Raw genomic sequence first — 271,609 nt, 5'->3', positions numbered from 1 at the left:
TAAAATGTGGTTATACTACTAGTATAACTGTACAACTACTCCCCAAGTGCAGACATGCAGCTCCCGAGAAATTAGAGCATCGCTTTGCAAACAGTCTCTCTCAATTCTCATCCAATTCCACCTGGAGAGTTTTTACGCAGCAGACGCATCTCCTGTGCGGCGGCACGCTCGGCCACCCCGGCCTCTCCTCCCCCTCTCTCCTCTCCAGCATCACCACCCCCCACCCCCTCTCCCCGGACAACACTCACCTAACTTTTGCTGCCACGGAAGATATCGCATCGTTCCTCAGATTCTTCCTTTTGGACACCGCAGTTCCCATGCTGAAGTGGACACGACCCAGGAGAGAAAACGCGGACCATTCCACAGACTGATGGGCGCGGGAACGCCAGGGAGAAAATCGCCAAATGGGGAAATGAAAATCATCCGTGCAACCCCCCCTCCACTCGCAATAAAGTGTTTTATTTATTATTCTTCATAATTGCTGTAGCCTAAAATACAAAAAATAAAACTGAATGTAGAGCAGGAGGCGCCGGGCTCGGTGTGGCGCGCGGTAGCGCTGCTGGAGAATAAACGGAGTGTGGTGTGCTGCGCTCCGCTCTGCGCTCCTCATCCAACTGAAGCTTCCAGGAAGGAAGCTGCAACCATAAAAGGAAGACCTGCCCGCCTGCCTGCCTGCCTCCTCCTGCACAGGACTGGACAGGTGCGGGTTGGGCACATGCACGAGTAGATGTGAGATATACAAGTTCATTACATAGGCGCCGATTGGATATGACAAGGTGTGGGCACCTGAGCCCACAATTAATTTTGTAGCTGTTATCATCTACAAGCAAAACAATGGAAACCATATCTGAATAAAATCCCACATAGTTTACCTGAAGTGCATTGTGATGCATTACAAACAGGTTATAATCCCATTAGCAGCATAGATTCACTTTCCTTACAATGCAATCATCAGGCAAACATCAGAAAATGACATTCATATCATATCAATAACTATACAGGAGCCCTATTAAGTATTCAACCCCCCTACATTTTTTGCACAATCATCCTCTGATTATAATAATTACCATGCACTCACAGCGTGCTTACAATGCACTGATGATGCTTATTTGGGAGCAATATCTACATGTTCCCTCTAGGATGATAGCTTGGTGATATATGCAGAATTATCATACTGATTAAATATAATAATATCTAGCCGTTGCTGCAATTTCCCCCCAGATATTTAAAGTAGGTTGGGAAGTTTTGGTGTCAAATATCAGAAGCAGACACCACCGGTTCAATAAAGGAATAATCAGTCAGGAGGGATTTTTGCGTATAGATTATATTAACACAGATTAACAAACACAGAGCGCAGTAAGCAGAGTAAAGAGCATTTGTCTTTAATTTCCAATTCCATCAAACTGCTTATTGACTTGAATCATGCAGAGAACGGCCTCCAGGGAAATCCCTTTTAAAAAACAATCAATTGCAAGTCAATAGTTAATCAAAAGAAATCATGCAATTCTTCCTTTTAACCACAGCATCTGTATCCTTCCACCTATGGCTATTATGACAGGCGGTGTAGTACAGTACAGACAACACCTATATACAGTGCACATCACATTGCATCTGCCCCTGCAGTATGAGTAACCATAAGGCAGCTGACAGACAAGTACAGTCTGACGTTTGGCCTTTCATAATCACCCAAGTTCAAGTTGTGCGTGGGCAACGACTGGCGGTGTGAAAATCTTTCGTCTTCCCGCGATAAGATCCCAATTCAACACCTTAACGACGGAGGAGGGGGGGCGGGGGGGTGGGGTCCGGTTCATTGTGACGTAGCCGGAAAGGGGGGGGGGGGGGGGTTTATGAAAAATACACTCAGAAAAGAGAGGAGAGAGAGAGAGAGAGGAGGAAGGGCTATATCTGAAAATCTGGGGGAGGGGAAGGGGGTCACAGCAAAGCGCAAACACATGGAAGATGAAGAGATGAAGACATTTTGAAAAAAGCGGAAGACGAGAGCGGCCGGGTACACACACACACACACGCACACACACACACACACACACACGAGCCGACCCGGGGGCCTCGGCGAAAAAAAACCTCAGTTTCATTAGCGGTGCTGTGGGAGGCCCCGCAGACCGCGAGATGAGTCACCGCAACTTCTTCTCCACCGTCACTACCCCCCCACCCCATCCCCCCACCCCACCCCGCTACAGAGCGACTGTACGATAAGAATAGAACAATAGGGGGAAGAGGAGGATCACAGCGGCCGCGGCAATAAGATCTGTCTCGCTGGATCGGGAACTTCAGAGGGCCTTTTTACGTACCTGCTTCATTATCATCGCGAGGCGCGCGGGGAGGAGGAGGTGCGGGGAGGAGGGAAGGAGCTTAGTGTGTGAGGAGGAGGAGGGGTGGTGGTGGTGGTGGTGGTGGTGGTGGGGGGGGTGTTACATTACGTATATATTTTCATTGCATAGAGTGTCATAGACATATGGAGGGGGATCTGATATTCCAATCATCAGGGATGCAGTAGAGGCTGAACGCTCATTTAAAAATCTTTAATCATATAGCAGTGGTTGTCAAAGTGGGGTCCGGGGGACCACCGGGGGGTCCGTGAGGATGTTCCACGGGGTCTTCAGCAAATTGATGAATAGTTAAACTTTAGCATTACTTCATTTACAAGAAGTTGACACAATTAGAGAATGTAGAAGAATGACTGTTTTGATCATAGCTTCACTGTTATCTCTCTACCTACAATACAGATAGTTATGGGATTCTGGCAAAATCATATCTAACAATGAAAAATATTCTCAGATTGGAGACAAAATCTCATCAAATGGGGGTCTGTGGCTCTAATGTGGACTAAATTATGGGTCTGTGATATGAAAAAGGTTGAGAATCATACAGCTTCAGTATCAGCTCAAAATAATATATGGACTATCAAAATAAAAGTTCAGTTAATACTACTTGCAGGCTTTTTTGCTTGCATCAGTGGTTTGAAACACGTTGATGGACTGCTGCAGGCCATATTTAACTGACATCTTTTTATTTGGCTAATACATCACAGAAGATTCCAGCCTTCTTCATCAGATTTCCAGTCACAGCTGAAGAGGTTGGACGCCCCCCCCCCCCCACCCCGAGCGATCTTATTCGCAGATGCTGCAGCCGGATCGCAAGGCAAGATATAGATTCAGGACCCCAAAACTCCTCAAGTCAACCAGGGGAGGGAGGGATGGAGGGATGGAGGGATGGAGGGAGGGAGGGTTTTTGCACCTCTATAAATAATGCAGACGGCAGACTGACGAGCGCAGAAAGCAAGCAAGCGTCCGTCTGTGGCTGAGGCTTCGCCGTGTTGTATCCCTCGTTCTATCCCCTCCCCTCCGTCTTTGTTTCCTCCCCTTTTCCCCTCCCTCTCCTCCCCTCCCCTCCCCTCCCCTCCCTCCCCCCCCCAGCACGTGAGGCCAGCCAGGCGGCGGAGAGCAGAAACACAAACACGTTAACAAATCGACTGTATGAATATTTAAGCAGCCATCTGTGTGTCTGGTTTTTTTTTTCTTTTTTCTTTTTTTTTTCTGGGCTGCTAGTGTACGGCACACCCCACGCACACACACACACAGAGAGAGAATCTACTATGCCGCTATATAGGAGCGTGCCACACACACAGAGGGAACTCGGCAGAGGCTCGGGAGAGTGGAGGGTTTTGCTTGGAGTGCTTGTAGCCGAAATGCTACACGCTCTGCAGAAATAGCTGCACTTAACACTCGGCGGATTTGCCATAGCAGCCGGGTCTGAGGCATGTGACTGTACCGTGCCGTGTCCAACTGACCGGGAAACCAAGTCACACTGACATGCTTGTTAAAGTGGGACAGTTTGTTTTCGAGATTACTAGCTGCGGAACGCACTTTGCAGGGGGCACGGGGGTCGATAAATTAGTGGCGTAATAACCGCTGAGCGGATGCTACCTATACCGACGAGGCCCGGTGCCGCCCACATGCAGGTAGACGAGAGTAATGAGGAGGGGGGGGAATCGATGCGGACAGAGGGTAGGGTGGAGGAGAGGAAAGCTGCTGCTGCTGACTGACTGTTGTTTGTTTTCCCCGCAGCGTCTGTCGCCTGAAGCCAGGTTTCCATGGCCTTGCAGTGAGTCTATGGCCTCTGCCTGGGTATGCAAGTCGAGAGGCTGTAGTAAGCTATGTCAATTAAAGGAATTTTATTCTTGGCAGGGTGGAAAACCTCTGAAACCAGAGATTTTAGACGATGTGGGATATTCAAATTCTCCATTCTAATACAGCATGTTTATGTATACCGGTGTGGAATCTGATCAAAATGTCTCATTAGAATCAGTTCAGGTTAGGGGCTTCCCATAGACAACCAGTGCAGTATTGCATCAATTTTACAAATAAATATGTAATCAAACTGCATCATATCAGAGGTGGATGACAGTGACTGCCCTGATTTTTTAAATAAATTGGGCCAATATATCAACAAACTGATATTGCATTAGTGGGTCTGGCCACTACTGCAGCATTCCTAAGCCGCAGCTTCATTAAAACTTGGTTTCAAAAACACACTCCTTTCTGGCTTAACCCCAGATAAACCCACAGAAACTTAATGTTTACCAACAGTTTCATTTAAAGGAATAGTTCACCCCAAAATGAAGATTCTGTCATCATCTACTCCCCCTCATGCCAGTTGAAACACAGGTGAAGTTTGTCCATATAACACACAGGGAGGTTGCCAGCACAACTCCATAGCAGCCTTCTCCAAAACAACTGAAGTCAGTGGGGACCAGTTCTTCAGAGTTCCAAAAAGACCTACAGTATATTTACACCAGTAGATGATGACAGAATTTGCATTTTTGGGTGAACTATTCCTTTAAGAAAGAGTTTTCCAACCTTTTGAAGCTAGAAATAATCATGTATAAATTCACAATATCATTAATTCTTTCATAAACTCTTTGTCTAGTTATTCCTTTTCAGGGTCATCTATCCCAGCATGCATGCAAGGAAGACACCCTTGACAGGTCACCAGTCCATTACATTGCAATTAACTATATATGAAAAGGCTTTCATTCCCACTATATCTATAAAGAACTATAAAGAAATGACACATACTCTTGCAAAATGATTGATAGTACAAAATCAAATCAAAAATTTTTTTTACAGGATAATACATCAATACATAAGTCATTTAAGTTATATAAGTAGATTTCTGTGCTTTCAATATTGGAACAAAACAATTTCAGACAAAAAAAAAGAAAACAGTTTCATCTTTTCACCCTGTCATGATATGCAGGTTGACAGGTTGGTTAATATTTCCCTGTCTCTGCTGTCAACAGGCTGGGAAAAGGTAAGAACTGAGACATTTAATGGTAACAGGAGAGAGAGAGATGGGTAGAATCACTATCAAGGAGTTGTACCTGGCAGAATGTCACAGTGAGTCCAGATCTTGTAGTTTTTCTCATACTAATGGAGAGCAAAGATCAAGCAAAAATCACCAGAAATCTATTTGGAAGCCAGATCTAGTAATTTGATGACCAAATAATATGTAGCAGGCTTGGAAGTTTTGGTGGCAAATGATATTAGATGCATATATTAGACTTTGCAGTAGCTTAGGGTTTAGTGACTCGACACCACTGAATAATGTGGCAATTGGGAACATTCATTCTAATGTAGTTTGTAATGTTCAAGTTCAGTACAACACATTTTGTATCAAGGATTCACATATTTACAATTTACAAACTCGTGCGCATCTTTGAGGTCACATTTCTGAACTGACATGAGCTTTTTCCTCCAAATGCTTCTCCTTATCAACCTTAGGCAGAGGGGGGAGTGTATATCCCGGGCAGCGGTGTGTGTACATACCTGATAAGCCTCTCCATTACGAGTCCGTTCGAGTTGTTTAGCGTGCCCAGGGCTCGTCCGCTGTACACACCGCCTTGCCCACTGCAACACAGCTGTCCGACGCTCACAGGGCTCTGCTTCCTGAGGCTGACGACACAACCTCAGATCAGTCCTCTGTCTAACAGGGAAGAAGTCTAAAGTCTAATTTGCCCTAACAGGATTCCAAAGAATACAGACTGATAGTGAGAAAGCTCACCTAGCTTTTAACTCTGTACGTCCTAAGGTCTACCTACCCCTCGAACTCCTTAGCTCTTCCACAGCAATTGACCTAAGGTATAAGGTAATGACTAAGTTCTTCTTAGTTAATGACAGCTCTTCTCTATGAAACACTGTTGGTGTAGTTGCTAGGATTTGGTTCAGTAGGTTAGTATACTTTAACCTATTAGGGTACGTTCAAATCAAAAGGAAGGTTGAAGAACCTGGTGGTTGATAAAACTTGCGTCGTTTTCGTACTCGGTACATTTGTCCGAACCTGAGTTTGATTGTTCCCAAGAACCGCGGTACATTCACGTAAAACATTTGCCATCAGTGTGAGTCCGTCCGATTCACTTTATCGGTGAAAATGCCACAGATGGAGAACAACGTGCTCCTCGCATTCTTTGCAATGAACCGTACAACAGTTCACTTGGACCGGTACTCAGCAGACCAAGGAACCGCACCCGAGTTCACCTGTACGTTCGAAGTAAGCTTTCACATTACCAACTTTTGACACAAACCGTACCCAGATTCAGACTAAAAGGCCAATGTGAAAGCCCGCTTAGAATTTACTATCAATCAGAAGAGGTGAACTGAATCTCTAATAAGGCAGCGAAATATACCCCAAGAGGTAAATACCTCAAATGAGAACTTTACTTTAATTACAGATTACTACTTTACTGAGTGCAAGAGTAAATACACGTCATACTGTTTTAGAATCAAATCAGAACAAATCAAAATATTAAGAAATATGAGATAAAATCTAAGATGGAGAATAGTCTAGGTGGCTAATCTTTCCTAAGATCCCTATCAGCCGTACCCAATCTGAGGTGGATGGTTCTTCAGTGATGCAGCCTCAGCAGGGAACACCTCATACAGGATTAAAGAGACAACTCTTCAGCCAAGAGTCTTTACAGCCGTCTTCAATGAGCAGTTGTCACGAAATCCTCTATGCAGTTTGGTATCGCTTCTTTTTATCCATTCTAAAACACTTCCCTAAAATTCTCTCCTCCCTTCATGTCATTGAATTAGTTGAACAGTTTTCACTGGATGCCTTTCTATCTTGAATTATTCATCAGTACCATCCCTCTCCTCTATTACGATACTTTCCAACTTCTATCAAAAAGCAGAAGTGACCACACCCAAAGGACAAAAATCTAGTCAAATCAATCATCATTTTAAATTATACATTTAAATCAGCACTTTAAATCATTGTGTCTGAGAGTATAAGACAAACAGACATAAAAGACGTAATGGTCTAATCTGTAGTGGTTCTACCATGATTATACAATCAACATATACTCATTTTCTATTCATTACAGATGATTTAACATGATTGGCAATATCTATCATTTGTAATATATCAAAACACGTCCAATATACCCAAACATTTCCATTGATCATCATTATGCAGCAAATATAATTTCTTAATGCAATTTTCTTTTTGTTTTTATGATAGCAAAGTGAATACTTCAATCATCATCACTGTTGATAATGTGTTCCAGTGTTAGATCTCCCTCCTATCACTGTTATGCCATATACAGTATATCCAACATCTCCCTTTCCACTTCTGATCCTTGATCACTGCTGACGTGCCTCTTAACCCTCTCCGCCTGTCTCTTCCCTTGATCTTTCCTGTTGCTTGTCAACTTACTTCTAAGATCCCCTTTAACTAATTCTTAGTTTCAGGTTCTGGGAATGATTTACTTCCTTTGTAAATTCTATCCCTATCCTGATAATAGGTGTCAGGGGCATTTGTTACCAAATCTCTGTTTGCCTCTTGGCTTCCCCTTTTCTGAGTGCAACTTCCTATTTCTTGGCTTCCCCTGCCATTTCCTTGAGTTCAGTCAGGAACACTCCAGTCACAAGATAAAACCATTTATAGCAATAAATGGTAAAGCCCCCTACGGCTCTGCACCAGCTGTTCCCTGCTTACCCAGCAAGCATGCAGAAGGTATAGCAAAGGCGTCAAACCACAGAACCATACTTCAAACATGACTGGTGCAGCTGATTCTTAGGAAGTTGCCACCTGATCAGTAATAGAAAGATCAATGTATAGCAACAAGCTTGTTGCAAACCTCAAGCAGTGGCAAGAGACGTGCCTACATGATAATGGATGCAATGCAATGGGGGGCAATGGGGCCCACTGCATCTCCTGGCATTCTTAGCGGTGACGCGACGCCATTGCTTGTGATAAAATCCCTTGGGAAGGGAAGGTCCTGGGTCCGTACCTGGTCTAATGAGCTGTTGACACTGGAGAGCAGGCAGGAAAAGACCAGGTTCCAGGGCTTGAAGCAGGGATTCACGACTGAGTGAGGGCTGGATATCATGCCACTGGTTATCAAGTTATGCTTTAAAATGTATTATACATTATGAGCCTGTGCCAGTCTGTGACCCCTGTGTGTTCATACCTTAAACCGTCTTTTCAATAATGTTTGGGAGGTTTTGCTGCGTATACCATCTGCTGTGGGTGAACTGGTTGTCGCTATCAAAGTGAGGTTAGCAGCAACACAGTCGTGAAGTCATAGCAATAACAACAATGGAGGAAACCAGAAAGAAAAGAAAATACAGTGAAGCTAAACAAGACCTGTTCAAAACAACGGTGAATATCGGCGTTTCTTTTCCACTCTGGCGCCACCTGAAGGAGACAAAAGGGCTGAGTGGCGCCACAGAGCTAGCTTTTAAACGGCTAAACGGCTAGGATGCTAGCTGGTTTGCTAGGTTTTCTACGTAGCTAGCTGGTGGTGCTGGATTATCCCAGAGTTCATCAACTATCAAGGTGAGTGTTGGGGGGCGTAATCTTGGCCAACTGAGGGGGAGAAGGATGACACTAAAAAATACACTTTACTCCCTCAAGTGGAATAGTTCGGGGTCATTCCTATGTTCCCAGGGTCCTATGTTCCCCAGATTTATATGGCACATAATGGGAACATGACAAAGGGTCCTATGTTCCCAGGGTCCTATGTTCCCCAGTTCTACATATCTGCTCTCCCAGGGGCCTATGTTCCCAGGGTCCTATGTTACCAGAGTCCTATGTTCCCAGGGTCCTATGTTACCAGGGTCCTATGTTCCCCAGCTCTATATAGCACATAATGAAAACCTGAAAAAGATGTTCACTTAATATTGTTAGTTAGGGTTAGGGTTAGGGTTAAACATAGGACCCTGGGAACATAGGACCCTGGGAGAGCACATATGTAGAACTGGGGAACATAGGACCCTGGGAACATAGGACCCTTTGTCATGTTACCATTATGTGCCATACAAATCTGGGGAAAATAGGACCCTGGGAACATCGGACCCTGGGAACATAGATACGCTCCCTTGCAGACTGTAGCTTTAAAAACAGAAAGAGTCGGGCGTTAGGACTTGCAACATGCGAAACTGCTGCTTTCTCTGAATCCCTAAGTCCCAAGCGGGCCATATAACAACATGGAATGACATTGGCAAAATAACAACATGCATAGAAATGGGTGTGTATAGAGCAGCGGAGTAGGCAATGACATGCTTATGCTCTGTGGCCGTGGACAACTCCCTCCCTGGATAAAGCATGTTTATGGCCGCCTATATACCATGCTGCCATGAAGGGAGGGAAGGTATACTGGGCTGTAAAATGCAACACTCATGGGAGAGAGGACAATAATGAAAAGCTTGTGAATGTATAGGTTGTGTACAAGAAAAAACAAGCCAGTAGCCTACATAGTGAATGAAACCAGACATTTAATCTGGAGTCTTAAAATCAAATTCTTCTTAAAGCAAGTAAACAAATCTGCCAGTGGGTTGAGATAATTTGATTTGTTTCCAATGCAAATCAACTTGTTAGGCTGTTTGCCCTCATCCGCCTCTTTATAACCTTTATTAGTATTTTGATGAGCATGATTGATCATTTTTTTAGTGCTGCCTTGTTTCCTATTCAGTTCAACACATTCAAACAAATCATACAACCATAGTCTTCTACTGTCACCCACTGAAGTTAAGGGGAAAATCCACTCTTCCGTTGTTATATATCATCAATCTGCGATGTTCAGTACATTCCAGGAGTTATTTTGAGATGAAGTGCCGTGATTTACCTTGCTGTTGTGCCCACTTTACCTCAACTTGCCTCCTCTACTTCTACTTCATTGCCTGCATTTCCCAGAATGCCTTTAGACAACCCCCAGGGCAGTGAATGGGCTGCATCCAGCTGGGTTTTTACGCATCAGTGGAGAGAACAGAAGTGATAGCGCTAGCGAGTGAGAGTTTCCAGAAAATGTGAGAGTCGCGCCTTACGCAAACATGCCAAATTGTCTTGAGGCTGCATTGCATTCTGGTCTATTGATTTTTTGTTGGAAAAAATACTGTCGTCTACGTTTGGCCAGTTATGCGTGGCAATAAGAAAAATACACCACCAAAAAAAGAAGTGTTTTAAGATGGACTTTTTCTTTAAGGCCCAAGGTTGCTCACTGGTGCTTGAACCACAATTGCTCTGGGAAGGCAGAGCATTATTCATTTACTTTCCCAGATCTTTCCCGGATTCAGACTGGAGACCTTCCAGTCACAAATCACCTGTAACCACTAGGCTGCCACCATAACCCCCTCCCCCCCCAGTAGTTTCTCCAGGCCACACCATTTGTCTTGAGAAAAAAAAAAAAAAAAAGTCTTCACGTATAACCTTGAAGGAGCCACGTCAGCTCGGCCCGCTTCTTCGTCTGATCTGCACATTACAGGCGCTTTTTGCATGGAGCATCATTGCTATTCCGACCTTGCTCAAGGAGACGCCGTCCAATCCAATCCCCATAAGTCACCGGCGGGGAGATGAGCATTATGGGTGGCCATTTACATCTGACCCCACCCCACCCCCCCCCACCCCACCCCTGCAAACGATACCAACGGCAACTCTACTGATGGATCGGTCCCCAATCGACTCGCTCGACACTCCCGGCGCTCTGCCGCTTAACGATCGTGCCGAGCGACGGGATTGGAGGACCGGATGGCGAGATGGGGGAAGGAAGGGAGGAGGATGGGGTTGGTAGTACGGGAGGAGGAGGAGGAGGGATAAGTGTGGACGAGCGACACGTGCGGCAAAAGAAAGGGAGACCGACGGAGACGAAACATGCAGAATGTACGAGGCCGAGAGATAAGCCACGATTGGGAGGCTGCTCAGTGAGGTGTGTGTGTGTGTGTGTGTGTGTGTGTGTTGGGGGGGGTGGGGGGGTGAGGTGCTGATCATGTTGTGTGTAGGCTGGCTAATTGGACTGGCGGGAATGTTTAATTGGATAAGCCTTCTGGCAGGCCTGGAAGTCACTGAGCCATCAATGTCAACGCTCCAATCAAACCCAGCACACACTCTCTCTCCTGTTGTTTCTCAATGTCACTCTCTCTTCTCTCTCCCATTTACACTCACTGCCACTCTCTCTCTCGCTCTCTCCCTTCGCCTCTCTCTCTCTCTCCCATTTGCTCTCATTGTCTCTCTCCCATTGTTTCTCTTCTCTCTCACATTTCCTCTCAATGTCTCTCTCTCTCCCCATTTCCCTCTAAGGTTTCTATATCTCTTTTACTCTGTCACTCTCTCTCCCTATTTCTTCTCAAGCTCTCTCTCCCATTTCACATTTCCTCACTGTTTCTGTCTCTTTCACCCATTGTCTTTCCCTCTTTCTCCTCCCGCTCCTTCCCTCCTGCATACACAATCACTCTGTGCTTCACGCCTACACACACACACAGAAACACCCAAGCACCCACACACACACACACACACTTTCTCACACACACAATCCTTCGCTCTGCCGCTCATGCCCCGGGCTGTATCAGAGTTGTGCATGGTGAATTGAATGTGTTTGAGTTTTCACCAAGCCGACATCAGATCAAGCACGGGAACAACTTGGCAAAACTTGCTTTCTATCGTAGCTTCATCCACGTTACCCAGTTCCTCACGAAAACAACTGCCTGAACAAGCCACAACCTTACTGCACTGTAAAAAAAATATATTGTATTGAGCCTATATTGAGCCCATATTTTGATGCAAGGTATCAAATATACAAGGTATTGAGCCTCTCTTGTTCCTTTAGTATCTTTGGTATAAAGCATCACAGATTGGTTGAGTTGGTAAACATGAATGTGCTGATGTCAGTAAAGTTTTCCTTAAAGGTCCATATTCTCCACTTTCCAGTGTTTTATTTTCTGTCTTGAGGTCCATTCAAAGCTGTGTGTGTGGTGTCATGTACCAAAAACACTCTCAATCCATTTTTACACGTTCATTTTCCAGCATCTCTCTGAGCCTTACCAAGAACAGGCTGTTTCTGTTGCTGTGTCTTTAAGGCTCATTAATATTAACGACCCCCGCTGTTCTGATTGGCTAACCGTTTCAAGAGTGAAACATGAGACACCGCGGCCCGGCAGCTACAGGTAGGGAAAACTCTCTGGTAATAAACAACGACAACCGTTCAACCGCTTTGAAAAAAACTTTGTTAGTCTATTATTTCTTACAAAAAAAATATTTCTAATGTAGATTGTGTGGATTTAGTTGGCGACTGTGCGTTTTGATACTTTCACCATGTTTAGATAGACCATCCAACTCCTTTATAATCAAAGAGGCAAGGGAAATCCTGTTTTACATGATATGAGACCTTTAAAATTTCGAAAGTTCGGGAGGCTCGGGAGAGTGGAGGGTTTTGCTTGGAGTGCTTGTAGCCGAAATGCTACACGCTCTGCAGAAATAGCTGCACTTAACACTCGGCGGATTTGCCATAGCAGCCGGGTCTGAGGCATGTGACTGTACCGTGCCGTGTCCAACTGACCGGGAAACCAAGTCACACTGACATGCTTGTTAAAGTGGGACAGTTTGTTTTCGAGATTACTAGCTGCGGAACGCACTTTGCAGGGGGCACGGGGGTCGATAAATTAGTGGCGTAATAACCGCTGAGCGGATGCTACCTATACCGACGAGGCCCGGTGCCGCCCACATGCAGGTAGACGAGAGTAATGAGGAGGGGGGGGAATCGATGCGGACAGAGGGTAGGGTGGAGGAGAGGAAAGCTGCTGCTGCTGACTGACTGTTGTTTGTTTTCCCCGCAGCGTCTGTCGCCTGAAGCCAGGTTTCCATGGCCTTGCAGTGAGTCTATGGCCTCTGCCTGGGTATGCAAGTCGAGAGGCTGTAGTAAGCTATGTCAATTAAAGGAATTTTATTCTTGGCAGGGTGGAAAACCTCTGAAACCAGAGATTTTAGACGATGTGGGATATTCAAATTCTCCATTCTAATACAGCATGTTTATGTATACCGGTGTGGAATCTGATCAAAATGTCTCATTAGAATCAGTTCAGGTTAGGGGCTTCCCATAGACAACCAGTGCAGTATTGCATCAATTTTACAAATAAATATGTAATCAAACTGCATCATATCAGAGGTGGATGACAGTGACTGCCCTGATTTTTTAAATAAATTGGGCCAATATATCAACAAACTGATATTGCATTAGTGGGTCTGGCCACTACTGCAGCATTCCTAAGCCGCAGCTTCATTAAAACTTGGTTTCAAAAACACACTCCTTTCTGGCTTAACCCCAGATAAACCCACAGAAACTTAATGTTTACCAACAGTTTCATTTAAAGGAATAGTTCACCCCAAAATGAAGATTCTGTCATCATCTACTCCCCCTCATGCCAGTTGAAACACAGGTGAAGTTTGTCCATATAACACACAGGGAGGTTGCCAGCACAACTCCATAGCAGCCTTCTCCAAAACAACTGAAGTCAGTGGGGACCAGTTCTTCAGAGTTCCAAAAAGACCTACAGTATATTTACACCAGTAGATGATGACAGAATTTGCATTTTTGGGTGAACTATTCCTTTAAGAAAGAGTTTTCCAACCTTTTGAAGCTAGAAATAATCATGTATAAATTCACAATATCATTAATTCTTTCATAAACTCTTTGTCTAGTTATTCCTTTTCAGGGTCATCTATCCCAGCATGCATGCAAGGAAGACACCCTTGACAGGTCACCAGTCCATTACATTGCAATTAACTATATATGAAAAGGCTTTCATTCCCACTATATCTATAAAGAACTATAAAGAAATGACACATACTCTTGCAAAATGATTGATAGTACAAAATCAAATCAAAAATTTTTTTTACAGGATAATACATCAATACATAAGTCATTTAAGTTATATAAGTAGATTTCTGTGCTTTCAATATTGGAACAAAACAATTTCAGACAAAAAAAAAGAAAACAGTTTCATCTTTTCACCCTGTCATGATATGCAGGTTGACAGGTTGGTTAATATTTCCCTGTCTCTGCTGTCAACAGGCTGGGAAAAGGTAAGAACTGAGACATTTAATGGTAACAGGAGAGAGAGAGATGGGTAGAATCACTATCAAGGAGTTGTACCTGGCAGAATGTCACAGTGAGTCCAGATCTTGTAGTTTTTCTCATACTAATGGAGAGCAAAGATCAAGCAAAAATCACCAGAAATCTATTTGGAAGCCAGATCTAGTAATTTGATGACCAAATAATATGTAGCAGGCTTGGAAGTTTTGGTGGCAAATGATATTAGATGCATATATTAGACTTTGCAGTAGCTTAGGGTTTAGTGACTCGACACCACTGAATAATGTGGCAATTGGGAACATTCATTCTAATGTAGTTTGTAATGTTCAAGTTCAGTACAACACATTTTGTATCAAGGATTCACATATTTACAATTTACAAACTCGTGCGCATCTTTGAGGTCACATTTCTGAACTGACATGAGCTTTTTCCTCCAAATGCTTCTCCTTATCAACCTTAGGCAGAGGGGGGAGTGTATATCCCGGGCAGCGGTGTGTGTACATACCTGATAAGCCTCTCCATTACGAGTCCGTTCGAGTTGTTTAGCGTGCCCAGGGCTCGTCCGCTGTACACACCGCCTTGCCCACTGCAACACAGCTGTCCGACGCTCACAGGGCTCTGCTTCCTGAGGCTGACGACACAACCTCAGATCAGTCCTCTGTCTAACAGGGAAGAAGTCTAAAGTCTAATTTGCCCTAACAGGATTCCAAAGAATACAGACTGATAGTGAGAAAGCTCACCTAGCTTTTAACTCTGTACGTCCTAAGGTCTACCTACCCCTCGAACTCCTTAGCTCTTCCACAGCAATTGACCTAAGGTATAAGGTAATGACTAAGTTCTTCTTAGTTAATGACAGCTCTTCTCTATGAAACACTGTTGGTGTAGTTGCTAGGATTTGGTTCAGTAGGTTAGTATACTTTAACCTATTAGGGTACGTTCAAATCAAAAGGAAGGTTGAAGAACCTGGTGGTTGATAAAACTTGCGTCGTTTTCGTACTCGGTACATTTGTCCGAACCTGAGTTTGATTGTTCCCAAGAACCGCGGTACATTCACGTAAAACATTTGCCATCAGTGTGAGTCCGTCCGATTCACTTTATCGGTGAAAATGCCACAGATGGAGAACAACGTGCTCCTCGCATTCTTTGCAATGAACCGTACAACAGTTCACTTGGACCGGTACTCAGCAGACCAAGGAACCGCACCCGAGTTCACCTGTACGTTCGAAGTAAGCTTTCACATTACCAACTTTTGACACAAACCGTACCCAGATTCAGACTAAAAGGCCAATGTGAAAGCCCGCTTAGAATTTACTATCAATCAGAAGAGGTGAACTGAATCTCTAATAAGGCAGCGAAATATACCCCAAGAGGTAAATACCTCAAATGAGAACTTTACTTTAATTACAGATTACTACTTTACTGAGTGCAAGAGTAAATACACGTCATACTGTTTTAGAATCAAATCAGAACAAATCAAAATATTAAGAAATATGAGATAAAATCTAAGATGGAGAATAGTCTAGGTGGCTAATCTTTCCTAAGATCCCTATCAGCCGTACCCAATCTGAGGTGGATGGTTCTTCAGTGATGCAGCCTCAGCAGGGAACACCTCATACAGGATTAAAGAGACAACTCTTCAGCCAAGAGTCTTTACAGCCGTCTTCAATGAGCAGTTGTCACGAAATCCTCTATGCAGTTTGGTATCGCTTCTTTTTATCCATTCTAAAACACTTCCCTAAAATTCTCTCCTCCCTTCATGTCATTGAATTAGTTGAACAGTTTTCACTGGATGCCTTTCTATCTTGAATTATTCATCAGTACCATCCCTCTCCTCTATTACGATACTTTCCAACTTCTATCAAAAAGCAGAAGTGACCACACCCAAAGGACAAAAATCTAGTCAAATCAATCATCATTTTAAATTATACATTTAAATCAGCACTTTAAATCATTGTGTCTGAGAGTATAAGACAAACAGACATAAAAGACGTAATGGTCTAATCTGTAGTGGTTCTACCATGATTATACAATCAACATATACTCATTTTCTATTCATTACAGATGATTTAACATGATTGGCAATATCTATCATTTGTAATATATCAAAACACGTCCAATATACCCAAACATTTCCATTGATCATCATTATGCAGCAAATATAATTTCTTAATGCAATTTTCTTTTTGTTTTTATGATAGCAAAGTGAATACTTCAATCATCATCACTGTTGATAATGTGTTCCAGTGTTAGATCTCCCTCCTATCACTGTTATGCCATATACAGTATATCCAACATCTCCCTTTCCACTTCTGATCCTTGATCACTGCTGACGTGCCTCTTAACCCTCTCCGCCTGTCTCTTCCCTTGATCTTTCCTGTTGCTTGTCAACTTACTTCTAAGATCCCCTTTAACTAATTCTTAGTTTCAGGTTCTGGGAATGATTTACTTCCTTTGTAAATTCTATCCCTATCCTGATAATAGGTGTCAGGGGCATTTGTTACCAAATCTCTGTTTGCCTCTTGGCTTCCCCTTTTCTGAGTGCAACTTCCTATTTCTTGGCTTCCCCTGCCATTTCCTTGAGTTCAGTCAGGAACACTCCAGTCACAAGATAAAACCATTTATAGCAATAAATGGTAAAGCCCCCTACGGCTCTGCACCAGCTGTTCCCTGCTTACCCAGCAAGCATGCAGAAGGTATAGCAAAGGCGTCAAACCACAGAACCATACTTCAAACATGACTGGTGCAGCTGATTCTTAGGAAGTTGCCACCTGATCAGTAATAGAAAGATCAATGTATAGCAACAAGCTTGTTGCAAACCTCAAGCAGTGGCAAGAGACGTGCCTACATGATAATGGATGCAATGCAATGGGGGGCAATGGGGCCCACTGCATCTCCTGGCATTCTTAGCGGTGACGCGACGCCATTGCTTGTGATAAAATCCCTTGGGAAGGGAAGGTCCTGGGTCCGTACCTGGTCTAATGAGCTGTTGACACTGGAGAGCAGGCAGGAAAAGACCAGGTTCCAGGGCTTGAAGCAGGGATTCACGACTGAGTGAGGGCTGGATATCATGCCACTGGTTATCAAGTTATGCTTTAAAATGTATTATACATTATGAGCCTGTGCCAGTCTGTGACCCCTGTGTGTTCATACCTTAAACCGTCTTTTCAATAATGTTTGGGAGGTTTTGCTGCGTATACCATCTGCTGTGGGTGAACTGGTTGTCGCTATCAAAGTGAGGTTAGCAGCAACACAGTCGTGAAGTCATAGCAATAACAACAATGGAGGAAACCAGAAAGAAAAGAAAATACAGTGAAGCTAAACAAGACCTGTTCAAAACAACGGTGAATATCGGCGTTTCTTTTCCACTCTGGCGCCACCTGAAGGAGACAAAAGGGCTGAGTGGCGCCACAGAGCTAGCTTTTAAACGGCTAAACGGCTAGGATGCTAGCTGGTTTGCTAGGTTTTCTACGTAGCTAGCTGGTGGTGCTGGATTATCCCAGAGTTCATCAACTATCAAGGTGAGTGTTGGGGGGCGTAATCTTGGCCAACTGAGGGGGAGAAGGATGACACTAAAAAATACACTTTACTCCCTCAAGTGGAATAGTTCGGGGTCATTCCTATGTTCCCAGGGTCCTATGTTCCCCAGATTTATATGGCACATAATGGGAACATGACAAAGGGTCCTATGTTCCCAGGGTCCTATGTTCCCCAGTTCTACATATCTGCTCTCCCAGGGGCCTATGTTCCCAGGGTCCTATGTTACCAGAGTCCTATGTTCCCAGGGTCCTATGTTACCAGGGTCCTATGTTCCCCAGCTCTATATAGCACATAATGAAAACCTGAAAAAGATGTTCACTTAATATTGTTAGTTAGGGTTAGGGTTAGGGTTAAACATAGGACCCTGGGAACATAGGACCCTGGGAGAGCACATATGTAGAACTGGGGAACATAGGACCCTGGGAACATAGGACCCTTTGTCATGTTACCATTATGTGCCATACAAATCTGGGGAAAATAGGACCCTGGGAACATCGGACCCTGGGAACATAGATACGCTCCCTTGCAGACTGTAGCTTTAAAAACAGAAAGAGTCGGGCGTTAGGACTTGCAACATGCGAAACTGCTGCTTTCTCTGAATCCCTAAGTCCCAAGCGGGCCATATAACAACATGGAATGACATTGGCAAAATAACAACATGCATAGAAATGGGTGTGTATAGAGCAGCGGAGTAGGCAATGACATGCTTATGCTCTGTGGCCGTGGACAACTCCCTCCCTGGATAAAGCATGTTTATGGCCGCCTATATACCATGCTGCCATGAAGGGAGGGAAGGTATACTGGGCTGTAAAATGCAACACTCATGGGAGAGAGGACAATAATGAAAAGCTTGTGAATGTATAGGTTGTGTACAAGAAAAAACAAGCCAGTAGCCTACATAGTGAATGAAACCAGACATTTAATCTGGAGTCTTAAAATCAAATTCTTCTTAAAGCAAGTAAACAAATCTGCCAGTGGGTTGAGATAATTTGATTTGTTTCCAATGCAAATCAACTTGTTAGGCTGTTTGCCCTCATCCGCCTCTTTATAACCTTTATTAGTATTTTGATGAGCATGATTGATCATTTTTTTAGTGCTGCCTTGTTTCCTATTCAGTTCAACACATTCAAACAAATCATACAACCATAGTCTTCTACTGTCACCCACTGAAGTTAAGGGGAAAATCCACTCTTCCGTTGTTATATATCATCAATCTGCGATGTTCAGTACATTCCAGGAGTTATTTTGAGATGAAGTGCCGTGATTTACCTTGCTGTTGTGCCCACTTTACCTCAACTTGCCTCCTCTACTTCTACTTCATTGCCTGCATTTCCCAGAATGCCTTTAGACAACCCCCAGGGCAGTGAATGGGCTGCATCCAGCTGGGTTTTTACGCATCAGTGGAGAGAACAGAAGTGATAGCGCTAGCGAGTGAGAGTTTCCAGAAAATGTGAGAGTCGCGCCTTACGCAAACATGCCAAATTGTCTTGAGGCTGCATTGCATTCTGGTCTATTGATTTTTTGTTGGAAAAAATACTGTCGTCTACGTTTGGCCAGTTATGCGTGGCAATAAGAAAAATACACCACCAAAAAAAGAAGTGTTTTAAGATGGACTTTTTCTTTAAGGCCCAAGGTTGCTCACTGGTGCTTGAACCACAATTGCTCTGGGAAGGCAGAGCATTATTCATTTACTTTCCCAGATCTTTCCCGGATTCAGACTGGAGACCTTCCAGTCACAAATCACCTGTAACCACTAGGCTGCCACCATAACCCCCTCCCCCCCCAGTAGTTTCTCCAGGCCACACCATTTGTCTTGAGAAAAAAAAAAAAAAAAGTCTTCACGTATAACCTTGAAGGAGCCACGTCAGCTCGGCCCGCTTCTTCGTCTGATCTGCACATTACAGGCGCTTTTTGCATGGAGCATCATTGCTATTCCGACCTTGCTCAAGGAGACGCCGTCCAATCCAATCCCCATAAGTCACCGGCGGGGAGATGAGCATTATGGGTGGCCATTTACATCTGACCCCACCCCACCCCCCCCCACCCCACCCCTGCAAACGATACCAACGGCAACTCTACTGATGGATCGGTCCCCAATCGACTCGCTCGACACTCCCGGCGCTCTGCCGCTTAACGATCGTGCCGAGCGACGGGATTGGAGGACCGGATGGCGAGATGGGGGAAGGAAGGGAGGAGGATGGGGTTGGTAGTACGGGAGGAGGAGGAGGAGGGATAAGTGTGGACGAGCGACACGTGCGGCAAAAGAAAGGGAGACCGACGGAGACGAAACATGCAGAATGTACGAGGCCGAGAGATAAGCCACGATTGGGAGGCTGCTCAGTGAGGTGTGTGTGTGTGTGTGTGTGTGTGTGTGTTGGGGGGGGTGGGGGGGTGAGGTGCTGATCATGTTGTGTGTAGGCTGGCTAATTGGACTGGCGGGAATGTTTAATTGGATAAGCCTTCTGGCAGGCCTGGAAGTCACTGAGCCATCAATGTCAACGCTCCAATCAAACCCAGCACACACTCTCTCTCCTGTTGTTTCTCAATGTCACTCTCTCTTCTCTCTCCCATTTACACTCACTGCCACTCTCTCTCTCGCTCTCTCCCTTCGCCTCTCTCTCTCTCTCCCATTTGCTCTCATTGTCTCTCTCCCATTGTTTCTCTTCTCTCTCACATTTCCTCTCAATGTCTCTCTCTCTCCCCATTTCCCTCTAAGGTTTCTATATCTCTTTTACTCTGTCACTCTCTCTCCCTATTTCTTCTCAAGCTCTCTCTCCCATTTCACATTTCCTCACTGTTTCTGTCTCTTTCACCCATTGTCTTTCCCTCTTTCTCCTCCCGCTCCTTCCCTCCTGCATACACAATCACTCTGTGCTTCACGCCTACACACACACACAGAAACACCCAAGCACCCACACACACACACACACACTTTCTCACACACACAATCCTTCGCTCTGCCGCTCATGCCCCGGGCTGTATCAGAGTTGTGCATGGTGAATTGAATGTGTTTGAGTTTTCACCAAGCCGACATCAGATCAAGCACGGGAACAACTTGGCAAAACTTGCTTTCTATCGTAGCTTCATCCACGTTACCCAGTTCCTCACGAAAACAACTGCCTGAACAAGCCACAACCTTACTGCACTGTAAAAAAAATATATTGTATTGAGCCTATATTGAGCCCATATTTTGATGCAAGGTATCAAATATACAAGGTATTGAGCCTCTCTTGTTCCTTTAGTATCTTTGGTATAAAGCATCACAGATTGGTTGAGTTGGTAAACATGAATGTGCTGATGTCAGTAAAGTTTTCCTTAAAGGTCCATATTCTCCACTTTCCAGTGTTTTATTTTCTGTCTTGAGGTCCATTCAAAGCTGTGTGTGTGGTGTCATGTACCAAAAACACTCTCAATCCATTTTTACACGTTCATTTTCCAGCATCTCTCTGAGCCTTACCAAGAACAGGCTGTTTCTGTTGCTGTGTCTTTAAGGCTCATTAATATTAACGACCCCCGCTGTTCTGATTGGCTAACCGTTTCAAGAGTGAAACATGAGACACCGCGGCCCGGCAGCTACAGGTAGGGAAAACTCTCTGGTAATAAACAACGACAACCGTTCAACCGCTTTGAAAAAAACTTTGTTAGTCTATTATTTCTTACAAAAAAAATATTTCTAATGTAGATTGTGTGGATTTAGTTGGCGACTGTGCGTTTTGATACTTTCACCATGTTTAGATAGACCATCCAACTCCTTTATAATCAAAGAGGCAAGGGAAATCCTGTTTTACATGATATGAGACCTTTAAAATTTCGAAAGTTACCTTTCGCTATATGGAAAAATTGCATAGAGCAGCTTTAAAATCCTTGTTGTGTAAAATAAGTGCAAAAAATCTGCCAACAAGTCGAGCTAATTCCATTTGTTTCCGATGCAGTATCAACTGTTCCAAGAATTTTGATGACAAGAATTGACATCAAAATGACAAGTTCAAGAATTTTTGGCCGTAGCCTACACATTACAGAAGCAGGGTGGTGAACAAAGATTAAAGAAAATCTTGAAATGGCAGATCACTCCGCTTCATTCAAGAAAATCCTTGAAACAAGTTGATTCGCATTGTGAAAAAGTGAAACTCCCTCACCCCAACCGACAGACATTTTTCCCACTCACATTATTTTAAGACTCTGTACTTCGAGACTCGATCAGATGGGTATTTTTTTGCAGTGTGCCTGCTGTCTGCCTCTCTCCCCTTCTGACTGCCGCTTGCCAAGTGAATTAGGCAGGACTCCCATTAGCGAGTGTTGAATCTCCTCCTGCTTGTCTCTGGAGAGCAGACACTAGATCATCTTGACCTAAATATCCCCTCCACAGCCACCAGCACACAGACAGAAAGAGGCATTAGCATGTGTCTACTATCCGGATTGTGTCTAGATAGCATTTAGCTGGATTACATTTACACATTGCATTAAAATGTGTCTCCGGTATACACTTTGAAATTGGATTTCTCTTTCCCCTCGATCAATATAGAGTATCAGCCCAAGCCTACTTTATAGTACTTTAATTTAAAACAACTACTGTATTTAAACAAGTGATGCATCCTTGGGTTCACAATAGTTACAGCACTTTAAATATCAGTTGGGTCAGAATCAGAGCCCGTGTCAACGTTTCAGTGTATTGTTTCGCATTGCCTCCTCAAATCATAGATTCCCAGAGATGTCACCGCACAGTAAACACACAGCCGTTGTACCAACAGGCACAAACAAACACTTCTCTGTCCACTCACTGTGAGATGAGACAGTGGAGAGCCACGTTTTTGCAGCCAGTTTGGTTTGGCTGGAAAGCAAGCTGCATAGAGAGCAGGAGAACAGGAGAATTTGTCTGCGATGCACACATTGACTATAAATTGCGGGTATACAGAATTTTACTCCACTTACTCTGAAGGGCCCTATTTGGCCCACGGGTCGCCAGTTGACCGGCCCTGACTGGCACTGGGTTATGGGCTCAATAAAGGGTCTAAATGATTTTGAGCTTGTAAAAAAGATTCTGAGCTTGTGAAATGATTTTTTGCAAATCATTTGAGACTTTGCAGTTGTATTGCACCATTTGTGAACATGTGAAAAAAGATTTGCATGAATGTATTTGAATGTGTGAATGTGTTAAAAGAAAAGATTTAAGCCAATAAAAATAATTTGTAAATGTGTAGCAAAGATCTGCAGTTGTAAACAACATTTTGTGAACGTGTAAATAAAATTTTGTGCACAAATGATTTCAAATGTGATGCTGCAAAAAGAATCAGAGAAAACAGATACAGAGTTGCAAACTGTGTGTGAAAAATGTCGCTCAAAGTTTAAGTCTGTTGGTGTGACATTGAGTTCACAAGCACAAATTTTGACCTAGGGAGTCTGATTAGCCAATGGCAATGCTACTCCTTTGACTATCCAATCAGGGAGTGAGCTTGATGTAGGCGGAGTTGCCAACCTATGGGGTGAAAGTGTGTTACTGGTGGCGTGATCTAGTTTTGGTAGAGTCTGGTCGTCACTGAGTGGAAGTGGTGCGGTGCTGTTGCATCATTATACTACTTCTTTTCAAGCTACTCTAATGAGATTAGTGTTAACAAAATATTTAATGTTCAGCAGTGATTTCTTTCTGCAGGTTAGTGGGATGCGATGGGGACTCGGATGGCCCCTATAGCTACAATAGCCCCCTTTCCACTGAAGGCCAAAAGCCCAAGAACTTTGGCCCAGGAACTCTAGCCTGGAACTCAAGCACTGGGCTAAACTTGTTACAGTGTTTCCACTGAGCAACCTGGTCCCTGCGTAACCATGACAACTAACTTACACAACTGCTTGTCATCAAACATGACGTTAACATTAGTTTTAATTACTTTGTGGGAAGTTTTAAAAAAGAAGAAGGTGACAGGATGAGGCTAACATCATTCACATAAAAAAAACAAAGTGTCATCGCAGTGATTTAAACACCTACTGAACGTGTTAAAGTTCAAAAAAAAAAACTGCCTTGCCTGCGTAAGCAAAAGCATTTTTTTCCCTTTAAAATTAGTCCTTTAATACTGTGTGTGTCAAACTTGGAAAGTGAATGATAGTAATTAGGGTATTCTCTATACAGCTAAATAAGGCCAATGTTGGTTTTAATATATGGTATCAGGCTAAAAAGTTGTTTTCTATGTGTTTTTCTATGTGTAGCAAGATGGGGTTTTTTTCTAAGATAGCAGCTGAAAGTAATGCAGATTTAAGAATTAACATACCTAGTTTGTAACAGGTAGATGCTCATTAATGTAGGAATGACTGCACTCAGTTACAGACGTTACTAAGCAACACCCTCTATTTGAAAAAATATAGAATGTGATGATGTATAAGCATCAGATCTAACAGCTTTGGCCCTGAGGATTTGGAAGGCCCAAGTAGTGGCGCTTGAGCCCTGTTTTGGCCCAGGCCAACCCAGTGGAAAGGGGTCAGGAACTCTGGAACTAAGTTCAAGCACCAGGTTTGGCCCTCATGACTTGCATCTTGGGCATGTCGACAAATTTAATGTAGTAAATGGAAATAACCCATTTCATAAACAAGTGTTTTTATACACATGTTTTATTGATGATATTTCCCTCCTGTGCCCACTGGAGATTTATCCTTGTTAAAATCTTTTCATCAATATTTAAATTCTGTCACGGTGCACTTACCATTCACCATGGAGTACAGAGAGAGAGTGGTTCAGGGAAAAGGGCTGTTGCTGGGCTTAATCCAGTGGTAGATAGACTGAAGGCTATGCAGAGAGATTAACTATGATTGAATCAAAATCGACCTTCACTTCAGCTAATAAGCACGTACACCCCTCCCCCCCCCCCCCCAAAAGTCCAAAACTACTCATGCATCATCCAAAACCGTTGGCACATTTCAGGCACAGATCCTTCACTCCATCTTTCAACACCCTCCCACGCTGACATGTCGGAGGGCACCAAAATATTAAAGATAGGCTTGTTAAAAATAATGCAAATCTCCAAGGGAATAAAATCACTTTACCCATTCCCCATGGGACGTGTTAACTCGGCCCAATGTCAATACTAAACTATTGACATTTAGAGCACTATCAACTGTAACTCATGACATGTCGTTTGTTGTATTCCTGTATTCGTATAATTTTGTATTTTAGAGATGTATATACATTATGTGTAACATTACAGATTTCTTTTTTTTATACCCTGTTGTTGGTATGAATTTGATCATTTGCGCTCATTTTTGTCCCACAGTGCCCCCCGTAGACATGGGACAACTTCATGATCTCCTCTAGGGGTAATCACTCTCAGCCGCCTCTAATTAACCTTAACAAGAGAATATAACCTTTCTACTCCAACCTCATTTTATATTCTGGTGAAGGCTTGTGTGTTGCCAGAAATGTCAATGTTTTTAACTTTGATTAAAGCCCCTACTTGTAGAATATTTACCTCAATATATCATTCTTAAATTCATTTTGATAGTGTAATGGCTGTAGAAAAATGAGACCATCGCGGTGTAAGCTGGTTGATTCTATGTGTTGCTCTCTGTGTGATTATTCTATTTGTCCCCAGGTACATTTTGGCATGAAATTTGCAGGATTGACTAAAGAGAACTCACTTTGAATTGCTCTGCTTGTTTGTACAGAAACAAATAACATCAGGGTATCCAATTCCGGACAGCATATGACCAAAAAAATCACAATCATATACCGATATATTTCATCCTGTACTGTTTTCGCTGAAGTTTCTCATAAATGAACAGTCCTCCATCTGTCTTTTTTAAAGTTTAATATCGCTTTTACCTTAACTTGTAATTGATTTTCTTCCAGTCCCTGCAAATGGATGATAGCGCACCTATTTTTGAGATTCAAAATTCGTATCCAATTCCAAACACTTACTTTTGTCCGTGTTGGTGTATTCACATACTCGATATTAACCCTTTATTAACCCTTCCTGTACCTTCACAATGTTACAGATATTTGTAAGAAGTGCAGGCTATGTACTCAAAGCTCTTATTTTTCCATTTATCAGCCAATACCGATTCTCTACATGAAGTAACTGTCGCCCAAAGTGGGATTTAAGGCTTCCCGTTCGTGACTAAGTTCGTAACTTAGTGTTTTATATGCTTAAATGTGTATAGATATTTATGAAATTTGATACCCAGCTTCTGAAATGTGTATGAATTTACGTCACTTAGCTTTCGGTTGGGAACTCCGTATAAAAATGCCGGTAAACACCGGAAATTACGCAAGTGACCAGAATTGGATAGTGTCCGGAATTGGATACAATTCCGTTACACTAGTCCAGATCCTATACAGTCACACAGCGCCTAGCTAGCTGTGCAGCATCAACTGTTGCTGTAGTTGAAGTTACTATAGTCCTGGAATAATTAGCATAACCACATCATTCCCCAATGTAATGTCAAGAAGAATAGATCCACTCTACTACACAGCTGCGCTCCGGTAGGTTAGCTGTCTTTCAGTATCATAGTAGCCTGTTAGCCAAAATGTTTCATTAGCATTGCCCAAAGTTAATACATTCAACACCTGTAAGGCGAAACTGCTAGCTAAATTGCTAGCTCAATTTCGTTGTAACTAAAATATTTGCCAGCAAAAATATTTTTGTCACAAATTAGATTAGTCACTGCAGGTACAAACACACATTGTTATACAAAGCAAGCGTCACTCAATATGCATTCGACTGTCTGACCAGAATTTGGTTTCTGATGAGCACATCTTGCCATGGGCAAAAAAAACTTACATAATTTTATTACAGTTCCTATATTCAGTTTGCATTATGGCAAATAATAAATATGTTAATATTTAGATACATATGTTGTAGTTGAATTGTTTAAAATGTAATGGATATATTTTTTATATTTTGAGCAAGAGTGGTGCCTTTTCACTAGGACTATAGCACAAAATAACTGACAGCCAGGGAGGATGCAGCCTCCCCCACAATCCCCACTCCACACATCATGGTGCAGACTGACAGTTCTATTTTGGATGACAATCATTCACACCACAGCTACATGTGTATATAGTTAGAATGAAAAATGATGCATCTTATTTTTTCCTGCTTGAGAGATTTATATCAACGTCAAATTGGCCAACATATCATCCACACAAAGGGTTGGTAAGCTTTTGAATAGGATCTGTTCATGTGCACATGGGCCCAGAAATGCAAGATACATCACCGATAGACGCAAATCCTCCCAATCCTTGACACCAAAATTGCACTGTGCTGCCTGATCATTATTGACACACCAGCTACTGCGCCTCTCCTCCCACTTTGGTGCAGTCAAGTTCACGGCGAGACACCAAAATACCAAATGGGAGGAAAAAACTCTGAGTGCATTGTGAAGAAAATGACACTTTCCCAGTGCAAATAGCCCAAAGAGTGACAATAGAAACATAGGGGAGAGCGGGAATAGTTTTAACACGGGACAGTTGTAACTCTTTCAAGTACACCCATCAGGAGCAAGGTAGAAATCATGTTATCAAATGTGTAGGTGTTCCTCCCAGTGCCAGTCCCAAAGCAGAGGCTGCAATGAAAACTGATGATTTTACAGCCATATTTCTGATTTTGAGGTAGGGATTTTTTTGTTAACCAAATTAGTTTTTTTGATAGCACATTCGGTTTTACTGTCAGAATTATCACATTTAGATTAGCTTATTTAGATAAGACTTTTGAGGTCAGTATTATGTGGTTAGCTGCTAATGTTGGGTTGGGGGTAGTTGTAACAGAACAAACACATTACAACTTACCTCAATTCAACTAATTGTGAAGTGCATATAGGCCTATTGTTTTTATTTTTTTTATTTTCAGCAATGCTTCGGTCTTGGAAAAGAAAAACAAACAGACAGAGGTGTGCCTTAAGATATCCTTAATGTAAAATCTTTTGATATATGCCACATAACTCTGTACCAATATGTCAAAGCCAGAGAGAAACGTCAAGAGCAGGGATCCAACAAGTTCCCAAGACTAGGCTAACACAGTAGTAAAGTTTTTACAGATTTAGTTTACTTAATACCTGATGATATTAGCAGATCTATGTTATGGACTGTCACCCTGTGAGGCAAGATTTGGCAAAAGTGTAAGTTATTTTTTTCATATCAAGCATGAGTGTGTGAGAGAGAAAGAGAGTTTGGATGTACTATGGGAAGAAGAGAGGATAATGAAATGAAAATAAAATGTATGGTCACAGGTCAGAACATAGCTTTTCACAACAACTGCAAATATCCCCCAATAGCTGGAACAGAAGAAAAGGTCCCAGAAAACTCATCAGATGATGAAAATGTCTTAACTTTCTCTTATACACTCGAAGGTGTTCAGTTAACATGAATAAAGAATTTTAGGTAGGGTGGGGTAGAATGCAACATTTCTCTCCTATCTTTGAGCCAAAATCACTCACTTTCTGTTTGCTTTGGAGATGTTGAAACCGCTCTGATTTGCAATGGACAGATGTAAGAAGTTTACAAAAGAGACTGAAAGATCAAATGAGTAACGAGATAGGGACAGAAATGTGTGTGAAAGGTGTTACAACCATCCCCGGTCTCCCCCAACAATACAAATTATTCCCATAGAATGCCAGAACAACACCCTACAGTGATAAAAATTTATTTACCACTTTGTTGGGTCGTTCATGTCCACTCAACTCGTAAAATATTTCTAACAGCACTTGGAAGGCAGCATCGCCTTATTACACAAAATGTCTGCCAAGCAATTCCCTGTATGTCAGAAATATGACATGGCAGCTGATATACTGTACATAAGAACACAGATATACACACACACACAAAGACAGAGGCACATTTATCATTGACACACTATATTGCACTGTCAAGGTTTCTCAGCAATCTATAACTGGATTTCAAGGCAGACAAAAGCCATTCCCAGCAACGATTGACGTTCCCAGTCAACTGTCCCCATCAACACTGCCTCCTTTTCCTTCTGGGCAAGCAGCTCGAGAAATCACATTGCTTTTTACTGAAGAACAACCTGACGTCATTCACGGAGCAAACAACAACAGGATGGGAGAAATAAGTCCAATTTCAGTTCGCACGTACACCTGCTCACCGTGATCCATCCGAGACTGTCTGCAAAGGCCACCGACTGATTACAGTTTGATGAGCCTCTTCTTCTGCTCGGCAGGAGCGGCTCAAAGTGACCCGCGCTGCTCGTCTTCTTCGGTGCGAAACCGAAATTTGGAGAGTGGCGGCGAAGTGCGGGAAAAACAAGTGAGAAAGAAGGAGACAGACAGAGGGAGATGAAAAAGAGAGAGAAAGAGAAATGTCAAGTGTCTAGGAGGATTTACATTTTTTAGGATATATTAGACGTCTGCAAAATCTTTGCTTCTTCCTGTCGCTGATGGATATATCACAATGCCGATTCAACCAGTTCATGAAAGTGATACGTTTTAAGTTTCCACTTTGTTTGGAATAAATAGAAGAAGAACTGGGTAGTTGGCATGAGCAGCCACCATGGCTGAACAGACAAAGAAAAGTGAAACTCAAACTGCATCAACAGAAAATCCAAGACTGTACTGCTACAAAAAGACATGTATATAAATATCTATATCATAAAAGAAGCGGACCAGTGAGTTGAAGGTATGATATACTGTATGTCCTGACAGAGAGAGGTGGAGAGAGTGATAGCACTAATGATAGCAATAGCATAGTAAGAGCAAGTAAGTGAATTCTTCCAGTCAAAATGCAACCTGTCTTGTGGCTGCATCGCGTTCTTGTATGCAAATTGGTGCCTCTAGAAAGAAGCCCTCGCTCTTTGATTCTGAAGGACTGACACCAAAACCTCACGTTTACCATTGATGTTTTGGACAGCTGAATTTTTTTCTGCTACCAGACTCCATTGTAACTGCATTGGAAATATCTGGGCAAGAAAAATACACCACCACACATCTAAATGGGTGCAGAAATGCAAGATACGTCAACAATGGCTGTTTTTGTCCCCATGATGAAATCAGGGGAGGGACTATGGATCGTACATTCATCCGTTGGTCCGTCTGTTACACACAATATCTCGGATGCCACTGATCGGACTTTGACGAAACTTTGGGGAATGATGTTTTTTCGAAATTACACTGATTGGCCTAAGGGGGCGCTACAACATTTGTTTAATTATCTCTACGTCATGCACAATGTCTTGGATACCATTGATCACATTTCGATGAAAACTAGTACAATAGATCTTTTTGCTGCGTTCTGCCATTTCCAAAACGACACTGATTGGCCTAAGAGGGGCAACACAACGTTTAATTGTCTGTACGTCACGCACAATATCTTGGATGCCAGTGAACGACACCTCCTCTTCCCTTTTCCCTGCCTCATACAAGAGACATGAGGGAACATATTTTCTACTTATTGCCCCACTACAACTCTGCATCATTCTCAGGGGATGACATGTTTACTGTATATTAGTTTTAACAGTGCTGAAGGCTTTTAGGGAGGACTTTACCTTTAAGTGTTCAGTTTACTGGCACATTGCCATTGTTTCTTTGCATAAAGTTCCTCTCTCTGCAAATCTGAAGTGAAGGTGTGCAGTTCTACATGCCTAGTCACTTACATATGTATGGCCCCCTGTAGACCCATCCATATGAATACCAGCACATTTTTGCACATCCTATATACAGTATATATATCTACATATATGCTGTTTTATATAATGTCCTTTCCTTTCTCTGACTCACTTATATAGTTATATATGAATAAATATCGATATATTTCATTTTTTAAACTTGTAATTCACTACGTTTTTCATAATGCAGCAAAGCCACAATATGTCCTTTTGACCTACAGTAAACGGTGCCTGACCCTCGGAGAGAAACCAGACACTTCAACAGCTTCAAGAGGACGTTTATTATATATGTGAATGCACTGAAGAGGGGAAGCGGAGGGGAGGGGAGGGGAGGGGAGGGGGGGGGGACTAATGTCTGCATTAGAAGCCTTCCCAATCAATACTCCGATTTGTGTGCGGTCATGTGTTCGAGTTTACGGTCCGGTGGGGTGTACAACATCTCCATCCCCCCTGCATCAAAAACCAGAATCTATCACAACAGCCGCTCGCAGTCGTTCATCACACGAGCCCCCCCCCCCCCCCCCGCGCCCCGGCTAGTACGACCTCATCTTTCTTAAGAGATGAAAAGCCCCGAATCTTTTTAATCCCTTTAAGGCGGCTGCCGAAGGGATTGAGATTCTCGGCGTTTTTTGGGCTGCTGCTGCAGGTGTGAGAGCCCGGGTGTCTGAGGTCGGGTCGACGGCGGTCATGAGGGGGGTCTCCACGTGGTTTTTTTTTCTTCGCGGAGCTGTTTTTAGATGCCTGACGGGCGGCTGACGCACATCAAGAGACGCTCCGCCACCCCCCCCCCCACCCTTCCCACTCCCCCACTCACCCTTCAAGCACCGCGGAACTAAAATAGACAGTCGGACTCGGAGCTGTCTGCCGCTGTTCTCGCCGATAACTCCTTTCACAGCGGAACGACTTGAGGTCTTCTTCTTCTTCTTCTTCTTCTTCTTCTTCCCTCGACGGCGGAGCGGGAGCAACGGGAGGCCTACCTGTGCCTGCCGAGGCCCGTGGATAACAGTTCCTAGCACCGTCATACGCACGGACACACAAGATCGATATGGTTTTTTTTCCCCCACGGCCGAGGCGGATGCCGATATTTTTGGATTGAAGCTGCTGAACATTCCAAGGATTCAGTGTTTATTATTATAATAATAATAGTAGTAATAATAATGCACTAAAGCTTACTTTTGTGGAATCTGATCAAAATGTCAAATCAGGTTAAGGGCTTCCATAGACAACCAGTGTAGTACGGATCAATTCTATAAAAACTATTTATATTTTATATATATTTCGTATATATTCTACTCAGGCACTACAGACAATTTGTCAGATTTAAAGGAGATTGCAATATGGCATGTATAGTGATTGTTTTAATACTGCTTTTATCCCTATGGTACATGTTTTAGTTTATGGTATTTTATTTCACTTTACGGCATTTTAATTGCTTCTATCTTATGTCTTGTGTTCTATGTGTTTTAAGTGTTCTATGTCTTGTCGTTTATTTTCTGTCTCTTTTAAGAGAGCTTGTCAAAACAAATGCCAATCAAGTTGAGATGGCAACAAAGTACTGAACTGAACTGAACTATATTATATATATAAACAATAACTACAAACTACATCATATCCATCACATCAGAGGTGGATGACACTGACTGGCTGATATCTGATTTTTAATGAAAGCCCAATATCGGGCCCATATATCAGCAAACCCTACTATATGCAGCCAGAGAGCGGATGTCTTTTCCTATTCACATATATCACTGCAAAGTCTGAACTGATCCTTAAGGCTGCATTGTAATGGATAACGCAGAGAGCACGGCTCCTTTCAGTCAAGTCCAATCACGGATGCTTCAATCTGACATGGCTTTGAGCCCCTTCAAACACGCACACACACACACACATAATAACACCAACCATATCCATACCTAAAAAGGGGTCACTGTCCTGAAATGGTTCAGCTCATCACTGGCCTGTCATGGCTGGGGCTCTGAAGCATTTCCCCCCCGAGTTGTAGGTCACGCCTGCCATCTCCTGTGTGCATGTAAACAGTAACTCGCCTGAGCAGCTTGTAAACATAAAAAAATGCACTTCGGCTGCAAATAAAAAAGGCTTTCAAGCTGAATCCAGCGCGATCGTCCGGGTTACTGTGCTGCATCTCAATCATCAAAACTCTGAGATAAAAAAATCTAAATGGCAATTAAGCGAAGTCATCTGGGTCGCCCGAAAAACTTCAAACAGAATGCAACGCTGCCAACTCATGCTAATTAACTCTGCACATTAATTATCCATAAATTATCTGTAATTATCAGAGGGATTCGTCGTTGCCAAAAACAACCCATATTTCCCCCATAATTTCCTCTGTAAAATTTTGAGTACAGTCCCATGGAAATAGCTTCAGATTTCAAAGATGGACGTTTCTGATCAGTCGGTCTGGATTCAGCTCCACGCCAAGACTCATCAACTCAAGGGCTACACAAGAGAAATCAACATAAGTAAGAAAAAACTTCTTAACCATCAACTGTGCATTGTTTTGTATCCAGCTGTCAATCATGTGATAACTTTGCCGAACAGCCCCTGGGTCTCCAAAGTGGGCCGGCCTATTACTATGTAAATCCATCCAAAATTATCATAGATTCCCATCAGTGCTGTCAAACTGGGACACGCAACAATAACAAACCTTTATACTCCCTCGCTTGCCCTGTGCAGTTTATTGTTTATCTCCCTGCTGCGTTCTGAATACCTTAGTGGAGGTTTTCGCTTCATGGCTGAACAGTGAAAGTCGATTCATTCTCTCTCAATGGATCCATGGGGATTTGTGTTCCATTGACACTGTTATCCATCATGGCCTTTTCCGTCAGATGACTGGAGAAGGTATTGTAAAGAGGATAGCCTCTGCGTGGGTCAACATTAGGGTTCGACTGATATGGGTTTTGAAGGCCCATGCCAATATGTTTGTATCGAAGCTGCTCATAACCAAAATCGTTATATCATCGTTAGCTTTGTAGAATAAAGATCTTGCCTAGTGCAGCTTTAAGTTTGACCATTTTCAGCCAAGAATTCAGTGTTTCCCCCAGGATTCTGTTCTTGTCAGGGTGGAAAAGCCTCTAGAACACTTTTAGGACACTAAAACTCTCCACTGAAAGCCTGAAATGAAATTGAATTCCAGATTTTATACAGACTGTTTTTCTCCTTGCTGTGCTCAGGGAGGAACCTCCATCATATCAAAAGGTGGACGACGCTGACTGACTTCATTAAAAGCCAATATCGGCCCACCCTGTATGTTCGGTCTAACCTTTGTCAACATAGGCAGCACTGGAATCCGTCCCCGCTGTGCTGGTGACCATATATCAGGTTATGTGTGTGTCTGCCCGCCTGTGTGTTTGAGAGCGGGCTATTATGAAAGCTCACCGGGGAGCACGAGCCACCATAAAGGGAACTCAATTTGGCTTCTCGTTTTCGCTCTGATCCGACAGGCCATCTGAAGTCACATCTGTGCGTCACCGGTGCGTGGGCAAACTCTCGACCCCGGTCTGTCGGCCCGGCTCCCGTCTCGTTCACCGGGGGTTTAATTACCGTGCCCGAAGTGTCTGGAGACAAGACGCCCTGTGCCAGGTGCACGCATGTAATTACTAGGGTTCCACCGATATGGCGTTTCTGAAGGCCGATACGGACACAATGAGGCTGAAATGGCTGGTAGGCGATATTATGTGCTGATTTTCCATGACGAACAAAAACCATTCAAAGCATTGACTAGTATTCAGCGTTTCCCCCAGAATTTCATTCTTGTCGAAAAGCCTCTTAAAGAGAATTTAGACCATCATGGGACACTAAAACCCATGATGATAAAAAGAAGAAGAAAACAAATAACGTATTCATGTATACTTGTGTGGAATCCCATCAAAATGTGGCATTAGAATCAATTCAGATTAAGGCCTAGACAACCAGTGTATAGATCAATTCTACAGTAAATGTATGTAATCAAACAAACTGCATTATATCCATCATATGAGAGGTGGACAACACTGACTGGCTGATATCAGATTTTCACAAAACGCCAACATCGATCCAATATATCAGCAAACCTTACGATATGCAGATGGCGAAAGAGAGAGCCAATGTCTTTCCCCATTCACAAATATAATACAAATTGCTCTAAATCTAGTAATCACTCATACACACAGCAACAACAAGAAGGAGCAGACGCTCACAAAATCAAACCATTATAAAGTTTGATTTAAACTTGAATGATTCTGATGTCATTTACGTTACGCAAACTTGACTTGCCCTGTTTGTTCGCAGTCTTAGTCAGTGGAGAGAAGCGTCGGCGTCTAAGTGAGAAAGTCTGCACAGAGTGTGACTTGTTGAGCTCGCGGTGCCACACACTGAGTCAGTGACAACATCTGTCTCATCCTCTCTGCACTGTTGATCAGACACGTTTGAAACGACGCACGCATCAACACTTATCACATCCATCACTTGAGATGTGTAGCAGCTGTGTACCTGACATCGACATCCCGGCAGACGGGGGGGATTATAGTTGAAAGGGTAAAGTGAGAGAAGTGGAAAGAAGAAAGTGGTAAGGTAAAAGGCTGTGTAATTCTTGGTTAAATTAACTAAAATCAATAACTTGTTAGTTATACAAGCATTTCTCAGAGGCAGAAATAATCTCATTGCTTGAGTTAAACCTCAATGGGTGGAATCAGTGAACCCTCTTTTTTTTTTTTTACAGTGCAAGTTAGCTAACTGGCAAACTTAAATGGCAAAGAAGAAACTCTGGTCAAAATATAAATGGCAATGACTGATACCATTCATGATGTTGGAAGGTCAGCAGCTAGCTAACTATACTGAACAAAAATATAAACGCAACACTTTTGTTTTTGCTCCCATTTTTCATGAGTTGAAATAAAAGATCTAAGACTTTTTCTATGCACACAAAAGGCTTATTTCTCTCAAATTTTGTTCACAAATTTGTTGCTGTAAGATACTGACTGGTTTTCAAAAAATGCATATCTGTAGCCCTAGTCATGTGAGATCCATAGTTCAGTGCCTAATAAATGTCTTTTTTCAAGATAAAACTGCACATTTTAGAGTGGCCTTTTATTGTGAGCATAAGGAGAATAAGGAGAAATGCTCACTAACACGGATTTAAACAAATTTATGAACAAAATTTGGGAGAAATAAGCCTTTTGTGTGCATAGAAAAAGTCTTAGATCTTTTATTTCAACTCATGAAAAATGGGAGCAAAAACAAAAGTGTTGCGTTTATATTTTTGTTCAGTGTAGCTTACCAAGACAGCAATAGGCTAGTATGGCTAGTTTGAACTTGGAAGGTCAGCTAGGCTAACTAGCCAACATAGATAACTTGGTATGGCCAAATTGCAGTTTTTCACTTAGTAGCAACAGTGTATGGCTTCATAATATTAGCTACCTTCCCATTACCCCCTACCTTTTCCACTGTGCTTCAGTCTAATGTTACTTAGCCAGAAAAACTGTGGTTCTTTTGCTCCATCCATTGAGGTTTAACTCACCAATGAGCTTATTTTTGTGAAGAAATGTTAAAACTCCATTGAAAAAGGTGAGACATCACAACATGACAGTTGCCCTGTTCTGACTCCCATTATTTAGTGGCTCACTTGTGTAGATGTTTGTGTGGTGAATAGCAGACCATTATCACATGAAAAACCAAAAAAAACAAAAACGATTATCCTATAGGTTAAGGTTAACTTCTGAGCTTCTCTCAGTGATCCTCCCTCCCTAAACATAGAATTTTAGAGGCATTTCTCCACAGCAGGGCTAGAACTTAGAGAAACAATTTACAGCGAAAATGAGGTTCATAAAAAGGTCACAAAAAGGCAAAAAAAAATCTTCCAGAATACAAAAGTTAATCTAACAAAACGCTAAATTCAATTTCTTCCAGTGACAATTCAATTTAACGCAGGACCTCATTGGATCAGAGAACCAATAGGGCATTTTTTCCCCTCTCCTGCATACACTTGGCCCATTGATTGAGTTTGCTAGTGAGAAACGTGTCTTGCCTCCACATGTCTGCTGACTCAGGGGGCCAATTGGCAGCGTGGCAACATGTTCAGTATGTAACCATGTGCCGAAGCCGGAGGGATTCGCGACTATAGCTGTGCACTGACCTACTTACCTGTATGACCCGCTTTGTTTTCCGTTAAAAAATGGATGACACCGAGGCCTAAGAAACCCGGAGGAAAGGGAAACAGCAGGAGGAGGAGAGGATGGAAAAGGAGGAGGAGCGGGTGGAGGAGTGTGAAGGGAGCGTCGGGGAGAGGATGACAACGCCAGATAATAAAGTATGATTTGAAAACAGAAGGAGGCAGGCCACTAAAAGAGATTAAATCAATAATTCCTCAGGGGGATTTCTGGGATAACTGTAATGCTAAGCATATGGCTTTTTTTCTCCCATTGGTGAGTGTGTGGAACTATTTGCTTAGTTGACTTTCCCTGGATAAATAAAGGTACCTCATTATATATATATCTCATTCCACCACCAAAAGCACTATGAGTTATTTCTAATTTTCCTTCATCTCCTAATCGAACATGTTTCCCACATGTCCGTCCATCATGTCCTCCTTCAGCCTTTCTCCTGACAAGCAGAGGTGATGGTTTCTAATCCCTGCCTGGTCCTTGGTCTCTATAGGAAATGAGTCACATCACTGAGCCACAACATGCCCTAGATCCACCTCGGTGACATAGCTACACACTGCAAAAGGGTTTACTTTTTTTCTCAACTTGTTTTGGGAATTCTCTTAAATCAAATGCCATCTTGAAAGAAGTCGAGTGATCCGCCTTTTCTGTAGAAAATTGTTGAAACCAGTGAAATCTAGCTGTAAACAAGTGGCAGATTTTTCTGTGTAAAGAAGAATTAAGATTTTAGACTCGATACATCATTAAAAAACACAGCCATTTTTTGCAGTGCAGTATTGACTGCTCCCTGTTACTCGGCCATTCTTGTCATTGTGTTTCCCCCGTTACCCTGACCCAATTCCACCTAAGCAGTGTAGCAATGTAGTAATCAATCGGTCGGCATGCAATATTCCTGTGGGGGAGTGGTTGGCATTTAAGGCCTCATAAATGAAGTCATGTCAAACCAAGCCATTAGGCAAAATGAACAGCCCACCCTGCTGTTTCATTCAGCTCCATGATTAACACTCCAGCCAACCTTCCATCTCCTTGTCAGCCTCTTATACTCCAAGGTCTATTTCCTAATCCACATTTACCCAAGAAAGATTTGCTAAGCAAGTACAGTATGCTCATTGTCAGCACTCCCCGGCTCAAAAATGGGACTCAAACCAGCAACCCTCCAGTTAGACTAACCATTAGGCCTCAACATGTGCACCTCTTTTCTTAAAATGGATTGCGCAACGCTCCCACCCGATGGTTCAACACGAGCGCTGCAGTCTTGCATTCAAGGCAACTTCACCTCTAAGGATGCCTTCTTGCTGAAAATCGTCCTATGCATTGATTTTGAGAGCTAAATTTGAGAAGTATATATACAGGGAGTGGAATTTGTACAACAGATCCATGTAGACACTTTTAGGTAATTTAGGTAGTTATCTTCAGCTTTCACAGTTAGTCCTTGCAGTCAATTGAAGAATAGAAAAGTAGTAACATTTTGGATTTTGGTGGCAGGGCTGCTTATTCATTAACGTTTGGATGACAGTAGATTGGGCCAACCAGTGACAATCACATGAGTAGTCAACAAAAAGGGTAAAATCCTGCTATCAGCCAGTTTATTTCCTAGCCTTATACCCGCTGTCTGGGCTGCATCTCTAGCGCTTCCTGCCTCTCTTCTGGGACTTCTTGTTCTGCTGGGCTTCGATCAGCTTGACGCTGTGGTGTTTGATCTCCTCGCGAGACGGAGAGCAGTCCTCCTCGTCGCTACAAGGCTGGAAGGTGTCTGGGAGAGGGAGATAAATGAGGAAAGGCAGATTTTCAGACAAGCCATCTGTGCAAACTACAGGCGCGAGCGGGCCTTGAGACTTCAACGGGACTTTAAATAACTGGACTTTCAAAACGTCCTGTTATTTACTGTTGCTTTTTGTCATAAAATGTCAGATTTAAAAAAAAACGCTTAAATTCATATTCCTGCAAAACCTCTAACCCCTTTTAACAAGAGGGCCAAGGTGCTATTTACTAGAATTAAGAAGGCATTTCTATTTAAAGATCCAGTGCAATGATTTAAACTTTTGAAATTTTGATGTTGATTCTTTTTCTGTTGATTTGTTTTTCAGTTTTTGATGGTTAGATGGTACAAAGCTTGTAAGACTGAGTGACAGCCAAACCTTCCTCATGATTGTGCCATCTATTTCTATCTTTGGGGAACAAATATCGAGTGTTGGAACTTCGTCACCCAGCAACTATAGCAATTATGTTTTTTGTAATTGAAAAATTCAATAAACAAATGTGAATAATAACTATGCATACTGTTGACCAATCAGAGCATTCATTAAAACCTGGGTGTAGGTGACATCATTTACACCTGGAAGTAGATTGGAATTGGAAATTTTTCCAAAGTCAGTTTCCACAATGTTATAATAATTTGGCTAACTTTACATCAACTGGTCCTTTGTTAAATTGTACCATGAGATTGAGAAATGCAATTCTCACTGTGCTGGACCCTTAAGTGAGGAGTGCCTTTGCCTTCTTATTTTTTGGAATTCCATTCAGAATCCCAATTACCGAATATCACCTTCCAATCACTGCTTTGATATTTCTTTTGTGTAGTCCTTTGAACATTCTTTAGTTGTTCCTCACCTACAGGGCTGCTCGCCCTCTTGTAGTTCTTCTGTTCCATCATGTTGCTCTGCTCTAGGAAGCTCCAAACCTGAGGAAGAAAAGGCAGTGGAAAAACGATGGGAGGGGAGAACACAGTAACCACACACACCAGACTACCTATGGAACAAATGTAACGACAACCTTTTCTATAGGAGTGAGACTGTAAGCTGGAACTGTAAGTGAGACACAGAGGGCATCAATTGAGACTGGGGTTTGGATTGTTGAACTGTATCAGTTTGCCAATACATGGGGCAGATATTGGCATTTCATTAAAAATCGGATATTGGCCAGTCAGTGTCGTTCACCTGATAAGATGATCAGAATGCAAGTATGCATGGATTTATTCTTATTCTTACTGGTTTCAAAGGAGTTTCAATGTCCCATGGTCTAAATGCTGTTTCAGAGGCTTTTTTACCCTGACATGAATACAATTCCCAGGGGAAACACTGAATACTTGTTATTTTTTGGTATGTAAAATTTTAAGATACTAAATATCTGCACCAAACCCCTGCTAGAAGCAGCTCCATTACAAAAATATCAATATCAGTACCGGCCTTCAAAACCCAACTTTTTGGAATTTTTGGGCGAAATTTAAAGACATGGAATATCGGCACAAAATATTGGCTATTACCTTCTCTTGTTGTAGGCTGCTGTCCTCGCACTTCTGCCCTGACTTTCTGCTCAGCAACATGGGGAGCCGGGCGTTGATGTCCCTCAGTTTGTGCATGGCATCCATACTGTCCTCAATGGGCAGCTCCTGAAGAGGAACCAAAGATTTAATGCTACTTCTGCTACTAATACTACTGCTAGTACCACCACCACTACTACTACTACTACTGCTACTGCTACTGCTACTACTACTACTACTACTACTGCTACTGCTACTGCTACTGCTACTGCTACTACTACTACTACTACTACTACTACTACTGCTACTGCTACTGCTACTGCTACTGCTACTGCTACTACTACTACTGCTACTACTACTACTACTACTGCTACTACTACTGCTACTACTACTACTACTACTACTACTACTGCTACTACTATTAGTAGTGCTACTACTATTAGGCTACTATTACTACTAGCACTACTACTATTGCTACTGCTACTACTATTAGTAGTGCTACTACTATTAGGCTACTATTACTACTAGCACTACTACTATTGCTACTGCTACTACAACAACTATAGCTATTACTATTACTACTACTCGTGACTACCTACTCAATGAGATTCCTTTTGAAACTTTTGCTGTACACTGTACAGTGGGTTCAAAAAGTCAATAAAACAATAAACAAGCATCCTAAAACATAATAAAATGACAGGTAAGGTTAAGTGAAGACTCTAGGTGGTCCAGACCTCCACAGGCACACAGGTCATGTAGTAGAGGTTGGCGACTCCCTGCTCAACGCTGTCCAATGTGTCCTCAGCCTTCTTCAGCTCGACTTGTACTCGTCGGACACGATTGTCTTCCTTCTGCAGCTCTGCCTCCATTTGTTCCTCCAGCTTGTCAAACCTTTACACAAGCAGACAGAGGGATTTTTAAGACAGCCCCCCCCTCTCCTCTCCTCCTATAATAAAAGCAATGAAAGCAACCTCTGTAAATGGCAGTAAAGCGTCTCGCTGAGCAGTGTACAATGACGCTTTTAATGGCCCCATTTGAAGCTGTCCCATAATACCTCCTGAGCCATATTGGTATGCTTTATTCCTCTCCAGCATGAACTTTAAGATTGCGGGGGGAAAAAAATAGCCCCCTGTCCCAGATGTCTGAGAAGATTAAGACGTAGCAGCGAGGAGAGGATGAGATATGGAATATGTCTTTGCGCAACAGTACATTTTGAGAATGGCTCGGGGTGAAGGGAGAAGGGATGAAGAAAACATCTCAGTAGGAATCAGCCGAGACATCAATCAGGACCCAAGTTGCACCAAACAAGGATGATTTTTAGCGGTTTTCCTTGCTGTGTCAGACCGATAAAGCTTTTGCTCAATCCGGCCACAAGTAGCCTATCAAGGCTGCCGCTACTAAGACGCTTTCAAATAATCATCGCCCTCGTTATCAAACCCTCCAAACACAGATCTAACTACTATCTACCATGTGTTCTCATGTGTTAAATCTTAAAAGACAGACACTGCAATCCAGATTGATGGCTCAAATCATGTGGAAAGCCAAGTATCCATAATGCAAAGTCAGACTGGCTGGTATTACAAGAATGCCAATGTTCCTGTTTATCCATCATAACAAGTCATTTAATCTAGTACTGCTGAGTCTTAAAATCTTTTCTTATCGCAAGAGAGAAGTCAGTCAGTGGGGCGAGCTCATTCCACATTTCCAAATGCAAATCAACTTGTTACAAGAATTACAAAGAATGGTAAAATGCGGTGTAGAAGCCGATACGGCCTGTAAATCTTCTCAGCGATGGTCTCATTTGTTGTCTTAAAAATAATTCTATAGGTAGATTTTAAGACTGAATATGAAACTGAACAACTTGTAAGATGAACGTTTTTTTTTTTTGCAGTGTAGATGAGTGTAGTGTAGCCACTCCAGCGACAGTACCTGGTAGATCCAGGTCCCACAGTGAACTTGAGGCGGGCGTACTGGAGCTCCAGATCAGCCAGGGTGTCGGTCCTCTGCTTCACCAGGTCTTCATACTGGCTCATCTGGATGTGGAGCTGGTCTTCGGTGGCTCGCTGTGACACTAGCTTCTTCACTAGCTCCTAGTTAGAGGGGTAGAAATCACATTAGACAGCCAGATTCCAACAGTTATTAAGGCACTTTGGTGACATAATGAATAATAATTTATGAGGTTATGAATTTTGAGGTACGAGGTGTTTGCAGTTACCCGATTAACACTGCTATACAGTCCAGTGCAAGGGTTTATGTGCAAGGTGTGTAAATACAAATAGAGGATTGATTACATAATAACTGCATAGCATGTTTCTTAACAAATTAGCAAAGTGCTGTAAAATAAAATATCAACAGTCTGCTACATTAAAGAGAGGACTTGGGCGCCATTAAGACTGCATTAATGCCCAGAGGCTTGATAAAGGTAACTCACCAAATTGAGAAACCATGTTGGGGTCCCAGCAAAGAAATTAATAATACTACTGTAGCATAATGATAGCCAAACAACATACCAGTAAAGTGCTAATTTCTAAAAATGAATTTTTAATTGTGTCTTGAAAGAGACTACTCTTAGTACTGAATCCACACAAGTATACTGTTACCATTATTAAGTAATTCTTTGGCCATATAGCTTCCCAAGGCTAGTAAATATGTTTTGGGTATCTCAACATTTCACTGTATAGGCCCACTGAGGTTTACTAATATGTGTAACTTCATCAAAACAACAAAAGACCCATGCACCGGGAAACACAGTAACATGGATTGGCCAAATGAACCACGCACCTCAGGGGAAATAACCAATTCTGTTTCCCACAGTGGTTTACTATATTAAAAAAGAGATCAGTAAGCCACAGTTCTTGTGCCAGGATTCACCCACACAAGTTCTGGCACCTTGTGTTGGAGTTTGTAATGCACGTGTTCATGGTTTCTGTATTTGTGTCCTTTGTTCTCAGTAAACCACTTTGGATGAACCAGTCTGTTAAAAGTGCTTTATGAATAATAAATGCGACTTGACTTGAATTGACAACCTGCAGATGAGTGCAGCCCAGGGCGTCTCTCAGAGCTTTGATGTCCTCCATCAGTCTGATGTTAGACTGGGAAGTACTGGGGTCGACGCAAGACTGCTGGGCTGTGGAGGCACAAGTGTGTTTTTACATAAATATTACACTCCCATACATTTGAAATACATCGCTAAATTGCTGTGTAGATTCATGCTTTACTTTCTTTATGCACTTTTTTAATTAAAAGAAATGTTTGAACTCTGTGTCCTTTTGAAATTGGTAGGGAAATATCACATGCAATAGCACTCTGTTTTATACAAAACTCAGCTACCTTACTCTGAGACTGGTGTATTTTTACGTACATAAAAACTGGCAAAATAACAGTACTTCCACTCGACTAGGCTATTTTGGTACTCTTTCCACCCCTGTTGATTTGTTCTTGTTCCATATTTGATGTGTACATGGTGGCTATCCCAGTTTCCTCTAGAGGGATCAGTAAAGTTTACCTTATCTCATCACTATGACAGGCGTTTGGCTCAGAACAGTAAGCCAAAATGGCAGCGTTTGGGGATTTGTCGGTTGCATAACCTGAAACAGCACAGCAGGACTTCTATGATTGACATGAGTTGAGCGCAATATGCCTTCTGCTCTCTTATGCAATACCTCTGACAGGAGCTGTGCTGGCCTCGGCCTCTTTTTTCTGTGTGTGAAAGGAAAGACAGATAAAACGGATAAAACAAATCCCCCAAGATCACCCACTTAAGGCCACTGACTTATCCCACTTGAAGGTGGTATTTCCCTTTGCTTTCATACCGACTCTTTCAGCCTGTCCTGGCTCCTGCTGCTGCTGCGATGATCCCAGTCCTTCTCCATTCGCCCTTCCATCTCCTCTTTCACTGCCCTCAATTCACGCAGCTCGCTCTCCATCCTCCTTTTCTCCTCCGTCGTCTCACGCTCCATCTGAACCAGCTTGCCCTGATGGACGGGAAAGAAACGGACTAATACACACAATCGCAATTTAATCTACACAAGATCTCTGGCGTCTTTTGGGAATTTTTTATTTTAGGAATTTTAGAGCACTTCAACCGCCACGTTGCACAGGATTTTTCTTCACGTATCGTCGCTGTGGGGTGAAAGCCTTGTATCTGCAAAATGTCAAATTTTGAGGAAGTACGAAATACAGAAGGTTTAGTCCCAGGGACCCGTGTGGGAAGATTTTAGTTGTTGAGTTAGTTGATTCTGTACGTGGGGAGATAACAGTGGTGAGAGTGAAACCTACTGTTTGAATAGTCATTCTTATACATTCTCTAATTAGGATCATCTCTAGTGAAATAAATTACAGTGAAAATAAGCTACTCCTCATTTTGCTGGGGACCCTCTGAAAGACCCCCGGGGGCCCCCAAACTCTAGTTTGGGAACCACTGCTATAACACCAGACCACCTGGCTGCCCTCTTGTCAAGTTTAGCCATGTTTGTGGTGGTGCACAAAGTTTACAGAAGTCTTACCGTTGTACTGTCTGCAGCAGCTACTGCTGACTGGGACATTTTGGACACTTGGTCCACCTCTGTCTGGCCAACAGTCACTGCACTCTGCTCCAGGACCATGGGCATCTGCTGCGTCTCCTGACCACACCAAGTACACAGTTCAAGACAACAGCTGAATAGTTCTCTGTTGGCAGGTTACATCACTGCTTGCCTTCATATTGCTTTTTACGTTAGCCTTAGCCAAAAGTACATCTCGATGTACTGAAGTGTCTAAGAGACTGTAGTATTTTCATTAGGTCCTTGTTGAACTGCCATGTCTGAAATGTCTGTGGTAGTGACCTTTATAGGCCAGCTGATGGACCGTAAGTTGCACTGGAAAATTGCTTTTTCCATTTCTCATTTCTCTACAATTCGAATTGCTTGTGGAATCCTTTGCTGTGCCTTACTAAGTGTAGGTTAGCAGCAAAGTTAGTTGTTGAGTTGTTGTAGATTTGATACTATTTTTCAATGTCATATTTTCATTCGCCAAGGCACTAGCAGCTGACAAACTAGCGCTAAGCAAATTTTCTCTTATCTATCTTCCTTCATCCAGGTTTGAATGTTTGCTGAGTATATATGCTCTTCGTCAGCAACACCGTGCTTCGCACTCACACAGATAAAACCACAGTCTTCCACTGGAGTAGTACGTGGGTTATGTGCCTTGATAAATCGCCTTATTGAAGGAGAGGCTCAATAAGGGGATCCCACTGCCTGCTAATTCCGTATAATATATATGACAGTGTGGCTTACCTGCTGCAGGTGTTCATGAATGTGCAGATAGGTGTTGTGGATTTTCTCGGCCTCCGTGATTTTGATCCTCATCTTCTCCAGGCTGTTCTCCAGCTGTCGCCCCAGCTGACATTGGGAAAAAAACCAAGCACACAGTCACAGTCCGTGACAAATGAAATGTTAGAGTGGTGTTGGGATACACGTGATGGAACCTGAAATGTGAATAAAATCATGCAGTGCTGGGTGGTGTTTACTACAGATGAGTGGTGCTGAGTAGTTTAGGGACATCCTGACCTGGCTGTAGGTGTGTTCGCTCTTGTCATCTTGAGTTTGAGGCTCCAGGTGTTTCAACGCCTCCTCCACCTCCAACAACTGAGATTCTCTGTCCCTCACTGCAAACTTCAGTCTGTTGTGCTCATTGATCAGGATGCGCATCTGCCGCTGGTCTTGTTCCAGTTTGCTCTGAACGCACAAACAAGACAGGCAAACAAAGCGGGCGGCGGAAAAACAAACAAACACAGACTGTGAGTCAAATCAAGAGGGGCGGACAGATTGGCACATATTAGATAATACAGCGGCATCAGGATTCAGGGATCAACCTGCACATCGACCAGACTGGGACTTTAACAAGGATGGCAGAGGCCCAGAGACCTTGAGGAAGTCCTTATCTATATATTTTAAAAGTTGACTGTAGATTGCTAATAACAGTCACAGTGATTGATTTGGGGATTTACTAGCCACTGTATAGTCGAAAAAAGGTAGTTTCCTGCCCTGTGGTGAAATTCTCTTTTCGGGGGTCAGAGGTCAGGGTGTTTTCTCTGACCAGTGTTGACAGACAGTCTGTTACCTCCACGGTTAGTCCACCCGGCTTGGGCAAGGACTTGAACAGCGGCTTCCGACATCGAGGTGGTTTGTCGTCGCCGTCCAAAATCTGTCTTGCGGCACTCTCCTCCTCCTGAATCTGTTTCTCTGGAAATAAAGATAGTGGTGGGTTGTAGGGAGGAGGCTCTTAGTTGCTTTCATACAACTACACCCTACCAAAAAAAAAATCACTGGAATATTCCTACAGTATTCTTAGTTGGACTTAGTGACCTTATTGTACTTTATGGTAGTTTTATCTCAAATGGTATTGCTATAGTAGTGCTATATTTCTATTGACATGTACTATAACACGTGTGGTGCTCAATAGTGAGTTTATAGTGACCTTCAAGTACCATAAGGTCACTATAAACTCACTATTAACTTTACCTTCTATGGTACTATAATTTCCTATAGTGTTTATAGTGACCTTGTCGTACTTTATGGTATTTTTTATTTCCTTACGGTTTCTATTCCTACAATATTCCTAGGGGAAATTACATTTATTGTCTTTCAAAAGTTTAAATCTTCCTGGTTGCCCAGAAAGTTATGCTAACGCTATCTCTTTAGCTAGCTTAAATAGGCTACCTAATTTTTGGATCCGACGGCGATGCTCTTGTAGAGTCGCGGCATCCTTGGCGTCTGCGTCGGAGAGAAAATCCATATTTATTAATATCTATCTGTCCTTATTTATGTCCTGTCGCTGTTTCTCGACCCACCCCTCACCCTCGCCAAGGGGGGTCAGTAGCCTAATGCAAAACTGCAGGCAGGTCTATGAAACGTTACAACCAGTGGAAAACATAGGGACCTTCAACACTGACATACTGCACTATCTATCGTGTATTTCATATTTTTGTGTACTTTTAAATCGTCCAATTAGTTTAAGACCGGAAATTCGGTGATTTTGCCTTCAAAATAAAAGCACAAATCGTGTTACATCAGAAAAACGATAGCCAGGAATGGAAAGGGAACCATAATATCCTACTAAAGTATATTGTTACGTTGCTAAATTTTTTGACATAAGAATTCAACTTAGTGGTGTAAAAATGTACTAGTAAAGTAAAAAGTAAAAGTAAAAAGTACCTTGGTTAAAATGTGCAGAGTAAATTTCTGAGTTAGACAAGAGAGAAGAAGACAGAGAAGACAAGAGGACACAGTTCAAAATACACTACATTATCAGCTATAAAAAATGCTTTTAAATTAATGTTCATTATTAAATTTGTAATTTACCTCAATTTCTCATACCTGGATTGGCTGGGGTTTATTCCTAATACCTACAATCACTCTTTCTTTTGTAATGTTTTAATTATCCACTTAAAATTGCTTTTATCTGCTTTTAGTGATCACACTAAGAATCTAGTTTAAAAATGAGAAATTGTTTTGTTCTTATTAATGGTATGATTCTGCAAAAGTTACAGTACAAGCACACTGATCAACACCCTTGACCTTGTTATGTCACATAGCTTAAAAAAGTTCTGTTCTGAGATCTGGCTCAACTTCAGACACCCGACTCAACTGTAATAACAAATGTTTTTATTTAAGAATGGCAGCAGAATGACAGTTTCATCTCAGTTGACTGACAGCAGCATAACTGATCTCCACTTTTCCACAGTGTTTCCATTATTTTGGCTTTCACAGCACAACAGATTAAAGGCAAAATCATTTCTATCAAATAGTGCATTTTTCACTAAACCCCAACAATTTCTTCACTATGTATTCAAACTATAAATATCCTAAAACAATCATTGCAATATTGAAAAGGTAACAAGTTACAACAATAAGGCATTCATTTTTTTTTTTAAAGGCAAAGTCTAACAGAAAATATTCATTAATTTGAAGTGTTGACTATTTGCTATTAACATCAGCTAACACTAAAACATGATATTCGGATGATTTCATTTACTGACAATGCGTATTCCCTTTTTTGCAGGTGCCCTTGGGTCAACGTTTAATATAAAATCAATAACATGAACAATCACTATGAATCAATACCACAGGAGTTCTTGTGCCACCACGATTGAGAGGAACAAATGGCAGCTATATAAAACGCATAAAATTGCATTGAACGGCATGTAGTTATAGTACCAGCGTTAACCAGTGCTGGGGTCTGAATCATGACCACACTCATAACAGTGAACTGGAAAACTGGTTCAATAATTCATCTCTGGCCTCTCCCAATACTGTCCCCAGTAATTAAAAAGACCTTAACCTAGGTTTAATAACCATGACCTGATATAAATAGAGAATGTAGAAAAGATGAGAGAAAATGTACTGTATGGCTTTTTCTATATACAAATGAGAGAATTTTATGTGAGAAATACATTCATGAAATGCTACTGACATGGGTGATTTTTTTTTTTTGTGTGGGAGAAAGCTTATTATACTCAAAGTTCACATTACATTACATATCCCTGCTCTAAAAGAGGATAAATCCCTTCATCCTCTGATAGAAATGAGGGGAACACTGTGCTTGAGGTGCATTGTAAGGCTTCATAAAAACATTCTAATCACATTAAAATGTATGCTATTCTTACATTATAATCACATCAGAAGATTACTTGCGTTATAAAACATTATGAAACACAGTACAGGACATTATGAATCTGGTATGACACATTAGCTATGTTATTAGCTATAAATACAGTTATTCCAGAAAAAGTTCTATGGATTTGCATATTACGTTCTATTTCTAATAACTACAATGCATCCATAATGTGCGTATGATGAGCTTCAGATGCCAAACTTCAAAATAAATTGCTCAGGGTTCCCACTGTGCCCCTGAATGTGAAATTCCATGACTTTTCCATGACTTTTCCATAAATAAATCAGAGAGCTGCCATGACCTAAACATGCTCTTACTTCTTGGTTTGTTCATGTAGTTTCTCTTAAGGGTTGAACAGTCTGGTTTCCATTCCAGTTGGGCTGAAAACCATCTAATGCAATGAATGTGTGAAACAAGCTGTAAAATACATTCTGCTGTATTCCTGTAAAGTGACCCATTTGTAAAATTCCCTTATATTCTCTGACTTCCCCAGAGGAGTCAGGGAACAGATTCCATGATATTCCAGGAATTCCATGACCAGTGGAAACCCTGAGTGCTACTGAAATGATCAAACCAATTAAAACACTTACATAGGAGTTATAGAGATGAATGAGCCACATTCTGGCTCTGGTAGGGCGGCCTTGTGAGGTCACAGGTTTGAGTCCCACAACAAGCCAGTGTGTCCTGTTGAAGTGTCCTTGAGCGAGAAGTGAACAGAACTACCTCATGGAAAAGTTTCTGGACAGGCGTTGTGGATCACGGATTCCATGGATGTCAAGGACGAGGACTCTCCGACGCAGTCTGTGGCCGCCGTCGAACCCGGATCTGAATTTCCTCATCCTGAGAAGAAGAGGAAACGTCAGAAAAGGATATTATCACTGTCTCCCTCTGACTTTGTTTCTTACATTGATTTGAAATGACAGCAGTGTTTTTGATCCATACTGTTTCAGCGGTGTCTGCCGTCTCCTCTCCCTCGGTGTATTCACTGTTGGGGTTGGACATGTCGAAGTCGGACAGGGCGCTCTCCACCGCCTCCTCGTCGTAGTCTGTCTGGTACTCATCAGACAGTTCCTCTGCAGGCACAGGCAAAGGGAGACAGCATCAGTTATCAAATATTTGAAAAAGTTTGTTGAGATGCCCACCATTTGAAAACGTGAAACATACTCTTAGGAAATGAATGATAGTACAAAAATATTACAATAAGGATAGATCAAAGGACAGTAGGTGACTTAAGTCCTTGTCTGACAAGACTTTTTTCACTTTATCCTCCATGTTTTAAATTGAAAATGTATATTTACCTCCGCCAAGGAGGTTATGTTTTCGGTGCCGTTTGTTTGTCTGTTAGCAGGATTACGGAAAAACTACTAGCCCAATTTTCATGAAACTTTGTGGAAGGGTGTAGCATGGGCCAAGGAAGAACCCATTAAATTTTGGAGCGGATCCGGATCCGACTCACGAACAAGCAATAATAGCATGAACCTTGGCGGAGGTCTGCGCTCTCCGAGTGCCCTTCTAGTTTAAAATATTTTAAAGAGCAGCTAAACCCCAAACCAAAATCTGTGGTGAAGCCTGACACCTAATGGTGAAAAGTAGGGTACTGCAGGTGGTGACATCAACTGGCACAAAGACTAGCCTATAGGAGAAGGCCAGTTCAGTACCCTACTTTTCAGCATTAGGTGTCAGGCTTCACCAAAGATTTGGGTTTGGGGTTTAGTCACTCTTTAAAAATGATATAACATATATATGTGTATTTATTAAATTTATATTGAATGATGAACTCCACAGATGCTCATTGTTTCAGAGTTTCACCCTGAGGAGGCTGCAAATGACAAAAAGCATGGTGTTTCCCTATGACTTCTAAATAAAGGCATTTTATATATATACTGTATATGTATATATAATATATATACTGTATACATATACTCACAACTCACAGCTGTGCCCAGACTTAAACATTTAGATATCAGAAGTATAATACTTATACATTTTTTTCATTCTATGGATATATATAACATTTTGGAAATCAACTCTTCCTTTCCATATTTGACCGATCACTAACCGTCAATCGTGGCGTTCTTGACCGGCTCAATTCTCGACACGATCTCCGCCAGGTCGGTGAAGGAGGCGTTCGGACAGGTGACCACCTGAAAGACACACAGCGATGCCGGCCATTCCAATGAAGAGATCTTTTCACTGTATGAATCTAAATCAGCTGCAATTTCAGTTGAATGCCTTATTCCCATTCTCTTTGCTTGTGGGTTTAAAAAACACATCAATCAAACAGTACTTGTAAATAGAGTAAGACTTGAAATAAAGTGTGCTCCAACTCTCTGACAAGGAAACTGATGCCAATATGTAAATTTGGGGTGTGGCTCGTCAGTTTGTGTCCTCTTCCAGCCACTTTCATTGTGTTGCAGTCAGGTGATAACCTCTTATCTCCATAACGTCAACTATTGAAAACTATGGAAACTATGGAAAACAGAGGACAGCCTTGTTTTTATCCAATGGGGTTTGGAAAGGGTTTCAGAAGCCCTCGGGTCCTGGAACTGGAGTGGAACTGGTGTTTTCACAACAGCGACTTACAAGTTCCTTTCCAAAAATCTATGTAGTTGGTAAAATAATTGACTTCACCAATGCTAGACAAGGATTAAACTGTAAAACTTAATGTAGATCCACATAACTTTCATGCTCCTACAAATGTTATATTGTGGCAAAACTGACAAGACAAAAAACAGTGGAAAGTGCCACTGTTGAATGAAGTTTCCCGGCCCGCGTCAAACTCACATGGCCGGTTTTGGTCTTGTGGAACTCCTCCTGATGTCTGTCCTTAAGCATGTTGTCCACCACCCCGCTGCGCTGCCACACATCGAACAGCGTCTTCCCGTGCTGGTATCCCACCTCCTGGGGCAACGGTGAAAGAGAAGAGGATTAGGGTGAGATTCAAAGCTGGGCAGATGGGAAAGCCGTGGGGGGGGGGGGGGGGTGGAACGGCGACGGGGGAACAAAGGGGCGACTCACAGCGATCTCGTCGAACTTGCCAAACTCCAGCGTGCCGTAGCGGTCGATGGGCGGCCGGATGTACTCGCAGTACTCGCTGTCTTTGACCGATTCCAGCTGCCGGACGCAGCAGACGTAGGCCAGCCGGGTCTGGATCTCCGCCATGTTCAGGACCTGCGGAAGGAACGTGAGTAGGATTTCATCATTTATGTGCGCCAGAGGATTTTTCCCGGCAAAGACCTACCAGGCACCGGGTGTTTAGAACAGCAAATGTCAAAGCTTTTATGAACTGGATATAGGCTGAATCACTATTGTGTGGTATCAAGCTGTAATTTGGTGGTCATCAGTTCTGTTAGAAAGACATTTCACCACCACCACCGCCAATAACTTTGGCTGTCTTTGACATTTTGCCACATTACCCTAAATTTATGCATCGGTTTTGATTAATGGGTCGCAGAATTTGCACAGTGGAATACATTAACTATTGTGTTTCACGAATAAGCCCAGTGTATAGTGTGATTATGTGTTTTATGTGCAATATGATTAATGTGATGGGTGTGTGTTCACCCTGTGTGTGTCTGTTTCTTTTTTAAAACAAAGCTGCTATGATGCGTAAGAAATTTCAGAGAAATCTGACAAAGTTCTATCATATCGCATCGTAACTTAACGCAACGTAACGTATCGTGTCATATCGTAACGTATTGTATCGCATTGTATCGTAACGTAACTTAACGCAATGTAACGCATCGTGTCATATCATAACGTATTGTATCGCATTGTATCGCAACGTAACTTAACGCAATGTAACGCATCGTGTCATATCATAACGTAACGTATTGTATCGCATTGTATCGCAACGTAACTTAACGCAATGTAACGCATCGTGTCATATCATAACGTATTGTATCGCATTGTATCGCAACGTAACTTAACGCAATGTAACGCATCGTGTCATATCATAACGTAACGTATTGTATCGCATTGTATCGCAACGTAACTTAACGCAATGTAACGCATCGTGTCATATCATAACGTAACGTATTGTATCACATTGTATCGTAACGTAACTTAACGCAATGTAACGCAATGTAACGTATGGTGTCATATAACGTATTGTATCGCATCGTACCATAACTTAACGCAATGTAACGCAATGTAACGTATCGTCTCATATCATAACGTAACATATTGTATCGCTTTGTATCGTATCTTAACGTAACTTATCGCAATGTAACGTATCGTGTCATATCGTAACGTAACGTATTGTATCGCATCACATTGTAACGTACTGTATCGCTTCGTAACTTATCGCATCGTATCATATCGTATCGTAGCCTATCGTTTTGTATCGTATCTCTTCAACAAATCAATAGTCATTGCCAAGTACATGTGACATCTGCAGTAAAGATCACCTTGATTTTCTCAGCCAGTGGGTTGAAGCGCTTCCACAGCAGCCACCAGCCGTTCAGGGAGTCGCCATAGTTGGTCAGGTTGGTTTCGTCCTGGCTGCCGACGTCGATTGCGATCACAACCTTGGCCCCCATGGAGCGAGCCACGTCGGCTAGAGAGTGACAAAGGCATTTAGAGAGAAAGGGATTTAGATAATATTCTGGGTCTTAGGTACCAACTGCCAAAAGGAAGAAATAAGTAGCTCGAATAACCAATACTGAAATTGCCCATCAGCACACATGCAGAAGGGATTTGTTTTGCTTAACTCATATGAAGAACTACATTCGAAAACTCTTAATATCGATTTTTAAAAGGTGCTATGTGTAGCATTTTTAAACATCAATATGTCATTGTCAAATTAATTATGATACCTTTGTGTAATTACAGTAAACAAATGAGACCATGGTGGAGATGATTGGTAGTCTGTCTCACACCAGTGGTATTGTTACTACTAGTGTCTCTCTCCCTAGTGTCTTTGGGTTTACTAAAGAGGATAAACATGTTAGTGATTTTACCACAATACTACTAATATTTTGATCATTGGTGCCCTTTTAATGTCTGTCTGTTACTTCCATGCCCATGTCAAAAGGTACTATTAGGCATTCTTTGTTGTCTTTATATGTTGTCCCTTATGTGAGTTAATGTTGCATGGTGTTTGCCTGGGTGTCTGTATCTGATGCAATAAATGGGGTAAGAAAAAGGAAGTGATTTTTCCATCGGCCTTTCACTCCTTCCTCCATCTGCCATCACCGGGAACTGAAAGCTTTAGCTGCGTCTGCACAGGAAGAACAGCGCCCGCTTCCTGTTTTGTGCTGTAAGTCAATCCAGCAGATTTCCCTTCAAACCCGCCCCGGTGGCTCACAATGTAATATGCAATGTGAGAGGCTGGTAGAGCCTGCCAAGCGTCTCAGTGAAGGTCTTGTTTGTTTAGGGTAATTACACTAATGTTTCAAAATGAATGTGGTGATGATTTATTGATGTTAAGTATATCATTTGACGTCTCCAGAATATAGAAGAGCCAGGCTGTGAAAGTGCCATCATTTTGGCAACCAAGGACTGAACTTACCTTTTGTCCTTTTAAAAACTAGGCGGGTATGTGTTTTTCTCCTATTCCCATATATAGTGGCGGGTCAGGAAAAACAACTACTGCCCTCTCTGCAGTACTCACCAGGCAAGTTGTTGATATAACCCCCGTCCATGAGCAAATGTCCATCTTTGGGGTCACAGAGAGGTGGCAGGTAACCAGACAGTGACATACTGGCCCGGACGTACCGCCACAACGAACCTGTAAGGGGAGTGACAAGTCTCGGCTTAACTGGTTGACAAATAAAAAGGAGAGATAAACTAGTAAGAGTAAAAACGGAATTATACAGCTCATTTCAATACAGTGTCGCAAAGTGCTTCACAAGCAATAAAGATAAAACAAGTCAGCAAGATAAACAATGAAAGAGCCAGACATGAATTAAAAACAAGACGGAATAAATCAGGCAAATGCACTGAGAATGAAATGGATGAAAACAAATTATATAAAAGTCTTTGATAACACTTGACATTTTAAGCACATTGTGAGTGCACGGTAATTATAATCAGAGCATAATAAACATAATGTGCAAATGAACTGAATACATAATGGGGCAACTACATGCATTAGGTACACCTGCTCGTTAACGACAATAGCCTGCTCCACTAAACAGCCAGTCGTGTGGCAGCGACTCAATATATAAAGCATGCAGACATGGTGAAGTCGCTCAGTGTGTTGTTCGACCATATATAAGAATGGGGGAGATGTGTGATCTAAGCCAGTGGTTCTCAACGTGGGGTCCGGGGACCACCGGGGGTCCTTGAGGGGGTTCCAGGGGGTCCCCAGCAAATTGTTGAATTGTTAAACTTCACCATTATTTCACTGACAAGAAGTTAAAACAATTAGAGAATGTAGAAGAATGACTGTTTTGATCATAGTTTCACTGTTATCTCTCTACCTACAATACAGATAATCATGGAATTCTGGACAAATTTTCAGATTTGGGTCTGAGACACAAAATGTCATCAAATGGGGGTCCATGGCCCCAGTGTGGACTAAATTAGGGGTCCTTGATATGAAAAAGGTTGAGAATAACTGCTCTAAGTGACTTTGACTGTGGTCTGATTGTTGGTTCCAGCAGACTTGGGCAGCTCTTTACAACAGTGGTGTGCAGAAGGGCATCTCACAACAGCCCATTTATCATAAGGGCCCTTATGATAAATGGGCTATAGCAACAGATGACCAGCCGCTACTAGATAGGTGTACCTAAAAAAGTGTATATAGTGATGCATATAGTGATATCATGTATTAGATGATATTAAATTGAGTGTACATTTCTGACGTTTACATTACATTGTAAGAAAAGTTTATCTATGAGTCTAATGGGTTTATAATTTGCTTGTAATGCTTCACAATGCACTTCAAGTAAAATATTACCAAGTCTTTCTGTAAAAAAGGTTTGTTCCAAAGCCTAAGGAAGGGTTCACATTTACATTTTAGGCATTTAGCCAACACTCATTTGGTTGCTCACTGCCTGCAATGAATGTGCAGGTAGGGGTTCGGTCTTTCTAAAGGACACTTTGACAGGACACATGGATGTTGATGGACACATTGACGGCCGCGGGCATCGATCCTGTGACCTTTCAGCTATGGGACGGTCTCTCCAACCACTAGTCCTTCCTTGCCATCGCTGGCCGCAGGTCACCTTTGTGTCTCTAAGCCAGGATTTTGAGAACAGCCAGGAGGGCGCTGCACTCCAACTCATAGGGGATTTAAAGGTCTGAGGCGTAGCTGGGGGGGGGGGGTAAGAGATAGAAGAAAGAAACGGCAGGTAGACAGACCGTATGTGTGAACTCTCATGGAGGAGGCTGTGATATCTGTTGTTATGTTGAAGTACGGTATCCACAGGTCCTAGGAAAGGAGAGAAAACGGATCTAAGTGTGACTGAAATGACATTTTGTTGACATTATGTCTTGTTTAGACCATGGACATGTGCTACCAATACATCTATTTCCTACAGATTATTTCATCAAAATAGAGCTCCTCCTCCTAAAAGTGACATGATTTACTATGCACTTTCAATTCTGACGGCTGAATTCAAATGATGCTGTATAATGTTACATCAATTACAGATGGATAAACATGCACAGCAGCGCCAGCAGACTAGAAACGGGGCACACTTAGTTTCCCGACAGAGTCTGAGGGGCGATATCTCATAGATGAAAGGAGAATAAATACTGTGAATTTTGTCAACACTCATAATAGCATAATTGCTGAGTGCCTTTAGAGCAATACTAATCTGTTTTGATTTTGGCCAGCGTTGAAAACCAAGTCTAAAAAATCCCTTCCATGTCTCACTTTAGTTCTTATTCTATCGCATACATAAGTGTTTTTGGGCAACAGGAATATTTTGGTCGCTTGTTATTTTTGGTGATCATTCTACTGTTGCACTAATTGTCACCCTGTCACTAAAAGTCACCCTGGATAAGAGAGTCAAGCTAAATGGCTAGAATGTAAAAATGTAAAGCTGGGGAGAGTCTACCTACCTCTATCTGTTTGCCCTTGAAGACGGAGCTAATGCTGGAGTTGAAGGAAGCTCCAGAGAACATGGAGGTGACTGGGTAGGTCAGGTCCAGGACCTTCTTGAAGATAGATGTCATATCCTGACGACAGAAACAAAAAACACAACATAATAAAAAAACATCAATATGTATCAGCCGGTCTTATCAGGTCACCTCAGAACCAATTTATTGCATCGAACTGGTGCAAAAGTCTCAGGACTGTCGAAGCGTATTCCATTCATCTTTTCACCATGCATTGCACCATGTCTTCTTGTAATAAAGAGATCTTTTCTTGTTATTTTGGATCTTTGATGGACTGATTAGATTATGATAACTACAGATGTCGTAATTATTGATATACAGTACTGTGCAAAAAGTCTTAGGCACCCTAGATTTTTTTATATAAATTTCTTAGAAGTCTTCGATGTTTATTTGTTTTCTGCATTAGTGTGTCAGTAGACTACTGTTCATTGTAAATTTTTGATATTCAGAAACTTTTCATTTCATTAGTTTTGAAAGCATCTTCGCTTTATGGATTTCTCTGACATATGCCTAAGACTTTTGCACAGTACTGTATAACATAACAAAATACGGTATTCTACATAGCTAAAGTGAAAAAGGTGTGTGCTGACATGTTAAGGGAAAATTTAAGGGGAAATCTAATTTAAGAAGGATTGGGAATCGCAAACCAATTTCGGGCGAGAAAAGACGAGAAAAGTTCTCACAATAACAACAACTATTATTATGAGATGAAAGTGACACGCTTCTGTCCGTACAGGATTTTCATTCCTTCTCTACGGCCTTCACCCACCATGGCCCACTCGCGAGCCCGCACCCTCATGCGGCTGTTGCTCTTCTCCTCGGCGTACAGCGCTCCCATGAAGGAGCCGATGGAGGTGCCGCCCACCATGTCGACGGGGATCCCCGCCTCGCTCAGCGCCCGCAGGATGCCCACCTGAGAGCAGCCCCTGGAAACGGTCAGAGTCCCGTCAAATGACACGTGGTGGACGCTTTTATTCAGAAGTCATATTAAGTCTTAAAATCTTAGATCCAAGATTTTTTTTCCGTGCGGTGAGGTAATTCCACTTGTTTCTTATGTAGTTCCGCTTCTTTCAAGGATTTCCGAGAAACAAGCGTCAATATCTTGCAATAAGGTGGAATTATGCATATCACTCCAGTGAGAAAATGACTCAAGAAAATTCTTAAAAAAGGTTTATCTGCAGTGGAAACAAGTGAACAAGTGCCATTTTTCCACTTGTCTTACGAAAGATAAATAACTCAACGACTCAATACTAGACTAAACGACTTGTTAACATGGATATTTTTGCAGTGAAGTGCCTTACAAGTGCATACAAACCCACAAAAACTACAGGTAGCTCTTCAAGAGAAACAGGCATACGCAGTAAATGATCTAACTAGCCATGTTTTCTAGCAGCTCTCTGTGTACAGCTGACAGGAGTGCCTACCTTGCCAGAGCTCCAGGACAAGCCAGAGCAATAAGGGAGAAGAAACGGATAAACAAACAGACAGGAAGGATGTCAGAAATGAACAGACCGACAGCCACAGACAAACAAAATGAACACAGACGCACAGTAACACAAAGAACACAGAGCCTCACCTCAGTCTCAGAAATGACATCCAAGTGGTAAATTGTTTCACATCTGTTTTTTCTACATTTATTTTCATGTTTTTCTCATTTGTTATATGCTGCACTGTACAGTATATTGACATATTTCTACATTTTTACTTATATCATGCTGCCTATATTTCATATTTGGGGATTTTTCTAATATGGAGCATATTATATGGTGTGGTACTTTTCATTCTTACATTACTATCTACTATGCTCTAGTGCTGAAATTGCTGGTTGTGTATGTTTATATGACACCCAGTTGCTATATTCTTTTTAATATCCTTTTTTTCTCTTTACTGTATCCTATTACTACTGCTGCAACGAACCAATTTCCCCACAGCTTACAATGTGAGGTCACGCTGTCCCATGTATGCAGCATGTATATAGCATGTTACATGTGTGAGTTGTCACCAGCTGGTTTCCATCCAAGCATTTTGTATCTGCAAGTTTCGACGTATTGAATAAGAAATGTTTCTACGATTCCTTGAGGCGGAAAAAGAATTGGCAAAGAAAATAAGTGATAAAAAGCGAGTTTCGCACTGTTGCAACTATGTTTGTCTGTAAAATATTTGTCCACTACTTTTTTACATCAGGACTATTTATTTGCTTCAAAATCATCTAATGCAAACACCTCATCCACATTTTACTTAGGGCTGAACGATTTTGAAAAAATATCTATCTATTTTAACTGATATTGCAATTGCGATATGATTTGCGACATTAGAGGGAATGATCATTTTTACATCATTATTCTCATTTTCATTGAAAAACTTATTAAAACGATTATGGTGTGATTTTTGCGGGGATCTGTACCAAACAAAGATGTTTTCTTAAGTCTGTAGAATACGATGTGTAGGCCAGGACATCTCTGCAGCACCACACTATTTCATTTAAAATGCTATTTTGACACATTTCACCTTTAACAAATATTGCGCCTCCTGCGATTTGAAAATTGCAGCAGGCCATATTGCGATTTCGATAAAATTTCGATTAATTGTTCAGCCCTAATTTTACTTTTTGCCACATTTCTTAAGTTTGCTCGAATTCCGCTTGTACAGTTGGATAGAAACACAGCTAATATGCCCCTGCAACCAACGTCAAGGTCGTCTGAAAGTCTGAATTGTGATTGCAGGGTGTATAATGGCTCCTGGAGGCTCAGTATCACGGTGCTGGTAAATGGGATGCATGTATACAGAGCAGCGGTACCTGGCGCCTCCTCCGCCCAGCACAAGGGCGATGCTGTTGCCCGTCAGGCCCCGCGCCAGCCGGGAGAAGTCGGAATGACGATCCGGAGGCTTCTCGAACACACGCTGGTACAGCTCTCTCTGAAAACCACACACACACACACACACACAGAGGTGAAGCATTTGCTCACTGGACCAAAACTGCCCTGGAAAGGCGCAGGTTGGTGCACAGTGGAAAATGACATGCGGCGATGCAGGAAATGTCAAAGACAGACTAGCTGGCAGCGCCGCAAGTTCAACAGCCTCCTGCCGTCGAGGCTTCTGACTGTGACGGCTGGAGAATGGATTTCCGTGTGTCATCGCGGATAAGCTCTTCTTGGAGAGGCCCCAGGGGGAGAGAAGGTCATAATCTGTGTGTGTGCGTGTGTGTGTGTGTGTATGCGTGTAGTTCATTTTTTCCCCTTTCATTTATCATCATTTATCATTTTTTTGAGATTTCTTTTACAGGAGAGACCTGAGAATAAATAAACATTCATAAAAATGACAAAGAAAATACATAATACAGCATAGTCCGCAACACACAGGCACATTCAGTATAAAAAAAAACAGTATAGAAAATGTGATATATCATTGGTTTAAAATCATCGCCCTCAAGACAAGAGCTTGTAATTTCAAAGACGCTTTGCTGTCTGTTCAATTTATTTTTAAGGTGTTTTTGCACCAGAAACCAGCCATGCCAAATTGATAATTTATGCATGGAGTATTTAAAACTAACCAGTCCTTTGACAGTAGAGATATGAGGTACAAGCTTCAAAAAGTAGAGCCTTATACATAAATATGCATTCCGCTTCTCGTTCCAGTTCATGCAGGTCCTGCTGAGGATCCTGCATGAGCCAAAAGTTTCGGATGCGTGTATGGACATGTATGTAGTACCAGTTTGGGTAAGCTCCTCCTGGAGAAGACCCTGCGGGGGCAGGAGAGGTGCAGGTGTCTGGAGATCCAGCTTCGCATGTTGAGCCACTCGGCGGTGCCTCTGGGCGGCGGGCCGTCCTCCCTGTGCAGCAGCACCAGCTGCTTCTGGGCCCGGACCGCGCTGCCCTCCAGCATCCGCTCCAGCTAGAGGAAGAAGCAGAGAGTTTCCACTCAGCCCTGTAGAGGCTTCGCCGTTGCATCACTAATCTCTCAGCGAGCACGGCTGGCATCATCATGGAGGTCGACTGGAGAATTGGCTGGTCACACATAATGTCTAAATCAATAACAACAAAGCTAGAAAAAGATTGCTGTGTGTCGGTAGCTTGATTCAGCAATATTATAAGTAAAAGTCTGATAAGGTGGATTTGTTTCCAAATGTAGGTTACTGTGACACAGTAAACTGTCTTGTCTTTAGCCCTAGTCTCTACTCCAAAATATGAAGAGTTGTAGCTTGAAAAGAGTGAGCTCAGTTAACCTGAACAAACTGTTGGTTAGTTAACTAGCCAGCAGGCTCATTTAGCAAAGCAACTGTTCATATTAACATGCAACTACTAGCCACTACAAACAATAGCTACTGGTGGATGTTAGCTAGTGTGCAAATCAGATGTGTTGGTCAAACAGTGATGTTAGCTGACCAGATAATATGGTTACCTAGCTAACAAGCTGACATTATCTAAACACAGAATCGATGAGCAGCCTCAGTAAAACGATCAGTCTCTGACCAAAAACAGCACAGAAATGAACTCTGTCTACTCCACACTGTTGAGACAGTAATTAGCTGTTCTCAGTCACTGTTGCCCAAGAATTGCAGACCTCCAATATGGCTGCCAGAAGGTGTGTTATTCACCTGAAAGCCCTCTACTCTCTCTATTTTCAGTCCAAATAAGGGATTCTAGATCTCTTGATTGCCTTTAACTATGTTGAGCTTTCCTACCACCTCAATAAAGAAAGAAACAATAATAAATGGAGTGGACTGCTCACATCCCCTTTAACTGAATACATGCCATATACATTTTCGCTGAACTTAACAATACAGAATAATACTGCAACTAGAGAAGGTACTCAAGCATATTTGTGTTTGAGTTGTGTACAGTATCTCCACTAGAGCAATGGGATTTATTGCTTGGTGCTTTGATGTCAGTCAAACAGCAGCAATCTTGTTCCTCATCTTAATAACCGACTGAACAGTTGCGCCCCAGTCACTGTGCCCCATAGTTGCAGCCTCTTGCTGTAATTTGCACTAATAGGTTCTTACACCGATTAGCCTAATTAATAAGTCATTTAGAGCTAACTAATCCACACACACTCATTAGATTTAATTCCGTAAGCCAGCTTTATGCAGATGGGTGCATTAAGCAGAGTAAGCCACTGCCAGCGGCCCGCCTGATGTGCTAAATACAGAGGTATTTGTGCCTGGGTGTTAATCTACTCTAACTTCTTAACACAATTCAAGTTTTTATTATTATATTGATGAAGGAAGGGAGTAGACACACTGAACCCCTACATGCTGTGGATAGGAGCCTAAATATATTATGTTGGGTGGTTTGGCCTCATCTCGAGTCTCATCAATGTTCATCAATTACAGCATCCAACAGTTGACACGGATGTGGAGGAGAATGTACATGCTGTCTCCAATCTCCGGGACCTGAGTGGGTACGAAGCGCGTTTAAACGCAGCCTCACCTCGCCCACGGCAGGCTCCTGCTCCCCCAGTCCCACGATGATGATGCAGTCGGCCTGGCGGATGCAGCGCTGGGTCCAGGGCGTGAGGCCGGAGTCGGACTGGTACAGGACGATGCGGTGGATGTCTTCCTGCTGGCCGAGCCAACTGGACAGACGGTACTCATGGACACTTGAGAGGAGAGGCACATCATTTGAATTGAAACTAAACTAACTACTAAACTACTTCTTTATTGAGCAGTATCTACTTAATGACAGGAAGAACAAGTTGTGTTATTGTGAAAATGTATTTGTGGTCTTTCTCAGCTAGCATTATCTCTTGCGTGTGTATCTATTCAATGGTTTTCCATCATGCAACCAAATGTCTACCTGTCCAGTGCAGCAGAGCCCAGTCGCTGTTTGATGATGTCACTGGTCAGGAGCAAAGTGGGGCCTGCAGAAACAGGAACAAATCCAAGTATCTAAAGTAGCATCTCTAAAATAGCATCACGTCTTCAAGTATCAGTAATGCATGGATGCATGGACGACATTACCAAACCAAACACATAACACACAAAACTAAAGTGACCAATGTGGCTTTTTCATGGCTGACACAGACACAGATATTTTGTGGACTGAAGCTGCTGAAAGCTGATATTTTCTGCCAATATTCAAGATTTTTAAATTCAACCATGTTCACACCCAAAACTTTTAATGAAGGACAAGTATAAACCTATGAAACAGAATTTAAACCATGAGACATTAAAACTCTACTCTGAAATATAACAATCCTAATTCTAATCATATAATCATGCATATGAAATTGTACAATAAATATGTAATAAAATTAAATTCCATCATATCAGAGGACTTAAAGGAGGGGTATCATTTGCTTTTTCAGCAATTTTATATAATTACCTGGTGTCTATAAAATACGTCTGTTAAGTTTTTTTCAGTACAAATCGTTTAGTTATAGCTTTAGCTATTCACTTCCCAGTGTTTGTTTCCCCCCTAGAAGAAAATTGGTTGTTTTACATAAGCAGCTTCTTATGCTTATGACCTACTGCTCTGATTGGCTGGCCATTCTGGAAGGCCCGCCTTCCTGGTCGATTTCAGACAGTCCAGTGTCTACATAGAAACTGGAGCAAAATCTGACTGGCTTGTACAAGGGGGCGTGTTTTATAGTTGGTGATTGTGGGGAAATGGCAAAGTAACATGATTCCATTTTTTTACTGTGATTACTGCTTTGTCGGATAGAAAGAACCATGGTATTCCCATTGTACTGTAGTGGTACAGTGGTAGTATAGTGGCAGCAGTAGTAGTCGTAGTAGCAGTAGTAGTATATGCTTTGTTGGATCCAAAAAAACATAATTTTCCTTTTACAAACTTGTCTAAAAGTTAGCAGGTTTCTTGTCAAGCTCATCCTATGATTCTTGACTTTTCTTCACAGACACCCTGTAAAAGTCGAAAGTGTGTGTGTGTGTGTGTATGTGTGTGTGTACCGATGCCGCTGAGCGCATGCTGCAGCTCCAGAGTGAAGGCGGTGAGGGGAACCTCGTCAGACACAGGCAGGATGGCCACAGTGGACAGGTTGGAGGCCGGGTTCCCAGCGTCCCACTTACTGGTGGGGGTGTGGAGGCCCAGACCGCGAGCTGGAGGGGCAGAAGAAGAAGAAGAGTGTTTTCTCAAGTTTTTTCTGCTCTGTTCATGCATATTTAACATGAACTAATATTTGTTAATGTTGTTATTCTTGCTTAATTCATGACACTTAATGTAAATGTTACCCGAACGTTTTTTTGTGGTTCACGGGTACATCCCAAAATACACCAGCCACTTATACTGTTTTACAAGCCAGCTACATTTTTAGAACAGGCTATTATCTCCACATGACGGCTGGTTACTTTCCAAAGTGGCTGGTAGAGCAGACAAACCTCGCTCTCATCCTGACAAACACACACACACACACACACACACACACACACACACAAACAGAGGTGTGTGTAGAGTACCGGCCAGCGGTCCGTTGACCTGCTGCATGTTGCCCAGGATCTTCTGGCCCAGCAGGTGGATGAGCCGGGTGACGACCTGAGGATACCTCCTCTTGATGGAGTTCAGAGCTCCTTCGGGCAGCTTGGCCAGCTCGGAGTCCCTGACGGCGTGGACCGTGGTGGCCCGGTTCAGATGGGTCAGCGCCTCCACCTGGCCAACAGACAGGGCAGGGGGTCGTGCCGACGTTTGTTTCCCCCGACAAAACATTTCACGGATCGTAACCTACCTCGTTATGAATGGAGATCACGCTCGGTTGGGATCTTATTATCAAAACACAAGCGCCCATTGATTCTACAAGGAAGTTGTCAGGCCGTACATTAGTCTACTTGTTATTTATTAAGTGCTTTCCCCCCCCCCCCCACGATAATTAACTTGCGCATTGGCAAAACAACAACGCGCACCGGGGACGAATCAAGGACGCACACATTTTTTTTTTAGAGGATACAAATTTTGGCACAAACACCGGTAAAAGTTTCCATAATCTTCGCCAGTGGTTTTTCAAAGTGGAGTCTGAGGACCACCAGGGGTCCTTGATAGGAAGCCCGGGGGTCCCCCAGCAAAATGAGGAATATTTTAATTTCACTGTAATTTATTTCACTAGAAATGATCCCAATTATTCAATATGAAATGAAAAATTGGCTTGCTGGACAAAATTTTCTCAAATGGGGGTCTGTGGTACTAATGTGTGTCTATCTGGAGGTCAGTGACATACTGTATGTGATGATCAAGACATAATGCTTAAACCATACATACTTATTCAATAGGATATGATACAGATAAGCCTTTAATTTCTTGACTGGACTTGACTTCAAAACAACAAATATCACAGTATGTGTAATGGCAATGGGTCTACAACTAGGGTTAGACATATGGGGCTGATATTGACCATTTATGAAATATCTGTTATCTATTTTATCTCTTACACAGCCTTTTTGGTCCAGTCCATTTTGTTGATTTCTAATCAAATTAACTGCCGACACCTTGTGGCGAAAAGATGGAACTGCTTGGTTACAGCAGACAGAAAAACAAGTCTGGAAACCCTGACATGACATTTGATTTTCTTTGAAGATTTTATTTCTTTATTTAATTGTTCAATAATGTTTTTTTGTAAATTAAATTCTTCATTTAAAGGTAGTAATGTCTCCCCAAATGTTTCCCCTCCCATTGAATAGGTGCGGAGGATCACTCGGAAATTCACTAGTCTGGGTTTCAATGGAGAGTTTTAGTGTCCCATGGTGGTCTAAATGTCGTTCCATAATTTCCCAGTGAGTTTCTGACCACTCACCACACCGATCAGATCGCCGCGACCGTACTCCCCGGCCAGCTCCTTCTTCCCATCGTCCTTTGCGATGACGGAGCGCAGTCGGCCGCTGAGCACGATGAAGGTGCTGTCCGACTTGTCTCCCTGTCTGGAAACGACACGGCAATCAGGGGGCCGCAACATCCCACATTAACACACACACACACACACACACATACACACACTCTTTCCCTTTGATTTCATTCCCATTATCTGCATTAGGGCTAGTTTAATTTACTTAATTTCCCTTATTACTCGTTTATGTATTTTGTTGTTTTGTATCATTGTCCTAATTGTTGAGTTTTGATATCTTGATTTCTACTAAACACTTAAACTTCACCTCTAGTCATACATGCAATATGACCTTCTGTTGACCTATGACTATGAATATAATTTACACTTTACACATCCTGTATTTGCTTTTTTTATTTCTGTAAAATGTAAATTTTTCTTTTTTTTTTTACTTTTACATTTTTAATTTCTTTTATATATATATATTTTTTTTAATATTTCTGTTATATATACAGCAGTAGAACATAACGTATATACTGTATATGTTTTTGTATTGCGATATTCTGAATTTCAATATATCATCCCATCCCTAATTAAGAGTACTGCAGTGAATTACTACTTCCAGAGAGTAATAAGTAAAGTAATATCATTACTTTTGAGCTGAGTAATGCATTACTTTTTTTTGGAGTAAGGCGTCCATCGCTGGCTGTGAATGCAGTCGGTACAGTAGATACCTGTAGACGGCCCGGCCAGCCTCCACGGCCATCCAGTCCAGGGCGAAGTCGATCTGTCTGACGAAGGACGACACCCTCTTCACCACGGTGTGAGCCACGTTCAGCACCACCCTGGGGTCCTCGCGCATCATCCTGCGGGGGATCCGAACACAGTCAGATGCTACAGCCAACCCCACCGCACTGACATCAGATCCTGTGCCTTCGTAAATGTACAGCCGAAGATGTTTTAAAGATCATGGGGCCTGTATTCAGGGATGTAGAAACTCACTTTACCCACCTTTGAAGCCTGACATAAATCTATATTCATACTAAACATCATACAAAGTAGTATCAGACTGATGTAAGTTATATGATGATAGGGTCATGTAAGGTGAAAAAAACCCAATAATATTAATGTAAATGTAATTGTTTTTATTTATATTGGAAGTTGTTTACCTGATGAGGATGATCACCAAATGGAGATCATAGGCTTTTTTATTTACCACTACATCACTGCCTGTATTAGCAATACTGAATGATATCTAAGCTCAGGAATTTATTCAGCAATTTAAATTCCGAGCAAAAAAAAAAAAAAAAAGTATATATATACTGTATATATATTAGAAATAACTAACAAAATTGACCGTACAAATCCAAAATCTTATCTGTGTTGCTGCTAGAAAAATGCATAAGAAAAAAAAAATGAGCTGTACATTCTGAATTTAGATTATAAAAACAGGATTCAATAGTAAACTTCTATGTGCTGTATTTACAACTATGTAACGGCATAATGTAATATTTGCTGGTTAATGTAATTCCAATATAATATTTTATTACCTTTTTATGGAAGAGGATTAGGGCATGTGTGTAAAATCTATTTAGATATATTGATTTATTTGATTTAGTTTAATCTCAGAATTCTAACTTTAAACTCAGAACTCAAATACATTTTTCACATGTGGCCCTAATCTTCTTCTGTACATTTTTGATTCATATAGAGGGACATTTTATTACATTAGTTGTGCATTATCGGCAGTTGTTATATCATCAGTTGCTACAAGCCTAAAATGTAAAACTGTAATCTAATGTGTGTGTGTGTGTGTGTGCGACATCCTACTCATAGAAGTGGGCCTTGGAGATGGAGAGGAAGGTGCAGTCCCGGTGAGCTCGCACGCTGAAGATCAGGGGCTCCCCGGTGAGCACGGCCAGGTGGCCCACCAGCTCCCCCGGGTGGGTGACGAACAGCAGGGTGTCCTCCTCGCGGTCGATCATGCGCTGGTACACGTGGAGGGACCCCGAGATCACGAACGCCACGCTCACGTCCTGGAGAAGAACCCGCGTGAAGAGGTTTTAGTGGAGAGTTTTAGTGTCCCATGATGGTCTAAATACTGTTTCAGAGGCTTTTCCACCCTGACAAGGATACAGTTCTGGGGGGAAACACTGAAACATTTGGAATTTTGAGGATTTTTTTTTTGGAGTTTGGCCTAACAGACTGACCTGGTCTCCCTGGCTGGCCACAAGAGAGCCGGCTTTGACCTGCCGAAGAGTCACCCGCCCTTCTAACAGACTGGGGTCCTGATGAAATGAAATGAAAGATCAAAAACTTTGAAAAAAAACAACACAAAAACTGCAGGACTCCACACACAACATAGATTCATAATCACAAGACAGAAGATATTTTTTGATAATAAGAGGGAATAGATGTAGCTTGTATCTCAGTTCTCTCAGTACCTGTATTTGGATGACCTTCAGCAGGTCTTTCTTGGCAGCTTGGAAAATGGCGTTGACTTTATTATGGTGGGCATCGTGTCCCCCTCCCCCTCCTCCTCCTCCTCCTCCTCCTCCTCCTCCTCCTCCTCCAGCATCACTGTAGTGGTAAACAGCAGACGGAGTGTGCAGCATCGTCACACTCTTCTTCAGAATAGACTGAGGGAGAGAGAGAGAGAAAGAGGCACAGTAGAGACTTTGAGCAACTGAACCCCAATCTCGTCAATCGTTCAAAGTCACTCTACTGTATCTATTCATAACAGCGCTCATAAGGGATCATAATGCATATTCACTGACCTTGTGGACAACAGGACTCGGAGGCAGCGTTTCCTCTTTGGCGATTCTCGCCCGCTCGAATACTCTGTTGAGGTCGGCCGACATTTCACCTGCAAGGCAAACGCAAAGAGGTCACAGTCGTCATACTGGTCGCCAGAATCCAGTTGCATAAAGATAGACCCAGTCTTAGACTTAAATATGACCTTAAGTCAAACTTGCTATAGACACTTATATTTACCTGTTCCTACTACTTCTTGATTGTTGTAGATCTCTAATGGTTTGTTTCTGTCTCTAAAGACTCTCTCTCTTCTTCAGGTTCTTTCCAAAAACCAAAGATTTGCCATCCTTTATGAAACAGCTTCAGTATTTAAACTTCCCGCTCTGACAGTTAGGCCGACTCGTTGCCATAACAACAAAATTCTTAACTCAAGATTAGCCAGGGGGAAGGTGGCTAACTTTCCTACCTCAAAATAAGTCAGTCGTAATATTTAAGTAACATACAGTCTTAATTAGCCTAGTCCAACCTGAGAATGTAAGACCAGTCTAAGGCTTAGACTAGTCTTAAACTAGCTTTATGCAACTGGCTCCAGGGCTGGGTATCAAAAAACAACACCCATCCAATTGCCTAAGAGCCTGTAGGATTTTCATTAGGTCCTTGTTGAACTGCCGTGTGTGAAATGTCTGTGGAAGTGACCTTTATAGACATCACATGGTCATGGACATGGTTTGATTCTGTTTAGACAAGATAATGTTATGTGGACCGTGTAACAGGAAAAGAGTTTGCTGTATTGCATATGCTGCTATCAGACCAGAAAGGTATTGAAAAATCTAATCAAAGAACCTGGATTGAATGTAATGTTTTGGAACCAGTGTCAGCAGCCACACTTTCCCAGAATGCCTTGCCCTTTTGGATGACAGGTGGAATCAAAAGGTCATAACTTTGATCCCCACAAACTGCCAAAGTTTCTTCCTGCAAGAAACTAGACCTCCTTCCTGTATCAGCTAAATGCCTAATATCTGAAATTGTAATGTATTCTAACATATTAAGTATTAATAATGAAGATGCAGGTTTATACTGCTTGTGTGTGCGTACCTGTAACAGCCATTGGGGTGGAGACGGAGCGAGATTTCTTGTATTTCGCCGCGGAAATTTCCGAGAGGTTGGACTTCCCGCTCTCTGTTGCATCAACACAAGTGCATCAACAAAACAGATAATGGCAGGTAATGTGTCTAATTTCAGCCAGGATAAAATTCGACCTAAAAAAGAAAAACTGCTGTGTGTCCGAACCTGTGTCAGTCTTCTCGGAGCCCGGGTCGTCGGAGTGGGACGGCTGCCTGCGGAAGCCTCTGTGCGGATGGGCCTCACCCAGGACATGGGCCACCGACACCAAGGGGACAGCTTGGCTCTCCTGTAACACACACACACACACACATAAATGACTAACATCCAATAACATGCAAACCCATTTCTAATGAAGTCTCGGCTAAGGTTAGATCAATATAGAGGTCTGTTTTATGATGCAGTTTGTTTCAGTACATTTTTATTGTAGAATTGATCAATACTACACTGGTTGTCTATGGGAAACTCTTAACCTGAACTGATTCTAGCAAGATTCCACACAAGTATGCATGAATACATTGGTTATGATGGTCAAAATGCTGTTTCAGAGGCTTTTCCACCCTGACAATAATAATAATAATAAACTCTATTTGTATAGCACCTTTCATACAAGAAATGCAGCTCAAAGTGCTTTACAACGAAGAAATTACATGCACCAAGTGCTTCACATAAAACTTGATAATAATAGTGAAAATAAGATAAAGAGGAGAATAGAATACATAGAATGAGCATAAAAACAGGGATAGAATGCCATAATTAATGTAAAATAAGATGGAGAATAAAACCCACTTGATAATAATAGTAAAAATAAGATAAAAATGAGGAATGCATAACCTAAGATGGAAAATAAAACCTACATACATAGTACATAGAATGAATAAAATCAAGTAAAATACAAACATTTTTAAAAGAAGTGCAGCAGTGCATAAGTGCGAAGGACAAGGATACAATTCTGGGGGAAACACTGAATACTTGTCATTATTTTGGCATGAAAATGGTCAGATTTAAAGATAATGAAGACCAATATGGGTCGAACCCTAGTGTGGACTGAGGCTAGCGGGAGGACAGTACCGGGTTGAAGAGCTCAGTGGTCAGGCCCAGGTAGTTGTGCAAGGCGAGGAAGGTCACTCTCTGCAGACGCACCATGATTATCTACAGGAGGGAAACAGGAGAAAATGGATGAAATAAAGACTGGTTGCAAAAACAGAAACAACTGCCTGAAAAAAAGCTAAGATATTGGGAAACCTTACCTGGATGACGCGGACCAGAGTTTCGGGGTACTTCTCAAAGACCGACTGGAAGGCCGCAGCTGGAAGACGCAGGACAGTGGAGGGAAGAGCCGCCCTGGCAGACACCGTCTTGTAAGGCGCTGGATAGCCCTGAAACACAGATAATATGTAGCGCAAGATGGATGCTATGAATAATGCACACTTCTCAAAAAGTGAAGAGGGCCAGATCCAGTGCAGACGTACAGTGATGATATCCAGGATGCTGAGCAAACTGTGGACACTGTCTCCTGGTAACACCTCCTTCACCACGGCGTCTGTTCCGTCCTGCGGCAAGAAAACACAATCCAGATCTCAACAAAGAGTGTATAAGAGCACTAGTAAGGGTTCCCACTCTTTTTACATTTTAAAATTCCACTCTTTTTTAGACTTTAAGACATATTTTTAGACATTTATACAGCTTTATCACCCACTTGCACACACTTAAAAATAAAGGTAATAAAATCACTAACATTCACAGTTTCTCATGTTTTCCATTTCTTTAAAACAGTGGTTCTCAACGTGGGGTCCGGGGACCACCAGGGGTCCTTGAGGGGGTTCCAGGGGGGTCCCCAGCAAATTGATGAATTGTTAAACTTCACCATTATTTCATTTACAAGAAGTGAACACAATGAGAGAATGTAGAAGAATAACTATTTTGATCATAGTTTCTCTGTTATCTCTCTACCTACAATACAGATAGTCAGGGAATTCTGGACAAAATTATATCTGACAATAAAAAATATTCTCAGATTTGAGTCCGAGAGACAAAATCTCATCAAATGGGGGTCCGTGGCTCTAATATGTACTACATTTGGGGTCCTTGATATAAAAAAGGTTGAGAATCACTGCTTTAAAAGACTAGGAAACTGCCAAAATGATTTTTTTTCATTCGTTTTCATACCTCCCACACCTTCATAGGAGCCCCGACTGGTAGTACAGCCATAGAGAACGTCTCCAAATATAATAATATGTGGCGTTAGATGATAAAAGAATGACAGGCGATATGCAAGAAGCATCTAAGAAAATGAATCCTGACCCACCACTGGTTAGATCACGTGACCATATGAACATCAGAAGCTGGGAGATCTTACGTTCTCGTGGATGCACAGCTCCAGGCGGCCATCTTGAACCACGTAGATGCTGTCGTCGGTGTCCCCCGGCCGGAAGAGGGCCTCCCCTTGGTGCAGCTGGATCAGCACCATGTGGCGACACAGCTCCAGGAACAGGGGCTTCTCGAAGTGGCCGAGCACCCTGGTTCCAACACACACATAGACATAGGACACACAGGGTGCTGTTAAATAGGGTTCGACCGATATGGGTTTTTAATACCGATATTTTCAGACGGAAGATGATGTTTTTGTGCCGATATTCAATAGTTGTACATTTGACTGTTTTCTTGAAAAGCCTCTGAAACATTTAGACCATCATGGGACACTAAAACTCTCCATTAAAATCCAGGATAATACTAATACTAAGGCTGGGCGATATGGTTGAAATCAATATCATGATAATCATAAGGGTTTTTCTCAATATCAATATATATCACGATATGGTTCATGTATGCAAAATCACGTTAAATAATCAAATGAATGTTCATCTCATTGAAAGGAATGGTAATGTTAGGTGTGATGTCAAACAAAACTGAAATTTTCAAGTAATATTCCTACCATACCTCATTTTATGAGAGTTTTTAAGTAAAATTTGCTTGTCATCATCAATTTAGACAGCAGAAATCTGTGTCACGATATCAAAATATATTCATATCATTATGATATGATTCCACTGAAAGACAATAAACGATAATATTGAATTATCGCCCAGCCCTAACTAATACTACTACTACTACTACTACTAACAATAACAACATATTCATGCATACTTGCAAAACGTTACATTACAATAAATTCAGGCTAAGGGCCTCCCACAAAAATTATGTAATCAATCAAACTGCATCATATCCATCATATCAGAGGTAAACAACACTAACTGGTCCACATCTGATTTTTATTTTAATTTTTAATAAAAGACAATATCGGCTCCATATATCCGACCATATATATCGAAGACAATGCACTGCTTCCAATCATAACTATTCATCTTTCATCAATCTTCACATCTTAACATCATCTAAATTCATTTGAATATACTTCTGGGTATAATGTTACTGTATTCACCATAGAAGAGATGAAGGCAGCTGATCAACTAGGGAGCCAGACAGCTGAGATCACATTCCGAATAAACTGATCGCTCATTAATAAACTGATTATTAAGTAGGTTTATATGTTGAGAAATGCCTGTAGAGAAACTGTACTTGTTCCTTTACCTGACGTTTTTCAGCATGTACAGCACCTCAGAGGGCAGATGGGAGTTCTGCACGTCGAACTCGGTCAGGTCGGCCTCCAGCAGACAGGGAGGAGGCTCCTTGGGCTGCAGGGTGGGGGGCTCCCTCCGGATACGCAGGATCCTACACACACACACACACACACACACACACACACACACACACACACACACACAGTCCTCCAATGAAGAATCCTCCACCCCTTGCTTGTTCTTTAGTTGCTTTAGAACAAGTTGTAGTTTTAGAACAACTTTAAAGTTGATTTTGATTGTAAAGGTAAGTCTCTTGAATTCACTGTTAGTTTTTATAATACTTTTTATATTAAAGTTTTATATAGATTTTTCAAAGCTATAACCCAAATTTCTCATGACCTCATTCCTGGAGTCCTTCAAATTACATAGCATTAAAAAAAAAGTGTCTGCTGTAAATCATCATAATAACCTCTTCAATTCTCAGTGATTCATTTTTATATGAATGTATTTTTAATTTCTATTTTATTTTGTTTATCTGTGTTTGTAATGGAGTTTCTCATTGATTAGCCTCCTTAGTAGTTTTGTACTGAAGTGTGTGAATATCATTTTGCCTGATCCTAACACAATACTATATGTTATATCTTTCTACCCCAAACCCTCCCAGAGAGAGGACTCACTTGCGTGCTATAGACAGGACTTTGGTCCTCTTCCTGACTCGCTGCCGGGAAGCTGAGTTTGAGTTGGTAGTTGAGGCTGAGGACAGGGTCTGAACCTACAACAACAACAAGTGGAAAGAGCTTATTGATTTGACAACATGTCTGCATTCAAGTGATGATATCTGTAAGGCAACCAAACTGTTTCTGGTAATATTAACAATACTAATGATACTGATAATAGGGTTCGACCGGTTTCTGAAGGCCAGAACTGATCTTTTTGGATTGAAGCTGCCGATTGCCGATTGCCGATTTTCGATTTCGATCAACATTCAATATCTACAAAATTACATGTATTCAGTGTTTCACCCAGAATTATATTCACTTAGGGTGGAAAAGCCTCTGAAACAGCATTTAGACCATAGGACACTAAAACTCTCCATTGAAATCCACTGCTACTACTTCTACTACTACTACTATTGCTATCACTACTACCACTGCTACTAATAATAATAATAATGCTAATAATAATAGCAATAATAATAATAATAATAATGATGATAATAATAGTAAATCATATTCAAGCATACTTGTGTAGAATCTGATCAAAATGTTGCATTAAAATCAATTCAGGTTAAGGTCTTCCCATAGACAACCAGTGTAGTATTCATCAATTCTACAATAAATATGTAATCAATCAAACTGCATCATATCCATCATATCAGAGGTGGACCACACTGACTGAACCAGAGTAGATTTTTAATGAAAGGCCAATATCAGCCTGACATATCTGTCTAACACTAATAAAAACAATATCTAGAAAAGCCTTTTTAAAACACCCAAACACACATTACATTAAACTCAGAAAAGTGTAAAAACACAAATGAACATATGAACATGAGAAGAGGTCAATGAGCTAAGTAAGAACAAAGATTTGATCATTTCAGTGAATACATTAGTGTTTCTAATTGCTGTTAGATGGATGTGAGAGGAGTGAGGAGAGACCCACCTTTCTCATGATCTTCCTGCCGTAGAACATCACCTTGTCTCTCTTCCTGAAGCGGTAGTGAGGAACGCCGGCCTGCTCCTCTGAAACACAACAGACATCATCTGTCAGACCTCTGCCACTTGTATGAGGGTTCCTGAAGTCCTCATACTAGAGTTAGACCGATATATATATTTCATTCAAAATCAGATCTGTCCCAATGTCTAAATACTGTTTCAAAGGCTTTTCCACTCCAAGAAGAATAACATATTTTGGTATAAAAATGGTCAAATTAAATATCAGCTATTATCAGCTTCAGTCTAAAAAGTCTACAAGTATTTGCATCGACCGTCAAAAAACCATACTGTTCTAACCTTTTCTCATACCGTGTGTGTTAAAATGAATTGTGAAACTGTTTCTGCACCACTGTTGCAAAGACAAATTACTGATACACTTATTGCAGTCAGAAAATAATGTGTTTCTGAGATGAACAAAGTATTGACATTTCGAAAAAAATCTCCTAAACTTTTTTTCCAAGACTTACTAATACATGTACAGTGCATTTGTGTGTGTGTGTGTGCATTTTGTATATTATCGCACACTGAAAAGCTTTCAATAAAAATGTAATTTAAAAAGAACAGGGTGTACAGTGTGCAGTGTACTGACTGGACAGCTTGTATCTTCTGTAAAGAAGAAACACAATGACGCCTATGAGAGAAACCACTGCCACAGCTCCAATCAGCAGGCCAGTCCACTGGAGGAGAGAGAGAAAAAGAAACAAAACATTTCAACTTCAAACACACTTCAAACCAAACTGCACAGTTACCATGGAGCCTACTGTCACTCAACATAGTGTAAAGTGTTAGCATGGAGCACCAGTCAACAATTTACACATGGATGATTTTGGTGTCTCTGTTCTCCTCACTCAACAGGTAAGCTGACCAACAGGAAGACTTGGTGTATTTCTTTAAGGCGTGGTGAGTTCCTTCTACTTAAGACTACTTGCAGAGAGATGGACAACGAGCAATAAAAGCCCCATTCAGCCCATGTGAGTCAGTGACTGACTGTGGTTACCATAGTGGTTTCGGTCCTCTCCTCCACAAACTGCTGCATCCTGGCCTTGATCTCGCTGCCGAGAGGAACCAGGCTCTGAAATGTCAACCCGCAGAGACAGAAACAACACTAAGGGAAGGGGATCAACTGGACGTGGCATAGGCTGTGTTAAGGTGGAAAGGTTGGGAGAGCAGTGTTCACTAAACAACATTAGATCTTCTCTGTTTCTTTGGCATTTCATCCTAGAAAAGTGCTATAAAACAAAAAAAAACACCCATCTATTTTATACCCCACTTTCAGGCCTGATGATCCGATAAACACAGCACACCCAAGTAGTAATGGTTATCATATGGTAGTAACAATGTACTTATATGCTGTGCTACAATCAGCATAAACACTGGCCTTAAATCACAAGTTCAAACATTTGACAATGATGCTGAATTTAGACAGTGCAGAGCAGTTAATGATTTGTGATGGAGTATAGGAATAACATACCGGGTATATACTGCAGCTCTCCTCATCATCCTTGTCTTCCATGCCTGATGAAATGAATAATGCAACAGCAAAGCTAAGCAATCTCTAGGGGTGGAGTAGAAATGTAACCACTTTTGAAAATGATTAGATAAGTCAAACAAGCAAACAAGAAAAGCGGCGGGAGCGTAGGCCATCATACTTGATAAGAAATAATCTAATAAGGCAGAATTTCATATAGGCAAACTTAAGGATTTTATGACATGTCATTTAGTCAACACTTTTATCCAAAGTACCTTACAGATACCATGTGATTTTTTTTTTTTTTTTAGCATGGGAATTGAGTGTCAGTGTCTTGCTCTACCCGCTGACTTACACAGCGTTTGAGAAATCTGGGTTAAAGATCATCTACACAGCTCTAAAGAAAACCAGGTCACAAGCTCAGTGTTTGTAACCAGACACTCCCCTGGTGTAGCCTACTCATGCACTTGTATACTCCAGTGAGCTCTCCCGTTCGCAAGGAGAAAATCACAACCCCGTAAAAACGGTACAAAGTTAATTCACGAGAAACAGTGAAGGATTTAGACTGTCTCATTTTCACTCTATGAACAGCTGTTAGCTTGTTCACCAAACGCATAAGTTGGAGGGACACTTTCACACGGCTATTTACATATAGGCTTAGGCTAATGAGGACTTTTCGTAGCTCCGATACGTTCCCTTAAAATGCCGCCACACTCCATTCAAAAATCTTCCCGTTTACTAGCTAGTGCCTTTCTTATCGGCAAAAGAAAATGGCTAGAACATGGTTTAATGTATTTTACGAATTGCCACGGACTTCTGCTAAATTCGGCCAATAAACAATCAAAAAAGCAGTACTTTATTTTGATAAAATCTCAACTTTTACAATTGTTCACTGTGTTCAATGAGTATTTTAGTGGAAGGAGATAGTGGGAATAACCGGAGAACCAATTTGTAAAAGTTGAAATTCTATGTAAAAAAAAAAGTGCTGTTTGGTGGGTTCGATGTATACCGAATTGAAGACTGGATTTTGGCAATAACCAAAACGTCTTATAAAATGTTCTACAAGGTGTGTGCGCTTGCCTTTGAGCAAGGCACCATTAAACTGCAAGATTTTTGGATGGACTTTGGCGTGAGGATTTCGCCATAAACAGACAACGGTACGTATGGGGGCTACACTTTCCCTGCTGACCAGATAAAATACTTATGTAAAGGCATTATTCACGGTTTTGTAGCTTAAATATTTAAATGGACAAGCATGGTAGAATGCGACTTTTGCATTTTATATAATAAAATTAGCTGACAGAACTGGGAATTGTGTTATTCCCACGGAATCAAACCTGACGGCTCTTCGTCCGTGGAAGCGATCCGCTATGCAAGACTTGTTATGGACATTCTTCGTTGCAAGCGAACGGTTGAACAAATAAGCTTGCGCTGACAGAGTCGATTACAAATACAAACGAATAAACATAACCTACTTTGTCTTATTCGACCCAGCACTTTTCTCACGTACCTTTATTGTGTCAAAGTTTTTGTGTATACATGTCTTGTTTTCACTAGTGTCAAGACTGTAAAAAATAAACAACCTACACTTCCGGTCATAGCTGTCAAAAGAAAAAACGCTTGACGTTTTTGAATAATACAAAGTAACGTAACGAAGTTATAGTTTCACTCAACATTTAATATTTAACGGTTCCAGTGACAATTTGGATACGCCTTTGTTTTACTCTACACACAATTATTCGTTTTTCGAACGTGACAAATAATTTTGCGCTTTAATTTTGAAGGCAAAGAAGGCTTCTGGTATTTTTCAGGCTAACTCTGGCTAGCTTGACGCAGCTCAATAACTGCTAGTATCTCGAATTTCAATTGGTCGACGGTGGTGTATTGTGGCCAATCACCCAACAGTTAACTGGATAGTCAGACGCTGCACTCGCTGTTAGGGGACTGTCAGTTGTGCTCAAGGTGAGAGAATCGATTTCTGTATTTACTGTTGTTAATGGACAGCGTTGGATAATTTTTACAACGGAACTTTAAATAAATGTCATATTGCGATGTTGCTCTCTCGGTTTAGTGTAAATAAATACTAATGGGAAAGTAAAATGGCTTACTGGTTGTTTGCAACATGAGCTAGCTAGTTAGCCCTTCAGTACACACAACATGCCTTCACCATAGTTTGTTAACCTAGCGTTATATTGTTAAAGTCAGGAATGTGAACTCCGTTTCCCCACCCTTTTAGGCTGGCATACATCTTGATTATATAAATGTATATTTTCACAGAAATGAAGGCAAAAACATAAATCGTTTTTGAAAATGTAGGCCTAACTGATTTTTGTTTATATCGTCTGTTGTTTGCCTCATGGTGAACACTGGTGCTCATCTGGTTGTCGTTTACTCACCTTTTTATTTACCATTACATCGTTAAAGGCAGAATAAAAATGACTGGCACATGATTCAAGCTAATTCAGAGTGATGTAATTTTGGCCAATGTCTCTGAATAGCTAAATAGTATTAATAGCTGTACTGGATAAGGTTAATTAATTTATATAAAACTTTTCAAGATACTCAAAGCCACTTTACATGAAATAGAACTACACCAAGTCCTGACATTCTCTGTGTCTGTGCAGCTAGTCACACAGGATTAAACATACTTTTTGTGTGTACATGACTGTATTCATAAGTTAGAAATATCTAAAACTGATTTCTCTTTGTTCTCCACAGGTTTTCCCCGCTCTGACACCATGGGTGTATTATCAAGGCTGGTGAGGGGCCTGATGAGAGGAGCAGACCGGATGTCTGAATTCACCAGCAAGCGAGGCTCGAGGACTCACAATAAAGACCGGACCGCAAGGCCCACCGGACTGAGGCTCTCCAGCAGAAAGTTCGTGGCCATACGGGCGATGATCCCCGAGTTTGTGGTGCCTAACCTGGAGGGATTCAAACTCAGACCCTACGTGTCGTATCGCACGCCCAGAGGCACCGAGCCTCCTCTCACCACGGAGAGTCTGTTCGCTGAGGTCGTGTCCCCGCAGATACAGAAAGACTTTGAGGAGGGCACGTTCAACAAGGAGCAGCTGGAGAAATACGGGTTTGAGCCCACACAGGAGGGAAAGCTCTTCAAGTTGTACCCCAAGAACTTTGTGCGTTAAAGATGCACTCCTAGTTACATGTATTAACAAGGAAGGACTATCAGCATACACAATGGACTTGAAGGTTGCAGACCGGTTGACTAATGCAGACAAATCATGAGCTGTGGGACTCTGAGGGTTAAACTATTAAAGCATTTTGTTACAAAAATCCAATTAACACGTGGTTGTATTACTTGATTTTTCCGTTGGCTTGTCAGAGCAGATTTGCAAAATAAAACTTGACAGTTTAGTATTGAATTGAATTCATGTCTGCACTGTACATGGGAGATAATGGCGGTAAGAGTGAAACCTAGGATTAGAATAGTTCTTGGGATATTGTGGGATAATTTCTAGTTAATCATAGTGAAATTAACCATGACACTAGCACTTGCCAATGACAATTTATTGATCAAAAAGTGCCACAAATGCAACCTGAAATAAAATGTAGCCTTGATATGTTCAATCTAAACAACTTGCATGTTCTAATGTGCAGAGGAGTCCATAAATCACCATTAGGTAAAGATAGAAACAATTTGTCCAAATGGAAAAATAAGAGGTATAACTGGAGGAGGGAGGCGTAAAGCCAGCAGCATGAGGCAGGCAGCATACTCACAGGGCTTCTAACAGGCTTGGGCAGCAGGGTGGCCTACTGGTTAGAGAGGCTTTCAACCAAGCTGACCTGGGTTCAGATCGCCTTTTTCGGCCAGCATCCGCCCTGCTGAAGTGTCCTTGAGAAAGACACTGAATCCCTACTGACTCCGGGGGGCCCTATGAGGATCAATGAAGTGTTACAGAGTGAAGTCTTAGCGTTTAATATCACATTCACACATGACTATAAAGGTACTTTACATCAGATGTTACAATTGGTGCTGGTATTTTTTTTGTTTGAGCTTTCAAACAAGGTACTTTTTTAACAACAGGGCAAATTCTCCTTAACACAGTTACAAAGTGCTGCAAGATTAAAAATGACAAAAAACAATCAGCCATAATAAAGGGAGGGTGTGTTGTGGAATGGTTGCCCGGATCTTGATAAGGTGGACTCAGAAACCAACCCGAACCATACTTGACTAACAAATTAACAATACTGCTATAGCATGATGACAGCAAAATCAATTTGTCAGTTGGATGCAAGTGTATAAAAGTGAGTTTACAGTTTTGTCTTAAGAAAATACAGAGTTTGCTTATTGCATCTCCTCTGGTAGGTTGTTCCAAAGTTTAGGGGCCCTGATCGCAATGCTTGATCACCTTTTTGTCTTTAAACTTTGGAACAGAAAAAAAGAGATTTACCTCCGGATCTAAGACTATGAATGAAATATATTGTGCCCTTGTTATGTTTAAGCCGTACATTCTGCTTTTCCTTCTGTAGACTTGATACGTTTTCGTGGAAGATATTTTCTACAGCGTCAACTTAGCCAGCGCCCCGGCCTGGTCGGCGTCGCCCGGGCCTTTAGACCCTCCAGCCTCCTCGGGCGTCCAGTCCCAGCGCCACACGTGGAGCATGTGGTCGTAGAAGGAGCAGCTGGCGAGCAGGCAGGACAGCGAGGGGGCGTCGGCGTCCGGGCGGGGGGCCGGGGCCGCCGCGGGGCCGGAGGCGGGGGGCGGCGCGGCGCGGCCCTCGGGGACGTAGCGTCCCGCGTCGTCCTCCAGCGACGTGTCGAAGCTGGCGGTGGGCGATTCATACTGAATCCTCAAGTGGTGTCCCCCGCTCTCGGCGAGGCTTTTCTTTGGTTCCGCGGTGGTGGGAGGGGAGCGGGGCGGCGGCTCCTCCAGGGACAGCCGGGACCAGTCGGCCCCGTAGGCCAGGGAGTTGTGGAGGATGTAGGAGGCGAGGGTGGGACACGCTCCTCCGCTGCCCTCTGGAGGAGGACGGGAGAGTAACAGCATGCTTCAAATATCACAGCTCACAGAGGTTAATGAATACTAAGTACTTCCATAGCATGTTTCTGAGGTGGTTTAAAAGGGCAGTGAGTACGATTTTTACTGTCCCATAGCACAAAATGACCATAACAAATCTGTGGGGGTTTGCATTAGACGTTTAAGAAAACCTGGGCTTCCTCTCCCCCTCGGACTCACCTAGGGCTTGCTGGCAGTGCAGGATATGGAAGTCGTTGTGCATGCAGGCGGCCAGCAGCAGGTGCTGACGGGTGGGATGCCACTTCAGCCTCCACACCCCGCCGCCCAGGGCGCTCTCGCTGAGGGGCTGCCGCATGTTCCTGCCGTCCCACAGCAGCACCTGCTCGTCGTAGCTGTGGGGAAGGACAACGCCGGTCAGTCTCGCTATTTCACAAGGGATTCCCAATGATAAGATGCAGCCGCAAGAGCTCTGGTGGACGTTGATGCTGAGATGCTTTTGGGGAAAACCCGGCTTGGATTCTTACGCTACGCCAGCTAGGATATTTACCTTCCTGTAGCCAGGATGTGCTCCCGATGTGGGTTACTGTGAATACTGCACACGCCCATTGAGTGCCTTCAAAAACAAAATGTGAGATTACTACTGTGCTTTGCCAAGATAGGGTAATGCAAATGCATTTTGACCACACTAACACGACAACTCTCACCTCTTGCTGGTGAAAGTGGGGGAGGAGGGGCCGATCCTGAGATCCCAACCCTTCAGTTTGCAGTCGTCTCCACCTGGTGGCAGATGACAGGTTGGTAAAAATTAATCTACAAGCATGCAGACAAGTCCATCATGAGCTCGCAAACTATGGAAACAGCAAATGTACAAGCTTTCACGAACTGGCTATAGTGTGTTATATCAATCGGTGATAGACAGCAGCAAAACGGACATTTATGTATCTGAAAAAGTGTTACCAGAGTAAACCAGCTGTGTGTCCCAGTAGGAGAAGGCTGAGATCCAGGCCTCGAAGTCGTGGGCTTTCCACTGCGACGCGGCCGTCAGACCGCCTTCGCCCAGGGAGAGCACACTGACGCAGCCGGCCGAGTCGCTGCACACCACCCGCACGTCACTGCTGCACACATGGAGGATGGGGAAACGTTAAGGCTGTTGTACTGAGAGCCCTGCCATCCAATCACAGGGTTCCTACACATTTTCAATGAAAAAATTCCATACTTTTTCCAGACCTTGATTTGTTTTGAAGATTTTGTCTGGTGTTCAATATGATTTACGCAGATAGACATCTTGCCCCTGCTAACCAGGTCATATCACGGTATAGATGAAGATTGTGAGATGATTGGCAGGGTTCCTACACGCCTTCCATTTTAAAATTCCATATTTTTCCCAGACCCTATGTTCTCGACTGGATTTGATTTTGGTGGGTATTTGATATAATGCATGCTGACAGCGGCTGGGTAATAAGAGCGTCCCTCTATCTGAACATTATTCTTCACATCAACAAAAACTGTGGACTCAAAGTGGCTCTACAACAACATAAAAGCTAGAATTATGTGTGTATCGGACCTGAACCGCAACATTTTCCATACTTTTCCAGACATTTTTTCAACTATTCAAGACCTGGAAATGATCAAATTCATTTTTAATACTTTTCCAGACCTGCATAGGAACCCTGCAATCAATTTAATCATCTGCATCATTAGCAGGGATTAGCTAGTATTCTTGCGCAAATTTTTATGTATATTCAATTAGAAAAACTGATTGGAAACTACAGTTAGATCCATAATGTTATGCCAATATTTGCCTTTTCTTAAAAAATTGGATATATGCCACCCTTCGATATGATGGATATGATGCAGTTTGTAGAATTGATTATAATAAATTATTATTATTTTCAATGGAGAGTTTTAGTGTCCCATGATCGCCTAAATGCCGTTTCCGAGGCTTTTCCAGTCTGTGGGAAACAGTGAATACTAGTCATTTTTTGGTATGAAAATGATACTGAACACAAAATGTGAGGAAATGTCATACCCACTGTCGCTCCCATGTATACGTTACCCATTGTGGTTGTATGACCATTAGTTGGGACATCAGAGTACCATATGTGTCGGTTTCTAACATGCATAAGTCTCTATTGTGGTTGTATTTCTTTGTTTTTGTCTTCGAAAGGGACTAGGAAATATGGCCAACATTAGCTGACCCTAAAGAACAATAACAACTTGTCTATGTGTTTTTACTCCAGCTGACGCAAACGCAGCAAAATCCCATTTTATTTTTGCAACCACAAAAAGTTCACTTCAAATGACAGTTACATGGAAACAACTGTGTCGAGTCTGACCACAAAACACGGCCTCACCTGTCCCCTCTTCCAGTCGACCAGTCTAATGACAGAGCCAGCCGGTCAGCTCCCACCTCCAAACTGCTCAGGGCCTTTAGACTGCGGCGGCCTTCCTACTGGATAGACAGATCCATAAGAGCAGGGCCCAGACTACTACATGGAAACTACATACCACTTTATTTAAAAATCTCAATGTTTAGGATTAGTTCATACCACTCTCCACTGTGTATTTGGGTGAGAGAGGATTGCTGAAACAACAGGTTAACCCATTATAAAAGTTGAAATTGTATTGAGATAAGTAGCGCTTGGTGTATTGGATGTGTGCCAAATTGAATAGTGGCTCCTGACGATTCATACAAAGTCTTAAGTCATGTTCTACCAGGTATGCACCTTTGCTCATAGGCAAGAGAACACTGAATTGACAGATTTTTGAATGGAGTTTGGCATGAGGTGTCCTGTCAAAATGTCCTTGAGCAAGACACTGAACTTCTATGTTGGATAAAGTGGATGGTGACTTCCTTAATCATGATTCCTCTGAAGCGGTGTTTCTCACCTGACTATCTGATAGTGTGTAGAGCCGGAGCTCCCCACTGGCAGCCGCCATTCCCAGCAATGGCTTCTCTGATACAGGGATATGGCACCTGAGAATATGCAGAACAAGGCAGAAACAAACAGTTGTCATCTCTCCTACTAGGGTTAGAACAATATATTGGGCTGATAATGGCTTTAAACACTGGGCAGTCATGTCAACCACCTCTGATATGACCAAAGCTAGTTTTGTTGAATAAGTAATGTATCCCAGAGCTGCCCTATGATTAAATGAGAGTTGTGGGTAACCCTGCTTTAAAGAACTGCTAACCCAAAAAGAATTTCATTAGGTTTCAAAGGAGAGTTTTAGTGTCCCACGATGGTATAAATACTGTTTCAGAGGCAAGAATAAAATTATGGGGTGAAACACTTGGAATTTTGGGGGCATGAGAATGGTCAAATTTAAAGACATTTGATATGAGCATAATATCACCTATTGGCAGCCTCAATCCCAAGATATCGGCATCAGACTTCAAAAACCCCTAACGGTCGAATCCTCATTCTTACCATTTCAAATCCAAAATAGCCGGGGTGTCCACGCGCTGCAGCTCGGTGAGAGGTGGGCTCATGCAGCCCTCCTGGCGAAACTCAAACAGGTACAAACGACCCGTCCGGCTGGGGGCGGCATCCTCTTCCCCTGCCTACAGTTATGAATGCATATGGGACAAGAGTCAGTAAACAGTCAGGCCCGTACAGCAGTAGTTCCAATGCACCAAGCAGCCCTTATTTCAGTAACATTTCAACCTCTAGTATTGGTTCAGCTGTTATTTCCACAATCTTCTTCAACCAAGTTCACTATCGAGGGCAGTAGCGAGTGTGAACCAATTCAAAAGTTGAGATTTTATTGAAATAACGTTCTGCTTGGTGAATTATCTATATGCCGAATTTACCAGCGCACACTAACAATTACGACAAGGTCTTAACTTGTGTTCTGCCAGGTATGTACGTTAGCCGATAAGAAAGGCGACATTAAATGTATTGGAATTTGGCGAGACGCGCTCTCCATACGAGGGGCAACGGGATATATCGGGCCTGTTTTGACCAGTAGTGTGTAGTCTCACCCCATCTGGACCTTTCTGCAGCTGGTACGTCCCGCAGGCCAGGATGTTGTGGCTCAGCGGAACAGGACACCACTCTACTGTATCGGCACTCAGCTCCGTGTCAAACACCTGTAGACTGCGGGTCCTCGACTTCCAAGCCATTGCCACCTGTTCTGCATAACGTTACTGCGCCGGAGCAACAGCTAGAATACAAAATGAATGTGCCGTTATGTATCAGCTACAACAAAGCTGTAGGGAAATACTGTAGGAGTCACTAACAATATCTAACTTAGCTAACTTACAGTAAGCTAACTCAGCTAAATAATCTGTTTGGTAGCTAGCTAGTCTCACCACAGCAAACTGTGAACAGTTCGACACTTCTTATCATTCACCAGATATTCTACGGATGAATGAACAGCCAAAATTCAACTGAAATGCTTGTTTATTAGTCAGTAGCTTCAGATCAAGTGATTATCAATAAAACTCACATGTGAGCCAGCTTCGATGTTGACGTCCTCAAACTAAACCTGCGTCACTACGTCACTGTGGGACGCAAGGTGCATTCAAGTTTAGAGCGTTGCAAATGTTCTAATAGACCGAAAACATGGCAAAACAATAATATCGTGCAATAAAATCAACATCCACAAGTTATTATACTGCACATGTTGTTTCTGTGTTGCAATCTCAAGTACTTTACCAAGAAAACGAACGTATCAGTAAATATGCTCGCCTTCTCACTTTAAAAGTGACCAAAGACCGTCTATGTTCGAAAGATGATCGGCCATGTAAAAACTCGCCAACCTTCTGTAGAAGTGGGCGTTAACCCACACGCATGCGCTGTCATCCTCCAATTTTTCCCATTTTTTTTTTATTCAACATAGGTCCAAGTACACTTTAGATGTATTTAACGGAAGATAACTGTAACAGAAGCCCATGTGCTACTTCTCCAATGGCGCCAGTACATTGACGGCAGCAGCAGACTCTGGTCCGCCGAGCTGCGTGATGACATTTGTGGTACCCGGAAATAGAAGAGAGTGAGTGCTCTTTACTTCTCTCTCCTCTCTGTCGTGTATCTTCCTGTTTGGTGGCACTGTGCTAGCAGTAGTAGAAAACAATGGATGGGAACCAAACCTCGTACTGCACCGTGTTGGATAAAAAGAGCCAGACGAAATTCGTATGTTATACGCACAGAAAATCAGGAATATTCAGTATCAGGTGAGTCGCAAGCTGTGCGTGTCTAATGAATGGCGCATATAACTTGGGTAAAGGGCCACCGACAGAATTCTCTTTTGTAGATCACGCAATTCTATTCAAAAATATGTCAGTTTAATATTGCTTTGCTTATAAGCCAATGTACATACCTACTAGAACATAATTTAAGACCTTTACTGAATAGATGTGAGCCACCATTAAATTCGGCGTACTGATAATCCACCAACCAGCACGTAATTATATATATATTTTTAATTTTATAATTGGTTCACACTGCTCGCTACAGCCCCACCACGGTGTATTTTGGTGGACGAAGATTGTGGAAACAACAGTAGAACCGATTATAAAAGGATCCTATTTATTTAAATAGGTGCCGCTTAGTGTATCAGATGTATGCCGAATCGAAGATTGGATCCTGATAATTAAGATACAGTCTTAAATTATATTCTTACAGTAATGTGCATTTGCGGGTAAGCAAGAAAACATTAAATTGCCAGATTTTGATATGGAGTTTGGTGTGACAAAAAAGTTTTCTTCACCGTGTTTTTATCTGTTGTAGTCTGACAGACGCTGCTGATGTTTGGAGCACAGATTTCACTGAAGACACACTGAGCCAGTTTGTAAGTTCCACTCACTGCATCAGACTTCTTGGGTGTGTCATTACTGCAGTGTTATGCTGGTTGTAACTTTACCCGTTTGTTCAGAGACAGAGGTTTGCCTTGAAGTCTACAGAGGATTACGTCCTAAAACTCAGGTTAGCCTTATACATTACCAGCCCACCTCTTTTCAAACCACTTTGTCCTGGTTCTTTACACTTAAACCCACTGGCTCTCCCGCTGTCCTCCAGGTCGGCCTGCGGTACTGGGAATGTGTCTGTGGTGGTGCAGGACACCGGTGCAGAGCTCCATGTGGGGTCCAGTCCAGGCGACCTGAGCGTGACCCTGCCCAGGCTGGAGGGCCCACAGGCCAAGGAACAACTGAGGGAGTTGCTGTTCAGAATGGCTGACGGCCTTACCCAGTCTGACAGTAGAGGTATTTTATCCTTGCGACACTGAGAGAAAAAATCCTATTGCAGTTTGTTACATTTGAGATTAACTGCAGGATTCATGGTAAAAATATATGGGCGATATCCCAAATTTTATATTGTGGTGCTGTCTTGCCAAAATATCATGATATACAATATTATTGCAGATTGCTGGGGACAGAGGTCTGGGTTTTGTTTTTGCTTTTTTATAAACCTATAATCAAGTAGATTAAAATAGTAAATATTCAACACCATAGAAAATATCACAATATAAAATTTAATCAAATATAGGCCCAAGCCTAATTTACACTATATACAGTATATTGAGTTAAAACTCCTCACTTTGTGATCTTGTTATTATAAGGTTCTATCTGGTATTTATGGAAGAAAATACTTATTTATATTCTTTAGCTTTACAAATGGGTGTTTACATGATATTGGATTTTAAAAAAAGAATAAAAGGTTTAAAAAAAAAAAAAAAATTACAAAGCTCATATTAGTTTGCTGTATTGGATGTGAAAACTTAATGCTCAATTTTCATTTTTTTTTATACAACTTTGCCCATTCCCATTCGGAGATAAAGCACTTTGAGAGTGAAAATAAGATGCTAATGCTGGGCCAGGGATTCTTCATCAACACCAGAAAACACTATGAGGCCGTCTGAAATGCCTTTCCCATGTGGAAATTATGGTAGTCAGTCTATTAATTGTACAGCCCTACTTGTCACCCAAAAGCAGATTGTATTGATCACATGCCTGTGGCTAGGTAGTTAGTCTTCTCTACAGGTAGCCAACCATCTTTTAGAGTCTGTTGGCTGCTAAAATGTGTTAAAGTGGATTTAGCAGCCATTGTGGCTGCTGGGCAAAGAGAGAGATGGTCTCCTGCCTCTAAACCTACAGTATGATCTCTTGGTTTTCCTGTTTTCTCCAGTGGGATCCCCCTGTGTCAGTCCGGTGAAAAATCAACAATGGCGGCCCACAGGTACGTGCAGCATTTTTTGTGACTTGTTGATTGTGTTAGTTCACTATTTTAACGGCGATGGCCTTTCAGAGTTCCAGCCGAGGAGGCAGCAGAAGGCCGGTCCATCTGTGACGGTGAAGAAACGACTCCCGGGGGATTCCCTCATCAACCCGGGAACTAAAAAGTACTTGTTTGATTTCTTAAACCTCCAGAGTAACCACATTCTCCCGATCTCTTCGAATGAGAAACGACGGTAACAGCGACTTACTTTCATTGCTTCATCCCGTTTTTGCAGAAAGCGCCAAGCGACCGGCGTGGCCTTCGACGATCCAGAGGACGAGTGATCCAGAGGACGAGTGATCCAGAGGACGAGTGATTCTGAGGACGAGTGATTCTGAGGACGAGTGATTCTGAGGACGAGTGATCCTGAGGACGAGTGATCCTGAGGACGAGTGATCCTGAGGACGAGTGATCCTGAGGACGAGTGATCCTGAGGACGAGTGATTCTGAGGACGAGTGATTCTGAAAACAAAAGACAAGGGACCGTGGCTTTTCTCCTCCATGTCACCATCCTGCTGCTGTACATTCAGTGACAGCCTGTGAATGTGCTTTTAATCCACTAACACCACATGGCAAAGTTGCAACATATTTTTTTATATCATTATTTGATGCCGCCTACATGATGAAATAATTGTTTTTTATGGACTTGCAATATTATCTCAGTGATAGCGAAAACTTGAAAAATGATTTTTAATTGTATTTTAATCTTTACCGATGTAATAAATGTGTCTTTTTTTGAAAGCCTCTCTCCTCGTTGAGTGAGTGGCATGTATGTTGTGTCATGATATTGAATTAGATTTAATCAGAGACCAGCTTGACTGGGTTAGGGTTAGGGTTAGGATCATTGATTGAGTCCTGGACCCTTAATGGGCAGAGCTGACATGTACTGAAGATAAGGAACCATGCTCACCTACAAAGCTTAGTGCCTTCTTGGGAATAGCTTGACACCGATGAAGGCCTCATACTCATAAACACCTGGCATGTATTCTTCTATCCCCTGATTGAATAAAAGAATGTAAAGAAGGAATATGCACCCTGGATTTTCAGTGCGTACATCATCTATCCATACTGTGCTGGACTGGAAGGAGGAATAGAATAGGAGAAAGAAGCCATTGTTTTTCTATTCATTATTCCATTTGCAGGTTAGGTGATGAATAAAATTGAAATAAAGACTATTTTGCCATTGATCGATTCAGTGTCCTCTTAATCAAGTATCTATGGAGAGTGGCACACACTATTGAAGAATGCAGTTCTCTGGACAGTGAAGGAAAAAAAATGATGTACAATTTCAGGACAAGTTGGTGGAGTGGTACAGACAAAGTGGTGGAGGAGAAAACTAAACCCTAAATGTTACTAAAGAGTTATAGGAACTAGTAGAGCAACAAGGCACATTGAGGTTCCTTGAATTCAAGTTCTGGTTGCTCTGACTGAGGCTGTCATTGAACTCTCCAGAGGCCTGGAGCTCCATGGTTCGCATCACGAGGTTGGCGTTCACCCACAATGTCTTCAAACAGAAAACAAGAGGTTACAGCAGGGCAGTGGCGGAAATACATCAGCATGAAACAGAATGATTCACAGTGATTAATACGCTAGGCTCACACCTTTCCCTATGCAATTTCCTTATCTCCTATCTCTCTTACCAAGTGAACAAGGTTGATCCCTTCCTCAGATGAGCCTTCAGCTTCCCTCCCTATGCATTACACTAGACTGTATCACTCTACCATAAACTGACAGCGTTCAGTATGACGCCTTCATCTGGACGCACAGCATTCAGTACATGAAACTGTATCGAACTGACCGCTCTGGGATGAGTTTCCTCTGAGATATGAGCCAGTCACTCATATCCTCCAGTGTGATTCTGCCAATGATCTGCTTAAAATTGCTCATCAATCATTTTTGGTCATGCAAAACATCATAGTCATTATTATCTAGTATTATCTTTATAGAGAATTACCTATTTAGAGTTGTACCGTCAATCTGTGATATCATCATATAATTTTATGATATTATTATGTTTATTATTTATATTTGTCTATTAATTATTTCTATCAGATAGACAATGAAATTCAACAGGGTTAAAGCTATTGATCTCTGCATTCCTTGTTACACCAAAGGAAGCATTCAGTTCCAGAGGATAAGCATAGATGGTTTTGCTTATTTTGTTCCTAAACCGAAACTTGTGCTAAACACATGTTTTTGATATTTACAGATTGCTCCTACCACACTGATCAAGTGGTTTTCCCCATCGGGAGTGTGATAAGAGAGAGAGTCGGAAAGGTTGGACAGGCAGGGGAAATGCATATAGGGTTTTACCGTAGGACATAAAAAAGATTGTGCCTATAGACAGTGCAAAGCATAATTGTTAGCTGTACAGATGTTATCTGTTGGGTATATTATTTACTCATGTATGAGCATTTTGAATGAATATTGAAAATATTAATAATGATGAATCATGTCTATGAAACTCATGGGCCATCACCCAAAAAATCTTTAATGGTTCTTTTCCTCTACCCTTGATACGGCCAACCAGAAATTTTGGTTGACTATCAGCCTTGCCCAGTGTGGTATGTATTAAGCTGTTTTTTAGTGCTTTTTTTCTACTTCATCTGACCACATCAGTCCTGCCACTGTATGTTTTAGTGACCCCTCATTAGTTCTCTGAATATTCTATATTGAGTTTAACTTGTCATATTTGCAGCATCTTAGTAATATTCAACTTGATTATGGAGTGAGCTATTTATTTGATTACAATTTAGTCATTTTGAGCCAATTTTATCCAGTAATAAAGCACCAGAGGTGTGACCAAGTCAACTTTTCTCGAGTCCCAAGTCAGTCTCAAGTCTTGAGGCACAAGTCTCAAGTCAAGTCCCAAGTCTAAATGTAGAACAGCAAGTAAAGTCAGAACAAATCAAGAGTCCATTATCAATTTAATATCTTAAAGAAAACTAAATATCTAGGACTTTTCAATGCAATATGGTTTTAATAGGATAAAAACTTGGGACGAGCATCATGAGTTTGATTTCTATAATCAGTTTCAACTTCAATAAATTCAATCATTCCATACAAATTCAGAAAACAGAATTTAAATTCAGTCGTCTGCTGGAACAAATCTCATCACTTTCAATCTAAGTCATTTGCACAAACACAAGATCTCAAATCAAGACTTTAGAAACCTTTTCAAGTCATCAAAGTACAAGTCAGAATCAAGTCCCAAGTCACCAGAACCCAAGTCAAGTCTCAAGTCTTCTTTTCATGCACCAAGTGAAGTTTCAAGTAATTCAAATTGTGACTCAAGTCTGACTCGAGTCCAAGTCATGTGACTCAAGTCCCCACCTATGTAAAGCACACATACATAAAGGCCTGTGTCAGGGACCAATCTCATGACCCTTAGGCTACGAGACGACCTTCAAGACCAATAGACTATCCTCACCCTGCTAATGCTCTAATGTGATAAATTCTTCCACTATTTCTTCTGCTATTCATATCCGGGTTATACCTTTTAAAAAGTATTGACCTTCTTTTGACAGCAAAGCACAATCACCCAATGCGAGGCACAGTGTTCAGAAACAACCGTTTAATCAGACACGGGCTCAAATGTTTAGTCAAAATGAGAATTAGATGATGCTTTACAGCAGAAAAATGTTTACAGACATTCATAAAATATATAGAAATTCATAATATATATAGAGCAAAATTAAATAATAATTTTGGAGGATTCTTTTTTAAATGATTGCACCTAACTCCAACAGTTGCTGGTGACATAAGCTACCTCTTCGTTATTTTATTCAATAATACATTTACTTATGTATTCGATTCTGTAATTAGATTGAAATGGCAGAGTTCCTGATCCTTTCTTTTCAACGTTGTACAAGGCTTTCATATCCGTGTATCACAGATAGATGGCAAAGAGATCAAGATCAAAACCATCCAAAATGAAACCCATCAAAATAGTCTCTCCATTGAGGTTTCGGTTCACAGAAATCAGAGTGTTATGGTCATAATTACATCTGAGTCAAAGTTACTGTTTAGACTGCTTTTCAATTTCATATTTGCATGAATTCAAAAACAACGCAATTCCCTCCAGCTTTACATTCTAGGAAAATAAAGAAATTACAACAGTCAGTTTTCCTTGTTTAATGACAACCCCTTCAAGTAGGAAAAAAGTCCACGAAAAGTCCCACATAATCACCAAAATATGACCGAAATTAGCCGTGAAAGAAGTGGTGAAACAGTAATTATTTTTGACAGGAGTTAAGACGAGGTTACAACTGAGTTATCACAAAACGTACACCTCATGAGAAAGACCAGTTGAAATCACATGCCGACGTACAGAGGCAGGAAAACATCTATGTCTGCCTTTCGTAAATGTGGATATTTTGCACGAGTACCCCAAATCCCGTGAGATTTTCCTGCAAATCATAAAACGTGTACTTCCCAAAGTTAAAACGACGTATGATCTGAGAGTTCCCTTAAGTATCACAGTGATGGTAGTGCAGTTATTATTGAACATCCTGTAAGAGAGCACTGAACGTGACGAGAGCTGACTTCAGTTCTGTTATAATGTGGATTACCTTCACTGTAAAAGAAGCAAGTACACTGTGTCCGGCGTATAGAGGATCTTCTTGGCAGAATCCAGAACAATAATGATATGTAAAAAGCACAAAAAGAGAGCATTCAGTATAAAGAGCCATAGAGAGACGTAAAATGTACAGTGTCAAAATAAGTAGGCTTGATATAAGGGAGGCACCGATCCGGACAAATAATCATGCCATGTACATTCTCTCCAAATCGTGAAAAAACCCCCGAGGCGGCTTCCCTCTGCGTCTGGTTTCGACGAAATCTCAAAACTTGGCACTTCCCCAGGTGCGCTTTCACCTCGCCGCGACCCCTCCGTTATTGCAAAACAAATCACACACATCAGTCCACAGGTGCTTCGATATTCCAAAATAAATCGTTCTTCTTCTTGCCACAGAAAAATATACTGTATCACGACACTGACGACTTTGATTCGACTTCGATTCATCACAGCATGCTCTCAAGGCAGGTCTAGTTTGGTAAAAAGGGCCGTTTCTGGTTGCAACCGGACCCCTTTGGCAGGGAGCGCGTTTGAACAAATTGAAAAAGTGACCCGTGGTGTCAAACACGTGATATCGGGACACGATATGTGAATTCACTGACATCATTGGTATCAACCTTATCAATTGGCCGTCTATGGATATACATTCTCGAAGAAAATAAATATGGGAACATTCCGGGACAACATCTCGCAAGCGCTCTCGCTGGCGGCAGCGTCTTTTCCCGCGCGCCGAGCCTCGGCTTCGGCTTCGCAGGTAGGTCTCCTCTCGTCCGTCCGGATCTGGCTTTCTAATGGGACTTGAACCACCTCGGTCAACTTCCCGCGGCGAAGAATTTGAGGCTGAAATACTGAACTACTGGTCCTATAATCCGCGGCACGGAGAGTTTTGGTCCTCTTCACGGGCTAAATGAACAGGTACATCTCCCCCCTGGCTTCAGAGCTTTTACAAATGTTTTCCTTTTTTTTTGTTTTTTCCCTCTGTGCCAGTTCCTCGTCTGTCTGGTCTTTGAGTTTCTTCATTTCAACACAGAGTGTCCGTATTGAAAGAGAGCTGAACCTGCCACACAGAAAATAGAATTTAAATAAGAATAGAGCAAATGGGATATTAAACATTATGCAACCAACAATTTCAACACTAGAACGTGTTTAGTGTAGATGTGGATATGAGATTATTGACATTAGCAGGTCTAATTTCATCACATTAGCAGTTCTGATTTCTTCTCAAAGCCTATTCTCTCTGACTGACTGCTTTCAGTCAAACCAAATGTCTAATCTGGTATTAGACACATATGTGGGTTTGCCAATATATCAGGCTGACATTGACCTTTTATCAAAAATTTAGCTCACCCTGCCTTATGGAGTTGCTAACCCACCTAAATGAATTTCATTAGCCTGGCTTTCAATGGAGAGTATTAGTGTCCTATGATGGTCAAAATGCTGTTTCAGAGGCTTTTCCAGCCTAACAAGAATTAAATTAGGTGGGAAATCCTGATTCCTTGGAATTTTTTCGCATGAAAATGATAATTATTGTCACAAAATATAAGCTATCAGCAGCTTCAATCCAAAAAAATCAGGATCAGTATCCATTAAAAACTCATGCCGGTCGAACCCCCGACCTGATCCACCCACATTCCTTCTCTCCTCACCCTTTCCTCTTCAAAGCTGATGAGTCCTTCATCATCATCGCTCTCCAGCTCCTCCGGCTCCTCGCTGACCAGAGCGTTGAGCTCGGTGTTGGCCGGCCGAGGCTTCAGCAGGCTCAGGATGCGCTGCAGGGGCGACTGGCCGCCACTGGGGGGCGACGTCTCCTGCTGCTCCAGGTTGTCGCTCTGCTTCTTGGCGAAGTTCACGAACACCTAGGAAGGAAAGGGAGGAAAAAGTAATAATATGAGTCCTGATTCTTAATAGTCAGATTAAACACCAAGACAGAGCAGATATTTCAGTTTTAAATCATTTTTGCAAGTACCAAGTTGACAGAGTAGATGCATGTGTAACATTTGAACATGCTATACAAATAACACCAAGATAAACTACAATATGTACACCAAAGCAAAAAGGCAAATCAGGTGCATTTTAGTTTGGTATTTGACTGTTGCTCTCTGCCAGTGTGCTAAATGATGACTTACATTGTCCAGAGTGGTCTGGCTGACAGAGTAGTCCTCGATGCCCAGCACCTCCACCACTTGCTCCATCTTACTGAAGACCTGGGCCAGGGAGATTCGCTCCGACTTCAGCTGGTACTGAACCTTGGTGTGGTGGCGCTCCTGGAAGAGAGCGATGAAAAATGACTGAAGAGCATCTCGACAGTGGTTGTTGAGGGAGAGTACAGTGTTACACTTTCACTTTCCCCACCCACATTTTCAAGGGATTTAAACCCTAACCCAAATACATTTTACACCATTTGGGAATTAATCCCTTCTCTTATCCCTTTAACTTTTAAATGATATTCCAGTTTAGTAGAACATTTGCACATGGTTCTATTCATCTCTGCAGTTTTACTTTACTAGTTTTTCTTTGGCAGTGGAGCAAACTGAAGAGCTACATGGAGTAATCTACCTTTAGTACAGCCTCAGGGAAATTTCTGTTGAAGAATCGGACCACCTCCTTGACACTGGAGCTGGTCTTGGTCCTCACCGTGATCATGTAGCCGTCCCCAAACCTGAAAGATGTAATTCGATTCAATATATAGTCTGCACATGAGAAAGTTGAATGCATAACCTATACTGCTTAAAAATTTTGACTTGGCATTGTGGGACAGCCTGGACAAAATGTTGACTTTTAACCTTCTGACCTGTTCTTGAGGTGCTGGATGCTGCCCAGGCATTTAAATCTGCCATTAACCATGATGCCCAGTCTGGTGCACAAAGCCTCACACTCCTCCATACTGCAGAGGGGGACAAGAAAGGAAAAACACAGTCTAATTTCATTCAAGTATGCTATAGTGGCATAAACACGATGACAAGAAAAGCCAAAACAGTCCACACTGAAGATATTCCAGTGGGATAGTAAAGAATGTGATGAATGAGAGGTTGTCTCGCCTGTGTGATGTCAGCACTACAGAGCGTCCAGTCTTGATGATGTCGAGGATTAAGTTCCAGAGGAATCTCCGAGCCTTCGGGTCCATACCAGTGGTGGGTTCATCCTGGAAACAGAAACATGAAACACATTCACTAGTTAACAACATTCAGTCAGTCTAGTAATGCCAACTCAGCATATAAAACATTTTATTCAAGTTCCTTACCAGGAAAATGAGGGAGGGGTATCCAATCAGAGCTATGGCAGTGGAAAGTTTGCGTTTGTTCCCTCCACTGTAAGTGCCAGCAGGCTTGTCCGCATACTTGGACAACTCCAGTTTCTCTAGCGCCCACTGGACCACCTGGGGAGGAGCAGAGGGTAATGTCAATCTGTGATGGAGGTTCACCTCTAAAGCTGCACTAGGCTATTTCGCATGTTGGCGGCCCCAAGTGGCAGCGAGAGGTAACTGTTTGAATTTTAAGGATTTCAGTAAACTGTCTGGTGGGGTGGAGGTGGTGAAGAGGTTCAGAGTCCAGGGTTAGGGTTAGCACTCCCTTGCTGCTGATTAGAGACACTTCTGGATTTCACTCTAACGTTCCGATACATCACTTCCTGGGTGGAGAAGATTCCCGCCAGTGACCGTATGCGACATCAGAATTTAATTTGTGCAAATAGATTTCAATTAGTGGGGATGGGATGCTCTGTTACAGCCCCACTTTGTTGATTTAGGATGAGATGAGTGTATCTTAACTAGAGCAGCTTTAAAACAAGTTCAGCTTGCAGTGTGTGTGTGTGTGTGTGTGTGTGTGTGTGTGTGTGTGTGTGTGTCTGTTCTACCCTCTCCTGGTCCTTCCAGGGAATGCCGCGGAGGCGAGTGTAAAGCTCTAGGTGTTCCCTGGCCGTCAGATCTTCAAACAGAGCATCAAACTGTGGACAGTAGCCGATACTCTGCTGTACACGCAACAGTTCCTTCAGGATACTACACACACACACACACACACACACACACACAAACACACACAAGAAGCAAAGTTATTGATTTTGTACCTGGCCTTGGTAGGTATCTGGTTTGACACTATAGAGTGCTTCACACTGTTTAACCATTTTGTAAAATTTGTCCAAAATGACCAGACACACCACTGCACACCACACATCATACAAGTGTAGCATAACATAATATGTAGCATGACGTAATAATACATAATAATATGCTGCTTTCTTGCATTCTGCTTGGACATTCAGTGTATTCTCTGCATATGAGTTTGTGCATATTTTTGGACACATTTCAGTATCAGGGTATCTACTATCACTCAACATAGTGTATGCTAAAGTTTTAGCATGGAGCCTACTATCACTCAGCATGGAAGACCAGAAGTTGACCTGGACAATCTCCCCACAACTTTAAGGTTAAAGGGCCTGTCTTTCCGGTATCTTACCTGTTTCCACTTATGAAGGCCTCCCCTCCCGTGGTGCACTCGTCCCCGGTCAGCATTTTAAAGGTGGTGGTCTTCCCGGCTCCGTTCACCCCAAGCAACCCAAAGCATTCGCCAGGACGAACGCCCAGACACAACCTGTCCACAGCCAGGATACGACCCATCTTCCTGGATTTGTAGACCTGAGGCAAAAGGCAAAGAACGCATTCACACCAACGATTCACATCTTTTTCAGATTTTGTTACGACAAGTTAACACTATTTCACATGCAAAGAAATGAAGAGCGTCATTCCAAAATGCGATATATGAACCATTAGAGAAAAAAACCTGACGCTTAGCCTCATATAATAATTGTTGACATGAAAGTCAAACTCAATCTAGAGTTTATCCACACACAGTACAACACATTGATGGGTCGGTTTCAGACTGATCTTGTGGCCGTAACTGCACAATCAATATTTCATTTGAACAGTCTGTTTAAGTGCGATATCTTCTAGTGTTTACAGTGAGATAATCGGACAACCCGTTCAAAAATGATTGACGTTTGAGTAAAACATGCATTTTCACGCTAATTGCCGTGAAAGCTGTCTGAACTTTGAAAATAAAACTGAAGCCTCGAGGGATTTGCAAACTGCTGCAGTCAGTGTTGTGATTTTTATATTTTTAATTAACTGTGCCGACCTTTGTGAGGTTGTCGATCTTCAGCATGTCGTTGTCGGCGTCTCCTCGCAGCACTCTTCGCCTCTCACAGGCAACGTCTACATCATCATCCTCTATGGGCTGGCAGCTGACTGGCAGTCTCCTGGATCAACACACACACACAAAAGCATTTCTACTGGGGCACTAACTAATTTCTATAACCGTACATTGTTCTACTCTACTTTTTTAATGTGCTATGTAAACAGGGAGCACTTGGCAATGAAAGCTCGTCCACCCTTAGATACTCTTACACTGTTATATATCATCAATATTTTCTGATAAGGTGTTGTAATTAACTTTTTTGGTGTGCACACTTTCCCTCAACTTGCCTTGTCTACTTCGAGTTCAGTTAGTGATTTCCTACATTTCCCAGAATGCCTTTCAACCACCCCCAGAGAACTCACCTGGACTTGGGTTGGGTTACATGTAAAACCCTGACTGGGCTTTACATGTAAGTAGAGAGAGCAATAGCAATAGCAATAGCGATAGCGATAGTAACAGCAGTTGTTTACCGTTATTTAGATAGTAGAACAATCTTTTATCAAACTTCATTGTAGCTGCTGGAAATAACTTAATGTGACATCACGTTGTCTACATTTGGCCAGTTATCCACGGGAATAAGAGATACAACATACCAAAAATGAGCCCAGAAATCCAAGTTACATCACCAATAGCTGTTTTTTTTTTTTTTACAGTGTTTTACAGGGTGGATTTTCCTTTTATGTGTCTATCAATAGAGGCTGAATAAATGAATGAACATTTTGACACATGCCCGCGCACACACACACTACAGCAGTGAGGTTATGGAGAGAGCGTGAGTATGTGGTGTGCAAAAACATACGCACTCACACCAGCCACACAAGTTGAACACACACAGGCACACACACTAACATGCTAACAGACTCACGGAGGTTTCCTGAGAAAGTTGTACTGGCACAGGATGGTGATGAGGAAGCCGACAAAGCCTTCGATTGTCATGGCAACAAGTCCTCGAGTCACGATGTCCCACTCAAACGGAGACTTCATCTTGTCAAACTGGCCTGAAAACACAGATTCAGTATGTTTAACAAGAAACCCTCAACTGAAAACCTGACAGGGAGGACCTGCAGGGGGACTGCACTGAAAACCAGCTCTGGGTGACATCATACAAACACACACACATTCATTTCCATGTTCATTTCTAAAATGATGAAGCATTCTATAATTGTGTTTTACATATAATTGCACTAAATGCATTCATACATTATCATCAAGATGTATTTTTGATTCTTATTAATTAATTTCTTTGTTCTTTGTTATCAAATAAGCCATCATGAAGCTAAGTTAAAGTAATAAGTTAAATTAATAAGTTACTTTTTTTTTTTCAAAAAAATATGTAATGGGTTGAGCTTAGCAAGTAGTAAATATATAAAATTCTATACATTTCTGACATTTACTTTTTTACACTCATTTACAAACACCAAATATTTCTATAAAAAAACAATATCTGAAGTTCAATATCTCTAAAATATAGAAGATCTGTTAAAGTGTTGCCATTTTCCTAACCAGGACCAGGACCCCCATTTGATCAGATTTAGTCACAGAGACCAACATAGGAAGATTTTAGTTATTGATTTATTTAGTTTTGAATTGTAGAACTGTCTACAATGTACATGGGGAGATAACAGTGGTGAGAGTGAAACCTATGAAACTATTACTCATTTTGCTGGTTCCTCAAGGACCCTGTCAAGGACCTCTGAAAGTTGTAAACCAAGGATTCAGTGTTTCTGTTTTATCGGTTTGTTTGTAAGAGCAGGTGTTCAAACTTTGTAGCAAACATCTTCAATTCACTCCATAACCTAAAGACATATTGCTCTTATATGTTATGCTTGCGATAGCTTGGGGATATGAGCATACCTATTTTGGCGTAGTATTCGTTGATGTACTCGTTGTAGGCCATCTCCATCAGGCCGTGGCCGAGGTTGTAGTTGGGGAAGATGAGGAAACAGGACTTCAGGTAGCTGTTGACTCTTTTCAGATCCTGGAGGAGAGACAGAGGGAGTGAAGGAATAAATACAGAAACACCCATAGGCTAAATCTGATACTGCTGCAATACAGAACCAACTTGTTCTATTCCACAATGCTATATATCCATTTTGGAAGGGAAAAAAACATCTTTACCTTAACTTAATTCATTATCTCCAAAATGTAGAGGACCTGTGAAAGTGTTCCCATTTTGTCCAAATGGGTAGGCTACTATTACCTATTATCATTTTATGCCATCATTTGTATTATTTTGCTTTTATGTCTTTTATCATACTTTTTTACTATAGTAATATATAAAGTACATATACTACTATATATAATATATTTTACTATACTGTTTTTATCCCTTATTCTTATCCTTTTATCTTAGGGTGTTTTAATTCATTTTATGAGCATGATGTTTGCTTTATTTGATTGTTAAAGCACTTTGTAAACTCTAAGAAGTGCTATATCAATAAAGTTTACTATTATTATTAATAGTAGTAGTAGTGGTAGTCGGTGTCACTTTTTCAAATGATATCTAATTTTGGAACCAGACAGTGAAGGAGCAATGTAAAATGACTATTATTCAGTTTAGTTTTACAAAACTCTATTACAGCTGCAGCCACGGATAAAGCAGCCAAGTGTCTTTGAGCAACATACTGAACTCCCACCTGTTGATTCATTGAAAGTTGCTCTGTATGAGTCTACTAAACGGGTAAAATGTAAAAATGTAATAACTTGTCATCAAACATCAAGTGAATTTAATAGAGGCTTTGCGAGTGGGTCACAAATCCCCTAGAAATCACAGCTGGCACCATCATGGAGCTCCAGTGGAGAATTAGCTGTGCTCAAATAATATCTCAATATAAAACAACTGGGAAAGAAAAAGAGAAATACCTGAAAAACATGTGGGTAGGTCAATTCAGCAGCAACATAAAAGTGAAAAGTTCCTGGTTCCTGGTCAAAAACAGCACCGATATTTACCATATCTATTCAGTTCTGTTGAGATGGCCAAGTTTTACATTTAGAAACACAACCAGCTGTTCACAGCCACTATTGCCCAAGAGCTGAGGACCTCCAATATGGCCGCCAGAAGGTGTGTTACATCATCTGAAAGCCCTCTATAGCAACTTCTTAGGAGTAAGCCGGCCCTCAGAAAATGGTAAGCTGCTTTGTCCCCTGGGCAAAATCAAAGGCGAGAGTCAAACTGACCTTGTCATGCTCAAAGAGCTGGAGAAGGAAGGTCGCCACCGTGGCAGTGATGCCTATGAAGAGGTTGATGACAATGAGGAACACATAGGCAGTACTGGGAACCTCGAACCAGAAGGAGGCAGGGTACATGATGGGAGTGATGGACCACCTGGAAGGAGTCAAATAAGGTCAAACTTTACTGGTATAGCACATTTCATACACAAGGAAACTCAATGCACTTTACATTAAAAACAGTGGAAGCAAACCACACACAAAAGGTATTAAACTATGTCATGTGGAGAAAACATACATATACACATATCAAATGGAGAAAATATACACATTTGGACTTACTGTCAAGGACAGTACTTGAATTACTGTATATACAGTATATATTTAACTGAAATTTCCATTGATAGTGATTTAGTATTTTAATACATGATTATGTGCATTATTGATATGGATTAGGGGACCTTAAGTATACACACTAGATGATTTTTAAAAGCATTAAGCATGAACAAAATAACTGCTGATGTTGAGCAGTTGGTATTGCTTATCAGTTTACAGTACATAGGTACCAAGATACCATGATAGGCCATTTCAATTTACATTCAAATATTCATTAGATTTCTGTGAAATCCGGATTGGAGACAGGCGATTATGAATTATGCATTAGTGATCATAACTGTAATCAAGGGCACAGCCAGCGCCTCTGCCTTTTTTTTCTAGGTCACACGAGCGGGGAAGAGATATTTTTCAGCTTATTCATCGTTAATTACCATATAAATGAGGACACGGGCTGTAATGGCACCACGAGGGGGAGCGTGGCCTGCGGTGGTGGCGTCAAATTCACACCAATCTGATGACTTCTGACCATTTTCCTCTTGAGAAACTTCAAGGGGGAAGTCCAAAGAATGCCTTCTATCTCTCTCTTTAGCTATCTATGTTCCCAGGGTCCTATGTTCCCCAGATTTATATGGCACATAATGGGAATATGACAAAGGGTCCTATGTTTCCAGGGTCCTATGTTCCCCAGTTCTACATATGTACGTTCCCAGGGTCCTATGTTTAACCCTAACCCTAACCCTAACTAACCATATTAAGCGAATACAGAGCTGGGGAACATCTTTTTCAGGTTCCCATTATGTGCTATATAGAGCTGGGGAACACAGGACCCTGGTAACAGGACCTTGGGAACATAGGACCCTGGTAACAGGACCTTGGGAATATAGGACCCTGGTAACAGGACCTTGGGAACATAGGACTCTGGGAGAGCACATATGTAGAACTGGGGAACACAGGACCATAGGTAAGCAATACTATCGGTATCATCATTTCGTTCCACTGTATTAGAAGTAATGTACTATTGCCCAGTCAAAGAGGAAGGAGGAATATTCTGTTGATTGTTTTATTCATAGCAACTGGAAGACTCAGTCACATCAAAGGTCAATGTAAACACCTTAACCGGAATAAGGCCTTAACGAGAATATGGCCAATAACCAGGTTACTCTGTCCATGAAAACAGAGCCATTGCAAGTCGTTCTAGATAAGAGCATCCGCTAAATGGCTAAAATGTAAAATGCAAAAACATAAGATCACTCACCCGTAGAGGAGGAAGAGGGAGAGGACAGCGGGGAAGTTGGTGGGGGAGGTGTAGGCCGGCAGGTCGAACACGAATAGAATAAGAACACAACACGTGGCGGGTACCAGGTAGTTCAGCTGGGGAGAGACCAGACGAGAGCGAACGGTCGGACTTGGAGAAACACTGAATTTTACTCATCATATCCCTTTTCCCCCTTCAAAAATCGGGATAACTCAATTGCCTCGCCTGTGCGCTTCTATGTAAATGATTAGAGGAATACTACGAAACCAAACCCCTTCATTTTATCCCTGAAATGTCCTTAATTACATAAACATAAATTATCCATTAAAAATAACAGCTTTAATAAAGTAAGGTTAGTATCATGGGTTTTTAATGGATTTATTCATGGATTGATTCACAGAGACACTAGTAATTAAGGGATTTTTCATGCCTTTTGTGCATGTTTACAGGGTTATTAAGTGGAATTTAATGGAAAAGTACCTGTCTCCCTGAATTTTACATTCAATTATAAAGTAATGAGTCAAAAATGAAGGGTTTTTGATAGGGTTTTGATAGGGTCTCCTCCATTAATAACTCCCTTAACTCATTTTAAAGGGATTTTGCATGAATTAAGGGGTGAATTAATGTAAATGTAAGGTTATTTTAAGGGATTACTGGTTCGTAGAGAGAGGTGAAATCATCTAAGCTACCTCGATGTGAATCAAAAATGAATCAGTGGATGGTGGTGGGAAATAGGTTTTGGACAGTTCAACTCCAATCTGATATTTAGAGGGGATGACAAGAAAACTGCCATCTTCCACTAATGAATGAGCCTGTGTTCTCTCTCACACACTGCCCCATATATCCACACGTCCTCCCTCACCATGTCCCATATGTAGTTAGCCAGCCAGTAGATAACGGGGTCACAGCCGCTGACAAACTGCAGATGTTTGGCCTTGGTGGATTTCTCTGCGACCAGGAAAACCACGAAGCTGGCCGGCACAAAGGACATGGCCACGATGATGAAGATGGCGATGACCACATCTGTCCCCTGGAGCCTAGAGGAGGAGAGAAGAGGAGAGGAGAGGAGAGGAGAGACAGGAGAGGAGAGGAGAGAAGAGAGGAGAAGAGAAAGTGCTAAGTAAAGAACAGATATGATTCTCACACTTCTTAAATGCTGTAAACCGTGATGCAGTTTGATAGTGTACAGTTATAGTGATGTAATTTGGTAGTGTACAGGTATAGTGATGTAGTTTGATAGTGTACAGCTATAGAGGAGTGAAATGTTTCACCCGGACTAACTGACCTAAATTTAGCTCATGATGACCACAGTGCTGTAGTAAAAACTACCAGACAAGAAAAAGACTAAAGATACAGTAAATGGTGCTGAGCAACTTACAAGTAGTCCAAAGAGAGGCTGGCGCTGGTCCGATTCATTGGGTGGTTTGTCAGTGTAATCCCTGCAAAACACACACACAAACACCTTAGTTTATCTACATGGTAATTATCAAATCAGAAACCCTCCAAAAAACCAAGCAACAACTGTTAATAACTTGTATTTGATGGGAAATAAGCATCTGTGTTATTCAAAGTCACAGCAATCACCAGCCATGCTGTATCTTATATTATTACCGTATGCAGCAGGGTTGCCCTTGGATGCGGGCAGGTTGGCACGAAGGATGGCGTTGTTGAGGACATTAAGATAGGTTGGCATGCTGTGGTAACCTTTATTGTTGTACAGCACCTGGACACAAGGGGAAGTTCTGTATTTGTATTTGTATTTTGTATTTGTATTTGTATACTTTATTATCCCCATGGGGAAATTTGTCCTCTGCATTTGACCCATCCTATACACACACTAGGAGCAGTGGGCAGCCGCAGTACAGCGCCAGGGGACCAACTCCAGTTCTTTTGCCAGTGCCTTGGTCAGGGGCACTGACAGGAGTACCCTAACATACATGTCATCTGTCAGTGGTCGGTCATATTTGTGTAATCCTAATCCATTTCAGACTGATTGTCTTACCTGAGCTGATCTGCGAACTGCTATCTTGCGAACCATGGGAGGTGTCTTCCTCCCAAAGGATGCTGGGATTGATTTCTGGATGTTCCCCACTGTTATACCGCCATACCTATTGACAAGAATGACAATCATCTCTACCTATAAATAAGACAATAATTAATTCATGTAATAAGAACTAAGTAGATGCCAACCTGGGAACAACAGTGTAGCGTGCGCTCATGTTATGAATTTCAGATCTTTGTTTCAAATGAAGGGTATAGTCAGTCAATAGTCAGCACTGTATGTGAGGTTCTGTTGTCCTTCCTCCTTGTACCATACTGTATGTTCCAGAGTGTACTGTGAAACTATCCAACTCGTCAATATATCACTACACCAATGTCACCGAGACAAGTGGTGCTTAGTGATTAAAGTGATATGGTCCTACCTGTGGAGGCGCAGTCTGTCCGATGTGAAGAGGAGATACTCTGAGACGTTACGGCCCGTGATGTCCACCAGGATGTCCCCCGTCACCACCTTCATGAGGGGGGGCCGTCCGCCCACCCCGCTGGGGCAGGAGAAGCCCGTCCCCTGCATGGAGCAGGTACAGCGCACCGGCTCGTGGATGGACAGGGGGAGGGTCGGAGGAGACGTCACCGGCTCTGACCGAAGATAGAGGAGGTGCGAGGAGTTATGGTTGCCTCTGACTCAAAATGAACAACATTATTTGTAGACTTGACAAAATACAAGATCGCAGTGTGATTGCATGTGGTTTTATGCAGGCCTGGCTCAAATAGTAGCTGCAAATAATTCTAACAATTCATGCATTGTCTGGGAAGTTCCCTAATCAAAGAAAACTCTACTAAATAGAGCTTCAAATACTTTCCTGTGATTGTGTACTCGTTACACTCAGTGTGTCCTATGTGGCACCCAGAAGTTGGCACTAGTTTTACCACTCGAATCAAACGCAAAGTCTTGACATCCTCCTCTATTGTGAGCTGGTCAGCCATTCAAATCTGAACAGAGACCGGCAACAGCTTTTGAGAGGAGGAACAAATGCAAGAAGTGTGGATAGAAAAATGTTCCACCTCCATGTTTGGTGTGGTTGTGTGTTGTAGTAGTGTGAGAGTTCCTGTTTTCATGGGATTTGGGAATTGGGTGGCACTAGAACTGGGGTAGTGCGTGTTCCCCAAATCCAACTGGTCATTAAATGTGTGTTCCCCAAATCCAAGGAGTCGTCAAGTGTGTGTTCCCTAAATCCGATTGATCGTCAAGTGTGTGTTCCCTAAATCCAATTGATCGTCAAGTGTGTGTTCCCTAAATCCAATTGATCATCAAGTGTGTGTTCCCTAAATCCAATTGATCGTCAAGTGTGTGTTCCCTAAATCCAATTGATCGTCAAGTGTGTGTTCCCCAAATCCAACTGGTCATCAAGGGTGTGTTCCCCAAATCCATCAAGTGTGTGTTCCCCAAATCCAACTGATCGTCAAGCGTGTGTTCCCTAAATCCAACTGATCGTCAAGTGTGTGTTCCCCAAATCCAACTGATCATCAAGTGTGTGTTCCCCAAATCCAATTGATCGTCAAATGTGTGTTCCCTAAATCCCAACTGATTGTCAAGTGTGTGTTCCTCAAATCCAAGTGGTCATCCAGCACTTGTTCCCCAGTTTCCCTAAGAAAATAAATTATTTGACCCAGGTCTGGTTATATATCATATTTGGTGGTACTAGTGGTGTCATTTGCTATCAGATGGACTTACCATGGACGGTGGTAGGAGGGGCGGCGGTGTAGTTCCACAGTCCGTCCTCGAAGCGGGGGTCCGGGTCGTCCGAGGGGGCCGGCGAGGGAGGAGGGGGTACAAAGTTGGAGAGGGGAACCCCCTGGGTGAAGGAGTCCAGACACATGGAGTCAAAGTATCGAGCAGCCAGGGTCTTGGAGTTGTTGGCGCTGGGGTTGAGGGTCTGGGCCAGCTGGTCCAGGGTGCTGTTGAAGGGCGTCTTGAGCACGCAGGTAGCGCCGACGCCCGAGGGGAGACGAAGGGTGTTGATGATCTTCTGGGGGCTGGCGTCTGGGGACAGCTTACACCTGATAGGGGAGGAGGTGATTAGATACACTCCACTTGATGAGGAGTTGTATTCCAAAATGTCAATTTTGGAAGACGAAAAAAAATTTTAGGATTTAGTTTTTCTGAAAAATAGAGGATCTAGTGTCTAAGTGTCATCATTCTGAACAAAAGCATTGCCTACAACACCTAGAAAAACATACCATAGTATTTTTAGAATTCATTCGATAAGAGTAGGTGTTACATTTTTCATTCATTGGAATGAAACTCTTCACATATATAACCTTTTTTAATAATAGAGGTTGTACACTTGTAAGCTTGTCCAGAAGTGGTAAATAACACTGATAATATACTGTATGTGTAGAACATGTTTTATATATCTATATATAGGATTTTTATATTGGTACAGAATTTGCATGTAATATTGTGTTCAAGTGTACAAGTGGGGATGTACAGCATGTAGATACTCTCACCATGTATTGGTCATATGTCCCTTCTCCATCCTTTTCAACGCTACACTGTGTAGTTGGTGTTCTTGAACCCAGCCTATCTGATGACATCATGTCTTTTTTTCCCTGGGGATCGCCCCCCCAACCCCCCATGACTTACATATATCCTCATCTCCCTCTCATAGCCTGCACTGTGATTGCTCAATTTGTACTGTAATATTACTGTGAATACACTCAATAAAACAAAAAGAAGTTGTGAACTGAATGAAGAAATTATTGTGAAATGGTAGCGGTCAAAAACAAATGCTCTTTCTAGGTATCTGACCTGTACTGGGGTCTGTCTTCATTGGCGTAGGGGATGAAGTTGCCTCTTGGTTGGGTGTAGTTATGGTACTGAGATGGGGACAAGATCAGCGGTGGCAAGTCTCCTGCAAGACGGAAGAAATAGGTACCATATGCATCAGTATCTTCCTAACAATGCTGAGAGCTTAGCATGGTTTGGTGTGGTTCACCAAGTGGCAATAGAGAGTAGCAAAACAGACATTCAAATATGAAAACGTTGTGGATTATTACTATAAAGTGCATAATAAGTAATCTATCGTCTCACCGATCTCAGGGACAGACAGAGCCACGGTCATGGCCACGCAGACAAAGAAGGCAGGGAGCAGGATCTGAGAGAAGAGGCCCTTGGTGTTCCTCTTGGCGCAGTGGAACCGCTTGACGATGAGACCATGGAACTGGCGAAGCTTTAGCCACCAACCCTCCAGCTTGAAGCTGCCCTGCCCCTCCAGGACCTCCGGCTCCGGGGAGGAGGGGTTCTCTGCGTCCCCTGGAGGTAAAGGAGACGTCAGATGTGGAAAAACAGGAACACTGAATTGGATGTGATTGATAAGCTGAATAGTTGTCTATTGCAGTGGTTCTCAGCGTGGGGTCCGGGGACCACCAGGGGTCCTTGAGAGGGTTGCAAGGGGTCCCCAGAAAATTGATGAATTGTTAAACTTCACCATTATTTCATTTACAAGAAGTTAACACAATTAGAGAATGTAGAAGAATGACTACTTTGATCATAGTTTCACTGTTATCTCTCTATCTACAATTTCTGGATTCTCGATAAAATCATATCTAACAATAAAAATATTCTCAGGTTTGAGTCCAAGAGACAAAATCTCATCAAATGGGGGTCCGTGGACTAAATTAGGGGTCCTTGACGTCAACTGCACGTCAAAACACTTTCTGTACATATTTTGCTCATCATTATATGCTCATCTGTTATGTAGTACATATATCCTGATATTGTTTTTTAGAATTTTTACATTTATTTTCATCCTGCATATATTTCATATTTTTTTCATATTGTACATTTTTCATATTTCTTTTGTCTCAGTATGCTCTCCCGTTGTTTTGCACACCTTGCATACAAGCTGTTGATTCATACATTTCATACACTTCATTCATCTAGTCATACTTAATTATTCTGGTGTCTATTCTGGTGTTGTCATTTTCGGATGCGTTCTGTTTAATACCCCTCATTTGCTCTGTGTCATTACTATATTCCCAATTTCCCCGCAGGGATAATTAACATTTCATCTAATCTTATCTATCTTAAGTCTCAGAATGCTTTTACTATCATGTCATTGCGTCACTTGCTGTAACCTTATTGTCCGAGACAATCTGAGCAGTCAGGGCAAAATACAGAAATAGAAAAAGTAGTACATTTCTCCACTGTGCCACCCTAAAATCTCTTGGTCGCAGCTGTCATAATGCTCACAGACCGGGACTAAACGTCAGCGTCTGACACAGCACATCTCGTCGTTCTCTCACCCCTCAGGCTAGCAGAGTCGCATTCTTGCCCGTTGTCGAAGAGCGGACAGTAATCCCCGTAGAAGTCGGCGTAGAGCCCCCCCTCGTCTCCTCGCACCGAGCCGATGGACGAGGAGGACTTCAGGGACGACTGGCTCTGGCTCAGCCTGGAGCACATCATCAGGTTGCTCAGCTCCACCTCCGGCCTCTCGCTCTCCGCCGAGGGTCCGGTCTCGCCCTGAGGCCCCGCCAGGCCACCCGATCCCGCCGAGGGCTTCCCCACCGAGCTGCCCCCCGGGGAGTCCTTCATGTCTGCCGAGGGAGAGGGAAAGAGGAGATTAGCATTTTAACTCGGAGCAAAATAACGAACTCGTAAAAAGTCTCAAGTCAGCACTTTAACTCCAAACAGTGCACATCTTGCAGAAATCTGTTCTTGTTGAGAAAGTCATAACTAATTTATGAAACCTCCGAAACTTTGCGGAGGTGTTGGAGCTGTTGGAGCTGTTGGAGAGACAGTGGGTGGGGAGTGGGGGTGGTGGTGGTGGTGGTGGGGGGTCTCACCGGCATCGCTGTTCTCCAGCGACTGGTCCTCCTCAGAGACTTTGAGGAAGACCTCCTCCAGGGTGGTATCCATCACCCCGAAGCTGGTCAGGGCCAGGCTGTCCAAGCTCTGCTCTAAAGCCTGGGGCAGATACAACAGAAGTGAAGGGTAAACCACTGTAGAGTATATCAAACAATTTGCAAAGGGTGCATATTACACTCTTGAAAAAACTCAACCCTAAGATGTCAGCTTCTTCAAATTTTGAGCCAATTTACTTCTTGGCTATGTTGATGAAGGCAGTCTAGGTGAAATATGTTCACTGTGATTGCTGGATGGAGACAATTCATCCATTCTCGTTCATTCTCCATTTATGTGGGTGCCTGTTGCACCTCACTCTGATGTGTCTGATAGACTGTAGGATTTTCATTAGGTCCTTGTTGGATTGCCATGTTTGAAATGCCTGTGGTAGTGACATTTATATATAGACTAGTTGACGGACTGTAAGTTACTGCTTCTGCTTCGAGCTAGTAGAAGATTCATCTCAAGTTTCCATGGTTTCCTGATAAGGTAAGTCTTAATCCTTTTTGAAGATATTAGCATAGCAGGCCTTGCTAAGTGTATGCTAGCAGTAACATTAGGTAAGTAGTGAGCTGTTATTAGTGATTTCATTTTATTTTTCATTGCTGGTTGGTTTTTCATACTTAAGAGATAGATTAACCACTTTGAACAGCTGGACTACATATTCAGTGTACCAAATATTCTGTTTATCCAACATACTGTATACATAAATCTTCCCATAATATGCATCATCCCAGATTCTGTACTAATCAATGTCAGTCTTCCATAAGATACAGGATATTGACAGTGGACCACACTCTCACTTCCTCCTTGATTTCATTTTCTGCATCAAGGAGTTTTCCATTTGTTTTATTTCCCTCACTGGTCTTTTGAAGCATTTTGTTGCTTGAGGCACTATTTTGTTCTGCATGTCATTTAAATGATATCTACTCCACCAGTGTCTTTGCTGATCATCTTAATATTTTGTTTGCTTTCCCTTTTGTTAGCTTTGAGGTAAAATCTGTTCATATATCCTTAAGGTTTTTGGGGTTTTTTTATCTCTCCTGGGCAAATCTGCATTTTATTCTTTTTTCCTCTTTAATTATTTTCATTTATTGCTTACATTTCCATTTATTTTGTGAGGGACTTTTTAAATGTTTTGATAAGTGTAGTAGTAGTAGCAGTAGTAGTAGTAGTAGTAGTAGTAGTAGCAGTAGTAGTAGTGGTAGTATTATTTGTAATATTGTATGTTATCACTGTGTTTCATCTATAGTTAAAGAGCAAAAAGAGCAAATACTCTACGCCAGTGGTTCTCAACATGGGGTCTGGGGACCACCAGGGGTCCTTGAGGGCATTCCAGGGAGGTCCCCAGCAAATTGATGACTTGTTAAACTTCATTATTTTGTCATTTTAGAATGACTATTTTGATCATAGTTTCACTGTTATCTCTCTACCTACAATACAGATAGTCATGGAATTCTATACAAAATCATATCTGACAATAAAAAATATTCTCAGATTTGGGTCTGAGAGACAAAATCTCATCAATTGGGGGTCTGTGGCCCTAATGTGGACTAAATTAGGGGTCCTTGATATGAAAAAGGTTAAGAACCACTGCTCTACGCTAAGTTTATTCACTTCTTCATCCGCCCATCCATCCATTCACAACAGACGATAACTTACATGAGTCATGTGTACAAGTGTGTGTATGTGTGTGTGTGTGTGTATATACCTGGAAGAGCCTCTCAAAGCAGCCCTTCTTCACGGCCTCGGAGGGCAGCACGTAGGACAGCTCGGTGTTGGAGTCGGACACCAGCAGGCAGGACGCCACGAACTGGCGGATGAACTGGGTGACCCGAGCCTCCGAGCAGGGCGACAGCGACGAGGACGGGGACAGGGACGAGGGAGGCTGCAGCTGGCCGCCCGGCTCTGGAGGACGAGAGAACACACAACATGATGGATGAGTGGAGGAGGGAAGGAGAGGAGAGGCTGAGGGAAAAAGGGGAAAGAGAGGGAAGAATGAGAAAGGGGAGTTAGAGACTTCATAATAAAAAAACAAAAAAAAAGAAAGGAAAACACAACGCTGGCTGTAAATGGCCAACGGCGAAAGTGGAGATAAATTGAGAAGGGTCTGGAGGCAATTCATCAACTTGAGGAAGAAGGGGAGGTGAGGGACGAAACATCGGGAATAAGTTGAGACAGAAGTTTTATGTCGTAACAAATCACACGCACACACACACACTCACAGTGATGTAGTGTTTAATAAAAAGGTGGGTAAACTATGACCTCCAGTAGGTGATCATCATACAGCAAAAAAAATACCCTTTTCTCTCACTTATGATGGTGTATACTATGAATTTATGTCAAAGATTTATGTCAGCGATGGGTAGACTCCACTACAGGCTCCACTACATCCCTGCACACACACACACACACACCAGTGTTTCCTTCACATTCTGTTCATGGTAGGAACTGATTCTGGAATGGTTCCCAAGAACAAACCTGGGTCTCAAAACAAAAATTACTCTACAAAAAAATTCGGGAATTCGGGAAAGACTGGACACAGAAACACACACACACACACACACACACACACACACCTCGGCCCTCGCTCTGTTTCTTGACCAGCGTCAGTTTGTATCCGTCTCCGTAGGTGCTCTTGAGGAAGAGCGGCGAGCCGCAGCACTTGAGTTTTCCATGGGAGATGATGGCGATGCGATCTCCAAGTAGGTCAGCTTCATCCATGTGGTGGGTGGACAGCAGAATGGTGCGGCCTGAAGAAAGGTAGAGCACACACACACACACACACACACACACACACACTTAGTTTGTCTACACTGCAATTGCCTACTACTGAATATAGAAGCAGTTCATTAATTTTTATTCTGGCTATTTTCCCACTTCAGACAAGAAATCAAAACAGAAACCAAACAACTTAGTTGCATCAATTACCATAGTAATAAACTGCATCCATAATAAATCTTGCAGTCTTACAGGTAGTTTTCTTTTGAGTATTCAAATAAGTCTGACCCCAGGATGCATTGAAGAAAAAAGTAGAGTCATTCTTTGATGTGCAAAAGATCCTGTATTACTATGGGATTTCCTTTCATAAATGAGATACCTCAAGAGAAAGCAGTTTTTCCAAAGTATGTATGGACAGTAATGGTAAAAGGCATCTCTATCATTTGCATATAAAAGAGTGTCTTGGCTTTCTTTTCTTCAAAACAGACTCTACCCTTGACTCCACTGAGCACCTTTTTAAAAATAGTTAGTGGAGCATAATGCGAGGACGTCCTCTGGTATCCAGCCTCGACTCACCCTGTTTGTACTTGAGGATGAGGTCCCAGATGGCCCTGCGGGCGTAAGGGTCCACCCCCGCAGTGGGTTCGTCCAGGATGACGGCCCTGGAGCCGCCGACGAAGGCTATGGCCACAGACAGCTTCCTCTTCATCCCCCCGGACAGGGTCTGCACCAGGCTGTGGCGCTTGTTGGATAACTCCAGGTCAACAATCATCCTGGACACACACACACACACACACACACACACAAAAAGCAAAGTACTATAGTGTATAGTAGTATATAGTAGCACTAGAATAGTATATATAGCATAGTGTAGTGTACTGTAGTATAGCGTAGTGTAGTATAGTACAGTATAGTATGGTATAGTATAGCATAGCATAGCATAGTATACATGGTATAATGTAGTATAGCATAATAGTATAGAGTATTGTGTCGTATAGTATAGCATTTATAGTGCTGTATAGTATAGTATAACATAGTATAGTTTAGTATAGCATAGTGTAGTATAGTATAGTATAGCATAGCATAGTATAGTGTAGTAGTATAGCATAGTATGGTATAGTGTATTATAATATAGTATAGCATAGTATAGTGTAGGATAGGATAACATAATATATTACAGTATACTATAGTGAAAAACAGTGTAGTACAGTATAGCACAGTATAGTATAGCACAGCACAGTATAGTATAGTATAGTATAGCACAGTATAGTATAGCACAGCACAGTATAGTATAGTATAGTATAGCACAGTATAGTATAGCACAGTATATTATAGTATAGCATAGTATAGCACAGCATAGTATAGCATAGTATATTATAGTATAGCATAGTATAGTATAGCATAGTAGAGTATAGTATAGCACAGTATAGTATAGTATTGCACAGTGTAGTATAGTATAGTATAGCATAGTACAGTACAGTATAGTACAGTACAGTATAGTGTAGTAGAGAGTAGCATATTATGGTATAGTATAGTATAGTATAGTAGAGTATAGCATAGTATAGTATAGCACAGTATAGCATAGTATAGTATAGTATAGTATAGCACAGTGTAGTATAGTATAGCATAGTATAGTAGAGTATAGCACAGTATAGCATAGTATAGTATAGTATAGCACAGTATAGCATAGTATAGTATAGTAGAGTATAGCACAGTATAGCATAGTATAGCACAGTATAGCATAGTATAGTATAGTAGAGTATAGCACAGTATAGCATTGTATAGTACAGTATAGTATAGTATAGCATAGTATAGTACAGTATAGCATAGTATAGTATACTAGAGTATAGCACAGTATAGTATAGTTTTAAATGCAGTAAGCCTCCTACTGACTTGTCCATTTCCTTGCGTATGTCTTCTTCAGCCATGCCTTTGAGTCTGGAGTAGAACCACAGATGCTCCTCCACACTCAGCTTGTCAAACAGGACGTTATGCTGCGGACACATGCCCAGGTTCTGACGAATACGCTCCATCTCCGTACGGATGTCATGACCATATATGGTGGCTGAGCCGGAGGTGGGCGGGAACAGGCCCGTCAGAATGGACCTATGACAGGCCAGGGATAGACAGTCGCATTAGTGGTGAAAGAGGGAATACAATACTTACAACTTTGGTGGGTATAACTGTAACTGTCTGTTTCTGCATGTTGCCAATAGGGTTAACATAAACACACACACACACACACACACACACACACACACACACACACTCCTCTCCCTCACATGGTGGTGGTCTTGCCAGCCCCGTTGTGTCCCAGGAAGGAAACCACCTGGTTCTCATGGAGGTTGAGGCTCAGTTTGTTGAGGGCCAGTTTACTGCCGGTCTTGTACACCTTGGTCAGTTTGTCTATACACACCACCAACGGCAAGTGGCTGGGCTCCTCCTCTATACCCCGCATCTCCTCTGGGATGAGGAAGAGAAATCGGTGGTGTATAAACTACATTATAAAACATGATTCAAAAGTCATTAAGAAGACAGAAAACACCTTTTATCTCTGTCCTTAGATCTTATTCTATTTCTTTACCCAGCACTCGCTCTTACATGATTGTTCTATGGTCACAGGAATAAGCTTTTGTAAAATACCCGACAAACCCACCCAAATCACTACTCATTCTGGTACTTAAAAGAGATAATTTTGAAGTTATTATGACTTCTTTGGGGGGTATCATGACATTCTAGATTGACTCTTATGCATTTTCTCCCTAATTTAACCAGCCAGGTTGACTTCTCATTGACAATAAACACTGAGCGAGGGAGGATTATACACTAGAAGCTTCCCAGTACAACCACAGTCTTCCACTGTTGGCTGATGACGCTCTGCTGGACCCTACAACAGGTAACGCAACAAGACTCAAACTAATGCCCTCCTTTGCACAAGCTCACCTTCTCTGACCATTAGGCTCACCACCCACCCGACTTCTGATCTGGACTACAGTCACAGACACAATGATCATTGCAAGGGGAAAAAAACGATATAATAACACAGACCAGCGACCCAATGTCATTACTCTTAGATTCTAATTGCTTGGAGGTAACCAGGGATAAAATGGAGATAGGCCTGCTGGGGCTGATTATGTGAATGGGTGATAAAGAGGACCATCAGAGAAAATAGGCGCAACACTCGCTCCATTAAAACACCATTTATTGATATATGGCCTATGATAAAGAGAGCTAAGGTGTGAGGTTCAATAATTTGAGATTCCCATCTTAAGACTGCAATAAAAGTGAGAAGACCATGAGGCCCTCTAAGCTGATAGTGTCAAATAGTAATAGCTTGTCATGCATCAGTCATTGCTCCACTTTGTCCTGAGAAATTTAGTAGATATGAGTGGGTTTGGAAGTTTTGGTGGCAACTCCATCAACTCCAGCCCATCATTCATCCCTACCAGATCTTCTGTGGTCCATAGCACAAGCCTGATCCTCCTCCATGACGCTCAGCCGGGCAGCCCCGCCTCCACACCACGGCCAGTCCCACGTCTCCACGCGCCCGCTGCCGGACCAATAGGACTTCTGCAGGGGGAAGTACCAGGGGCGGGGCAGCCCGTACATGCCTATGGGAGAAGAGATAGAAGGGTTTAATTTGTCAGAAAATATCAAAAAATTGGAGAACAGGTGTTTCGGAGAATTCAGAAGACATGATCCTTCACACCTGGATGCACGGCCTCTATATACCAGGTGAGCACGCCGTACACACTGGCGTCGATGATGAGCATCATCATGGACAGGCCCAGGTTAAAGTCATCACCCTCTACAGGTGACTGACTGATGGTGCGCCACTGGATGCCAACGCCTGCTACCTCATACAGAGCAAAATACTTTGACCCCAGGCCAAAGGCTGTGGTGGACATCAGAGACTGGAGGAGACAGGTGAAACCAGAACATATTAACATTAATATTACCATGAGAACTGTATTTTTCGTAACACTATACAGTGACTAGACAAAGATAGATCCAATAGAACCAACTACAAAGGTGAGACAGAGGGGGAAAGGTCTTACAGCGATGCACTTCTCAAAGGCGGTGATCTTGTCGTGGGCCACCTCCTCCCTAATGGCCACATACATGTAGGGCACGTAGCTGAGGAAGTAGATGATTCCACCGCAGGCTGACGCCAGCTTGGCCTTAGAGTAGATCACCGACACCAGGAAACTGAAAAGCAAAGGGAATACACAAGGTCATCTTAATCATTTTGCTTTTTTTAAAAAATCTATTTAGCATGAAAAAGCTCATATTTCCCAGGGTTCAAACCAGTAGTTCTCCAGTCAAAAGCTTTTCACCTATTCTTGCAAAACAATAAACAGCACGAAAGTAAAATCAATTATGGTAATGTTTAAAAAAAAGTAGGTAACTTATGTCCTAGGTTGGCAATATGATAACACCTTTACAGACTAGATGATAATGTAATGCAGTGTAGTGTAATGTGATATTATATTGATCTCCGTAGGGAAATTTTAGTTTTTCTTGCTAATTTTGTAAAGTTGCACTAGGCCCCAAATGGCAATAAGAGGTAACTGTTTAACCTGATTAAATATCTTCGTCAATTCATGATAACATCCTAATAATATGGCCGCTCACCAGAACATGATGGTGGCCACGGCGTAGATGGTGAGGAAGAGCCAGATGATGAAGGGGTCGCTGTGGAGCAACACCCGGCCATACTTCAGGATGGCTGTCAGGGCCGTGACGGAGATGGAGAGCTGGACAAAGCCGGTGATGAACCATGCCACCCAGTGGACCGCGTTGTTCAGACCCATCATCTTCATCACCTGAGGCCGTGGCATGATGGGTTAAAGGTCAAATGTAAGTAAATCTAATGTAGTCCAGTATTGAGCCCCTGTTGAAAACTGTTGACCAACTACATGCTTAGTTTGCATAGTAAGTTACAGAGTGGAAAACATTTGTTCACTCTTAAATTTATTGTCTGAGCTTTTGATACAAGGACTGACAGGCTGTAACAGCTACATATGAATTTTATACATATTTCAAGACTGTAAAAAATTAAGGTAACACTTTATAATAACCATCATTAATAAATGGTAAATTGATAGTTAATTAAACTTTAGTTAATAGTTATTTTACTGTTAACAAACAATGAAATGATCATTAATAATGTTTACTAATTATTAGTAATGCTATAATTTATGTTATTTTATCATTCGTTTGTGTAATATAAAATCATTTGTTTATAAATTATATATTGTATCATAGCTTTTTACGCTTTTTACCGTCTCTTATCAGCTATGATACAATATATAATTTATAAACAAATGATATTATATTACATAAACTAATGATAAAATAACATAAATTATAGCATTACTAATAATTAGTAAACATTATTAATGATCATTTCATTGTTTGTTAACAATTAAACTTTAGTTAATAATTATTTTACTAACTATCAATTTACCATTTATTAATGATGGTTATTATAAAGTGTTACCAAAATTAAATATGAATATAAAATAACTGAATTATGATGGAGCTGAACAGTGCATTTTCCATCTACAATCTCTTTATGAACATTTGTGAATGCACTCAACATCGGTCAAATACATTTAGGATTTGAGCGGCAACTTATTCGGCAGCAGCAACCAACAGGTTTTATAAGAGCAAAACATCACAGCAGGAAAAGCATCCTGCTAACAGGCATTTTACCTGCAGGTGGCATGAGAGAGTTGGGGGAGTGTGAGCGAGATGTTTGTGCTACAGGTTGTCAAAGACATGGAGGAGAGGGAGGTGTCATTCTGATTGTACTGATAATACATGCAGGCAGGAAGGAAGACGGACAGAAACACAGAGAGACAGAAAGAACAGATGAGGATGACAAACAGAAATGTGGGGAGACAGACAGAGTGTGACAGACGAGTATGAGACTATGAGCTAAGTGACAGACAGATGGATAGACTCGTAGGGTTCGACTGATATGGGTTTTTGAAGGTCCATACTGATATTTTGTGCTGATATTCAATATTCAAGCTTTAAATTTGACCATTTTCATGCCAAAAAATCCCCAAAATCACAGGTATTCACTGTTTCCCTCTAGAATTTTAGTCTTGTCAGGGTGGAAAAGCCTCTGAAACAGCATTCAGACCATCATGGGACACTAAAACTCTCCACTGAAACCCAGACTAATGAAATTCTTTGAAGTGGTTAGCAGCTCCTTAAGGCAGGGTGAGGCAGGTTTCACTGCAGCTTTTACAGACTGTTGAGTAAACACCACACCCACACCACACTGGAGTGATTCCTCTGGTCTGACATCTGACATAAAAATGCTACTAATAAAAGCATATTCACCAGCTGTGGTCAAGGAGGAACCTCCATCATATCAGCGGTGGACCACACTGACCGATATCCGATTTTTCATAAATTATCTAAAAATCAAGTTAGATAATTCTTTAATCAGTCTAACCCTGCAGACTGGGGGCAGACAGGCAGATAGACAGTCTAACCTCTTTGAGCCGGTGTTCCTTCTCGGCCACAATGTGCTGAATCATCATGGCTACCGAGTAGACCCAGGAGATGACCATGCACAGAGGCATCATGTGCTCTATCACAAAAAGAAAACTGCGGAATAAAACACAGGGTATCAGTTAATGACCAAGAAATAAATGCCATTTGGATCCAAATTCCCCATGGGGGATGTGCCACACACTCAACTCAATGACCAATAGAAGACCAAGATATGTTAGTGTGACTAAATAAAAAGCACATTTCTTACTCGTCTCTGGTGTAACAGGGGTAGGGGAACATCTGAACATAGTTGCCAGGCTCCACCACATCGTGGCCCGCGAACGTGTTAATGATGGCTCTCTCCATCATATCTGAGAGAGACGGAGAAAGAGAAAGAGAGAGAGTGGCAGAGAGAGAGTTAGAAAGCTTGACAACTCTGCTTTACATTTATATTTTATGCATTTTGTCCCCATGAAAGTCCCCACGAAATGAACTCCCATTACTTTTACTTTACTCATGCTGTACCGGTAGGCTTATAAATTCCAACCAATAAAGCTATCACAGATTTTTGAACAATCCCGCCTCTCCACCTCTCCCATCAAATCAAACTGCCTTTCTCTCCCCGACTGATATTCCATTGGTTTAGATTTAGGCTTTCCTGTTTCCCCAAAAACGAGCGGGCATTACAGAGAAGTGCTGCTTTCAGTAGAGCAATAAAAGCAGGGGAGGAAAGGTAAAGTTTTTCCCTTCCGACCACACTATGACGACACGATAATGCAAGGTCCTCTAAACGCCAGCGAGAGAAATCTATTACGGCTTAAATCAAACTGTACTTTACATCTTCGCGAGCCCCGGCTGTCCCGGCGCCAGCCCCTCAGACTGTCCTGTCAGGTTCAATGTATCATCCCGGATCAACTTTATGTGTCAGATAAGCAGCTTCCCTAGTCGCTCCTGCCTCCTAAATAAAAGATGACTTGCAGTGTGAAAGTGCTTCATCTGCAGCTTGCATTGGCATCTTCACAGGTGCGCCCACTTCGGGTTCACCGCGGTAAGCACTTTACTAGAATAAATCCTTTTCTTAATAAAACAAACTAAACAATGCGTTTGACACGACAATTTCGCTCCCCTGCGGACCCGTGTTTGGCTCTTGATTTATAGCGGAGGCCGGTGCCATCTGCAGATCGCGCTGAAACAATGAGCCCACTTTAAAGAACTCTTCGACTTCCAACTGTGGCAGGGGTGCGACGAATTAAACACACCCCGTATACATTATGTATTAAATCCCTATTCAAGCCTATGAATACATTTGCGAACGCTCAAGCAGCGGTGGATTCCGGTCACGCACCTTGGATCCAGACGAAACCGTAGAGGAAGTAGAATTTGCCTCCCGTGTTCGGCCCCGGGCGCCAGTAGGCCCGGCGGATTTCGTTGGTCTTCTCTGTGAAGCTGGAGTTTTGTCTGATTTTGTACAGGACATGGGGCGGCAGGGAGCCATCTCTGTTGGTCTGGAAGATCACACCTAAAAAGAAAGATGAACACCAGTTCAGCGGTGTGCTGGCAGTTCAACAAGCCAAGAAGCACAGCATGTGCCTGCAAGTTCTTCATAGGTTCATAGACATGAAGTACTCGCAGGTACTGCATAGGTTCGAAGGGAGCGTATCTGTGTTCCCAGGGTCCTATGTTCCCAGGGTCCTGTTCCCCAGATTTATATGGCACATAATGGGAACATGACAAAGGGTCCTATGTTCCCCAGTTCTACATATGTGGTCTCCCAGGGTCCTATGTTCCCAGGGTCCTATGTTTAACCCTAACATTAACCCTAAATATCTGCAACCAACCAACCTAACCCTAACCCTAACTAACCATATTAAGTGAATACAGAGCTGGGGAACATCTTTTTCAGGTTCCCATTATGTGCTATATAGAGCTGGGGAACATAGGACCCTGGGAACATAGGACCTTGGGAACATAGGACCCTGGGAACATAGGACCCTGGGAGAGCACATATGTAGAACTGGGGAACATAGGACCCTGGGAACATAGGAATGACTCCGGTTCAAAGCCCATTTGCTGAAAGTTCTATCTATCTCATCCACAATTCTGGTGCTTTTAGTTTTATACAGTCTAAAAAATGTCAGCTCAGACACCATGTCATTGCGCTTCTTAATAGCGATTTGACATGTGTCTTTCAAGTACAATTTCCGTATGTGTGATCCTAGCACAAATCAAACCTATAGCTTTGGCTGTGTGTAAAGAGTAACTCCACACTAAAACACTTTTTTTGAGTTGTAAACTGGCATTTAGTACGATGTAGTTATTGAAAAAGAAATATAATTCTACACACTGTGTACACTTGCATGTTGCTTTATTGCGACATTTCGGTCATAGGACCTTCGTCACGCAAAGATTCAAAGATCAGGCTTTTGTCCTACGCACCTATCACTAAAAGACTTTTAGGTGTGCTAAAAAGTTCCTTTTTCCTTTGTACTATGCAGTTATGAAATACAACAATGGCGGTCCTATTGTCAACATTTGAGCGCTAATGTGCCGGTGCCGTATTTATCTCACTAACCCTGGCTCAGTTCGCCCTCCAGTCGTGAAAATGAGCAGCCGATGTTCATTTGAAGATGCAGCCTTGTTCAAGGACAATTGGCCTAAGATATGTCACTTGGTAAAAAACCAACCACCTCAGTTTATCAGCGCATGCACACGCCCACCAACACCAACCTGGACCAACCCCAAACCTCCCTCCTCTCCCCGACTCTTCATGCCCACTGTCTTGCATTTTTTTAAACTGGGTGCAGAATTCCTCTTTAAGGCTGTATATCCACTGGGAACCTCAATTTACACCAAAGACTTCTTTTTCCTCATTAGCGGGTGTTCAAAAAGTCAGGAATCATAGGGATAACAGTATTTTCTTTCTTGTTGCACTTATTTTCCCTGCATACACTAGTTGTCTGGATAGCCGAGTGGTCTAAGAGTGAATCTCAACCTTTTTCACATCAAGGACCCCTGATTTAGTCCACATCAGAGCCATGGACCCCCATTTGATGAGATTTCATCTCTTGGAACCAAATCTGAAAATATTTTTATTGTTAGGTATGATTTTGTCCAGAATCCCATGACTATCTGTATTGTAGGTAGAGTGATAACAGTAGAACTATGATCAAAACAGTCATTCTTCTACATTCTCTAACTGTCTTAACTTCTTGTAAATTAAATAATGGTGAAGTTTAACAATTCATCAATTTGCTGGGGACCCCCTGGAACCCCCTCAAGGACCCCTGGTGGTCCCCGGACCCCACTTTGAGAACCACTGGTCTAAGACACCAGGGTTTTTGGTCTCTGAAAGGAGGTTTGGGTTTGAATCCCTCTTCTTCCCGTTTCCCTATGATTCCAGACTTTTCGGAAAACCTGTATTTAAGTAGAAAGGACGCGCTGTTGTGCTTTCCCGACAGCGCTGAAAGCTTAGTGTGTTTCTAGCGCTCAGATCACTGAGCACTAGAAGTGGAATACTTCAACGTTTGGCAAGAGCGCTGCGCTTCAAACAGGCTTTCATTAGTCACATAGCAACAACAAGAGCCACAACCGGCACTTCCCACATGCATCTGTTTCACCGTGAACCGAGCAACCCGGGACCGCAAGATGATAACGAAGTTGTAGGTGCAGATTAGCTTCGCGGTGGGAACTCACTGGCAAACACAGACACGTTGTCCTGGTAGGCTTGGTTCAGGGTGTAGTTGACGATGCTGTCCTCGTCAGGAAAGCCCTTGAAGATGTCCACGCTGACCTAGAGGCCCGGGGGGAGGGAAAGACAGAAATAATCCTCCACAGTGGAAAAAGACTTCTTAGGAATAGGACAACTATTCTTAGAGCTGAGCATCATGCACAAAGACACAGAACTCATATTACTGCAGGGTGGCTGTTTGCGCTTCAGTCAATAGGATAGTGTTTCTTTTGCTTTTTCCTGTCTCCAAACTGTGTCTCTGTGCAGGTCAGCAGATACCTGTGAGGAGCGCAGTGACCTTGGCCAATGAGACTTTATGGTAACTGTCACCTTCGATTTAGACTTCGATCACTGATAGGTCTAAAGCCATTATTATATCAACTACTGACATTCATTAATATGATTTCCATGCTACTTCTGACTACCCATATGTCCACAAAATTCTCTTTGTATGATGGTGTCTGTTTTGTGTTGCATGCTACACACCTATTGTATTGATGTTGCTCATTTCCTATGATGTCGGTTTCACTGACTTTGCATCCACAGGATGCGTTATCGATTAGAGTTCAGCTGATATGGGGTAGTGAAGGCCGATACTGACACTGATATTTTTGGATTGAATCTGATGATGGTTGATATTTTGTGCCAATATTCAACAAATGTAAATTTGTGAAAACTTTATGCCAAAAAATAATGTGTTTCCCCTAGAATTCTACTTTGGGCAGAGTGGAAAAGTCTCTGAAACAGCATTTTGACCATGGGACACTATAACTTTCCCCAAATAAGAATAAGAATAAGATGCATAGCCTGATCAAAATGAAGATCTTCCCATAGACAACCAGTGTAGTATTGATCAATCATACAATAAATATATAATCAATCAAACTGCATCATAGCCATCATATAAGCGAATCAATATATCAGTCCAACCTTACTATCTACAGTACATATCCCTTATAGAGGGATGACCTCAGTAGTAAACCTCGTACTGTAGCTCTGACCATATGGCCCTACATCTACACCACACAGACCTTTGACATGAAGTGTGTCCAGCCGCAGGCGGCGTTGTCTATGGTGTCCAGCTGTTCCAGCAGGGTGGAGGTGTTGGGAAGGGTGTAGTTTCCCTCCAACAGACCCTGCATCAGTTCACTGTCCGTCGCGTTCAGCAGCTCTGGGTGTCGGCGAAGCTCCGAGGACAACTGGAGGGGGGGAAGAGAAAGAGTTAACGCTCAGAAGTCTGTGGGATGACAGCAGCCTAAATTGCACTGTTACCTCAATGTGTAAGTACTTCAAATACATGACTCACAGCGCTGTGGGCTTAATGGGAAAACATTGATGCAGAGACAGGAAATACGGGAATTGTTTTCCATCCGGATATTACCGTTAATATTAGAGGGTCTGCTTTCTCGGAGTGTACCTGCTGTAGCCATGCGAGCTGGTTGTGCAGCCTGCCCTCTTCCAGAAACGTCCTGAGCTGGGCAGAGATGTTGAGCCAGACCCGGGCGTAGTGAGTCACGTTCCCCACAAACGCAAACGTCTCATTTGCCTTAGAACAATTACAGAGAATAAACAACTGTTATTTTATTTTTTTTCCTATTTTTTTTTATAGTTTTTATTCATTCAGCCACAAATTGTTCACTCCCTTTTTAACATACTCTTTCCTACACCTCCTCCCTCCATCTCTTGCCCTCCCACTCATTGCTCTCTCTACGGTCTTCAGCCCACAGATCTGCGGAGCTACTGCCAATAGCCGGCCTGTGGTAACTATCTGAACTCACAGAGAATCAATAGGCGGCTGTGCTAAAGTTGTGGTGTACTTCGACCTCTAGGGAGAGGGGCCAGCATTAGAAGCTGTAGGGCCAGATTAATCAGGTGGCTTCATGTGGATCCCCCTCGCCGCTGGTGTACAGTGTGTGATTAATGTCTTGCGTGTGGGATACAAATGATGAAACCATTTCTACAGAATATAGTTTGTTCTATGGGCCCCCAATAATTCATATCATGAGTCTCTGGTGCAAGATGCAGCATCCATCAGTGAAAATGAAACTGCACATGCAGCGTTATCAAGAGTAAACTCTTACTATCAGGGAACAAATCAACAACAGAGGATCAAAGAACTTTCCAGGCATAGTTTTGCAATCCATCTACTCTGAACATACTTATTAAGAGCTAGTGAGTGTAGTACAAACAGCTCAGCCCGTACGCCTACACCAAGCAACAACTACCCCGAGGACAGCATCATCTACTTGCCTTCTGAATCACTTTATCCACCTGGGAGCCGATGGGGGAGTAGAGGATCTTGGGATTTGTAGTCATCAAATGCACCAGCAAGCCAAGATTCCTCTGCTCTTTGCTGGTGAAGCCCAGCGAACTCATATTCCCCTGCTTCAGAGCCTCTGGCTCAATGATCCTGCAAGAGCAGTCAGTCATGGACCACTGGTTAACAGCCTCTCACTTTACAGCCCATATTCTTCCTCTCTGCAGAGGATCTATCTGCTACCTCCCAGTCCTCGTGAACTTCATCTACAGTTTATATGACATCTGTTGCGTCACCTGCTGGTGATTAAAATGAGGAAAACAAAACAAAAAAACAAGAATCCTTCTCATAAAGCACAGCTTCTCTCTGTGCTGCAATGACTTTATCACCAAATAAAGAATTCTCCCTGTGTTTGGCAATTTGTGTTCTTGCCTGACGTAATATCTAACGGCTGAAGTGCAATTTCAACACAAAAGAAGACAGAGGACGGTTAAAGATACCGGATGTTTACTTGCATCAGATGGTGACTTGGCCGATGAGAACATACGAGAAGCTCCAAGATTCATTGTGAAAATGAAGCAAGAACATTTGTGTGTCTTAATTGATGGCACAAGTCCATCGCAGTCCATCTCAAACTGTAAAGATGCCTCTCTGTCCTCAGGTTCTTGAGAAGTTCATTCTCTCCAAGACAACGTGGAAAGAACATTCTCCACAAGGACACAACTTGTGGAGAATGTTCTTTCCATGTTGTCCTCAGGTTCTTGAGAAGTTCATTCTCTCCAAGACAACGTGGAAAGAACGCTCTCCACAAGGACACAACTTGTGGAGAACGTTCTTTCTATGTTGTCCTCAGGTCTTGAGAAGTTCATTCTCTCCAAGACAACGTGGAAAGAACGTTCTCCACAAGGACACAAGTATCAACTTTCTGGATTTGATAATCACCTCCTCTGGTTCACCCACCTGTTGTTCCCGCACAAGATCGGCTGCAGCCCCGCCCAAAGTTGCACAAAAGCCGAGAACTGCGAACGGGGGTTCTCTGCTTCTTCCTTCCCTCCTCCTCCACCCACTCCGCCCTCAGCCCCTTCGTCCCCCTCCTCTCCGGGGATGTCCGTCGTGTTGGGGCCCCAGGTGGTGGCGTTCAGGGGCCAGGAGGTCATGTTGGCCGGGGAAGGGGCAGCTCGACCGGCGCAGGCCCCCTTGGGCAGCAGGCGGGCCAGGCCGGACAGGAGGTCCACGTCCTTGAGGAGCCGCTCCACGTCGGCCAGGTCCTTCAGCAAGGCCCCGAGGTGGGACTGGGAGAGAGGAAGTGAGGAGTTGGCCTGCTCCAGACGAAGCTGGAGGGAGGTGGGCAGAGGAGGGGAAAGGAAGAGAGGCAGAAGAAGAGAGACATTATGGAAATACGCCCCACTACGAACTCACAGACTCCTAGTATTCATCTGATTGTGAGTTGAATGAGTAAAATGAACTCAGATACAGTCCATGATTTATTTGACCATCTATTTTGGGGTATATTCACACATGTTCTTGAAACTTACATTTGTGGATGGACAATTTGTTGTTTTGGGACTTGTACAACAAGCCTTTTATAGTTTAAAGTATACATTTTCAAAATTCACGTTTAGCCATCGCCTACTCAATCTGAGTGAAAATTAAAAAACAAACAATGAAAAAAAAATCCCCAACACTTCTTTTTGATTTTCGGTAGTGGGGCAATCCCTTTTGTTTAAAGTTGTTTACAGATTGGGTCTTTTATTATGTTCATCAACAGTTGCAATGTAACCAGAACAAGGAAATCAAATGTTTTTGAAAGAATTTCCAATTTTACTTAACCAGTTAAAAACTTTGCAAGTCGAAATTGCATGCATTATCTTAAAAATGAAATCATAATTTGAAGTATTTTTCAGATTACTGCTCGAATATGGTAGTTGGTATGTGGAAATATCTGCAAATCTGAAATGCTGCTAATTTTGATTTGGCTATGGACCCCAATTACTCTGACTTCAAGTCAACAAAATGAATGATTTTCATCACATAATTTAGTATGTGATCATAACTCTTAAGATGCGATGGCAGGACATGACTAGTTGCTGGATTTTTCATTAGCGACTGACATTGCAATGTTTGGTTTGCTGCAAAACTTGAACTCAAATGTATCATGTGTGAAAAAGCTGATCATGAGCAGCCAAATTCTACATTAAACCTCAACCATGGAGTCTTGACGGCTTCAAACGAGTTCGACAGTTAATGCCATGACAGGAATTTAACATCAGCATAAGGCTGTTGCACCTTCTCAATGACACTCTGGGTGTTTATCTGCTCTCTCAGCTCCTGGCTCATCTGCCTGAAGCGCTCCGACCTCTGACCCTCCCCTCCGCCGCACACCACGCTGCGATAGGCCTGCAGCGCCGGCTGCTGCCTCTCGGGGACCAATAGGATCTTGTTCAGCTCACTGCTCCCGCCCTCCCCGCAGGTGAGGACTTCCAGCATGGCGCCGGTCAGAAGGACCCCCTGTGAAAGACAAAGAGACATAGTCGACTCATTTGGTGTTTTGTCAGCATCATAAGGTGCTGTGACCCTCATGCTCGCTTCCTATTGGTTGCCCCTGATTATGATAAATCCTCCCAAAAGGGAAGCACATTCTGTAATGCTAGAAAAATGTTCTAATTAGTTCATTAAATTCAAAAGTTTTAGTCTGCATAACATCCCACACGACCATTACATTACTGCATTACTTATTATTTATTATTATTATTTACTTATTATTACTGTTTCCTTCTTAGGAGTATTTATTGCAACACTTGACTTGGGAATGCACTGTAACCAAACACTTCTGGCAGTTTTTTCTTGCCAGCGAGGACTCATAATAGTCCCCCTGATTATGCAAAACTGTGATCAAATAAACCAATAAAAATAAAGCACAGTTGTTGGGTGGGAAATTCTGCAAAGGGAGGGTAAGGCCTTGTGCCCACCAAGAACCTCGTATTTTATGGCTAGCAGCGCTAAACAGATGCTCGGGGGGAAGTTAAGTGAGTAAATCTTTATTTATATAGCACCTTTCCAAACCAGGGTTACGAAGCACTTCACGGAACAAACGGAGCAGCAGCAATGTATAAGATGGAAATAAAGGAAAATACCGACATGACAAAATAAAATCGGAAACACAAAATAAAAGAAATACCGACAAGGCAAACAGTAAAATCAGAGAAAAGCTAACATGAACACATGAGTTTTGAGACAGTCTGAAGCACAGCAATGAAACTTTTCGTAATATTATGGATGTTGATGAATGTGGTGAATAGTCATAGAACCTGTTTGACTTAAATGAACCAGAATGAAACGATCAAGAATAAGTGATTTCTATATTATACTGAAATAACATTATTCCAGTATTTTTCCATAAGATTCTCCAGGTAAAAGACAGTTCAGCCTTGTACTTGCATCCTGGTTATTAGCTATTCCAACAGCACTGCTCTGTCCTCCCAGTGGCCTTGGTTGTCACACGTAACAAGGCTTAACTCAACAAGGACAAAAGATGCAAGAAGTGCTAAAATCAAATCTATTTTACAAGGAAGGTCCTGGGACTTTATACATACTTGCTCTTGGACCAATTGCTGATTAAAACAAACTTCACCATCTTGCATTACCAGTGCATTACCAGAGGAGATAGGGACACTATTTGAGGCAGAAATATGTCTAAAATATAATACTAATAATAAAAATAAGAATAGCAACTAGTTATTATTAAATAGCTACAATTAGATTTAACATAATTTTTATAATAGAAGGAGTTTTGTGTACTTATGGGAAAAATCCCCCCTTAGATCACTGTTATATTTCATCAATCTGTGATGTTCAATGGAACCCAGCAGCTGAACCCACTAGAATATTTTGCAGCTCTCCTTAGCTGTGGCTGCTTTTAAGTTTGGGTAATCTAGGAATCTGAATACGAGCGTTCCCCTAGATGCCTGAAATGTATATGTGAAGAATGTTCCCCAGCTGGTTATACCTCCACCTCCTTCAGCCCCTGCTGGTCGCTTCTCTGGTTTCCGGCGGCCCCGGCCAGGCCCAGAGCCTGGGACATGAGTTTGAGCAGCGCCTGCCTGTGCGCCGCTTTGGCCGGGTCGCGTAGGGCTTTGTGGATCAGGCCTCCGTCCAGGCTGTGCAGCCCTCCGAGCAGCTTCTCCTGGGTAAGAAGGAAGGAACGGATCGCATGCACGGTGGGTACAGATGGTACAGATGTTTGGGGAAGTGGGGTTAGGGTTAGTTAAAAAGTAGGCAGAGTTTGCAAGAAGCGGGTAGAAGAGTCAGTGCTAGCTTGTTATCTTCCTAGCAATCTCGGAACCCATCGTCTATCGGTCTGACTACGATTAGACTCTGGGGGCGACAGCCAATATTTCGGGGTTTCCGGTGTAGCCCGCGGACATCCGGGCCAAGACTTCCTCTTCCGTTCTACGACGTCTCATATGCAAATATCTGTTTATAGAGATTAGCCGGAATGTCGTCTGGACCTAAAAAAACTTGTGAAACAATCCGGTCGTAGACGTCGTCTCACAACTCCAACTCCATTCTCACGTCTCAAGTTGCTAATCACAGAAGAGGAAGTCTTGGCCCGGATGTCCGCTGGCTACAGCGGAAACCCCGAAATATTGGCCGTCGCCCCCAGAGTCTAATCGTCGTCAGACCGATAGACGACGGGTTCCGAGATTGTGAATCAGGTAAAATTACCAGGTCGCAGATTTTGCGTGCTGCTATTCTGTTATCGCAGAGTTTTATGAATGAGCCCTACACGCACAAAGCTCTGCATGGTGCCTGAATATCACACCATAATCATCAAGGCCGCTTGGGTCCTCCGCCCTAGGTTTTATGTTGTCTTTTTATACTGTTATCTTACTCTGATGGTTTATTTATTTCTGAAAGGCTTTTTGTAGTCTTTGCTTTGAATGGGCCGTGTTTTAATGCACCTCTTATTTCATTACAAGGAGAAACCCGCTGAGGTCCTATCCAGAGAGAAACCTGACCCGGCCTCAGAGGATCTTCAGCTACCGCCTTTCACCTGCCAGAAGGGGAGATGAGAATGCTTTTGGCATCCTCGCTGCCCATTGGAGAATCTACGAGCGGGTGATTAGAGTGAGTTTTGAGAATGCGGACTTGATTGTGAAGGAGACTGCACAACATCCAGAAGTGGCACTCCATGCAAGAGGCTGAACCCAGAGAACATACGGGGAGAGCAGGCTCTAACCCCTCCGAAGATAGAGGCCCTAGCTGTACAGGAGACCTTCATTTACGTGTGTGTGTGTGTGTGTGTGTACCTCCAGATGAAGGACATTGTCTCCAGGTTTGTGTCCGGTGTCTTTTGCCCCCTGAACCCAGCTGTGCACGGCTCCGCCATCTCTGGGATACGTGCCAAAGATAAGACTGTACACCTACGGTATACACACACACACACATACACACATACACACAAATAAACATGTGCATGTGAACATCAACCTGAACATACATACACAAACACACGCTCAAATTAATATGTCCATGTAAAAGCAACCCACAAGTGTTCACATACACACACACACACACACACACACACACATGCACACGCACACACAGACACAATACACCTCCGAGCCTGGAAAACAGATTCAAAAAGACAGTGTGTGTTCCTCTATCAGTGTGTCAGCAGGATAATGGGACAGAAACCAGAGGAAAGTGAATGAACAACAGGAGGAAGATAAGAAACAAGACCTGATACCATGGCCAGACAACACACACACACACACACACACACACACACACACACACACACACAGGGCCATTACTGCTACTGACAAACCGCTGAGGGAAAGAGAATAGAGGACTGAACGATCTCTATTGTAGACTAAAATGGGGAGGATATTAGGCTGAAGCACTGTGAAGAGGCTATAAAGAAAAAGTATTAACTCCCTTGACTATTTGCAAATTTTCTTGAGCACCAAAACAAGTTAAAAAAATACTATTATTTGGGATCTTTAGCCTAAAATGCAAAATACTCTTTTCCCAAGTTTGCAAAAGTATTTATTCCTTTTACTCACTCTATCTCACTGGCAAAAATAACACATTTCATAACATAATGTATATTATTCATTCTTCATCTTTAGGTAATAGACATTTTCAATATGTTTTTTCAAACTTCCTCTGAAGTTGCTATGAAGCCTTATAGAAGTTCCCTTCAATAAATCTTAATGGGATTTTAGTTTGTAGGGCATTTTCTTCACTGAACTGAATAGATGGTTAGGGTTGGGGTAACTGAACTAAACTGAGCTAAATTGAATAGATAGTGAACTGAACTGAAGTGAACGCATAGAGGATTGAATTGCACTGAACTAAACAGACTGAACTGAATTGAATCAAACTGAATAGCTAATGAATTGAACTGAATAGTGACTTGAATTCAATTTACTTGATTTGAATTAAACTGAACTGAACCTAAAGATATTGAATTGAATTGAATTGAATTGAACTGAACTGGCCAGAACTGAACTGAAAGGAATTGAATTGAATTAATTTGAATGAAACTGAATTGAATTGAACAGAGCTGAACTGTCAGTAAAATAGCAGTGGACATTAGGGCTGAGCAATTTTGAAAAAATATCTAATTGCGATTATTTTGACTGATATTGCAATTGCGATATGATTTGCGATATTGGAGGGAATGATAATTTTTACATCATTATTTTCATTTTCATTGAAAAATTTATTAAAATGATTATGGTGTGATTTTTGCAGGGATCTGTACCAAACAAAGATGTTTTCTTAAGTCTGTAGAATATGATGAGTAGGCCAGGACATCTCTGCAGCACCACAATATTTAATTTAAAATGGTATTTTGACACACATTTCGCCTCCTGTGATTTGAAAATTGCAGTACGCGATTTCGATAAAATTTTGATTAATTGTTCAGCCCTAGTGGATGTGTCACCTCTCTGAGGCTGACTGGAGTGTTGAGCAGCAGGCTAGCTGTGGTGTTGGACAGGGAGAGGTTCTTGACCAGGAACTGGTGGAAAACCGACTGGTTCTTCAACACACTGGCCAGCGTGAAGCCTGCGTGGGAAACACACAACACCAAAAACACACACACACACACACACACACACACATATTTATTTACCGGTATATGTGTTTATAACTAGAGCCTGCTGTCACTGGAAATAGATGGATCTCATTCACTGAAGCAAGAGCTTTGATCAACTTCTAAACTCCTGACAACTTATATTATATGGTCAATATATTAAAACCACCTCTAGAGGTTCTTTCTCAATATGTGTTCTTGCGCATTCTTGTGTCTTGTGAGTTCTTGTGTCCTCCATGATGCATTTTACATAATATCTAACCACTAAAACACGATTCCACAACCAGCGGTTTCCAATCCTGCTCCTCAGGACTCAAAGTCCTGCTGGTTTTCATTCTAGCCATCTAATCAGGGACAATCAGCTGGTAGGACAGAAAACCAGCAGTACCCTGGGTATTAAGGACCAGGATTGAAGACCACTGGTCTAGAGCAGGGGTATTCAACCATGTACCATAGAGGGCCCAGAGTCTGCAGGTTTTCATTTCAACCAAACACTACAGCAGGTGATTTCACTGAGAACTTCCTCCTGTCTGGTTCAAGGTGTGCTACTCAGTGCAGTAAGCGAGTAAAACTATATTTGCATAGTACCTTTCTAAACTGTGGTTACAAAGAGCTTCACAATGGGATACTAGAAAAATAAGAGCACATAAAACAGTAAAATAATAAAACATGGAGAACATATACAAGAAATGAAACAAAAGACATAATCAAAGGCAAGAGAATAAAAACGGAAATCACCTGCTGTAGTCTCTGATTGGAATGAAAACCTGCAGACTCTCAGCCCTCTGTGGCACATGATTTGAGACCCCTGGTCAAACACTTGTGCAGCTGATCATTAATGAGCCTTTTTACAGCTCTGTAGCTCTGCTGCATTAAGTCATTTGCATATAAGCAACGGCTGGGCACGACCATAGGACTCTATATGGAATAAATTATTTCAGCATTTACAAATGAAATACTGTACAGATCCTTTGCTGGATCCAGATTCAGACTGTGGTCCGCCAATTTAGGGGGCAGACAAACATAGGCATTAGAATCAGTTCAGGTTAAGGTCTTCCCATAAACCAGTGGTTCTCAACGGGGGGTCCGGGGACCACCAGGGGTCCTTGAGGGAGTTCCAGGGGGTCCCCAGCAAATTGAAAAACTCTAAAACTTCGTAGAAGAATGAATGTTTTGATCATGGCTTCACTGTTATCTCTCTACCTACAACACAGATAGTCATGGGATTCTGGACAAAATCATATCTGGGTCTGGGGGCCAAATGTGTACTAAATTAGGGGTCCTTGACATGAGAACAGTTGAGAATCACTGCCATAGACAACCAGGATAGCACTGATCTATTCTACAATAAATATGTAATCAATAAAGTGGCATCATATCCATCATATCAAAGGTGGACCACACTGACCGGACCAGATTTTCTAATAAAAGGCTAGTCGGTCCGATACTGTATATGGTCAAACCAACATATGGGTGGAAGCGGGTCTGTGGCAGACCTTGGGTGTTGTTGTAGTAGAGGTCCAGCGGGGACGGGGTGGAGCTCAGGCTCTCCAGATGCTGCTGCAGCGTCTCCAGCTCCTGGCCCAAACCGGGCCGGTCGGAGGTGAAGAGATGGTTCTGCTCAACCACCTCGCTGATCCGGTCCAGCAGCTGGGTCACACTGCGGGAGGAGGATTTTGTTTAATTTCAAACTCAATCGCTTTGAAAACCGCACTTCGCAAAAGAAATGTCCATCTTTTCAAATCTTAAATAAATTCACCAATGGCTTGAGATAGTGCTTGGGATTGTTTCCAATGCAGTTTCACTTGTTTCAGAAAGTGTTAATATCTTGAAACAAGGCAGAATGAGGCAGATCACTCCACTGGTATTCAGCAAAATTCTTGAATTTGTATCTGTTATAGTGTGTACCAATATTTTTTTTTTTTTTAAAAGGTGGAGGAGAGGAGGAAGGAGAATATAGAGGGAAAGAAGGATGAAGTGAAAAGATGAGGGAAAGAGGGAGGGAGGGAGGGAGAGAGGAAGAAGAACAGGGTGAGAGGAAGAAAAAGAGGGTGAGGAGGGATGAGCAGAGGGATGGAGAGGAGATTGACGGGAGAAGAAATCAGAGGAGAAAGCAAGGAGGAAGGCATTAAAGAGATGACGATAGAATGAGTTGCACAGATAGAGTGTGTGTGTGTGTGTGTGTGTGTGTGTGCGTGCGTGCGTGCGTGTGCATTTATAGAGGTGTCGGAGAGTACAATGACGTGGCTGCAAATCATAAGGGTAAGCAGAGTGAGATTAATTGGTCGTCTGCATGCAATTACAGGTAATGACCGCCGTTCCCTCTTCTCCTGCCCTGTTAAAAGTGTTTTGGACAGTCACTCTGTTAGGCAATTAGCGCCATTAAATACCAAACCATTAATGACTGTGTGTATATGTGTGTGTGGGTGGGTGGGTATGTCTGTCTAGGTCTATTCTGGTGTGTGTCGGAGTGCCTGTGTTTCAGTGTCCTACTGTTTGTTTGCTTTGGTCCGACTCAAGAGGATAAGTTTTTACTTTAAGTTGCATTTACAGTACAGCGACTTTATCAACAAAGGTCACATGCGAGCAGTTATGTCCTTCACTGGTCAGAAATTTGGTGCAGGGAAGCACTTTCTACCAGGGTAAAACACATTCTTAACCCTGGCTCCAATGGCCTCCAGATGTTGCTGAAATTGCTTCACATTTACTTGCATCTTAAAAGGAATAGTTCACCCAAAAATGAAAATTCTGTCATCATCTCCTCCCCCTCATGCCAGTTGAGACACAGGTGAAGTTTGTCCATATAACACACAGGGAGGCTGCCAGCACAACTCCATAGCAGCCTTCTCCAAAACAACTGAAGTCAGTGGGGACCAGTTCTTCAGAGTTCCAAAAAGACCTACAGTATATTTACACCATCATTTAGTGCAAATCCTAACTACAGCTGATTGATTTGGAACAAATAATGGTGTATAGGTCTTTCTATTCACAGTGTGATTGTTTGGCTGTTTTTGTTTTGGAACTCTAAAGAACAGGTCCCCATTGACTTCAGTTGTTTTGGAGAAGGCTGCTACCAAGTTGTGCTGCAGCCTCCCTGTGTGTTATATGGACTAACAAATTTCACCTGTGTTTCATTTGACATGAGGGTGAGTAGATATTGACAGAATTTTCATTTTTGGGTGAACTATTCCTTTAGGTCTGAACGCAACTGATTCATGAACCTTGGAGGAAATCCTGGCAAAAAGCGAACAAATCTGATGCAAGCTCCCACCAATGGCTAAAAAAATAGACAGTCAAAAGTTAGATTTCGTTGCTAAAATCCACTTTGAATGTCTCAGAAACAGAAAATGTCATTTCCAAGTCCATCATTAACCCCTTGCGAGACATTCAAAGTGGATTTACACAACAAAATCAAACATTGTTTTGTATATGGACCCATAGGAAGCCATCGCATCAGATTCTGTTTTCAGCCAGAGGCTTCTTGCTGCGCAGGCTGTTCCTCGAAGGTTTTGAACGGGTCGCGTTCGGACTGAAAATGCAAGAAAATGCGAGTGAATTGCGGCGACATCTTGAGGCCGTTTGAGCTACTGTAACTCAAGATTTACAGCTTGTTTAACCCATAATGCACACCGTGCTTCGTGCAGTTGGGCGTGCTCATGGTCGGAACGTGTTCTGCCTCCAAACGAAGCTCCGGGGTTGGTTCGGAAACGTACCGAGACCGTACTGTGTCTAACTGAACAAACAAAACTAAGAAAGAAACTGAGATAACTGCTCTAAAAGAAGCAAAAGAAAAAGGTGCGTAACCGCCTTTAGTGATCACTAATAGAGTCAACTCACGTGGAGTTCTTGTACTGCAGGAAGCCGAACTCGTCCCTCTGTCCATCCGGGCACAGCGACTGCATGATGGGGATGATGCCGGCCGAGGTGAGGGGGGCCGAGCTGTAAAAGGCTGGAAAAGGAGGGAGGAAAGAAAGGGGGTGAGGGGGTGGGGGGTGGGGAAGGAACAAGAGATAAAAGACAAAAAAGACGGAGGATGGACAAAGAAAGAGGAAGGGATGTGGCAGGGATAGGTAGGACGGTATCGGACATGTGGCGAGGGAATCCGGGGGCGTAGAGATGAAGAGGGATGTACAAAGAGAAGGGGAGGAGGATCAACAGGTAGGGTCAGTGTTAAGAGAAAACCAAAGGACCAAAACCAAAATGCGAGGAGGAAAAAGGAGGAGGAGAGGTTTAACGTTAGAGGAAGAGAGACGGCAGAGGAGCCATCGCAGATAAAGACAGTGCAACAGCTAATGGCCAGAGAGGCTCCCAGATGTCAAGGCCGAATAAATGGGGCTTTCATCATTCTGCTGCACAAAAATGGCCCCCGTGATATTTTTCCTCATCCGTCCACAAATGCTGGCTGGACAAGCTTTCACCCAGACAGGAGGGGAAAAAAAGGAAACTTCAGCTCTTGCTGAATGCATACAATAGCCCAATGTTTCCATGGCTACTGTGCCGCTGAGTTCTTGTCAGTCTTTTTCTGCTTGGCGGTGGATATAACCACCCACAAAAACACTCTGCATTGTCCTCCAGCTTTCTCTCTCTCTCATATTATATTATCTATCCGTGCCTTTTTCACAGATGGGAGAAAGACCAGAAATCCTATCGGGTACACAAATACACCCAGAAAAACAAGGGATCAAAGAGCTGTATGATTTGTTTAAATTAAAAAAAACTGGCAAAACAATATTCTGGAGAAGTTTCAGTCAGGTTTCAGAGCCAAGCACAGCACGGAAACTGCTCTCGCCAAAATCATCCATGATTTGAGACACTGATCACACTGAGCACTGATGCCAACAAGATTTTAATTCTGGTTCTTTTGGCCTTGAGTGCCGCATTTGAATGTGTCCTAAACTGGTTCAGAACTAACATTACAGGGAGGACATTCTTCATCAGAGAAACATGATCTAACTTCTGGTGCTGCACAAGGAAGCTGTTTTGGTCCCCTGCTTTTTTCAATATACATGCTTCCATTAGGTGATATCATCAGGGAACACAATGTCAATTTCCATAGCTACGCTGATGATACACAACTATACATCTCTGTAATTACAAATGTGCAAATGTCTTCAAACTAAATGAAGGTAAGACAGAAATCCTTTTGGTCGGCCCCAAAGCCAAAAAGGAGGAACTCTCCACAAGACTTGGGAACCTGAATCCCTGGATCAAATCAGTAAGTAACAAGCCTGGGTGATATATTAGATTCCGATTGAAGTTTTAATTCCCATATAAACGAGATGACCAGAACAGCATTCTTTCATCTTAGAAATACTGCTGATGTACGGCGCGTCCGAGAACTTTTCCAAGATGTTTGTCATAGCACCATTGACATTTATTCTGGGGACATATTCTGGTACGACATAGAAGCCTGTTTTTTGAAGAGTGGAGGAACAATGAAATGTGCATCTATAGCTGTGTTGCGAAGTCAAGTACAGGACATCCAGTACAGGAGAATACGCTGAGCGGATGGATGTAAGGTAAGACAATATGGACGGTGTATAGTTTCAGCGCTTGGTTACTTCTGAGGAGAAATGAAACTCTCCTCCCTCCACCTATCTGCCCCATTAATTAGCTATTATATATAACTATAATTAGCTTGGCGCTTTAACAGACTTTTGGTAGTTTAGTCTTAAAATATACACCAGACGTTTGGTTAAGACCCTTATTTATTCATCTCCTGTGCATGTAATTTCTCCATTCCGTAAATGATACAAGCTCAGCAATTAAGAGAAGAAACGGACCCCCTCTACCCGTGAATACATTTCATCCTAGAACAGAAACTAAAACTAAATTGCTGACAATTACACTCCTGTTATTGCACCCCAGGAGAATTGAACAGGCTATTAAAGTTAGAGACACACAGCCTCGAGTCAAATCCAGACCCAGAAAGGCTTTATCTTAGAGCAAGTGCCCATTCTTAAAAAAAAGGGTGCGCAACAGAAGTTTTATTAGCAATAAAAAGTTCTAGTGATCAATAATCTGCCTTTCAGATTGCTTTTGACATAAAAAAATTATTTCTGTGTATAGAAGAAAAAGAAATCTTCAGATCCTTCCTTCGCTCACACTGATTGGTCCAACCTACTTTGCTGGGCTTGTATTATATGATTAATCACTCAGTGCTGTAAGGCACCCATCCAAAATGAATGGCATTATTACCACCGCCAAGGAGGTTATGTCTGTCTGTCAGCAGGATATCACAAAACTTATAAACAGATTTCCATGGAATTTGATGGGCAGATGGCCCAAAGCCCAAGGAACAATTGATTAGATTTTGGTGCTGATCCAGATCTGCGATTTCCACCATTAAACGATTTCCGTTTTTTTTGCCATAACTATGAAACTAATGGAGATAGAGACTTGATTCCAAATCCTTACTCCTGTGTGTATGTTTGCAGGGTCAAGAAAACAATTGATTTAACTTAAATTTGTGTTTTTAGTGTTAGGAATGATGTGTTTGAATGATGTGGGAGAGCCTGGGTGCAAGCAGGGTGCCCAAACAGTTAGAGAGTCTTTCCCATAACAGAAAAAGCCAAGGTTCAATCCCTGTAACCCCTAATGTATCCATCAACCGCCATTTGTTGCTTAGCAAGACACACTGAACCCCCGACCTGCTAACTCATTGCAAGTCAATTAAATAAGACATCAATTCAGTGCCATCTGTCCTCTCTCTGGCCAACAAGCTGAGGGCAAAAGGTCATGAAGTCATTTCATGTGTTAAATACAGGTCAGAATCCAGCATTGAGTTCAACCCGGATGGTTGAGAGACGACGTTAAGCACAGTCCCCGCTGTATGCAGCAGGAACTGTACAGAATGAACAGCAAATAGCAGAATTATACACAGAGTCAGTCAGATACATGAAGTTAGACAGCAATTCTGATTGAAATACACACAAAAACACAGACCAAGACAGACAGACACAGGTAAGAGCTGCACAATTGATTGAAAAAATGCTGAAATCACGATATTGGATGTACCTTTCAGAGAATATCATTCATTTCAATCAAAGTGAATTCTAAGCATTGCATTAGCAGCTCAATTTCTACCCTTTGAAACATTTTTCAGTGATGAAATCCTGCAATTCCGATCAATATACTCAATATTCTGCAAAATGATCACTTGTTGGTGTGATTTGTTGGCTATATTGTGCAGCCCTAACACATGTGCACCCTTTGTTTGGAAAGGTGAGTTGCAGATTAGATTATTCCACGTATGTATCCGCATCGGTATTCATACGAGTGTGCTCCCCTCTGCCCGGCTGCCAGTGTGTTTGCCTGGCAAGTGCTAACCTGGGCAGAATAAAGCTCTTTAGCATCAGTCCAATACAGTGTGAAATAGGATCGTGTTCTCTGGAGATGACAGAGCCCAGGCGCTGGTTTACTCAGTCAGCACAGAGCTAACAAGATGCAGAAAGAGAAGATGCTTTGGGACCGGAGAGGAATACACTCGCGGGCGGAGGCGGATATATTCAGTTTCACACACTCGCACACTCACACACACACACACATTTCTGTGCGCATATAGGCCTGCCTGCACACATATATGCCCACACAGATACACGGTTGTACAAACACACCACCCGAAAGACAAGGTAAACACACCCTGGTTGAGGTTAACCGAGAGATTAAAATTATTTCATGAATGAGTCAAGTCAGCCAGGATCAGGGGGAGATCAGAGGTCAGGAGTAAAATAAAGTGACTATGACACTTACACACTGGTCCATCCAACATGTAGAGAACATGCATCATGCACGGGAAAGAAAGAAAACAGACGGAAAGCCAGACAGAGAGAAATAGATTGAAAGAGAGAGCAGCAGAGACAGGACAGAGGTAGAGTACAAGAACAAAGACAAAAAGCATCAAAATAAATTGGGTGCTACGATGGCTACGGGCAACGATAAGTGCATTGAGAACAAACTAAAACATGGATAAAATGTGAACTAAGGACAGTGCTGCACATGACTACAAGGTGAACTAAGGACAGAAAGCTACAGCACAAGGCGGTGGGCAAATCACATCTTTGCAACCGAGCTCTCACCAGCGGATTAGCAAAGCTATGCATTTGCCTCTTTGAAATGCATGGCGATTCTGCATAGAACTACCTAATATCTTTTTGACAGCAGGCATATCTAGGCCAACATGACTCAGCAGTAGCGTTTGCTTTCCATATTTAAAACAACAACAGAGTGGAACTTAATGTGGAAGTGAGGGCAGAAGATGACGCTTTTACACCAACATACACCTGTATACACCTCCACCCTGTCTCATTGGCAATCTGCTGTTGGCTGGTCTTTGGTGCCAGGTGATGTCACCACCTGTTGTACTCTATAGAAGGTGACATCATCTGGCACCAAAGACCAGCCAACAGCAGATTGCCAGTTCAGTACCCTACTTTTCACCATTAGGTGTCAGGCTTTACCACAGATTTGGGTTTGGGCTTCAGTTACTCTTTAAAGAGTAACTAAACCCCACCTAAACCAAACCCACAGATTTGAGTTTGGGGTTCAGTAACTAAACCCCCACCTAAATCTGTCAGAATTTGGCACAAAGACCATCCAATAGCAGATGGTCAGCTCAGTACCCTACTTTTCACCATTAGGTGTCAGGCTTCACCAAAGATTTGGGTTTGGGGTTTAGTTACTCTTTAAGTTTGAAGGCTCCTCTACAAGCCTTAGGTTCATGAAACCAAACCCTTTCTCCCTTTCCAGAAGCCACTGGATAAATTCACCAATGCATGGTGATCAAGCTAAAATCAAGGGTGTTTTTCTTGGTTACTGAGAAGTTGACATTTTGGAGATACAAGGTTTTCACCTGACAGTGGCGATATGTTAATAACAGCATACGTTCTGGACAGGAAACTTCAAAGGGTACATCCTAAAATTACCAATCAACTAGATGTTTTTTAATAGAAGAGGACCTCCGAACAATGATTGGTTGCCAAAGTGGCTAGTAAAAGACTAACTTACCAGCCACAGGCAAAATAGATCAGTATTTGGCCTGTAGCAGTAGCTGGTGGTAATGTGATGGAGATGTTCCACCCTACACATACTGTGTCAATACTAGGATTCAGCCAATAAGGGTTTTTGAGGGCTGATGCCAATATCACCTTTTTTGTATTGAAGCTGCTAAGCCAATATTTTGTTTAGATTATTTTCATGCCATATAATTCAATTAATTACAGTACAGTGCATTACATCAGTTGCTCTACTCTCCCTTTTCCACGTTCTCTCACTTCCATTGCACGTCTACCTACCTTCCTTGACGGGAATCGCCGGCTTCTTCTGCCTCAGGCCCAGGAGGATGAAGAAGAGGACCAGCGGGATGAAGATCTCAAAGGCCAGCACCCACTGGAGGACAGGAAAGAAGAGAGAGAGAGAGTCAAATTGACAACCTTATTTGTGTTTACATTTCACCCTTCCCGCTCCCACCGACCCCGAGTTCCCGGGTCCAGGTCGGTAGTTCTAGAGCTTCAAGGTGAACCTCAGTCACGGCCGAAATTCCCCTTGTCGATTCCCATCTCCCCGCTCGTGCATCACGCTGCCGAACGGATTGAGTTGAGTTCGCCTACTGTCAGATATTGATCCATTAAATCAGGGAGCCGGTGTGAAGGTTGTCCAGTCTGCTAAACATGCAGTGTTGGCTCATGGCTGCTGCTGCCAAAACCCTGCCAGAGCTTTCCAAAGTGTTCGGCTACAGATATTATGTGCTTGGGAAAAGCGGTGTGCGTTGGCAGTAAAACACCAACCGCTATCTATAATCCTAAAATGGAATGAGTAGTGTGCATTTTGCACAGTTTACAAATGTGCATAAGTGCGTACTTAGACAATGTGCACAGTGGGCATCTAAAATCACCTCTCACACACACACTGTTGCACCATTCACACACTGATTTGAGCCCGTTTCTTGGTCCAAGCTTGTGTCTTTCTAGCCGTCCATTTCAATATCAAAAAGCTTCTGAAAGATTTTGTTTTCCAGACAAGCATTTTAGAGTTGTAAAGCCTTTTTTAAGCCTCTCATTACACTTCAGGACCGATTGGATCGCTTGGGACCGATTTCTGGTGAAAATGTTATTTTGGTAGAAAACTAATACATGGAACTGCTCATAGCGCCGGTTCATGAGCCAACATTTTATGCCGGATCAATAGCGGAAAGTGCCGAATGAATTCAAGCATTTAAATGGGTTTTTAAACAACCACTCTCGTCCAGCTTCAGCCTTTAATCCTGTTCTCTTTCTCTCTCTCTCTCTCTTTTTTTTCCTGTCTAGGAAACATGCTGTCACTTGCTAAGCATTCAATTATCCAGCCTTTCAACTGGACACAGCAGATTGCCAAAACTGGTGATTCATAAATCATATTTAGCCCACTGGAATGGAGAGAGGAGGGGAGAGGAGAGGAGAGGAGAGGAGATGAAAGGAAACAAGATTCAAAGAGAAGAGAAGTTTGTTTTATTCACTTTATTCACAGTTTTGTTTCATTCACATGAACAAAAGCACTAACATCTCATTTTCGCTTTAGAAATGCTGAAAAACAAAATATTAGATCATGATAGTTTTCATATTTTTTTACAGTGTAATGACTCTTGCCACGATTTACAGCACTTGGGAAAATAATTTTCCACCAATCACAGTTATTCTTTATTGAGCAGTAATAAATTAATAAAATGAGGAAAAAGTTGTAGTATTGAGAAAACTCCACTATATGAATTTTCTCACCTTGGCTGCGGATTTTCACACATAATTCCTGTAGTTCTCGTATTCAGACAGAACTATAGGTCATTGCAACACTATGGGACTGTACTTATTTCATTCATTATCATATTTACTGGATCCAAAAATAATAAAAATAAAAGAGTCTTTTGTCAGGGATCATGATGCCAAAGTGTGTGTGTGTGTGTGTGTGTGTGTGTGAGAGACATGACAGCATGGTGTTATCTGGTGACACTGTCCATGCAGACAAACAGAGAACTGGGAACCATGACGTCTTTGTGTCTCTTTCTCTCTCTCTGTCTTTGTGAGTGTTTCTCGCTCGGTCTTCTCTCTCTCTCTCTCTCTCTCTCTCTCTCTGTGTCTTTGTCTCTCTCTTTCTTTCTCTCTCTCTCTGAAAAATGCAAAAGCATGCACATAAATGCAAAAGTGAGCTCACACACACACATACACACACACACACACAGGTGGATGAGGCCATCTGTCCAGGCAGGACGCTGAGTCATCACAGAGAGAGAGAGAGAGAGAGAGAGGGAGAGAGAGAGAGGATGGATAAGTGGCTGAGTGACAGTGCAGGTGTGTGCGTTGTGTGTGTGTGGGTGAGAGAGCGAGAGACTGACCGCAAGAGAGACATAAAGAGACAGGAAGAGAGAAAGAGAAGAGGTGACAGAGAGACAGAAAGGAAAGAAAGGCGAAAGATAAGAAAAAGAGAGAGAAAGCCAGAGAGAGGAGAGAGGGAGGAAAGAGAGGAGTGAGAGAGACATAAAGAGACAGCGGGAAGTAGAAAGGTGAGCGAGACTGACCAATAAAGAGAAATTAAGAGACAGAGAGAGAGAGAGAGAGAGAGAGAGAGAGAGAGAGAGAGAGAGAGAGAGAGAGGATAACAAAAAAAAGAAGAGGGGGAAAAGGAAAGAGAGTAAAAAGACAGCGGAGTCAGTGTGTGTGTGTTTCTGTTGGTGAAGGTCATGACAGACAAACAGGCCTTTTAGACAGAGAAAAGAGATGACTGACACACACACACACACACACCCACACACACACACACACACCCACCCACACACACACACACACACACACAACAAAGCCGTCCTTCTAATGCCACGATACACACTCACATGCTACGACTCCAGCACACACACACACGAAAAATAATAATAATATATGGTAAAGGCATACAAGAATGTAGCAAAATTATTATTAAACATAACACGACTGACAATTACAACACTAAGTAGAAATATAAAAATGAAAAGTATGTACAATAATAGTAGAGCATACTAAGACAAAAAAAAAGAATGAAATGAATGAAAAACTATTCTAAAATATGTATCATATTTGTATAAAATATGTATACAAATATGAAGATATAGGTGAGAAAAATGTGAGAATATATAGAAAAAATTTACAGCATATATACAGGATGTGCAAAGGTGTGTCGTATTTGCATGACCAGAGGGCCATAAGACACACACACACACACACGCACAAGAGGACTATTTGTTCAAATTCTTTTATTGATTTTCATGTCCAGGAACAGCGATCGAAAACCTTTGACTTGAATAATAAAACAGCGGCTTGCTTTCCAAACCGGTGAGTCTGATCCTGCCTTTCCCCTCAAGTGCCAAATTTACATGTTGGAGGTCAACTTTCCTGAAGCCACTAACTCCAGTACACACGTTTTATTAATTTATTTATAATGTTTTAACCTTAACCTACAACATTTTCATAGAAATAAATGTCTGTCTTGCTGCTCTCCGGATCACAACGATTCAAGTTATATCCAGGTCATAAAGCTTTTCCACTGTCTGTTCTAAACAGCCGGTGTCTGGTAGCTCTTTCCCAGGAAAAAAATCCTCTGCTGCACAGGAAGTGATGCGTTTTACGTTTTCCGGCTTGTTTGGAATAAACAGTAGAAGAAGAGCTGGGTAGTTAGCATGAGCAGTGATAGCCACCATGACTGAACAGACAGAGAAAAGAGAAACTCAAACTGCATCGACAGAAAATCCAAGCTCCGCCCCCCACCCTGTTTGATTGACAGGTGATCTCTGAGATGACACACACACACACACACACACACACACACACAAAGGGCCTCTGACGGTCGTAAAATGATTATTATTCTCCATTAACAAGGCTCACGTCTGTGCTGCTGCTCCAGTGACGCCATTCAAAACATTTGGGATCACAATGAGACCAATGTTTGAGCCCTAGGAAGTCAGGCGGGGGTGGGGGGGTGGGGGGTGGAGGGGTTGGTGTGTATACTGGAGGAATGGCATGAAAGCTGCTTGTTGAAATCTTTATGTAAGAACCCCCCCCCCACCCCCAAACACACACACACACACACATAACCAAGAGAACTGGGGTCCATTACCATGCATTGATTTCCCATACTAAGCCACTGTAAATAACAACCCCCCCTCTCCTCTCCGACTTGGAAACACACTTATTTCCCAGGAGAAGCTGTGTGTCCATGTGTAGATAGTTTGTGGATAGATAGGTCAGCTGCCCCCCCCACCCCACCCCCCCACCCCCCTACCACCACCCTCAGCCCTTGATCGAAGACTTGGCCTTTCAGCGCTCTTTAATACGGCTTGCTTTTTTGGAACTGGAAACCAAACAAATGATCTTGGCCTTACCTAACGGAGAACGGAGTGGAAACCGGGGAAAGGTGTCAGGCTGAAAAAGCGAGTGGGTTTTCACACCCTCCGCGTGGCACCGATTGCCGGGAAACGTACAGACTAGGAGCATCGCGAAAAACCGACTTTGATATTTTTTGGGGGGGTGTGGCTGAGATAATCACTGTAAGATAAGTGTAAAGGGGGTTTTGTTTAATCCTGCAGATAAAAACAATGTGCACTCTGCATCCCCCTTTTCTCTGATCAAGAAGAAGAAGAAGCAGATGATGATAATGATGATTAGAATTGTTTGAAATTTGATGCTAGGTAATTGAAATGTGTCTTTTCTCATATCACTTAAAGATAAATTAATCTTAATTGGTGTATGGGTTGAATGGGGCACATATGCATTTCTTTATAGAAGGCTGCAGGATAACAACTACTACTACTACTACTACTAATAATAATAAAAAAACATATTTATGCATACTTGTGTGGACTCTGATTAAAATGTCTCATTAGAATCAGTTCAGGTTAAGGTCTTCCCATAGACGACCAGTGTAGTATTCACCAATTCTACAATAACTATGTAGTCAATCAAACTGCATCATATCCATCATATCAGAGGTGGACCACACTGACTGGACCAGATCTGGTTTTTAATAAAAAGGCCCAGTATCGGCCTCATATATCGGTCCGACTCCCAACAAACACGCACTCACTCCTCACCTCTGTAACACCGAGGATCTCTCTGTAACTACGCTGCTTATCTATTATGGAGGAGCCACTCGCTACTCATTTGCAGTTCAATTATTAACGGGGCTGATCATGACAAAGCTCTGGGATGTGTGTGTGTGTGTGTGTATGTGTGGCGGCGACCACTGCGGGGAGACATATAGACCACAGGTGTGTGTGTGTATGTGAAACCCCGTATAAATAATGGATCGTCTTTATGCGGACTGGAGAGTATATTTGGACTTTTATACTTTGTGTCTGTATAAAAGTGTATTGAAGTAGTTTATAAGGACTTTTAAGGCCTGTGTAAGAGTGTATAAAGTGTATCTGAGGGGATTCTTACACGTTGTCCATGGGTTTGGCTGCATATAGTAATGATCCATCTATGACACTCTGATGCAAGATCTATGGATGTCCACATACTGTAAAAACACAGATAAAGACCCATTGATTATTTATCCAGGGTGTGTGTGTGTGTGTGTGTTGTACCCATCTAGTCCCTGCCAGAAAGCACCCATTACCGCCCAGAGCCCTTCGAGTGTGTGTGTAAGGGCTGCCAGGAGGGTAATTTTTGAGATCACACACACACACACACACACACAGGATCCAATTAATCCCTGCGTACAGTAGTGCTTCATCACATCAGTCACGGTGGTACGGCAGAAGCAGCTGAGACTCCTGTCCTCGTTTAACCCAGATCCGCTTGATGCCGCTTACGATGAAGCATACTGCGAATTATTAACTATTCTACCGATAAAAAGTTAGGTAACGTGCCTAAAAATGTAATTATGCTATATCGAAAATTGAAAAAAAAAAGAGTTTCAAAGTGAAGACGGTGCTCCTACATTTCTTCCCTGTGCCCCCTCCAGTCAGAAGCTTATATGTTCTCCTCGGGATAAAGCATCATCATGTTTTATTCGAGCCGTCAGCTCTTATCGCATTTATATTCCTGGGCTTACTTTTTATAGCTACACTGCAAATAACGGCCATCTTAACAAGTTATTAAATCTGGTATTGAGTCGTAAATTGTTCGGTTTGCTTTGAAGCGGGTGAATAAATCGGCGAAGGAGGGGTGAGATCACTTCACTTGTTTCCAATGCAAATGAACCTGCGTCAAGAATGTATATGAACGGACTGCCATCTTGAAAAAAGTGGAGTAAAGAATTTTTTTTTTGTGAAACTGCACAGGGAGAAAACGAAATGACCCCATTGGCTGATTTTTTATCATCACTTTTAAGAAGCGTTGAGACTTTAAGACTCGATCCTCGACTTCTTACGATGGAGATTTTTTTTTTTTTTTTTTACAGTGTAGCCCTAATTTTACAGTCCACAGACTTCAACTAACAGCAGCATCAGCCAAACGAGAGGCTATATATATATATAGAAAGAGCTGGTGGGGATTCAGGAAGTAACCAAGCTCTCAAGCACCCAGATTATGGTTTGCTGCAGTATGTAAATGGGGGGAGATTTGGTGTGTGTATGTGTGTGTGTGTACTGTAGAAAAAGCAAGCCTGCAACACTATGCTCCAAAATACCTTTCAATTCGTGAGCGTGCATGTGTATCGTCCTTAATGTTTCGATGGGTTTAAAGCAGGTTTGAGAGGTTAAACGCAAGTCATGGAGCAGGAGGCGGAGTGATGCACACGTGCGCACTCGTGCATGTACGTGCACGCTCACAGACATACATACACACAGTGAAGGTCTATGCTGTTTTATGCTTTAACACTCGTGGCATCTGCATTCTCGCTGTGTCACCAGGCTGTCTCAGGCTTCCGCTGTATGAGGACAGAGTCATCTCCCCAGGGTGACACGAACACTCACACACACACACACGCACACACACACACACACACACACACACACAAGCACACACAGTGCCAGAGGCTACTGAGCGCTCAGCAGACAGGTACAGACCACAGGGAGATTGGCTGTGACAGTACAGTAGCCGGTGTCCTGATGTCCTTGTTACAGCTGCTGGTACAAGACAGAGAGGAGGCTTTCCTGCCAGGCAGAGGAATACAGAGAGGCTTAAGCAGATCGTCCCGCTGGTCAACTTAGCTGTTCAGTGATGAGAATGCAGACACCGAAATCATCCATGTGTCCACGGGTATCTTGTTGGCTTCAGTGCTCCATGCTAACACTTTAGCATACACTATAGGCTACAAGCATTATTCAAAGTAAGAAGAATTGACCCATAGTGTATGCTAAAGTGTTAGCATGGAGTCTACTATCACTCAACATAGTGTACGCTAAAGTGTTAGCTTCAAGCCTACTATCACTCAACATAGTGTACGCTAAAGTGTTAGCATGGAGCCTACTATCACTCAACACGGTGTACGCTAAATTGTTAGCTTGGAGCCTACTATCACTCAACATAGTGTACGCTAACATGTTAGCTTAAAGCCTACTATCACTCAACATAGGTTACGCTAAAGTGTTAGCTTGGAGCCAAATATCACTCAACATAGTGTACGCTAAATTGTTAGCTTGGAGCCTACTATCACTCAGCATAGTGTATGCTAAAGTGTTAGCATGGAGCCTACTATCACTCAACATAGTGTATGCTAAATTGTTAGCTTGGAGCCTACTATTACTCAACATAGTGTATGCTAAATTGTTAGCTGGAGCCTACTATCACTCAATATAGTGTACGCTAAAGTGTTAGCTTGGAGCCTACTATCACACAACATAGTGTACGCTAAAGTGTTAGCTTAAAGCCTACTATCACTCAACATAGTGTACACTAAATTGTTAGCTTGCAAGCCTACTATCACTCAACATAGTGTATGCTAAAGTGTTAGCTTGGAGCCTACTATCACTCAACATAGTGTACGCTAACGTGTTAGCTTAAAGCCTGCTTGCAAGCCTACTATCACTCAACATAGTGTATGCTAAAGTGTTAGCTTGGAGCCTACTATCACTCAACATAGTGTACGCTAACGTGTTAGCTTAAAGCCTGCTTGCAAGCCTACTATCACTCAACATAGTGTATGCTAAAGTGTTAGCATGGAGCACTGGGGCCAAAGAACTACCAGGGACACTTGGATGATTTTGGTGTCTCTGTTCTAATCACTGAACAGGTAAGTTGGCCAACAGGACAATGTCCCAGAACTCTGCATTAATTTAATCCACATCCCCTGCTTATGAAAATGAAAAGTGGAACACTCAAATTTTATATAGAGAGTTTTATTCCAATAAAAGGAGATATCAACCCATTTGAGAAAAGTGAATGTTACATTCCCTGTTTAGCTGAACGGGTGGAGCAGCTGTTTGATTCCCACCCATGCTAAAAATGAATGTCCTCATGATATAAAAGGATCAAGCAAATGGCAGATGATATCAAAGTCCTGAACCAATTCTGACAAACCAGACTGGAACTGGCAAACTTTTATGACCTGGATACAAATAAACTGCAAAAACAGCCATCTTGACAAGTCCTTTAATCGAGTGTTGAATCATAAAAGTGTATTTTTCTTAACACAACAGGTGAGAAAAATCTGCCAATGGGTAGCCTAGCAAGAGAAGGGCAGTTTGGGGTTAAATGGAGCAGAGCCCTACAATACACACCCAAGCACAGACAATGAAGTTTGTCATTGGCAGACTAATGATGCTGATTATGGGTGTTAAAAGCAGGTAAATGGTAAGGACAGGTTTCAATGCTTCCCACACATGCACAATGGCAACAGGTGAAGGCACACACACCTGTATAAACACTGATAACATAGACACACACGCATACACTCACGCTATTTTACACTTGGGTTCGATCGATATTTGAGTTTTTGATGGCTGATACTGACACTTTTTTGGATTGAAGCTGCCCACAGCTAATATTTTATGCCATTTTCATGCCAAAAAATCCAAAAACTCTTAAGTAGTCAGAGTTTCATCCAGAATTGTATTCTTGTCAAGGTGGAAAAAGCCTCTGAAACAGCATTTAAACCATCAAGGGACACTAAAACTCTCCACTGAAATCCAGGGTAGTAATAATCAAGATATTCATGCATAAGTCTTCCCATAGACAGCCAGTGTAGATGATTGATTAATTATGCAATAAATATTATGGATGGGACAATATATCGAAATTCAATATATCGCAATGCAAAAATGTATTACATGCCGTGGGGCAGAAAAATGAATTGAGATATTAGCTGCATTTTATTCTGCTGTAGTAATCACAAATGAGATGCTTGACCATCACAATTTCACAAGCTCTCCATCCAAATTATATTATTTGCACTTTGTAATGACATTTCTAAATAAATAAATAAACATAATTCTGCATAGTCATACTTTGTTGTCATTGAACTTTTATTTATTCCATCGTATCGTGGTTATATTGAATCATGAACCCCATATCGCGTATTGAATCGTATCGTGAGATAAGCATCATCCCATTCCTAATAGACAACCAGTGTAATATTTATGAATATACAGTATATATTAACAATTTACAATACAATACAATAAATATGCAATCAATCAAACTGCATCATATCATCATACCAGAGATGGTTTGTTTTCATAAAAGGCCAATATCGGCCCGATAGATTGGTGTAATTCACTCATACACACACACACGCATTAAATATCATAACATACACTTTGCATGAATACACACAGACACACACACAAGTGGGGACCCAGCCAACACCTGGAGACAGTCATCAGGGATCACACCACACAGTATGGAACACACACACACACACACACACTCTCTCTCTCGGTCTATCAGGGATGTCGGTGGGAGGAATCACACCCTTGTTCTAAATGGATGTGTCATCTTCAGTCTGGCTGCCACACACTGCAGCCTCTCTCTCTCTCTCTCTCTCTCTCTCTCTCTCTCTAATCACACTTAAAGACGCACTTCCACCAAAAAAAAAAAAAAAAGCAAAAAAAGCAAAACACACAGCTGATTTATCGTGAATCCCCAAATTACAACCACCGCTGCACAATTTCATTTGGCTTGAGAGTTAAGAGCCGATGAGTGTGAATTTGTCCTCCGGTAATGGCACTGAAGGACACGCTGAAACGGCGGGAGGGATTAATAAAAGCCCAGTGAAACGATGTCGATGGAAGAAGGGAACAGCATGAAGGATAGCGTGAAAACAAACGAGGGAAACGCTTCTGAGTAATTAAGCCGTTTTGTATATTTAGCACGATGGAATTCCAAGTCAGAACAAACTACTGTAACCGAATCTGGGCTCCCTGGTCCTCTCTCCCGGTGCGGTACCCCTAGCAGTTGATACACACACACACACACACACTTTGAACACACCCTTTGTCCTCACCTTCCCTCCACTCTCGAAGGTGACACTTGACGTATACACTCTACAAACTCTCACTGCGGATCTTGCCATCTTTTGGACATCTCCTCTTTTGAAATTACATTAGACTGCTGCGTTGAGCTTCTTCCAGGACTGTGCGCTGAGGGGATCCGGATCAGACTCTGTACTTGATGTATGTTATGTGTAATCTGGATGGTAGGGCTCAGTGCTGATGGCGGAAGCTCTCACCTAAAACATTTTTAGACACTGTTATTTTCACATATTTTTGGGGGTTGAGGGTAGAAATCAGAAATGGCCACAGCCTGAAATTGTCAAAGGTCACACAACACAGGCTTACCCAGCACCATAATACATTGAAGTAGAATTGAATCACATTTATAATGCAATGTTTGTGTATTTGAATTATGTAAAGGATGATGATTTTTCTATCGAGCAAGCACCTATTTCCCAGCAGTTCAAAGTTCGTCACAATAGAATAGTTGAGATTGAGGCAACAACAACAACAATAACAGAAAGAAAACTAGAAAAAATAGGTAATTAAATGGCAACTGGTATAGTGGTTGATGCACAAAAACAATATACTCAAAGTAGTGAAAGTTCAACCACAAAGCAATGGATGTTAACCTTCTGAACAAACATCTCCCATCCCAATAAAGACATTAGCTAGTTGTGAAATTAGCTAGCTAGCTTCCATGCATAGTACAAGCAATCTAAGATTTAGCTAGGTGGCAAAATAAAAGTAAAACATTGAAGTTCTAATGAAATAATTGTACCTCAACTCCTGGGTGTTTTTCCTGAGACGCATCTTCTGCCTGCTTCTACCCCCAATATGGACAGCAACACTCCTTTGGGGAATATTCATTCGCGTTCACCGTGTCAAAATGCTCCAAACGAAAACAGTCGCTACACACTCGCACTTTTTCAGCTTCTCAGGGGATATTTGCTGTTCCCGAGCACTGTCAGCCATTGTGGTCGAGGACAGGAACCGAGGGTTTTGACTGACATTAAGGTGTGAGGGCAAAAATGACTCACGCTAAATGATAAATCACTGAGCTATTTAATCCGATCTCTGAATTTATCAAGTCACTTGACAATGTATCACTGTCTTTGAGTTCACATGCAATTTCATCACAGTGTTTTTCAATTCACATTCATTTTCATCACCTCTAAATTTATCAGTTATTTTTTGTTACTGGCTCGCCTTAAATGATAAATGGCAATGATGAATAATAGAAAGTGGTGATAAATGATGAAAATGGCTGTTTTTTTTATCAAATCACCACCGTTTTAATCAAATCGCCGTTGGATTTATCAATTCATTTGCCAGATTATCACGCAATTTTTCAATTCACATGCATTTTCATCACATCTATTTTTATCATTTAATATTTGTTACTTACACTCCTCAAACCGCAAAGCCCTGCCATGCGCTGTCACGAAATGTTCTGGATTCAAATGAGAAACTGATATTCTAAAGCTGCCAAACTAAATGGAACGGACAAACTAGACCAGTGGTAAAATCTCATGGTGAGGAAGCATGCCTTCCTTCACCATGAGACACCTGGAGGACTTCCACACCACCAGCTCTCAGTAAGTGTGTGTGTCAGTGTGTGTGTCTGTTGTGTGTGTGGTTTGGACAGGTGCTTGATGGATGGATAGAGGGAAGGATGATAGAACTGATTGATGTATTAATTGATTGGTTGTCATACATACTGCAGTGTGGCCATGAGCGTACGCTGTGGGACTCGGGCTTTAACACAATCCCCAGTGGTACCAACAGCCAAGAAGACGTAGAGGTCAAGGAAGTGAACTGATTCTGATGACAGAGCTTCAGTGCTGTGCAAGTCACCAGTTGTATACAGCATTCTACATTTTCACTACTTTCACACTTTCACTACAGGCGAGTGTCAATACAAATCAGGTGGCACCGCGCAATTTTGGTATGAAAAGTACACTTGCGCCTTCGCCTCCTCCAGCACAGGCTCAGGCATTCTGTGCTATTTTCGTGGCTTTAATTGTCGAAAGTGCACCCACATATAGATGCTCCAAAATCCCCACAGACCCTTTCATGTATGTTATGCTTGTCTGTTTCACTTTGATCTACATTCTTCAACCAGTAGACGTGTATACATGCGCATCCAAAATGCGATTTTAACACGATTAAGGCAATAATGCCGGTAAGAAGAGGCTCGATTACTGGGCCGATTCTTACCAATATCTCTCATCCACATGTGTTTGTAGGATGTATGAGGGCATTCCCTTTCGGTTGACGAAATCCCTATATCCATCCAAAGGCAGCAGGTATGTGCGTTCCATCTGCAGCCTCTAATATGAGGGATGCTGTAGATTTTCAAAGTGGTGTGCAATTACACATACTAGGGCTGAACAATTAATCAAAATTGTATTGAAATCGCAATATGGCCTACTGCAATTTTCAAATCGCAGGAGGCGCAATATTTGTTAAAGGCGAAATGGGTGTCAAAATACCATTTTAAATTAAAAGTTATGCTGCAGAGATGTCCTGGCCTACACATCATATTCTACAGACTTAAGAAAACATCTTTGTTTGGTACAGATCCCCGCAAAAATCACACCATAATCATTTTAATACGTTTTTCAATGAAAATGAGAATAATGATGTAAAAATTATCATTCTCTCTAATATCGCAAATCATATCACAATTGCAATATCAGTCAAAATAATCACAATTAGATATTTTTTCAAAATCATTAAGCATACCTCATCCAATGTGGATACCTTGATTAAATTTTGCACAACTTACACCAGGCTCTTATAAAATCATTAATCAGAGTATTGTCGGGTTAATGTCGGAATATTACAGTCCATGTAAACGTGCTCACAGAGAAGATTGAGAAGATCATTCATGGGGAATGGCATGTTTTCTGTTTTTTTGATATGGCTTTCAAATTTTCTGGAATTCTGCCCATTTTTGCTTGATCTTTGCTCTGCATTATAATAATAAAACTACAAATCATTTACTCTCATTTACGCTGAGTTAAAGTGTCACACCTTCCCATGCCCCATCGACAGCCACAGTTTATGCGTGACCGGCAAAATCCACAACCAAAAGGGCAGCTTGACGTGTGAAACAGAAGAAAAGGATTTCAGCGCAAGCCTGTGAGAAAATCTGAATCATTCTTTGGTTGGGAGTCTGGCTGCTGAACGGCCATCTGCTGAAGAAACAATCCTCTCCACTGTGTGTGTGTGTGTGTGTGATTCAAGAGAAATGAGATGTCTTGCCCCTCCGTTTCCCTTCCCTCTCTCTCAGCCCACTCCTCCTCCTCCTCACCATTAGAGAATTAACATTAGATTTGCACACAAGGTCTCCTCAGACTCGGCAGACGAAAAGAAAACCAGAACAACATCTCTTCTGAAAAGAGACAATGGCATCCATACAGCGTTGGCCTTGCTGGAACCAACAAATGATGATATTTCTGTAAATATAATACTGTATCCATTCCATTAAGTTGAGTAACACACACTCTTATAGCTGAGAGATTGCTGAGAAAAATGTTAACAAAAAATTATATTGTAAATTGTTTTTTTTCCTGCTGAATACTTGCAGGTGGGTTACATCAATGTATCAGTTTCCCAATATATTGGGGTTGATATTGGCCTTTTCCCACTGAAGAGAATTTTATTAGTCTGACTTTCAATGGAGAGTTTTAGTGTCCCATTATGGTTTAAATGCTGTTTCAGAGGCTTTTCCACCCTGACAAGAATGAAATCCTGGGAGAAATACTGAACCTTTGTCATTTTTTTTCATGAGTATAGTAAAATTTTGGCCAAAGTTTCAGCTATATGCAGCCTCAAACCAAAAATATCTATATCAACCTTCAAAAACTCATAGCGGTCTTACCCTAACATGCGGACACAGTGTTTTATACACATTTTTAAAATGCCAGGGGAGAAAATGACCCGCTAAATAAAGTTTAATACTATTTCTGAGACACGAAACTAGGGAAACTGTCTATCTTTCCCTGCAGCCTGAACGATGGTGAACTGGACGAAGTGCCGCACACTCCCGTCTTGGTGCGGGATCGAGGCTTACTGGTGAACAAGCATTTTTATTAGCCAGTGGTGTGAAACACTGCGAACAGGTGGCTCTCACAGCAGGACTTATACACAAGCCATCAACTGCAGGGAGAGGGTGAAAGCTTGGCCACACACACTAACCCCCCCACCCCCCACCCCCCCGCACACACACACACACACACACACGCAAGCCACATCCACACAAATGCAGACCATATGCATCCGCACCAGTGGTATATAGGATTTTTTTGTGATACTATTGTTTTTATTTGGATTTTTAGGCAGGTATTTTGACAGTCAGAGCCAAGCAGTTCATATTTGAAGTCAGTACTTGAGTTGCCCTTTATTGAAAACACAATGCACAAGTACACATTGTTGGAGAATAGTGTGTACTGTTATTATTCTTTTTGACAGACCTGTGCTTTGGACCAAAAAGCCTGCTTTCAACCTCCCTCTTCCATGATTTAACACTGTCTAGTTGCAACCATTCTCGTGGTGGCAGCGGCGGCCATTTTTATGTGAACCGCTGGGCTAGCTTCTGTATAAAACCGACTTAATGGCAAGTCGCTGAGAGGAGAGGTTCAGCAGCCAGGACCAAAGGAGCTTCCCCTTCGCTGCCATGGATTGCTAACATGCTAATGTTGACTAGAAGAGCTAGCGAGAGAAGTACAGTCTGTGATAAAGCTACGTTAGCCTCGTCGCTAACGTTAGCTTTCGGCTGAGTTTTGTCAGTTTGCTTAGCACTATTCTCAAGCAGTGTGACAGACTTTGTGGCCTTAATGCCTAGACTTGCGTTGTCACCATAGCAACTAACCCTTAAAATTCAATAGTCGCTATTTTATACTGTACTAGCCAAATTACCGTGGCAAAGGACCGTTCCCCATTCAAGTTCTGTGTTCTCCCCTTTCCCCTCTCCCAGTGGTTTCCCCACTCCTCAGGCCTCAAAGTACTACTGGTCTGTCCTACCAGCTTGTTAATTACAGTTAATTGCATTCACCTGGCGCCCCAGGTGTAAATCAGTTCCTGATTAAATGGCTAGAATAAAAAAAACGCTCAGAGTCCTGACGAGCACGATTGAGAACCACTGCTCTAGGCTATGTTATGTAGCCTATTTCCTATTTTATTAGTATCATTTATCATTATTATCTGTTATTATCCAATTGAGGATTGTTATACAGTTGACAGTCATTTGAACGACTGTAAATTGAGTAGTACATCGGTAGCTACTCATATCAGCCGATCTACCAAAGTACTCAACGCTCTTATCAGTTCTGAAAAATTGATATCGATGCACCTCTAGCGCTATCTATCATTCAGTAAGAGGAGGTGTCACTTTTTTCTCAAACAATGGATCTATATCTCATTTGGGAGTGAAACTCTTTGTGTCTACTTCCTACTTCTCTCCATCTTCCTCCATCCTTCTCCATCCTTCTCATCCCGTCCGCCCCGGCAGGTGAACCGATGCCACTTTTGCAGCCCGACCCGAGCTGTTTTACCGGGTGTGACCTCTCCTCTCTTCCTCTCATCCCTTGTTTCTTTTCCCCCTCCATCTCACGTGTATATTTAATCTAGTCTCTCTCTCTTTCTCTCTCTCTCCGGTGCATTTCCCAGGAGGAAGGAGGAGGCTCTCAATAATTCATAGGCTGTCTGAGCCTCTTTTTCCAACAACAACCGCTGCTGCTGCTGCTGCCGCTGCCTGTCTGCCAGAGCTAAAGCCAACTGGCACAGACTGGCAGCCAAGGGTACTGAAGGACTTTAGCCCAGCCATCGCACTGTACCAAAGTGGGATGAACTGAATGCGTGGATAGCCTAGTTGGTGAATTTTGACCAGGATTTATCCAGGCTAGGCACATGTTATAATGATAGTTACGTATTGTAACTCTAGTTCTATGATCACAGGCGGAGTATAAATGTGATAAAATGTATATTTTATAGGCACAATACTTAAGCAGAACTTACGTAAAAGTTACTATTTATTAATTATTAACACAACAAAATAGAAAGAGCGTTGCGTGGGTTCTTCTGTTGTTTTCCGGACAAACATGTATGATAGCTGCTCTTCGGAAAGGGCAATAAACAAATATAAGATCCGTCCGAAGATCCAAGATGCAAAGATAGAGGCTTACTTTACCTTTTTAGTTTTTAATCATGTAGTCAATAAAGGCTTTTTCATTTTTTTCACCTAATCAGAGTGCCTCTAAGCTTTTTATTATGATATTCGGTGCAATCGATTGCCACCTATTTTATTATGCTGTATTTTAATTTACATAATAATAATATATTGGGAAATACCACAAAATTCAATATTTGCAAATACCGTGATATTTTCTGTAGTAGAAATTTGATGTAAATTAGAAGAAATAAAATAAATAATTAAAAAAACACCTAAAAAAAAAGAAAAAAAAACTGAATGCAATTGCCTATGCCTATTTCAAACATGCTTCTGAGGAATCCAACATGCCCCCAATGCTCTATTTTTTCTGTATATCTGTAATCTGACTAGAGTGTCTGAGGCTCTGACTAGAGTTTAATTAAGGTTACAGTAACTGTAACTGATTACATTTAACAATTTTTGTAATCCAATTACTATATTCCTGTTATAAAAATACATATACAGTATTTTATTACTATCCACATTTTCACCATGGAAACTCCATGGAGCGCTGGTAAAAATGGGGCAAAACAGCATTCAGTTTAGTTTATGCATGCATAATTAAAGAGACATGGCCGTTCTTAACCTTATGGCAACCTATAATGTAAGGCCCGGGATCACAGTTAACGCATATGAATATACTACTCTCCGATCGAAATTCATCCATTTCAAATGAGACAGTACATTACTGCTGCATCATGTTTCCAGATGCATTGTGTTGCGATGAAGGTGTTGCATGCGTTGAACTTAGTATATTTAAATATTGATTCATAGGGAGTGGGAGGTAAATATGGTGAGTTGGAAGCTCAATCTCTTCCAGCCAAGGCCATAATAGCTTCTGCTTTGTTAATCGATTGTACGCTATCATTTAGCCTTGCAGCTGCCTGTGTGTGTGTGTGTGTGTGTGCATGCGTGCTGTGTCTAACAACATCATTTCATGACATTGCCAAATTGCATCCACAAGATATACAGCTTCATACGCCCTTTAAACTAGACCAAGAAACTGATGCCAATACAGTGCATTAGAGTGCTATTCTCCAAATGTAAATCAAACACAGTGATGGGAGCAATGTAAAATAGAGGAGAGGATACACCAAAGTGTTATTATGCACTTGCAAGGTTATGATATTTGTTACTATCGTTTTGAAAAATGTCAAATGGAGAGTTTCGTTCCAAATGAGATTTCAAAAACTGACACGAAGACACAAGCTTTGGGTTGCCACTGTGACCCTGATGTAAAATTCCATGACTTTTCCATGATTTTCCATAATTAAGTCAGTGTGTTCCCATGACCTAAAACTTTGATTCCTACCTGGTTTGTTAATGTTAGTTTTTGAACAGCCTGGTTTTCACTCCAACTGGGCTGAACCCCCCCCCCCCCCCAGCTTGTGCAATGAATGTGTGAAACAAGTTGTAAAACACATTCTGCTGTATTCCTGTACAGTGATCTACAGTGCCTTGCAAAAGTATTCATACCCCTTGAGCTTTTCCACATTTTGTCACGTTACAAGCACAAACTTAAATGTATTTTATTGGGATTTTATGTGATAGACCAACACAAAGTAGCGCATAATTGTGAAGTGGAAGGAAAATGATACGTGGTGTTCAAGATTTTTTACAAATAAAAATCTGAAAAGTATGGCGTGCATATGTATTCAGCCCCCTTTAGTCTGATACCCCTAAATAAAATCCAGTGCAACCAACTGCCCTCAGAAGTCACCTACTTAGTAAATAGAGTCCACCTGTGTGTACTTCAATCTCAGTATAAATACAGCTGTTCTGTGAAGGCCTCAGAGGTTTGTTAGAGAACATTAGTGAACAAACAGCATCATGAAGACTAAGGAACACACCAGACAGGTCAGGGATAAAGTTGTGGAGAAGTTTAAAGCAGGGTTAGGTTATAAAAACATATCCCAAGCTTTGAACATCTCACGGAGCACTGTTCAATCCATCATCCGAAAATGGAAAGCGTATGGCACAACTGCAAACCTACCAAGACATGGCCGTCCACCTAAACTGACAGGCCGGGCAAGGAGAGCATTAATCAGAGAAGCAGCCAAGAGGCCCATGGTAACTCTGGAGGAGCTGCAGAGATCCACAGCTCAGGTGGGAGAATCTGTCCACAGGACAACTATTAGTCGTGCACTCCACAAATCTGGCTTTTATGGAAGAGTGGCAAGAAGAAAGCCATTGTTGAAAGAAAGCAATAAGAAGTCCCGTTTGCAGTTTGCCACAAGCCATGTAGGGGACACAGCAAACATGTGGAAGAAGGTGCTCTGGTCAGATGAGACCAAAATTGAACTTTTTGGCCTACATGCAAAACGCTATGTGTGGCGGAAACCTAACAATGCGCATCAACCTGAACACACCATCCCCACCGTGAAACATGGTGGTGGCAGCATCATGCTGTGGGGATGCTTTTCTTCAGCAGGGACAGGGAAGCTGGTCAGAGTTGATGGGAAGATGGATGGAGCTAAATACAGGGCAATCCTGGAAGAAAACCTGTTAGAGGCTGCAAAAGACTTGAGACTGGGGCGGAGGTTCACCTTCCAGCAGGACAATGACCCTAAACATACAGCCAGAGCTACAATGGAATGGTTTAGATCAAAGCATATTCATGTGTTAGAATGGCCCAGTCAAAGTCCAGACCTAAATCCTATTGAGAATCTGTGGCAAGACTTGAAAATTGCTGTTCACAGACGCTCTCCATCCAATCTGACTGAACTGGAGCTATTTTGCAAAGAAGAATGGGCAAAGATTGCAGTCTCTAGATGTGCAAAGCTGGTAGAGACATACCCCAAAAGACTTGCAGCTGTAATTGCAGCGAAAGGTGGTTCGACAAAGTATTGACTCAGGGGGGCTGAATACATATGCACGCCACACTTTTCAGATTTTTATTTGTAAAAAATCTTGAACACCACGTATCATTTTCCTTCCACTTCACAATTATGCGCTACTTTGTGTTGGTCTATCACATAAAATCCCAATAAAATACATTTAAGTTTGTGCTTGTAACGTGACAAAATGTGGAAAAGTTCAAGGGGTATGAATACTTTTGCAAGGCACTGTATTTGTAAAATTCCCTGGAATACACCTCTCTAGATTCCGTGATATCCCAAAAAGTTAAAAACGGCATCCGACTGCCCTCCGGAAGACGGGATGCAGCACAGTTCCCTCGCAGGATTTAATGCTAACCTCTCCTGTCTACAGTCCCGGGCCTCTGTGAACCAGCTGCTAGTCCATTAGACTTTACAGATAGCATTTATAATTCATTTAGCTGTCAGTTAACCTTCTGCAACAGATTTGCGTGCTCTCTTATCAGTCGGCTGCCTCACCCTTCATCCCCTCCATCCCCAAAGCTCTCTCTCTCTCTTTTCCGTTGTCGCTTTCGTTTCCCCCCCCCCCCCTTTCTTTCTTCCTTTTTAAATCTCTGTCTCTGAGTGCCCGGCTCGCTCCAGTCTCCATAGATACCCGGGCGGTGGGTTTTTGCCCAGCCCCAGTGTAAGCCAATCATTCAGACGGACTTAGATCTAGGTCAGACGCACTACTAGCTGGGTGCTACTGGAGAACTGCTGTTACGTAGCTGTAGCAGAGCTGGGTGTGAGGTGAGAATACGGTAGGTGTCATTTGTTCCAGAGTACCCATTACCTTGCCTGAAACTGTGTCTCTTTGCCAGTAAGTCTTCCTTGACTTGTTCTTGACTTCAGTTTACTGCGATGTGGCCATTCCCTTGACAGTAAAACAATTCACTTTTGTTTGTTAACTCTTGATTGCCGCTGTGGAGTTCAACACTTTGCATCGTCCTCAGGCAAGACTTATTTCGCCTCTCGATAGAAAATGCGGAGTCATTCCTGTGTTCCCAGGGTCCTATGTTCCCCAGATTTGTATGGCACATAATGGGAACATGACAAACGGTCCTATGTTCCCAGGGTCCTATGTTCCCCAGTTCTACATATGTGCTCTCCCAGGGTCCTATGTTCCCAAGGTCCTATGTTCCCAGGGTCCTATGTTCCCAGGGTCCTATGTTCCCAAGGTCCTATGTTCCCAGGGTCCTATGTTCCCAGGGTCCTATGTTCCCAAGGTCCTATGTTACCCGGGTCCTATGTTCTCCAATATTCTTAGTAATTTTGTGGATCAAACCCAACCCAAACAAGAGTTTGAGTCAAGCTTGAGTAAAATTTTATCCACAGAACCACCCAGACTCTTTAATATTCTGTGCCAGGTCAGATTTGACCCGGAACACCACAGATGTAACAATTTTTTTGTTACATCTGTGGTGACCTTCAAAATCAAATAAAATGATAACCATTGGTTTTGTTGTGTTTATATAGCTGTTTTGAAGCCTTTTTCGAATAAAAAAAACTGGACAATATTTATGAAATATTTTAACTTGAAACGGGTCAAATTTGACCTGAACACAATAGGAGGGTTAATGTGTGTTAACAGAGTATTGAACTGGGGAACATAGGACCCTGGGAACATAGGACCCTGGGAACATAGGACCCTGAGAACATAAGACCCTGGGAACATAGGACCTGAGAACATAGGACCCTGGGAACATAGGACCTTGGGAACATAGGGCCCTGAGAACATAGGACCCTGGGAACATAGGACCCTGGGAACATAGGACCCTGAGAACATAGGACCCTGGGAACATAGATACGCTCCCGATGCCTTCATGTTCCAAAGATCTTCCCCAACGAAGCTTCTTCCTCTCTACAGTTTCCCACTTCGTCCTTGTCCCTGCTCAGCTTGAGAAACTGCTTGGGTGAACCTTATCGCTTCCTCCCGCTGATTTATTCCTCCCGCTGATATATTTGCTCCACTACCAGCTTCCTCTTTTCTAAAAGGTGTAGCTTTGTTCCCAGGTGTTCTCGTGCCAAGACCCAGTCCTCCACAACCCTGCTGGGCTTATTGCCCTACAATATCCTCATCCTCTCTTCTGAGTACACTTCTCACTGTTGTGTCTTTAGACTCTGTTAGCATCAACTCCAATTATTCTCTGATGCATGAGCTTATCATTCTCCCTAACTTCTTCTACTCATTATTATCATTTACAACTACAAACAACCATTATTTCAACAGATGCATGATGATCGTTGTGTCTATTAGTACCTATTAACTCAAAATAAAACTACATTTTTCCCTTCAAATAGACTTAGGTCGATATTCAATATTATCGAATATCAGTCCAAGCCTAGTTTATTATGCTGTATGTTAATTTGCCTAATAATAATAATAATATATTGGGAAATACGGAATATCGCAATATTTTCTGTGGTAGAAATTTTATGTAATTTAGAAGAAAAAAAAAAAAACTACAAAAAAAAGAAAAAAAAAACTACGAACACAATTGCCCAAGCCTCCTTTGAACATGCTTCTGAGGAATCCAACATGCCCCAATGCCCTATTTTTTCTGTATATCTGTAATCTGGCTAGAGTGTCTAAGTGTCTGACTAGACTTTAATTTGAGTTACAGTAACTGTAACTGATTACATTTAACAATTTTTGTAAACCAATAGTACTATATTCCTGTTACATATATTTTACTACTATCTAAACCTGGGCAAGAAATATTAGGCTAAAAGATGATGATAAGCTTAAATTCCTTGATAACCAGCAATACATGCAACCAATATTAAGGAGGTCAAGGATGAGCGTCACAGCACCCTGAAAATAGACATAACAAATATTCCTGTAGCACTAGAATGATCATGTAGGAGTACAAGGTAACAAAATAAGACAGGCTGAACAAACAGGCTGGAAGAGCAAGAAGAAGAGGATTATATGGAAGAATGGAGTGAAATTCACAGGGGAGATGAAGATGCTAAGTATTCCTCGCAGAGATGAGTTTACAGGTGAACAGAGACCAAGGAGTGAGACAAAACATATGTTTGCTTTCCACCTCACAGCACAGGAATTAACACTGGCCAAATGCTTGGAAATTCTGGCTGTGGCTGGTATATTAGTTTGTTCTACCAGCCACTCTGACAGGTAACCGAGCATCACTGTCCAAGATGATGATATCAGGATCAGTCTGTGTTTAATATTGTTTGTTTGGTCTTTTTTTTGTTTTCTTTCGGGTTATTTTTTCATTTTGGTATTTTATTTATTTCTTCTAATACATCATACATATTCGATACCGTGAAAAATATCGCAATATTTGTGAAATATCGACATGGACACGGAGGTATGGAGGTTGGGACAGAGGAGGGATGCTTTCTGCTTGCTGTAGAGCGAAAGGCTGAGTCTAATGAAGGAGCTGTATTCCTTTCCTCCCTGCATGTTTTTTTATTCATATCAAGCTGGAGATTTTCCCAGCATGCAAAGGACAGTCTGTCCGCTGAGCTGCTGTCCGTCGGGTGTCAATGCAAATACAGATCTCTCCCTCACTCCCTCCCTCTCTCTCTCTCCTTCCCATCACTGCCTGTTAAATGATTAACTCGACTCATCAACCGTTGTCTGGACTGAATGTCAAGCCTGCTTGAAGGCGAAGGAATCTTAGTTTCACTCGTATAACAGAAGGATTGCTCATTAAATATGAAAAGCTATTCTTTATTTTACTTTACCCAAAATGACATTCTTTTCTTATGACACGTGGTTAGCTGCACAAAGCATCTTAAGTTTTTCTGCTATAGTTGAGGATAGTTTAAGGATAATGGTTCAGAGAGTTGCAACAAACATCTCAAGACTTAAATACTAAGCCGATTGTCACAGTCCAGTTTAAATATGGTGTGAATATTACTGTTGCCAAGGTAACATAACAAAGACCTAAGGTTTGATGTAGGTAAAGCTAGTTAGCAAGCCACAACAGCAATAGCGTCCAAAAATCAAAGGAAATGTATGTTTGGTTCATTTGCCAAGTGAGAACAATGCCATTCAAAGTCATGTGGCAACAAATAACCACACCAAGACACACACAAAGAATGAAATCTGAACCAAATACAGGAAACCACCCTAAAACGTAAGGGACTATGGGTATAAGGAGACGGATGCAGACATCTGATAGCCAGCAGTTCCTCATGCTTGGAAAGCCGAGCAGAACAAAATGAACCAGGGCAATCGGCAGTCCGGACTGATGCTCATATTCAGATATTTCATCATGCGTTCTTAACCGATATAAACACCAGAGAAGGTAAACAAAGTCCATCCTACTTAGCTAATGTTACAGGCATTGGAATCAGATTTGTTTTGACTCCCTCCCCTGTTGCCAAAATCTCTGACCTGGCGGGATGACAAGTTACCAAAACTCTGTTCTCAATAAATGAGCTACTTATAAGGCCATGTGACTCTGATTGGCTTGTAACTGGGCAGTGGGAACCTAAACAAACCAAATACAAAAATGCAACAAAGTCAACTATTCCACTCTGGTCCGGACCAAAGAGAAACAACTGTAGGTGTGATCGCACCTTTAAGTTGCTGTTTCTAAGGACAATTGTGCAACATCTCACCGAGTTTAAGCAAATACTTGGGATAAAAAACATGACATAAGGGATGAACACTTAAGTGCTTCAGGATATACACAAAGTACAGGCCTGTGCAACACATTTGTAAGGAAAATCCTAAGCTGCTTCATGCGACTGGGCAGTGGCGCTCATCTAATCGAGTGCATGAGCATCGTCTTCATCAGCCTTGGCCCGGGACGCGGGCCTGATGCTACCTCTCGCCCCAAACTGCTGACTGGGGCGATTCTCCTCAGCCCCATCAATCCTATGGATGGTTTTTTTTAGCGAGGCCAACCCGGGGCAGCGCCATGATAAACCTATATATAGAATGACGCAGTTGTTACTATTATTATTACCAAGGCACCACTGGCGCCTCCTCCCTGAGTAGGATCTCTGAAGGTAGGTAGGCTAAAAATAGCTGCAGCCCCCACCCACACACACACACACACACACAAAAACAATCCACATACTCCCCCTCCACACACCAACCCCTCTATTGGGACACCGGCAAAGGCATCAAGTGGTGATAAAAATCAAGCGCCCTCAGGACAGATCCAGCCTTGCCTTAAAAAGAGCACGTACAGCACTAAAGTAAGCAGGCCGACGGGCATCAGGGTTTTTGATGGCTAATAATAGACCCTGTAGGGATTAAAAGCTTCACAATATGCGGACGCTGATGCCAAGGTTGGGCAGGTCAACACATCGGATTATACCAGGCATCTGGAGGAGGACATTTTAACGTGTCTGTCAAACTGTTTGTCCGCCTGTTTGAATCAATGTAGGTGGCGTTGTCGTGCGAAAGCGAGAAAGCTACAGATGTGGACTAGCATGATGCTGGGCAGTGATGTCACAGTGGCATTAACATGCACACTGCAATTATAGACCTAAAGCAATATTCCACTTAGTTTTAACATGGGGGTTTTTCACTTGCACTTAATCACCATGAAAACCAGAATATAAACTAATCGGCAAGATCAGATGCAGCTGGACGAGTTTGTATTGTTCCGATTTTTACTTCCCATCCATTTGAATGAAAACTGACATTTAACTCGTTGGTGAACAGATCCAACAACAGATCCTGCTGCTGGGATTATCAACTGACATTTGGTACAACGTTTTAGAACATAATTTCGCCAAATAGCATATGTATTGATAGAAGAGTACATAGCGGAGGGATACCATTTAAGAGAGATAGTTCCTGTTTGGGAGACCGGATCTACTTTTATTTTTAAATACAAATTGTAGTGTAAACCAAGAATAGAAATGCAAAATGATGAATGACCCAGGACTGCTTTATTATCTTAAAAGCGGGATCTGTTGTTGAATCTGTTCTCAAACGTGTTAAATGTCAGTTTTCAGGCGATTTTCATGGCCTCATTCAAACACTACAAACTCATCCAGCTGCATCCGATCTTGTTGATTAGTTTATATTCTGGTTTTCATGGGGCTCAAGTGCCGAATAACCCCCATGTCAAAACTAAGTGGAATATTGCTTTAAAGTAACAATCCAACAACATTTTCACGTAAATAAACGTTAATTTCACTACTCTCTATCGCTGATTAAAGTCCCAAGCCGCGATCACTGTTGAGAGCAGGCCTCTTGTGGCTGAGCAAGGAATTACAACAACACAAGTGTATCGGTTCGCTGTTTGCTTCTCCCCATCACACACCCAGTCTACTCGCCTCCAAGTTGAATCTAATGGCTTTCTTGGCTTTGTGAGAGGATGTCACGACAGTCAGTTATGTAATATTATTGTCATTGTCATAACCAAACTATGCCGTGATTCATTTTTATCTTAAAGGGAATTATATATCGTTACTTGATGCTAAGCTGGGTTTTTTTTTAGTTTCCAGTTTGTTTGGAATAAATAGAAGAAGAACTGGGTAGTTAGCATGAGCAGTGATAGCCACCATGGCTGAACAGACAAAGAAAAGAGAAACTGCATCAACAGAAAATCCAAGCTCCGCCCCCCACACTGTTTGATTGACAGGTGATCTGTCACCTGTCACTGAGAAACACCACAGCAATGAGCGCTGAGCACCAAAGATGGAGACAAAATGTAAAAAAATAAATAAAAAACACCACAGCAATGTGAGAGCAGACCTAGTAAAACATTTACTACAAAAATTGTTGACACCACAGATGTCAACAAATGTTTTTTTTTTCTTTTTTTTTGTAAATGTTTTACTAGGTCTGCTCTCCACTATACACCTGATAGTGGATTTTTCAAATCTGTTCAGAACAGAAACAACAGCACTTGTCCATATTTTTCCATTATCACCAAGGTTCAATTGGATGAGTCAGAGGTCAGATTGTAAGAGTCCCATTCAAAAATGAAATAGCCACCATTTGTTAAATTAAAAAAAGAGGCAGCTTATTCTTCAAAAATAATTAACAGCGGAAAGTTAAAACTAAATTATGGCATTATGGGTTTAGAGGTAAATTAAGTCAAAATAATAATGTTCTTACAAACTGGATCCTCTAAATTTGATAGATACTGAATGATAAACTTCAGGTAATGATATTTTTTTTTCAATTTTATTGTGATAACATAAATTACCCCACTACAATATTCCTGTAATATCCCTATAGGGACTTAAAAGTGTGTCTGGTGAGTTTATAGTGACCTTATCTCACTATAATATTCTTATAACACTCATAATTGTATTGTGATAAGTCCTTCAAAAATGTATCACAGCATTGGTCCTTTTATGTAAGGCTCCTGTCCTGCAATGTAATGCCTCTGATGTCTTTCTTGAAGGGAGAAAATGGTGCTTGGGGTGGAGTTGACATTGATGCCCTATACTCTAAGTATAGGTTTTGGTGGTTATTGGCCTATTAATGCTGTCATAAAGCATTTTCATGTGCTATAATCCTAAATCTTAGTGTGATAACATAAATTACCCCAACAACAAAAAAATAATGATATTCCTTGGAATATTATAGTTATACCAAAGGAGATAAAATATGATACAGCCACTAAACTCCCTGTTGAGCAGCACAGACACACAGAAGTCCCTATAGGAATTTTATAGTGATTTTTCATGACGCCTTTTCATAAATCCTATGATGACAACATATAGGCCTAAACACATTTACTTTTAGCTCATGGATGTAACCGAATGAAAACTTGCCACCTTATGATGGCATCTCCTATGCTAATCTATACTGCATAGGTCTAGATTAAAGGAACGACTGAAGCTCTTAAATGTAGACTAGGATCTTACAATGGAGTTCAACGGTTGTTTACACACAAACAACAACCTGTTTGACAGGATGGGCACATACAGGAGGCTTAGTTCCTAACAACACCCGGTAAAAAAATGCTTGGACATATAACTGTAGCATCCTCCCTATTGAGATCCTTATGATAATGTGTGATGGGTAATATGTGCAGTATAGAGAGACAGGTGCTGGTAGAATAAGCCTGTAACACCGGGCTGCAGGCAATGCAGCAGCAGCAGCCCTTATTTCTCACACCGACCGGCAGAACCGACGCCCCGTCTGCTTCCCAAACCGGGGGGTGCAGAGGCATTACCAAACCAAACATCCCCCCTTTTCCAAATATAACAAAGATTTTTGTTTCCTTACCGGTCCCCTCCTCTTCAAAGAGATATTCTTCCAGAGCAGGAGATGAAGCTGGTGCAGGAATCCCATTTTTTCCTCCCACTTGTGTTTCAGTATGCCCTATTTACCAAATTACCATACCGGCGGTGGCCTGTGGCTGGATTTAAATAACAGGTGAATTTCTATCAAATTCCCGGGCATCCCGTCGTGTTACGCTGATGAAGTAATGTCTCGACTTGTCAGGCTCAGTACTGAATAATGTCAGGCTTATTGGCTCAGTTCTGGTGGATGACGGATGCTTGTTTGCCACTGACTTGTGGTGAAAAGGCGTAACGTGAGTGTTTCGGCGCTGTCTGTCATCCCCCGTCGGTGGAAGAACCGGGCAGCTTCGCCTTAAAAACAACGGAGTCCGTAGAGCTTCGTAATGCAATGCTTTGAGTTGGAGCAGGAAACCAGTGACACCAGACCAGCGTCAAGCGAACCGCAATATTGGAAAATAATACTTCCGGTCATTTCTTTCAAAATAAAAGCCCTGCTGCTGAATATTCCTCAAGCCTGCATTCTGATGACTTGTATCTCTCAATATCTTCATCAATAATCTCTTTAACAATAATGCCTTGCTGTCAGAGTTTTTTTTACTTGAAGTAAAACATGATTAACAAATATGTGTACATTATAGTCCCCCATATCAAAAGCCTGATACAACTAAATATATCTTTGTTTAATAAAATAGAACTCTAATTAAATAAAATAATGAATAGAATCATATTCAACTTATTATGGCAAGTGGTTGCAATCAGTTTGAAACTTGTTGAAGGAGCTAAATCAAGCACACACTTAAAAAAAACAACTTGTGCATGTTTTATGAAATTGCGCACACAAGGGATTGAGGACCATCTAATACCATCTTGCTATCTGATGTAGTAAAATGTGGCCTCATATATACATATATATAGTAGTTTTTTTTTGTTCAGAGGCTACTCCCAGGCTCCATACAGTCCATGTGCTGCTGTGTATAAGAGCATGTAGTATTTTCATTAGGTCCTTGTTGTAGCCTACTACCATATCTGAAATGTCTGTGGTAGTAACCTTCTTCTCTACAATTCAAATTGCTTGGGGATGTGTTTGGCTTGAGGACATAATTTTATCATATCGCTAAGTGTATGTTAGCAGTAGCCTAATGTTAGTTATAGAAGTGAGCCATTACTGGTGTTTATTTTTCATTGTTAGATTGTATGTGCTTCTGTATTGAAGTGTTCTGCTTGGTTACCAGCCAGCAGCTGTAGCTGGTCAGTTTTGGCTGTCTTAGGTCTTTGTTAGCCAAGACGCTTACAGCTAGCCAGTATACAGCTAGCCAGTATGCAGCTAGCGCTGAGCTAGTTTTGACTTGTTTGAGTACCTCAGTGGAAATAAAGTAAAATAATATGTTTAAGGTTGAATCTGTAGCAAATGAAAAACCAAACAATTACTGTTTGGAAAGAAACAAACAGGCTATTATGACCACAAGCGTATTCTCGTCATGCCATAATAATTCAAATTCCCGCTCCATGAAGGTTTGAAAGTTCAAAAGCCTTAAATTGGAGAGGGGTAAGACATTAAAAGAACCTATGCTTTATCAGCCTGTGCCTCCATGTCTCTAGTTGAAGGCTTTTTTTAAAGGTGCTATGTGTAGCATTTAAACATTGCTTTATGGCACAAAACAGGAAGGGGGCTCTGTTTTTCCAGCGCAAAATTGAGCTAAACCTTTCAGAGTTGCTGGCAATAGCAGATGGCCAAAGGAAAAATCACCTCAAACATGTTTATCCTCTTCAGTAAAGACAAAGAGAAAAAAAGGCAGAAGAAGCAAAGAGGGCAAACAGGGAGAACAGGGAAGTAGCAACATCCTCTTTCTGACAGGAAACAACAGGGTAATGGGAAATGTGGTCTTAAATTTGAGAAACACTAGCACCAACAATGAATACCACATGAGAAAAGACTTAAGTAACTAAGTCACATTTATAAAGACAGCTACACAGGAGTGTGAAGCTGCAGCTAGACAGAATAATACCTGAAGCTATACAGCAGGTGATTTTGCCTTCCTTCAAAATAAAAGCATACAATCTAATGTAAAAACAAAAAAAAATCTTTAAAGGCAATAATGAAGTATTGGGGTGTACTGCACAACAAAATCTCACCAAACACTCATTGGCATGATTCCATAGTTGAACTATAGATAGAATAGATGTGTATATGGTCCATGGTACTTACTGTTGAAACAGTGCCTTATAAATGGAAAACATATTCATTGAAATAAACGGCAATATGATACTTTTCAAGCTTCAGTTTATCACATACAGTACATGATATTGGTCAGCCTGCTTATGTTACTGTGTGGGAGAAACGAGCTACCTCCGGATCCCAGCGGAGAAACAAGATAGTGGTAGATTGTGTGTGTTTGTTTTGACTTACCGTGGTCCCTCTGTCCCAAATGCATCAAGCCAGCCGGTAACAACACCGCTGTAGACTGCTAATATACAGAATAATACTCCATACATCCATACTGATCTCCTTTCCAGCACGTCCCGTCTCCTCTCTCCGCCGCTGTCCTCTCCACCGCGCCCACGGGTGCATTGATCCTCCCGATCCAAGCCCTGGTCGCTCGCCGTTCGCCAGACACCCGGTGACACATCGGTGTCGGGACCCCCGCCGAAATCTCGGCCGGATCACCGGGAACAAATCGGCACCCAGCTATCGGCACTAGCCGGCACCGTGCCCCCGGGAAACTCCGGGTAGCGTCAAAACCTCCATGCTTGTCTGTGTCTCTCTCTCCGCCGACAGAACAGAGGGCTTCAGGTGGACTGAGCTTGCACATATGCATCGAAATAAACGGCGATATGATATAATGTATAGATTATACTTTAGCTTCAGTTAGCTTCAGCTTACATGCATGATATTGGTCAGCCTGCTTACCGTGTGGGAGAAACGGGCTCCCGATCTCAGCGGAGAAACAAGATGGCAGAGAAAACAAAACTTAAATTTCTGGCTCTGTGAGCAGGGTTGCCAGGTCTGTCTGACAAAACCAGCACAATGGCCAATCAAAACCAGCCCAAAACGAGCCCAATGGCCAATAAAACCAGCCCAAAAACCAGCCCAATAGGCTACCAGAACTCAAAATATGCCTCTGCCAAACCATATACACTGCTTTTAAAGTCCAACAGCATTGCTATCATTGCCAAATGTATTGTAATATCTACAAAGTAACACCATAAATGTTTAGTGTGCCAGCATTAAAAGTAGTTTTCCCTAAACAGTTCTTTCAGGGAATTGGGAGCTACATAGCCGCACAACTCACCACATCAGTCAAGCAAGCCAGAATAGAAAATAGGAATTCCAGTCAAAATTTAAAAAATAACAACCCTTGATACTTGATTATTCTTTTTTCCCCAAAGTGGCAAACCTTATGCTTTTATTTTGAAGACAAAATCACCTTCCTTCTGGTCTTATTATAGCCAGCTCTGATGCAGGCAGTGCCATGAGTGAGGAGAATTTTATTGCTGCCTTCAAGGTCTGCGTATAGGCTCAGGCTTCCGAGTTCAGAGGTTTTCGGGCATTCAAATGCTCTTGGTAGGAAATAACATGGATCCTGTAACAAAAGTAGAAAATAGAAACATACAGAATTTTACAACAATAGCAAACAACAACATAATAAAATCCATCACTTTTACCTAAAGTTGCTGACTCAGTGTCCTCAGCCTCCCATCTCGACAATTAAGGCGACAGAAAATGCCTAAAACTTTCCACTTGTATTACTTTGTTGGGTCATGTGGATTCAACTCGTAATACACACTGGATATTTCTGACAGCACTTGAAGGCAGCATAAGCGTCATGCAGTGCTGTGCTGTGGGTGGAGACCCAACACTGCTTCTATAAAGGTCTATAAAGAGACAAAATCACATTTAGGAAAACAAAACATATCCTAAGTAGCCCATACAAAAATATCATCACATGATCTTTATTCTTTGATTGTATTCCAGTTTTCCCCTTTATTGCTTCATTTTATTATGTGCTGATATCCTTGTGTGTGTGTGTGTGTGTGTGTGCGTGTGTGTGCATGTGGGCAGATCCCATGCAAAATGATAAACAATGGAGCAGTCATAACTGGGACTCAAAATTTCAAGCTTCAAGCTTTTTTTTCCCAAAATGTCAAGTGTGTGTGTGTGTGTGTGTGTGTGTGTGGGTGGATAGAAACAGCGAGAAGAGGGGGAGACAGAAGAGGGTGGCAGTCCATCTCTCATGAAAAATCACTATAATATTCCTATAATATTCCTATAGGGACTTATGTGCTCCCCAATAGTGAGTTTATACTGACCTTATGGTACTTAAAGGTGTTTGTTTTAATCTCTTAGAGTATCACCATAGTATTGTTTTTACTATTGTCAGGTGAAAGCTTTTCAGGAACGAAGAAAAATAGCTTTGTTTTTAGCTTGACCTCCATGCATTTTAGAGTTTGAAAAGGTTTAATAACCTAGGGGTGGTAGAATGTTCTCAACTCATAGAGAAGCAAGCCTTTATTGAAGTTAAAATATTAAAATAACTAAAATCACAAGTCTGAGTCTGTGGTACTCAATAGTTTAAAGTGTATTTTGTATCTTCTATGATATTACTATAGATTGTTTGCAGTGTAATTATATGACCTACAGTAACTGTGTGATAATCTAAAATTGATTATAGGATTTCTATAGCTCTTCTTTGGTAGAAGGCTAGGTCTCATAGCACTGGGACGTCCCATTGGTTAATTCCCTTCCCCTTGTGTTCCAGCAGGATTTCTCTGTCCAGATGTTGTGCTTATTTGGACAGATTTCGGGAGCTTTAGCGCAAATTTTTAAAACCAGGGAGGATTGACATGCCTCCAGGATTGCAAGGTCACCATGACCGTTTCCAAGTGGGGCTTATTTCCCACAGAGCTGGGAAATGAACGACGAGATGTGTCTCTCCCACGGCCACATCCGGCCGTTTGAGGCTGGGGGGGGGTTTGTCAAAATTGTCCCCAAATGTTTAAAGGGGGAACTATCCAAAGAGGCCTTCCATGGGATAATATGACAAAACTGAAATTTTAAAAAGCTAAAATATGAAATTCATTTAAACTAAAGATATTAACCCACAGACCGTATTGCATTTATTCTGAAAGTGTTGTGAAATTTTGGAAAGATATTTGTAGATTCATCAATTTTGCAATCATTTTGTCCTATTGTGGAAAAAAAGGTTATTTTTATTGAAAGTCTACATTTTTGATATTCATAAATGCAAATTTACAGATAAAAAACCCCCACTTTTAATATTTTATAAGGATATTGAGCAATATATAAATTCTATCCTATTCTCTTCCATTAAGAAATGTGTATAATGGTTAAGGTCTTCAAATTATTACATTACATTGCTCTACTTTGTATGCATTCTATGTGTAGGCCTACTAAATTACAAAAGCTGAAACATTCTTAGTCTATATAACATAATAGGCAAAATATGAACATGAATATAGATTTATTTACACCCCATCACTCAAAAGCTCCCAGCTACTTGTGCTTTATTTCCTAAGGTGAACTAAAAGAGAGGCGGCCCCCTGCTGCCCCCTAGTGGATTTGTAAATACAGTGTAAATACTGGTAAGAAAGGAAAGCTTTAGCAGCAGTGAGGCATGGCTGCAAACACATAAAAAAAAAATATATATGTGACACACACTGAATGTATGGTCACATATTTGTGTGTGTATATTGTTTTTTTATGTTAAGAGTGGAAAAAAAACTTCCTCCAGGTTATTTCATAAGTGCACTAATTTCTGTCGCCACCAGTGGGTGCTGTGTGAGATCTGCTGTACACTTGAAACTTGAAAGTTGAATGTGTTAATATGTTTACAATGCACTTACCAAGTTCTCCATTAGGCTAGCTAACTTGCTCATTCCCTTTGTAGTCGGTTCAGTAGCCCATGTGTGGGTGAGCTCATACATTTAACATTGAGTTGGTTTCATGAATAGTAGCAGTAGTCTAGTTATTTTAATATGAATATTGTGAGTAAATGTAGTTGATTTGATGTATGTCTACATAAAGTGGCTTAGTTAATAAACTATGAATACTGAGATATAAAGTGAAGTTATACACTATGCATATTGAGATATAAGATGGTTGATTCACCATACACTGGAAAACTGACATGATGTAATCAGTGTAGGAAGTGAAGTGTGAATTGTGGTTTATTTTGCTATGAAGACATTTGATAAGTAGCCTATGTATTTTTTATTTCAGTTTGTTATTTTATATTGGGTTTGCTAAAGCTACTTTTTAGACAAAAAGAAAAAAAAACTGACAGACTCTGTACTGAAGTGAATGGAAGTTTAATAAATGTTTGTGTTGAGAGCAGCTACACTGAAAGGCAGCACAATTCCGGTGTCTCATTTAACACCATCCTGTGACCAGAAGGTGTTACATGTACTTCCTTCAGGCATCAAACTAAACGAAGAGAATTGTGATGTGAACGAGTCCACAAAATGGCAACAAAAAAGGCACGTTGAAGGACTTAGCCGTTACGATATGGTTTGTGCCTAATAGTTATAACCCGGGTTGTGCCCCTTTTCACTGTCATGCTGCAATAACAGGAAGGAAAAAACATTGTTTGGTTGTGCTATTCTTCTGGCCAGCAGAGATGTGAATGATAAAACAAATTCATGTTGGCACTGCCACAGCTACACACTAACAAGAGGTAGCATTACTTTTTGTTTTTGAAGGATCACACAAAGAATATGTATGTGTACCTTTTTTAAATGTAAGAAATTATCAAGCAAGGTACAAAAGTAAAGTACAAGTGAAAAAATATAATGAGTAGTCGTAAAAAGTAAAGTACAATTGAAAAAATACAATAAGAAGTAGTAGTAACTATGCTTTTGAGCATAAAGTGTAAACAAAGGACAAGGCAAAAACAAAAAGCCAAAGTAAAATAAAAAGCCACAGTATCTTCAAAGTCACAAAAAGTTTTTCAAGTTTAGGAAGATTTGTATGGAGCCCCTAAGGGGACATGGGCAAAAAAAAAAAAAAATCTTTAAGTTTCAGGTGCGCACAGAAAACTATCTGGTGCGCACCAGAAACTATCCCGTGGGCATGAGAACGTTTCACCTGGGCACAAGAAAGTTTCCCGTGCTCACGAGAAACTCTTTGACGGGAAACTTTCTCGTGAGCACGGGAAACTTTCTCGTGCCCACGGGATAGTTTTTTTTGAAGATTTTTTTTTTTGCCCATGTCCCCTTAGGGGCTTCGTAGATTTGTGAATAATGCTGAATTGAAAAATAAATGGGAACATAGAAAGGTGAAATAAGTATAATATATATCAATCCAAATGAAAGTGAGAGAATGAAGTGTATATTATGTACATGGGAACAAAGAAAATCCAAGGGCTGTAATAGTGGTTACATGTATTTGGGGTGAACTCCTATGGAGTTGTTGGTGCAGTGTGTTGGGTTGCAAAAGTGGTGTCATCAAAAAGCTGCTGCAAGCACATTATCTGTGACACCCTCCGCTGCAGAAGTGGAAGCAGTGGGTTCCAGGACAGGGTTTGGGACACTTTGAATTGTGGACAGGGTGTTGTTGTACGCACGTATTTGAACGGTGTCCATGTCCATCAGGAATGTGCTGATGGAGTCGTTGTCTTCAGGAACGGTTGCACGTACAAGGGCGTCATTGATGTGAAACATTGGACTTTGATCAGAGTGTTGTACTAAGACTAGTGATGGGAGAAACGAGGCTTTCTGAAGCTTTGAACCAATTGAACCAATTGCTTTAGGAAATGATTCACTGTTTCAAAACCCTTGAAACGCCGCGCGCTGGCGACATCTGCTGGTCAAATGCATGTAAATGCAATGGGAAGACCCAAAATAACACCTATAATGATTCAACGATGTTACTTGAAGTTACTTGCATATATTTTCATTTGAGAGTAGTCTAAGATATCCTGAAATAAACAGACCTGAAGTTATGTAGAATATGGAGGCCTTCATATGGTTGTATTTTAATCATTTTCATGATATAATTTGTGTAAAGTATGTATGACAGTATAGCTTATATACAATATGTATGTTCTATTTGTACATGTTATAGACATATATAAGAAGGCATTTATATGCTTATACCTTAATTTGTGTATGAAATAAACATTTGTGTATAAAAGTAGTGTACGAAATAGGAAATTCCGCGTGTTATCAGGAATTATTTTTATTCCAGAAAACAATTTGTAGTTGTTTATATTTCTTGCTCCCTCCATTTCTCCAAATCAACTAAATCTCTCTGAATATCAGCCAGGATGACTCTTGTCTTTCTCTCCTACATGAAAACCGACAACATTTGGCCATGTTTATTTGTTTCTATTGTAAATATTAGCGGGAAGGCACATCAGGTGATCTGCAGGAAACCTGGAATCACTGACTGCAGATCAGCCAAAACTTGTTTGAGTCGGTCAGTTTGTATGAGTCTAAGTTATGACAACTGATTCGAGATCAGTAGTTGCCATAAATTTGACACAGGTTCACTTTAGGCTCGAGCCCCTAGCGTCCAATCACCAAAACTGTGACACGTTGTAACGAACCTTTGTTTGCTGAAATCACGTGACTCGGCCACTTTGATACACGCCTCGAAGCATTGTTTCAACACGGCAGTGTCGCAAAAGTGTCGAAGCGTTTCAAAACGCTGTTTCGAGTCCGCCCATCACTAACTAAGACACACCCGGACCAGGTTTTGGTCATGGCGACTGTTTTGTACAAGATGTTGCATTTGTGACACCTAGCGAAGTGGTCATCAGCTTTGATGTTGGGCAGGGTGTGGCTGGATGGGCATGTGTAGTGGCAGGACACGTTTGCTCCGATAACATGACCTTTTATGACTTCAGCAGCATCATCCGGTACAGCAGGGGCCAGTTTTATGCGATGGGGTTTCCGTGTTGCAGCAACCACGTTGTCTGGAGATGTTGTCAGGTACACTGATGGGTGTGTGGATGGTCACATTTTCCAACTTATACCAGGTGCCAATGGTTAACTTGAGGTCTCCCCATGTAGACAGATGTAGGCTTGCAGTGCTATCTGCCACAGCATATTTAGTTGTCTCCATCAGTTTCCCATCCTTCTTGCGCATGGTTCTAGTTTCTCGGTAGTGTTGGACGCAAACGGCAACTGTAACCTTGACAAAGAGAGCAGAATTTAGGGATTAGTTTAGCTAATAGTTGGAAATGGCAAGAGCATGGTTGTCAGATGTTTTCATAGGTTGACAAATGCATTTCCAGCGATGGCAAACTTTAAAAGGTCCTATATTCTCCACTTTCCAGTGTTTTATTTTGTGTCTTGAAGTCCACTCAAAGCTGTGTGTGTGGTGACATGTACCAAAAACACTCTCAGTCCATTTTCACGTTCATTTTCCAGCATCTCTCTGAGCCTTACCAAGAACAGGCTGTTTCTGTCGCTGTGTCTTTAAGGCTCATTAATATTAACGACCCCTCTCTTCCGATTGGCTAACCGTTTCAAGAGTGAAACGTGAGACACCGCGGCCCGGCAGCTACAGGTAGGGAAAACTCTCCGGTAATAAACAATGACAACCGCTCAACCGCTTTGAAAAAAAACACTTTGTTAGTCTATTATTTCTTACAAAAATGATATTGAGCGAACCTTTGTGACGCCACAAAGTTACGGAAGTCCAAACGGCTCGTTTAGAGGCTCGCTTTTCTAATATGGATTGTGTGGATTTAGTTGGCGACTTTCACCATGTTTAGATAGACCATCCAACTCCTTTATAATCACAGAGGCAAGGGGAATCCTGTTTTACACCATATGGGATCTTTAATGTAACCTTGTAATAGGGTTAGTATGACTTACTTTGCGGTAATCACCATGGGTTTTCTAAGACTTCTGCCAATGTTGATTGCTGGAGGTCTAGTTTTGGTAAGCAGTGGGCAAATGGTACTTCAGGGAGTAGAGACACAGTTGTCTTTTCTTGTATCAAAACATCGGTGCCAGTGTCTGTTTGTCTTGGTTGCTTTAGTGTTGGGTTCTTGATTTGTACTGGTCTTCTAAAAAATAAAAGAAGAAATAGATGTGTGGAATTTCAATTAAGACATAGTGTTAAAAAGCACAGGTAGGTTATGAAGTAAATGTTACATAAAGATTGTCAAGATGGATAAAGAAAGATGAAGACAAAGACTTTCAAGATGGACAAGGAGGGAGGCGGAGTTACAGCTCAAGTGTAAAAAAGGAAGCAGAAAAAAACAATCAATGAGAGTACAGTAGAGAAAAGTCTTTATACTTGAGGGACAAATGGTTTAGCAATTTGCGAGAGGTGAGAGGAAAACATTGACGCAAGCCCATTATACATGGAAATATAAAAATACATCAGTCACAGCAGCACAAAGAATGTAACAGTTAACAAGTGTAGTGAAAAATTCAGGAGGAACATGTTGTAACAATCAACATATTGGTATATGGTAATAAGTTACAACAGCATTATTGAGCTGTTGTAACTTGTTTTGAGTCAAAGGCCATATTTGTTTCAGCACAAGCCAAGGTATGGCAGTGTGACATCACAAAATGCCTCAACTACCCAGAGGGTATCTGAGAAACATAAGGGCGCTTTCACACCTGATAGTCCGCTTCCTTGGTTCACAGCTGATGTGAGAATGATACATGAAGCACCCTTGGGTGCTTTCACACCAGCACCCTTGGGTGCTTTCACAACTTTCCAGGTCGCCATATGCTATTCGTACCACTTTTAGCAGATATAATGCTATCTGTATACCCCAAAACAACAAGGTGTAAGTATGTAACAAAATGCATTGATTACTTCGACATGACCTCTCTCTCCGATAGCATATGAGCACATTTATTGCCGTTTTAAAACAATCAAGCACTCACATTTGTAAACAGATGTTTACGAAATTGCCAGGTGCATTACAAATCTGCCTAGTCAATCCGTTGCAATGAATTTATAAGAATCTGTTGAGAATGAGTGCAATAACTGTCCATTGTGTGCACAGTACACAATGATCATAGGCTGCCACGTCATATGCAATATTCATATTAAGTTCTCTTTCCTATATTCTCTCTGCTATTACAGCACCCACCTACTGCCATCACACACACGCACACGCACACGCACACACACACACACAAGTTGATTGTAGTGGTTGTAAGGATGTGACAAACTGGCTTTGTTGTCTTTTTATTCATTTGTGTAGGCATGGTGGAGTTAGTTTAAGTTAGTATTAGTTAACTTAAAACATGTTTTTACACAGATTAACAAAACACATATCCTACAGAAAGTTAAAATAGATTCAATGAAAGATTAATAAGACGTTGTATACTTGCAGAGGTTGATGCTTTAGAAGAAGACATTGTTCCAAGGTTAAGCGAGACAAAAAAAAAAAGTCTTTGACCAATGAAATCAAGGGGACACTTGGGAGCAAGTGGTTCCTTGTATTTGATTAGTTTATCCATTTAAGGGGTGTGTGTCTGGAAATGAAGACCAATTGAATCAGAAACAAACTTTTTGTGTCATGTTAGTGCATACAGTTTAAAAGCTGAATATGATTTTACATTGCCTTACAGTGAAATCGTCATTATTATTGTTGGAGCTGTTTTAGAATCAAAAGGAATATTTGTCAAACAAAGAGACATAGTGATGCAATGAACATTATGAGAATGTAGTAGAAGAAATTATATTTGGGTACAAGGTGATATATGGTGTGTATGAATGTGTTGATGTAATCATGATAAAATTGAGAAAAGTAAAAAATAACATGAGTAAACATGAGAAATAATATTTACATTTGTAACAAGTAACTAGTTAGTGTTGTGTGGGAACAAATAGAAAGAGCTTGTGGCACAATAGTTAATGGAAGTGTTGAGAATGGTTTGAAAGGTATATTGTGTAAAAGTAATGTCTGAAGTACAATATGGGCTCAACAGAATCTAATTCTGTCTTTTGTTTACATTGAAGTGCCAATTTGTGATATTTTTGTTGTAGTAACTGTTAGGGATTTTTGGCTTATTTTTCACAAACGTTGATTATTTTGGACAGGTTTGACATCGGTTTAATATTCATGCTCGGATCATAAATTAGACCTGCTCATGTGTGATCAATCAACAGGTGTACAGTTTCAAGGGGATGCAGAACATTTTGTCAGAAAATGTCAGAAAGTATAATACATGCAGTGTTTGTAGTTAAAAAAGGCACATGTGGCATTTTTTCATTATTATTATGACATCAAACATTAATATAGGTGCTCACGATTAAATACAAAGTAACTGGTTTAAAACAGTATTTCTACATCTTTAAAATCTTGCGCTTTTATTTTGAAAGCTAAACGCCCGAACTGGGAGTACCCCGCCCCCCTTGCAGGGTTGCGCTATCAACAAAATCACAGAGCAAAAGGACAAGGAGGGAGGGAGACCTACTGTGATAGGTATCAGATAGTTTCATAAATATTGCTGCAGCCATTTGCTAAACCTGGCGATAATATCACATATCCTGCAATTATTTCTTTGCATGTAGGCTAGGCTGTCAATGAATCAATGTAGCTGAATTGAAACTTGTACAGAATTGACTATTGCTTGCTAGCTTGATGCTGCTGCTAATAGTGACTTTCTTAGTCCTTTTAAATAGAAACGCTGCATACAGTATATTACACTTTTTGACATTTTCTGACTAAATTGAACACTGTACAGTTTACCTTTATTTGTAACAGCACAAGTTCTATGTCAAAACACTCCTGCAGACCTGAGCTTTCACTACACACTAACATTTAGGCCCAAACCGTTTAAGAAAAGTCATGACAGGCCCTCAAAGTCGGTCATACTGTAAAACTGTGACATTTATAGAATGAAGTGTCACATGCCTTACTTCTCCATCAGAGGGGTGAGGATTTCCCAGCCAACTGTGCTGTATCCAATATCACTGCATTTTTTACATTGTGAAAAAGACTTGACTTGAGACTATTGTGTTTCGAATGTGCGTCTTAGACACTTTATTCTACAAATGTCACAGTTTTACAGTATGGCTGATTTTGAGGGCCTGTCATGACTTTTCTTAAACCACTTGGGCCTAAATGTTAGTGTGTGAAAGTTCTGGTCTGTAGTGTTTTGACATAGAACTGTTGTTAGAATTAAAGGTAAACTGTACAGTGTCCAATTTAGTCAGAAAATGTCAGAAAGTGTAGCTAACATATGCAGCGTTTCTAGTTAAAAATGACACACATTATGGCATTTGTCATTATTATTATGACAAACATTAATGTGGGTGCTCACTTATTGAATTTGACGATTCAATAGAAAGTAATTGGTTTAAAACAGCATTTCTACATGTTTAAAATGTTGCGCTTTTATTTTAAAGGCTGAACGCCCAAACAGGAAGTATTCTTCAGTTAGTTTAGTGGTGTGTGTGTGTAGCCTATGTAGTCCAAAAATGTCAAATCTCTGTTTAAATGTAGAGGAGAACCTTCAACTAAATGATTACAACAATTCGTATCATGGAAAAACATTGTACAGATTGTATAGTTGCATTTTGCTGCTTAATTATTTTTTTTAGTCAACATTTGAGTGTTGTGATTTCTAGAAATTACGCTCTTATTCTGAAAAAATCACACCGGAAGTCTTATTCTTATTTCAGCTGGCGGAAAACAGCTTTAATAAATAGTATTGCAACTAGCTAAACCTGGCGATTTATCACATATTCTGCAATTACTTCTTAGCACGTAGGCTTAGATGCTGACAGACCAAATGTGGGACAAATAGTAAGTTAATGTGGGACACGTTACAAGAGGTAATCTAAAATTTGTATACTGTCTGTGTAAGTAAAAAAAAACAAATATGTCTCTCCTGCCTCTCGGCCTGTAAACATTTCTGCAGCCCACGATGACTGGTTAGGCTTTGCTAGGTTTGCTATAAGAAAGATGAAAACAGAACAAATAAATGCATAGATGTGGACATGTCTTTTTGAGACTTTTATGTCGTATTCGCCTCCGTGCGAAATTGAAAACGAACTCTTGCAAAGAATGCAAAAAAAACCCAACAACCTCTTACCCAGTTATATATGTAGTTTTCCATCCAGTGTTAAAGCTACATCTGTCTGTGTTTATTTGAAAGTTTCCCCGCGCCCAGCAAAGACGATAGGTCTCCACTCACGTGCGCCCAGGGTGATTGACAGCCGGCACAGCCCCTTGAAAGACAGCTGTCACTGAACACTTCACAAACATTGGATGGACGCCAGGCTTTTAAAGGTTTGTGCTCTGCAGCGTTTTCACGTTTGAAAACTGAAGGGCCAATCATAATGCGGGACATCGTCTCAATATGTGGGACGTGGGATAACGGCTTGAAATGCTGTGCAGTACTACAACATACATACGCCTGGTCACCCTATGTAGGCTAGGCTGTCAGCGACTTGACTATTGATGCTGCTGCTAATAGCGACTTTCTTAGCCCCGTAGCCCAGATTCTCTCGTTTGCTAACATCATTTTTTTTTTCCATTTTACATATTATAGTGAGTGGCTCGAAAGCAAGAAGGGCGAAAAGTAGAAGAGAAGTAAAGCAGAAGGCAGCTAGAGGGACTCAAGACAACAGGTGAGAGGCAGACTGGGGAGTCAGACGGTGGCAGGGCAAGCTGACTCACCTTCATATTCATCATGCAAGGAAAAAAAATCTATTTTATTTAGAGTCTTCAGCTTGTACTATTATGATAGAAATATAATAAGATAATAGAGGATTGATCACTAAGACATATATATATATATATATGTATTTTTTAAAATTTTTATTTAATATTTAGCACAGGCAGACAGAAATGCAGAGAGAAGAGGGGGAGAAGGAAGAGGACAGTGAGACAGAAAGACAAGAGATAGAAGCAAATATAACATATGAGTAAAGGGATATTACACCGCATTGCTGCACTCCTGAAACAGATTCTTCCACAGACTGACAATGTAGATGCCCCTTTTTTCATTTGAGCACCTGCCCCACGTCCCCCCCACCCCCCTTCACACACACACACTCATTTCATTTCAGATACACACCCCGCACACCCCGCCTCTTAGACTGTAGGTGTGATAGTGTGGGACAGTTGGTGTACATGGTATAGTCGCATCTGTTGTGCACCAGAAATATATAATAATGCAGTGGTATATATAATAATGTAGTGGTAAATATAAAGGTGGGTAAACTATGCCGTCTGGTCGGTGGTCACCGTAAGGCAAACAACCACCAATAAAATAAAACGAAACAAAATGACTTATATTTTCGGTAAAGCATTCTTTTTTTTTTTTTGTTACAAATGGTTACATGCATTTCTCAATTTTGCCTTCACTATTTCAAAACTCTTCACACAGATTGCACAGCAGCACTCTGTGTGGGCCAAACTGTGAAGGATTTTTCATTGCTTTCAATTTTCAAAACTCTTCAATTCATTTCTCACTCAAACCCCCAGCAAAACTGTATGCAGCCTCTCTACAGCCCGTTTTGCAAATGTTTAAATACTCTTTTCAAAACTGTTAAATTCAAGTTCAAAACCTAACATACAAGTTGGCAGCAGTTTGCTAAATCTCAAATACTATATTGAAATATATTAAATATATTCAAAATCCTAAAAATAAAAAGTAGATATAATGGGTAAATGACCCCAACCGCAGCTGATTCCCATCTCAGTTGGAGGCTGACCCAGATCTACCCAACTGTAAACTACATCAATTTTACTGTATTACAGTATTGGAATTTTTGTTTCCATTACTCATTTTGTGTATTTTGTAATTACTGTATGTCTAGAGAAATAAAAAAAAACCCCTGGCAAAAACAAAGTGCACTGAAGCCTTTACTGCAGAATTTCTATGACTCATTGCTGTAGCATATACGGTGGCACATTCTATAAAGAGGTGCCACTCTGTTTTGTAATGCAAAACAGAGTGGCAAACGGAGAAAACAACCAAAGAACAAAGTAATATAAGGTAATTACAATAACAAAAGAGAAAAAATATACAGAAGAAAAACTAGAGAGCACAAATGTTTTGGTTTCTCCTGAACAATTCAAAAGCTCACTTTTTCTAACTTGCCACACACATCCCTAATGCCTCACTACTTGAACAGCACAGTATGACTGCCTGGCCAATTAAGGCCACCTCAGTAGGCCCTCAAAGTTAAGGCTCAACCCTTACAGTGACATAGCATTCAAAATTTGGTGTTATTTCACCCATAGATGACACTATAGCAATATTCAAACTTTCAGTTGCCATAACACACTGGCTTAGTCCCATTCAGTTGACTTTCAGCATAGGTGTGACTGTCACAAAACTTGGTATTTTGTGCTATGTCCCCACTTTGCAACACCAACCCCAGTGGCTAAGTGGTTAACTACAGGTTTGCAATGCACAAGACTGTGACTGTAAATTATATTGCAGACTACCATTTTGACAATTCAGTTCAATTTAATTGTAAAGTTTTTCCAATGTCACATTCACTGATAACAGTGGCAAAACATATTGTTGGACATTAAAACCACAAAAAATCTCTAAATGCATCAGCTTTAAAGCCAAGCAATAAGGAGAAACTGATATATTTATTATTTTTATTGAAAGTCTAAATTTTTGATATTCATAAATGTAAATGTAAATGTACAGATAGAAAACCCCACTTATTTTATAAGGATATTAAGCAATATATAAACTAAATATTTATACATTTCACACATTTCTTAATGGAAGAGAATATCTTCCATTAAGAAATGTGTGAAATGTATAAATATTTGTCTTTGAATTATGTTACATATGTTTCTATTTTGTATGTATTCTATGTGTAGGCCTACTTTTTTTGTATTATTATTTTTCCAAATTACGAAAGCTGAAACATTCTGGGTCTGTATAACATAATAGACAAAATATGAAAATGATTATTGATTATTGATTTATTTACATCACTCAAAAGGTTCACAAATCAATGAGCTTCCAACTACTTGTGCTTTATTTCCTAAGGTGAAGTAAAACAGAGGTGGCCCCCTGCTGCCCCCTAGTGCATTTGGGAAATTATGCACTTGGGTTTTGAGGGGGTACTATGACCATATTACTAATACAATTCATAAAAAAATGTTATCATAATATCTATGGTTTTATCACACGTCCATTTGTAGCGAAAATTCCTCATCCCAAGCTGTGAAAAGCATTGCAATATGGAATATTCCCGGTGTGAATAATGGTAAGAAAGGAAAGCTTTAGCAGCAGTGAGGCATGGCTGCAAAAACATAAAAAAAAAACTGTATACTTCATGCTTTGTAAGCATTATTCTTGCGAAATAGAAACTCAGTAGTGAGAAATGCTTGTAACCACTGTACCTAATGGGAAATCTGAATTGCAGCAAGGCAGCAAGGCATGCGAATCACAATGAATGAAGAAAAATGCAGAAACAGACAAAATGCATGGAATAAAAAAAAAAATAACTGAAAGAGTAGTAAATGAAGGGAGATGCACCGGAAAAGTGGGCGAGTACGGGGAGCCGCCTGTTTCGCATCAGACACCAAACCAAACAAAGGGAGTTGTGATTTGAACGAGTCCACAAAATGGCAAAACAGAAAGAGACCCGCCAAAGCACTTAGCCGTTATGATGTGGTTTGTGCCTATAAGAGTCATAACCTGGGTTGTGCCCCTTTCCACTGCCATGCTGCAATAACAGGAAGGAAGGACCAGCTTGCGGTTTAGAAATCTAAAATTCATCATCTCTGTGCTTAAAAAAAAAAAAAAAAGACACCGCAGCTTGTTGGTTGGTGCCATTCTTCCGAACAGCAGAGGTGTGAGCGATACCACAAATTTCATGTTGGCACTGCCACAGCTGCACAAACAGACCGGTTTGAAACACTCAGTCCCTGCAACGGCACACATGTATTTATCACAGGCCGGAGAAGCAGTAGACCGGTTCGATCCAGCGGTGTAGTTCAGGGTAAACCAGCCCAAAGCTCTCATTTCTCAATACTCAAAAAGAGAACTCCACGCGGAGTTCTCTTTTTCAAAACTCTCCATACCACTCTTCTGCAGCAGCATGCAGTCTTTGCACAACAGCTCATGCCATGCCTCTGCCCACATGTCTCAAAATCAAATGATTCACAGACACCAGCACCAGTTTTCTCCCAGCAAGAACACTTTGTCAGTCAAAACAAAATGAGCTAAAAAAAACCCCACTAACAATCTTTGAAGTAGTAAATAATTTTGTTCTCTCTAGTTTTTCGTCTGTATATTTTCTCTTTTGTTATTGTAATTAGCTTATATTACTTTGTTCTTTGGTTGATAGTATACGAAATGTAGATTATGATTTTTTTTTTTACAAAACAGAGTGGCACCTCTTTATTGAATGTACTACATTATATGCTACAGGAATGAGTCATAGAAATTCTGCAGTAAAGGCTTCAATGTGCTTTGTTTTTTTGTTTTTTTTTGGACACACAGTAATTACAAAATACACACAATGAAAAGTAATGGAAACAAAAATTCCAATACTGTAATACAGTAAAATTGTTGTAGTTTACAGTTGGGTAGATCTGGGTCGGCCTCCAACTGAGATGGGAATCAGCTGTGGTTGGGGTCATTTGCATAACTTCAACCAACCATTATATCTCCTTTTTTGTTTTAAGATTTTGAACATATTTAATATATTTCAATATAGTATTTGAGATTTAGCAAACTGTTGCCCACTTAAATTTTGGATGTTCAGTTTTGAATTTAATTTAATTTGAAAAGAGTATTTAAACAAATTGCAATTTTGCAAAACGGGCTGTAGAGAGGCTGCATACAGTTTTGCTGGGGGTTTGAGTGAGAAATGAATTGAAGAGTTTTGAAAATTGAAAGCAATGAATGACTGAATGAATCATTCACAGTTTGACCCACATAGAGTGCTGCTGTGCAATCTGTGTGAAGATTGTTGAAACAGTGAAGTAAAAATTGAGAAATGCATGTAACCATTTGTAACATGTAACCGTTTTTTTGAGGGGGGGAAAAAAATGAATGCTTTACCAAAAAAATATATATACGTAATTTGGTTTTGTTTTGTGTTATTGGTGGTTGGTGGGTTTTACCCACCTTTATATTTCCCACTACATTATTATATATTTCTATGGTGCACCAACACAGCTGATGCGACTATACCATGTACACTAACTGCCCCACACTGTCACACCCACAGTCCAAGAGGCGGGGTGTGTATCTGAAGTGACAAGCAAGAAATGAGTGTGTGTGTGTGTGTGTGTGTGTGTGAAATGGGGGGGGGGGGAGGATTTCCTATAGCCACTAGGATGTGTTGAGAAAAAGCCTTGTGTTTTATTAAAGGACTTTTACAGAGCAGACAGCCTGATGACATGTCAGGTAAGTGCCAACCAAACTCAGTTCTCACTTTGTGCTTGTAAAATAGAGTTGACACACCTTTTTGAGTTAATATCAAATTATAGCATATGGAACTAATTATAGTTTGTAGCCTCAGAGTGATGTAACCAATCTCAGGAAGTGAACCATTTAATCTGAATGTTATTGGTTAAAAACTACATCTTCACATCCTATTTTGGTGACTGGTGAAACTAGCGTTTGCATGGATCAACTTTTTGGGATTTTTGCATGATTGCACTCGTCAGCTCTATAGTTTGGACTGGGCCAATTTACCTCACTCGTCCAGTATGGCAAATGCTGTATGTAATGTAATGTAGGATCTCATGAGAGCCAGCCTTCTTCTGTGATAAGACTGTCTGATTGCAGCGTTTTCCTCTAAATGTCCGTATTATTAAATTATTTATTATTATTTTATTCTTGACAGCCGGTCATATGCGTAATCCTCTAGAGTCTCCATGATATAAGACATAGTATAGGCAGAAGTTGCGAGGGTTTTGTTGTATGTTTACCAAATTACCGGAGCCAATTTACCGGAGATTTTTTTTTTATTTGGGGGGCGGTTAGACAAACAAAAAACTAATAATAATATGATGCCCCATTATTATTGCCATACAATGACACACAGCATCAATCAGCTCTACTATCTACTATGGAAATTCGCATTTTACGTCATTCCTGACGTGTGCCATATGCTGTCACCATTACGCGATGCCAAATGCCAAAAACTCTGTCCCTCTCATCATTACGCGATGCCAAATGCCAAAAACGGTCCCCCTCTCACCATTACGCAATGCCAAATGCGCAACGTGCATGTCCCGTTAACCGTCATCACACATTGCCAGTTGCTAAATACGTAGAAAACCAACACAGTAAATATGTAAAAAGCACAGCCCAGCAAAAAGTCATGAAAATAACCTTCATCCGACGCAGTAGACGCACACGACGCACAACGTACCCAACTCACACACACATTCTTATAATTTCAGCCGTCACAAAATCTCTGAGAATTGATTTTTTTCCATCCCGGGAGACTGAGGCTAATTACCGGAGTCTCCTGGCCAATCCGGGAGGGGTGGCAACCCTATCTGGACCGTTTGATTTTTGGCTTTGTGAAAGCGAACCAAACCAGCTGAAAAACGAAACGATGTATCATTCTCACTTCAGGTGCGAACCAGGTGTGAAAACCGCCCTAAGTTCCATGAAAATACAATGATGACACTGTTTTTCCCCCTTGTGGTGATACTTTCATTTTTACTAAAGATGAAAAGACATTTTAGTTCAGTTTTATGAATCAAGGCATTTTCTTGTTTCATCCTTTTTGATATGAATTTTGCTACTGAACAGTGAGAGTGTTGCTGTGATTTGCAATACAGATGATGAAATTCTGACCTCAAAAGATCAAGTACAAGCAGTACTTTTACCACACTTAAAGGACAATATAGACAGCAATATAGCTTTCATGAATGTTCAGACAGACTGTAGCTCCTTTACAATTAAAGTTAACCTTCAGTATTGGAAAATAAGGAAGGTCATTCCACTTGTTTCAAGACACTGCAACCTGTTTCCACTAAAATGCTGAAACAAGCTGAATTGGAATGATAAGAGGCAATGAATTTGTCTCAAGAAAAAAAACCTTGAATTTAAAGGTCCCATATTCTACACTTTTTATTTTGTGTCTTGGGGTCCATTCAAAGCTGTGTGTGTGGTGTCATGTACCAAAAACACTCTCGATCCATTTTTACACGTTGAGGAGAGCTGCAAATATATTGATTTGTAGAACACTTCATCCCCAAACTATAAAGACTACCAGATGTCACTGAATTCATGGTGAGAAATATCCCAGAACAGAGTTTCAGAGAACGTAAACACTACTTCTTCTTCTGTTATTACTTCCATGCAAAGCACACTACTGCCGTCCAGTGTTTCGGTGGAGTACTGCACGATCACCAACGTGAAACCATAAATGCTTTCACCGCCGTACACCCCACCCGGCGTCGTTGACGGAGAGGTCTAATTCACGCTTTATGACATTAAGTTACTTGTGAAAGCGGAGATTTTCCCACTTTAACATGCAACTTCCCATGCAGGAGCTGCGTACCCATGACCTCTGTCCGTCCGGCCTGGAATACCTCCCGGCACCGATGAAAACCTCTGCGTTTAGACTCGTCATCATCTTCTTCCTCAGCCTGTCCTCATACCTGCTCCATCGCTGCTTGTTGGACCGCGGGTTTGACTTGATGAGGCGTTACCCACACGCTCCCCGGAAGAACATCACCATCCTCCTGTGGCGCTGGCCGTTCGGTCGCTCCTACAGCCTCGACGGAGACAAATGCCTGGAGATGTACAACATCAGCCGCTGTTTCCTCAGCGACAACACCTCCACCTTCGCCGCAGCCGACGTCGTGGTCTTCCACCACCAGGAGCTGCAAACGGCCGATTCCTCGCTACCCTTGCGCCTGGCTGGCCTGGCTCGCCCGGCCTCCCAGCGCTGGGTATGGCTGTCAATGGAGCCTCCCGTCAATAACAGAAACCTCACCCATTACAACGGCTTCTTCAACTGGACTATGAGTTACAGACGGGACGCCGACATATTCATCCCTTACGGAAAGACCGTGCGAGGAAATGGCACTCCCAACTACGTGGTCCCTCGAAATCGTTCTTGCCTCGCCAGCTGGGTGGTCAGCAAGTACCAGTCCAATCAGGCGAGGGCTGCCGTTTACCAAAGGCTAAAGAAGTATCTCTCGATAGAGGTGTACGGTCGCTGGAACAAGAGACCTCTGTCGAGCACGAAGCTGTTGCCCACCATCGGACGCTGTCTTTTTTACCTGGCGTTCGAGAACTCAGAGGCGACGGACTACATCAGCGAGAAGCTATGGAGGAACGCTTTCCGAGCAGGGTCGGTGCCGGTGGTTCTAGGCCCCAGCAGGGCCACCTACGAGGCACTGGCCCCCCCCGGTTCCTTCATCCACGAGAAGGATTTCCGCAGCACGGCAGATCTGGCCGCCTATCTCAAGGGTCTGGCTTCCGACAGGCAGGCCTACGAGGCGTACTTCAAGTGGCACCGCACTCACAGCATCAAGACCTATACGGACTGGAGGGAACGGCTGTGCCAAATCTGTGTCAACTACGGCAGATTGTCACCTAACAAGGTGTACCATGACCTGGAGGGTTGGGTAAACAGATAGGAATCAGCTGTTTATCTCTTCGTACATTGCACACAGAAACATACCAAGGTTCCAAAGTTCTTTAAAGGATAAGGCTGATGTTTTTTCTTGCATTTCTTACCGTCAACAAATCCTATGAAAATAACAAAATCAGCAATGAATTTGTTTTGCTAACAAGTCTCGTCCATGTAGCCGATGCCCAATAAAGCCATGTCCCAGCAGCCATAGAACTCCATTGTATAAAAAAAACCCGATTAAAAATACGTCAAAGAGCCATTCCACTGCTCTGGCAGCATATTTCAATGACTTCCCGGTTGACGGCTAAAAACGGTACGTGGGAAGTCGGAAAGTAATGGGAGTAGAGCAAACGCATTGTTGATTTTGTTATTTTCATAGGATTTGTTGACGGTAAGAAATGTATTTAAAAACACCAGCCGTATCCTTTAAAGAACCATTTCTGCACTCCTTTGCTTAGACACCTGCATTGTGTTTTTGTTTATCTGCCCTTGTATAACCTCATTTGCAATTGCACAATATATACTATGGAGGGGTTTGGTTATTTTCCACATTTATGCCATCACCCACCATCCAGTAACTAAGAATTAAGAACATCCCAAAGAATCATATATGGTATGGTAAGGTATGGTATGGTATTAAAAGGTTCTTGAATGGTTCTTTGTGGAAGAAACGGTTCTTCTAAGGCATCCCTCCGAAGAACCATTTCCGGTTCCAGTTCGCACCTTTATCTTTCTGTGTGTGGGACCACTAAAATGTCTTGGTTAGGACTGCTGAATTTCCACATACAAATTTGAAATACCATACTTCTGTAATTTGCTGCAGGATTTTCTGTCTCTCACAAAAACAAATCACAACTGGTTGGACCCTGTATGACCCTGTATTGCGAAAAAACGGAAGTGGGTACTGTGTCTAACCATAAAAAAAGCATTTATCGGTTGTTCTTACCGCAGTGGCAGGTTCCTCTGGGTGACAACAAGGTACCAGATAGATGGAGCTGTAAAACATCTGACAGAATTATGTTTATGTAAGGAATTATTATAATAAAATACTGGATAGGTGGCTGAACGAATATGTCATCAGCTTTGTCCTGTTGAAATATTAAGGTCTAAAATGTAGATGTGTATCAGCAATAGATGCATTTAAGGGACTGTACAGGTGTCAGCTTAACACCTAAAATTGTAGATAATGATTGCTCACAAGCTCACATTCAGATACATGTATTGACAACTGACAATAATGTGCTACCTCTCAGAGAGGATCCACATAGGCAAGATAGGCAATAAAAATCGTGACTCGAGTCATATGACTCGGACTGAGTGTCTGTCTGAAGTCATCATTTTGACTAGAGCAGTGATTCTCAACCTTTTTCATATCAAGGACCCCTAATTTAGTCCACATTAGGGCCACGGACCCCCATTTGATGAGATTTTGTCTCTCGGACCCAAATCTGAGAATATTTTTACTGTTAGATATGATTTTGTCCAGAATTCCATGACTATCTGTATTGTAGGTAGAGAGATAACAGAGAAACTATGATCAAAACAGTCATTCTTCTACATTCTCTAATTGTGTTAACTTCATGTTAATTAAATAATGCTTAAGTTTAACAATTCATCATTTTTCTGGGGACCCCTGGAACCCCCTTAAGGACCTCTTGCGGTCCCCGGACCCCACATTGAGAATCACTGGACTAGAGACAAAGGTTGACTCACAGAGATTACTTAACGGGGCATTGAGTAATCTATATGGTTTGTCAACCTCTATTGGCAACCAGTAGGAATTGCAACAAGAGCAGCAGAGATTGTCCCAGCACCCCTGTTCTGTGCTATGGGCTGACTTTCTTATTGCCCCTTTAAGATACTGACTTTGATTTGATATGATAACTTGAAAAGACATGAATGTGTATTATCATAAACATTACGATCTAATACTGTCTGATTGCTAGAATTTTGTGTTGTGCTCTCATGGATACAGTTGCAGAAGGGGAAGAGTAAAATATTTGAAGCTTAGAACTAAACTTGTCTTGATCTCATTTGTTTTTGACTCGGCTTTGACTTGGATTTTAGTATGATTTCAGAACTGACCTTATTTTCTTGTGCCACGTTTGAGACTTGAATCCCATGACTGTCGACTCAAGGAACTGCCACCGGATCCCACCTCAGCCCGGCACTACCAGCTGCTGCCACCGGATGCCCTTCTTCAGCTCAGAATGAAAAGAAATCTGCTTTCTTTCATCTCTCAGGACACTGAAGGCATGACTGACTCACTGTGAACTGGAAGTCGATTCGGCCCGTTGAACCGCAGCTTGCAGCAGTGTTTTTGTTTTGAGATTTCTGAAGCAGAAATGGAAGGGTTTCATTCCAAAAGCACTTACTGCAGTAAGCATATGTGAAAGAATTTGCTGCAAAATAGTCTCCATTTCATTTAGTATATAATAATGCTAAATATTTACCAAAAAAAACATAGGTGATTCTATCCTCAAAAATATTATTTTGTAAGCAAATGTCTTAAGATGACTCCTATGATCGGACTGTTCAACATCAGCGACCAGAACTAACAACTGAACTCCTGACCATTGATTATGTATATATACAGTATATACATATATATACACTGTATACACATTTATTAGTATTATTTGCATTTATTTGCATTGTATATATAGTCTTTTATTATGTACATTGCCTTTATTTTTTTTTTTATCTTATTACCTTTTCTTATCTTCTGTACTTATTTTTTCCTTGGTACTTCTGCCAATTTATTAATAAAGTGATATCTTATCTTATATCTTATGATGATTTGTCAGCAATGCTACAGTGGAAGTTAAAGGGGATGATGGATGGACTAAAATGATTCCCACATTCCCCAAAATTGGAACTATTCCTGTGGTGATTTTCAGAAAACACAGACAGCTCACTTCAGATTATATAAATATTTATTTCTTTCATTTCCAGCTCTGGTATATCCACATGCATGCCAAACAATCTTAGTAGTGGTAAAGAAGTTCCTCTCATCCCGAGTGAATACAACTCATAATGTTTAATGTTTTAGTCTGAAAACAGTCTGTATCAAAGGTAGCTAGCCTAGGTAGTAACTTGTTCTAGAGATCCTTCACAAGACACATTCATTAGAGAAAGAATGACCAAAAGAACGGCGATGACCACTTTCATCCCTCGCTTTTTGTTACGCTCTCAGCATCGGAGAAGGGAAAGCGGAGCTGCGTGAGATTTAAGAAAAAGGCAAACGAGAGGAGAACTTGATATTTTTTTTTCTCATCCCTTCGACCAATAAATCCAAACAGCTCGCTACAGCGGATGTTGTTCTCGTTCATTTTGTCCCGCAGGCTCGATAGGTTTGAAAAACAGTCTTTACAACACAGTTGAAGATCTCCTCCAATGACAATACTCCCTGGTATCTGCTGTAGATATATGCTTTTAAATAATTACACTCATGTATCTATGTATCTGTGCAGGTCAAGTACAGTAGAACGTCCTCCTTCAGTGTAAGGAGAGCTGAGAGGCTGAAACAGTGGGAGTAGGTTTAGTAGAGGAGCCACAAGAAGCAGCTTTCCTGAGAGACGACAATAGGCCACTTTTAAATACAGGGTTCCTACACATTCTCCGTACCGAAAATCTAGAAGTTTTCATTTCTTGACTGGATTTTCCTGGGTGTTCAATGTGATGTATGATCATAACGGCAGGGCAATGAAGCTGTATCGCCCTACAATTTAAGATTATTATACACGACGACAAATATCGCAATATGTGAAACGACAGAGGGTCTACAATGTGTTCTCAAAACCTGGAAATGGTCAAATTCATTTCCCAGACGTGTGTAGGAACCCTGCAGATACAGTCAACACGAGGAAAACAAAACGACGGTTCAATATTTGACACGGCACTCGGAAATCTAGAGGAACATGTGTACAAACACACTGGTAAGTGAGAGGTAACATTTCTTCCCTGTACACGTTAGCAGCTATATACAGAAGATCACAAACCATGGGGACAAGCCATGTTAGTCAGGTACCGTATGTACAAGATGGGGTCGCTCTGGTTCAGAGTTCTAGGTAAAGAAGTTTCAAATTCCTTTGAAATCATTCAAGTTATTTCTATATAGAGTTAGCAAGTTTGCACAAGAAACTTGTAAGAACTGTAAATGCATATTGACTCCCAGTTTTCATAACACAGCGTCATCAATTCATGCATAGAGGAACTAGACTGAGAACACAAAGGCTACATAACATACTGTCACGGATCACGGTGCTGCATGTGGGTGTGTCCATGAAACATTAAAATCACATCTGTTTTTAAAAAAAGACCAAAAATAAAACCGAAGCTGCTCGTGGGAACTAAGAGATATTTACTCCGGTCAACGAGTTGGATCATTAGATATGGAGATCTATATCTATCCATCAGTGAATTGGCAGAAATACTTCTAGCTTCATTGGCATCCAAAACAAATTGCACTATTCCCTACGATGTCCTGTCCCATGTGTCACAGTCTGTTCTACCCATCGACACAGGACATTATTGTCAATATATATTATATTCAATCACACTAAGTGCGTCTGCTACTTTAACCTGACAGTAGTCTGTCATTTAGGAGTTCTACTTGATATTGGCTGAATGTTGTTAGAGAAAGCAGTCAGCAAAAGTAGGAAAAAGAGAGAACACATAAAAGTAAACAAAGTGGCTGCAGAATGGGAGACGTTGGTCCCAGGTTCAGTCCCGTCTTTAAGGAGAAAACAGTCCTGTGCTGCTTCGAGTCAACAACGCCCTTTAATGTCCACGAACGCCTCATTCCTCCTTCATTTACCTCAGATCCTCCATCACATCCATTAAAAGGGCTGGACAAACCTGAAGTGTGTATGTGGACTCTGTCTGTGTGTGTGTGTGTGTGTGTGTGTCTCAATTCATCTCTTTGTACACGCGCGAGTGCCGCGTTCGGTGTGTAAAACATCCAGAAAGTCCGGGTTACTTGTGGAACCTCTGAAGGTAGAGGGTGGAGTCGTCGAACAGCGGGTTCTTCACCTCCATTTCCCCTGTCTGAACACGGACGGAGAGAGAGAGAGAATTCTGGGTAACGTAGTGCATCATCAGAAACAATCAGCTTCACTGGCTAAGTAAGTTTGCGCATACAAGGGATTGGATTTGGTAGACGGCTTGCATGGGTCACATTGTGCATAACACAAAATTATATTATAAAACAGAAATATATGCAGATGTAGAGAATGTTGCGCTGAATACTGAGTGTTTTGAACAAAAAAGTGAGAGAAAGTAATATAAAAAGTGGTATAAACTGGTATAAACTAAGTATAAATAGGTTTAAATATGTAACTACAGTATACAGAAAATATGGAGTTGATTATATACGACTTGACTATATGATAGTAGATGCAGATGCTGGGTACCACCTTATTGATGCCATTCTAGAAACAATGTGTATTCAATCATGTTATTGACTGGTTTAGGGAAACATGAAGGGCCTCATTCCAAAAAACAGATGATTCCATTCTCTAAAATGTCACTATTTTGTAAGTAAAAGGGTAAAGATAACAAATACATCATTTTCAATAGTGTTTTATCTTCTTGCCAGCAATCATTTTATCAGGGGTGGGGGGGTGGGGTGTCACATTTTCTTATTTTGGAATAAAACTCTTCACATATTGAAAGTCAGTATATGGTTTTCTTTTACTGACGGCTTTACTATAGTGCAGTTCATCTTCAACGAAAAACATTTGCTTGCTGGATTTCATGAATATTGAGTCAATATTTCAAAAACACAGATGATTCCATTCTCAGAAACACAAACTTTCTGAGCAAGGTTCATAAGATGACTCATACTTCAATAGTAGCCGATAATGTGTTTCATTTTCATTCCACTAATATTTTTTTTTCTATTCCGTATTTCTCTAAGTGGTGGATATTTGACTGATGTGAGATTTTGAAGGCTGACGATTGCTGAGATTCAATACCTTGAAGTTTGACAAAAATTTTTATTCTGTTCTCGTCTGGGTGGAAAATCCATGAGACGCTAAAACTCTCCACTGAAACCCCGGCTACTAATACCGATACTGATACTCATACTCATACTGTAGTTTTTCTAAATCGCTTGGATGCATTTCTCGAAACCGTAACCTCATTCTCAAAACCCCACAACATTAATGCAACTGGCCACGGTACTATTTCAACTCTCATTGTGTTCACACTAAATGTCATTTTGCACAACACTAAACGCAACTGTCATCTCATTTGACTATGACATGCTGGTTTAAACAGATTGTACTTTTATCAGTCGGGTATGGACATTTCACACTCGCACTGACACAGCTGCTCACTGCGTAAATCAGTGGTTCTCAACGTGGGGTCCGGGGACCACCAGGGGTCCTTGAGAGGGTTCCAGGGGGTCCCCAGCAAATTGATGAATGGTTAAACTTCAGCATTATTTCATTTACAAGAAGTTAACACAATTAAAGAATGTAGAATATCTGTTTTGATTATAGTTTCACTGTTATCTCTGTTACCTACAATACAGATAGTCATTGAATTCTGGACAAAATCATATCTAACAATACAAATATTCTCAGATTTGGGTCTGACAGACAAAATCTCATCAAATGGGGGTCTGTGGATTCAATTAGGGGTCCTTGATATGAAAAAGGTTGAGAATCACTGGCGTAAATCATTGCATGCAAAATCCTACTGTACAACAAGCATTGCATTTGTACAAAAAAGGCCAGTGTCAGGTGTGATTCCAGTGAGTCACTTCCCTAATAAGTGAGAAGATGAAAGTGAAAGTGCACCTGTATGTATTTTCGGATATAGTGAGGGGAGCTTGAGAATTGATTTTCTTCTGAGATTGAATCCGTTTTACACCCTGAAATCCACTGAGATTCCATTGAGACCTGTTGTCAGCTTTTGTTAACTAAAAAGGCAGAATTACTAAAAATTTTGAATGGCAAATAATGTTCAAAACCTATAGCTCCAACCTGAATATGAGGTCTGAGTAGCATAAGGTATGAAATGTTGATCAAATATTGTCAAAAAATATACAGAATTTTCTCATTACTTTATTGTAATAGAAAATATTGTATAGGCCTCAGACAAAAAAAATCTAATAATTTCATTTGAATCATTTTGTAGCACAACAAATTGTGCAAATACTCAAGGGGTGTACACACTCACTGTTCACGGCACTGTATATAGGCTACACAGTCTGTCCTGTTTTGATGGGAGTACTTAGCATTTTTTGTGTCAGTGTTTATGTAATGTGACAGTGTTGTAGTGACTTGAGTGACTGTGTTGACTTGTGGTTAATGCTTTTGAGTGTTTTAGGGTCTTTTGCATGGGTGGCATAGTACTGTGAGACCCACTTTTACTGTTTTGGGAATTGCACTTAAGAGTTGAGAATGAGGTTAGCTTTTGGGAAAATGCATCTAAGCGACTGAGACAAACTGTAATACTAATACTAATAATAATACATTGTCATGAATACTTGTGTGGAAGCTGATCAAAATGTCCTCTTAGAATCAATTCAGGTTAAGGTCTTCCCACAGACAACCAGTGTATTGATCAGTTCTACTATAAATATGTAATCAATCAAACTGCATCATATCCATCATATGAGAGGGGGACCACACTGACTACACCACATTCATTGATTTAATAAAAAGCCAATATCAGGCCCCATATATCGGCCTCACCCTAGCTTATTGCAGCAATTACTCACCGGTGCCAATCCAGGACACTCGTACACCGTGAAATCCCCGTCTTCGTTCTCCTCGTCTGACGTCGCCCCTGAGTCAGGGACCTTTGGCTCGTCCCTGTGTCTGGAGAAGGAACACGCAGAGTCATGAAATATTCAGCGAGGACAAGGCTAATCCAACGAGGCGGAGAGGGCGGCGGGGGGGTGGGGTGGGGGGGATGGGCAGCAGACAAAGTGACACATGCCCGGGAAAGATCAGCGTGTCTGGGGCTTAGAAAGGTGACTCACTTCTCCAGGGACAACATTTGCTGCTTCTGGTGCTGGTAGTGGTACATCTGGGCACTGTGGGCCAGCTTCTTGTCCCCCGGCTGGAACACACAGGTTAAGAGGGGAGATTGGGGGGGGGGGGGCATGAGAACATGAACGGTGCATCCGGTGACACAGTTTAGTTGACATTCGCTGTGCGGCACGTGTTCGTACGAGGCGGCCTAGTTCAATGTCAACACAAACGAGCACACAAGTTTTCACCGTATATACTGCCACGGTAAAAAGGTATAATAATAATAATAATAATAATACAGCTTTGGAAAGCTTTGGTTTGAACTGATATCAGGGAGATATTTAGGTCCGGATTTCTCAAAATGATGCAGGTAGCAGCTATAGACGACTAAGGACGATTTCATTTCAGTGCTAAATTTGGTGCTAAAAACACTGTCTATATATAATATCTATCCAACATCAAACTGTTTGCTGGGTTTTCACAGTAACGAGTAGTGTAACAAATTACTATTTCCAAAACTACAATATTCATTTTCCTCATAATTACTCTAATTATATGCTAATATAACAAGTAGTGTGATATAACAAATTACTGCTCTCAGGGAGTTAACTTTTGAAATGAGTAACTATTTATGAGCAATATATTACTTTTTTGAGTAATGAGCCTAACACTGTATGCTGGATACAGTGACCTTTTAGAGCCTGTTGACAGCAGAGATAGCCAAATATGTAAAAGCCAGAACCAGTATCAGCATGACAGGCTGAGAAAAAAAACGAAATAGATGTCAAGATTTGCATGATTTAATAGTGAAAATGTGGTTTGGGTGGGAAGCTACAAGACGGAGACAATGTGCATCCTGCTAGCATGTTTTTCCTTGGTTTTGGTTGAGCCACACAGTGAACATTTATAGTGTTTTTTCCCCACTATGAGCAGTTTCGACTCACCACATTATTGTCAAAGGAGTGGGCTCTCATCAGTCCGTATGCAGGGTAGTCCACCTTCTGAGTGAGACGAACACCCTTCTGCAATCTGTAACGCCAAAAAGAAGAGCTGTGTTTTAGTCCAGTGTCCTGTCAACACTCTTGAGCAGAGACTTAATCCCCAATAGAGGGCTTTCAGGTGACGTAACACACCCTCTGGCGGCCGTATTGGAGGTCCACAGCTCTTGGGCGACAGTGGCTGTAAACAGCTGAGTGTGTTCCTAAATGTACAACTTGGCCGTCTCAGTGGAATTCAATAGACTATGGTTAATATCTGTTTTTGACTGGAATTTTGCCACTGATAAATTTGATTGATTTTGTGTAATAATGCCAATGATAATGTTAGTCAGTATCCAACCACAGTATCTGGTCAGCTAACCATCACTGTCTTGTTGTAAACACATCTGATTTGTACACTAGCTAATATAGCTGGTAGAAGCTAGCTTTAGCAATGGCTAATAGTTGCATGTTAACATTTTTAATGTTAGTTGCTTTGCTAAATTAGCCTGCTGGTGAAACAAAGGCAAAAACCAAAAATTTGTAGTGCTTTCAAATACAGACTAGGACCAGAGAGGCTAGGGCTAAGTATAAGACAGTACGGCTGCAACTAACGATTATTTTCATTGTCGATTAATCTGTCGATTATTTTCTCGATTAATCGATTAGTTGTTTGGTCTATAAAATGTCAGAAAACGGTGAAAAATGTCGATCAGTGTTTCCCGAAGCCCAAGATGATGTCCTCAAATGTCTTGTTTTGTCCACAACCCAAAGATATTCAGTTTACTGTCATAGAGGAGTAAAGAAACCAGAAAATATTCACATTTAAGAAGCTGGAATCCTCAAACCAATTAATCGATTATCAAAATAGTTGGCGATTAATTCAATAGTTGACAACTAATCGATTAATCGTTGCAGCTCTATGAGACAGTTTACTGTGTCACAGTAACCTAAACTTGGAAACATCGACCATATCAGACTATTTACTTTTACTTATAACATTACTAAATGGACCTACACTCACACCACAACAATCTTCTCCAGGTATCTCTCATTTTCTTGCCTGGTTGTTGTATATTCATTATTTGCCCACAGCCAGTTCTCCAGTGGACCTCCAGGTCGGAGCCAGACGTGGTGCGAGATTTGTGACGCAACTGTAAAACCTCTACTGCCCCCAGTGTAGCTGCTCAGCGGCCAACAGTAGAAGACTTCTACTGAGCAGCTCCCAGATGTGAACATGCCACAGTGTGTCAGCGTGAGGCAGGGTGTTGCTGTGTATCAAAGTCACCCTTGCCTAAAAATAAATAGAGGTCTCAAAGAATCATGCAAATTCTAGTGAATTCACTAAGTGTTTAACAGAGATTAGAGGCATGGCAGGCAAGCTCAGGATGAACACACAAGCCAACGAAAAACACCTGCTGTTACGGCTGATTTAACACCAAATCCCAGCGGACTAGAGATCAATAATAACACATGATAATAATACATGATACAGATGGACATAATAATAATAATATACTCATGCATGCTTGTTGAATCCAATCAAAATGTCATATTAGAATCAATTCAGTTTAATGGCTTCAATCAGGGTAATACTGATCATTTTTTAAAATACATAAGTAATCAAACAAACTGCATCATATCGGAGGTGGATTAGACCTTAATGGACTATATCAGATAATAAAAAAAAAAGCCAATATCAATCCCATATACCAGCAAACTGATACATCGGTCTAACCCTACAAGCGAGTAAGATGATGCTTACCTGCAAATGGCACCTTGAGTCAGAATCTCACCAACAGCAACAGTGCTGTAGAAACAGGGAAACACTTACTTGACCCAGCAGACCCGGCGACGACCAAAGCCAGCGACAGCCCGCCACGATGAAGACGCTGCTCATGACTGAGAAGAGATACATGCAGACGGTCAGGGGGAGAGAACGGTGTGCAAATCTAAAGGTGGCAAAGGAAGACATGATCGCCGGCTGGAAGGTTTAAAAAAAAAACACGTTTGAGGCAAAGAGGATAAAAAAAGAAGGTGTAGAGCACGACTGAGGAGCTCCTGCCGTCTTGTTGTGACGCGATGAAATAACGGAATAAAGTCCCATTCACTGTGTCAGCAACAGCCCAACAAGGCCCTGGAGTTTCCGTGGTGAAACAGCCTTGATCATACTTAATGCAGTGTGGCAGGACTAATTGACAGCAGAAACACTAGTTCTGTTCTTTGCGACCCCCACAGTAAATTGAGGTTGGTCCCGAGATTTTGAAACCATTCAGTACGAAAATCTGTTCAGACAGAGGAGGCCATTTTACTGAATTGATTACGTCATTTCCCAATCTACGGCTCCTTAGTGTAAGGCTTCAAGTTATACAGTGAGCTCCAAGCAAAAATTCGAATTAATTCTTGTACAAAAGATGAACTTATATGGTACATTCATATTACGGCTCCCATTGAAAATGAATTGCTTGCTGTAGCTTTGTTGCTTGTACTCTGAATGTACTGTTAGAGGGCCAGTGTGAGTTGATGCTGCTCTGAGTGGAGAGTGGCTAAACTCAAGAGTAAAAACACGGGGATTCAATTCTTTCCACTGCAGTTGGATTCTGGATTTGTACATGAAATAATGTTGTGTCTGTTGTGAATTTAGATTTTTTTTTTTTTAACTTTTGACACCGCGGCTAAGGTGCCACCATCTGGAACATCGCTGTCATAATTGATTCCGCACATCTCTGCAAGTAGCTGCACAATTATGAATGCAGTTGGTATCTTCAAATATGTTGCAGTTATGCAAGTCCAAAGTTTTGGGGAGAAGAATAAAGAAATAAAGGAAATACAACAACAGTGTGTGTGAGGGCTACCCCTACCAGGACAGCTAAGCATGCGATAGGTGCAATAGGTTTTATTGTAACCCTGTCTGCATCCACATTTTCCTTATGGGACAGGAAAGTTAGAACTGAACTGAATTCTCTATGCTAATACTACTACTCCTGGACTTACCGATGAAAACGTGATCGTTGGAGGGGTAGGGGACGATGACGGGGTCGCTGAGCAGAGCGGGGGTGTGGTTTGTGGTGGTGGGGCGGAGCCGTGCTGGTAGGCGACGCGCTCGGACTGGTGGGCCGCTCTGTGGTAGACGCTCTGTGGGCGGGCCCAGGCACGTTAAGCTCCTTCGATTGGGTTTGGGAACATCCTGAGCGGGTGGAGCTAAGATGGGAAATGAAAGAGTCCGATTATATTAATAGGGTCGTAGTCTTGCTGGTACAAAGTTGCACACTTGCCAACCTCCTCGAGGAGACTCACAATTTCATGGCCCCCCCTCCTTGTGTTCTCCTGGGGTCTCATTTCTTCTGATTTTCTCCCATATTTTTGATCAAATTTCAAAATCTGCCCATTTTCTATATTGTTTAGAAATACAACACATGAACACACACACAAAATTTGATTTGTAAATCATCCTATTTCTGGACTTTCAAGGTTGGCAAGTATGTAAACAAAAATTGAAATTCTATTTGAGAAAAGCATTGATTTATGCTTTTTTCAGTTTAAAAGTATATTATAAATTTCAGTCATAAAGATAATATCAGTCTAAAAAGGTAGGTAAAGTGAATTTAGGTGGGTTTACCCTCTACTACATCTCTGGTGTGTATAACCCCTACAAAAACAGTAATAATCAATCAGACAGAATTTCAGACTATTGAATATTGATCTCACTGAATGGGACACATAAAGGTATTTTCAGACACATAAGGTAGTTTCAGAAATTTTCTTGAAACAACTGACAATATCTTGAAATAAGGCAGATCGCACCACTCCTATCAAGATAAAGTCACTTAAAGAAAATTCTTTAAATAAGTTTATGTTGATTGTAAACAAGTGAAATCATCTCACCTGATTGGCTGATTTTTTCACTAGTTTTAAGAAAACTACATTTTGAAATCTCAATACTAGACTCCATACTACTTAATCCAGTACCTGGCAGTCTGGCCTCGGTCTCCCGCTGTTCGCTGATGATGGTGGAGAGGAAGTCTATCTCCTCGTCCAGCTCTGGGTAAGTGGCCCCCTTACCTGGAGGAACACAAAACCAGAATCAGCTAATTTACTCAAGGTGCATATGAATAGTGTGTTTCCAAAATGCTATAAATACATTATAGAAAAGAAAAATCATACTTTAAGTTCATCATTCAATAAAGGAATTGTTGCTTGTTTCAAATAAATTCTCAAAACAAGTGAAAACTGCACTGGGAAAAAAATATATAATGGAAGATCCAGTCTATAAAAGTGTTATCATTTTGTATGCCAAGGACTATTATTAGTAATAGTAGTAGTACTAGGCAACTAACATTATGACTCAACCTATATTACGACCTTTTACTAATATAAAGCTGTAGTTTTCTTATTATATGACCTACAGAGTCATACATTTTAAAATGAAATTGATGAAAAGGACTCAATATATCCGATGCAGCCAGGTTTATTTTTGGAACTATTTCAGGTGAGCAATCACGTATTCATCCACTCTCATCGCCCACCACCTTCACTTCCTATGGAAACAGGGAAAGTAGTCCCTGCTAGTTCAAATTTACAATGACTTACCAGTTAGCTTTAGAGCTGCTACAAGTTCTCATTTTAAAGAAAATGCTACAGGCCTACTATCACTCAACATAGTGTATGCTAAAGTGTTAGCATGGAGCCAGCTATCAGTATGCTAAAGTGTTAGCATGGAGCACTGGAGTCAAAGAACTACCGGGGACACAGATGATTTTGGTGTCTCTGTTCTCATCACTGAACAGGTAAGTTGACCAATAGGACCATCTCCTGAAAATTATTGTATTCCTTTAACATTTTAAATGTCAGAGTGCCCCTCAAAATGATGATCCTCCTTTACAAAAAAAGAAAGGAAAAAAATCATCAGTCTGGGTCAGACAGGCAAATGGATACCGGCACTGTGGCACTGCTGCTGACTGGGGGAAATGAGAGTCACTTGTCCTGTACTCCTTTACTCCCATTTGGGAATACTGCTGAGGGTCAAGTTGGTTGATGAAAAGATGCCAAAGGCAGTGCTGCCCTCATGTGGCATTCAGAAAATATGAATGCAGCCATTGTGGCCCTAAGTGGAGCTCAAGCCTCCAGTGTGGTGCAGTGCAGAGCGCCGTGCAGCCTGGGAGGTTTGAGCGCTGGTGAGTGGCAGGAAGTCACAAAGGCATGAGAGAGAAGCTGAGCGAGAGAGTGACGCAGTGTGTGTGTGTGTGTGTGTGTGTGTGTGTGTGTGTGTGTGTGGGTGGGTGGGTGCATGTCTTGGTAACAGAAGGTGCAGGGAGCGTGGTACACATTGTGTGTGCACGTGTGGAGTATATTAGTTAGAGTGGGTGGATGTATGATACTATTAGAGTAAGTGGGTGAATGATGCGGTATGTGTGTGTGTGTGTGTGTGTGTGTGTGTGTGTGTGTGTGTGGTGCAGTGTGTGGGTGGATGGGTCAGCGCTCTGCTGTCATGCCGGACTGCTCCGAGCGTGGGTGGAGCGCAGCAAGGGGAGAGAGAGAGAGAGAGAGAGAGAGAGAGAGACAGGGGCGGGATGGGGGCTTCCTGAAAATCATGAATGGAAAGCGTCACCACGGTAACAGAGGAGAGGGGAAGTGGAGATGAGAAGAGAGGAAGGGCGGTGGTCGCGTCACCTAGGTGAGGCAACACCGGTTTATTGCTCACAGACAGTTTATTGCTCACAGACAGTTTATTGCTCACAGACAGATTCCTACAGCATTTTGGAAATCAGATGCCAGCATAGTGAATAGAACCTTGTGCCTTTACTTAGTAATGGAAAGAAAAAGCCATTTTATACATGTGTAACAAATCAGTATTCTTGTCCTGGTGGAAAAGCCCGGGTCAATCAAACTGTATCATTTCCATCATATCAGAGGTGGATGACACTTGCTGTACCATATCTGATTTTTTAATAAAAGTCCAATATCAGCAAACTGATATCAATCTGACCCTTGTCATCTTGCTGTTAGTGGCTGGACATTATGACTGTTAACTAGATCATATCACTCTATAGCTTCACATTATTCTACTCTGATGTGCAAGTCATATGTCGTGAAGTGTCGTGTAGTGGAGGAGGTACAAAGAAGAGAATCACAGTGTCTAATGAGCAAATAGATATGAACACATATGGAGTTGCTCCTCTGCAGTGGGCTGTTCAGTTGCCAGCCAGCCAGCCAGCCAGTCAGCCAGTCAGTCCATCATCCAGACAGGTAAGTCCTGGTTTCCAGAGACTCCAAAGGGAAAGCGGGAGGATGATTAAGTGCTATAGTAAAGCCGTCTCATCCAGTCTCTGAGTCACTGCTGCATGTCTGAAAGTTAATTCAATATCTTTAAATTTGACCATTTTCATGCCAAAAAAAATCAAAAGGTGTTAAATGTTTCCCCCAGAATTGTATTCATGTCAGGGTGGAAAAGCCACTGAAACCTAGGAGGATGATACTACTACTAATAATAATAATGAACATGCATACTTGTAGTATTGATCCATTCTACAATAAATATGAAATCAAACTGCATCATATCCATCATATCAGAGGTGGACCACACTGACTAGACCAGATCCAGCGTTTAGTAAAACCAATATAAAAACACCAATATTGGCCTGATATATCTGCAAACTGATCCTATACCAGTTCATGTTTACAGTGTTCTTATGTATGACTGTTCTCCACTGGGTCTTGTTGCGTAATTTCTTCAGAGAAGTGTCCCGCAGCTCTGCCCCCCTCGATACGTCCCGCATCCACCAGTTCATTAACACTTATCCGAAAGCGTTGGGAGAGGAGGACAGGCAGGCGGACTCACTGAGTCCATTAGTGTCGCCTGTTATCTTTCTCACACGCCACTGGCCGAGCTAATGCGACTTTAGACGTGGAGGTTGGAAGTGGCATTACGCCCACTGGGAATCTTGGGGAATCATGGTTTTGTAAAAAAGAAAAAATACATGACTCACACATACCGAAAGCACATTATAGTCTAAGCTGCGCACTGCAATCACATCCAATATTTTAAATGAGGCGTATGCACACCCTTGATTGCTAGTGTCCCATTATTATTCTGGAGTCACAGCGATATTTGTTGTCTATTGCCAGGGTGCTGAGACTGAGCATGATGGACTTCAATGCATTCTTTGATGTAATCGACCTGTGATCGACACATGAATAGCTGAATAAGAGATAACGATAATTAAAAAACATATTATCTCATACTTGTGTGGAATCTAATCAAAATGTCTAATTGGAATCAGTTCAGGTTAAGGTCTTCCCATAGACAACCAGTGTCGTATTGATCAATTCTACAATAAATACGTAATCAATCAAACATCATATCCATCTTATCAGAGGTGGATGACGCTGACTGGACCAGATCCGATTTGTAATAAAAGGCCCGGTATCGATGTTCCGGTCTTAACGGTGTAATGGACTCACCGTAATGAGGGCCGTGTCTCCTCACCACACAGCGGCCGTGTGAGTTCTCCGTCAGCGGGCGCAGACAGGGGCCGCAGTGCGAGCTGCCCGGCTGGCAGAAGTGGCGTCCCGCCCGGGCACAGTCCAAGCTTCGCGGGCATGAATGAGATCCTGTGGAAGAAGGCAGAATTCATTTTCACACCACATTTTATTATTTTTGGTAACACTTTATAATAACCATCATTAATAAATGGTAAATTGATAGTTAATTAAACTTTAGTTAATAGTTATTTTACTGTTAACAAACAATGAAATGATCATTAATAATGTTTACTAATTATTAGTAATGCTATAATTTATGTTATTTTATCATTAGTTTGTGTAATATAAAATAATTTGTTTATAAATGATATATTGTATCATAGCTGATAAGAGACGGTAAAAAGGGTAAAAAGCTATGATACAATATATAATTTATAAACGAATGATTTTATATTACACAAGCGAATGATAAAATAACATAAATTATAGCATTACTAATAATTAGTAAACATTATTAATGATTGTTGATTGTTTGTTAACAGTAAAATAACTATTAACTAAAGTTTAATTAACTATCAATTTACCATTTATTAATGATGGTTATTATAAAGTGTTACCTTATTTTTTTATTTAGTCCAACACTGCAAAAAAAATCTTAACAAGTCATTTAGTGCTGCGTTCTGACGCAATCTTATTTTTGCTCAAATGAGAGACACATCTGTCCAAATCCAAACGATTAATATTGATTTTGTTCATATAATGAACACACAGACTGCAATATGAATTCCCCCTCTGTATCCGATTCAAAAATAGCCTGTGTAAGACTAGCCATAAGGCACTTTTTGACACTGACGGAATCAAAATAATCATAACACAGGCAGACAGCTCATAAATCTTGCAGCTATCCATCTTTCTTGCATGTTGTACATGGGGGTAGAGGACATACGATATCAGAGGTCATAGAAAAGATTATTAGTTTCAGTGTAATTGTTCATTAGAGTTATTTTTACTTTTTTGCCAAATGTGGATGTGTATGGAAGGGCGACACAGCGTATATTGTGATAACTGCGTCATACGTTGATATATTAATAGACTGGGTGTTTGTGCAAGCCAAAGATAGCATTTTCATATATTTTGTCTCTCGGGGCTATCTATCTTTATCTATACACATCCAATTAGTGAAGGCTGACTTTACATGTAAAAAATGACCTTCAACCACCTTCCCCCACACTCTGCTGCTGATCAGGAGCAAGGAACTCTCTTCTTTTTTTTCCCCCCCACATATGTTTTATTCTGAAAATATTGCAACACTGACATTCATTTCAGTACTTCTGAATCAGCACTCTGAAAACTCAATTCCCAAGTGACATGGAAGTCATAACAACATCCTCAAAACTGAGCAAAAAAGTTGGGTGTTTTTGAAAGGTCAGAGATGAAAACGCCCCTGTAACTTTCAAACAGATGGGAGAGGGCAGCCTGGCCTCGTCTCGGCTGCCGGTGTGATATTGTTTTGGTGCTTGGGGGGGGGTCATGGCTGCCTGTCCGGTGTGATATATGGCAGTGTAAGAGGGAGGAAGGACTCTCCTGAGGGTTTATGGGTTAGCAGGTGAAGGCTGAGATACGGCAAAAGGCGGGGGAGCGAATAAGAGAAGAGTTTCCAATATGCATCTATACTGCTTTACAAAAAAAATCATCATTCTTGATATTTAAAACAGCACTAAATACAGAGGCCATTTTGCTTGTTTTAATTTTGCACTGCCAAATATTTTATAAAAGTGTCACTTTGTCACAAAACTTTTCATATGTTCATTGTGATATTGTGGTAAATTAAAAGGTGGGTGAACTGTGACCTCCAGTCAGTGATCATCTGAGGGCAAACAACCAACAATATAAACAAAAATCAATTATACTTGCTACTTACTATACTTAAAAACCCCAAATGTTATGCTTTTTTCCTCATAAGAATCTATATTAACATCATTTACATAATCAGTCTAATACGAGTTACTGTGATGTATATAATGAATTTAGGTACAAAAGACTTATATCGGTCTAAAAAGGTGGGTAAACTGGGTTAAGGTGCGTTCATCCTCCACTTCATCCCTACTACTCCCAATGGGGATAACATGCAGCAATACAAAAATATTGTTCACCCATGATAAAGACTTTTGCCAAAACATAGGTGTAAAGGTCAGCTAAACTAATCTGAACATCATTCTTGCATTAGTACTGCATGTGCTTCCCCAATGGGAGTATCCGCTGCAGTTGTTGGTTTGGGATTACACTGCAACCTCCGTTTTTTCACGACTGGGAGGACTCCGAACAGTAAATATCCGAGCTGAACACTAGTGCGCCTTCCCATTGTGGGAAGAATAAAGAGAGGAGTGGACATTTGAAATGCTGCACTCCCCCTCCAGCCCGAGCCTCTGTAAGCGCTCCAAATGCCATAGGGAAAATAATTACACCGAGCTATCGATATTAACCCCTTTGGCTTCCTCGTCAGAATCGCTCTCGTCTCCGCTACCGAAACCTAGACACCGGTTGCCATGACGACTGCCATGGCAACTGAGAAGGTGTGACATCATCGGGGGGGTGAGTCACTGCACGAATGCATAAGTCAAGGATGGAAGGTTTCTCTCAGGCTGCTGTATCGAAAGCAAAAAAAAGCCAGGGAGAGGGAAAGGCAGGGAAGCAGTGAGACAAATACATGGGGAAATTATAAATGATTGCTGATAATAATATGTCCTTTCCACCTGAGAGACTAGTTGTCAATAATAATGAGTTGCACTGCTAAGCACTCAGAAGACCAGACACCTATGGAGTTATAAGGGACAGTGACTCTTCTATGCAGCTTCTATGCAAAGTTAGTGCAAAAATCCATATCTGACTACTAATTTGGCTTTTGATTTCCTCCCTGGTTGAGCATGAAAGGAGATGCTCTTCATGAACAGAGCTGGGCTAATTGCCAGACAGCATCTCATCTGCACAGTGCACAGCTGACCCTGCATTAACAGCAATTTCCAAACCTCTTTTCTTAGAATGGTTAATTAGCCCCGTTTTCAAAATGGCACACTTATTTGGCAAATTGAAAAGAGCATTTTTGAAATGCATTTTATTCTACTGTGGTCGCAGGTTATTGAAAAGCGTGGCTCACGCACCTAGCAGAGACTGTGCACTTCATTCACATGCACAATGGCCTGCCCTTGAAGTCTGCCAGCTCCATCTACAACATCAGCAGCAAATCTATGCAAAGCTTTACAACCCAGTAATGGAGAGGTGAACACACTTGTACAATAGGTCGCTCTGTTTCTCTAAACCACAATATAGACCGGACCAGATCCTGTGGGTGTGAGGTGAAGCAGCTACACTGTGTGAGCTACTTTTCCAGAACCAAATTCAAATGCCACAAAAGGTGCTGCATCATAAAAATGTTCATAGGTTTCTGCAAGCTTGCTGCCAAGACACCATCCTAAGGGAGACATACACTGTGTGAGTTTATAAAACTTGTTGTTTGATGACAACTCACACTGCATGATTGAATTTCGCATCGTGCACGGCCAAAGCCCAACATTTTGGGCTCAAACACACTGCTCACACTGTGCTCACACTGATCGTCAGCCATGACCTGGATGCTCACACTGTACGTGTGAGTGGCCCCAACGGGCAGTTCTGGCTATGGACAATTTCCAATAAAGCTTGATTCCATTCAAAACAACATGGCTGTGCCCTGAGTAGAGTGTCCCATGTAAACAAATAAAATATGTCAAAACAGAAGCGTGCAGCATTGATCATCTATGCCATACTGAAACTTCTAAAAACAAGAGACATCGACAAGTATGGATCCACAGGTGGCTGGGACGGGGTGAAGTATACAGCTTGTCTATTTTGCAGAGAGAACTGGAGGTAAGCTACGTTTTGACTTAGCTAACTCGCTGTTTATCTCTGTAGCTTATCTGTGGTTCTGTTGATGTTGTTGTGGATACGCGCATTGTCAGAAATTCATCTGGTCGTCCGACAGCTCGTATCAGTAGTTGATCGGGCGTCTTTCCGGGGTGTTGTGATGGTAAAATCGGATTGAAAACAGGCTGTAAACTGTAAATCCATCTACCACAGAGAGGTGGCCAGACTGGTGTCTTGCTGTGCCAACAACAACCTTGAGCTTTCACACTGTGACCATGGAGACAAAGAACTTCTGCAAGAACTTTCTGGCCCAAGTTCACATCGTTCCTAGGGACCAATATCTGTAACGCCCTGAAGCGGATTGGGAACATCTCCAACCTCGTCAATAAGACCCAACAGAGGATGTTATTCCTGTGTCAGTGTTTTACAACCAAGCCTGGTCCAATTCCACAGATCCATGACTGAAAGTGTCCTCAGATCACCCGTCACAGTCTGGTCTGGCTCTGCCTCTTCAAGGCAAGGCTGTAGTGAGTCATTCCGATGGCTGAGAGGGCAGTCGGCTGCTGGCTGCCCTCCATCGAAGACCTGCATGATGCCAGAGCCGGAAAAGGGCAAAGAAGGATGCATGGCAACACCGCCGACCCAGACAACCACCTCTTGGACCCTCTGGAAGACGTTCCCAAAACCACCCACCACCTCAGTATCTCTTTCTGCCCAGTGGCAATCACCCTCCTCAACCAGCCCTCCTAAGCCCCCATTGTTTGACTTGTAGGATGTTTATGTTTAGTCTGCTGTCATACAGTACATCTTGTCTGTACTATATGTGAGGTAGGTTTATACCGATATTTCTGCCCGATATTGTCCTTTTACTAAACATCAGATAACGGCCAGTCATGTCATCCTCCTCTGATATGATGGAGGTTCCTCCCTGACCACTGCTACAAAAAACAGATTTCTTTTTTTATTTTCTTTATGCATTTTATTTAGTTAATCAATTGTTCAGTAAAGTTATTTGTAAATTAATTCTTCATTTAAAGACAGCAATGTATCCAAGAGTTTCCCCTACCATTGAATAGGTGCCTTAAAGAGCTGTTGGTCTGGGTTTCAATGGAGAGTTTTAGTGTTCTAAATGCAGTTTCAGCGGCTTTTCCACCCTGACAAGAACAATATTCTGAAGGACCCACTGAATATTTTCTTTTTTTCGGCATGAAAATTGTCATATTTTAAGATACTGAATACTGACACAAGATATCGGATATTGTCAGCTTCGGTTAAAAAATGTCAGTATCGGCACTGGCTTTCAAAAACCCATATTGGTCGAACCCTAATGTGAGGTCTTGTTCTGTTTTGTCCTGCACCCAGTGTGTCAACCCAGTACTGTGTAACATGTCAGCATGAATTAATCAAGTCAAATTCCTTGGGCACCTGTTGTACTTGACGAATAAGAGCGAGTCTGATTCTGAAAACAATGAATTCATAAACCACTGAATGCTATTTCAACTGGATTGCACTGAATACCTTGACATTTAAATGTAACTGGCTGCATGGCAGTGTTGTCAAAGCAATTTCGAAAATGGCCGGAACGTGTATGGAGAGCACGTATTAATTGTACTTGTGTCAGCAGCACCAACGTTCTGTATACCTCTAACCGCCAGTGACATTCCCACAGAGACCAACTCGCTTTCCGCTAAATTCACAGTTTCCTAGCAACCCTTTGTCCTGTGTTTGATCAAAAAAGGAAACTTAATGTTTTCACTCTCTCTTTTCTCTTTCGCTCCATCTCAAGGCTGTACTGACATGTTTCTCTAGGAGTTTTGGATAGGGTCTGACCGATATGGGTTTTTGAAGGCCGATACCAAAAAAGTTTTTGCCAATATTCAACATCTCTGAATTTGACAATTTTCACGCCAAAACATTACATTATTCGGTGTTTCACCAATAATTATATTCTTGTCAGGGTAGAAAAGTCTCTGAAACAGCATTTGGACCATCATGGGACGCTAAAGCTCTCCACTGAAACCCAGACTAATGAATCTAGGAGGATTATGAGGATTATTCTTCACAACAACAAATAATACATGTGAAATGATAATGGGTCTAAAACTGCATAAAATGTGTAGTCGTAGGCGTGCAGGGCTAGAAAAGCATGCCCCCCCTCCATTTCCATACGGCTTTTGAAATTCCCAGACCTAGCAAATCATCTGATTTATTTTCCATGCATTTCCAGACTTGTGCAGGAACTGTGCTCTTCTACTCCTTTTCTTGCAGATCTCTCCCCATGCGTACTACCGTCAGTGGCTTATTTTTCTCTGATGCCCTTCATCGTGCTGACAAAATTCTGGCCTGTGACATAATGACTGCTGGTGCTGTTGATAAGGGGCAATGTCAGCTGGACACGACACATCTATCTTGACCTAAGTCAGTACGAGTCGACCAAAGACACGGCTACAAAGAAAAAGAGCCTTGGATAAAGAAAGAAATGTTCCTATTGTGATTTTCTATTCCCAGGATGGACTCGAAATTCCATCCATCCATGGTTTCAATCCAAGCTCTGCAGTCAGTATCTCTTAAAATAGACTCGGAAATAGAATCGTCATTGGAGCATCTGTCAGAAAGCTTTGATAAATGGAAATCATTACATTCTAGTTTATCTGAGTCACTCTCTTCATAATTTTTTAATAGCAGGCCACTGGGTGACAGTTAATGGTTATGATGAAGCATGGCTTAATGAATCATCACCGCTACAGTACGCTGCCACGGTGGCACATAAATCTATTAAAAGGACTTGAGCAGATAAGCGTTACAATGTCTAATTTCAAGCCATTGTTTTGTCACTGCTCATGATGTTTCCATTGCTACTGGCAAATTGATTCCTGTGGAGTCTCAATCAGCTGAATGCAAATGTACGTATTAGTCGGTTCTGTGCTGTGCTGAGGTGAAGTGACATTCATCGGTACCATCTGAGGACAGGGAATCACGTTGAAAACCGGTCCGACTTCCATCGCGCCGCAACGCTGACATTCGCTGATTAGAGATGGAAATGTCAGGCAGCGGGGCGGCTTTGGTGTCCTGTGTCTTCTCGGAACCACGAAACACCCATGGGCTAAACTCGTACAGGTCCAACGGGATCCCTCGGGTGCGGAGAGATCCACCCGCTGGCCTGGGAACTGAGTTCTTGGAACTCGCAAGACGTATTTACTCAAGCAATGACAAAAGACCCTTCACATTTGAAAGCAACATTGATGTTCAAGGCTCAGAGGAACAAACGATGAGATGATTGCAAGAGCTCTGGAGATGTACCGGTGAGTCATAGACTGACTTAATGGACGGAGGAAAGGGAAATGTTTCAGCAAAAACACAATCCACACAGGGACAACAAGAGCCTCCGCTTCCAGTTTGTCAGAAAATGCGTTTATATCAATATGAGCCGTGTGAGGCTGAATGCGTGGCAGTTGCAACCTTTTCCTGCCGCGCGACAGAATGGGTTTGGTATTTTGTTGTGTTCTGGCCATCAACCCGACGTTATCAGGGAAAGGTTGCAGTTGGATATGCGTCACAAATGGCACACACACATAACACAAAAAAATCACTGTCTGACACAAACACACACACACACTTTCCATCATACCACTGAAGCATCAGTCTATTTTCATATTAGGGGGAACGATGAGAATGAATGAATCACCACCAAAACATCCACTACAGCTTTAGTCGTGATAGGTCAGAATTAATTGCATTGTCGACTGGCCTTGTGGTTTCCATTGGGTAAGAACGATATATTGGTTTGCCGATACAATGGGTCCGATATCGGCCTCTTAATAAAAACTAAGAAATAAATTATGGGTATCAGGCAATGTCGACCACCTCTGATGTGATGGAGCTTCCTGCCTGACCACAGCTAGTCAATATGTTTTAATTATTATGATTATTTTTTTCATCATCAGAGAAATCATTCCAGTGTGGTGTGGGAGGATTTTACTTAACAGTCTGTTAGACCTGCAGTGAAACCTGCCTAACCCTATCTTAAAGTGCTGCTAACCCACATAAAAGAACTTCAGTTTAGAGTTTTAGTGTCCCATAATGGTCTAAATGCTGTTTCAGAGGCTTTTCCACCATCAAATCTGTAACAGATTCGATCACTGTGACATCTAATATCTCCATCACCAGCTGGATGAACACTATAAGCGAGAAAGTCAGCTACATGCTTAACCTGTCACATGTTAACAACAGCATACTGCCATTTGGTGCAGCCACAGTTATCCTGAATGAGAAACTCAAGTGGGCTCCCGAGGCCACGAAGGGCGGTCTTCCCGCTGACGTCCCCGCCGGATGGACATATGGACGGGCAGACGGACAGCTTGACACTCGCAGTCGTGTTTTGGCCGGTTTCGGAGGAGCGTGGGGCTTAAGAGTCTCGGCGTCGGCCAGAGGCTTATGGCTGACCTCACGGGGCGAGGGAGGATCACTGCTTATAGGTGTGACATGTGCAGAGAGAGAGGGAGAGAGAAACGAGTTGAGGCGTCAGCTGAGGCGTGCCGGTAATTTCTCTAGCGCTCGGATCAGCTTCCCGATAACGCTGCTTGAATGACACGAGCTTTGGTGGAATTTAAAATATTTCCGACACAGGAAAATGATCTCCTCACATGCGGAAATGTTGCTATTTGTGAAGTTCATAGGCAGAGCAGCTATTGTTTAGAAGAGAATCCTTGGCTAAGCAGGATTGCTGCCATTCTATTTACCTACCACACTGTTCTGTATCTGTTAACCTATCCTGAAGAAGCTGTTTTTACCTGTTAACCTATTCAGAATAAACTGTTTCCACCCATTAACCTAATTTGAATAAGCTGTTTTTACTCTTATAATATTATGTATCAGTTGTTTTTATGTTAACCTATTCTGAATAGGCTGTTTGGAGAGTCCATCGATAAGCTGTATTTGACTAGTGTAAAAGAAATGGCAAGCTATATAGCCTATGTTATGTTATTTGATTGAAGATTGTTATGGTCAGTGCATAATTTGATCTAATGAATGAATGAATGGAAAAAAAACAATGCAATTGATGCACTTGTTCCTGTAATGGTTTTATAACAGGCCAATACTAAGCAGCATGAATGACTGTAAATAGTAGTAGCACTTGGATCTGTACTCGTATCAGTTCGACGCAGAGGGAAACGGAGGGTGGAGAGACAGAAAGACAGAGAGAGACAGAGAGAGACAGAGAGAGAAAGAGAGAGAGAGAGAGAGACGTAAATCAGTTGTCCTTCACTGCACTTTAGCTGAAAACCTATGATCAGCAAAGAGCCTAAATATCAAACTGACCCGTTTGAAGGGATTTACAGTAATCCTCTACGCGGTCAAACGCCAAGCACTTCAAGCCCGAGCTCACACACAGACACAACACAGCTCACTGCAGAAAATCTCTACTGTGAATGTCTAGAAACAAGTGGCAACAGCTTAGAAAAAGGCACATATCACTCCACTTGTTTCAAGATTCTGAATTTCACTGAAATTATCTGGAAGATGCATGCAATTGTTTAGAAAAGATATAAAAAATCTATTATATATATAATAAAATTGGAATTACTTGTCAACCTGCAAAAGCTGTCCATCTTGACTAGTGTGGGGAGCGAGTGAGGAGCCTTGCTGGTTTCTGTTATCCAGCTTCCATGATAAGATCACACACAGCCGTATTTGCAGTTTGAGACATCCATCAGCATGTATTCTATTATTCCATTATATTCCACATAAACAAGCCACCATGTCAGTGCTGCCTAGAAAACCTGATTATCGTGCTCCTGTGTGAAACTGTGCTGCAAACATGGTGGAAACTGGCTTCAAATCAGCGATTTGTCTGTTGCTGAATATTGTGCTTACAATATGATTTGCAATGCATGTGGTTACAGCAGGTTATGCTTGAAAAGCATAACCCGTTCTTACTATTTGCTCAGGTTAAATAAAGTTAAAGATGTTCTCCGACAACACATGAAGAGTTAGGGTTTCATTTTAGACAATACATTAACAAACATGTATCACAACATCACTTAATGCAGTTGTTAATGTGCATTTAACATTAACTCATCTTTGTTAATGTTGTTATTCATGTTTAATTCATGTTAGTTAATGCAGTAGTTAACATTAGTTAATGAAGACTTAATGTTAAATGTCACCGAGATACTTCCCTCACAGCAAATTTTCCAGTGTTAATAAGTGTTGACTTTTCAGTCACAATTATTTGAAGTTGTCATGTGTTGATTGCAGAGTTGTTTGTTCCATCTTAGAGCTGATATGGCTCTGGGGCGGCTGTTCAAAAACTATTTATAAGTGTTACATTAATTCTGATGGGTGTGGACTGATAGAAACACTGGCATGCTGTTGATTTTGCTGCACCTGCACCAGGGCTATTTTAATCTAGTTTATTTCCTTTACTTGTTATTTATGTGTTTTGTTTCTCTTCTACCAGTTTCCTCCTTGGTGAGTTTTTGACTGTTTTGGTTTCTGTTGCTAAATTCACCCGTGTCTCCGTTTGTCATCCTGCAATTTTGACTACTGCAATTTCCAAAATTCCAAAATTGCGAGAGTATGCTATTTTATCTCAGCGGGAGAGGTATTTCTGCTTCCTAAACTAGGTATTCTGGTGTTGTGCAGAATCCCTGCTCTGCACATCAGAGGAAATCTGTCTTTTTATTCAAATTGAGCTACACCGAAGCATTAACATCTGACCTCATTTTATAACCTTTTTTAACTGGTGATATTACACTTATTAGGGAAAAGGCTGTGACAATGTGTATCGCAATTTATACTGCAACTGCAATAATCAGAAAAAACGCAATATTAACACAACTGGGACTAAACTGAAATTGAGATCAAAGTTGCCAATGATAGAAACATAAAAACAAATTGCAGATACAAAACAACTACCCCTGCCTCAGATACTGCACACCTTTGATCAATGACAGCCCTATATAATACTACCTGAAGTATGGCTGATTTTCTCTCCTCTGATCCACTTGTCACATAAACACACCATTGACACAGAAACGTGGAGTGTTTTGCAAAGACTGCAGGAGCTCTTGTGTGTGTAACGGACTCAACAACAGCCTTTCTAAACAGATGCTATATGGTTGGAGTGAAAGCAGAGAACGACCAAGGGCAGCAAGTCTACCAGCAGAGAGTGTAAGTGCAACCAAAAACATTGAGAGCACAATCCAGATGTATATCATTTCTGCACAGATCAATTTACTGCTGACATCAAGGAAAAACATGCCTCTACTAAGTATTAATTGAAGGATGTGCAGAATTATGCAACCAAGGTGCTTCAGTTATGCATTTTTAATACATTGTCAGAAATTAGTAGCCTTTTTTCACCTTGATGTTGCTGGGTACTATATCCAAATGAAAGTAATTTAACTGGTTTTCATTCCAGGCCTATTAAATAAAAAAAAAAACACACACACACAGTCAACAGCCCTACTGAAGACTTTCAATGGGAGAAAAATATATATTTTTTTTATCTTGCTGAACTCATAAAGAGTTAAAGCACAGAGCATCAGGAAGGCTGGGGATTGTAGCAGAGTACTCTCACTCTATAGCAGCAGTGGCCTCCTTCACACAACACAGGCCTTAATCAGGTTATGTGTGGTTTTATAGCCTTAGTGGAAGCCTGCTTTCAGCTCATCAGGGACCGGAGCCAAGCCAGAGGCCCGAACCTCCGCCTTTCAAGCCTTGCTTCACCGAAAGGTTCAGGCATTTTTAATAGTCTGTCTATCTGATCCCTACTCAAGACACATCTTAAAGGGATACACCAAGTTTAAGGAGTTTAAGTTTACGGACTCACTCATCAGTACATCCTTGGACATGGATGAATTTAGATGCCGGCTTTAAGATTGGTGCTGTGGTCATTGAGACTGTATGGCCACTGGACAGTATTGTTTTTTAAATAGTAATTTTATTTGATTTAACCAAGGGAGACCAAGCCAAGAAAGCAGCATCAGGATGATAATAAAAGTTACATAAAATAGCATACTACCAGGGATAGGGATGGGACAATATATCTAATTCAATATATCACAATATAAAAATGTGACAATACGTATCGTGGGGCAGAGAAATTAATTGTGGTATTAGCTCCATTTTATTCTGCTGTAGTAATCACAAATGAGACACTTGACCATTACAGTTTCACAAGCTCTCCATACAAATTATATTACTGTCACTTTGTAATGACATTTTTAAATTGTTGTTTACATTCTAGCAGCCAATGGCATCGCTAGAAAGATTTGTGGCTCGGAAATGAACATAATTCTACACAGTCAGACTTCGTTGTCATTGAACTTTTATTTATTAGACTGCATCGTATTTACCCGTATTTACCACAGTTTATCCATTGTTTTAGGCTAACACCAAAGTAAATTCATATCAAACTGTCAGTTATATGAAGATACTGTCTTTTAAGGGGGAGAAAAAGGCATAATTTAATGCTTTTCCAAAAACATAATTGATTCTTGTTTATATCGGTGGTTGTCTGCCTTATGATGATCACCAACTGGAGTTCATATATCATCCACCTTTTAATTTACCACTACATCACTGCATACGACGATATGAAAAGAAATAAATGCAGTCTAAATCGCATGAGTGGAAAAGTGCAAAGTCAAAACTCGCTATGTAAGCTGTCAAAAGGCAGTAGTCCAATAGCAAACAGTTACAGTAAGGGGCCAAACCTTATATAAGCCTTATATAAATCTTAGCTAAACAAACCATAGATAAAGCTCCTTATTAAGATTGCCTCCTAAAGCTTCATAATCAGTTAAACTTGCCATTTTGCGTGTGTGTTTCATCTAGAGGGGGCAGAGGACTTGCCTAATTAAGCTCAGTGAAATGATCATTGGGACAGTATGGGCAGTGGCTGATTTCCACACACACACACACACACACACATAAAGTCATACATACGCTCAACCTTGCGCACACACACACGCGCGCAGGCTTCATATCACAGATTGGTATCAGTGTGTTTGCAGCACAGTGAAGGGCAGAGAGATGAAAAGAATTAATCAGGGCGAGTGTGAAGCATCGTGATAAGAGCGGCACTCCAATAACACAGCAGACAGGACAGAGAGCAGAGGGGCCCGGGCCTGATGGAGATGGGCCGCGATACCACAGAGTGCTTCTCCAAAACCCAGGCTGACCGATGGGAAAACTGATGCATCACTTTACTGATATATCAGGCCGATATGAGTCTTTAATTAGATATCAGATAGCCGATAATGTCGTCCACCTCTGATATGATGGAGGTTCTTCCCTGACTAGAACTACTTAAGAACAGTCTGTACAACCTGCAATGAAATTTGATTTCATTCATGAATTCATTTATCCACTCTATTAATCCATACATGTCAGCAGTCCATACTCCTCGGCCGTATTTCCAGCTAATACAGTCTTAATCAGTGGTTCTCAACGTGGGGTCCGGGGACCGCCAGGGGTCCTTGAGGGGGTTCCAGGGGGTCCCCAGCAAACTGAAGACTCGCTAAACTTCTGCATTATTTAAGTTACAAGAAGTTAACACAATTAGAGAATGGAGAAGAATGACTGTTTTGATCATAGTTTCTCTGTTATCTCTCTACCTACAATACAGATAGACATGGAATTCTGGACAAAATCATATCTGACAATAAAAATATTCTCAGATTTGGGTCCGAGAGACAAAATCTCATCAAATGGGGGTCCGTGGCCCTAATGTGTACTACATTTGGGGTCCATGATATAAAAAAAGATTGAGAATCACTTGTCTAAATAATGTGTTGAAATTGTCTCCAGTGTCTGTATAACTAACCCCACAATTGTTAACATTCTATTGTACTGCTTTATTGTTTTTATGGGTTTTTTACTGTTTCTAATGCTTATTTTATATTCTACTTATCTCGTTCCCTGCTGAATCCTATTTGCTGCTGCAACGGCCTACTTTCCGACGGGAATCAATAAAGTTGAATCTTATTTAACAGTGGGAACATATCCCAGAGTTTTCCCCCTGCCACTGAAGAGGTGGGGCGGGGTCGCTCTGCATTTAGGAATTTCATTAGTCTGGGTTTCGATGGAGAGTTTTAGTGTCCCATGATGGTCTAAATGCTGAATCAGAAGCTAAAATTCTGGAGGATATAGAAATAATAGAAAGATAAATAGAAAGAAATTCAAGTTATTGGTGTAAAATATCAGCTATCAGCAGCTTCAGTACAAAAATCTAGTCCATCTAGTGCTGCAGTGGAATACCAATAGAGTGAATTTACATTACTGTGTTGAAGACAAAACAAAAGGAGCGTGGGATTACAATTTAGAGGTTTGGAATTTGCTTGATGATGTGTTCATGGAACATACGGCGTTTTTCTACCAAGTCACTGCTGTTTTCCAGATGCCGGCTGAATGACATGTTTGAGCGGCTCGCCTGTATCCCAGAATAATTGTGTGACGTGGACAGCCATCCAGATCGGGACGGGAGTGTCTCTCGAGTTCCGACAGCAGGAATGCATCTGTGCCTGCTTTCTGATAATAGCCAGGCCCCGTTCAACACCTCCGCTGTGATAAGTGAGGGGGTCTGGAGCCAGTATACACACACTAAAAACAGCCACCCGCTTCTCTGCGATGTAAACGTCCAAATCCAATCACTGTGCCGTTTTGATTCATGACTAGCCTAGGTTCTGATGTGATCCGTCTCCCAGCCAGATGCCACACTGACACTGTGTGTCCTGTGAACAGACGTCACCTAGTTGGATGAGCCACGGTGGCACACATCTCGCCTAGGCTTGGTCATGACAGCAGTGAAAAATAGAGGCACTGAAGTTCCTTGCTTTTTAAAAGGTGCTTTGTGTCCACGCAATACATTTACCCACATGAAAAATCACAATGATATACCTGTAATATTCCAATAGGGGCTTATAGTGTGTCTGTGGTACTCAATTGTGGGCTTAAAGTGACCTTAGCATGGTGTTTTGGTATCATAGTGCTTTGTCATAAGGGTAAAGACCCCCCCCCACACACACACACACACACGCACGCGTCCACATATGAATCCATTTGTCAATTTTCACTCTCACTTTCAATTTTCATTCATCTCATCGGTTTTAGTATCATTTGCCCTAACCTCCCTCATGAAAAAGAACTATAGTAATCCTGTAATACATTTTGAAGGACACTATACAAATATCACAGCAAAACTAGAAGTCCCTAAAAGGAATATTATAGGAATATTACAGTCATACCATAGGAGATAAAAAAAAAAAAAAAACCCATACCATAAAGTACCATATGGTCATTACAAACTCACTATTGAGCCCCACAGACACACTATAAGATCATATAGGAATATTGCAGGAATATTATAGTGATACCATAGGAGATGAAAAATACCATAAAGTACGATAAGGTCACTATTGAGGAGTCATAATGTTAAGTCCCTCAGGGCATATTATAGTGATACCCTAGAAAAAAAAAAAAGAGTAGTATACGGTCACTATAAACTCACTACTGAGCACAAAAGACACACCATAACTCCCTATAGGAATATTATAGGAACATTATAGTGGATTTTATCTGATGGGGTGGATACTTGCATAAAGGGGTCGAACGGTGATGCATGCTCGCCCTGGAGGCCCCCTTGCAGCATAACACCAGCCTGTGTGTGTATTCACGACAGCAGGTACCAAGCCATTCAGCCCCCTTTTATAGCCACTTACCTGTCAAGCAGGTGCTCACCGCGACGAGGGCCGCAAACACCGCAGCGTGGCTGAGCAGCGGGGCCCGCATCCTGGGCAGCGCTGCGACGGCTGACGGGGAGACGGGGGAGACGGAGAGAAGGAGGAGGAAAAAAGAGGAGGAGGTGACGGTGGCGGCGGCGGCGGCGGTGCTGCTGGTGGTGGCGGCGGGGAGTCGGCGCTGTTCATTCCCCCATCCCCCGGTGCTCAGGGAGGACACGAGTCCGGCGAAAAGAGCAAAAAAATATTTCAACGGTCGACGACGCGGTCAGTTGCAGGGGTCGTCGGGAAGCATGGCGGCTCGTGCAGCCGCCTCTGCGGGATGTGGACGCGCCTCCGTGTTTTTTTTTTTTCCGCAGGGTGCCCGGTCTTCTCCGTGGTGCTGAGGTGAAACTGACTGTGGTTTGCTGCTCCTTGCTGCTGAGCTGTAGCAGAGGAGACACAGAGGGACGTAAGGCCGTGACGTCACCACGCTGCGCTTATTGCGCTGCCTTCAGCTGCTGCTCGTAAACACTTACCAACCCACGCGCCAAGTTTTGAAGATAAGTCACCCATTAGTAAGAAAAAAATGTCCTGTCTTCAGGGAGAATTAAAGTAATACCCCTTCCTATTTCCATATTATTTCTGTTTTCTAGTCTAGTCTACACTGATACACAATAGTGATTCAAACTATAGCCAGTTCATGAAAGCTTTTACATTTACTATTCTAAACAGCTGGTTTCTGGTAGGTCTTTCCTGGGAAAACCCCCCTTCTTGCAGCTATATAACATAACAACATAATGCATAATCCATAATGTTAATGCTGTCAGTTTTTTTCTACCTGACTTCTTTTTCTGTATTGATTGAAATAATAAAAAAAAAAACATTAAAAAACATAACAACACTGTTTTAATGAAGCTATTTGAATGGTTTATTAGACTGTTGTAGCCTATTAGGGAGACTACTTTCATCAAGTACCTAGACAGTTATGTTGTGTACTTACAATACTTTTCAGTAAGTTGATACACTGGAATAAGGCTATTGTAAAGTGTTACCAATAATTCTATATTGTAACAAATGAAAAACAAACATGGCAAGTATACTGTTTTGTTGTCATTGGCATGTCAAATGTCAAATATTTATCATTTACAACACTTACGTAGGAAAATAAAACTCTTAGTGAAGAAAATCTGAGATAGGTGTTGTGATCCAGCCTTCAGGATGTACTTTACCTCTTAAAGTCACACAGAAATTAAGAATTACTTTTTTCGCCTTTTTAGCTAATTTCTATCATCACCTATTTGACAATTTATGCCAAAAAAAAAGAGGCCGAAAACCTGATTACTTTTACTTCCTGGAAAACAGAAAATCATCAATTATGTGGTGACCTCCTGTACCAGGACGCACATAAAAGTTCCAAAAAATAAAACCATCACAGATTTTTTAACAATCCCTCCAATCAAATAAAACTGCCTTTCTCTCCCTAACTCATAAATGATCCCTCACTTTTTATTGACTTTAATACCCAGAGATCTAATGTTGGTGAGTCCAGCTTTCTCTCAGTATCTCAGTTAGTGGGGATGGGAAGTTCTTCTCTGCTGCAGCCCTACTTTATGATTTTAGACTGATAAGACGGTTGTACTTTTTCACACAAATCTTTGCTAGTGCAGCTTTAATGCAGCCTACAAACCTGGAAGTCACGATCCTGTGAAAACGTGCAGCTTGTGACTCCCACATACAACTACAATAGATGAGTAGTTTGACTCTCTGTCCACAAACTGATTAATAAGTGAGTGAATGTGGGCAAAATGGGCTTGATAGTTCAGAGAAGACAGTGTTTCTTCTGATCAGTGTTCAACATAATATATACTGACAGTGGCTGAGCAATATTATTACAATAATATTATGTTGCCCATAATAAATTCAATCAATATAACTGTCAACCAGGCCATGTCACATTATTCTACACACATAGCTTAACTGTAAATCAATGAATTCTTGCAATTTTACAGTAGTGTAACATTATACCGTTATGTAGTATTTTAATAAATCCAAATTTCCTTTAATTTAAGAATTATAAAAAAAAATAATTTCAGGTTCTGCCCATTTTCTGAACCTGCAAATCACTGTCATTTTATTTTTGCACTGATGATATGTTATATCAACATTGTACAGATATACAATATTTTACTTCTTATTCTACATATCATTTTTTAATTCTCAACATTTTTCAAATCATGAAATCAACTGTACTTCTACATTATTTCTTCATAACTATACAGTGTATTACTATAATTTTCGAGCTTGCTGTCAATTCATGTTCTTTACACTCAATCTAAAAAATTGTTTGTAATTTTAACAGTCTACTGTAACATTACAGTAACAATATGTAGATGAAAACATGCCAACTGTAAATTTAATTTTAGAAGCTTTTTCTGAGGTTTGGCATCTTGCTTGCTTTTTAATTTAGTGTTTTGAGTGTTTTTTATTTGTAATGTGAAATTAGTATCATAGTATGTGTTAAACCAGGGTCTACAACTACATGAAATGTTCATTCTCAATTTTCATGACTGCACAACAGTTCCCTCCCATACTTTCCAGACTTTTTTCTTCAATTCCAAAACCTTTCAAGACCTAAAAGTGATCAAATTAAAGTTCCACACAGTCCCAGACCTTTGCTGGACCCCGATAACAATGCAAGACAAGACAAAGACCACGCAGACAAACCGGTATATTTAATCGATAATGATTTATTATCAATAACAGTCGTTTGTGTCACACAGAGTAAAATAAATCTAAAAGTACACTCGTCGAAAAGGGAAGGGGAAGCAGGGACAAAATGCAGAGTGCAAAATAACAATAAATAAAAATTGGGGGGTGGGGGGGGGGGGGGCGGGGGGGGTCAACTAAGGCGCTGATGAAACTATATAAAACTATGTAAAAATGACTGTTTGGTAGTGAGAGGGACCACAAGTTCACAGGCCCATAGTAGCATTTATACATAATATACATAAGCTTTCTTCGTTAAAGGGATAAACTAATGTAAAATAGTGTTATTCCCACCAATACACAAGAAATTGTCAACTCTCGAGACGTTATCGGCCCGTGCATCAAGACGTTTGACGGATTGTCATTTAGGTTTGAGATGCAAAATAAAGAGAACAAAAATACATCTTCTACTTTTGAGACTTTTTCACTTTCCACTTCCCCGCGCCACCGAAAAACTGACCGGAGACATACGGCTTTGGGTTATTTCAAATATGATTTTTTCTTAGGCTGACAGGACATATGTATTAATAATGGCAAAATAACAACCAATAAGCATTAATGAATTCTTTTGTCACACTTGGTTAGAGCTACTGATACCTCGCTGGGGTTTCCAATACATATTTACACCAACAGATGTCACGCTAACTCAAATTGCTGAAGGTTATACAGTAGTTAAACAAGACGGACTCGTCAACTTAGAGCTAATCAATTCACTTGCATATACAGCACTGTGCAAAAGTCTTAGGCATATGTCAAAGAAATCCATAAAGCGAAGATGCTTTCAAAACGAATGAAATGAAAAGTTTCGGAATATCAAAAATGTACAATAAACAGCAGTCTACTGACACACAAATGCAGAAAACAAATAAACATCTAAGACTTCTAAGAAAATTTATATAAAAATTCTAGGGTGCATAAGACTTTTGCACAGCACTGTATTTCACCCAAGGCACCTCAACTGGGGGTGTTCCATTAACTCACCACATATTTACAACACACCATTAGGGACACGAGGTCGTCCGCTGTGCTCATTTCTCACCGAGTGAATACAAAACAAAGCGTGGGATTCATGATTGCTTGGATTGAAAGTGTCGCTGAAAGCTTCCCGATCAGACTGACTGCATAGCTAAAGCTGCTCTGTTAGATGGAATGTCGATTTGTCAAAAATACACAACAAGCAAATTTAATGTTTAAAAAAAACAAAACAATGACAATAGCACCCGAGCCCTGCTCGGTGAAAATAATCGGTCATAGTGTGTGTCAAAATGGCTGGAAAATGTGCTGAGTGATTATTATGCCCAAAACTGGTATGGAAACTGATGGCGACTCCTATGACTAAAATGGTATGAAACGTCTTTCCATCTTTGTCGAAAAAAAAATAAAAAAAATAAGCGCATTTCAGTTTAGGTCACAAAACGGTAACATTTCCTCACTGGCCTCCGCTCTCAGAGTCTTTAGGTTCCGTCTCCAGTGCTGCGGTGACACTCTCCCCCCCCACCTCTGGGTGCCCCTCTCCGGGCTGCTGTGGAGCCTCCGTGCTGGAGAGTGGAGCTTCTGAGATGGAGGGTGGAGCCTCTGCGCTGGGGGGTGGGGCCTCTGTATTAGAGGGTGGGGCCTCTGTATTGGAGGGTGGAGCCTCTGCACTGGAGGGTGGGGCCTCTGGGCTAGAGGGTGGGGCCTCTGTATTGGAGGGTGGAGCCTCCATGCTGGAGGGTGGAGCCTCTGCACTGGGGGGTGGGGCCTCTGTGCTAGAGGGTGGGGCCTCTGTATTGGAGGGCGGAGCCTCTGCGCTAGAGGGCGGGGCCTCTGCGCTGGAGGGTGCCGCCTCCCCCTCTTCGTCCTCCACCACCTCCACCTCCTCACCGGTGGGGGACTGGAAGCCGCTGTCGTCGTGGGGCGGCGGGGGGAAGTCCGGCGTGGCCTCCGGGGGGCTCTGCGGTGCCGTCGCGGGGCCCTGCTCCGTTTCCGTGGCTTCGGACGGGATTTCCTCCGGACGCGGCGGCGGGGGCAATGCCTCCTCCGAAGCCGCCGGTGCCTCCTGGTCGGTGGGTGGGAGTTCCTCCTCCGCCACCGGCTGGCTTCCCTCTCCTTGCACTTCCTCTCCGGTGCTTCTCGTAGCACATTCGCCCACCGATGGGACTTCTTTGGCTTCCTCCTCCTCCTCCTCCTTCAGGACCGAACCGTTCATCAAGGCCGGAGGGAGGGGGTTCTCCAGGGTTTTGGGGCCGCCGGTTCCGTTCTCGCTCTGGCTCGGCTCGTCCGCTCGGCTGTCCTCGTCCTCCTCTTCCTCCTCCTCCTCGTCCTCCTCCGGGATGCCGCCGACGCCGGGCACCTCCACGCACGACTCGCCGGGGAGCACCGGAGAGCCCTCCACCTGGATCATGGACACCACCTGCTTCATCCTCCTCCTCTTCTGGGACTCCTCGCCCTCGCCCTCGCCCTCGCCACCCTCGCCGCCCTCCCCGGCTCCGTCCGCCTCCTCCTGGGCTCCGTACTCCCCGGCCCAGTCGATGGAAGGGTTTTCGCCCAGGAGGTGCAGGTTGGGGTCGCTGTTGGTGAGGACGATGCTGTCCCGGTACAGGTTGTGTCTCCGCTGGACCGCCGCCTCCTTCACAGCTGGAGACGGGGGGGGGGGGGGAGAAGAGGTTTGGTTAGAAAGTGCTTGGACAGGGATGAGATGAAGAAAACACAGGGATGCAGTGGAGGATAAAGTAGAGTTTATCAGCCTTTATATGGATGACATAAATCTTAAGGACTTAAAATCTACGACTTCCAAGAAATTTATATAAAAAAATCTAGGGTGCCTAAGACTTTTGCACAGTACTGTATATGCTATTAATATTATTAGTATTATTAATATCCTATAAATTAGAAATATAATAAAATACCAAAAATACATAAATAAAAAAATTTAATGACCCCCACCACCCCCCGGTGTCAAACAGCGATAATATTGTATATCGCAATATTTTGGTGGGACAGAATTGCGATATTACATTTTGGATATTGCCCATATTGTGGTCTTTTAAGGGGAAAATGCATAAATTAATGAAAATAAAACTGATAACTACTTCTATGAATGTTTGCCTTATGATGATCACTGACTGGAAGGCATAATTTATTCACCTTTTTATTTAACACTACATTACTGGGAACAACGTACACTATAGAAAATAATTCATTTTGTCCCCGATTTACTTAAGTTATTTTCCTTAAATCAATTTCACTTGGTTTCAATGCAAATCTGCCTGGTTCATGAATTTTCTTGAGTCCAGTGATACACCTTGTGACCAGTGGAGTGATTTGCCTTAGGTTTAAATGTCGTCACATGGTTCCAGAAAATTGGTGAAACAATTAGGAGCTGCATTGAAAATAAGTGAAATTCCCTCAAAGCATTAGCAGATGTTCTCACTTGTTTCATGAAAACAACACTTTGATTTTAAGTCTCAAAACAACTCCTCAAGACTGAGATGATTTGTTGAGTAATCTCCCATTAGAAACAAGGGAGTTGTATGTCCAAAAACAGGATGTGCTTCAATTCCATTATGTGTGCAATAAACTGTAAGAGTGCAGAAGCAGACTGGTATGAGACTGACCCATCATGATGTCCTTCATGACGGAGTGCAGCACCACCTCCTCGAAGATGTTCTCCACCAGGATGAAACGGGAGAAGTCCTCAAAGATCAGCTCCCGGAAGCGCGGCAGCTCCTGGAATTCACAGTCAAAGTTCACATGGGAGTTAGGAGAGCAGCATCTAGGAAAGATTTTCTAATCCTTTGTTTTTGCAATCCAGGATCAGACCTATCTTGCTGATTTTGAGCCATATATCAAGATAGGATCATTCTGATCCAGATACCATAAGATGAAGATTACAGAATCCAGTTTCTCAGTCTTTAAACTCACTTCTATGCTGCCATCTGTTGGACAAATACTGTTACAACATGTTGTTAGGCCACAAATGAGACAAAATGCACAGACTCACTGAATGGCAAAAATAATTCAAAACAAAACCTGTTTCTCTGCAAACTGTTTTCATTCACATTCATATTTCAGTTACATCCCAATGTTGTGGTTCTACATGAACTAAATCCTCCCTGAATCCACCCTTACAGTGGGCTCAATGAGTTATATACCATGTACTCCTGATGTTGTGACTTCAAATCTGACTTCAGTTTGTTGCAAGTTATCCCTTCTCCCTCTCTTATCTTCCTTGTCTCTCTCCACATTGTCTGATGCAGCAGAATATTTAAATGCAAAAAATGCAAAAAATGTACGCACTCCTAGTTTTGTACTGTAAGGCACTTCAGATACAAACCTCCAGCAAATAGCATTTAAGACTTTACATTTTTTTTAAATGCCAATTAAAGTATAAGATCAATTTTGCAATTGAAACAAAAGTAAAAGACCTTTGAAACGGAATTTAAGACTTTAATTACTTCATTCAACTCTATTCTGAGAGTTATAAGGCCTTGAGTTTAGATAATACAAGACATTTTAAAACCATTTCCGGACTTGGAGACAGCCTGTGTTGGTGTTTCATTCTATATAATTACAGCAATAAGAACAGGGTTCCTACACACTTCAGATTCCATGACCATCCCATGACAAAGTACAATTTACATGCCAAATATTTGACACCGATTATGTTTAAATGTTATACTGTTGTTGAAAAATAGGTTATTTTTGCAAAGTACAACTACTGGCTGGGACTTTCGTAATTAGGACATTTGTTATGTTGGTTAATACTCCTTCAAAATTAATTAGATCTGCCAGTAACCAATCTTAAACACTTGCCAAACTGGCAGAAAAAGGTTATGAATAAATTCCGATGCCATTTCCAACACATTTTTTGGATATATGTAGAATTTTCCATGATTTTTCCAGGGGGTGGAACGCAGAGTTTTCCAGTTTCCCTGACTTTTCCAGGTTTTCCTGAGACTGTGCTGGGACTTACGGAGGCGCAGGAGGGGCTGAGCTGCTTCAGCATGTAGGGGATGAAGATCTGCAGGAGAGCCTCGCGGAAGAAACGCTTCCTCACCGTGCTGCTGTCATAGTCAAATTTCTGAGGATTGAAAAAAAATGAATAAATAAATAAATAAAGCATGATTACCACAACATAATGTGTGTGTAGAATGAATGGTCCATCCGTGATAAGTTTTAAAAAAGTGACTCCTCCTCTTACAAGATTGCTGACATGAAAATAAAATCACGATGGAACATGGTTGAAGTTATTAAGACTTTTGCCCACAAAAATACTACATTTTTGAGTATGAAATCATCTACTGTATATTAGAAATATTCAGTGATCGATTTCACTTATCTCAAAATGAGATATATATTGTGGATTGAAACTTTTCTGGCAGCTGTTCAGTGGTCACCTAAAAGAATTTCATTAGCCTGGCTTTCAATGGAGAGTTTTAGTGTCCCATGATGATCTAAATGTTTCAGAGGCTTTTCCACCCTGACAAGAATAACACTCTGGCAGAAACACTGACTACTTGTGATTCTTTGGGCATGAAAACGCTCATATTTAATTCAATTCAAATGTATCAGTATGGACCTTCAGAAGCCCATATGAGCCAGCCTCCTGTGTGTGTGTGTGTGTGTGTTGTACCTTGATGACTCGGTCCTGGCAGCGCTGGATGGTCTTACAGAGCCCCTCCGAACCCTGAGACTCCAAACTCTGGTGAAGGATCTGCTCAAAGGTGTACACCGCATCGTCCATTTGCTGCAGACACACACACACACACGGCATGGTCAGTAAGAGCTAGGTAGGTATACTCTGTGTTGTCCATTTGCTGAACACACATTCATATAACATTTACATTTACACCAGTAGAATAAGCTTCAATTCATAGATCACCAACATTACAAGCAACTAAAATGAAGGAGGTCAAAGGTCAAAGCCTTGGTAGCACTGAATGTGAAGTCCTGTTGTCTCTGTACCATGCATGTCTGCATATACTTATATTATTTGATGTATACTTTGATTATTTGATGTGTCCAGTATCACCAAGACAAGTTCCCCTACATTCATTGTACTTGTGATTCACTGAGTCACCATTAGAGGGCGCTCTCTCCCTTATAATCCCATTATAAATCCAGCAATAGATTCTGCTCTAGCTGAATCCTGTCCAATCTCACTTTTGACTCCAACCAAAACAAAACTACGCTGCAAAAAAATCTCCCCCTGAGTAGGTAATTCAAACTTGTGCTAAGTCTTAAAATCATTTTGTATCAAAACAAGTGGAAAACTGGCTTGTTAAATGCCAAAAACGTGAGTTTCTTTCACTTGTTGCAGATTATGTTCTATTTATTTTAAGAGAATTAAACTTTAAGATTACATGGCTTGTTAAGATGGACATTTTTTGTACCTGTATTTGTACATGTATTTGTCCTGTTTTAAGAAAAAAATAGACTTTAAGACCCAATTCTAGATGTTAAGGACAATGTTTTTTTACAGTGTAGGACTGCTGACGGGAAGGTTCAAGGCTTTTGTTTATGTAGTTTGTAATCAGTCTTTGGTTCATGTCAGTGTTTGAACTCTGGGTGACCTTGAAGAAAAATCTAAACACCCCCCTCCCCCCCCCCCCCCCCTCCGGCCCCGCTGAGGAGGCCAGGCTAAGTGATTTCTCCATGGGGGGTGAGTGGCTGAATGCCTGGCTCTAGGATCTTTTCCCTGAGATGCAGGTCTGGAAACATGTGGAAAATTAATTCAGCTGTTTCCAGTAGGAGTTTTGGAGTTGTACAAAATATCTGGAAAAGTATGGAAAAAGGTTGTTGATGTGTCTCAATACTCATGCGACTACACACAAAACATAGCCATCTTAACAAGTCACTTAATCTACTTTTGAGCCTTAACACAAATCAGATTTTTCTTAAAGTAAGTGGAAAAAATATGCCAAATGATCATTTCAAGGATACTAGTGTTTCCAGAAATTCTGAAACTGCATTGGAAACAAGTGTAATTATTTCAGGCCAGTGGCAGAATTTTTCACTTGTTTTAGGGAAAACACGATTTGAAGACTGAATATGAGACTAAATGACTTATTAAGATAGACATAAGAATAATCTTCAGCTGTAGAGTGACATGTCCTAGTTGATATCAGCATGCATCATTACTGAACACTAACCAAAACAAAAAATGTGAATGAACCCTGCTGTGATGTACAGCCTGTTGACAAAGACGTGCCAGCCTGTTACACTGCAAAAAATGTCCATCTCAACAAGTCATTTAGTCTCTATATACTCTATATTCAGTTTTAAAATGTTGTTTTCTTAAACAAATCCACTTGTTTCCTATGCAGTTTCACTTTTTTGAAGAATTTTAGACACAAGTGTCACCATCTTGAAACAAGACAGTGTACAGTGACTGTGGCTGTACACTGCAAAAAATGACAAGCTGTCAAGCGATTTCCAGATCTATCAAGCTTATTTTGTGATATTTTTAGTCAAATTATCTCGCTGCACTGGCAGATAATTTTGCTGGTTAGTCAAATATTCTCACTGCACTGGCAGATAATTTTGCTGAATTACAAAAAGTATGGTGAAGCAGCTTTCTGTTCTTATGCACCAAAGGTTTGGAACAAACTCCCATTACAAATATGACAAGCAACTTCTGTTGAGTTTTAAGAAACAGCTCAAAACCCATTTTATGATCTTGCTTTTAATTAATTCCACTTTTCTATTTTAACATCATTGTTATTAATTCCTACTTCTTTTATTTCTTATACTTGTTTTATATTTCTTACACTTGTTTTATGCTTTTTATATCTTAGGATTGTTTTAATCATTATTTATTGATTTTTATTGTTTCTCTTGTAAAGCACTTTGAGCTGCATTTTATGATATGAAAGGTGCTATATAAATAAAGTTTATTATTATTATTGTTATTATTATTATTATTCAATACATTTCAACTTGATACTTGCCAATATGACTTCTTTCAAGAAATCATCATAAAACATTGAAGAAAATCTTGAAACAAGAAAAGACAATTTCACTTTTACCAAGGAAATGTCCTGAAACGTTACATTCTCCTGAAAAACAAATTAGTTGAAACCAGTGAAATTATCTCCCAGTGCAGTAAGATGATTTCACTAAAAAAAAAAATCCTAAAATGAGCTTGATAAGTCTGGAGACAAGATAAAATAACTTAAGTCTGTCAGTTTTTACAGTGTACCACTTGCTGACCAGAGGGCGTGTTTACACTCCCGGCCACAACAGACAAGAACTCCCAAGCTTTCAAGGACTTCAGTCAAAACAGTGGAGCCACATACCACAACAACAGGCCTGAGGGACGGCCTGTCACATCGACACACGCTCGCACTTATGTCATAACTCAGTCTTTCATTCTGACCACAGTTTTCTTTACTGCCCACCAGGCAGAAGAGCGATTAGAGAGCCTCACCTCTCTCATGAGGATCTGGGCCCTCTGGACGAACACCGAGGGGCTGGAGACGTCGAACCTCTGCTGCAGACCCTCCAGGCTCAGCTGCTCCACCTTCTCGTAGCAGCTCTGCATCTTCACCGGGTGGAAGGCCAGCATGCTGATCTTCTCCATGTGCTGGGGAGGAGGGGGGAGGAGAAGAAGAAGAAGGGAGGTGGAGGAGCAGGAGAAGGAAAGCAGAGGAACAGAAATTTGAGTAAATCCAGTGACGCATTCCGTGGACCTGAACCATCTAAATGTTTGTTTTCACCAATACAAATCATTGGATACGCTCCTTAAGTTAATTTCTACATGCCATCTACTTTTCTAAACAGAAGCAAGACCACACTCCTTGATTTATGCAAAATACCCATACACTACAGGATGTCCAAGAAGTCTTGCTGTACTTTGTTTTGCCTGCACATCCTAGTTGGATGGTCCAAGTGATCCAAGGTGCTGGGATTTCTGGTCTTTCGAATGGTGGCGTGTTTGAATTCTACTTCTAACATGCAGTGTTGATACTAAGTTGGCATTTTCCCTCTGACTGCACTGTTTTCAGACATCTTGTAGAAGAAAAACTGGAATCTTATCCTAAGAATCCCAGAGCATCCCATCCCCAATATGGTTTTATGAGCATCTTTAAAGGAAAAATAAAGGTATACAGTATCAATTTAGCTCAAAGGAAGACATTTCCACGTGTCAAAAACTGTTCCAACTCATCTCTTGTCCCTTTGGTATCCTTTGGTACAAAGTGATCATGTAACAGCTGGGAATTGAAGTCCTCAAACTTCAGACAGTTACTTGCCATTCGGGACCGCCAATGGGGATGTTCACAAGTCCATTTTCTCATAGCTGACTATTCAGTAAGTGGTCTAAATTAATATTTGGATATTTGGTCTCTCAGTTCAAATCATGCTAGTTTGGCTAGCTCCCTCTTCCTAACTTGCCAAAATGGCTGGATGCTTTTTGTTGTGATGGAGTTATGGTACCTAACCTTCCACTGAACCAGATTGTCTTTCTAGAAATTTGCCCTCGCTGGGTTTTACCGAAAGGGATCGCATTTTAGCCATATTACTCCCAAACACTGGACTCAGGAACGCCCCCCCTCCCTCCATCTCCTCACCTCGGCCACAGTCTCCTTGGTGCCTTCGTTGAGGGTGTTCTTGCTCATGTCCACCAGCTCCCGGAAGAAAACGTCGCGGACCTCGGAGAAGCCCCGGCTGGTCGGCTCCATCAGGGCGTCCAGGATGGAGCTGATGTAGGGCTGGATGCTCACCTTCAGCAGCTTCTCCGCCTTGGGGAGGACAATCGCTGTGGGGGTAGTTGGAAGGTGGGGGGGGGGGGGGGGGGGGGTAAATGAGAAGAGAAGAAATAGAGGTTAGCATGCAGGGTTGTAGCTCCAGACAGACCGCACCTTCATTTGTTGACTGGATTTGAAGATCTTGGTCGGTATTATGGTCAATATTATGGATGCCAATTGTCCGCTCCACTACAGAACAACAAATGTCATAATATGTGAACTGGAGTTGGGTTTGCAACTACATTATATGTGTAGTCACATGGATTGAATAATTTTTCCCCCTTACGTTTCTGGAGTTCAACAACTCCAAAACTTTTAAAAGCCTGGAAATCATCGAATTTCCCAGCATACATGGTATAATTCAGACATTCTGACACTTTTCAAATCATATATTTCTACTTTAATACACTCCATTGGCTCTATTCTTATTTATATTCTTTGCTGTATCCTATTACGTTGCTGCTGCAACAGTCCTCACATCTCTTGGAAAACCCTTCCATATAGTCATTGCGACACAACTACGACTGAAATCTTCCATCATACATGAGCAGTGCAAGGAATGCTGTTGGTCCGCTTGGTTTCTGCTCTGTGACAAGGCTGTAAAGCTGTGTGAGGTGACAAATGCCTGTCAAACTACAGGTAAGCAGGAGGAATTGGTTGTAAGAATTCAGAGTATGGGGTTTACATGGAGCGTTAACTGATTAAAGCGATTGTTCTCATCTTGAGGGTCGAGTAGCAAAACTGACATGCAAGTTTCAGTTTAGTTTAACTTCATGGTGTTTTTATTTTATTTCAGTTCATGACATTTTTTCCCTCCAACTGACCTCGGATCTTGTTGGTGACGTGCTCCTTGGAGGTGATGATCTGGTCCATGTCTGTACGTATGGAGGCCTGCAGCACGGGACGTCCCGCCTCACACCGCTGCACCACGGCCTCGTACTGGGCTTGGCACTGGCGCTGCACCAGGCTGTACACCGCGTCACTGATCTGGACACACACACACACACACACATAAGAAACAATTCAGGGTGTGTCCATTTAAAAAAAAACATTTTCAAAAATCCATATCAAACCCTCTACTCACCAGCATCCAGTTCCTCTGCCTCTCATGCATCTTGCCTTTGAGTCGAGGGGAGATGAGCTCCCTCAATTCGGGAAGGAGGCCCTCCATCACCAGGTTAGACAGAATCTACAAGAAAAATACACACATATAACACATAGGACCAGAATCAGAATCAGTTCATTCACTCAATGTACAGGAATTTGCCATGGTGATGCTGGTGTAGACGTATCGCCAACTAACATGGTAATTCAGTATAATTGCAGCTGTATAGGAAGTGTGTCAAGTTTCAAGAAATTTTAGTTTTGGTTCTATAAATATTTCTCAGAGTAAGAGCTGCTCTGGAGTCAGAAATAATCTCATTGGTTGAGTTAAACTACAGTGGGCGGAGCAAGTTTTTCAGCAAGTTAGCTAACTAGCAAACTTGAATATCAAAGAAGAAACTCTAGTCAAAATATAAATAATATAAATGGCAATGTCTTCTTTTTTTCATTCATTCATTCATGACCATGGCATTAGACGGTCAGCAGCTAGCTAACTAGCTTACCTAGATAGCTGTAGGCTAGTATGGCTAGTTTGAACTTGGAAGCTCAGCTAGGCTAACTAACCTAGATAACTTAGTATGACTATATTGCAATTTTCAGTTACTAGCAAGAGTGCTAGGCTGCATAATATTACCTCCTCTTAACTTTTCCACTGGGCTTCAGTCTAACATTACTTAGCTCCGGCCATTGGTTTAACTCAACCAATGAGATTATTTCTTTCTCGAGAGCAGCTCTGCCTCCAAGAAATGTTTGTAGAATTAAAACTAATCTGCAAGTTTCCTGCGGTGTATTAAAACAGTATAACATAAGACTTATACTGAGTAGAATGAAACGCATGAAATAGGTTTTGAGCATTACAAAGGACGGACAGAATTTGCTGCCACAATATTGAACGTATATTGTATGAAGCTTTGTGCAGACATTTTTAGTAGTGCAAAAGTGTGCAAACAATGCTGGGTAATATTAAATAGGATGAACTAACAAAAGTCATAGGATTACAGCCAGAGGCGAGGTCAGACATCATGTGGAGTGTTAGGAGTGGTTGAGTAAAATGAGAACATCTGAATGTTTTATAATGAATTCTATTTGCAACATGCTTTTCTCTAACCCAAAGTGCCACTAAGTGTTAGCCTAAGGTGAAAGATGACGTGCAAAGTCACATAGAGTTATGGCATTGCTATGCTATACTGTAACACTGAAAAACTGTAGCACTACACTGTACGAGGGAACAAGATCTCCCTTCTCAAAGACGACTCTCATTCCTGCAGAAAGAGAATAATTGTATAAGATGCAGCTGGTTTCGATGTACAGTGGTAGCCACTGTAGTCTCAATTCATGCGTTTATCCTGCATCTACCATGCATTAGAATCAGAATCCGTTTTATTGGCCAAGTAAGTTTGTACATACAAGGAATTCGACTTGGTGGGTTAAACATAAAAAATGAAGGTTGTGCAGAATTTTGCTTTTAAAAGAGCATGTAATGAAAGTAGTTTTGATATTTAGGAAACTCTTTTCTGTACAGTATGCATATTGTTTTGTTTAAACCTGACTGATAAGATGCTATGGAAGTCAGTTATAGGAAGAAAATAGTGCTATATACAGAGGTAATTTCTGTAGACATCCTGCTTCATGCATTTGATGACTTGATGACATCTATTATACATCTACATTACAACTGCAGACAATTCTTTTGAGTGTTATACAGCAGAAACAAATAAGTATATAGCAACACAAAACTGTAATGCGTCTCAGCTGACTAACAGCAACTCCTAACGGCCGAAAGAAAAGAGGAAGCAGCACATGAGCTTTCCAAACAATTCCTCTTGGGAAGTGCAGCATTAGTTCCACAAGTGTGCAGTTAAAAGTGGGGGCCTCCACAACGGCTGCAACTGTAAGTCTGCCCTGTTTCCTGATAAAACACAGAACAGGAAGACAGTGCGGGGATGACTGACATGACCAGTTAGCTCGCCATGTGAAAGGAAGTGTTAGGGTGGGAAATTAACACCAGCCAACCAGCCAAATAATCACTTACTATGTGGCTATGACTGGTTAGTTTAATCTGCTCTACAGGTGACCAGCCATCATTTGGAGGGCCATTCTATTCGAAACATCTAGTTTGCTATAGATAAAAAGAACTGAAAAGCAGAATAAATATCAATGATGGCTATATTGTGATGGATTTTGAGGATTAGAGCATCCAGAAAAACCTGTTCAAGATGACAGAGGTGTAGAAACCCGGGCCAGACCACACCCGACTGCTACAAGACTGTATATACAGGCTTTAATATTCGCCCTTTGGGCACACAAAGCATGAATATGGATTAACCACTTAGCAGATAAATACTTGGACTCCAGGGGCCTCATTATCATAGGAACACCATAGGCAATAACTAAATACCAGAAAGTCTGATAAGGTCACTATAAACTCAGTATTGATTAACACTGAGACACTATGAGTCCCAGTTGGAGTATTATAGGAATATTAGTGAGTTTTTCTTTCCCTCTCTCTTGGCCACAGCAAAAAGAGAGAGACCAATAGACATAGAAAAAGAGATAGGCGATATAGTTGAACTCAATATCGCGATAAATATATATATTTTTTTCGATATCAATATATATCGCGATACGGCCGAACAAAACTTACATTTTCAAATAATATTCCTACCCCACCTCATTTTGTCTGGGTTTTTAAATCAAATTTGCTTGTCATCGTCAATTTAGACAGCAGAATTGTCACGATATCGCAAAAATCACCATATCACCACGATACGATTCCACTTGAAAGACGATAAACGATAATATTGAATTATCGCCCGGTCCTAAACAGAGATAGATATAGCTGGTTGCTTTGCTTACCTGTGATGGTACGCCACACATCATGTCCCAGGTGCCGTAGTGCCCATGAGCCTGGCGGTAGAGTCGCACTGCGTCGGTGAAGGCCGGTGTCTGGACCTTGTTCTCCTCCGACAAACCTGAGCAGGGGAATGGGGAAAATTGGTGGGCGTTTTTAGTCAAGTTTTTACCTACAGGTATACAATACGGCACACTTTAAATTCACATACTTTTTCTTAATTTTTCTTTTGTGTTATGTTGTATATATACACTATCTTGATATTTTTTTTATAAATATTTTCCACGTATTTTCCATACTGCAAATATATCATGTTTTTGTATATTTTCATATCTTACATGTTTTTTTTCTCCATCTCAGCATGTTCTACTGCTATCATTTTGTATACCCTGCATACATGCTGTAATTATACTTTTCATTCATATATTTCTAGTTAACACATTTGAGTGATTGTGATGTTTGATACCGCCCCATTTGCTCTTGTCTTATTTCTATTCTACTTTTTTCTTGGTTTGTTTTATCCTATTATTTGTTGCTGCAGCAACCCAACTTCCCAATGAAGGTCATCAAAATTTCATCTATGGTGCAAGACCTACTGTTTCACAGCCCGAATACATAGAGCAGCTTCATACTCGTTTATGTGAAATAGAAACACATACAGTAGCATGCGTCATATGCCTCATCCCATAGTATCATCACAGGCTACTGGAGGTTATCTAAGAGTTTTGCAATGACGCAGCCCTGGGAGACACCAATGGAGGGAGGTTTTAGAGAAGTGAATGTTCTCATCTTCCCTAAAATCCTGACATCATTTCCTAATTTTCAGTGCAACGTGTTCATTATAAATAGCTTAAAGTGTGTGTGTTTGTGCGCTGTTGTAGCTTGATTGGCAGCTGGCAACACTGGAGTCAAATGGTGCGTGAGAAAGACTGGGCCTTTGATACGAACGCTCCAAAAGTTAAACATTTCTACATTCCTGAAGATGTCTGGCTTCCAAGGCAAATTGAAAGCGGCTCAAATCAGAAAAGCATGTAAAATTATTCAGTGATGTGATAAAAAACAGGCTAATTCAGAAACATTGTTAAGCCTTACTGGACTGTGTGTGTGCGAACTCCCAACTATGACAAAGCCAGGAAGTGTGTGTGAGTGAGTGAGTGTGTGTGTGTGGGGGAGGGCGGTGATGGGGCCAGAGTTCCTAGCAGAGCCAGAGGCAGGAAGTCCCAAGCCCCTCTCTCAAAGCTGTGTGTGTGTGTGTATGTGTGTGTGTGACGAAAGGGGGAGTTATTTTGACTTGACCTCTAATGGTATGAGGGGATTTCTACCAGACCCAAAATTGGGACCATTATGAGTCTCCACAAGTATCTTAATAACACACACACTCCCTACTTCTTAACACACAATCACTAGAGCTCACTCACACTTTAGGCATTAAGCTGATGCACTTTTCCAGAGTGACTTAAGCTTAGGTCACACTATAAGACTGTTCTATTCAGTTTAGACCAAATTGGTCTTGAGTAAAACCTTGCCTTGCTGTTACTAGGGTTTGTAGACTAGATGAAGGGGCAAAGAGGGACTCAGCGTTTTGTTTCAATATTCACAAATCTCACAAAAAACACAAAGACAGGAAAAAGGACATCCAGGACCACGATACCTTTGAGAGGCAAAACCAACACAGAGGAGACGGACGCTTGCCAAGTCACCTGCCACAAAATACGTGACACCATTTCTTATGCAGTAGTGTGCCTAGATGTATTCTCTTTTTCCTCCCCCCTTCTAAACTTCCATTGGCTGTTGCCAGGATCACTGTCTGATTTCAGTCTTGGTGAGTCTTGGACTGCCTCACGCTACACAAGACCGGCCAGACTGGACTGATTAAATTGAACACTTAAAAATCCCGTTCACACTACTGGATAATCTTCTCCAATGACCGTTCCGACTCAACCCCAACTCAACCCGACTAGCCCACACTAGCCTAGCCCCGATTTAACACTGATTAGCCCAGACTCACCCCGACTCAGTACAGACTCTGTCCCAAATAACACAAACTCAATCCCGACTAGCCCAGACTCAGACCCAACAAGCCCAGAGTCAGTCCTTACTAGTCCAGAGTCAGTCCTGACTAGCCCAAACTCAGACCCAACTAGCCCAGACTCAGACCAAACTAGCCCAGACTCAGACCCAAACTAGCCCAGACTCAGTTCAAACTAGCCCAGACTCAGTCCAAACTAGCCCAGACTCAGAACCAACTATCCCAGACTCAGAACCAACTATCCCAAACTCAGACCCAACTATCCACAAACTCAGACCCAACTATCCCAGACTCAGACCCAACTATCCACAAACTCAGACCCAACTATCCACAAACTCAGACCCAACTATCCACAAACTCAGACCCAACTAGCCCAGACTCTGACCCAACTAGCCCAGACTCAGACCCAACTATCCACAAACTCAGACCCAACTATCCACAAACTCAGACCCAACTAGCCCAGACTCAGACCCAACTATCCACAAACTCAGACCCAACTATCCCAGACTCAGACCCAACTATCCCAGACTCAGACCCAACTATCCACAAACTCAGACCCAACTATCCCAGACTCAGACCCAACTATCCACAAACTCAGACCCAACTAGCCCAGACTCAGCCCGATGGTCAGGATGGTCCAGTCAGGCTTACAATTGACATAAAAATCATTTAGTGTGACTTAGCCTTTACAGTGAGTGACCTTTCAGATACAGACCCGTCTTTCTAACCACTAGGCCATACTGCCACCCTATCACACCATTATGTATTGAAAAGATCCTGTGTATGAAAAAGAATGCCTTATTGACCCCAAGAACAGCAATTAGTTCACAAACACCTTGTTTAAGAGAGCAGTTAAAGAAAAGTCAATGCAACTCAATGAAACGTTCCTCTGTGTGGCACACACGCAACATATGGAGTCACTCAGCCATTCATACGTAGTACAGCAGGCCTGTGTCACAGCTGAGGCATGTTAACTATTGGTGTTGTTTCCTCTTTCAGGTTCCTCACAGCCCCTCATACAGGTTTCGAATCAACGGTCTACATTGTAGTCAAGAATAACCAGTAAATGGATGAAAATCTGGTTTGGAGGTGAGATATTTTTAGAAGCCGCTTGTTATTGGATTTTTTTCCCCCTCATCTGCACATTTTTTTCCCTCTGGTTTGTTACACTTCAGTTTCAATTCCTAGATTACCGAAAATTACAAGTAACCAAAATGAAGGAATACAAAGGTCAAGGCTTTAATGTCCTTACAGTATTCCTGTGACCATTGAACGATCAAGTAAGATTGTTTGTTTTATCATTATATAATCTATGTTTCATCAGTTCTGTGTTCACTTTGCAAATAAAAAAAAACTCAACTTTGAATTCCTGAGAAACCTTACTTAGCCAGAGGCAGTATCTATACAGTTTGTATGCACTCATGGTACTGTAAGGCGCTTTAAATACCAGTGTCCCCCAAGTGGCATATATTCCATCAAATAACATACAATATATGCCATAGGACAAAGTGGATACATTGCAAGTCTTCATTTGTGCTCACCATTAAAAGATCCAAAGAGACATGCACTGAAATAAAGAGCAAAACAGATAGAAACAGATAGAAAGACAGAAAGGAATCTAAGGTAATTAATTACTGCTACATACCAGACTTTAGTCTGAACATGACGCTATTATATCACCACGCTGTAATAATCACTCACATAACTGCCTCTGGTACTACACATTCATGCTAAAACCCCTTAATTACTAAAGGAAGCTATGCACTTTATTGTACAACACTGAACAGTACATTACAATAAGTGCAGGTCTGACTCTTTGCCATAGCCGTATTACATTTTGTGTAAACTGCACACTGATTTACGACATGAGAATGACTAAGACTTGTTCCAAGCTGTCAAGACGCTAAGCTGGTTTAAAGAGTGGCTGTGATGACCCGAAAATCCAATGCATCTGTGGCAGTGAACAGTACAGATGTACACCAGAGGGCTGGGGAAGGGTGTGTCACAGTAGCCAAGTCACGGAAGAGTAGAAGGAGAAATGAAACACACACTAATGTAAATATAATGCTGGCAAGAGGTCACATCAAGCCGCTCAGATAAGCAAGAAAAGCGAGCATCGTGGTGCTTCTGTCTGCCTCCATACAAGGAGACCAGTGTAAGCGAGCGAACCTGAAGTAACGAAGGGGATAACGTTGAAAATCAAAATGGACAAGAGAAAGTTAGTGATAGCTCTAATTGCTCTGAAAGAGGAGGGTGAAGAGCCCATTCTGAAACGGAGGATTCGGGTACATGACGTCCTCCTAGGGAGAACAGCACACTGAGAGCTTTATTTACACGTCCAAGAGCTCTGCCTTGATAGTGCCGTTTCAAGGACTATTTACGATTTGATGTGCGGGCAAGGCTAAAGTTGAGACATGTTCAACCGGGAACCCAGGGGAGCGCCTCGAAACGCACCGCATCCAAAACACCAGGTGCATAGTTTGGTACTTTGGAGGAGATGTGCACCTGCTGTGACTAAACCATTAAAAATAACTAAAAAAATGTGTTCAAAAAGCTTAACTACTAAAGCTTGAATACTGGCTTTGCTGTGGAGCAGACATATGTTAGCAATCTAGGTGGTCTTGCTATGCTTACTAACAGTGTGTGCGTGTGCAGTGCTGTTTGCCATGCTGCACACTGGTGTGCATGACTGAACATAGACAGACCAGACTAAGAACTCAATGTTTTTTGCTGAGTACATTGTACTTCATTTTCATTGGCCTTACTTGACTGCCCAGACTGATATTTAACAGTGAATGCTGTTAACTAGTGTTGTGTTGTCCATATGTTTATGTATATTTTTCCTGCTTTGCAAACTGAATTTGTCTCGGGACAATGACTTTATTGCATGCAAATATCATACTGTATGCAAACACCTTGAATCTTGAAAATCCATGACCATGCTCTGAATTTTAGGGGAATAAAAGGACATATTATAATGGACTATGCACAAATGCAGACATTCATGCACTTCTACTGCCTTTGTCCATATTTACTTCAAATAAATCTTTGTTTATGAGCGATGCTGCAAAGCTGTACACCTAGCAATCTATGACCGGTAGTAAGTTATTAACAAAACACACAGCAAACAGCTATCACAGACAAACACCTATCTGTCAATTTTCATTTCAGCCCTACAATAACTACAGACTGTGTGTCTGGGAATGTAAGTACAGGCCTGGTGGATACACTCTGTACTGTAGCACCTGCACTAGTTAATAAACCCTCTGCTAAAGTAAACAGCAGAGGTGAACAACTCATGTGAAGTTAGGACAAAGCTGCCAATTATGAGCGACAGGTTCTTTCTTGGCTCCCACCTCTCAGCCAAGCACCGTGGCAACCAGGTAAATACATCATGACATCATGTTTTGAGTCGATTCCACCTTCAACGCTGTGCCAGTTTCAGGTTCACGAGATTGTGGCAGCCAATTGTACAGTTGAGAACACAAAGCCCCGATGAAGCATGCCAAAACCACAGAACTATGTAAAAACTCTTGACTACCTTCAATCTGCACCAGTACTATCGAGAGTGGCCTCGTCCATGGTATGCCGATTACGTCAGAAATCAAGTTAAGAATTCAACTTCTAATGAAGTACATTTTAGGCATTTCGCCAGCACTTCTGCAAGGTACATTTCTAGATCACCAACATTACAAGCAACCAACAGTAAGGAGTGCAAGATACAGAGCCACAGAATTCTGGCAATAGATGGGACAAACAATTCCTGTGACCCTTAAATGATCATGTATGATAGAGAATTACAACGAAGAGAAAGAGGGAAAAAAGTTTTTTTTAACAAGACAGGAGCATTTCAGATCAAGTAGATTTGAAAGGAGGAGGGATGCGATTCAGATCGGAGAAGGGAACATGAAGTATTTCACCTAACTCCTTAGCGTAGCATAACTGTCACAATCTTTATCTGTTTAAGCTTCTGTGTATCACACTCTGTTTGCTGGCTTTCCAGGGGATTCATTGGAACGACTCACAGTGAGGACATACGGTAGTAGTGAGGACAGCCAGCCACAGAAGAGGAGTTCCAACGAAAGTCCTAAATGTTCATTTACACTGAAAGAAACTCCAAATGAAAGCGTTGGCTGTTGTTTACCACATTTGCCTCATTTATTTCCTTACTTTGTCAGTATGGACAAGTTGGCTGCAGCAGAACTTTTTGGGCAGCATTGCCCAACAGCAGCCTGTTAAGTACTACCACTGCTATGCTCCAACTATTGTTGCAACACCACTGGCATTACAGTTAATTCAAACCACCCACTGGACAGGAGTATGGCAATGAGGATGTAGTGAGTGGAGTGAGATGAACTAAAAGAAACGCCTGGACAAGGATGTTCCTCATCAGCATTCCAGAACTGTCCCCCTCTGAGGATTCCCACTTTCGCCTTGATGCAAAATTCCATGACTTTTCAATGGTTTCCATGACTTTAAATCAGAATACTTCCACGACCTAAAAATGTGATTCTTTCCTGATTTGTTAGTGTTGTTTTTCTGAAGGGCTGAACAGTCTGGTTTCCACTACAGTTGGGTCGAAATAACTATTTAGTGCAATAAAGGCGTGAGAAAAGTTGCAAAATACATTCTGGTGTATTCCTGTAAAGTTACCCAATTGTAAAATTCTCTGATTTTCCCTGACTTTACCCATCTGGAACAGCCTCGCAAAATTCCATGACATTCCAGATTCCATGACCAGAGGGAACCCTGGACTGAAAGGTCACTGGTTCAAACCCTTGGACTGGTGGAGCTGCTCAGTGGCCAACAGTAGAAGACTGTAGTTGTACTGGGTTGCTTCCAGGTGTAAAGTGCATGCACTGCTCAGTGAGAACCTTTCTTGAATCTAGGTTACACAAGCATGTAATTTGTGATGACTTACGACCTATTTGGCTCTTTGAAACCAAATACGAAAGCCTACTGCCAACCTCGGGATTAGAGCCCAGGACGCCCACATGATCATCCACTGCCCTACCAAGTGAGCTAAAGCACCAGTGTGGCTGCCTGAGAAACCTATAGGTGTTGTATCTCTGTAACCCATGGCTGTACCTGCACAGTGTTTTTTTTTGGGTTTTTTTTAGGGTCTTCTCGCTTTCTAACCATCTTTGGTCAAGCCTCCCGACTCGCCTGCTCTGGCACAAGACACAGAGATAGCGAGCGCAGAGAAAAGTGCATCCAAACCAACTGCTTTGATGTGCATTTCCCAAAATACATGACTTCATTTTCCCTTTGTGAGAACAGTCAAAGAGCGAGAGGAGGGGTTGCAGAAAGAGAACTGGGATTGAGCTGAGGCACAATGTAGAAAAATGCAAGCAAACAAAACAAGAGGAAATTGAGCAGGGAATAAAAAGGGGAAGAATATCGGAGCAAAGAAAGCACAGAAGGGAGCAGATTTACCAATACAAGGGCTGTAACAGTATCTGGTATTATTTTAGGGAGAACAAATTGAGGTTTACTGAACTCACATCCTATCAATAGTCGACAAACTGCTTTGTCATATAACCCCAGGCTATGTTCAAATTAGTCACCACAAAATATAACGCATCCAAGCAAGCATACAGGTTTCTCATTGTGTATGAGGGGAACAGTTACTCTAGCACAGTCTACTCTAGAACAGTTACTTTCATCTGCCATTCTGTCAATAGGACCCACAGTTCTTATCGACACAGATCAGCATTTTTTGTGGTAAATATTACATAAGTCTGAAGGCAGTGGTGCAGGGCAAGTGGGCTCTTGCCCTCACTGCGTTGCTCAACTTTGACTTTTTCTACAAAATGACTCTGCTGCACTAATGCTAGAGAAAAGTGAGCATCACATTGCTCAATATGTTTAAACCACACATATTCAGTTTCACAAACTGCATAGACTGTCCTAGATGCCACTTGTGGGGAGAATTTGAACCACTCCCTTCAAGCAGTCGGTTCAGGGAGCCACAGACAAAATCCAAAACATGGAAGTCTCCCACATGGCATGAACCTGCTTAACTGTAACAGATACTCTCCACTCCATGCCTCCACTTTGCTGGTCTTTCAATCTAATGCTCTTTACTTCATTGCATTTGAATGCGTCTTGCAAGTTTCGATTTGTTGTAACTATGTATAATGTGGTCTTGCTACAAGACAGATTTCTTGTTAAAAAAGGTGCTATGTGTAGCATCGACAAATCATTACCACATTCATTTTGAGACATTAGTATAATTTCCATAAACAAACGAATGGAGCTAAAGTCCAAGTGACCTTGAATATTTTTGAATCCGACATGCGCTTTGAGGACTTGAACTTGGGACGCGATCACCTTCGACATAGGCTACACATCTTTTCAACGTTACCTGGTTGGTTAACAAAATAGGACTACGTAGACACAGACTACGAAAGTGTATCTGACAACACAACCACTGATACCCCTTTTCCACCAGTCCCAGTTTCCACCAACATTCGCTAGATAGCACCAAGGTTCCAAGAATCCTGAACGGAACCGGTTCAAGAACCAGAGCTAATTTGGTGGAAAAGGGGTGTGCTAGGATGATGTAACATATCAGTGCCTGGGAGTGTGAGCGTTGCTAGTCAAGTGACAGATCAACATGGCTCCACTACGTATTGTGAGCTTCACTTACAAGGATTTTACACTAACTGGCGCAAAAAGTAGTGCCACATATAAAATATGTAACAGGACAAGGTACTCAGACTCGAGTACTGAGGACTTCAGACTCAACTCGGACATGACCAAGCCCAATGGGAAAATCACTTCCAAGATGTTTATCCTCTTCAGTAAAGCCAAAGACACCAGGGGAGGGGAGGAGGGGCAGGAAGCAACAGGGTTTACTGGAAATGTGGTCTTAATTTAGAGAAACACTAGCAGTAATAATTCCAAATAATTTGCCAATGATATATTAATGTTTAAAAATGCTACACATAGCACCTTTAAGATCAAAGTCTAACTTGAACTACCAGTCTTTTAATGCACTTAGGTCATAGTGTATCTAGTCAGTTTCAGTCCATCAGTGTGTTCATATGCATGTGTGCCTGCAGGAGTTTCTGCGTTTGCTGGCAGGACTCACCATCGTTGGCGTGTCTGACGCAGTCCTGGAACACCGCATGCCACTTCTGCTGCTCTTTCTCTGTCACCATGCAGAAGTAGTAGTGACGGCCGTACGGGTGCCAGAGGACCAGAGGGAACTGGGTGGCGCACTTCAAGAAGGGTGAACTTCCCACCTTGGCTTTTACACCTGGAAAATATGCACACCAACACATACCATTGAGTTGCTATATTGCCATTTCTGCATGTTTTCTGAATCATGCACTATTTTGCACTTATAATGTACGCACAAGTCTTTGTATATTAACTCACTTTTGCCTAAGGAGTCATGTCTATGCTCAAAACCCACCACTTGCCGCTTTTTCTCTCAACTATTTTTCTTAAAACAATCGTTTCAAATGCAGTTTCACTTGTTTTTCATGTTTCGTTTATATCTCGAAACAAGGCACAATAGGCCAAATCACTCCTATTGTATCAAGAAAATGGCACTTGATTCAAGAGAATTCTTGGAACAAGTTGATTTGCAATGGAAAAAAAAAAGAAATGACCTCACCCCTTTGTCAGATCTTTATTTGTTTAAGAAGATAAGATTTCAAGACTTGATACTCGATACATTGAATGACTCCAACAGATTTGTTTTTGCAGTTTTATGCACCGTCTACTGTATATCCACTGTTCCTTTGCACTGAATGTGAGTTATTGTCCCTGCACCATGCATTTCAATATGTATTTATGTTACTACATGAGCTGTTGACACTGTATGTCCCTGCACCATTGCCACCAAGACAAATGCCTGGACATTTATTACACTTGGCAAATTAAGCGACACAAAGAAAATTAAGGCACTTGAACCCAGGAAGGTTTAAACAGCCTCTAGCGGTTTCAAACGAAACCAGTTTACAGGATTCATGTTTAAAGGATTTAACATGACATTTAGGAGAGTAGCAGCCTTACTGTGGGCCCCTGACACACTAATGTAGCTCCACTCCTCCTTCCCTCCCCCTCTTCCAACTCCTCCACTCCTGCTTCAGCTTTGACTCACTGTTCCCACTCCCCCAAACTCAACTCTTCTTCACCTTCTTTCTGTTACATCCCCCTCTCTCACCTTGATCCTACAACCTTCCCTGTCACCTCCTCGGACTTTCCTTTCCTTTTAGGGTTTGACCAATACTGGCTTTATGCTAAATGGGATCTGGTCCACCTCTGATTTGATGCAGTTTGATAACATATTTATTGTAGAATTGAACTACACTGGCTGTCTATGGGAAGCCCTTAACCTGAACATGTCATTTTGATCAGATTCCACACATGTATGCATAAATGTGTTTATTTATATTATCCTGCATTTCAATGGAGAGATTTGTACCCCATGATGGTCTACTCTAAATGCCGTTTCTGCTAATGCTAAGCTTTTCTGCAATGGAAAACTGTAGTTCTGCCCTGAGAACTGAAAACTTTTAGGCAGGAAAATGTCCAAAAAACTAAATATCTGCCTAATATGCCATTTCCCCCTGCTACCCTTCTCTCCTCCTCCATCCTCCTCCCCTCTCCCCTCCTCCTCACCAGGCAGGCTGTTGCTGATCAGATCCAGGTATTGCTCCATAGATGTCAGCACTTTGTAGCCAGCGCAGTTGATGGTTCCCTTAGGATGGAGCCCTCTGTCATGGGACTGGTAGCCAAGAGAGAAAGCAGACAGTGAGACAGTGAATCATACAAGCATAATCTAAAACAGACTGTACGGCAAGGATTTGTCCACTCTAATGATGGCGCCTGTATGCACCTGAATGTATTACTGTGCAAAGGTAAAAACTTAAAGGACTACTCTGACTTTTTGTTAGTTTGGCCCATTGGTCACCTTACACAATATGTGACAAGGGGATTGGCACAATCATCTGTAGATAGTCCTGTCCTTGTAGCAGCTCTAAGGCTGGCATTTTAATGACATGCGTCTAAACCTGCCAGGCTTATTTAGGGGATTGGTTAAATGGACATACATTTTTTTAAAAATAATGCACTTTTAACGGCAGAAAACCTCTCTTCTCGCAAGACTTTGAGCATAACTTGTTTTGTTTATACAGCAAGTGAGCAAAGTTAGCCACACAGCTAAAGTTTTTTGCACTGTTGATTCGAAACGGACTGAACTAATGATGAAGATTGGGATTTTGTTTTAAAAGGTTATGAATCTACAGACCATAGAACAACAAGCAATACCAATTTTGGAATACTAAGGTTCATCTTAATACTTTGGATAATGCTAATTTGCTGACATGTTAGCATGCACACCGGACAGAGCTATCTACCAAAGACACAGATGATTTTGGTGCCAATCATCTAGTTACATATTGATTGGTGACATATTGACTGTCACTGTCTATTGTTAACAAATGCCAGCACAGTAGAACATTACACATACTTCCGAATGAGCCGACTGAGTTTTTCTTTCATACTTTTCCTGTCTTTTTGTGCAATTCCTGAACATTTACTCAAGCTGAATGAGCGCAAATCAACAAAAGCACATGAAACAGCAAAAGATGAACTATATATAGCTATATGCAACGCATTTCAAGCTTATAGCGCTCTTCCTCAGGCAGCATTGTCTTCAACCATGAGCCATTGAGAGCCAAGTATATGCAGATTCATTCATTCCAACCAAACACCTACAGCAGGTGATTTCACCAAGTTGTTCCTCCTCTCTAGTTGAAGGTGTGTTAACTTGTGAAATCAGCTGCTGTAGCGTTTGTTTAGAATGAACATCAGCATCACACATGGCTCTTGATGGCACATCGGTGAAGATCACTGGTCTATAGTTTTCCAGACTTTCCAGACCTGCGTAGGAAATCTGGGTTTCTCTCCTCACCGCTTTGTTGTCGTAATAGTTGATGTTGTAGGAATCCGGGACAAAGAGGAAGCGGTTCCTCCATTTCTTGTTCTCCTCCAGGTACTGAAACAGCGACCCAGAGAAGATGGACTTGTTCTCCAGAGGAATCTGGGGGAGACAACACTGTTCAGCTTAAACATTAAAACAGACCACAAAGGGAATCAGATAGATGACATAGTTTATTCTTCATGCCTTTCCGTGCATTATACATTAAAGACTTTCTGTTGCTAGAGAAGTCATAAAAAGTCAGCCCTTGTATGGTTTTGAGGAAATACACGTCTCAACCGTCTCTATTAGCGGTTGTTTACTTGGTCCCACCCAGCCAGCATTGTTGTCCTCAGGAAAGCCAACTGCATTCCTCAATACACTCTCTTAAACCCAAACATTATGAGACTCTAGATCCGCCCACACAGCTTCATGTAGGTAGCTCTATGTGTGTGTGTGTGTGTGTGTGTCTGTGTATTTGATATCTGTGTGTCAATAGCAGACAAGACTATTTACAAGTGAGACCCACTATAATACAACATTGACCACTGAAATAAACCCTAACTAAGAAAAGGCAGATTATCATTGAAGGTTTTCCAGCATCACCATAGTAACAGAAATTATGGCTCTATTCATGTACAGGCAAACAGATTCAATATTCCACAGAAACAAGATGTGTCCAGCAAAGGCAAGTGGAAAATTGCAGCTTGGCATCAACATTTCTTGTCATGTGAAGGCGGATTATGATTCATTTTTATGATCCCTCATACCTCAATTAATAATAAATATAGCCGGCCACAAGCAGCCATTAGCAGGGTCCAAGCCCATGCAGCAAATGATTTGACAATGAATATATAAGCTTCACTCTTTATTGTGGAAATGTCAGAAGGCAGAAGAAGAAGAAGCAGAATCAGTGATTGAACCCCTAATGGCAGTCTAATTTATAGTCTTTCGTTATAAAGTGCTTTACAAAGGACTAAATAAGCCCTAAAATATATATTTTAGATCTCATTGAACAAATAATGACTAACTCAGAAAATGGAAATAAGCTACCACTTTCTGAAGCGATCTCTTTAACAAAAACAAAAAAAAACACCATACAAGCATAAAGTAACACCCAAAGATCATGAATATGTGGATAAACCAATTTGAATGAAAAAGTAATAGAGAACCATATAATTCCAACCTCACGATTTTACAAATTGTCTCCATATTGCAGCCTCAGAGTAGTTACCTTGTTTTCTTTCAGTTCTGCTCATGCTGGTGGGGGACTGTCATCATAAGGATCATTTTCACTTTTTGAGCAATTAATGAATGTAACTTGGAAATGGAAACAGGCTACAACTTCCCCCCCAAAAATAATGAATGGAGTTAAACACCTGAGCAGCTCTGTATACCTCACACCTCTGTAAGATCACCTCATGCTTTTATTCTTTACTTTTTAAGAAAAGAGTACAGCAGTTTAGAAAGTGCTCCAAGATAAAAGCAACAAAACAATCAGCTGCAGTAAAGGTAAGACTTGCATTGCTGCACTGCAAATGCCCAAAGACTCAAGCCCACATGGATTTCAAAAACTATAGACAACTAGAACTATATTGGACTTCTACCAAACTAATACCACTTCATCACAATGACAGCAAAACAAGCTATCAGTTAAATGCACATGTATAACACTTGAGCTGCCTAATCTCCCACCATAACAACTATGATATATTACACAAACTATGCTAATGAGGTCATTATTTAAGTTAATTAGTGCATTAATTAGTGAATATGTCTGTCATTATGCTTGTCTTCACATAACACATGGGCAGTATTTCTATGAACTCAGTATCTTAAAGCATTAAGGAGTTATAGCCGTTTCGAGAAAATCAGTTTGTCCTCATTAATGTGCAAATGTATGCAGAAAGTTGCTCCAAAACCTAAATCAGATCATCTACTTTATTGGGGGAACTTGTGGAGTAAGTATGAAGTTTCCATTATGTATTGTTCTTGAGTTATTGTGTTCACAAGACTGTCTACACACAGACAAGGAAATAAAAGTCTGTTTGTGTCTTAAAAGACGACAAAGAGTTTGCTCATCCCTCACACAGGTTGTTCAAAAGTTAAAGTCGAAGGAGGGAGTCTCAACATGAAGCCTTGCAGAGCGGTGGAAGGGGGATGTTTTACCTTGCGGTGTAGTAGCTGGGACTGCGGGCCGCCTCCTCCCTCGATGTCAAAGCGAACCTTGTTGAAGAGAGCCACAGCATACTGCTGCTCATACAGACGCCCAAACTCCCCCATCACCTCCCCGGTCCGGGCTGGAAGAGACATAAGCAGAATGGTTCATGAAACAAAATACAGTAATGACACAGTGGCATTTGGTCCGGAAGATTTTATATACTGTGCTGGACAATGCAGGTATTTTTCATACAGTCTAATATGTGCTGCTGTTGTTGAGTGCATCAATATGGTTGCATACAATCCTCTTTTGTTCTGTTCTTATTTATATTCTGTTTTTTCTGTTTTTGCTGTTGCAACAGCCCAAATTTCCCCACTGGGATCATACAAGTTTCGTCCAATCTTAAGCATTTTCTGATTTCTTTCCCCATTCATGGACCACAATGGAAATCAATCATGCAACCTTACTGTGTCATCCTGATACACTGCAAAAACAATACATCTTCACATGTAATTTTGTCACATTCAGTTTTAGAATCTTACTTTTCTTAAAAACAAGTTAAATATTCTGCCAATGGAGGCATTCTGCCAGGAATTTTCTAGAAACAAGGGTCATTAACAAAGCAGAATATGGCAGATCACACCACTGGTATAAACATTTGAGTTGATCTGCAAACTAACAACTACAGCAACTACAAACAAAACTCAATACCAGCTTAAATGACTTGTTTAGATGGATATTTTCCTATTCTATTTATAAAGCCACAAGCTTGTTGGTATACTATATTTTCATTAGAAACAGGAACATCCAGTCTTGTATGCAAATACTTCCACAGGTTTGTGACCAACTCAAAAGTAGTCTGTTAGCACAAGCGCACTCACAATATTCCTCATTACTTTATCAAGGGTCATATACACTAAATGTACAACATATTAGGACAACAACAACAGATTATAACATAAAGTCATAATCCCTTATTAAATCATACCCCTCAATAAATCATCAGCAAATAATTTCATAGTCCATGGAAAAAGCTAAAATAGCTGAATGCCATGGTGGAAGGTAGCAAAAATAAAGCATCCAGACATTTCCATGATATACTCATTGCAGTTCAGATGTGTAGCTCAAACCACACTCTATAGGTTTGAAGGGCAGGTCCCCATTTCCAAACTCATGGTCCACCTTCCTGAGCGTGACCAAGGCTTATTTGTGTAGGAAACGTTTCCACACTGAAAGTCAAACACAGCCTTGACAGAAGGTACGGCATTTCACACTGTTCTTTTTGTCTTTTATCAGCGAGTCCACAACGCTCGTGTTTGCTAGAGCCCAGGTTGACCTTCACATTTCCAATCTCTTCCACTGTACACTTAGTGAAAGGAAGACTTGCACCGCTGAGTCCATTACTGTCCATTATGGGCGATAATGGGCAGATGGAGTTTTAGTTATGCAAACATTTCGTGGGTGCAGAGCTGCTCTGGAGGCAGAAATTATCCCATTGGTTGAGTTAAACCTCAAAGAAACAGGTTTTGAAACTCTGAAACTCAGTGAAAACAGCAAAGGGCCAAGTAACTTCATCACAGAAAATCCAAGAACATCATGTCACACTCCTGGATACACTGTTTGATTGACAATTGGTTGCTGTGCAGAAACACCACAGGAATGATCGCTTTGCACCAAAGATGGAGACAAAATTGAAAAAAGAGGAACTTGAGGATGACCACTTGAATTTCTCGAGTAAATTTTAAGATTTTGGTCAGTCTTAAATATGATGAGTGTTGTTAGTGGTTAGACAATATGACTATCAACTAGCTATGGGGGTTCCCAAACCTTTTCAAATCAAGGACCCTAAAACAAATGTGGATTAGACAACAGAGGCCCATTTGATAACATAATATCCCCTGGAATCCCATCTGAGACTTTTGTCTTTACATATGAATTGGTACAGAATTACATGTGTATGCTGTAGGGGTTGGAGATAACAACAGGGTGGAGACTGAAACCTGTGATCAGAGTAGTTATCCTTGTACATTGTGCTAACTTCTAGGAGTGAGGTACTAGTGAAATCAAACCATTCCCAATTTTGCTTGGGACCCACTGAAACGCCTTCAAGGACCCCTGCTGGCGCCCAGATCCCACTTTTAAAACCATTGCCGACAACAACAAATATAACAATACAATAAAATGACAGTGGGTTAACAACTCCACACATTAATATAAGAGAGAGAGAGAACTAGGCCCTATAATTTGACTTCTTGTCAATTATCAAATTCATTCCCCAGACTTTCCAGACCTGCATAGGAATGGGAATGGTCTGCTGGTTGTGGACGAAGCTGGATCCAGACCAGACCAGAGAACCGCCTAGCTGCTGCCAAACTGCTTTGCTTGGGATGGATGGATGGGACAGGAGGAATGCTGGGTCCTCCCAACATATTCTCTATGGATCAATCTGCTAGGACCACCTAAAATCTAGCCACCACCATTCCCCTGGGCCTAGCTCTGGAGCAAACGTCTCCCAAATGTACGTCCCTTTAGAGGCATTGCTATTTGAAGCTCTCAAACAATGAGATGTTCTAAAAGTAACAGGATCTGGCATGATATTAATTGTACTAAAAGGGTTTTGGGGCCATATAAATCCTATACACACCACTAGTAATTAGTAAATGGGCCAAATATGTCTCTCTCCATCTGGACTCCATGGGAAATATGTTCAACAGTTGTAACTGCAAGTGGGGAGGGAGGAGAGATGACCCGTTTGATCCCATCTGCTCTGCATTGTGGTTATGAAATGTTGCTTTTGCAATGGGGAGGAAATAATGAGATGGATCAGAGTTTCTTCCTAAGCAGCCAGAGTGTATAATTAGACTCTCTGGTGAAGCCATTAGGAAGGCAGCCAGGCATAGTTACGGGTGGGGGACTGAGTCTAGAAATGAAGGCGAAATTGAATATGACATTGTGTCATATTCACTCGATTATTTCTTAAATTATGTCCTTAGAAACACTGAGGTGTGGCCGCCAAAAAAGGTGAGCTACAACTTGCTACGGTCAATTTCATAACTGTAGGGACAAACAAAGCCTACGCCAAAGACTAGAAGATCCAGCTGAAAAGTAGAGTGAGTCACCGCAGGACAACATTTGGGAATCCACAAGACCAGTACAGGTGAAATGGGCCTGACATCACTGTTTGTACAGTGATGACTTAAGGCAAACTATCTTGAATAAACATCCTGATGACCGAAAGAAAAAAAAGAGACAAATCTCTACTGTGTACTGCTTCTTTCCCACATCCCAACGCTACGAATCAGTCACCACAGCAGCCTCTTGCTCAACTCTCTCCCACGTAGTCTGCATCACACCTAAAGAAAACACTCAGTCAAGATGACAAAAGAGGTCAACAAGGGAGCGTTACTTCCACAGAGCTGCTTCTGTCTCACTGAGGTCACCAAAGTATAACCTAACAATCAGGTTTTTTTTCTTCAAGAGTAGAGATTCCCTGGTCCTCTGGTGTTTCTGATCACATCCCTGTATAATACTGTTATCACCAGGCCTAGAGGCAATATTCTAGCCTGTTATTCCCTGAAGATGAATGTGGCTGGCTGTACCTTAGCTCCTGGATAGGCATATGGTGATGGAAAAACAGAGGGGAAGTGTTTACTAGTCAACTGGCCGCTTGGACGGGAAGTCTCAGTGGAATGTGACTTTTAGCTAAGGAAAGGAGAGATCGAAGGAAGAGGGGCGAGATGCCAAGAGAAAGTCCAACGTCAGGGTTCCTAGACATTTGCCATTTCCAAATGCCATAATTTTTCCAGAACTTTACTTCTCGCCTAGATGGAAGGATTTCTACAACTACATAAAAACCTGTAGTCCTATGTATTTTTCCATACTTTTCTAGACTTTCCTTACCTTTGTAGGAACCCTGCAAAGTGCTACCAAAGGACCACAACCTGGAACTCTGGGGTTCTGGGGCTCAAGGCACATAGATGTCAGGCCCAGGCTATAGCCAAGGTTTCAGATAACAATACACCGGATCTGACGGAACTATGCCCAGGCACAGTAAACCAGCTTTGGAAACTGGTTTGAACTGATGCCACAAAAGGTATTTAGGTCCCGATTTCACGAAAAACAATGCAGGTAGCACCTATGGACGATTACGGACATCGTCTCAACACGGGTTTTTAATGTTGGTGAAGGCCGGCGTATCGACATCTGTTCACCGTCAAAGTGTTTGCTGGGAACGCTCAGCAGTAAATTCTGGCATCCCAGCACCAGCTCCCACACAGCCACACTCATCGCTGATCAGACTATAACACATGGGGGTAAGTGACGTGGACGAGATGTTACTATGGGACATAATGTTTGGACGGGCTGGTGCACTGCAGGAGGAATGGATCATGGGGAAAGAGGAGTCAGGGGTGACTCATTTAATAACCACAGCAGACACAAGAATGCGATGATCTGTGCGCATTTGACACTCAGCTGAGTCACACCGCACTAAGCGGCATATGACCATGACTACAGATGAAAAAGCTTTTGTCTGTGTGGGTGCAAACAGCATCAGACACCAACATGCATGACTGGTGTAAATCAGTATGTACACCCCGCTGGTACCAAACAGTGTATTATTGACATCTTCAGAAGGGTTAGACCGATATCTCTGGCCGATATTGGCCTTTTATTAAATATCAGATATCAGTCAGTCATGTTGTCCTGCTCTGATATAATGGATGTTGTTCAGAACTACATGTATAGAACTACAGAAAATGTCTTTATTTAAAGTCCTACTACAGATGGGATGGGTCACCCTAATATCGTGATATGAGACTAGATATCGTCTTAGATTTTGGATATCGTAATATCATGATATGGCATAAGTGTTGTCTTTTCCTGGTTTTAAAGGCTGCATTACAGTAAAGTGATGTCACTTTCTGAACTTACCAGACTGTTCTAGCTGTTCTATTATTTGCCTTTACCCACTTAGTCATTATATCCACATTATGGATGATTATTTATCAAAAATCTCATTGTGTAAATATTTTGTGAAAGCACCAATAGTCATCCCTACAATATTGTCGCAATATCGATATCGAGGTATTTGGTCAGAAATATTGTTATATTTGATTTTGTCCATATCGCCCAGCTCTAGGTCACCCTACCTTAAAGAGCTGTAAAAGAATTTCATTTGTATGAGTTTCAATGGAGAGTTTTATTGTCCCATGATCTAAACGCTGTTTCAGAAGCTTTTCAACCCTGACAAGAATAACATTCTGGGTAAAAACTGAACAGGCTTACTTGGCATGAAAATGGTCAAATTTAAACACATTGAATATCAGCAGAAAAATATCATCTATCGACAGCTTCAATCCAAAAATATCGGTACTGGCCTTCAAAAACACAGTTATCGGTTGAACCCTAATCTTCGGCTTCATCCATCTGGCAGGACTGACAGGAGCTGCTTAAAAGTGGTTGCTTTGAAACATGCCATGGTTGACGTGCTTCTTTTGGATAAGTCACTCGGCGTAATCACATGACAAACAGACCACATCACAGACAGCGAGTCGAATCAAAGGCAGCATTCATTTCGGACAAATAAGGAAGACGGCAGGAGATACGCTCAGATAATGCTGCTTTTATTTGACTGTCCTCAATCCATTAGCACGCTTAAGCAAACTTTTCAGCAACTCCACTGACCACTGACTTCCCCACTGAGAACATCCCTGACTAGGCAGATTTCACAGCCAAAACAGCGAGGCGGTAGCTCCGATGAATGCCTTGTCGCAACGCCATTTCCCCAACCTCTGATGAATCCAAAATGGAGAGTCAACTTGAAGATGCGTGACGACTATTTGGGGTATTTCTCACTGGCCAGCGCCGGTGGGGCCTATTCAGGAGGCCCGGGGACACGAGTGTGTGAAAGTCCATGTTGAGAAATGTGTGTGAAGTTCTCTTCATAGTGTGAGGGTGAGGATGTCTTCATACGACGGTGATGGACTTTTGCCGCTCCTGTCCTAAGCTCTATTTACACAGGGGCTAATATTACCTGGGCATGTGAAGTCATTTGTAACAATTGTGGAGATTGTTCATGATTTCATTCGTGCATAAACGACATGCTGTATTGTGGTGAAGACAGAGGTCCTCTGATAATACTAGTCCCATGCAAATCGAATTCTCTGTCATTTCAACTGCGGTTTGTTTTTGGAACAAGATTCAGAGGCAACCATGTGCCACGGAGTGCTGACAGTGTGCTGGTTTTCATTCCGACCAGAGACTACACCGGGGATAGCGCAGGAAAAGGAGGGATGTTGGGAGATATCAAGTGGAAAACTCCAATCACAGATGTTTCATTGACTTAGAGCCAAAACACCTCCATAGACTCAACAGTAAATTCTGGCATTCTCTGAACCAGCAACATGTAAACTCACTCTCAACACTAATAAGAGCTTGTACTACGCTGAGAGTGCATCTGCACAATACTAGATGATACAATATTCCAGTAAGTTGTTCTTTGTCGGCAACCCTGTCAAAAATTCTTACAAAATTAGGGTTCCACTGATGTTAGTCTTTGAAAGCTGATACCAATAGCAATATTCTTGGATTGAAGCTGCCAATAGCTGATATTTTATGCATAAATTTGGCAATTTTCATGCAGAAAAGTCCCCCAAAATGCCTGTATTCAGTGTTTTCTTCCAGAATGATATTGTGAAACAGCATTTAGACCATCATGGGAAACTAAAACTTTCCACTGAAACCCAGGATAATAATAATAATTCAATGTATTTGTGCATACTTGTGTGGAATCTGATTGAAATATCACATTGGAATTGGAATCAATTCAGACTAAAGGCTTCCCATTGGCAGCCAATGTAGTATTGATCAATTATACTATAAATATGTAATCAAACAAACTGCATCATATCTATCACATTGGAGGTGGATGACATCGACTGGCTGATATTGGACTTTTGATAAATTGCCAATGTCAGCCCCATATATCAGCAAACTGATATATTTGTGTAACTCTACTCAAAAACAACACATTGAGAAAAAAAAACTTCTCTAGAGAGAAAAGTGTGGAAAGAAACTTGAACTAGTAGACTGATATTTCACAAGATATTTCACAAGCTTAGACAGTCAGCATAATCATCTAATCCTCTGTAAAACAAAGTCTCCACAAGATCAATGATTGCACTTAATACCATTACCCAAGTAAACAACAGAGCAAAATAAATCAGACTGCTTGTAGTCTACTGCTCTGAAGGAGAGTACACATTGTCCTTAGGCTTGATTATAAATCGTGCCCAGCCAGGTATAAACAGAGCAATTATCTGCTGTGAATGGGCACACATTCAACGTAATGTACCAATTAATTGTGTCTTTGGTTTGCAATCCTTTTTTCCTTGAGTGAGATGTTTTATAAGCCCTTTAGAGTTTCTTTGTATTTCTTTTTTTTTTTACAGGGTTTCCACTCGTCATGGAATTTCTGGAATACGGTTGGAATTCAGAGAAGTGTATTCCAGACAGTGAAAGTCGGGGGAATTTGATCAATGCCCTGGGGAAGTCAGAGAATGTCAGGGCATTTCACAAACGGGCCACTTTACAGGAATATAACAGAATGTATTTTTCTAACTTGTTTCACACATTTATTGCATTAGTGGGTGGTTTGCAACCCAGCTGTAGTGGAAACCAGACTGTCAAAAAAAAAAACAGGGGGGTTACATTTTTAGGTCATGGAAGTGCTCCGACTTAGTTATGGAAAGTCATGGAAAACTCATGGAATTTTACATCAAGGTGGGAACTCTGCTCTTTATGCATTTTATTGTTGCAAGTAAACTAAGCATAAAACCAAAAGACAGATTCCACAGATGTCATTTAATGCATCTTAGGCGACTTAGGCCTAACTCAATCAGTATAAACGCAAATTACAAAGCAGGCAGGACACGCAATCCATTAGGGCAGTAGATGAAAACAATTTGTCTCTGTTGCATTGTGTGTATGTGCAGCTAAAGGAGGAATTGGGGTTGGGGGTGGGGGGCTGCCTCTGCATTGGGGTCACATTCCTCCATGTGTTAAGCACAACAGACTCACAATGTGTTTACTATATAGCTTCCCCACCCTGGCAGCACCTATCACCTCTGCCAGGCGGAGGCAAACACACACACACACGCACACACACACACTAATGAGGTAATTAGATTTGAGCATTTACTCTTTTTAAACAGAAACTCCCTCCACAGAAAGAAAACCTGTACTTCTACTTTTCCACTTTCCCTTTTTTTTTTTTTGGGTATAGGAGGAAGCAGAGCAGAGGGGATTATAGAGTCAGAGAGGTTGGAAGAAAAGTATAAGGAAGCTGCTGTAGGGAGTCTAGCTGACTGTTGTGTTGCTGTGTGCAGGGCTAATTGTCCAGGGGGCCTCGGCAGTGCTGAGGCCAGCTATCGGCTCTAATGATACCATTAAGTCGTCCCACATCACCGTGGTAATCTAATCCGACCAACGCCGCTGGTTCGTTGACATGGCAACCCTCGTTATCATCGACGTTAGTTCAACAATTTCAGCATGTCTTGGCCACAAAGATCTGAGTTGAGAAAGGAAGCCGGGCTCCCATTTAATAGGCCTACATGAGAATAAAACCCCCAACCCACCCTCCTTTCGCCGCAGTGCCTTAACAAAAACATTCCACTGAGACAGACCCATAGGCTGACTCATAAATTTAGACTGTGTTCCCATCAGAGCCGAGGCAGGAGGGGGCTCCTGTGTTCGTGGAAGGAGTTACCAGGCCGAATGAAAGCAAATTTAGTTACATCGAAACATGCTTGTCGAGTAAATTAGGGGCAGATTCAGGTTTTAGCTCTGCAAATATCTTCTCGGAGGCACAAACAATCTCTGGTTGAGTTAAACCTCAGTGGGCGGAGCCAAAGGTCCACGGGTTTTCAGAGTGCGAGTTAGCTAACTGGCAAGCTTGAATGGCAAAGTAGGAACTCTGGTCAGAATGTTAATAAAAAACATAAATGACAATGACTTTTATTTTTTAATTCATTCATGACCATGGCATTCATGCTGTTGGAAGGTCAGCAGCTAGCTAACTATCTTACCAAGACAGCTATACGCATGTATGGCTAGTTTGAACTTGGAAGGTCAGCTAGGCTAACTAGCTAACCTAGAGCAGTGGTTCTCAACCTTTTTCATATCAAGGACCCCTAATTTAGTCCACATTAGGGCCACGGACCCCCATTTGATGAGATTCTGTCTCTCAGACTCTGAGAATATTTTTATTCCTAGATATGATTTTGTCCAGAATTCCATGACTATCTGTATTGTAGGTAGAGAGATAACAGTGAAACTATGATCAAAACAGTCATTCTCCTACATTCTATAATCGTTCTTGTAAATGAAATAATGAAGTTTAACAATTCAGCAATTTGCTGGGAGACCCCCTGGAATGCCCTCAAGGACCCCTGGTGGTCCCCGGACCCCCTGTTGAGAACCACTGACCTAGATAACTTGGTATCTAGATAGCTTTCAGTTAGTAGATATTTTCAGTTCAGTATCCAGAGCGCTAGGCTTCATAATATTAGCTACCTCCTCTCTTATGTTACCTCTTGCCTTCTTCATGGGCTTCAATATTACTTAGCCAGAAAAACTGTGGTTCTTCAGCTCCGCCCACTGAAGTCTCCACTCTGCAGATGAGAGGTGTGAGTGTGTGTGAGTACATACTGTATGCTGTGGGGTCCCACCAGCAGACTCGTGGATATTTCTGCTACCTGAGCCTTCGACAACAAGCCTCTGTGTGCTGTGCTGGAGGGTGAGAGTGCCACGCCTCGCCAGGCCAGGCCAGGCCAGGCCAGGCCAGGCCACACAGAGCCGGCCTGTTGGCCACCGAACACTCCCTCCGGAGCCAGGGGCTTCAGCACAGCCAGGCTAAACACCCCACGCTAGGATTTCCTGTTTCCCGGCCCCTCACCCACTGACCAGGCAGGCCCTGCTCCACATGACTACATAAGGGACCCCTGTGTTGAAGTGTGTGATTCAATGTGTGTATTTTGCGCGTGTGTGTGTACGCGTCTGTGCATTCTGGTTCAACCTATGTAGGTTTTTGAAGGCTGATATGATATGATATGATTGGACTGAAGCTGGGGTAGCCAATATTTTGCACCGATATTGAAATATCTTTAAATTTGACCATTTTCATGCTGAAAAATTCCCCCCAAAATTACAAGTATTCAGTGTTTCCCCTTGAATTTTACTCTTGTCAGGGTGGAAAAGCATCTGAAACTCTACTGAAGCTGAGGATAGTAGGCTAATAATTGAACATAATCAATGCATGCTTTTTGTGTAAGAATCAGTTCAGACAACCAGTGTAGTATTGATCAATTCTACAGTAAATATGTAATCAATCAAATTGCATCATTTCCATCATATCAAGGTGGAGAATAGCTCATATCCAATTTTTAACAAAAGACCGATATTGGCCCCATGTACAGTACTATGCAAAAGTCTTAGGCATATGTCAAAGAAATCCATAAAGCGAAGATGCTTTCAAAACTAATGAAATGAAAAGTTTCTGAATATCAAAAATGTACAATAAACAGCAGTCTACTGACACACTAATGCAGAAAACAAATAAACATCTAAGACTTCTAAGAAATTTATATAAAAAATCTAGGGTGCCTAAGACTTTTGTACAGTACTGTATCTCACTGTAACCCTGGTGTGTATGTGTACATACAGAAGCCCGTGTGTGTGTGTGTGTGTATCTGGGCACACACGTGCACTCTTGCCAGTTTCCGAGGAGGAAATGAGAGGTTAGCCGTGTGATCCCACCCTCTGTAACCCCCCTCCAAGCCCTGACCTCATGCTGGAGGTTATGGGGTGGTGGCGGGTTGGGGGGGGGGGGGGGGATTCCCACAGCCGTTCTTATCTCTTCTAACAAGGGGGGGGGGGGGTAGAGATGACAACAGATAGGCGCGGCCCCCCGTTCATCACCGCCTCATAAATCACCCCCCCCCCCCGCGGAACAACAATGGCGCTGAGTGACGGGGCTATCTGTGGACACGATTACCTAATCCTCGTGACATGGAGCCACAATGAGAAAAATTAACACAGAGTGAAAGTGTGTGTGTGTGTGTGTGTGTGTGTGTGTGTCTAATGATAAATCCAGGCACTGGGCTGGTGTTGGGTGCAGAGACTGGCTGGCTGTGCAGCAGCTCCAAGGCCTGTGGAGGAGGTTTTCCATCCAGCCACACACACACACACACATTGCTTTTTTCATGCATTCCTCAGATTCCACATCTGATATTTGCGTGTGTGTGTGTGTGTGTGTGTGTGTGTGTGTGTGTCTCACTCTGAATTGGACGGTCAAGGCATTAAAAAGGATGATGCTCTCAAATCCAAGACCTTGGCCTCCTACATAGCCTTCTCTCTCCTCAGTTCTGTGTTCTTACTAAAAACCATACCAGGGGTGTCAAGTCAAACAGTGGGTTTAACACTCGAAAGGCCAATGGATTTTGGGGGGGGAAATATGATTATTAATACTGTTTCTTTGTATGATTCTGAGTCATGGAGGGACATTTTGAAAGCTGAATGTCAGTTCTGAAATTCAAAACAGCTGTCAAATGGCTTTTCAAGTGTTAAACTGTCACTGTGGACTTGTCACCAATGAAGAAGAAGAACTGCCATGAGGAGAGTCACACAGTTTGACAGTGTGGGGGCGGACCGCTGACTCTGATCCTTAGTGAGGATTAGCCTGCACACACTCTGCTCAGATCTGAGATCAGCTATAACCGGACAAGTTATCACAGGCCAAATGCTGATGTGTTTCGGGGCTTCTGTCTTTGCAGGATTCTTTTCTAATCTGGAAAAAACGGCTGGTAAACTGTGAGATCTAGCAGTCACCATGGCTAGCGGGTGAAGAAATTAATTTCCTACCCCGCCTATAGAGTGAGATTAGAGTGTGATATTGCGCAACAGCTTTGGGGGGGGGGGGGGAGGAAGGGGAGATCACAGGGCCAACACCCTGTCACTCATATTAAAAAGTGTAGCGGTGATAGTATTATGAAGAGTTCAAAGTCTAAATGATAGTGACAATGAAGTTAATCGGAGTCAATGTGAAGCTCTGAAGTAAGAGGGTGGGGTGGAGGGTGTGTGTGTGTGTGTGTGTGTGTGTGTGAGGGGGGTGCTGGATCTCCACCCATGCTCCATAGAAAGTAAGTTACCTGTCAGTAATCTGCAATCTTTTTCCTCATGGAGCCTTGGCAATGAAACATAACCTGAATTTGAAGCATGACCTATAATATAACCTTATCATAATTTTTAGGATACAACACAAATGTTACAGCATTTCAACTATGCAGTATATGCTAATTGAGGAATATTATAGTGATAGGATAGGAGATAAAGTGCCATATACCATTAAGTACTGTAAGGTCACTATAAACTCACTATTGAGGACCACAAACACACTTTTAAGTCCCTATAGGTGTGCTATGATTATAGTGACACTATAGAAGATAAAACCACCATAAAGTAGCCGACAGTAAGGTCAAGCTGAAGACTTGTAAACTGCAAATGCAAAGTATGGAGAACAAATCATATGAAGGCAACCAGGAGATTCTATTAGCTCAACCTGGCCGCTGCGTAAAAACGCACATGTGCCAAAACGCCAAAACGCGCACACACCGCGACTCTCCACACACCCCGATCCGACTCACCTGTGATAATCTCCCGCTTCGCCTCATCCAGGTGACTGGAAATCACATCCCCCATGGTGGATATTTAAAAAAAAAAACCCAAATTAATGCCCCAGGTTTACTCCTCTGGTCCGCTCTGGAACTGGTCTTTGAGACAAAAGGGAGGAAAATCCACTAAAAGACTCCTAGGGGGCCCCGCTCACCTTCCGTCTAACCCTCCAGCATAACCTGGGATGACTGACCGAGTTTGGAGAGGAGACGGGCGGTGGCAAAGAAAGAATCCAAGGAGGTGGGGGGGAAAGGGAGAAGAAGAAAAAAAGTTGGGGAAGTAAGCAAACTGACGGCTACTTCTCGCAGGGAGAGAGAGACACACCCTCCTTTAATATAAAAGAGAGAAACTCCCCTTCTTCTAGCGGTGCTGCATTCAAGTCCTATGGGTAAAGTGGTAGAACCGAGCTTCCTAACCCAGAATACCTGTTCATCTCAGCTGGTACTAGAAAATACTGATCACTCAGCTTTAAGATGGTAAATACTACAGAAAATACTGTTCACTTCAGTCAAATCAGTCTAAATAAGCACTTTTGCACTGTATGTTGTTGTGTGTGTGTGTGTGTGTGTGTGTGTGTTTTGTTTCTTGTTAATTGATAATTGTTTCTTGTAAATTGTACTACTCTACGTGCCTCTGCAATTGCCCCTCGGGGACAAATAAATTGAATTGAATTGAATGGAATGGAATTTCAAATCTAGGGAATGATAGGGAATTTCAAATAAAAAAAACAACAAACAATTGAATTATTCCCAGGCTGCTTTCAGGACACAACTTGCTGTAATTTTTTTGTTGGTGGTTGACACTGTAGCGTTTGGTTTGCTGTCAAACCTAAACTCCAATGAATGACTTACTAAACGCATGTCTGTCAAGTGTGAAAAAGCGTAGAATGATTATCAGAAGCAACCAAAGCCGACAGAAAACGTTACTCGTGGCGTTTGACGGCTTCAAATAACTTTAACACCGTTGAAAATGGGGTTTCCCACAGCACCTGAATGCATCACGAGTCACTGTGGCGAAGGTGGGGTTTCTACCCGGACTGACACATGAGGCCAATAGTAGGCTACCTTTCCCACAGCTTTGAAGTGGCTGCAGCGGGTTTGAGTGTAGAGCGCAAGTGTGTACATGTGTCTATTCAGTGAAAAGTGTGTTTTGTTGCTGAAAAAGGCAACGTGACTCACGACACGGGTAAAGAAATCACGGCACGTAGTTATGTTTGCCTGTCGAGATGCAGGTTAACAAGGCCGAAGATCGTCAACTTGAAAAGATGAATCACTCCATATTAGAAATCTGGCTTACTTTATGGTCCGCAAAAGTTTTGAGTGATGCAGAGGCGTCATAAGTGATAGGTCAGTGATAGATTAATGTTAGCATTGGGTTGCTGTGATGCTCTACCTGCTACACACAGAGCAGCCAACTCCACTTCCGATTAATCATTGCCCTAAGTTATGTTGGTTTAATGCATTCTGTGTAAATCATCATGATTAAATGTAAATCATCTAACGATATATGCTATTTTGAAATCTGTGTAACATACGTGGAATGACTCCAAATACTCAAAAGATACTTTCTGAATCTCATGACATTCCAGCTCGCCTCTGGTCCCACAGTCTGCTCTGCTCCAAACACAGATGATTTTGTTACGTCCAGAAATAAAGGCAGAGTGAGACCTCTTCACTTTTTTCCTCCTCTCAGTAGCAGAGGTGATAAGCCGTTTACTCCGGCTCTGTTGCCCTCCCATGGCCATATGTTGGCAATGTTGCTAGTTTCTTTATTTATCAGAAAAATAAGCAAAAATAACGTTAAATATTTTAAAGTATCCTACTATGTTGTTCAGAGTATGGAGCATTTGTATGGGCAATGAAAGAACACATGACAGCGGGCTTCTTACAGACGCATTTGACGTCCCTCTTGCAGCTATGGCAAGTCAGGCGGGAATAGCAGGAATATGGCTTCCGGTTTTGAGATTTTGTTTTCAAAATAAAAGCGTAACAAAAACGAAGTAGTGCTTTCTATATGTAGGCTAGTGAAATGAATAGAGTACCAAAACTTTTATTACAATATTCAGGGGAACATAATATGGATTGAAATCTAGGTAAAACAGCGCTAAGAAATACAAACGAAAGAGATTACATGCTACTGAATGGTAGCCTATGTCCTGATTAATTAGAGCCTCATTTAATGGCAACTTCAAGGATGTAAAGTCATATTTGATGACTGCAACATGAAAAACCAGAATACTTACAAGGAGTACTACTACTATCTTAAAAAATGCCTGAAAAAAATGGGAATCTTGACAGCATGCCATCAAGCAGAAGACATGCTATGTGAAGAAAAGTCACCCAAAAGCTCAAAAAGCTATTACTGTAACTTAGCCTCAGTCTCAGACAGATTGCTCACTTAAGAAGGTTCAACATGGGTTGAACCTTCTGCATGAACATAATACAAAAGCAGAAAGGCAGATGTTGACTTTGAAAATCTATTTCTCTGCTGGCTGATACTTTAAAAGCTGACTTTTGTGCTGAACAGAAGGGCAAATGCTAGGAATCTAGTATTAGATATCAGAGAGTTAATTTATAGGAAAAATATCAAGCTTTTGAGTGACTTTTCTCTACATTTGTCTTCTGTATCCTCAGGTAGGAAGGGATCTTATTATGACCAGATACTTTTTTCTGCACTATGCTGTCAAGATCTCCTAAGGTTTTATGTTGTAAAAGTAGGTAACACATGTACAGAAACATGCACAAGTGCATATGTGCATTACTTGCTATTCACCTTGTCATATTTACTCATGCAGGTTCCATGTGCCTATCTTGAATCGACTTCAATAATCATAAATGTAAGCATATATACAGATGTAGTATGTAAACATGCATCTGTAAATTTGATATATTTGATCGTGTGAATACCTTTTGACAGCACACATGTACACCTGTAAATGTAATAATGTGCAGCCAACGATGCACATGTTGCACCCCTTGAATATATGCTATACATTCATATATTGTCATATGTCCATACATATTTTTTCCTCTATCTTCTATTGGTTATACGTACTCTATTCTCTATTTGTCCTATTTTTATTTATATCATATTCAGTATTATATCATATTATTTGCTGTTGCGAAGGCCCAATTTCCCCATCAGAATCATTAAAGTTGCACCTAAATATATAGGACAGCCAAAAATACATAAAAAATAACTTGAGCACAGAGATCATAGCAGAAAACTTGGGTGGATATCTACTATCTGAAAATTGTCAGATTAAACCTTTAATCTAATAATGTGGAGAGCCAACAATGCACATGTTTCGCAACTTGCATATATGCTGTAAATTCATAGGCTATTCATAGTTTTTCTCAGTATGTTAGCATTTGTTGACATTTAGGGGGAAGAATAGAATTTTGATTTACTATTTATTTTTATTTTTTTTGTATTTTATTTTATTTTTTTCTTTACTACAGATTGGGGGTTCCAAAAGTAGGTTATCATCAGCCTACAATGAGGAATATATACAATGTGCTGGCAAGCCAATATGATCCTCTGGGCTATCTGACCCCTTTCATAACCCGTGCAAAGATCCTAGTACAGGATCTATGGAGGCAGGAAAGAGGATGGGATAACATCATCAAACCAGGTAGCTTGTTGGAGAAGTGGCAAGCATGGGAGTTGGAACTGCAAAATCTCCCTGACATTCACTTTCCTCACTGTTATCTGCCCCCCCCTGTACCAACGCAGCCACCTCAGAATCCCATATGCATGTCTTCTGTGATGCCTCTGAGCGTGGGTATGGTGCTGTTGCCTACATTCAGACTGAAGACAAACATGACCACACCCACGTCAGCTTCATCATGGCCAGGTCTCGTATCCCTCACCTTGAACTATGTGCAGCCCTATCTGGCGCCCAGCCGGCTAACCTTCTCAGTTCTGAACTCACTATTCCGCTACAGTCAGTGACCCTCTGGACAGATTCCACAGCAGTCCTATCATGGCTAACATCTGACTCCTGTCGCTACAAGGTGTTTGTTGGCACAAGAATAGCTGAGATTCAGACTCTGACTGACACGAAAGAGCTGGAGATATGTTGACTCAAAGAATAATCCAGCTGATGACCTAACACGGGGCAAAACCCTCCTGGAACTTTCTCAGCAATACAGATGGAGTCAAGGCCCTCCATTCCACCAACTGCTGGCCAGCCAATTCGTTATTACCTTTCAAACCTATTACCTCCAAACTTGGATTCAGGTCAGGTTGTGATGATAGTTGACCCCCAATATCCTCGAGCATCACGGCTTATTGATAGGATAACTGAAACCTACCCTGGAAAGGATGGAAAGGTTCGCAATGCTAAGGTCATTATTCAAGATCGAGAATACATACGCCCTGTTTCCAGATTAATCCCACTCCCTGAAATCACAGATGAAGAAACTAAATGAAACGTATTTGCTGCACAAATCCGGGGGCGGCGGTTAGAACCTGCGAGTTTATTTCCCCTCATCTCCACAAGGAGACACCAAGTGGTGGTTCAGTGTACTTGTGGTAGTACCTCCCACTTTACAAATAGAGGCCTGGATAAGGACTTCCTCCTCTTTGTCTCCGAACACCTTCACCTCACCTTGATTGTTTGTACGTGTTTGCCATGTGTTTTTTGAATAACCTTCAATAACCGTGGCAATACCATTTATATTACCACATACCAGAATACTTACAAGGAGGTCTACTATCTTAAAAAGTGCCTCCAGTGCCTGCTGTCAAACCAAGGGAGGGAATCTCGACAGCATGCCATCAAGCAGAAGACATGCTATGTGAAGAAAAGTCACCCAAAAGCTCAAAAAGCTATTACTGTATTACTGCTATTACTGAGTCCTCACTTAAGTCCCATGTTGAACCTTCTGCATGAACATAATACAAAAGCAGAAAGGCAGATGTTGACTTTGAAAATCTATTTCTCTGCTGGCTGAGACTTTAAAAGCTGACTTTTGTGCTGAACAGAAGGGCAAATGCTAGTCTTAGGAATCTAGTGTTAGATATCAGAGAGTTAAT

General features: G+C 41.7%; 9 protein-coding genes across 11 annotated transcripts; 3 read left to right on the top strand and 6 right to left on the bottom strand.

Annotated features, from left to right (window-relative positions):
• Nucleotides 1-38,296: 38,296 nt before the first annotated feature.
• On the bottom strand, nucleotides 38,297-46,704 carry LOC139647814 (coiled-coil domain-containing protein 183-like). Its single transcript, XM_071523787.1, has 13 exons — nucleotides 46,629-46,704; nucleotides 46,030-46,151; nucleotides 45,477-45,644; nucleotides 45,204-45,308; nucleotides 44,436-44,552; nucleotides 43,743-43,904; nucleotides 43,593-43,629; nucleotides 42,957-43,057; nucleotides 41,860-42,020; nucleotides 40,665-40,821; nucleotides 39,934-40,059; nucleotides 39,282-39,351; nucleotides 38,297-38,424 (listed from the first exon to the last, which is right to left on the bottom strand). Exons 1-13 carry the CDS (start codon nucleotides 46,702-46,704, stop codon nucleotides 38,297-38,299), a joined length of 1,530 nt encoding a protein of 509 aa, XP_071379888.1.
• Nucleotides 46,705-47,595: 891 nt separating this feature from the next.
• pnpla7b (patatin-like phospholipase domain containing 7b) lies at nucleotides 47,596-76,103 on the bottom strand. The gene is made up of 34 exons (XM_071523775.1): nucleotides 76,062-76,103; nucleotides 75,588-75,662; nucleotides 75,180-75,267; nucleotides 74,538-74,617; nucleotides 73,553-73,647; nucleotides 72,886-73,026; nucleotides 71,654-71,813; nucleotides 70,767-70,847; nucleotides 70,545-70,673; nucleotides 70,366-70,446; nucleotides 69,463-69,583; nucleotides 69,268-69,351; nucleotides 68,196-68,284; nucleotides 67,863-68,057; nucleotides 67,629-67,706; nucleotides 67,249-67,454; nucleotides 66,153-66,284; nucleotides 65,392-65,515; nucleotides 64,067-64,256; nucleotides 63,560-63,709; nucleotides 62,448-62,511; nucleotides 62,082-62,250; nucleotides 60,361-60,543; nucleotides 59,450-59,568; nucleotides 57,422-57,578; nucleotides 56,596-56,712; nucleotides 55,891-55,960; nucleotides 54,197-54,313; nucleotides 52,992-53,140; nucleotides 51,601-51,753; nucleotides 51,367-51,483; nucleotides 50,642-50,726; nucleotides 49,525-49,655; nucleotides 47,596-49,422 (listed from the first exon to the last, which is right to left on the bottom strand). Exons 1-34 carry the CDS (start codon nucleotides 76,101-76,103, stop codon nucleotides 49,357-49,359), a joined length of 4,038 nt encoding a protein of 1,345 aa, XP_071379876.1. The 3' UTR covers nucleotides 47,596-49,356.
• A 1,870-nt stretch (nucleotides 76,104-77,973) lies between these two features.
• On the top strand, nucleotides 77,974-79,461 carry mrpl41 (mitochondrial ribosomal protein L41). The gene is made up of 2 exons (XM_071523779.1): nucleotides 77,974-78,020; nucleotides 78,777-79,461. The coding sequence occupies exon 2, from the start codon at nucleotides 78,797-78,799 to the stop codon at nucleotides 79,202-79,204; it is 408 nt and encodes a 135-aa protein (XP_071379880.1). The 5' UTR covers nucleotides 77,974-78,020; nucleotides 78,777-78,796; the 3' UTR covers nucleotides 79,205-79,461.
• A 1,112-nt stretch (nucleotides 79,462-80,573) lies between these two features.
• Nucleotides 80,574-85,514, bottom strand: dph7 (diphthamide biosynthesis 7). Of its 3 annotated transcripts, none has more exons than XM_071523776.1 (10): nucleotides 85,490-85,514; nucleotides 85,023-85,204; nucleotides 84,469-84,602; nucleotides 83,927-84,014; nucleotides 83,392-83,486; nucleotides 81,995-82,152; nucleotides 81,742-81,814; nucleotides 81,585-81,650; nucleotides 81,257-81,429; nucleotides 80,574-81,039 (listed from the first exon to the last, which is right to left on the bottom strand). In XM_071523776.1, exons 2-10 carry the CDS (start codon nucleotides 85,161-85,163, stop codon nucleotides 80,579-80,581), a joined length of 1,389 nt encoding a protein of 462 aa, XP_071379877.1. In that variant the 5' UTR covers nucleotides 85,164-85,204; nucleotides 85,490-85,514; the 3' UTR covers nucleotides 80,574-80,578. The 3 variants fall into 3 exon arrangements, with proteins under 3 accessions (XP_071379877.1, XP_071379879.1, XP_071379878.1); XM_071523778.1 differs by having other exon boundaries at nucleotides 81,995-82,149; XM_071523777.1 differs by lacking the exon at nucleotides 85,490-85,514 and adding an exon at nucleotides 85,353-85,454.
• A 570-nt stretch (nucleotides 85,515-86,084) lies between these two features.
• paxx (PAXX non-homologous end joining factor) lies at nucleotides 86,085-89,432 on the top strand. Its single transcript, XM_071523790.1, has 7 exons — nucleotides 86,085-86,216; nucleotides 86,773-86,833; nucleotides 86,918-86,967; nucleotides 87,061-87,245; nucleotides 88,168-88,218; nucleotides 88,288-88,381; nucleotides 88,493-89,432. Exons 1-7 carry the CDS (start codon nucleotides 86,116-86,118, stop codon nucleotides 88,539-88,541), a joined length of 591 nt encoding a protein of 196 aa, XP_071379891.1. The 5' UTR covers nucleotides 86,085-86,115; the 3' UTR covers nucleotides 88,542-89,432.
• Nucleotides 89,433-91,852: 2,420 nt separating this feature from the next.
• abca2 (ATP-binding cassette, sub-family A (ABC1), member 2) lies at nucleotides 91,853-168,700 on the bottom strand. Its single transcript, XM_071523788.1, has 50 exons — nucleotides 168,635-168,700; nucleotides 141,302-141,395; nucleotides 141,094-141,096; nucleotides 135,846-135,957; nucleotides 133,505-133,668; nucleotides 131,859-131,980; nucleotides 130,213-130,326; nucleotides 128,910-129,086; nucleotides 127,190-127,411; nucleotides 125,864-126,237; nucleotides 124,897-125,056; nucleotides 124,064-124,192; nucleotides 123,678-123,845; nucleotides 122,613-122,709; nucleotides 120,265-120,438; nucleotides 119,188-119,290; nucleotides 118,919-119,033; nucleotides 117,042-117,232; nucleotides 116,465-116,615; nucleotides 116,116-116,320; nucleotides 115,853-116,017; nucleotides 114,689-114,869; nucleotides 114,300-114,512; nucleotides 112,983-113,179; nucleotides 112,265-112,438; nucleotides 111,397-111,593; nucleotides 109,628-109,748; nucleotides 109,088-109,378; nucleotides 107,874-108,095; nucleotides 107,592-107,694; nucleotides 106,515-106,840; nucleotides 105,205-105,418; nucleotides 104,784-104,889; nucleotides 104,393-104,504; nucleotides 104,160-104,220; nucleotides 103,644-103,818; nucleotides 102,782-102,897; nucleotides 101,200-101,347; nucleotides 99,877-100,000; nucleotides 98,888-99,020; nucleotides 97,963-98,083; nucleotides 97,285-97,463; nucleotides 96,686-96,827; nucleotides 96,075-96,209; nucleotides 95,872-95,975; nucleotides 95,625-95,717; nucleotides 95,390-95,492; nucleotides 94,960-95,097; nucleotides 94,480-94,689; nucleotides 91,853-93,890 (listed from the first exon to the last, which is right to left on the bottom strand). Exons 1-50 carry the CDS (start codon nucleotides 168,698-168,700, stop codon nucleotides 93,855-93,857), a joined length of 7,581 nt encoding a protein of 2,526 aa, XP_071379889.1. The 3' UTR covers nucleotides 91,853-93,854.
• Nucleotides 168,701-187,955: 19,255 nt separating this feature from the next.
• On the top strand, nucleotides 187,956-193,942 carry LOC139647816 (alpha-(1,3)-fucosyltransferase 7). Its single transcript, XM_071523789.1, has 2 exons — nucleotides 187,956-187,992; nucleotides 190,098-193,942. Exons 1-2 carry the CDS (start codon nucleotides 187,981-187,983, stop codon nucleotides 191,193-191,195), a joined length of 1,110 nt encoding a protein of 369 aa, XP_071379890.1. The 5' UTR covers nucleotides 187,956-187,980; the 3' UTR covers nucleotides 191,196-193,942.
• A 2,226-nt stretch (nucleotides 193,943-196,168) lies between these two features.
• On the bottom strand, nucleotides 196,169-211,260 carry LOC139647813 (neural proliferation differentiation and control protein 1-like). The gene is given in 12 exon segments (XM_071523785.1): nucleotides 196,169-196,240; nucleotides 198,924-199,023; nucleotides 199,188-199,267; nucleotides 200,124-200,229; nucleotides 202,013-202,058; nucleotides 203,151-203,232; nucleotides 203,234-203,335; nucleotides 203,338-203,357; nucleotides 204,126-204,218; nucleotides 205,947-205,958; nucleotides 207,618-207,767; nucleotides 211,194-211,260. Coding segments are annotated over 12 exon segments (930 nt in total).
• Nucleotides 211,261-227,459: 16,199 nt separating this feature from the next.
• On the bottom strand, nucleotides 227,460-266,801 carry niban2b (niban apoptosis regulator 2b). The gene is made up of 14 exons (XM_071523784.1): nucleotides 266,542-266,801; nucleotides 253,849-253,979; nucleotides 251,674-251,802; nucleotides 250,380-250,485; nucleotides 248,839-249,006; nucleotides 239,719-239,834; nucleotides 236,843-236,947; nucleotides 236,583-236,745; nucleotides 235,582-235,769; nucleotides 234,441-234,596; nucleotides 231,645-231,758; nucleotides 230,985-231,092; nucleotides 229,627-229,738; nucleotides 227,460-228,646 (listed from the first exon to the last, which is right to left on the bottom strand). Exons 1-14 carry the CDS (start codon nucleotides 266,594-266,596, stop codon nucleotides 227,460-227,462), a joined length of 2,838 nt encoding a protein of 945 aa, XP_071379885.1. The 5' UTR covers nucleotides 266,597-266,801.
• Nucleotides 266,802-271,609: the final 4,808 nt, after the last annotated feature.

Source organism: Centroberyx affinis, unplaced genomic scaffold (assembly GCF_046629955.1).
Source record: "Centroberyx affinis isolate AG114_WGS23_722 - 3 ecotype Tasmania unplaced genomic scaffold, CSIRO-AGI_Caff_v1 ptg001114l_1, whole genome shotgun sequence".
Classification (NCBI taxonomy): Eukaryota; Metazoa; Chordata; class Actinopteri; order Beryciformes; family Berycidae; genus Centroberyx; species Centroberyx affinis.
This window is presented reverse-complemented; position numbering and strand designations above follow the sequence as displayed.

Bases quoted from the DNA above. Each gene is read 5' to 3' on its own strand.
- LOC139647814 (XM_071523787.1), bottom strand. From the start codon at position 46,704: ATGGATTTTCTCTCCGACGCAGACGCCAAGGATGCCGCGACTCTACAA. The intron at 43,905-44,435 runs GTAAGACTTCTG...CCCGTCCATCAG, and splicing joins CTGCTGCAGACAGTACAACG to GGCAAGCTGGTTCAGATGGA. The intron at 43,630-43,742 runs GTATGAAAGCAA...TTTCACACACAG, and splicing joins AGGACAGGCTGAAAGAGTCG to AAAAAAGAGGCCGAGGCCAG.
- pnpla7b (XM_071523775.1), bottom strand. From the start codon at position 76,103: ATGGAAGACAAGGATGATGAGGAGAGCTGCAGTATATACCCG. The intron at 53,141-54,196 runs GTGAGTACTGCA...GTCACTCTCTAG, and splicing joins TTATATCAACAACTTGCCTG to CCGACGTGGCTCGCTCCATG. The intron at 49,656-50,641 runs GTTAGTGATCGG...CTGTGCCTGCAG, and splicing joins CAAGAACGCCACGATTGACG to AGGAACTGTCTGATGAGTAC.
- mrpl41 (XM_071523779.1), top strand. From the start codon at position 78,797: ATGGGTGTATTATCAAGGCTGGTGAGGGGCCTGATGAGAGGAGCAGAC.
- dph7 (XM_071523776.1), bottom strand. From the start codon at position 85,163: ATGGCTTGGAAGTCGAGGACCCGCAGTCTACAGGTGTTTGACACGGAG. The intron at 81,651-81,741 runs GTGAGAGTTGTC...TTGTTTTTGAAG, and splicing joins CCCACTTTCACCAGCAAGAG to GCACTCAATGGGCGTGTGCA. The intron at 81,430-81,584 runs GTAAATATCCTA...CCTTCCCCACAG, and splicing joins CACATCCTGGCTACAGGAAG to CTACGACGAGCAGGTGCTGC.
- paxx (XM_071523790.1), top strand. From the start codon at position 86,116: ATGGATGGGAACCAAACCTCGTACTGCACCGTGTTGGATAAAAAGAGC. The intron at 86,217-86,772 runs GTGAGTCGCAAG...TATCTGTTGTAG, and splicing joins TCAGGAATATTCAGTATCAG to TCTGACAGACGCTGCTGATG. The intron at 87,246-88,167 runs GTATTTTATCCT...TGTTTTCTCCAG, and splicing joins TACCCAGTCTGACAGTAGAG to TGGGATCCCCCTGTGTCAGT.
- abca2 (XM_071523788.1), bottom strand. From the start codon at position 168,700: ATGGGATTCCTGCACCAGCTTCATCTCCTGCTCTGGAAGAATATCTCT. The intron at 125,057-125,863 runs GTGGGTGAACCA...CTGCTCTTGCAG, and splicing joins ATCTTGTGCGGGAACAACAG to GATCATTGAGCCAGAGGCTC. The intron at 109,379-109,627 runs GTGAGACCCCCC...CTCCCTCGGCAG, and splicing joins GCTGGAGAACAGCGATGCCG to ACATGAAGGACTCCCCGGGG.
- niban2b (XM_071523784.1), bottom strand. From the start codon at position 266,596: ATGGGGGATGTGATTTCCAGTCACCTGGATGAGGCGAAGCGGGAGATT. The intron at 239,835-248,838 runs GTGAGTCCTGCC...TCCCCTGCTCAG, and splicing joins CGTCAGACACGCCAACGATG to GTTTGTCGGAGGAGAACAAG. The intron at 236,948-239,718 runs GTAAGCAAAGCA...TTTTTCTTGTAG, and splicing joins TGTGTGGCGTACCATCACAG to ATTCTGTCTAACCTGGTGAT.